A 288,358-nucleotide genomic window follows, 5' to 3' on the forward strand; every position below is an offset into this window, starting at 1 on the left:
GCGAATTTTTAGTGCATGGCTCTTCCAATTGTCGGCGCCAGCTACCACCATGGCTGTTGTAGAGCTTATCACGCGCTTTGACTTAGCTTCGTGTGGTACTTAGCGCCAATAAGGCGTAGTGGATTGCGTTGTAAGTCTAGTTACCTTCTTTCTCTCATGCAGGCACGAGAAACGCAAGCGTTGTTTTAACAAGAAGAAAGGAGGTGTGAGGCGGACGCCGCGCGCATGCGCAGAAACCGTTATTGATCGGTGGCGCAAAGGAGGAGAGGAGCAGTCGCTGCCGCTCGCTTCTTGTTCTTCCTGAGGAAACTTGCCGAGCGTGCGCGCGTTGGAAACAGTGGCGATAAGTCGTACGACGAGGGGATTTCGAGACGACGTTGCGAACCTGTGTGTGATCTCGAGCCGCGCGGACTACATTACTCTGCGAGGACAAGATGGCACTGAGAGGATGCTACGCCTGCCTCAAGTACACGGTGGTCATCCTCAATTTTCTTTTCTGGGTGAGTGGCCTCGCGCACCGGAGATGAGCGCAAACCGATTTTGCCGCCCAAGTTTTGTCGCGACAGCAAGCCGACCCGACATCGCGCCTTGTGCCGCCGAGCACTTTGACGGCTCGTGTTCGTCCCACGTTTCGGTTAAGTGTGTCGCGCGTTTTCGGAACGTGCCGCGACCACGTATTGTATTTGTATTGTATTTGCCAGGCCTTGTATATTGTTACTTCTTGGAACAGAAACGAAGGATCCGGCGGAGCTGTCAACTCAGTGCCGGCGCGTTCCTTATTTTAGGCTGTTGCCACCGTACTGAAAGCGTGGGGCGTGCACTCATGCCTTTGATTCAGATGCAGCTGTTCTTTTTAAAAAGCGAAATAAATACAGGACTTGATGATGCGATATGTGTCCACATATAGAGATATATTGTACGATGCAAACCTCGGATCCTATGCGAGTCTTTATGCCGCTAACTGAATATCTCTTGACGGGACACACGCACGCACACACACAAAAAAAAAAAAATAGTGAGAAAGAAACGAAAATCTTGCATGTTTTTTGTTTCCCGTGTTTCACTGCCTGGGTATAGGATGTTTGCCCCTGCATGCGTTGCAAACATACGCAGTGAGCGTCTAGACACTGCTCAATGTATACTTTCACAGCTTTCACTTCTGAACTTTGGAGACGTTGTCTGTTATATAATCTGAACACTGGACGCATGACTTGCCCTCCATGGGGCCCGCTGCATGCTTGGCTGCTTCGGGAGGCCCTCCTCCTTTCACGGCGATAACGATGTAGTGAATCTCGTTTTTTTTTTTTTTTTAATCGTTAACTGCAGGAGCATAGTGAATTGGCTGGTAGTACAGTTAAACTTTTTCTTCTCTAAGCTCCCTGCCGTGCAGTTCTGAAGTTTAGTAAGGTCTGCAACATTTTGTCCCCCCCCCCCCCCCCCGAATATGTCCCTCGAACTGAACCTCGGAACTCCTCTCCGCGTTTGAGCATTTCGATTGTCTTTTTGCGCGCATCGTTGCGCCAAGGACCTCTGGCAGCAACAAAAAAGAACGCGGAGACTCGCCCGCTCGGCCAGGAAACTTGTTCGAATGCACCTTGAACCTGACCGCCGACTGTTGCAGCTCTCTGGATCGTCGTAGCGCGCGCCATTTGCCGCCTCCGTAATAACAGTGAGGTGCATATCGTTGCGTCCTTCGCGGTGCCGTCGAACTTTCGCCGCTTCTCCCGCGCTCCACGATCGGTATTGTTGGCGGTTGCCGGAGGCCATCAAGATGCGGAGAGCGGTGCCCACATTCCTCGAGCCGCGGCTTCCTTGCGCTGGACGACGATGTTTGCACTTGTGGATGCGTGCCTTTCCGACGGGCGCTCGCCTGCTGCTGACGTTCTCCAGCCATCTTTCTCCCCACCCCCCCTCCTGCTTCTCGGTCGTGTTTAGTTTTTTTTTCTCGCAGCCTGCTGCGACTGTGTTGCGCACTTTTCTTGCTGGACATCGCGGTGCCTCGTCACGTGGTACCCTTGCTGCACGTTCTCCGTGCAAGAGCGTGTGACATACGACCGCGTGTGGTTGAGCGACTCGCTTGCTTGCCTTTCTTTCTTTCTCTTTCTTTTTTTTAATGCTTATATTCCTTTTTTGGTTGAAACACTGCAAAGTGTGAGGCGTCCTTGCGTGAAAACTCAGATGGGTTTCTTCAGCATGCACTTACCTCATTAAAAATAAATTATTATTATTATTATTATTATTATTATTATTATTATTATTATTATTATTATTATTAAACACTCATATCTGACTGTGTTGACAGCTTATTACTTACTAAAAGAAAAATACAAGAAAACAGCAGTTGGCAACCAAAGAACAGGGACCGCGCGGGGTGGTGTTACTCCGCCAGCTAATCACAGAAGCAAACAAAATCGTCGTCATGCGACCATTTCAAGATGACGTCGTACTTGATAGCTCCGGAGCGTCTGCTGTTTAAAAGTCTTTTCATCGGCGGAAGCGATGAGATGTGCAATAGACGTGGACAAAGTGCATGTAATCTGTGCATTTCACTCTTCAAAAGTCCGCGGCACAGTTAATTCCACTGCTGACATGCTTTTACTCATGAAAATTCACTGCCAACTAAAGTGAAACTTGACCATAAATAGTTGTAGCGAAGCAAGCTTTTTATTTCAGTTCAATAAAGAATTAGGCATGCACCGTTACACTAGAATAGACGAGTGAGAACGTATAAAATTACGCGCTTATAATATTATGTTTGTGGTTACCGCCTTATTTAGGTTACAAAGAAAGTTTGAAGTACGAACTATTTGCAGCCTCGCGAAGGAACAGTGGCTGGCGGTTATGAGGGCGTGGGCGGGGCTTCACTGCAGTTGTATCCTTAAGTTGTATCCGACTGCAATAGGTACCTGCGTTTTCATATTACAGCGCTGTGTCGCTTTAACGAATATATGTTTTTCACTATGTCTTGCGCTGAACTGATTGCGGTGAAGAAAAAAAGCGAGAAGGGTGGCAAGGATAGGTCATTGAGGCTTCTTCATCATTTATCATCATCATCATCATCATCATAGGTATAACAACGGTAAAACGCTAAGACCGCTCCTGAGAGCTTTTCTCTTGCTAAAACGTATTGTTCGCTCCTTGCTTTGGCGTTTTTATTGGAGCCCCGCGATATGCAAATCGCTTAAATGGGAGGGCACTCGCAGAGTCGGCGGCTTTAGCATTGGGAACCTTATGACTTTTTTTTTTTCTTCCAAACTCAAGAGCGAACGAGGCTTAAGGCGGAGTTAGGAACGGCGCAAGGTATGATATCGGCATCGTTGTGTGGTGCATTATTTTGCACTGCCACCCATTATAGGGCGGCTACACCATAACCACGCATGTTCAACCGCCGTCTGCAGCCGCGAGCAGGCCATCCGTTCAGCTCTCATCGTTTCTTTTATTTTTCCTCTTTTATTTATTTTCCCTTCTGCGTTTCGATAGTTCTTGTAACCCCCTACTTAGAGCGAACTCCCGCTTTGTGCGAACGGCATTTAATCGCTCAGCACGTGTTGGAGGAATTGCTATGTAATATGTGAAAGGCGGCGACATTATGTTGCCGCGCCGCCATTCCGGTTAGACGGAGCGTGTGTCAAAAGCGACGTGCCCGAGATGCGCAAGGGAAGTTTGCACGCACAGCTGAGAGCCGGCGGAAGGGCGTGTTCGACGCACAGGACGACGCTCACAACGTGCGATCCCTGCGAAGCACTCTTCAAAAATCTCGACTTTTTTCGCGTCCGTCTCCGCGCTCGCCCATGCAATCCTGCCGACGAACGCGGCGAAGTGGGGCCGAAGTTTTACGAAGAAGTTAGCGCAACACACACACACAATGTGATGCGTTGACACTTATTTGCATGGCGTTGTGCATGGCGGTGGCTGCACGCGGACAGGTAGCACGCGGGGAACATTACAAAACGTTGCATTGTCGGGTTTAAATCGCCCCCGGAACTGCACAGCGGGCTATGCCGAGGATCATCGGTGTAAGTTGGTGGATTGCGTGTTAATTTTGGCCGCGTGATGTACCCTGGCGTGCGCCCAAAGCTTTATTTTTTCTCGCATTCCGCTTCCTATTGGAATGTGGCCGCGCCGCCATCGGGTATCGAACCTGGGACCTCGAGCTGAGCGGCAGAACATCGTGCATCCAATGAGCCTCCGCGACGGGTAGGGCGAGCACACGGCCAGTGAGGTTTGAGTCGTACCGAACCAACCCTCCCGATTTTTCTTTCTTTTGCTTTGTAAACTTTAAAGCTAGTTTTGCGATTTTACGAATGTTTGCGGCAAGTGTTACGAAAGATCGATTCTGCGTGCGAAAATGTGATAAAGGTGGTGAAAGGTGGGCCTGACGCAAGATTGCAAAAGAAAGGAAGAATAAATGCATACAGTAAAGAAAGTTTGATGGTGTACTTTTGTCGCCATTTTGTGGCAGCAGAAACCACCATATACTATGAGCAAGTTTATTTGGTAAAAAGGAAAGGGCCAGGAGACCGACCAAAAGGATTTAAGAACGCTTTCACGTTTCGGCTTTCCCACGGGAGCCTTGTCCACAATTTGTGCGAATTGTGTGTCACACCGACGCAGACGTTTTTTTTTTTTTTTTCCTCATGCTCTAGATTTCAGCAAGTTTACTCAGACAAGTTTCTGAAGCAGGCGAAACTGGTGAGAGCAGAGTCTCTGGAGAAGTCACTGTGATCCAGAAACAGTGGATTGCTTTTCAGTTTGAACTCTTGCTCCTAGGTTTTTTTAAAAGTAAATCGTTAATGAAGTGAGTATGCATCCCACAAAATGTGTGTCCTCTGTGCAAACGTTAATCAAATTCATTTCACCAAGGCCCGCGCCTTTCGGTCGCATTGGAAAAGTCCAAGGCCCTTAAACGGCACCTAAAACACTTTCAAAAATCCAAGAGTCGGTGGGCGTAAAATGCTACCCAAAACACTTTGTAATGTTGGATGTGCACCCGACAAAACGCCATTTACGCTTCTTCTGTGGAACAAAGAAATTACTCTTTCGATAAGGAAAACGATAGGCCCACCTTCCCTCCTTGAATTTGCCACCAAAACTGGTTGAAGAACGTAGTTGTGGCGTGTTGTTTACGCACATTCGTTTCCTCCTACTGCAAGGAACGTACGGGAATGTTGTCCTGCAGGTTCATTCACTCTTCTCGTTATTTGTTTTTTTGAGGCAGAATCATCTTTTGAAATAGTGAGCAGCCCCAAGCAGACTATATCGAAATCCGTGGCGTCAGGCGAAGCTGGTGGGGGAATTTTAATATGGCGTCGCCCGCAGCCCTTTATTCTTTTTTCTTTCTCGTTTTTCTTCTAGTGTTCTTTCTGGCCTGCTTTCCATTCAGTATGTTTCCTCAGTACTCGACGTACAATATCGATACGTTGCTTAATCTCCACGAAGATTGCGAAAGTTTGAGAACTACCATCTGTGCGTCGCTCCGTCTAACTCTTCTCGATAAACAAAACCCATTCACGCATGGAACGCGTGTCTTTGGTCCCTGAGTTTTTCGTTTAGAGCGATCTCTCATTTCAATAGCGCACAAATGTGATAGACATGTAATATATATATATATATATATATATATATATACACACACTTCACTCGTCTGCAATCGGAAAAACGGATTTTGTTATTTTCGAAAACGGCTGTGGCGCGTTATTGCCTTATTTAAATGCGTTTTTGTGTGTGCGTGTTTTTTTTTTTTTTTTAACCCCAAAGCTTTGACCTGACATTCGCAGATAGCTGTCTGGACGAAGCCTTTGGGCCTGTACAGGCGGTTTCCCCATGCATATTGCTCGGCATTTTTTTGGTTCTTTCACATTGTAGTGCCGTTCACTGCGAGAAGAGACAGTATTGCAAGGCCGTTTCTTTCTTTCTTTTTTCTAGTCTTTACGTGAGCCGAACTGCACGCCTATACCAAGGAAACGCGCCCTGGGAATGGCCCTATATGTTCATTAGCGAAGTGCTTTCTCGTCGCGCTTTGCGGGAACACAGCAGCCGCACTTCATATACTCCAGGCACAAGTGCTCTTTTCCCCCTTTATATTTCATTTCGCGGCCAGCCAACTTTATATATATATATATATATATATATATATATATATATATATATATATATATATATATATATATATATATATATATATATATATTCTGTGTCCGAAACGTGTTTGCTTCTGGTGCTTCGCGCGACGTCGAATTATCATGCGCAGCGCATCACACGGGGCGAACAAAAACACGTAAAAGCGCTTAGGAGTTCGCATTTTCTACTTGGTGGGGTCGTTTTCTTCGTGTTTTTTTCTTCTTCTTTTTTGAGCCCGCACACACACACACCCACGCCGAGGTTATATCTCGGTCCCCGGCCCCTCACAAATGTGTAAAGTAACATTAATAAAATACAAACGCCTCCTTGTAAGTCGTTCGCCGCTCCCGAGTGGTGAAACCCCCCGCGGGATCGATTAAACAAACCACGGCCATCCGAAATGTCAAGAGGCGCGTCGTGAGTGGCCAGTGCAGCGGGATACAAACCACTTGTTTCTTTTACGCCAAAAATAGAGGCAGCGCCATCGCTCGCGCGCGTCGCTTCTGGTAAGTAAACAGAGGCGGTTTCTCGTGTAAACAGCCGCCTGATGAGATAATTATGTGTTCTCATTCTATGTGAGATCGATATGTCACCCTGTTTTCTTCTTTTTTTTTTCTCTCTCGCTGCACTTTAATTCGGGGAAAGAAGTGTAAGCGTCATGACAGCGCCTATTAAAAGTATATGATATGTGGATAGAGGGTATGCGGTAAGATAAACTATATAGGGAAGCAGCGTGTATACGTACACTTCTATAGAATATACCGAAAGCGGCATCTCTCATGCCGGCAGCGGCGCGTCAGTATTCCCGAAAAACGGCGTCGGAGGGTAATGAATACTGATGGCGACGCCAACTTGAAGTTCTCGCACTGAATGCTGTGACTCCCACAAACTGCGGCTACGTCTGCTAAAGCAGGAGTTCATACTGCCGTCGGAAACTAACGGGAACACCATACTTTCGGAAACTGAACAAATTTCCGCTTTTTTTTTTTTTACATTCTCTGTTTGAGTGATGTAGAGACGTCACATGTGCCTATCATCTTCCTCTTCAACACGCAGCTGCGCGCGTTCGAATGGAAAGAATTAAATTGCGTCGCGTGTAGAGCCCGCACTTGCACATTCAAATTTTTATTCGCGGTAGCAGTTATAGCATATATACGTATTATTCACTGTATATTTGTATTGGCCTGAAGGCCAATTTTTAAAAATATCTAGGGCTTAATTTCAAATTACATTTCTAAAAAAATTCTTTATATTACTGACTTTGCCGCCCGATTTCCTTCTTCATTGTGCGCGCGCGTTTGTGTGTGTGCGCGCGTGTGTATGTTGCGCCATTACACTAAGGGAAGAGCTAACCAAACCAATCTGTGCTGCGCCCGTGTCGTAACATAGGGCTACTTCTTTTGTTGGGCTAGTTGGGGACACGTAGCTATTGGAAGAGGGGCACAAATTGGGACATACTGCGCAGACGAAGTAGAAGTTCGCGCTCATCCCGTCTGCTTAGTCCGTGTCTTAATTTGCGCCCGCTCTTCTTAATAGCTGCGTGCCGTAACATCACGTGTTCGGTGCGGGACTGTTGATGGCTGCGGTGTCTGTAGCACGCAGTTCGCTGTCCCTCGAGAGTTCCTCGTGGCACCACTGTCGCTGCCACGCAGTATGTATGCACATGGTGATATTGCGCTCAGTTTTACAAACACGATATTAAGGAAGGACAGGACGTGGACGGACGGAGCGTCCGTCCACGTCCTGCCCTTCCTCAATATCGGGTTTGTAAAACTGAGCGCAGTATAACCATGAACGTTCACCAACTAGCCCCCTTCATTGCTTTACTAAAAGTATGTATGTAGTATGCACGTCACCGCATAAATAAAAGTACGTATACACCGCCAGCGCGGAGTGGCCACTACGCCCCTCACTTCCCGTCGCCTCCTCCCCCACGCCGGAGTGCGTTGCTCCGCGACCCTGAACGCCGACCTCCTCGAGTCCTCGCCGCATGATGCAGCCGGAACACACTCCGAGCCTGGCCCTCCCTCTCCCTTCGTCTCTCCGTGCGTGTGTGTCTGAACGCCCTTGTTCTCGGTGTCGCGCCTCTCTTCTGTCTGCCTTTCGCTGGGCCACAGGCCGCCGCGCCTGTCCGCCCCGGAGGGTCCCCCTCCTCTCGATGGATGCATCCTGCTGCTCTTCTCGCCGCCGGTGCCGTATTTTAGGACGATGCCTTGGCGCCGTTCCACGCAGCGTCGGCAGCTGCGGTACCTTGGCTTCTGTGTGCTTCGCGTGTCTCTTTCCGCGCCTGTTGGGCAACCGGGCGCGCCGCACCACCTCGTTGTCTGGCTCTCTGTCTTCGCCCGTTACGCGCGATCCCTTGTTACGGCTAGGTGGCATGCTGCGCGTCCTATGTGTGTGGGTTTTACCAACGCCACGTCCGAGACTTGAAATACGAGCGACGAGGGTTCGGGCTCTGGCCCGACGTCTCGGCGTTTTCGGTGTGCGTGCGCGATCCTACTCGTGCGCTGCTCTGTATAAGCGAGAATTAAAAGAACCGAGAGACTCGATATATATATATATATATATATATATATATATATATATATATATATATATATATATATATAATATAGCTATGGCTGATGAAGTCACGCTGGCCCCAGTAGTAAACTGAAGAAGAGTCCGACGTACTTCCAATAAGCACAGTACATTTGATTGACGTTTCGGTTGGTGGACCAGCCTTTGTCAAACTAACATGTACATGCATTTGGGCTTCCTTATAAACCCACGATACATCAGATAAAGTTAGGCGCAATAATAACAACAAAAAACAACATAAATATAGCGATACCACTGGCGATAGCGATACCATACACGTGGCGCCCAGTGCAGAAATGAATCGTTCGTTTACTCAACGTTACAATGCAAGCCACTCGAAGTCAACAATAAATTTTTAAAAAATAATACAATAAAAAGAAACATGGAGATATTAAGGCACCGCGCGATAGTACATGCAGTGTGCGGGTGAAGCGCAAAAAAAGAAGCCTCAGTGTTGCCCGAGGGGCTCGGGGCCCCTGGCGTCGTGCGCTCGAATGTGTGCGGCCCACTTCCTTCACGTTTTCTTCAGCAGGTGTTCCGAATGTGCGAGCGAAACCGTCGTGCGACAAACGTTAACCCACTGCTCAAGCATGCGCGCGCGTGAAATGCTGCAGCCAGCCAGCCAGCCGGGGGTGTCGTGCGTCAGCGCGGGTCCCTGCACGACCCGATGAGCGCGCGCGATGCCGCCAGATAGGGGATCATCCGCTGACGCTCGGGTCGCGGCCGCCGTTCGCGCCGCTTCTGGCGTCGAAGACGGGGAAGAGGGGTCGCCGGGGGCGCTTTCCTCGCGCCGCGCACATGATGGATCAGCGGCCAGGGGGAGGAGAGCAAGGAGGCGCGCCAGTCCGGGAAAACGGCCAACGATGGTAGTCACCACGCGAGGAATTCCAATTCGTCACGCATCTTTCTGCTGTCGAGGTTTGTGTAACACACGAGCGGATTTCCCCCCTTCCGTGTTTTCGGACAGCGCGATCAAGCGGGACCGTGCTCTCAACTTACAGCTCGCGCTGCCTCGGCGGCGGTGACTAAGTGCACAACGCAGGAAATGGGAGAAAAAAATAATAATAATAAAGGTGAACAACACGGGTGGACAGAACAAGGCGCTGTATCGACACGACTGTATGATTGTAGGCTTACATTTGCATTTTTTACGGTTTTGTAAATTTTACAAGTAACCGGAGGCTTTAACTCTCGTTAACGTCCCTGCCTTTCTGTCCTTTGCATCTCTCTCTCTCTCTCTCTCTCTCTCTCTCTCTCTCTCTCTCTCTCTCTCTCTCTCTCTCTCTCTCTCTCTGTGCGCCCACTGTTCGGATAGCTCGTGCTCGATACTTATTTTGTGTGCGCGTGTGTGTGTTTGTGCGTGCCTTTAACTCTGTGTTGTCCCTATCGTATTTCATTCGTCAATAATCAACTGCAAATTCATTTTTATTTGTCTTCTGCGTTCGCCGAAACAACTGCGACGGAGAAGAGCGCGCCCTAAAGTTGTGGCCCGGCCGTTCTGACGTGAGCCCGTAGTTTCGACGCGTGCGTGGTATTCTGCGAGCGATCGGGTCCTACATACCTGCCTGTATAGCAGCGGATAGCTCCACTCTCACAAAGGCAGGCGCGACATTGATGAATACCGCTAGAGCTTTTTGCCTTTCACGGTGTGCTGGGTGGAATTCACGCTCGCAGACATGCGCCGAGGTATTCTTCGATTCGATTCTTTTCCACCGCAGTTGTTCAGAATTTCTGCTTGCTGTTCCTACGCGTTCCCGGGAAAGGTATGTATTGCGCGACAGGTATGGATTGCGCGGGCATCGTGGGAATTCGGTCAGACAGCGGCGTGTCTTTGGGCTCGTGCTTTCGAAAGACGGCGAATGAATGAACGAACGGCTCTCGGTCGCTGTTGGGGATCCGGTGTCAAAAGGATGTGTGGTTTAGGGGATCGTTGGGTGAAGGGCGTGTTCATCTCGCTCTTAGTTCTTCCGGTCTACGAACCCTTGTACCATTCTCCTCATAAGTGCACGTTCAAAGCGGTCGGTCTCGCATGGGCCGGTCGACTTCTTCTTCACCGTTCGAAACGGGACGCTTTGACCAGCGATGTCGTGATGACTTTCTGTGCTTCAGGGTTAGATTCTGTTAGATTTGCTGCGGTTCTCATTCCAACGTGTAGTAAGTTTTGGTTCTTGCCAATGGGGGAATAAGCTGCGCAACTCCAAATGGGGACGGTGTTAACTTTCTGTGCGTGACAAATTACTCCCGACAGCTCGTGTGCACCATGGACCGACTCTTGGCAGTCGCTGCCGTTGTCTGGCTCGGAGCCATTTGTCGGGCATGTGCGGTGTGCATGCAGCGTTGGTCATGACTTTGTTTTGGGAAAAAGAAAATAAAATGTCCTTCCGGTCGAGTAAGCCCGCCCTTGTCGTCTAGCACTTGCACGCGTGTAGCTTAATTATAATAGTTATCTCTGTTTGCTGCAGAACCGCTCATCGATGAAGTCACATTTATTCTCTATATGCCTCTCTTTTATGACTTGACTTTTACTTGCTCCTCCGCTAACATGTGTGTAGTAGGGGGGAAAAAAGAGCAATTAAACACCGCCTTCGGGTGAAGGCAGCCGGGATTAAGCCTGAAGTGGCTACCTTCGTCTAAGCGTATATACGCGTTTGCTCGTTATCGCTGTTGCGTGCTGCGATTCGAAAATCGCGCTTATATAGTTTCGCTATCTCCGTTTAGGTGGTGGTGGTGATAAACTTTATTGAAAGGGGGAAGGGTAAAGAGGGACGTGGCTGAGGGTTTGGGCTCAAGTAAGGCCCTGGGCCTGCTTGGCCTTTTCCGCCCAGTCCACCAGTTCAAGTTGTCGGTCGACGTCCCCGGAACTGAGCCAGGCTGTCCAGTCAGTCTCGCTGCTGACGGGGGGATGAGAAAACGGGAGCGAGGTGCATTCCCACATTATGTGTGTGAGTGTTTCTGTTTCTGAACAGAGCCTACATTTGTCGCTTTCCTTGCCCCCTGTTATTTTGTTAATCTATTTTGGGTGTGGATATGTGTTTGTCTGAAGTCGCCGAAACGCGACCGCTTGCGTTTTGTCGAGTTGCTTGGCCGGTATGTCTTGAGTTGTTGAGTTCAGTGGTTTTAGGTGGGATTAGCCTCGCAGTTGCTGCCGGAAATTGCTCCACCGTAACGACACTTCAAATAAATAAATCACATAATCAGACACAGACCTCAGAATTACAAATGGTCACTCCTCAGTTCACCATGTGGAGGCCAAATCTGTGTCCTGTACGTAATTTATAAGAAGGCGAGAGACCTCCTTCCTACACAGCCGGTTCCCGCGCGGGAAAACAATGACCTGAAGAGAACTGTGAAGAACTCCTGTCTTCTTGAGGGACCCGAATACCACACTCCTTTCCGCGTCATACACAGTACAGCACATAAGGTAATGTTCTATGTCACCGCACACACCACACGTTGAACATAATGGAGACAACGCCAGGCCAGTCTTATACATCCACGCAGGGGTACGAGCAGAGCCTGTGCGAATGCGGAGCAGTAAAGTGGCTTGGTTTCTTTTGAGACCCTTGGTCACACATGGCTTGTGAAGTGAGCTCCACAAAGAACTGAAGTGGCACAACACCGCTTCTCTGAAGAGTCTCTTGTCCTCTTGAGGCACTTTTCTCAGTGGATTCCCAGACAGCGATCTATGGGCGAGGCTGTCCGCCATCTTGTTGCCTATGATACTTATGTGCGAGGGCACCCATTGGAAACGTATGGAAAAGCCTTTGATATGGAGATTGTGCACCGAGCGTAGGGAGCTAAGACATAAGGCATCAGTAGGGAACTCGTGCTCTCACCTTTGAAGGGCAGATTTTGAATCTGTAAGAATGACAACAGGTTGAGGCGTACAAAACCGTAGTTTCTTTAGAGCTGCCTCAATGGCAACGCTTTCGGCCGTTGTGGAGGACACGACTGCAGTGAAGCGAACAGACCAATCATACTTCAAAGAGGGAATGTGAAAAGCAGCTGCACTAGATCCTCTGACCTTGTCCACAGAGCCATCAGTAAAAATTTGAAGATGACGTGCATATTCAGTCTCAAGATGTTCCAGTACCAGCGAACGCGTTGCCGCCAAAGGAGAACTCCGCTTAGCGCGCACGTGAGGAATTGTCAACGAACAATCGAGGCTCGCGAATGACCAAGGTGGTTTCAACCTCTTAGTTCGACCTCTAGCGTCAAAGTTCGACCTCTAGCGTCAAAACCCAGGTAACCAAGGGTATTTAATGCCAAATACGCTCGGGACTCAGATCTCTTTCGAAGGCGCTGTAGGAGGGCTTGGCCGGCTGCCATCTGTTTGAGGCGGCCAATTTGCATCAATAACCTTTGTGAAGCGACTAGGCTAAGAGGTCTCGATAGAGATTCATAAAGTACTCTATTGTTAGGAGCAGTCTGCGGAACGCCAAGAGCCCTTCTTAGGCCCTTTCTGTGCAGAACCTCAAGTCGTTCCAGCTGTGATATCGAGGGGGAAATTAAAGGGAGCTGATACATTATTCGACTCGTCACTAGTGCATCGTGCAACCCGATCATTGAAGAAGGGTGATTTCCCCATTGCTCACTTGCAACTCTACGGATCACATTGAGACGCGAAGATATCGATGTCACAACCGAGTCCACAGCTCGTCGCCACTGTAGACGGTATAGTCAATAATGACGCCCAAAAAGCGCTTGTGTTCCAATTGTCGAAGGCAAGATTGATCAAGGTCTATCTTCAGCCGCGCATACCGTCTTCCTCTACCTGGAAACATGATGAAGCCAGATTTTTCCACCGAGAAAGTCAACCCAACACCTTGAAGGTGATTTTGAACTGAAAGTAATGCCTGTCGAGCTATCAGAGCTAAACGCTTGTGTTGATATCCGGTTAACCAAACACAAATGTCGTCCGCATATATCGACATATGGACATGCCTGCAATGTTTTTGCACTTCGTGGGGAAGACCATCCATTACAACATTAAAGAGCGTTGGCGAAAGAACACTTCCCTGAGGCACACCTCGCGATACCGCCCTTTCGGTGCTTGTGGTACTTCCTAACCGCACTTGAATTTTACGATCAGTGATAAATGAGTGAATGAATCGCAGAAGATAGCCCTGTACGCCCATGGCCTGCAAACTATTTAGTATTGAGCTCTGAAGGACGCTATCATAAGCCTTTGATACGTCTAGGAAAATAACTAGTGTTGAAAGGCCGAAAGCTCTATGATGTTCAATATGGCTTATCAAGTCCAAGACGCTATATTGCGCGCTTAAACCTGTTCGGAATCCAGTCATGCATGTTGGCAGAGCCCTTCTATCTTCGAGCCACGAAGATAAACGCTTACTTGCCAGCTTCTCCATGATCTTAGCCACACACGACGTCAGGGATACAGGACGATACGAGGCCAAATCTGTCATTTCTTTGCTGGGCTTCAGCACTGGGACAACACAAGCCACCTTCCATAAAGGAGGAACGTCGCCAGTCTCCCACACTCGATTGAGATAGCTTAGGAGCATCTTCCGGTGTTCCAGAGGTAGGTTCTGCATCATCTGGTTGGTGATGCCGTCAGGACCTGGTGCACACCGACGCCTCAGGCTGCTGAGTGCTGTTTGTAGCTCTCGGAAGTGTGAACGGGGTGTCCATCTCAGACGTAGATATTGCAGGCAGAGCGCAGGGATGAATTCCTGAACTTGCACTTACAAATGCATCTGCAAATTCCTCTGCGAAGCACACGAGAGGTTTCTGCTTGCGCAGTGCAAGCGCTTCGAAAGGTTTACCAGGACGAGAATCCCCAGCAAGACTGCCAATGACTCGCCAAAGTCTCTTCATCGGTGAGAAAACCGCAAAGCTAGCGCAGAAGGACGCCCACTGCGACCTATGCTATATGTGATGCAGTCGCTGACTAAGGAGACACTGGAAATGACGACGCTGATAGGCTTCGCGATCTGTCCTCCATCCTGCCACTCGCTTAGGTGATCGTTGTAAATAGTCTGCAAATATATATTATGCTTTTATTCTCCCCGCAACATCTTGGTGGAGCTAATAAATAATTATTTTACAAGGAATCCGCAGTGAATTGTCCCCTTCGCTTATGCATTTACCTGTAACAAAAAGCAAAAAAAATCACCGCTTAATTTTTGTTGTTCATTAAAATTATGCGGATCCCACGCACTACCCATAATTTTACCCAACAACTACCCACCAAAATTTCAACGGTGATATTTTTTTTTTGCTTTGTAATCGATGTAAGTGAAGCTTTCTGTGCTCTTTGCTTTGATTGACGATAATTAGCGATGATGTCGACGGCGTATGTTTCATTTCTTCAACGTTCAGTCCAACATGAGAGTGGCGAGTTGATGTCAAACGTTACCTTGCGTGTACCAATGCCGCTTATCTGCGTAGTACACAGAACACACACGGGGAGATGCTTGCTTGAGGCGCTGTTGTGCGCCATTAATTTGTTCGTAATCTCTGAGAGGGTTGAACATTATCATTGCCTCATGGCACATCGCATCGTGGTAGAAGTGTTGAAACTTTAATTGAATTATGGGGCTGTATGCGCCAAAACCACAATCGGGTTCTGAGGCACGCCATAGTGGTGGAGTCCGGATTAATTTTGACACCCTGGTCTTCTATAGCGTGCACCTTAGTCTAAGTGCACTAGCGTTTTTTTTTATTTCGCCCCCGTCGAAATGGGGCTGCCACGGCCGGAATCAAACCCGCGACCTCGAGCAATGCCATAGCCGTGAAGCTACCGCGGCGGGCACAGACGTGTTAATTTGACGTGCGACCGCTTCCGTAGTGTCGCCTAGACCCTACGGCATTTTAATGCGGCTTTGCGTCAGCACGCCTTGCGTAAGTTCTCCGCTCGACAAATTTGCGTGGTGTTTATTTTTTTCAGAATACCAGAAGCGTACCGTAACTTCAGTTTGCCCGCAACCGCTGTTTCCTTGGCTACTCACGTCATTTCTTCCCTCTCCCGCCTTCTCCCCCTGTTTGGGAACTGCGAGACTCGTTCAGCGACTGTGTCGGTTCTACTCCTACCCATTCTCTCCCTCCTCTCTGCAGTTATATCTACGTCCCCTATAGACTTGCACGGTTTCTCTCCTTTTTTTTTTTACAATTCAACGTGTTTAACCTCACAAGGATGTTGTGTCCGCCGGCAAAAAAATGAGAAGGCTTGACTTAGTACTGTAGGTAAGCGCCGCGATTTCTGCAATGCTTTTGCGGGGGGTCACGGATAGTTACATCTGTCAAGAGGCTAATGTGGCGACGCCCAGGGAGCTCCAGAGGGCACTGTTGGCACTGTGCATATTCGACGCGGTGCAAATGTCTAAACGAGTTTCTCGCGTCGCCTTTTCTCTTTGCCGCTCTCCTGTCATGTACACTCACGCTCTGAAACACCCCCGGACGCGGTGTGCGAGACAACAGAAGCAGTGGGAAAGTAGAAGGAAGAGGCAAAGAAAGCTTCGCTTTAACAACACGACCTCCTCGTTTTTCTTTAATTTTGTCTCGCCACCAGAAGCTCCCAATGGGACCTACTTTGCTGAACAGCGTAAATTTTAGCGGGATTGCTCGCGCGTAGCCCAGTAGCGTCGCGGCGTTTAGTACGCATATTTATATCACCGTCGAGCTCTCTTTGCATTTTCACGTGGCATAGGCACTCTAGGGCCCGTCTTCACAGGAAGAGCAAATTGCAGGTCGCAGTTATTGTTGGACGTGTAAATTAGTAAAGGCGCCCAGCTAAAGGCAAAGCGCACCTTCGAATTAAAGGCTTTCTGAATTTCGCCAAAGATCCGCTTTTTTACGCTAATCCGCACTGCTACCAGTTCCGCTGTAGCAGTGCGCTACCAGTTCCGCTGCTACCACGCTGTAGACTTCAACGTGGCCCTTACGCGTCAGCCAATTAACAGCGCCTGCGGCACAGACCACGTGTGTCTGTCAACGAGGACACGGCTGCCCTTTCTCCTCTCTCTCTCTCTTCTTTTTTAACCGCTCCTTCGGCAACCGTCGCCCCGGGGCGATCTTTCAGTGCTCGGGTCAGGTTCGCGTTTTTACGAGCGTGGAAGCGGTCCAGTCGAGGCACAGCTGCAAGCAGCGCGCTAGCCTCTTTCCCTTGCCACTGCACGTGCATCGGCCAGCGACGACAGCTCCGCTGCCGCCGCCAGAAGCAAGAAAGGAATGCACACCCACGGCGGTGTGGGCGTGACACGTCTGTGGAACGCGTCTCCTTACGGCAACGGCGCGTGTGTATAACCCCCCTCTCTCCGCGCCCCATTCTTTCCCCGGTACGTGAGTGTGTGCGTATCCTAGGCTGCGGCTGTCTTGCGTTCTCTTTGCTTCTCCCCCCCTCCCCCCCCCCCCCGCTCCCCTCCGGACTTCCTGGTCTCGGATGCTCGTTTCCTGCCGGCTTCTCATTCTCTCGCTTCGGTCTTTCTTCTTCTTCACTTGCTTCCGGGGCACGTAGTCGCTGAGTGGCGTAGCCTAAACATGTCATCAGTCGACGCCCGCTCGACGGGATTATTTATGCGCGTTTTCTTTTTTGTTCCTCGCGGCGGCACCGTTATTCGTACGACGAAGCGTCTGGACGTGCCGATTGCCTATCGGCTCGTTCGGCCTCTTCGAACACACACTTCCACGAGCGCTCATTAACTTCGGGAAACGGGCTCCCGGCAACAACTGAGAAGGACGTGCGCCTGGGCCGGAGCTTAAGAAGTATTCCGGAATCCTCCGTTGCACGGATCTGCTGCATGCTTCGCTGACGGGCATCGGTCGCCGCTGTGTGTGTGTGTGTAGTTGCGAACGCGTATCGATTGGCGAGTGGCCGGCGCGCTTTGTTGTGTCGGGCAAGATGCAGCGTGTGCAGCCTGTACATCGAGCGCCTCCGGAGTATATATATATACCTGTGTACCTCGCGGAGCGTATTGATTTGGTAGAACTTCTAAGCAATAGTTATTTGGCGCCCTTCCGCGAAAAAAAAAAAAAAGACCTCTGCAATGCCCACCTACAGAACCTTGTTACACGCCGCGTGTACCCAAGGTGTCTGTATATACGTGCATATGTAGTGTTTTGAATATGGGTGTTCGTTTTCCTGTGCGGCTCGCGCGCCGATGCGATTTGACATTTTCAGGCGGGTTCGTTTTGAAAAAAAAAAGAGGGGGGATCGACTTTCTTTCTTTTTCTTTCTTTTTTTTTTTTAAGCGTCACCGCTTCGTCACCGGGAGGCGCGCGCGGGTTTTCAGCCGCAGTTTCTCACGCGTCGCGGTGGCGGCGCGAAAGGAGATATCCTTCGCGCCTCGCGCGCCGCGCTGTTTGCGCGCGCATCGCATATCGTGCACCGGTTCATCGCCCCGAGTGCTCGCGAGTGTGTGCACAGTGTTGCGCTTTCTATGTCACGTTGTCTCGCGGAAAAAAAAAGAAAAGATAAGGCTGGCTCCCCCTTTTATTGCGTTTCTGTTTCTCCTGGCGCGCGCGCAAACGACGCAGCTCCACTGCTACTACCCTTTCCGCGCTCTTTTTTTTTTTCCCTTTTGCTTTCACATTTTGTGCAGATGTAAGCAGCCGCACCTTGACTTTTCTCTCCGCGCATTAGCCTGCGATGTTAGCTGCTGCAGTCGGCAGTTTCGTTGCGTATCCCGCGAAAAAGAATGTTGACGACCGTCATGCGATCTAGGCGTATTTATTTATTTATTTATTTACACTGTCGATTCCATTGGAGATCTACATTGGAAATATACAGAGGGTGCTAATCGTAATACGTGACAAATCTATCTGTACAAATGTGAATAAGTCCATGGACAGTAAGTTTGAGGTTCAGTACTAATGACATATAGGCAAACTATGGCAAACGGAAAGTTAAAAATTTAGTTGGTGGGTTTCACGTGTCATAACCTCGATCCGATTGTAAGGCACGCCTAAGTGGGGGGGACTCCGGATTAATTTCGACCACCCGGAGTTCTTTTCCGTAATCGGAAAGCAACGCAGATGTGACGCTGTTAATAAAGTGGAGGGTTCAGTTTACGCGTCAGTACTACAAGTAAGGATTATGCGCAGAACATGGTGCGCATGAAATAAAACCGGTAAAGCATCTGATTCTTCATCTAATGATAAGTATATGGGCAATTATTGGATGTTAGTAACGGAAGGATCCAGCTTGTTCAATCTGCGAATTTTGGATACGAATTGTCAGTACGCGCGTACAGGAAAATACACAAGTGAGACTTAAACACCATGGCCGCGTCTTATTGTTACTTCCAGTAACTGCACTATCGCTCCGCCAGGTGATGATAATGATGAGGAATTATTGGAATCCCCTTTGAACGGGGCGGTAACACACAGTCACCGCGCAAGCTGACGCGTGTAGTTCTCGGCAACTGGCGTGTGTGGATTTTCGTGTGTCCGTGGTAGTCTCTTCCCTGCCGTCCTGCAGGAAAGAGAGTGATACGACCTGATCCGTTGTGGGCATAGGTAGCGGTACAAAGTAGGTAGATAAGTTTGGAGGAATGGAAAACATTAAGGAGAGGCACACAGAAATGCTATATGATTGAGGAGCATGTATAGAATGCCTGATTAACTTAAGCAGGCTGTAAGTGAATGTTTGCCCGTTTCAAGCGGCATGCCAATAAATCGGCATTGTCACCTGAGAGTCGGAAATGCAATGAAGTGGAAATTCATCGAGTATTGAAGCAGGAATTGACCTCTCTCTGCTTTATTTTAAGGGTATAGAAAGACGATTGGAAAGCACTGAATAAGGTTTTGATTTGTCTTACACCAGTAGCGGGCGAATGGTGCTTGGCTGATGTATGCGTCTCATACGCTCTCTTTTCAACAGAAGCCTTGTCCTCTCTCTTTTCTGTACGCTTCATTTCGGCATTAAGCAGATTCCCTTACACGACGCTTCTGTTGGCTGATAGCTGACATGAATCTGTTGGCTGATAGCTGACATGAATCAAGAGGGGTGTTTGGATCAGTGCGCTTCTTCCTACTGTTACTGTGTACATTTATTGACGCAGTTTAATAAACAGACTGAAGTAAGCGAAAATCTGCTTTCGAACTTCCATAAGAATTACGTGCTTCCGGAAGAAGCCGACTATCGCCTGTTCAAGCTCGGCCGCGGCCGCCCGCGTAGGAATTAAACTTTGGCCACCCTGCTTATCGGTGTCGTATAGCCGTCGGGTCTCGCTGATTTCGAGTCGATTTTAACACTCAACTAGCGTCGGACTTCGCGAAACTCGAGGTCGTACCGCACGCACGCTTTCCAGCGCGCGCTCACTCCTGCATGGCCACTCCTGGTTGGACGCCTTTGACAGACTTGCCTTCGTGTTGAGCTATATGTTGACAGCGCTTCAAAATGCACAAGTTGAATGTGCCTACTATCGGCCGTTCAAGCTGGTGCAGGGCAAATACGGTCCGTACCACGTGGCACGGCCAGACTGGAGCATATGAGCGCGAGCGGGCACTCAAGCTCTGTCGTGCTCAAAGCGAACGCTGCGCATATACGCAATACTGCAGTTGCATGTAGCTGCAGCCTGCTAGGTACCGCTGCCGCCGCGGGGTGTCGGGACGAGTTATTTCTGCACTCCCATGTGATGTGATATAGTATTGGGATGGCCCCACACCATGTGCATGTGTCCCTGTATTGCTTGGGAAACATTTTATGTAGGATGTGTAGATTGGAGAATGTTCCTGTCTACAGCCTTCGCCAGCCGACTGCTTCGTGTTGTGTTAAAGATGGGTGAGGTGGTGGATATATTATCCTTTTGCCTCTGTGATGGTTTAGTATTTCCGCGTGGTTCCACCGTCATAGTGGTATCCCGGTCCATTGACTGTCCCACTCGGTATGTAAGCTCGCGAGCTATAGACTGTCGGCCCTCTGGTTACCCTCTATTCCGCGGTGTGACCCGGCACCCAGAAAATCGTATGCAGTATCTTTTCGTTCGGAAGCCCTGCCTCGAGGAGGATTCGCAGCGCCCCTTTGTTGATTCTACCTGCCGTGTAGTTTCTGCATGCTTCTTGGAGTCTGTGAGTATTATCAAGGATCTGTTTCTACGGTAACCCTCCGCCGCTGCTAGAGCCACAGCTGCTTCTTCCCCCTCTGTTACCGTGCAGCTCCTTAGGGTTGCGCTGCTTATCAGCTCTTCCATGTGATCCACGGTCACTTCTGCAACTCTATGTTCTTTGGTGTTGTGGTCCCACGGGTATCGGCCTCGAGCTCCACCACTGGAAAAGCTGGCGCCACCGTCGGCGTGACGTGCTAGGAGGGATCACGTGGGCATAGCGGCCGCGTCGGCTGCTTCGGGCGCGCCGAAGCGAGCTGAAAACGAGTTTAAATTCCCTCGTACGCTGCGGTCCTCATTCAGTGGCGAAATTTTCCCGCTTCGAGTGTCTCCTTTACAACGCTTCAAAGCACTACAATAGGTAGTGGCTGCCTTTGAAGGCGCGCAACATGGTAGGCTACTGCTCGGTGCCGCAGTGCCGGACGTGCGCAACGGAGCCCGGTGTCAGCCTTATTCACACGTAGCCGCAGGACAAGAAGCTGCGTGAAGCTTGGCTCGCGAAACATAAAACCGGCAAACAGTCATCGGCTACAACTCGGGTATGCAGGAAGCACAGACGCGAGGAAGATTTCTGCTACGGCGCCCGGTCTGCGATGTTCTGAAAACGCGCACTGAGACGCTCGCCCGAGTCGGCTGCCCGACTAATGTCATGACGGTTTGGTCTATGAACTTGTCGATGCTATAGATACTCGCAAGTTCAGTGGAGTGGAAAGGCAGCGGTAACAAGCACATTTAAAAAAAGCATGGCATATGGTCATGTTTGTGTTATGAATTAATGCACTGGATTACAAAAAAGGAGCAGCGGGAAATGGCACGCTGAGAACACCGATAAACATACAGTGTGACGCAACTCGAAAAATAGTATTGAAAGGTCAAAGAATTTAGAAGAAAAAAAAAAAAGATTGAATCGACGCGACGGGACATCACAGGCGTCGAAGTCTCTACAATGAAATTATTTTTGAACAGCTCTAATAGCACCCACGCAACAATGGTTGCTTGTATACTGTCAAATGCTCATATTTTGCGGCCTAAAGCTCATGGCACGGTGTGAAAACGCGCGCGCGGAGAAAGCGAAACACTGCGCGGACAAGCATGCAGACGCGCAGTCGGTCGCTGCGAATCTGCGCGATCGCTGCATTCAGGCTTCGTTCTATTACGCTCCATTTAGTTATACAAACACTATAAGAACATATTTCACATAGTTTGCCCTCAGCGTCTACCTACCTTTCACGCAAGAAGCCGGTTCGGGAGACTCCATCGCGGCGACCGCGCGCAGTCGCGTTCACTGTAAGTATTCGGTAAGGAGATAGCGTCTGTAAACGATTGTGTGCTTTCAGTTTGCCCAAGATTATTGTTTAGACAGTAAGAAGCTTCTCTCGTTTCGAAAGTACTTATAGAAATGTCCGGGAGAGCTCGCGCGTGGTGTTTTCAGTGAGCGCTGACAGCAAAACCTATGAGGAGCGCGCCGCATGATCCCTCATACTACGCCAGCGAGGCGCTTCCGATAGATGGCGACTCCGTAACTCCTCGCCGCCAATAGGGCTGCATCCGTGTATACCACTAGTGGCCAGGTGTTTTTCTACGTAATCTCCTCGCGCCTGTCTTCTGGCCGCATGCATATTCGGGTCCGTATTCATCGGTAGGGGGCTAGCTTTCAGTGTCTGGCGAAAAGAGTCTGGTATGTTAGCCATCCTACACTCTAAGAAAAAAAGGACTAAAAGGGGTAGGGAGGTTAGTCCTTTTGGGGACTAACTGATTTGCCACAACCATTAGTCCTTTTGGGGACGAACTGACATGGGATGAACTGTTACTCCCCATGCGCTTACTCCTTCGGGGACTAACAGTTGCCCCTGCCCGATGGTCCTCAAGGGAGTAACTGTAATTCGTTCCGATGCTCCGCAAAGGTGTAATTAATTAAAATAGGCATTTATACCCTAATAAAAAAATTATAATGAGCTGAAAAAAAAAACGTGCCCGACAGCAGGATTCGAACTCACGTCCTCACGCTCACAAGTCAGGTACTCTAACCACTTCACCACGCCGCTTGCTTGGGAAGACGGGCTATTTCGACAAGGTTAAGCATGGGAACGCAAGTGCGGCAATATAAAAGTGACTGTATTTTGTGCAAGCTATGCAGTCAGAGTCTAACGTTGAGTGTACTTGCAACCATAAGCGACTGCGAAAAGAAATCAGCCCGAGTATTTTTAGGGTGATTTAAACTGAGGCACTACGCCATGTATACGTGTAGCGAGCTCAGACGGGGCACCGAAGACGACAGAGAAGGGCAATTTCTCTGTCGCTTAGCGCGTGCCGTTTGAGCTACACATCGCTTCAGTTCGCAACCTCCTTGGAACGGAAGGAACTTAGGTACTATAGACCAAGAAAATCTAGCCGTCTATCAGTGACTTGCGCGTTTAATGTGTATCGCTCACTTATGGGGTGCGCACGAAGGACATGCCTCTTCACATTCCAGTTTTAAGTTTCACGTAATTTTCTCACGAAGAGGCAAGGTGCTGCTTTGCATGTAGTTCAATAGACAATGCACGAACTTCGAACCATTCACGATTTATAGACAATACCGTTTTCGCCGCATCGCTCCATGACACGGACGAAAACAGCGAAGTGCCTGGGGAGTAACTGTTGCCGTTCGTCCTCCCATTGCTCTCTTTCCGAGCAGGGACTAAACACTTACTCTCCGAAATTTGCACACGGCCCGCACATTCATGCAGTTAGTCCTTTGAGGGACGAAAGCGCCCTTTTTAGGACTAACGGCGCAGTTACTCCCGTTTTCCCCGGGATTTTTCTTAGAGTGTATCATTCGTTGCTTCTATGTTTTTATAGCCAAATCTTTTAAGGAGCGCCCTGCCGGTGGTTGACTGCTGGAGCCTGCACATCTGCGCACCCAGTTGTGCCTCCTTGAGCTCTTCAAATGTGTTGTGGATACTTAACTTGAGCAGCTTCTCGTTCGACGTGTTTCTGGGCAGATGCAACGCCATCTTGTATGCTTTCCTGATGAGAGTCTCGGCTTGTTCTCGCTCTTGTTGCGTCATGTTGTGGTATGGGAGTGAGTACGTGACCCTGCTGACCACCAGGTTCCTGACCAGCTCGATTGTGTGCCCCTCCTTCATGCCGCTCCGTCTTTGCGACACTCTCGTGATCATCATGCTGACTTGCTCCGCCGATTGCTTGAGCAGGCCTAGCGTGTGTCGGCACCGTTTGCTGCTCTGGATCCACATGCCGAGGATGCGTATTATGTCCTCTGGTATGACTTGACCTTCCAGATACACTTCTATCTTTTCCTTGGTTGTGTTCCTTCCAATCCTCAGAATTTCTGATTTCTCGGTTGAGCACGCGAGGCCTCTCTCCTTGACGAATTGTTCGACACATGTAGCCGCCTTCTGAAGCTTTTCGTCTTTTCGTCTTTTTGGCCCAATGATCCCTGATTTACCCAGACCGTGATGTCATCCGCATACATCTTGCAAATTTCGCAAGAATGGTGCGGAAAACATATAGGACGCAGCACACGGAATTTAACGTTTCAGTGCATGCTGCATGGCGCTCCCCAAAGCTGCATAAAATGACAGCATATATGATGACAGTAAGCGAAGGAAACGCGCTTATTTGACGTGCAGTTTTTTTTTTTTTTTTCACCGCGTTTAAACATTTGAAATGTTCCATACTCTGCGACATACAGGCACGTCGTCGTATACGTTCCGGTTTGGCAATCAAAGAGCGCTTGCGAAGGAAGTGAACTCTTCCGGTGGGTCGCTCTAGAAACTGTACGCGGCTCTGACGCGCTTCGCAAAGATGGCGCCCCGCTATCACTCCTCACGTCGCGTAGAAACTGGCAGCGAGCAAACTTTTATAAAATGTAGCTTTGAGCGCAGCTGTGAGCTCCGTTTCTCATTATTTTTTTTTTACCCCTTGGTCCTATCAGTCAAGACTTAGTTTTTCCTCGGCTTCTTAGCTCTTAAAGTTACACTTCTTTTCTCAAGCACTGTTTTGCCTGTTGCAGTTTCTTATAGCCAGACCGTGTTCGCGTTTCCTCTTGAGCCTCCGATCCTGTGTGTCCGCGACTTGTGCCTTCCTCGATTGGATGCGTCCAAACTCTGCTTAGCTTTCACTCCACGCGCAACAACCAGCGCGGCGTCATCATCTCATCCGACCAGAATCTTCTTATGCAAGCCCCGTTTCGCAAAATGCGGCTTTGCTTCAAAATTTGTACGTCCGGCAAATGCGCCGTCGGACCCCTTTTGTTCGTGCGATCTTTTCCACGTTCGGACGGGCTGAACTTTTCTGCGCATGCGATGGACATCGGGGAACCAGTGGCAACGTGCATCGTCAGACATGTCGCGGCGTTCAGCACGCTTATGTTCTGTTTTGATAAACAGCCGAGTTCAGACGCGTCTTCACGAAAACACTTTTTAGTTTGTGTTTAAAAAAAAATTATTTTCACCGAGGCGACTCCATCGAGGTGCATGCGAAACGGAACTGCAATGCTAATTTCTCATTTGCGGAGATCGCATCTATATACAATGAATCTACACGTGCTCTATAGATTTCCTGGTCCGGATCGTCTCGGTATACCGTACGGAGTATTGTTCTCCCTCTCTCTCATAAACTTGGCCTCGTATAGCACCAGTGCTGACTGACCAAAGGAGCGTCCCGACCGCTCGGCATGTGGCGTCATGAGAGTCGGGACTATTGTGTGTGGCTTTGCATCCGTCGCTCTATATTCGGAAGGCGTGACCGGCGCAGCTGCCGCCCATACGTATACGTGCGAGGGCGCCTTATGCCCTTCCCTCCTCCTTTCCTCGTCCTTCTCAATAAGAATCGCGTGCTCATCTATCTTTAGGCGCTCCGTTTTTATGCAGAGGAGAACCGTGCAGATCTATGCGTGCGTACGATGCATATCGCCTTACTGGATCCGTTACGTGTGCACAGTGCGCGCTCTCGTTCCCAGCTGCGCGTTCTCGACGTTCCGCGTTCCTCAATTGCGCGTATTATACACGAGACTGCAGTGACCGCTCGTGCATGTGCGTGCAGCATCGAGGTGCTCGTTTTTATTTATTATTATTATTATTATTATTATTATTATTATTATTATTATTATTATTATTATTATTACTGCAGGCACGCGCGGTGCTCGTCGAGTGCGCGTCCCAGTCGCCTAACCTAACGTTGTAATCCGTTAGCGTTCGGTTTGCGAACTTGGAATGGTACGTGCATAAAGGGGTGAAAGCAGGCTCGCGGTGACTGGCTCCAGGTGTTTCGCAAACGTATACGCTTACCCGGATACGGCAGAGCACGCATGGGTGCGCGCGTCTGGCCTTTGAAAGCTGTTTTCCTGCTGCGTGTGGTATTTCAATTAGAAGTATATACGGCCTCTCACGAAACTGTCCTATCCACACGCGTCCCAGCGCTGCGATCCGAGAGGAACGCCGGTGTAAATAATACGCAGTCGTTGCGCATGTGTGTGTGTGTGTGCGCGCGCCTGGTAGGCGACGGCAGTGAGGCAAGTTTAGGGTTGACCTGTGCGCATGGAAGGGACGCGGCGAGGGGGGGGGAGGTGATGTCCTGTGGTGGAGGGTGCGCGCGTTGACGATGATGAGCTTGCCGGACCGCTTCTCCGGACCCCGCCGTCCTCGTCCCGACTGCATGCAGGGTTGAACGATCTCGTGCCTGTTCCAAAGCGCGGCAACCTCGGCATTAAAGGGCAGCTGGGCCGAGTTGAGAATTGAAGGCGCCGTGCTGCCCGCGCGGCTTCTTGCGGCGGGGCTCGCGCGCTTCGCGGATGACGCCGCGCCGTCTTTTTCTGCGTGACGCACACGCCGCGTATGCGCGTGTCTTCGCCTTCCGGTGTCGCATGTCTCGGCGTGTTCCTTGGCTATGAAACGGCCGCAGCTTGTTCCGTGTCTATACGATCTTGCTGGCCTACGCTTGCTTATAAACGCGCCTCTCTGTAGTGTTTTTTTTTCTTTTTTTAAATAAAAGTTTTATACTACTACTACTGTAGTGTCGCATTCGGCGCAGCGGTTTTCAGCCGGCGCTGCTGCTCATTTCCTTTGGCCTCGGTTGCACGCGGCGTGGAGTTCCCGCTTTGAAGTTTGAATTGCAACGTATTTCCCTCCGTTAACGTTGCGCCTATTGTGTTCATTGTTGCGCGGTCCTTTGGTTCATCTCAAACCCTTCTTGTTCTCTCCAAGTTATGGCCTCATAGGGTCTCTCTACCGTTGTCGCCTGCGAAGGCATTAGTCGACTCTGCACGTACTACTTTTTGTGGACTTCTCCCTGGAATAAACCGGGATATATATCTAACGCGCTGCGCTGATCGTTTCAGTGCTTCCCGTTATTGATTGCCGACCTCTTTAACACGCGCAACCTCGTTCGTGGCCTACGCGTACGCGTAAACGCAGAAGCGTCGGAGTATATGCAAGTTGAAACCTCGACTGAGCGAAATCCGATTTAACGAGGTGCTTTCCATTCTGAGACACCTGTATATTCGTAGAGCATATTGCGTTGAAAACTGCTCTAAGGTATGTAAATTGAAACAACGAAGCGACCGCAACTTCTCGGCCGGTTTAACAAAGTTTGGGACGGCCCAGGGAGGGCGGGGGATATGGATTAAATATTGACTGTCCGGGTTTATAGTTCTCCCGCGAACGAACAGAGCACGCGCCCATCTGTTTCGCTGTCTACGATAAGTGCGTACGCAGGCAAAACTTGCGCGTTTTTAACTTTTGCCCTTGCATATATAGATAGGTTATTCTAGTCTTAGTTGCTCTTGGTTTAACGAAGTTTTCGATTTAACGAAACGCTCCCCGGGTCGTTAAATGTAGGTTCTACTTGCAAAGAGCGTATATGCAGCGGCCCACAAGCTCAGCTGACTCTTCACTTCCTACCGGCCCCGTCAGCGAGAAGCGATACATGTAGCCTGCTCTCGGTGCGACAGGCATAACCGCGCTGCTTCCGGCGTATTTCGATCGATTCAGCGTAACCTGACCCTCGCGTAACGGTACGCCATGCACCTGATTTACGAGGACGCATCCTCTCGCGGACTTGGGACTCGGACGTGCACGCCTCTCCGCCTTGCTTGGCGCGGCGAGGTTCAACGGAACTTTCCGCGTGCCGTTCTTACGCGGAAGGGTTGTGGAATCGTTGGTGCGGATTGGACTGCCGCAGTGCTTCTCCGATTTACGTTCGAGCCGCCCATCGCCGCAAGCCGCACCGCACCCTTGCGGTTGCGCAAAAAATTGCACGTATCCAGCACTTGTGCGCAAATTACCATTTACACTGTGTGCACAGTGTGTACCTTACACATTGTAAACGGAAATTTGTGCACAAGTGTTTGATACGCGCAATCTTTCGCGCGACCGCACGCGTGCGGTGCGGCTTGCGGCGATGGGCTGTTCGAGCGTAAATCGGCCCTAAGGAGGTGCGTATAAAGCGGGTAAACTTGAACCGAAACCGTCAGCCGCGCGAGCCGATAAAGCGTCGACATTGATGAAAAGGAGGCGAACGAAGGAGAAAAATATCGGCGCGAGGCGATCGGAGAGAAAATGTCAAAGCATTTCTACGTGCCGCGCACGCATTGCAACTTCTCTGTATCTTTTTTTTTTTTTCCATTCACGTTTCTCCTCTAATGTGCGTGTTGATATGGGCATGTGCACGCAGCTCATGTAGGCACTCGACGGGGTGGATGCGAGTCCCTACGAGCCCCGCGCCTATCGTACGTACTCCTGTCTCAGCAGCAGCAAAATTTGCATGCCTGCCAGCGGAGTTTAAAGGCGGCGCGCGTACTTTTCTTTTTTCTTACGCGCTTCCCGCGAAGAATTGCTGCTGCTCGTCTTCGTGCACGTGGTGCCGTGCCACTCAGCAGACAGCCACGGTCGGCGCGCTTGCGCGGGCCCGTGACGACACTCATTCCACGCACGCGTGAGGTTGCCGAGGGGGAAGGAAGTGGAGCGAAGGTCGAGTGGAGCAGGTACTACTACTACCACTGCTACACGTGCGGCCAAGGAAGAGGCAGGCGGTTTTTCGATGAGTCGCCGCCGGCGGTGGCGGTCTTCCTGGAACCGCCGCTATGCGCAACTCGTGGGGGCGAGTTACCCAATACTCGCGCGGCTCTGTCCTCCCCCCCCCCCCCCCCTCCCTCGTACGCTTGCGCCCCGCTATGCTGTGCCCAGGGGGTCTGCAACGTTAACGGGCTGCAGTGGGACCGGTTCCTCGGTAACGGCGCCGCCGTCAAGGGCGCGCACGCTATCGCGAGTTGCCTTTTTACACCGCGGGTGCCTTCGCATGCGCGATGATCGGCGACCCATTGGTCGAAGGATTCCCGCTGCCCTCGGCTACGCGGTGTTGGTACTGGATAATGTGTGCCCCCCCCCCCCCGTCTCTCTCTCTCTCTTTGTGCGCCTCGCCGTGCGGAAGCTCATCTCTCACGACGGTCGCTCCTTCGACCTTGGCCCTGAAGTGTTCTTGCCGCGCAGCGTGCGATTTCTGGGTCGTGCTTTTATAGCGCGCACAGTTGGTGGTGCGTGCGTGAGGCGGAGGCCTCTTTTGTCATTAACTCGACTATCGTTTGTCGCGATGCTTTGGCGTCTCTCTCTCTCTGTCTCTAGGCGTGTTATCTTAAACTATACGCTCGCTTTGCTGCGTGTAGGAATCCTGGATCATGTCTGCTCTTTGGTTCGTGCACCTCCATGTGGACCCTGAAGAAGCTTGTGGAATGGCGCTCTCTTTTTGTTTTTTTTTCCCCTAATTTTTCGGGAGACATAGCAGGCAGTCACGTCTTGCGGCTGCCGTCGTGAGCGTTGTGGAGCGCCATCTCTCGGCGCGATCGACTCCGGGACTTTTTGTTGCGCCGCGTCGTTTCCATCAATTTCTTCCCGCCCTGCCTGTCGCGGCGACGGTTGTTGTTATTACGCCGGCTGGCCCACATTTCGCGCCAGGTATAGATCTGCCCCCCTTCCTTCCCCTAAGAGGTCAGCGCCCGCTGCCCCAGAAGATTGGTGCCGTACTTTTTGAGATCTCCCTCTCTCTCTCCCTCTCTCTCTCTCCCTCCCTCTCTCTCTCTCTCTATATATATATATATATATATATATATATATATATATATATATATATATATATATATATATATATATATCTTTCAGTGCGTGTGTATGTGTGAAAGAGAGAGAGAGAGCTGTACGTACGTGAGCGGTATAGTTCGCCGAGTCGATCGCGTCTCATTCGCGAGCGTGTTGCCATGCGGGCCTGCCTTCGGTTCCCGCGGCGCCTACAGCGGCGGGCGGCCATGGCGACGGAGGCAAAGGGCGCTTGTGTGATGTCTCGTGCGGCGAGCGTTTCCTGTCCGCTGCGCGCAGTCTCGCTCGCAGCTTTTGTGCATGAGTGTTTTGCGGACGTCGCAACACGCCACGAGCGAGCGCAGAAAAAAAAAAAAAAAAGCGGTGACACGATGGCCGGCTCGCACGAGGTATTTTTGCCAGAAGGTGAATTTACCCGCGATGTATGAGTCACCGCGAGGCGTAAATTGCCGCTAAAGGGCCGTTCACGAAAGCACGTGATGCGAAAACGTGGCGCCTATACACTCCGACACTGGGCGGTACTTCCAACGCGTCCGTGAGCGCGCACGTGAGCAACGTCTATTACAAGGCAAGCTTGTATGCGCGCGAACCTCAAAAAGAAAATAATCTGGAAGCTGCCTGGTGGTCCAAGTGTAACACTGCATTTACCATAATCCCGCGCTCCTCTGTTAAGCTAAACTGGCGAACTCATTCGATCAGCGGGTCAGTCCAGAATTTGGGAAGTACTTTATTTATTTACAGTGCAGGCGTAAGCACACGTAGTTGGTTACATACCATATACTCCATAAATTTCGGGCAGCTGCGCTGTTGTCAAGTGCAACAGATCAGTAGGCGCTGCAAAACCGACGCGAAAGAGAGGAGCGGGCGCATGGGTGTGTTCAGATAAGAACATACTATAAAGGGGGCTCCCGACTATTTTTAGTTTTCAGCCGCATTTTTATATGAGGTGGGAAAAGGCCTCCGTTAGAAGGAATCAACCCCCATGTAGCGAAACTTACCGAGGATTTCATGAAAAAATAGAATGAATTCGCTAAAGGGGACAAAGAACGTTTTAACGACTTGCAGGTTTTACAAATTGGAAGGCCGGTTACTCTAAGTAAGATTAACGCATTCTACACAGCAAAGATTGTTTCGGTAAATCTGAACGACTAGTCATGCTCGCCCATAGGAAAGTAAACTTATGTCACCCACAGTGGGTTTTTTTTTTTTGAAAAAAATTGCCAAATTTTGGTTTTTGAACAACTACCTCTGACTGACCCCAAAATCGAGCGTTTTTTTTTTTTTTGTGGTCATTATAGCTAAGGCGATGAAGCTGAAAAATATTTGACAAATCATCAAAAGCTTTATTGCAGACTAGAAAAAAAAGGAAGTACCCAACCAGACCACGTGTTTATTTCAAAGTAAAATTCAAAAATCGCAAAATCAGAGAAAGTTGGAATATTTTAGGGACGTTTTAAAACATTAATCGCCGATTTTTATAGAACTTTTATAGAATACTCACCAGGAGAGGTAAACCTAGGTGTGCAAACAGGTGTTGCATTATTTTCTTTTAGGTGACAAAATTGAGCCTACTTTTAAGACCCATGTATATGGTGATCCCAAGGATGTGTCTCTTTCGAATAATGAAATAAATATCGCACTCATATAGAATTCTGAACTCATTATTTTTGTTGTAGTACAGAAGAGTGACTCAGAGTTTATCTTCGCTTGTTCTTTTTAGCCATTAAATGACTTGAGCTTGAGTTTTCAGGTCTCCTGCATCCGTATTTCTATACTACGCTACGTTGGTTGAGGTAGCAAGCACGCAAGCGCGCGTACAGGAACTTCTTCGTTTCGTTTTCCTTCTTTTTTTCTTTCTTTAGGACTAGCTTTCATGTGCTGGCGCCGGTGGCAAACACACACACATACACATGTGATTGTATTATCGCGAATCCTTATCCAATTATTCTCTGGCACTCGCGCTCACAACCTGTATGTGTTCTCAACTGGCAAGATAGTATCGGACATCTCTGGACGCCACGTTAAGCCCCCCAAAAATTGAGGCTCTCTGATTGTGCAGCACCGTTCCGATGAATTTACGTGGCATTAGTTTCTACCAAATTATAATATTAATAATGAAATAAAATAAGGCGGTGCGAGCTGTCGCAAAGGCTTGTTACATACAGGTCGATCCGAGCGGTGCCGCGCGCTGCGCGAGAGACGCTTTGGAGGCGCAGGCGAGCGCGCCAGGCGCGCGGCCTCTTCGCACTCGAAAAGCGCTTTCGACACCGCGTGAAGAAAACACCTCGGCACGCGTGCCTCCGAGGCTGCTTCTTCGTTGCGCCAAGCATAGAGGCCCGGAACATGCGTCGAGCCAGCGCGTTCTTAGCACCTCTACGCAACGCGTTAACCGCGCTGTTCACCGCATGCCTGACTGAGCGGCTGCGTGTGCTTGTGCCTGCATCCTCGAGCAGCAAGCAGCAGCTATAGGTGACGCCCGACCGCGGAAGCGCTGGCATGTCGTGTCTCGCATCACCCGTGCGTCCGCTGCGTGTGTCGCGTGTACGCGCGTCTCTGTCTGTCTCTCTCTGTGTGTGCGTGTGTGTGTGTGCGACATGTGCGGTCGTAGTGGTTGGTATACATGCGTCGAAGGGCGTGCCTCGTTTGCGTGGGGGTGCGCGCGGTAAACGTCGCCGACGCTGAATAATTTCTGCGGGCCTCCGTGGCTCCGATGCGGGGCTGCTCCTTCCGCGCGCTCCCCGTACGCGCATGGGCAAGGCGCGGGCACGATGTGCCCCCCTTCTCTCATACACACACGCACACGCACGCACAATCCTCGCCTGGTGCTTGGGACCGGGGCTTAAAAATAGAACGGCTCCCATTGTCTCATACGTTGATGATGACTTTTTTTTTTTCCGTCTCATGACGCTGCTCTGGCTGCCACATGGCGGCGCATTGATGGTTGGAGTTGCTTTGTCAAGTGCACGCGCTTCTTATGGAAGGAAAGCGTGTACGTCTTATGCGTAGCGGTCGCACGCGTAAGGTTGTGCTGGATGTGCGCTGCTATGCCGTAGTGGAATCGCGAACTAAGCTGAAGCGATTTTCTTGCGCGCGAGAACTGTAAGTGTAAATATTCTCCCGTGATGTATGTGTCGTCAATCCCGGTCTTTTACTCCCCCGCTTTGCTCGCCGTTGTTAAGGTGTCAACCCGTTGTGCGTAGACTGTTGCAGTGCGGTCAGGATCTTCTTCCTTGCTCCGTTCTAATATTATTTGTGCGATAAAGCAACCAATCATTGCTACTATGCTACAGGGGAGTATACCAACGCGACCAAATCTGTTTCTTTATATAGTTAACGGGGTTTCACAGCGACGACTACTACGAAGGATATGCTCCATATAGTAAAATATTCCGGCCTAATTTAATTCACTGACCGTTGTAGTCGGGGCACGACTGTTCTAGTATTTTGCATGCATGGGGGGCGCTGATGTCTGCCGTGAATCGAACAGTCGACCTCGGCGAGTGCCGTGGTCACTATGTCACCGCATACGGTATGCTTTCATTCTTTTTGGTGGTATTTTGTTGTTATTTTTTGCTTTGTCGGCTCGTCGCGGTCTCCTTTTTCATACCGCTGCACACTAATCGCGTTAGAAATCACGAGCTCTCCCCTGCGCACAAGCGCGAGGGTAGCGATATGGCTCGCGACATATCCTGCTCCTCCTTGATCGTTATCGAGGCTTTGGAGAGAGAAATGCGTGTTTCACACGTACCCCGTCGCAACATGAAAGGCGAGTCGCAGCCGTCGCCGGGGTGTGGGTGGGGGGCTTCTTTGGCGTGGAGATGTGTCGCAACGTGCCGTGCCGTGTTCGAACGGCCGAACGCCCTTTCTTTTTACTTCTCTTCAATTTTTCTCTCTCTATTTCGCTTCCTTCTCGACTCCCACGCTGTCCTGAAATCCGAGGCAAATAGCCGAGGCCGTTGCCGCGGCAACCCAACCAGCAGGCCTCGCGTCACCGCTGCTATATTTCATATAAATCTTTCTTTCTTCAAGGCATACGATTTTTTTCTGGCTGCGTAGGCGGGTTTTAGTTTACAGTTGAGCTCTTCCAATCAATTCCATTTGCGAAACACTCCATTGACCCAGAATGTCCCAGAATTTTTTTTTAACTTCCCGGTAGCTGTAAAATATAAAATAAGGGAAAATCTTGCTTGAGGGGGAATTATTAGCGGAGGCGGCCGACCAGTGGCGCAAGAACTCCACCTAAAAACGAAAACCTTTTTGAAATGCTTTCCCGTGACGGCCAAATTGGTAAAGCGCCGCCTTACGATTTTTCCTCTGTGTGTGTGTGTGTGTGTGTGTGTGTGTGTGTGTGTGTGTGTGTGTGTGTGTGTGTGTGTGTGTGTGTGTGTGTGTGTGTGTGTGTGTGTGTGTGTGTGTGTGTGTGTGTATTTGGGCCAACGGACGACTCCGAGTGCACGGTTTCTGGGATTTGCCCAGCGACGTTTGCTCCAAATCAGCGCCCGGAGCGCATGTCTAAACTCGGGCGTCTCTAAAAGGGCCACAGCGCGTCTGCAGCGTCGCGAAAGAGAACGGGGACCACGCAGTTCGGAACGAGAGCGTCCATAAGCCCCCTTCCTCGCGCAACCGCGGCGGAGCACGCATCGCCGGTTTGAGCAGATCGTGTTCTCGAATTTTTGTCGCCGCCGTGCGTACATGTGCAGCTCATCGAAGATCGTGTTGCCGAATTGTTCGCGGCGGTTGTTTACGTGCATGTAGCTATACTCGCTCCCTTGCAGGACGTGCTCGTGGGCCCGAATGCTTGCCGCGTTCGTTTGTTATTGAGCGAGGCAGGTGTCTCGAGTTCACCTCCAGGGCCAACCGCGTGCACTGCATACGTGAGACGCCGGCGTGACGCGTTGAGATCGGGCGCCGGTGTGTATGCGGCTTCGCCATTATGTTTACCTCTTAGAGCGACTGATGGTTAAGCGAGTTGGAAGCTCGGCTCTATGTAGGAGCTTATATTGGCTGCTCCGCATGTATCCCTGTTCTTTTTAACGCGACAGCGTTAAGGAGCTCGTGTCGCAGAAAAGCCGGTGTCGTCGGTGTCGGCGTCCGCGGCGTTGGCCGTGAGCGATAAATCCCGGCAGGCACTTCATGAATAAAAACAACTTGCAAGATGGGCTGGGTGGGAATCGAACCAGGGTCTCCGGAGTATGAGACGGAGACGCTACCACTCAGCCACGAGTACGATGCTTCAAAGCGGTACAAAAGCGTCTCTAGTGAATGCGGTGTTGCCTTAGAAACGAGCTGTAGAAAGTTATACTGCGGTGTATATCGGTAATTGTGAACATGTAACTTACAGAAGTCGCAGTTACACGAGTAGCGAAGTGCGTTTCCGCTACATTTCTTCTGCGCTTTCCGCACACGCAGAGCCATATTGCGGCAAACACAGAAGACCCCCTCCTCTCAATGTACGGCGCTGCCCCGACAGGTGGCGCGCCATGCGCGCATTGGGTCTGTGCGGGGACCGGTGCGAGGCGCGTCCTGGCCCGGACTCCCTCTCCCCTGACGACGCTTCGCCTTTCTCCCTCACGGGTTGCAGAATCAAGCGTCCTCCTTTCTTTAGATCGCTATCTGTCTATCTCTCTGCCCGTGCCGACGACGTTTGGCTGGCGTGCATAGTTTCCCCCTCCGAGACACCGAGTTCCTTTTTTTCTATTGCATGCTTAATTCTTACCACCCTTAGTTCTTACACTTCTGCTTAATTATTACCGGCGAGGAAACGAAGGTTTGGCGTCATTCGAGCCAATGCACGAATGGAATATGAAGAGTCCTTGCACAGTACGGCCCTTGCTATGGGTATCTGGTACATAAGCTGCTTTGTTTCATTCCTCAATTCTCGTTCAAAGTTACGTCACTTTGCAGTCGCCGGAAATCATGCGCCCCTAATTGCCGCTCTGTGAGGAAACGCTTATTGGAAACTACCCGGGCCAGCCACCAACGGTGTTTCTATGTATAGGGCTGCTCAGCAGTGAAAAAACTGCGGCTCATACGCCTATGTTGATCCACCCATCTCCCCATAAACGGCCAGAAACATACGAATCGTAAGATTGGCGGAAGAGCTTGAAGAAAGCTGTCGCTTTAAAATGCCTTCGGAATGCGGTCCCATAAAAACGTTGAGGCAGAGACATGATTCAGCTTACACAATGAACAATGTACATGTGTATTACACATGTATAACAATGTATATGTTTTCGCGACGCGAAAACACACACACACACACACACACACACACACACACACACACACACACACACACACACACACACATATATATATATATATATATATATATATATATATATATATATATATATATATATATATAAAACACGTGCAGTGAATCATGTTATCATGTTTAGCAACGTCGCGCGTGTCAGCAGTTTATTGTCCTGTTGTACTTTTTACGAGGCAGTTCAGATATGTTTACATAATGTGTGCGTGTTTGCAAGCGCCCTGTCAAATGAATCTCTTGTCAGGCGTCATTGCCCGATCTCGATCATCTTTCTGTTGAAGAACAAAATAAAGTTATAGGTCAACGTGGCGCGCGGCATAAAATCAAAGGAACGAAGAGGGAGCTGTGTGCAAGTGTGTAGTTAACGATTGACGTGCATTTAGAGGGGGGGGGGCAATGGTTGCACCGTCGACGCCACAAAAATTTGTGCGCCAAATTCAAATGAGCGCCGTCGGTGACGCGGTCGAGGTCCGCTACAGCAGACGCACGAAGGACACCTGCCGATAAATATCGACAAAATTTACGTCGTGAACGACTCGCACTGCAAGAACTACGAGGTTATTTGCGTAACTCGAGCAAGAATGTACTGGCGACAACAGCCTTTCGTGTATGCATAATTGATGCGTCCATGCTTTCAAAACTCATTAAAAGTCTTTGAGTATACATTATGCAAGACTCTAGGCTCTCTCTCTGTATGTGAAAGAGAGAGAATGATTAAACCCTGTTAAAACACATGTTAAAAATGTGACATGTGACAAACACGCGTGACACATGTTAAAACACATGTGACACATGTGTTCACATGTGACACATGTGACAAATGTTAAAACAGGCGAGTGTTGACTGTTTTGTGTTTTTATGCAGCGACTGCATGATTATTACAATACTAGCATAGTTAAGGCCTCTGTCAGTACGGCCGTATAGAAATTACGTACACGTTTCTCTCTAGTGTGTCCATCGCCCGCGTTGTTGACGTGCGCGCGTAGCTCGAACCGAAGAAGAAAGTAGAAAAAAAAAAGCATAAGCCTGTCGCTGCACGCCATGTACGTGCTACCGCACGTGCTACCGCTGTCAGCCCGCGCTGACATGCCTGCGCCTGAGAGGCGTAGCCGCGGTGTGACCCGATTCACGCGCGGCGGTCGGAAATCGGATCAGTTAATTTTCCCGTCGTATCCTCCCGTCTTGGTAACGCCATGCATCGACGGTACACGCAAAGCCTTTCGGTCTTCGATCCGCGCTTTTAGATCGCTTTTAGATCGGTCGTTCTTTCTTTCTTTTTTTTTTTTTCGAGTGGCGATTCGAAGCTATTCGGGGAGCCACGCCCCGCGATAAAGGCTGGAACCCTATTCCTCGACTTGGTGCGACTCGAGGCTAATTGGGAAGCATTGCATGTTATGTAGACAAAACAGGGCGGCTGCAATTAGGCATAGATAGATAGCTCGGGGATGTGCGCGGGTCACTGCTTAATGCGGTCGCTATACCGATGGACTTTTGACTAGAAAGTAAAATACCAAAAGATATTAAAATAATCGATAATGCCCCATTTACTTATGCGGCTCGTGCCTACTGAGTTTCAAGCAAGTGATAAATAAGAATAAATAAAATTAAAATTAAAGATGAAAATTGCACTTTTCGAGGTAGCACGGAGGTCCAGTCGTGTCCGCATTGAATGACATGCTTTAGAGCTATAGCGCGCAACTATTTTACACCGTTAACGTACAAGGTGCCCACGATATGGTAGATTGATTTGTTTCATGTTCGGTTCTTAATGAAAACAATTCTCGGTAACATTTTTACATGCGCGTGGCCAGGCCCCCGGTGGGCTCCTTCCGTGTGCATGGAAGCCGTGAAGGAAAGCACGCTTTACAGGAGCGCGCTGGAATGATTTCCGGTCCTCCCCCACCCCGTGGATTTTTTTTATTGCAACAGCAATTATATGGACACTCCAGCTGAATTTTTGCCGTTTCCAGGAGGAGGAACAAACTTTATTGTGTCCTGAGGAACCCCTCCCCACCCACTCTTGGTTTAGTGGTCGGCAGGGGTCGCGGGCCGCACCCACGTTGGGACGGGAAGCCCGTGAGCCTCCGCCCTTTCGTGAGTCCTCTGGACGGCCCGGAGCTGGGTCTGGTGGTCGTCGCTTCGCAGGGCGTCCACCCAGTCTTCTTCTTTACTGAACACGGTACATGCCGGGGTGCACCGGGACCCGCTGCTCAGCTGCAACGAAATAACAACGCACTATCAGCTGTCCAGGAGGACCTTCCCGCTCCCCCACGCTGAAATCAATAGACCACTGTCACCGACATTCAGAATGCTTGAGACAGGGTCGTTCCACTCGAGAGGCAGACTGAGCCTTTATTCACCAGAGGTAGAGCCGCAATGTCCGGATTGTGGCAAATCGTACTGCTCGCTAGCGCACATGCTCTGGCAATGCTCCGCGTGGAGCGGCACGGGATCACGGCTCAATCCGGCGCACGCGAGGGAGGAAGGCGCAGAAAAAACGCGCTCTCTTCCATCGCGCGAAAGACCGGGGGGTGGGGAGGGATGGGAGGTAAGGAAGGAGGGAGGGGGCTGCGGCGTTGGGCTCAGGCAGCAACTGCGTATTTCGCGACTGGGCTCAAGGGGAACAGACGATGGCGGCTCAATGTCACGCGCGAAGCGGAGGAAAATGGGGAGGTTGCGCGGGAGGGAGGGAGGGCTTCTACTTCTTCAGCAACTGCGTACTTTGCGCTGCGGCGCGCGGTCGCGCGCGCCGTGTTTTGAAAGCGATTTGCAGATGGCCCATACCTTTGTGCGTGTTGTTTTCTCGCCGCTGTTTGCGTTGTAACGATAGACAGCACGAAGGTAACGTCACTCGCAACGAAGGTAATCGAAGGTGTCGCTAAGCACGATGGTAACGTCGCTTCATTTAGCAAGCGAATGTTTCCAAGTTTATACGGCCGATATAACTGCTATCCTTAGTTCGTGTAGCTGTCTACTAATTTGCGCGCCGCAACTATTTCATCGCCTTTGGGCGATGCGGAAGGCGGAACGTCACGGCAACGCCGACGGCAGAGATGCGCTTGGAGTGTTCATATAACTGTTATCGCAGTAAATACAAAGGAAAAAGAAAGTGGGGGAAACGCATCTGTGTCACGCGTATGAAGTGCGGGAAGCCGGTCACGTGGTAGATATAGAGAGGGGATGGGACAGCTTGGAATAGCGTGTATGTTTGTATGTGTGGTACATATAATTGACGGCGGTCTGCTCCGGGGACCACCATGCGGTATTTGCAATCGCCGATATATATGTTTATAGTTTCAATAAAGATTTAGTTGAGAGTTAGCGCTCGTCCTGTCTGCTTCTGGTCTCTGTCTGTGTAACTTCGCGCTACAATTCAAGATCACGTTACCACCATCAGTTGCACTTTGCTCCTGGAAGAGGCAAGACGCATGTCGAGTGAGCTCCTGGACCACAATTTGCAACGTGGTGAACGCGGTTTATATCATGGATCCGCGACCTGAAGGATGTGCGACGTAATGCTAACGCCTTTCTCTCGCATTTACCGCTAAATCACCACTAATTCATCCATTCATTGGCCGAATCCCCGGTGGGCATTCGCCTAGAGTGCAAGCAGCGGTGGTACCTGTTGCCGGCGCCGTTCATCGGACGCGTGCATGAGGCTCGCACCTTGCCGTGGCGCAGCTTGCCCCCGGAGCTGCAGATCCCGCCGCCGGAATTCTCTGGCCGCGCCTCAGCTGTTGCTGATCCTTCTTTCTTACCCTTGTCTCCCGCTAGGCCTCCTAACTGCGTCTCCATTTGTTGCCATTACGTTGCCCGTGCCTGGCACGCACAAGCTCCGCGGGCGCGCCTGTGCCGCGCCTGCGCGTCTGATTTGTCGCGCGTGTGCGCACGTATTGAGGCAGCGGAGAGGGCACGCGCGTCATCGATCGGCGGGTGCGTGAGCGAGAAGTTGGGTGCATTGTCGCATATTCAGTGCAGCGGGTGATGTCGCAGTGGTTTAGGCGCAAGAGGGAATTCTTCACATGTGCATGTACACTAGCAGACGGCACAACGCAGCTGCGGCAGAGCGTCCACACCAACTGGCGACGAGCCGCTGCGGTAGTCACATGACAGCACGACAATCTCGCCTCCTCTCTTTTACTCTGCGTGTAGGTGCGAGATGTATAGCTTGCTTTTTTCATTCATTCATTCATTCATTCATTCATTCATTCATTCATTCATTCATTCATTCATTCATTCATTCATTCGTCTTTCATTCATCTGCATTCGTCTGTGCAGCAGTAGCTACTCGTGGCAGGTTTCTTTTCCATTACCGCCACTAATGAGATTATTTCAGCCCCTCTGACTTTCCGCTTGTCTTCTTTGCTGCCATGTTGCTTACCATACCGGTCGCATACTTGCTGGTAAGCTTCCTAGTTCTTTTCATACACTGTGAATATCAATGTTTTTCCTGTACAAATACTTGAAAGCTCTCCCTGCGCATTTACTTTCTTCCACGTTCCTCAGTCGCTCTCCATAAGCAATTTTACTCTGAGCTTCCCTCAATTCAAAAATTGTCCAGCCCATGCCACCCTGCACAGCTTCATTTGTAGTCTTTCCGTGCGTGCCCAATGGGAGGCGACCGGCTGACCTTTGGTTGCCATCGAGTCCTGATTGTACCCCGGATTTCAAGCAAACAACCGTATTTACAAATGTAACTAATTGTACCATTACACCTTTCCACATACCCCGGAGCACCTCGTACCTACTGTATCTCCATAGCGATCTGTGTTTCATGGTGACCTCATTTCTCTTCCCCTTTGCGTTTATTGTTTTTTTTTCTGTGTTTCCAAATATCTATTGCCTTCGTTTATCCATATTCCAAGGTAGTTACATTCTTTTACACGAGTTATTTCCTGGTCCTGAATTCACTATTCACTGTCTTCATTGAATACCATAACACCCGATTTTTAACTCTAAATTTCAGACTCAAATTATCGCCTTCCTGTCCACAGGTATCAGCCGAATTTCGCATATCACTTTGCTTGTTAGGTAGCAACACAATGTTGTGCGCATGAAACATATCTGGAAGCGGCTTGCCTACTACTGTAACGGGTACACTGTTTGTTACGAGAAATTAAACCCGATATTACTTACCTCTAGCGCCCCCTCCATCCTTACCATGTGCATCATAAACAGCAGTGGAGATAAAGGGCCACGCTGCCTCAGTACCTTGTTGATGTCGATTTTCTCCTCGCTCCTCATCCCTTCCCATTCAGCGAAGGGGGCTTATGGAGGCGAGCGACATACGGTGATGTTACAAGAAACGCAGCTGCGCGCGCAAGCAAGACCACAGCAGTAACAGCACCAGCAGCGTCCGGAAAGTCGGGAGAATACGCAAAGAAAGCTTCGCTTTAAAATGTTCCACTAAGTGTAACTTAAGTGGAACGAGATTAAGAGTTACGGGAGTGACGTGTTAGATTGGATTTGCGATATTGGGATCGGAGAAATACTTCTGTTCTTCGGTGGGGGGGGGGGGGGGGGGGGGGGGTTAGGGTCAGAGAAGGACGCTAAACAGTAACGTTAAATCAGGCTGAAGCGATATATAGTTTTCTTTCCCTCTCTAAACTATGCAGTTTCATTTAGATGGCTGGAATACTAATATAGTATAGTGCAGCAAGTGCAGTGAACACATCCCTTTTTCGAATTTAGCGTTGGAACCTCATCCTCGGTACGTCGACCAGTGTGACGTGACTGATGTCTTCATGCTAGTCAGGCGGTTTTCACAGTGTAAAAGCTCTCGGAACCTTCCACATATGGAGTTTTGCATGGAGTTTCTTTAGGATTCAATGTCGTTCTATTTTATTTATTTTTTATTATCTTTTTTTTCCCTTAGGCTTTTGGATTCCTGTGACTGAATAAGTTGCCGCTTTGTTCTCGCAGTAAGCGTCATTTGTTGATACGGCTCAACTTAAGTGCTCCTTTTTAGTATTCCTTCGGTATGGTTAGGTCGGTGGTGGCAACGACGATGCAATAGCGCGCTGACGTACATCTATCTGCACCGCACTGCATGGCTGCGCGGATTGCAGGCTCCGCTTCGGTGTGCTCTGCGGGGCATGCGTAGAGCGTTCGCCTGGAGAGAAATGGCGGCTTCGGTGCAGTACTTGCATGCATACACGCCGCAGATGACGGGACTCGCTGGTCAAAAGAATGCGAGAGGGTGTAGCAGACTTGCCGCGGTTGCCAACCCGCTGCTTTGCGCGATCGAGCGTGTGTGCAAGTCGGCAAGTTTTCTGTTCCTCAACGAGAAAAAAAAAAGGGGGGGGGGGTCGCTTTACTCGTGGTCGATCTTACTTTATGTCGTGCTGCCTTTGTGTGGTGTTGCCTTTGTGCCGTCGGTTCTGCCCTAAGGTGATTGAATCGCGGTTCGCCCGCGCCTTGTACTGTAGCTTCTTTGACTCGAGGGCACCCGGTTGATCGACAAATCAGTATTTCGGGCTGTCGTTCTCACTTCGCAAATAAATAAACATGACAATAGATCTATGAATGCATCGACCGCTAACGCGGTCTGGCAACTAATCAGTCGATTCATCTTTCAGTCTCGCGCAATCAATAGAGAAGGCGCGCAGAGAACAGCTGGCTTAATTAATCAGCCAGTCAGTATGTAGCTGCAGCTACACCGCCCGCTTCTCCCCCACGTGTATACATCCATTCTTGCGCGTAGTGAGCGTCAGGAATATTCTAAGTAGATTTACGACGTCACGATATTTAAGTTATGAAGATATCTATTATATCGGGAGTGTAACGGGCCAGTTGGTGTTCGTTCATCTGGTACTGTGTCGAGTAAAACTGAGCGTAGCTATTACAGTAACCAAGGTAGGATGCACCAGACATTGCGCTATGCCGTCCTTGTTTGGCGTGTGCTGTCGTGTTTATTAGTTGCGTACAGCGCATTGCATGATGAATGTCATCGGTTATGCTAATTAAGCTAATGTTAGCCTAATTAGGTTAGGGGCGCACGCGTGCTCTGCGCGCTGCCCCGAACTCCGTCGCAGCGTGCCGCCTGCCCCCGCTCTGTCGATTCGCGATGGAGGATGGCGGATGAGAGGGATGCCGGGAAGCTGCGCTGTGCCGTCGCCGCCGTCGTCCGCCGCATCCTTGGCCCGGGAAGGGATGCCACACCCTCTCGGGAGAACGGCGCCCGCTCTTCGGTGACCTACTCTGCGTGCGTGCGTGCACTGATGTGGCTGTTGTGCTTTTTCGTTAGGCTGTGCGGCAGCCGAGAGAAGAACCAAATTGACTATAGTGCCAGTTTGTATCCGACCCCCCCTCCCCCCTCCTCCTTCTCCACTCCTCAATCCAAGGCCGCGTGCTCCTTTATCACTGCCTCTTTCGCTACTTTCGTCGCAGTTGGCGCTCGCTCCATTCTGGCCTGTGCCGTCTTTGCCATTTAATGCGTTCTATATAGGCACTGTTTCTATGCTTCTTCGATCCCGTCTCTGTATTTTTTTTCAACACATTTTTTTTTTCTCTTCGCTGGTTCTGGAGAGGTTACATGAGATCACTTTTCCATCGTTCGGGTAAAACGTTCCCGTGGAGCTCTCTTGTTTTGGCATGATAGGACCTCCCCCCCTTCCCTGCCCCCCCCCCCCCCCCCCCCCCAGACACCGGGCATCAATTCATTCGCCGTGGACGCGCGGTGTCGTAATCTGATTGAGGGTAATGCGATTACTTTGTAACTAGATTAGGTTGCTGTTATCCCGACGCCCATGGACGTACGCCGACGTAGAAATAAAGGAACACGCGGGTCAGCGGCCCTCTATCGCTTTATTTTATTATTTTCTGTCTTTTTTTTTTTGTGGGTTTCGGTCTCCAATCTCGCCGGTCCTCCCCAGATGTGAGACTTTGTCCATTGCACTCTGTTGCGTATAGCCTTGTGGATGGTCTTTCCAGTATATAGCCTTTCGTCGTCCGTGTAAATTGGCGCTGTTTTTCCACAATGCATCGATATGTATGCTCGCCCAAATGACGGCTCTCATAAGCGCCTGTGGTGCTATAGATTAATGTATGTTTCTTTTGCACGCTTGGTTCGTGCTAGAAAAACGCCCAAATTTTCCCCGTATTTTGCCCCCTCTTCTTTTCAGAGTACCTTATATATATAGCTTAACTGCACGCATGGGTGATTGAAGGCGGGCTTTCCCTGTGACGAGAGAGCTAAGAAACCGAAACGCCACGCAGGACCGCATAAACAACACTGGCGGCAGTTATATGCAGTTTGTTTAGTTGCGCCTGTTTTGTGTTTCAGTGCCAGCGACTCCGTTATAAAGCGTGTTGGCGGGCTCTACGCGGAACCGATTGTGGCTTGTGTAAACGATTCAAAGGCTTTTATCTGCTTGCGCACATGGCGTGGTAGTCGTGTAGCTACGGGCACGGCAGAAGCCGCGTACCCGTATGTTAACAATGTAGATCACGTGTAGCGAGTAAGTGATGCAAGGAGATTTGTGGAGAGCGTATGTATACCTGGACATGGCCTCCGTATACACTCTTTGTTATACCGACGTCCCACGGGTGCGGTTTAGCTCGCGACCGAGCGATTTTCTCGGCATTTCTTGGAATTTCTCGATCGCGATCGCGCAGGCTGAAGAGCGAGACCATGTCGCGATCGAGAAATTTGATCCGGGTCGAGCTCGCGATCGCGATTGAAAGTGATATATGCATGCACGTACATCCCCTCGCTGCTGTTTTCTTATCGTGCTGCCCGCTCATATCCGGCTGTGTACGTATGTATAACACGCATATGCTGCCGCTGCGTGTGACGCACATTGCGCATGTCGTCGGCGGGCAGGCGCCACCGTGTCACCGGAATGCAAGCAGAGGTGTCCCCGGAACCTCGTATTTCCGTCCCCGATCTGCGTGTTCTTTCCGCTCGAGGAACGCTGCTTTCTTGGGTCACGTTCGGCTGCATATATGTACGCTCGCTCGTTTGCGGCAGAGGAGGAATGCGAACGCCAGGCAGTGCCAATCAACTTTCTTGTTATTATTATTTCTTTCATTACTACGTATTACCCCTTTTTTTTTCCTCGTCTTTTCGGATTGTGCCGTTATTCTCTTATCGAGTCTTGAAACGTATACTCGTCCTGGTGACTGAGCAGCTGTGTTCAGCTGTCGAGCCAACGCCTGAGAGCATATATATATATATATATATATATATTCCTATTTATTTTCATGGTGTATTTCGTGTCACCATTTCCCGCACTCCAGCTCTGGCTGGTGGACCGTGCTTGCCTAGAGATGTCGGCCAGGGGGCTCCCGGACGTCTAGGAGCCCAACCACATTCAAATAGATTCAATAAAGTAAATCCATCCGTCCATCCTGTATCATGTACTAGTTATTGGAGAGCTTTAGGTTAGGGGACGCAAGCGGCTTCTATAGGGGCGACGGTATTGCGCTTGCGCAGACCTAGACGTAAAGGTCTGGCCCCCAGTTCGTGGCTGTGGCCCCCAGTTCTTGCGTACGCTGGCCGCTTGCGTCCCCTAAACTAAACCTTCTCTACTCACAAGTTTATGCGCGCACGCTTAGAGCCCTTTAGAAATGCCCTGTCACTGTAATCAGTGATCGTACCATCCTTACGGTTTATGTCGCACCGCGACCACATTGCGAACTGTCTCGTACACATTAGACGCGCATGCTTTTTTTTTTTTCCTACTCGGCGCGTTTCGAACGCGCGCGCGCCCTCGTCATCTTTCCTTCTTCGTCTCGCGCCTTTCTTCTCTCTTTCCATCGCGTCGCGCCGGCGGGCGCCAGCGACGCTTGGCTCGGCCGAATCACGGCCACTTATTTTCGGCAAATTGGCAGAGCCGCAAAATTTGGATGGAAATAGAATAAAATTAAAAGGAAAGGAAAAATATACAAGGCGGGTGTGGTCGGGAGGCGGAGAGAATCGAAACGAAACACAGCGACGCGCGCCATTTGGGACCGCCGTAACGTGCACTTGCGCGACAAATACGGGCTGTGCAAGAGGTTGCGGGGCATTGCAACCAGCGGGATGCAATGTCGGGACGCCTTGCGTAACGTCGCTGAGCGCGACACAGTATATTTATGTCAGCGCTGTCGATGCGTACACCGGCCGTGGCGTGCAAGTGAAAGGACAGCGCGGGAAATGCGCGTCACTCGACGCGTGACGCCTGCTGCCTTGAAATCCGGGAGCGAGTCACTCGCGAGCGGTGGCGGCTGGCATCTGTGTATCGTTTACGCTCGCGTTTCCATCGTCTCTTTCGTGTTCTCTTTTTCTTTTCTCGCGTGAGGACCGCGGAGCAAATAGACTGCGTCCATCTTCAGAACAAGGGGGGTAGAGAGAGTGGGGTGGGGTGGGGGAGCAAGCGGTGGAAGAATCCGGGGGAGTGCGCAAGGGGTTCTGCGGTATGGATGGATGGAAGGGGAGACTGAAGGGGTTGGCCGGTCAGGGTGGGGTCCATGCGGCCATCGCCTTGTTCGCGCTGTCGGATTTTGGCGACGAGAAAGAAAAAATAAGAAAAAGAAAAATAACAGCGGGTACTGGCGCGTGCCGCGTTCTTTGTTCTTATTTTCTTTTTCCTCGTCTTGTCTCGATCGGTTTGTTTTACACTATTTCGGGGCGCAGCGCCGTTGCCGCCGTCGCGGTTTCCGCCGCCGCTGCAGGGAGGGCAAGTAGAGTTGCAAGTTTGGGGGAGGGAGGACCGAGATTTAACCGCGAGCGCTCTCTCATCACCACGTGCGCCACTCTTGCGTTTTGACATCTTTTTGCTATTTTGTCCGTAATGCCCGGCTCTTCTTTTACTCTCTCTCCCCCTCCCTGCCTCTCTAGCCGTTCATGTAGCGGTCGTGCATGGCCCTCCTGTCTGGGCTCGTGGCTTGGCAGCGTAGCACTCGCAGCGAGAGCAAGCCGGAAAGGACAGGCGTGCAGCTCTGCCCTTCCCTTCCCTTTCGGTTCCGTCTCGTGTTCGCCGACACCTCACCGCTCGCGCCGTCTCTTTTGTTTGTGCGCCTTTCTTTCCCGTCGTCTTCGCTGCAGCGGCTTTTCTTTGTGCGTTTATTTTCGCCGCTTCCTGGCAATGCATCGTGTCTCCGTTGGAGGAGTGATGGGAGTCCCTGGCTGTAGTGCAAGTTTGAGGAAGGTAGGGGAGCCGGATGGAGACGGCAGTCTCGCGCGCGACGCTCTTTATTTGTTGTTCTTCAACCCCCCCCCCCTCCAGCTGCATCCGTGGCTGCATTACGTATACTCTTGCGAGGTCGAGGAGGAGTCGCTTAACGCAACGAGGTTAAGGTTAGCTCCCGTCCCGGCGTGGTTAGGAAGTATACAGCCACTGAAAGGAAGCCCTGCGCGGAGCAGGGCCGCGAAACTTGGTCGCAGTAACGTAATTGACGCCAAGTTTGCAACGAGCTTTGCCCCGCGTGCGGTGGTGGCTCTTCAGTGTCTTGTCTCCATAGGGTGTCACTCAAGAGCTGCTACATTGGCGACAACCAGATACACGAAAGTGCGACGACGTACTCGGGTAACCGGAACACAGAGCTATAGACTCCCCCTTAACGAAAGAGGAGGTCTATGCGGCAGCTCAGGCTGCAAAACGAAATTCCGCGTCAGGCTCGGGCCGAATCACATATGCTATGATCAGGAATCTCAGTTACAATGTAATTGAGAAAATCGCCTACTGCTTTAATGAACATTACTGATCCAAAGGTTACGTTCCGACCGAATGGTAGGAAGCCGAAATCATCACGATACCCAAACCGGGGAAGAAACCGACCCTCTAGGCGCCTAGGCCCATACCACTCACGTCGTGTATGGGTAAGCTTTTGGAGCGAGTCATACAAACGTGACTACAGAGCTATATAGAAAAAGAAGATATCTTCTCGGCTACCATGTCGGATTCACATCACATCAAATGAAAGACTCTTAGGGCTCGGCGTGCACAGCTCATACGCCGAGCTAAAGGCGGCGGTGTACTTTGTATCATAGAGAAACCGGCTGAGCCACACTCGGTCGGGCAAAGAAATTCTCGCCAGAATAGCAGTACCGCCGCACCCGCAGCACTTCGATGAGGCCCTCGTAGCAGTACCGCAAGACATTCGCGGTATGGTCTCGGTCGCACCGCCCCAAGAACATGAATCGAGACCGTAATGCCGAAAGAAGGGCAGAAAGAGTCAAGTGGCTCAATAAATAAATAAAATACATGTATACAGACGTTGCCAGGTACAACTGGGGTGAAATGCGCAGCAGTAGTGATAGACTGGGATATGAAGACAGTCATTCAGCGGCGCCTCTTTGTACACGTCCCCAACCATCAAAGCAGAATCCGTTGCCATAGCTTTGGCCTTCGAGAGCAGGGACACAGGGGAAAGCAGTCAATTATCTTCACAGCTCCCAGGAAGCGTGCCCGCTTTATATATGAACGGCGGCCTACACGGCCTCCCACCCACAACGGTCATCAAACAACGGTGCGTTAATTAACCCAGAAACACCGACTGGTCTGGTGCCCGCCACACTCCGGGCTCGAAGGGAACGAAGGGACAGATGCTCTAGCTCGAGAACTTATCAACCGAGCGAAGCATCTCCATCCCGTTAACGAAACCGATTTAACAACTTCAAAAGGCATTCTCGCTCACCAGCGGTTGGGCCACGGACCTCCGTAAAATACAAACGGCTGTCTTTGAAAATTAAGCAAAGTTTATTCGACGCTGTACCGAAACGCTTGTCCGTGGTGCGGCGGCTCGCCAGCATTGTACCACATCTCATGAGGGTGCGATAAAAAGCCCGGAAATTTAGAGACTTTCCTGGGCGACAAAGTCGTAAATAGCATGGAGCAGTGGGAGTCACAGCTCTCCAGCTTTGACCAGGAGGTGCAACTGGCGCTTCTGGGTCACGTCAGGCGGAAGCCAGTGTGTGGGGTCCTCCTCCACCCATAACGTCCCGTTCCCGTTTCGCCTTTCTGCCCTTTGCAAGATTGTTACTTCTTCTTGAGTATCATCCTGCGCCCTTGAACTCGCGAGTTTTATTGAGCCGGTTTTGTCTCTTGTGCTGTGAACAACAGGCTGAGCCCGTTTTACTGAACCTTGCGTGGAAAGCTCAATTTCGCGAAAGCGTAGTCCTTCTTTTTCTTCTTTTTTTTTTGTGCGGTGCTGATTACATGAAAGCGTCCCCCTGTTGGCAATTCCAGAATGCGTTACTTGTACTGGCTAGGACTAAACCTGGGAGTGTTAGCCGGCGGTGGTGCCGCACGGCCTTGTCGGCGGATATGGAACATCCTTTCTTGTCGTATAGGCGTCACGTGTAAGTGTTCTTTTTGGGGAAAGGCAGCCGCTTAAGTTGCATTCACCCTCTATCTACTAGACGCTGTCTACTAGAACTAAACCTGGGTTAAACCCAGGCTTATTTCTAGTAAGTAAACAATAAATACCCCCGAAAGTGGATGGGAAAACGGCACCGCGGATAGCTAACTTGGTGCTTATCTGGCGCGTTACCTGGAGCTTCGCACACGTAATGCGAAGACTTTGGTTCTTACCCCACCTGCAGACGGTTGTTTTTGCATCCACTTTCATTTTCATTAATTTATGATTTCTTTAATTGAATGAATAAGTACATGCAATTTCCCCTGTGCTGTCCTTGATGTCCTTGTTTGTTGGATATCTTATGATATGACTGATAAAAATCGTGCCCTTGGTTTCCTTTCTTCTCATTCGCTATACCCGCTCAGTGTGTCTTGAGATACAAGCAAATGAGAGTTCCGTTAGTGAGTCGGGGCCGCACCTTTGTTTTTGTAGTTAGCTGATACGTGTGATAAGGTCGTCTGCGTCCGATGACTGGCGCTTGTTCATGGTTACAGTACGCAGTGCTTTAGGTACGGCTCGGGCTTGCGAACGCAGCGGGCACCCCCCGCCCATGGAAATTCTCAAACCTTAGTGAAACGCGATAAGCAAATGACAACCAATCGGACGAAATTGAGTTTATTCCAACAGGTTTCCAAAATTTAGCATAGGTTTTCTTTCTGTGCAAAGTCACTTGTGTTAGTGTAAATGCATGGCTTGGAAACGAAACGAACTGAACCGATTGTAACGGAATTTAGGTGTGTGCACAGTGTCGGAAAGCAAACCAGCAGAGCAGTGCGCAGGTCGAAGCTGGAACGAGCGCTGTTTGCCGTGGCTTCTAAATTTTTTGCGAGCAAATAAACTGACAATTCAATGCGGTGAATGAAAAAACAGCATCTTGTGCTTGCACCGCTAAAGTAAAGCATGCTATGAAAACGATACGTGGCCTCACGGCACAACATGCATGTCATGATCAACTTTAGACCTTCCGATGCAGTTCTCATTCCTGCTGCTTAAAGCATTCGTAACACTAATGCTGTGGCAGAAAGCTATAAACGAACAAAACCTAATGAAGCCTGAATGTACACCACTATAATTTAATAAAGCGCCTGCCTAAACAAAACAGACTCCGACAGCAAAATATTTGATAGCTTTAGATTATAGGGGGCCCCAACGCTTGCGTCCCCCTAATCGAAAACTCTCTTTTGAAAGCAGTGTTCTGCCCGCTGGGAAGAAAGAAGTCCCGAGTGAAGTGTTTTGAACAAACCGGTATAGTATCTTGAAGCAAACTTTGGCCAGCGCGAGGAAAACAGGATCATGAACCAACTAACTCACACAAAGTCCTGCTACGGTATAGTATCAGTCGTCACCTTTTCCCAATGCAGAAGTTTTTTATCCAAGTCGCTCTCCGACGCGCGTCGTCTGCTTCTTTCGCGAAAGGATTAACTCATACATTGCTCTCTTTCCATCGCGATGACACGCATAATGGTACGCAAGTCTTTCGACATCCGTTGTTTTTTTTTTTTTTTTCCGGGCTTGTGCGCGGCGGCATCACGACGGTTTCAGAACTACGAGGCATTCAGCCCATGTGCCATGATAGGAGGCCCTGTTTCGCTTCAAGCTTGAACCTGGATGAGTTGTTTCTCGGCGCGGTCGCTAGGGGCGAGCATTTTTTTTTTTAGGTGGATTCGCCAATAGTTCCTCATGGTAGAGGCTTGGGAATGCGCATCACTGGTACACGAGTATGCATTGCGAAGATCAGAGCAAATAGTTCGAGGGAGAAGGAAAGCAAAATTGAGGCTGAGCATCAACCGAAAGAGGCACCGCGTCTGAGCAGCGAAAGACGCATGCGCGGTTTTGCAGCGCGCGGAAGCAATGACGTTCCCGACTCCTTCGCGCACTCCGAGAATGGACGGACGCGCTCATTCCGCGGAGTTGCGAAAGCTCGCGTCGATGCGAAAAAATAGGAGGAAAGTCCTAACGGCAGAACGGCCATCATTGTCGTGGACCACCCGCGCGTATAGAGCGGAAGATTAAGCGACCGCTCAGTCGCGCGGGGTGCCTCCGTCCAGTACGCATATATGCAGTTCGAGCGCGTGCCCGTGGCGCTCGAGAAACGCAAAAACTGCCGAGGGCGCTAATCAGCATCGCGGGTGCACTCTCCGCCTGTCCCCGCGCGATCAGCCATGCGTTCAGCTGCTGCAGCGCTGCCATGGCCGCATAGCACGAAAAAGGGTGCCCCTGTTTTGAATGCGCGCGTCCTCGGATGAGGGGGGAAGGAAGCGACGCCGTTAGCGCAACAGGAAGGACGATGGCGAGAGGAGTGCTCCCCCCCCCCCCTTTTTTTTTCTCTCTTCGTCGTCCCGACAGCGCCCACACTTTCGCCTGGTGCTTCTTCCTTCGCTGTGTATACTTCTTCGCCTACCACGACCTAGTGTCTCTTAGTTGCGTGCATAGCTGTGGCGCCAGGCGTCGCCGGCTGCATGTTGTCTCTTGTAGGAGCAGATACGTCCTGCGAGTTTTTAGAAGTTCGACCATGCTCGTCGCGGTTGGTGTGGGAACGGCGATCGTTGTTACAGTTAAAAATCATGCAGGGATGACAGGCGCCCCCGGTTTTTCCCCTTCTTTTCTGCGTTGGCCTTTTCGTTTAAATTTCTATTTTCCCTTTCGCTTTCAAAGGGGGTGTAGATGAGTCGAACACCGTTCGACTGGTCGTTTCACAGCGTTCTTGCAATGATATACTGTAGGGCTGTGCGAGATAGCTGTATTACGAGCAGCAGCGGGTCTAATAGCGATTACCTGGCTTCCTCGTACCCGCTGGACCAAGTACCCGTGGACGTCGTACCCGCTTATACGCTCGTACTAAAGTTTTGTGTGCTGTTTTACACGACCTCCGAAGCGCCGCCGCTCAGCACTCGATAAAAAAAAAAAAAGTCTCTTATGAAAGTATAAAATGCCATTCCGTTCAGGCCATGACCACGTGTCGAAAAAAAACAATGTCTCTCCGGAAGGCGTCGTCCTGTCATTTGACCCGGGATGCAGGGACGCACGCGCTGCACGCTTCTACGATCTAGGGATTTAGAGGAGCGATGGGAAGGATGAAGGGGAGCGCCCATGGCGTCGCTCTTATATAGCGTCTTTAGGGGGATTGCTTTCGCGCGCGCCGGGCACCGTTCCCTATAGTGCTTACTCCTCCCGCCGATTCCCCCCCCCCCCGGATTCCCCCTCGTGCTCTCCCCGCCGGGGAATCGCTTCCCGCTTTTGTACGCCGCACGCGAGCTCTTCGGTGGCGCCTCGTCGGCGCCTGCCCCGCAGCTTGACTGCCACGGGGCTGTACGCGTGCTTCTTAGGGGAAAACGCGGAACGCTTTCTATACCCCCGCCCGCGGTCGCCTGTTGTTTCCTTTTTTTTCCCGCTTTCTTCTCTCCTCAGCCCTCATCATCATCGCTTTTCATCCTTGAACCGTTGCTTCCTCCGAGCGACCCGAATGCCTCGATCCTTTCTTCCTCCCTAATGTACCTTTCATTCCTTCCTTCTCGCTCGACTTTAACGTCCGTCCCTCGATCATGAGCTCGCCTGTAGCTGCGGATACTACACGTCTGCTATTTCCCGACAAACTAAAAAATGCCCCCCCCCCCCCTGGCGCAGTTGGCTTTGCCGCCGTCAGTGTATATCGCTGCCTTTCTGTGTGCTGCTCGGCGCCGAGTCCGCCGCGGGCCGTGCGTTATCTCCCCTTTCATTGTTAACTCGCAGCTCGTGTACTTATTTTATCCCCGCTCTGTCGCATCGCGTGGACGTCTCGTTTCTCCACGCGCGGACATCGATCACATTAGCGCTTGGACCGTGTCCCAGTCAGTCAACCGTCTTGGAAAAGATAGCGCTGTTTCGCTTCGGACAGCGATGACCTCCGTTGCGTGCGCGCCTCTGCGCAAAGAGCAGGCGTACTCGAATGGCTTGTCAGACATGTCCGTGATGAGAATTGAAGGCCGCACGCCTTCTTGTGGGATTGCGGGTACAATGGGAACCGCGCAGCTTGCTTGTACGTATACTACTGCGTATACAGTACATGGTTTAAAGGCGCATGTCAACGTGGTCGCGGCTGCAGCGTCCCGGATCCTTTCACCATTGCTTGATAATGTATCGGTGACACGTCTATGGGGCCGGAGGAGCGCGATGGAACACCCGGTGCCTGTGGGGAGTTCTTTCGGTAAGCGTGAATGGGAGTTGGCTAGAATCATCTCGGCGGCATGACTTCGCGAGGCTGTTGAGGACCGCAGGTGGGCGCACGCGTAGGAGAAACGGAGGTTTTAGGAGAGAAAAAAGAGGAGAGGTTGGTCGGGAGAGCGTTCATCCCAATAGGGAGTACTCACATGACGTCACTTAGGCACCAGGTTGCTGACGTGTGTAGTTTCCATTATGCCTTTGGAGGTAAGCTGATTGAGCCAAAGCGCGGCCTTTTCACTGAGCTAGCTGTTCGACGATGTGGCTGTCTCTGTGACGTCAGTGCACCGGGATAAGGTTTAAAGGGAAGGACAGGGAGGAGAGCTATAATGGCAGGTGATGTATTAGTACGGTCTGAACCACACACTTCTCTAAAAAGGTAAATCGGCCGACTTGGGCCCTGCATCTTCCGAAAAAAAGAAAATCAGACTGACGTCGCAATGAGGCCACGCGTGGTAAGCCGCGTGCTAGGTCAATGCGCTATAGGACAAACATAACTGAAACGTAGCAGGTATATATGTATACTTCGAGGTAGGAGCTGCGGACGTTGGTGCAGCCGGCCACATGACCACTTATTGATTCAGACCACACAATGAACTGTAAGATAAAATCGCGTAAAAGGGCGCCCGCCTGGCTGTATAACTGCTCTCAATCAAACGTCGTTTCCTTCACGTTCTCATTGTTTCACCTTTGAATACTGCCCGTTCGGCTGCCGTAAATATTTGGAACTTTCTGGCTTCGGTTAAGTCACCGCGGATTGTTGTTCCACGCGTCCTGCTCTCCCGAATGCGCGCCATTTCGACATGGCCGCGATGGCCTACATATAGTTGCACGAATCCTCGGCCGAGCGGTCGTCCAGCCGACTGTTAATAATTCATCAATCCGTGTTTCGGGTATCGCTGTCCGCTTAAGTGCGCCGACATGTTTCTCTCTCTTCTTTCTTCGTCTTCATTTTCCGCGTCGTTAAGCAGGCTTCGACTGTTTTCGCGAGCGCTGCAAAAGCGCGCGCGGTGTCTTCTTTCCAGGCGCGATCGTTAAAAGGGCGCGCGCACTCTCCGTGTCCGAACCCTGGGCAATTTCCTCACACAGCCCCCTTGGCTCTGTGTGACCCCTTGCCCGGCCTTAATGGCGTGTCGTCTTGCATTGGTCCTTCGAGACGACGACCCCATTTCTTGGGTTTGTCTTTGGGCTTTTGTCTTCTCGTCCCGTTTGTTTCGCTCGCTTCGCCAACGGTCTCGGCTTTGCGGGGAAAAAAAGAAAGGGGGGGGGGGTGTAGAGAGAGGCTCAAGCCTCCATCGAAAGCGGGCGTGGAGCAGCTCAGGCGTTCGCCCGAAAGTTCGCTTGCGAAAGAGCGCTCCCCTCGAGCCTCGCCAATATCGGTGGTGACGGGTGACACGCTTCTCTCATGACGCTACTCGCCGAACGAGCTTGCAAGCAAGGAGGGAAAAAAATGAGAGAGAGAGAGAGAGAGAGAGAGAGAGAGAGAGAGAGAGAGAGAGAGAGAGAGAGAGAGAGAGAGAGAGAGAGAGGAAATTGGTCGACCTTTGACGTTGCGCTGCATCTAGGTCGCAAGAATCAAGATAGAGAGAGAGATAAATGAAGGGAAAGTTAAGTGATCACTGTCGCTCTCCATGCGTCCAGCGATGTGAAATTGTCGGGCTCAAAAGGGTATCACTCTCCCATACCCACTCTCGCGCCGTTTTTTCGACGGTTACGTCCGAGCGTTCAGGGGTTCCGCAATTCCCGTGCGCGCCAGAATACGATGAATACGATACGAATACGAACGAGAAGAATACGACGCTTATTTATTTATTTATTTATTTATTTATTTATTTATTTATTAGAAGTGATTTCAGGGTCTGAGCACATGCACATAAAAGACTGGTTACATCCATGCAAAATTGTGCAGAAACTTTAGGACTTACAGAAAACACCTTGTATCGCACTATTGGAGGCGGTACACCGACCATAATGGCTGCGATGGAAGCGTGTGTGTGTGTGTGTGTGTGTGTGCACGCTGCGTGGATGGAGAACTCGAGTAACCAACACGGCGCTGCGTAACAAGTAAATGCATAATTTGGCAGTAGTACAAAATTGTCGTGGGTTTCGCCGTAAGAGGGGCAACCTGCAGCAATTCTTAAAAAACCTAGCAAGCACCGGGCGACATAATCGCCCTCCAGGAAACTGCTGAGACCGCAAAAGTATCAGGATACAAAACATATAACACTTTAGGTGAAAAAAACAACAGTACCCACACTGCACCCATAACGGAGGCAGAGATTCGACACAAACTCGGACGACTCGATCCGAAGTCCGCCCCGGGTCCCGGCGGCGTAACAAATAAAACACTTCGCAACTTAGACGACGAATCCGTTACCGCTCTCACAAAATTCATAAACGAATGTTGGGAGAAGGCGACCACACCCCACCAACGGAGAACCGCCAAAATCATACTAATGCCCAAACCTGGGAAGAAGCCACATATAGAAAATCTCAGGCCCATCTCATTGACGTCATGCATCCGAAAACTAATGGAAAAAGTCGTTGTAACGCGTCTCGCCAAATACATGAATTACAACGGGCTATGTCCACACACCGTTATCGGCTTTCGACCAAAGCTCTCGACGCAAGATGTTATGCTGCAACTAAAGAACCAACTCTTCGACGCTGGAACATACACTCTGGATACAAAAGCCACCCTCGGTCTCGACCTACAGAAGGCCTTTGACAACGTCACCCACGCGACCATGTTGCGCAACTTGCAAAACCTCCACGTAGGCCAAAGAGCGTACGACTACGTGAAATATTTCCTCGCTAACCGTAAAGCCATAATCACGGCAGGGGACGCGAAATCAGGCAACAAGGGAACACCGCAAAGTTCGGTGATTTTCCCCTTCCCGATTAACGGGGCGACGCTCGGCCTGCCCGCAGGGCTGGAACGCATCGAAGGACTTCGGCACAATGTGTCTGCGGACGACATCATTCCATAGGGTGGCGGGTGGAAGCGACGGCCACATCGAAGAGATTTTACAGCAAGCAGTCAATATGGTAGAGAGGTACGTGGGGAACTAGGGACTAAAATTAGGGGGGGGGGGGGAGGGGCTCTCCCCGAAAATCGGTACTGCTCTACAGACCTACAAGCAGAGGACGCAAGCTCAATCAAGAACGACCCAACATCACAATCTCGACAGGGGGTCACCCAATTTCCTAGGTACAACACCTAAGAGTATACTGGGACTGACATAACGGATACTGGGACTGAGAACGGACGTAACGGAGAAGCAATAAGAATACTGGATAATAGCACATGCAGCAAACCATCAGGTTGATTCGAAGAATCTGCAATAAGAACTGCGGCATGAAGGAACAAAACCTAGTGCGGCTCATCCAAGCTTTCGCCGTCAGCCGCATAGTGTATGTGACCCCATACCTCAAGTTACAAGTGGTGGAAAAACAAAACATAGACTGCATCATCAAAAAGCCACGTAAACAAGCCCACGGCCTATTATCGAACACCACCTCTAGAAGTTCGAAGCGTTAGGAACGCACAACACGCTTGACGAACTCATCGAGGCTCATACAATAACACAATACGCAAGACTCGCGCAAAGCAACGCGGGAAGACACATCCTGCACAAGCTCGGTATCACGTACGCTGGGAAAAGCGGGAATAAATACGACATATCCCAAGAGAAACCAGTGAGCGCATGATCGCATACCCCCGTTTCCCAGAAACATGCACCCTGAACGGTGGATGGTGGTGCATGGCCGTTCTTAGTTGGCGGAGCTATTTGTCTGGTTAATTCCGTTAACGAACGAGACTCTATATAGCCTATTAAATAGGTGCGGTGTTCCCAGCGCCTTACAACCTTCTTGGAGGGACAAGCGGCTCCTATAGCCGCACGAAATAGAGCAATAACAGGTCTCTGAGATGTCCGGGGCCGCACGCGCGCTGCACTGAAGGAAGCAGCGTGTCTTTATCTCTGTCTGAAAAGACTGGGTGACCCGTGAAACTTCTTTCGTGATTGGGATAGGGGCTTGCAATTCTTCCCCCTGAACGAGGAATTCCCAGTAAGCGCGAGTCATAAGCTCGCGTTGATTACGTCCCTGCCCTTTGTACACACCGCCCGTCGCTACTACCGACTGAATAATTTAGTGAGATCTTCGGACCGATGTTTGGCGCGGCCTTTCGGTTGCGCCGGCTTGTTGGAAAGATGACCAAACTTAATCATTTAGAGGAAGTAAAAGTCGTAACAACCGTAACAGAGCGGAGGAGTTAATGCAAGAGCGAAAGCACTACACAAGAAGTTTCAAAACGACGCGGACGTGGTGTATGTGTATTGACGCCGCGGAATATGCAGACGGCCTACATATATGGCAGGGGTCGCCTCAAATCAAGCGGGCCGCCAGCTTGCCAGCGGCACCATTAAAACGGTAAACGCGGAAATCGCGGAGGAAGCGACCATAACGCTGGCGCTTCGCCTCCACAACGACCAGCATAGTACTATGATCGGCGACTCTAAAACCGCGCTTCATAACTTCGCTAAGGGAAGGTTCTCGAAAGATGCGCTAAGGATCCTGGCTAACTTTCACGGGAAGCGTGACATTCGTGTCGTATTGACGCCCGCCTTCTCTTCCCTCCCAAGCAGCGAAACCACACACACCCTAGCTCGAGAGTTAGCGAGCTAGCCTAGCAGGGGCAGGAACAACGTGAGGCCCGAGTGCGGAGAAAGAACGCACGGTCAAATATAATGAAATCGCCAAATACTACAAATTAGGAAGGCGGTATTGCCCCCCCCCCCCCCACCACAGCCCTCATTTAACTATAAACAGCAAGCGGCAGCATGGAGCCTACTATACAAACAAACACGTTCCCGATCCTGATCGCTTATAATCATTGTTACCCAGAATTGTGTTCGGATAGACGCAAAGACTGTAATCAGCGGGCGGACCTCAGACACATAATCTGGACTTGCCCCAACATAGTGCAGGGGCCAAGCAACGCACATACGAACGCGGAGCAGCGGGAGACCGCGCTGCTCAGCTCATGACGACGAGGTCCAACTACAAGTCATCAGGCAAGTTGAAGGTGCCGCTAGGACCCAAGGACTCCTAGCCGCCATCTACGGGTGGGGAGATGAACTCCTCTGACACTTGCCGTTTTCATTAAAAGTTGTTTCGTCGTGTGCTCGCTAAAAAACCCGCGACGCGGTTTAATCAGGGGCCTGCCACATAACCTGTGCCACCTGTTTCTCCTTAGTCCCTACGTTGGTTTGAGACGCTAAATCTCTTCAATCAATCACTCATCCGCGATAAAGCCTTATCGGTCTGCGGAATCCTGTTCAGTGGTGTAGCAACTGGGCTACTATAATTGCCTGTGTTGGCAGAAGGCTGCTCGACCTTTGGCTTATGACGGCCGGTCACGCAGGGTTAGAAAAACAAACGCAGATAAGCTAGTATACGAGCTCAGATTAAGAGCCCCTAATTAGTGTACATAACATACCATGGGGTCAAAGTGAACAGAAGTGCCTTCAAGGGCGGCAGGGGATTTGGTGGAACGATAAGGCTATAGGAAACTTGCAAGCAATAGAAAACAAGAGTCGGCTGACACGGCGGGACAAGTTCAACTGCACGACTGTTGGGACTGATCTATCCATGATGGCCACATGGCGCGAGGAAAATACTTGCGCAGGGGAAAAGAAGGATGCCGGGACAAGACGCATTTTCTCCCCTGTGTAAGTGTTAACCTTGCGATGTCTGGCCATCATGAATTCATACCGACTCGTTCAACTCTCATGGCTTCTACAGTCATCTATCCGGCTCGCAATGGACTTAAATAGGACGACGATGGTAATAATAATAATAATAAAGTTTCACAGGACTATGCCACGTACCTACTGCCACCCGAGCAACGACCGATGCAGCGACCCTGCAGGTATAACAAGGTGGCTCGCCCATGAAACTCGCACACAGAGGAGGGGGGAGCGTGATGTCGAGCAGATTGACGCAACGGAGTCACGTGCTTCGTCTATCCACTTTCTCGCGTCCTTGTCTGTGCAGCTCGCACTTCGATTGCAGCAGCTATACTGTTCTAGCCCTTGGGCAAAATATGTCGGGCGGAGGCGATGGCGCGCCCTGCACGACCGCGTTGAGTGACGAGTGAACGGTGGCTATAGAGTGCGGCGCCGGCAGCGTGGATGGAGCTGTCGACGATAGCTCGTCAACCCTTGTCAGCTGTCAAACGGCGGCGTCTCGTGACCCACTGCGTAGACACGTGGGCAGAGGGGGGAAACGCGCCTTCGCGTGGCCGGAACACCTTCGTGCACACCTGAGAAGGCGCATTACATGGGTGACAGCTATATAGAGGAGCGAGTTCCCCGTCGCATTCCTGTGTGTAGTTTGGGACCCTGCGACCATTTCGTCGTTAACGAACGGAGAGGGCCTGGACGGCTTCCGGCTTTTCCCGTTCGTGTAGGGCGTGCTTAAACTTCTTTTCTTTTTTTTTTTTTACGGGGAAAGAAAGACAATCGCGAACAGAAGGGCTGAAAGAATGAAAACAAGAAGAAAGATAGAAGCCCGCAGGTTTTTAAACACATTTTCACTATATATACGGATAATCAAAATTTTTACAGCTCAGTTTTGCCGTATAATATGATCGAAAAATTATGCACGTGTAAGCATTTGTGCATGACGGGCCTATCACTTTGAAAAACGTAGAGACTTCCTGCACGCCGAACAAACTTAAAAAAAGAAAAAAGAAACGCGCTTTTTTTCCCAGCACATGACTCGCACAGCATGCGACGAGAGGTTTCTGGGGGTTGCATGGCTCACTGCCCCAGGGAGTGCAAAGCGAAACCGGGTTTTTTCTGTGGCAGAGGCGGACAAAAAAAAAAAAAAACCCTACCTTGTATGACGTTATTGGCTTCGAGGTCTCCCAATAAGAGCGGTAGAAACAAGTTTGAATATTTCACAAGGTGCAATAGATTTAGCCTACAGCGTAAAAACGCATTGAACATTTGATACGACATACAAATTTTATACGTATACGAAAACAGTAAATCAAGAAAATAACGATAAGTGCTTATTCGCTTAAGCTGACGGTTAAGAATGGTGCACTGACGGGAAACAAAAAGTTAACAGACAGAAAGTTGCCCCCGAGTGGCCCATATTATTCCTCTCCTGCGTTCGGGAGAAGCTTTGTGCGTCCGGGCGAAGCTTTGTACAAAGGTTAAAGGTGACACGCGGCCAATTTTTTTTTTCCCTTACCCCCCCCCCCGCCCTCCTAGTTTCTTCTTTTTTTATTGGTCCTTTATTTCTCACTTTTTTTTCTCTCCGAAGCCTCCGCACCGTCGCTGGCTCACGATCGAGGGGTCAACGCACTGCGCCGCCAATTCGACGATCGCCCGCGCGTGTATACCACATATTGACCGAGCCGCATTCTGTTCGAACCCGAAATGTGCGCGGTAATTCGCAAATGTGTGAATAGCGTGTATGTGAAAGTCTGGCGTTATTTTCTTCGAGCTTCTTTGATTGTAACATTTCTGCCTCTTTCCTTTTTTTTTTCGTCTCATACTATTAAAGCTGTGCTTGAAACAAGATGGCCAGATGGGCGCTAGTTGGTTAATGTCCGCTAGAGAAAAAAAAGTTATAAAAATGATAGAGAAGGCAAAATAAGCTTGACAAATAACTACAAAAAAGGCGCACCATAGCGATGCGCGCCTCTCTCGGGCACTGTGCTGTCGCACGCGCGCAAACTACAGTCAACAGGAGAAGTATACTATAGCCGAGGCATAGATGCATATGTACCTGTAACAGTGTGTCAGTGAACCATCCTTGCATCAGAATAGATATGATAGTCGAACTAGTTGGCATATGATTATCCGTAATAATAATAATAATAATAATAATAATAATAATTGGGCAGGAACGACGAGACATGAATGAGAGCTCAGCACGAAAAAAAAAGAAAAAGAGACAGAGGGAGTGGGAATCGGCGTTTGTTTGTGTCATCTTTTCATGTGCTTTCATGGTGAAGAAATTGATTATTTTAATCAGTCGTGAGAGTCATTGTCCGAACTGTGCCCTCTGTCCTACGCATACTGTATCGCGTAGTCTAGTCTAGTCTAGTCTTGTCGGTCTCTCTCTCTCTCTCTCTCTCTCTCTCTCTCTCTCTCTCTCTCTCTCTCTCTCTCTCTCTCTCTCTCTGTGTTTGGTTTCGCGTGCTTATTATTTTCCATTGATAATCAACGCTAGTGTGTATCTTTTGTACTTTGTCCTGCGTAATTGCTACAGCCCAAAGTACGAAGGCGAAGGGGAGACGCGGAGCGACAGTGTCGTGCGCCGTATTTGTTTTGCGCTGACTTTGTCCTCTGTTGCGTTTCGCCTGCGACACGTGGTTTTGCCGGCGCGACTGCGGCGGGGCGGCAGACATTTTGGCCCGATCGTCGTCGCCGCAACACTCATCGGCAGGTGTTTCCAGGCGCGACTGCGGCGATGCCAAAGCAGGGACCATCCTCTCATTCCAGTCATTGTGCCCGAAACAGGCGATGCCAAAGCAGGGACCATCCTCTCATTCCAGTCATTGTGCCCGAAACAGGCGATGCCAAAGCAGGGACCATCCTCTCATTACAGTCATTGTGCCCGACCGGCAGCGCTACAACAGGGTGCTACGAGATCGTGCTCGACAGGGTGCTACGAGATCGTGCTCGTCATGGTGCTACGGCATCGCTACGACAGTGTGCGTCACCATTAGCCCATTGTACATTCACGTGCTCGTCTTTTGAGGGGTTCCTTCTTGCCCTCAACTGCGAGAGTATAAAAACAGCTGCCCCCGGACGCAAAAAAGAGGGCTCCGATTTCTGCTGTTGAGTGAAGTGCTCTCCCGTCTCTCTACTTCGGTCAACCTGACCGCCAACTCTTTGCGATGTTAAAATAAACAAGTTGTTTTGTTGTTACCAGTCGACTCCTGCTTTGCCGGGACCTTCGGATGCTTCCAGTTGTACCCCAGGCCGCCAGGCCAACGCTACCCTTGGGGCTTGCGACCCAGGTACAACCACGGGCGTCAGCGCCGAGTTCCCAACAGATCGTACCAGCAGTCCGATCCAAACACCTCGTTTGCGCTGTTTCGAATCTTGTTTTAAAAAGTATTCAGTTTTCGCCGGAGGCCTGCACGGCGGTTCGGCTCGGGAATGCTGCATTGGCGCTGCAACATAAGTGCAGCCTGTAATGTATAATTCTGCTGCGGTATAAGTGTGCGGCGTGAAGTGGACATGCCCGTATATGTTTCCTGGTGTGTTTGTGTATATATCTAGGCACATTAATCCGTCGTACGAGAAACTTTGCTTCATGCTGTACGACGACGCGACGTTGCTTTGGGAATAACCGGAATGGGTGTGCGTGCCGGGGTCGCTGGCAGCGAAAGCGGGCAACGTTACCATCCCGTTGGAGCCATTAGGGTGGCCTCATTAAGATGGCGCCCATATGCGTTCGTTTTTTTTTCTTTTTTTTGGGGGGGGGGGAGGGGCGGAGGAGTTCGGTGTTTATGCTGTTGGAGGTGCGGCATTTAACGCCTACGACGAAGTCAACTGCGATGTCGCGCCGCCCGTTCCCTGTAAACGCGGGCCGGCGCCCCGGGTCATTTGCCTCATTCGTGGCAACGGACCGCGCTGCTCGACAGTGTATGCCGTGAACCGCTGCAACGCGCACACATACACGCACACAGATGTGCGCGCGTTCTTAGGATGTGCGCTTACGTGCGCTGTTGGGTAGGTGATGTTCTCGCCCCCACCTCTCTCTCTCTCTCTCTCTCTCTCTCTCTCTCTCTCTCTCTCTCTCACATTACATCGCTGCGCTCTTTACGCCCACTGTTGATGGGCGTGCCGCGTGTCATTTTGGTTGCTGCGCGTGTGTAGCTAGCGACACGTTGACAGTCTCCTGCCTTCTCTATCCACGCTCAAAAGCGAATCGCAAAGCTTCGAAACGCCCGTCGACGACAAGGAAGAGGAGGTACTGCCATCTGCAGGCGGACCTGTAGACCTTGCAAACGCGCGGCTCCTCCGAGCGAGCGCCGCATATCAAGTGCGTATACGTAGGCCCGTCAAAAGACTGACAGATCACTAATGGCGAGGACCGTGTACAAAACATGCTGCGCGCCATCCGCCACATTTGGCCCCGCTATATAGACCCCGCCGACGGCAACTCGTTTTTGGATATTCGCGTTTCAGTTTGGCGCAGGGCGTGCCTAGTAACCTAGTCGGGCCCGCCGCCGCCGTGCGTGCGTGTGACGATGATTGATGAAGTGTGGGGTGCATCGTTCCAATAATAAGCAACGCAAGGGGCTTTGAGAGACGCCGCAGTATAGAGGACTCCGGATGAAGTCAAATCAAATTTCGGGCCGTTTATAGGCAGACAGATTAGCCACGGCAAAAATAAATAAATAAAAAAAAACGTTCCAAGCAGCTCGACACAGCCTCGGCCCTTTGTTTGACAGCAGCACGCAGATGCAATCTCTCATGAGTTTCAACCAGAAAGGAATACATCAGGATACACAGAAAGCCTAAACACTAATATACGAGGGCACTACGGATACATAAGTTGTTGTGCAGCCTTGGTTATTTAAGAAAGAATTCCAGAGGTGTTCAGTTAGTTTATACACAGGCGTAGTATCCACATATGTCCACATTTTGTTTATTTCTGACGAATTTCACGGTAAGTGCAGGTGGACAGATCAAACTTATAATTTCGGCCAACTCGGCTTCTTCAACTCTTTCTTTACCGAGCCTATATATAAATGAACCAGTTTGATCGACAGCTTTTCCTACATATTTTTAAACATTTCAGTCGGAACGTTTCTACTAGCAACGCCACGCACCGTCTTAAATGGCGACTGAGCTTTACCTGTTTGTCAGATTTGACTCTTTTTTTTTCAGATTGAGGAGTCTGGAAAAATAAAACTTCGACTGAGATTATCGTCAGAAGCTCCTAGCACTATACTTCAATAAGTATACACAGAATATGCGCTGTGGTCGACTCGGCAACCTAAATAATAATGGCAGCAGTGTGAAGACACAGAAGCTTATTGACATAAAAGCAACCCCCTCCCCCCCCGTGGGTTGTTTTTATCCATCAGCGTTTCGACAATGTATGTAGGAATTATTACCAGCAATCAATTCCCGTAGTGTGGAGTTCTCGTGTGCGCAAGAGCACACCGTCTATTTCAGATCGACATTCGAGCGAAGCTTGACAAGAATCTAATCTCTGACATTTCGAACAACGCTTGCGCAAGTGTCCTTAACCATTACTGTACAATATTGTGCAACATTCCACAATTACTGCACAGCAATGTACAGACTTTGGAACAAAGTACGTGGAGGCTCCAAGCGCCAGTTGAACGCCCGCCAGAGCAGCTCGCTTGCTGAAAGAAACTGACCGAAAGCAATAATCAAGTATTAGGAGGCTCCTGCATGCACCGTGACCTGACAGCTATTGCTTCGTCAGCCTAAAAAAAATGCAGTAGAAAAAAAAAAACTAACCAGGCGGCTGGCGCAATGAGGAAAAACAAATGCTCCCTGCCACTATGGGAGCTTGCCCAATTTCACATTTTCGAAGCTACTGCTTTCCCGCATCGCATAGGCACTACTGTGGCTAGTATTGACGCCAATAAACATGCGTAATATCTCTTTCTTGCATGGTCGGACTTGCAAAATTTGGTGACTAGAAGCCAGGCTCATATTTCGTATATGTCAGATTTTTCTTTTTTTTTGCTCTCCGTACTTATACTAAAGATATAGCTGATTATTACTTTCTTTCATGTTTCTCGAGATGCTTCTTTCAAGTTGCACGTTCAAATTCTAAAAGAAAAATAAATCTATCTGAGCACTTATTGCTGCTTTACACCCATTAAAAAAGAAAAGCAGTGATCAGACCATAATTTTACGTATCGCGGTAAACGTTTCGACTCGTTAGAAAATAACAGCACCGAGTATATAGAAGCACACTCCTAGCGGTAATGAAAGGGTTAACGAGCTCCATAAGCTCGGTTCACGAGCGTTGCTTGTATACCACCCCGTAGGAATGCGGCCGTTGTAGGCGCCAAGTCGAACCCGCGACCTCGCGTGGTAAACAACAGTGGACGCCAAACCCACTGAGCCCTCCCCCCTCCCCCCCCCCCCCCCCCCCCCCCCCCCCGCAGCGGGTTTGTAATCGGATACGCATTAGTTGGGTAAGGTTATATGCGAGGTACTGTCGGGTGGTAGCTGCCACGTTGTGCGCATATGCAAACGAGCATGTGCGCGGAGAGCATTTTCTTTCTTTCTTTCTGTGCTGACGCTCCTTCGTCGGACGTCCCGACGGCGTGTGAAGCGACGACAGCCCCACGACGCGCTGCTTGCCTTTTTGCCGTAAGGCAGCGCCCGTTTGCCTCGGGGATCGAGTGCCATTTCTGGCTGAAGTGTACGCTACGTGCAAAACGACATGTCCGTGTGTCAAGTAGCGCTGGGAAGACGCGTCGGGGCGTCCCGTTTTCGCCAACTCGATGCGCTGCAGCGAAAACTCTAGTATAATATGCGGTGACACTGGTAATCTGCAGGCGTGTTCGCTCATTTCTTTCGTCGCTAATCCCTCTGCGATTCTTCTGTTCAGCGGACGTCACCTTCGGGTGGATTAGTATAGGCGGACTGGCGACGAACCGTTCGTTCGTTCTCTATTCCCGATCTGCTGACCCGCCCCCGTAGTGTTCGCTTCACTTCACGGTCTTATACATTTGAAGACTCCTCGGGGCTAATTTTGCCTTGCACGTTGGCGCGTGGTTTGTTTGTTTGTTTGTTTGTTTGTTTGTTTGTTTGTTCCATTTGTGGCGTGTCGTTCGCGCGTGTGAAAGTTCAGTTACATTGTCGTGGGCCTGGAGCGTCGAGAGCCGCCTTATCAGGTCCGATGTCGAAGACGCTGAGGTACATACAAGTGCCGCCTGTCGGCGCGCTCGTGAGTTTCTTTCACTCACATTGTTCCAACACCGTGAGCGTAAGCTTAGCGAATACGTGCGTGGGTGCATGCCTCTATAGAGCGTTGGTGAGGTGAGACAGCGTGAGCGTCCAAGCCTTTTGCCGAGGTACGAGAGAGACCGTAGTTCCTGGATTGATATTGATGCCATGTTCGGGCGTGTATATATATATATATATATATATATATATATATATATATATATATTATATCAACCGGGCTCGCGACAAGGGCGAATGCGAAAGAGGCCCTCGATTACAGAAACGAGAGTCATTTTTCGTCCGCTCGTTCAACCCCATGCTCCCGCGCCCGCCGATGCATCCAGGCAGGGCGGAAGTGGTTCTCTCTCTACCGGAGCGATTAAAAGGCCGCGGCCCCGGCGACGTCGATGTCGTCGGAACGACGTCGCTTCCTCTCCCATACCGTGGCTCGGCATATACGCGTACCCTTCCCCTCAATTTGGTCTCGGAAGAGGACTAGAAGACACGCCGCGTCGGCGGGGTCGAGCTGCTGCTGTTACAGCTCGGCCGCCGACTCTCGCGGCGTATTCGCCCTCTCGCAGCTCGCGTCGTCGAAGGCGGCGTAATGAAATTGACCGGGAGGGGGAAATGGCGGTGGGAAAGGAAGGAAGCGCAGCGCCCGCAAGGAAACGACCGCGATCTCATCCGTCCACCGCGCGCGATGACGGTGGTGGTGTCGACGGGTGTTCTCGGTTCTCTGCCGAGAGGGAGAAAAAGAAAGTATAGAGCGTGATGGGCAGGATTATGATTTGCTTATTTTTTAAAAGATGTTTCATATACATATATATATATCACGTGCTCATTTTTTTCTTCTTCTTTTTCTCTGTCGTTTGACCGGTGTGCGCCGTTAATTGTTCTAAGTGTACGGGCACGTCGAAGCACGTGACAACCTGCGCGACGTGTAACTTGCCGAGCTCGTTCCACTTATCATCGCGGGCCTCGGTGCAGGGAAAGGCGGCGCCGAAAATTGGGCCGGTTGGCGCCCTTTTGTTTTCAGCGTCGGCTGCTGACGTCCAGTGCGTCTCGGCGCGATTAGTGAACCGTTTCGACCTGACGTTGCCTCGAGGTTTACGCGACAGGCAGCCTCGTATTAACTTACGTTGGCGTGTATATATACCGGGTATAGTCAAGAATTCGACCAAGCCTCGTCTGGTCAGGTAGTATGTCTAACGAGACAAAAGTTACGGTCACGGGTCACGTCGGAAGTATTAGGCGTTAAGGAACTCATGCGGGTTCTTTGTTCGCAATCGTTTCGGCGAACCCTTTCAGAGTGTTTGAAAAATTGCCTGTGGCAGATAGAATTCTAGTTCACGGTCTGGTCTACTCGAAGAGGCGAACATTGCTTACAAAAAAAAAATGAAATGCACAATAGACTATGACAAAAACGCTAATTAAGTTTTTAACGAATTGCCTTATGGCACATACTACAATTCACGAAATCTAGCCGCCGAGTTCGCAAGGCGGATCCACTTGGAACGATATATTCTCAGGGTAACACCAGTTTAGAGAGAGTAATTCCCGAGCCATGCGGAGAAATGCATTGGCGTTCTAGTTACTTTTGTGTTTTATTGCATAAAACGACGTTCCGTTAAGAAAGTAAGTGGAACGACAGCGATTTTTATTCATTAGTTGAATATGGTGTTTCGATTCCTTGTCTGAGTAATGTACGCCTCTCTGAACAATGCAGCTCAAGGACTAGTTACGTTATCTGGAACAGGCTATATTCAAAAATTCCATAATACTGAAATGTGGTCGCTTTGTATGCGTGTGTGGAAACCCTCGACTAAGGCCCCCACCCATTAAGTCTACGATGCCCCCCAATAAAGAATTATATATATATATATATATATATATATATATATATATATATATATATATATATATATGTATGTATGTATGTATGTATGTATGTATGTATGTATATATATATATATATATATATGTATAAACGGGAGTATCAGGCCAACCTGCTTTAGTACATTTCTCCTTGGCGTTGTAGGAGTTGAGGGAGACTTCGGGATGAAAAACTTGGAGGTTTATTTACATTATTTACAGTGAGTGTCAATTAGCAGTCTTAAAGTCATTTCGGGCCGGCAGCAACTCGGACGCTGCGGCCCGCGGCAAGAAGCTCGAAAGAGAAGAATCAAGGAATACTCTAGGAATGCTCTAGGAATGCTCTCGGTCTGTGTCTTTTAAGCCCTTCGGTGTCTCGAAGACACGTCGCGTTCGGCCAATGGGCGAGCCCGCTCAGGTGACGCCATTTTCGGCCAATTGGCAAGCCCGCTCAGGTGTCGTCATTTTCGGCCAATGGTAGGCGCCCGTGCGATTGTGTCACACCCGGCGAAGAGAGTCGCTGCTTGGTCCCCAATTGTCCGAGGGCTTACTTCACCCTGCGGTCTTGCCTTGCTGACTTGCAATGCGCCGTCACAATAGGCGGATGGGGGCGACGCTGCCAGGTTTTCACGGTGCATTACAGCCGTCTTGCTTCGGGACCCGCTTTACCTGCAACAGTGCCAGGCTCTCGCTTCACTTTCGGGAAGAGTCAAGCAGTGAATAGCTCCACTTAAGCCACACGAAGTGCGGACCGCCAACTTGTTTGCACGTGCCGCGCCTCAGGAATGTGGTATCCGTGCTTCTGCGCTCCTTAATTAGCTGTGGTGCGATTAGGTGTGGTCTGGTGAACTCGAAGTAGGCTCAGGAAACGGTCCCGTATCTAACAGCGTCAGGCCATTCAGCGTCCCGATTCACTCTTCGCTCGCAATACGTGCCGCGAATGCTTTGTACGAAGGCACTGTCCCGAGGACTCCTTGTCGTTCTGCCCTCTTCTTTCAAATCGCCTCCGCTCAGCACGCTACGAGCAGCTTCGTTGAGAGAGATGTGGCCGGATGCTCCATCGTCGCTCTTGCGCGCGTGTGTATACATGTATATATACGCGCATTCATAATCGTTCGCGAGCATCTGCAACGCGTCGCTGCCGCCGCCCATCCTGTCTGCCCTACCGCCGAGTCCCTTTAAAGCGATCAAGGAAAGAAAATGTAAAGGGGTATAGCGCGCACAATAAAGACGTCGCTGGCGATGCTCGGCGTCTCCCCTTCCTCGACGCGATAGCTGCAGGGAAACGTGATCATTGTGCGGTGTTTGTTGTCTCTTTAATTTCGTTTCTTCGCGCGCCCACAACTACCCACGCGAATTGGAATTTCTGCGCACTCGGAAGCGCATGCGCGAGTGATGAATCTTAATGAGCGGACTGCGTGCACTGCCGCCACTTACGCTGATGACTCCCACCGAGCGGCGCTGCGTTTGCTTTCACTTCCGCGCGCTTTCGAGACGCCTTAACGGAGAATACGGCCGCTGTTTATATATCGCTATATAGCAACGCTGCAAAAGCCGCCCTTTGACGCGTTGCTGTCTAACGATCCTCGGGCCAACCGGCAGACCGCCTTTTTTCCAGAGGATGCATCTATGTAGCGCCCGCTCCGAAAGTAACTATGCGATAAACTGTGCGGGCGGAAAAGGACCCCTTTCCCCGTCGTCCGTGTGCGGTCTCTCGCTGGCGACGATGGTATGCAGCTGCTGACATTTGCGGTCCGAACGGCTTAAACTAAAGCCGGACGTTCCCTGCCCCCTGAACGAGGCTGGAAAGTTTTCGAGTGGGGACCGATGTCGCAATTATACGTGGCTGACTAATTGAACTTGCAAGGTACTCCCACTTGCAACGACTGCTAACGTACCCAGGAATTTTGGACGGTGCCCCTTCGACGATCTGTTAAAACTTTGCCGCAGCGCACCACCGTAAACACGATGGGTGCATGGCGCTTTCAAAACTTGCATTTCGAACGGTCAACCTAATTTCAGCGAGCATTCGTTATAGAAGCGGGCTGCGTTATAGCAGTGTTTTTGGCCCTGATCAAAACGCAACACCGAGTGCCGACTAAGTGCGGTAAGTGAGGCTGTTATTAGAAGGAAGTACCGTCTCAACATTTGTGTTTGAAACTTGTCGAAACTGGGCCACTCCTTTAATATATATATATGTATATATATATATATATATATATATATATATATATATATATATATATATATATATATATATATATGATCAGACTCTTGCAAACGAACTCATACCCAAATCCGGCGTCCCGTAACAGCATATATCCCGAGATTTATACGAATTGTTCTTGCGTGGCCTGTGGTGCGGTTGCTACTTTGCCTCATATGCTCTGGGAGTGCGGGTTGCTGGTCCCGAAGTTCACCAAGGAAGAGTGGGACGCGCTCCTGCGAAGTGCCGTCTTTGAGGACCAAATCCTGGCCGTCCAGCGCGCCCGCGATCGGGCCGGTAGACTAGATCTGTCAGTCCCGTCGTGGGATTAGCCGGGTGCGCGTTTCATCGCGTTTTGCTGGACCAAATAAAAGTTCACTCACTCACTCACTCACTCACTCACTCACTCACTCACTCACTCACTCACTCACTCACTCACTCACTCACTCACTCACTCACTCACTCACTCACTCGAACATTGGCCTTCCATGCCTGTGTATAGCGAGGGCGATAGTGCCTGTAGTGTTGCGGTCACCTGGTGATTTCGCGTTTGGTATTTGCTAGACAAGAGGGTATGCTGACAGCTCGTGACTTTGAAAGTTTTCGTACGGTTGAATAGAACAACCAGAGAGTTTGCGATGGAATGATCGATAAGGTCATCAGATATTGAATAGCGAACGCGTAAGCTCATTGGCTTCACCCAATTTTGGAACTCGTTCATTTGCGTTTCCATTCGCGAACATGCTCGTCGATTAATGCCCGTGGCCGAAACCCGCCAAGTCGCTCACTCGTTCGCGAACGCGGTTGTGCGTTTCCTTCGCGCATTTTTATAAGCGTTCGATCGCCCCAATCGCTGGCGCGCTCGTTCGACACAGTCGCTCGCTACCATTCATTCGCGCACGGCAGCGTACAAAGCTGTAGCGCCGTGGAGCTGTTATTTGCATAATGCAATTCACGTGACGAGCGTTGCCGCGATAGGACGCAGCGCGCGTTTGTGTATAGTCGCGGAACGGTCGGTTCTCGCGGGATATGGCCCGCGAATTTTGCGCGAAACTGTCGCGGGTCACGTGGCGATCGCCAGAATATAGCGCCTCAACAACGAGTTCCGGCAGCCGGACTCGGACACTAAATCGGTTTAGCTTGATATAATATGCTTTCAAAGCACTATTTTTGTTGCATTTTCCTGCAACACGTGGATTATACTAGAAGAGAAAACGAGGCTATATAACAGTTCCGCTTATTAAATTCCGTGCCGAAACACCATGGCGCCGGTATACGTCAGTGTGACGTCACATATTTTAAAGCATGTCGCCTCATACTTCATGGGCCGTTGTGGCGCGGAAAATGTAGTCCGAAGATTTCTAAAAAGTTTAGTCTTTGGCCCCTCTAGAATAGACTCTATATAGTCCATCTTTGCATAAGCATGCGTTTCAATGGCTTGCACTGAGTGCGCACAGACATTTTTTTTTTTTTCTGGGGGGGGGGGGTGGGTACAGACACTTTGTTGGCGATGGTTGGTACAAAACTGGCGACCCACCGTTTTAGAGCACGGTGACTTCTTCGGCGACGTTGCTGCTGCCAATTTTGAACTTGGCCCCAACATATTTGTTCGAAGCAAGTGCATACACTCCAATTGTATTCGGCGTTTTCTGCGGCCACACAGTGACGACGAAGGTACGATCAGAATTTCTTTATCGCATGCATCTTTTTTTTTTTGCTTCGTTTTGCAATCTTGCGCTGCAGCGCCACCTTTCCGCAACACCCTTAAAACTTTTTCAATGCCTTTCAACGCCTTTTCGTAAAGTTTGCGAAAAAAATTGGGCGGCGCTGCAAGCAAATTGCGAGACGCAGCCTGCCTCAGCCATGGCACGGCGTCGTGCGTGCGAACGTACTCCTCTACACACCGACGGCGCGCGTGCAACAGCCGTCCGCCGTTGGCGGACTCGTGGGAACTGAGAGCGCCGTCGGATCAAGTGGCGCGCCTGCTCGCGTATTGCACGATCGCGTGCATTCCCTGCACCCCCCGGAGAGGCAGCTGAAACACATTCCTGGGCATCTTACAGACAGTCTTGCCTCCTGTAAATTAAAACAAATCTTGAGAAGGCGAATTGGTCTGCGTGTAGTATTTAGAGGCAGGCTTTTCGAAGGTGTGCTTCGCTTTTTCCCGCTACTCCTCAGCGTCGGCTATCGTACTATTTATTTATTTATTTGCATACCTACAGTTGACTTGAGACAATTTTTGCAGGGAGGTGTCTAGGCTGGAAAACGTACTCAAAAACAGTCACGGCATTTAAAGAAAGAAAGAAAAAAGAACTAAGGAAAATAAAACGCATGAACAACGCATAAATATAGATACAATGCTTAATGTGATTACAGCGGTATACAAACAATCAGTGTACTCAGCTAACTGTGCGCAAGTGCTTACTTCAGGCTTACCCTCTTCCTCTTCTCCCAAGTAGCTGGGCTAGAGAACGGATATGTCCAAGTCGCGTTCGATATCAGCACGGCGCCCGTGGTCGAAGTGGCTCCAAGCACTGCACGCCCGCGCAGACGTACGAAAAAAAAAAAGCTTAATAAGTGCATTTAATTGGAACGGTACGTGCTGTTTCGTTCTCCAATATTTTGTATGTCGGCACCGCAGGAGAGCTCTCTCTCTCTCTCTCTCTCTCTCTCTCTCTCTCTCTCTCTCCGCGTTGTGACCTTTGAAAAGTGCAGTTCAAGCGGGAACCTTTTCGTATCTCTTTCCGTGTGCCTCGTTTGCTCGTACGCAACACCGTTCTCGATTACCCTGCTGCATTCGAATGCGAGTCCCGCCTGAGCGCCCCTGGTTTGCAGGCATACGGTTATGCGCCAACGCAAACGGGATTTTACGGCGCCGTTATCTGCGCCGCGTGAGCTGAATAGAGCTCCGGCGGCGCTGAAGCCGAACTCTGACTTCTTTGGGCGCCGTGACCAGCTGTGGCTATAGCCCAGCAGTGCGACAGGCGTCCACGGTATATCGCAGACGGGCCTCCGAATTACAATGCACACATACACGCGCGCACACCCGCGGACTGCACGTGCGTGTCCACTACACCGTACCCCGTATACGCACTCACGTTCGAGGTGCCACGCCCCCAGTACAGGTCGCTACGCAGTGGCCCTTTCTGAGAATCGCTGTTCTCCTCTCTCTCTCTCTCTCTCTCTCTCTCTCTTTGTGATATATATATATATATATATATATATATATATATATATATATATATATATATACACGCACACACACCGCTGGCTTTCTCACGTCCGTTGTGACCTTTCATCATGTACTCGCTCTGCTGTTTCGCCATTGTCCCGTGCCGTTATAGGGGTATAAGTATGGATTGTTCTGCAGCCATCGATCAAGATTGGTTGCTGGGGTTGCCGTCGACTGCGTATATGCCCGTCCCGCAGAAGGTACAAGAACAACGCTTTTCACGTGTCTGCCTTCGGTGTCCCGTCTTAAGGTGCGCGCTTTTTTATACCTGCGCGAGTTTTGGTGTTGCGTATTCCAGCGATGATCGGCTTTTAGACGGACTTGAAGCAGCTTTTCTTGTGTAGCTCCACTCCATGAATGGGAATTGCCACGTATGTCCCGTTTGGTGTGCGACGCGTATTGAAAGTGAAACTCTGCCAACATGCACGCATCGCCGGGTTTTCGTGACCGTGGGAGCTGCGTATATATGCGTATATAGCCGAAGTATATGCGAACCAATCACAGCGCAGGAGGCGCGGGTCACCGCCGCTGGGTTCCTTGCATCTCTTCCAGGTGGCTCTGGTATCTGCGCATCCGCGGCAGCGACTGCGCCGGGCGGTCGGGGGAAAGTAAAAAAAGAACCAGAAAGCTCGCCTTCGCGCATCCGCGGCTGCGCGGTAAGGAGGCAGTAAACGCTTCTCGCGGATAGGATGGATTAGTATTGGGCTACGTACGTATGCGCATGCTGCCTCTGAAACCACGATGCGTTCGAGGCGTCCGTCGTACTCGCTAGTAGTCGGCAACTCCGCTTAACAAAAGGCTCGGTATAATTTGTATGCACCCACGCTTGTGTGCGTGCGTGCGTGTACTGATGTTTTGACTCTTTATGTACCCAACAAAGCATCGTTCTACATAGATTCCAACTCGCTGGATCTGCCGCATTTTGTTAAGGCGTAATTCTGCATAGTGGCAGATGAAAAATGCCACATCTTACAAAGTGTAAGAGGGATGTTGTACCAAAACTATAAACAGAGACACCGAGCCGTTGTTCGCGGAACAGAAATTGCGCCAAATCGACCACTAGGAATTCACCTTTATAGCGATGCGCATCGCTCGTTCGACTCGAGTCGGTAACAACGTATACGTTTACATGGACGCGCCAGCAGCGCATTGTATCCTCTAGCCTGCATCATCTCGACGCGATGCGCCAGCGTTAATTCGCCAAGAGTGATTCTTATGGCGGCATATATTTGCGTATTCTTTTCTTTTTGTTTTACAACGAATTAAACAAAAAAAGGAATCCCTGAACTTCACGGATTGCTCAGTAAATCGAAATACACTAGTGGAAATGTATAATTGACTAGTTAACAAACTTTCTTCTATTAATTGCGGAATAGATATAGCAATTTACGAATTGTAGCGGATGAGTTCACGAGGCACCTCCACTTGGAATGAATTCTGCGGATGGCACGTGGCAGTTTCGAGATGTGCGTCGTCGCAGTCGCGCGGGAACGCCACTGCATGCGTGTCGTCGCACAACTTTCAGAATGGGTGTCTCGAAACTTGTGTCATCCTGAAAGTTCGCTCCATGTGGACACGCCTTGCTTAAGCCGCCGGCTACAATTCGCAAGTTGCAGTTAAGTAACCTGCTCAAAACTTAATCTTTTTAATTAGTCGGTTATGAATTTCGATTCATCCCACAACTAATGCCCGCCTCGTCGAGTAATCCAGCTAGTGAACTACGATTGGGTTATCTGTCACGGGCGATATTTAGAAATTTTGTTGAGTCTAAAAAGAAACACCCGATATACCTTTGGTTTCCCAGTCTCCACGTTTTATAAATTCGATCGATGCACGAGAAATATGTATGCCATGCGCCTCTATTGCATTCATGCAAACTTGACTACTGTTCTGTCGAAACGAAACCGAGCAGGTTTGTGCAAGCTAGACTGTACGACGTTCCTCCAATGAGAAAATGAATGAACAGCCTCTTCACTGCAGTGACCGGCGCCGTTATGATTGGCCAGAGCAAATGCCGCAGCCAAGCGTTATATATTCTTGCGTGTGAACATGCTTTGAAATTCAGCTCTTGGTTCGCCGACGCGAGACGTGAAGCTCCGACAGCACTCCAGGGTTTGGGGCCAGGCATACTGCTGCGGCCTTGCTGGAGTGCCTGCAAAAGCCGGGTTAGGCTTTTCGCAACGCACTGTATTCGTGCTGAGAAGATAGATCAACGCGCGACGCGTGGGTGGCGCAGGATTGCGCTATTGCTTCGTAGAACAAAATTAAAAGCACTTTTGTTTATTTATATATTTGCTTAGTTTTGTTTTAAAATTTGCTGCCAGAATCGCGTGTATTAGAAAACGTCGCTTGCTCCAGCAACTGTATTTCGTGGGATGCTTAGTTTCATTTTAAAGGATTAGGAAACTGTCGATCGATCTTTTCGTAAATGTTTTACCAAGGACTAAACTACTACTTCGCAACTGTATTTTTTTTGCTATATGCCGCTGTCAGCTATGAAATTTACTTTTGACAGCATACATAAGCTGTTGCACTATGGTACGCATTGTACCCTGTGGAAGCTACTTATGTTTCCTGATTTTCTTTCTGTCTCCTTTTCGTGCTCATAAATAAAAATCCGAGGAGACCTGAGCGCTTTGCGAGTTGTGAATGCAAAAGCATTAACGTCCGATCGAACGCCGCTGAGCGGTCCTAATTACTGTTGTGAACTCCTCGCGGGCATGCGAGCGCGCTGAGACGCTTTTAATGAGCGTGCGGTCGTAGGTTCAGAACTCACTATCGCCACCGTTTTCGCGCCAGCGTAACTGTCCAGCTCTTCAAATCGGCACGTGTCTGTTTGAAGCCGCGAATCAAGCGAACGAGGAAGGCGCCTGGAGGTGAAGAGGATCGCGCGAGGACTAGAGAGCTTTAGTTTAGGGGACGCAAGTGGCTTGCGCACGCAAGAACTAGGGGCGCCGGTACTGCGCATGCGCAGTACCGTCGCCCCTAGTTCTTGCGTGCGCTTGCGTCCCCTAAACTAAATCTCTCTAATATGAAGGAGCGCGCTCAGCGCGCTAAAGCAGCGTGCGGCAAAGTAACGCCACGTAGAAGAATGTGTAGGTAACGTTGAGTGAAGTGGGGATGGAGAGACGAGGCGAAGCGTCGCGGAGGAGGAAAGTAAAAGGCGTGCTGGGTTGGCGCTCTCAGGCAGTTGCTACAAGTTTTCTTTGCCGTGCATACATACTGGGGTTCGTCTCGTGGTAACATCGATCTCCGCGCACCGTACGCTGTGTTTGCGAGTGAAAGCATGGTGACGGCGAGCCGATGATGGCGGCTCAACCTCACGTGCGCAAGGGGAGAAAGCGCACCGTATTCCGTCGCGCGCATGGCACCGGGTGAGGGAATGGGGGGTCGTTGTACTTCGGCGGCGCGCGTTTGCGCGGGCATCATGAAAGCGATCTGCAGGTTTTGGGGGCACAGTCTAGGTGGGCCGATGGCTCGGTGCTTTGCGCGCGCTGTGCTTCAACCACTCGGCTTGCGTTGAAGCGATAGACAGCGCGAAGGTCACTTCGCTCACTGCTGCTAAAAAAAAAATTATGGGTTTTTACGTGCCAAAACCACGATCTGATTATGAGGCACGTCGTAGTGGGGGACTCCGGAAATTTGGACCACCTGGGGTTCTTCAACGTGCACCTAAATCCAAGAACACGGGTGTTTTCGCCCCCATCGAAATGCGGCCGCCGTGGCCAGGATTCGATCCTGCGACCTCGTGCTTAGCAGCCCAACACCATAGCCACTAAGCAGCCACGGCTGGTACTCACTGCTGCTGCCGCGATTCCTCGCGCCAGTGTTCTGACAGCGAGTGTCCGCGGTCGTGGAGTGTGAAGTGTTCATGTTTGCCTGTGCGCGCTGACACCATGCTAGGTAATCTAGATAGTAAGCGAATGTTTACAACGGGACGTTCTATTCCAGCGGGTGCTGCGTATGGCGCGGCTGCGCGAGCTCTGTCTTGAATACGATATGCGATGCGGACAGTGTAAGCGTGTACGCGCACAGAGGGCCGATAGCGTCGTGTGCGCTGCATCACCATACGCTTGCGCGTCACTGGCGTTCACGAAGTGAAACGTCACTGTAAACTTTTTCTCTTTGGCGCGCGTTCCTCGGCGCGCTTTGTGCGAAAGGTTCTGCGACGCTGCGGCTGCTGCCGTTGCCTTGCCCCGCGCTATTACAGGTGCACGAATGGGGAGGGTGCATTGAACGGTACGGATGATGTCCGCGCGGTGGGCACGTATTGCTATGCGGCGGTAGACAGGACGTGAGCACCTGACGCTGAGCGTTCTGCCGGACAGTGCCGGTTGTCAGGCAGTTCGCAGTGCGTCGTGAATACTGAGAATGACAAAGAGCAGCGAGTTGATAAGATTTTGCGGTTTGGAAAGGTAGCCGTATAAGACACTGGCACTGAAGGAACGAAAAGAGCATTTAAAAAATAAAAGCGGCACGCCGTTTCTGTACCGTTCAAGAGCGGCCGTTTGCAATATCCATTCCGTTCCCCCTATAGTGTCCAAGGCTTCAGGCCTACTTTTTTTTCGGGTTTATTCTGATATTTCTATACATTAATTTATTTATAGGGCGCAGTTAGAACGCAGGCGAGAGTTTGAGCGGACAAGGAATGCACGGGTGACACAGGCTTCTGAGAGCGAGAGTGACGTGGCGTCGCGGCGATGCCCTCTCCACGCTGTACCTGATGCGCTAGGGAGGCAGCAGGTGTTCCCTTTCGCCCGCTCTGCTCCGTCGAGGCGCGCACGTGACGTCGCGTTGCAGCCACTGGGAATTTAGGGGCCGTTTTCGCTTGTCGAGACGACAGACACCGGCTTTTTCGCACAATGGGCCATTCGATGCTTTCGCATCAATAATGGACACAGTATGTGGGGGTCAGCCATAGCACGCTAACCTCGCAGCTTCCTGGTCGTTGCGATAATAACCGTAATCATGCTGTCAGCTTGATCGCTATAACAAGCGCTGACCAGAAGAGCGGCCAAAGCAATAATCAGCGAAAAGGGCGAAGTCGTGGACGCAAGTGTTATCACGGCTGATATCGCGCGCGCACTGTTCGCGAACGAGGGATGGACGTTGACCGGTCGCATTAGTGCCGGTCAATAATGGCCGAGTAATTGCTCTTCGGCGGAGCGGGCAAGGCCCGCCCGCGCACTGATTCTGTCCATCTACCTTTCAGCGGGCAGCGGCAGGCTGGTCGCCTGACCACTTTCCTCCCGCGCGCAGCAAGCGGCAGCAGGAGCAGTTTGCCAGTCGCTTTTGTTGTCGTTTGGATCACGCCGCGGAGCGCGTTGACGGACGCGGATTTTCGTGCACTTTGTCGCAATGCCGTGTCTCAAGTCGCGCACACAATTCTGAATAGTCGCAGAAAAGGAGCGGACCAAGCTACTGAAGTTCATCTCACGCCACGTCAATGAAGTAAAAAAGAAAATGCCGCCACCGCCACTTCTTTTCGCCCACGAGAGATGGCGCCACCAGTCCGGGCGCGCAGCGTGTCACGTGATCGTTGCCATAGCACACGCAGATGGGCAATCGTGCAGGCGGTGACGATGCGCTGGCGGGCGCTGTTGATACGGATACCTCGTGTGCAGTCAATCAGCGTGGGTTTTTGCAATGTTATGTTTGTGTGAGCGAGTGGGTCCGCCGAGGCGCGGCCACCCCTGATGCCTGACATCGATTGAGCCGTCCAGCGCTCCTCATCTTCGTGCGCGAGTTGGCGCGTGCGCTTCGAAATACCGTCTGGGGACGCGCGCGCGGAGTTGTGTCCCCGAGCCCTGGCACGACGGGCACCTTTCGTCTCCGGCGCCCCTATGCCGAAGAGGCGGGTCTGAACCATGGGCTTTCGTCTGATCGACGCCGCCAGGGCCAGATGGAAAAGGGTGGTCCAGAGCGGCACCCTGGCGCACTGCATTTTCTTCACGACAGCTTTCATTGTGAGTTGGGGTTTCCGCGTGATCATCATCGAACCGCGTACGCACGCATGGCCTATCTCGCGGCAGCTGCGCTAACTATAGTTTCCTCGACTCCCCCCGCCCCCCGGTTGCGTTTGTTATAGAGGCCGCTGCCGTGAACTGCACCGTGTGCGCGCAGCATTGAGGAACAGCGTGCATGCATGACTTGCGTGCAGAATGCGGCAGGCGCGTTTTGCGTAGCGGATAACCGAAAGCGTATAGCGTGGTGTTGATTCTTCGGTATGGTTAATTGTTCGGTGTTGTCGAAAGCTAGCCGTCGGCTGCATCGTGGGTTGCGCAAGACTGCGACGGGCTCAAAATAGCAACTTCCGTATGTTTCCGTAATTGGCGCCGTTCTTTTAAAGGGATGGTCTCGCAACAACACGTCGCGAATGTCAGAATGGCAGCACCATTTTAATTCGCCTACTCGAAATGTATCTATGGTCGCGTCTTTCGATTTCGTTCTTCAGCTGTAGTGATATATAGTGCTGCGGAACAATTCGTTCATTGACCAAAGCAGGCCTATCATGATTCGAAATACGATGACGCCGGCTGCTCGTTCAAGGCAGTTCAACACGCGTATGCGCTTGCAAATATACCTGTGTATAGTCGTTCCCGTGCCTCTTTCTGCGTAACATATTTGGTGGAGATGCTGTGTCCTCAATTTAGGTAACAATATTGTAGCCCGTTTATTCACCATTTCTGAATACGGCTCATGCTTTTTTTTCGCGAAATTGCACTATGCCGTTAGTCTACTAGAGCTGAGCAGGGGGTTCTCATCTTAAGATTCCAAGGTTTCTTGTTGTTAAGTACAGTTTATCTGTAACTTAGGCGCGGATGTTAAATAATGTGCCAGTTATGGTACCTCTATTGTAAAAGCCAGATAACGCCTCGCATTTCTCCTTAGTGAACGGGTAATTGGAGGTGCGGGCTCGCGCCTATCTCTAGATGAGCCGAGCTTGCAAGCAGCACCATAAAGATGTTTCATGGCAGCTCCGGTCATCTTGTGGATTGCAGCCAACTTCGCATTTGCGCAGATGTGGCCGTTTCGCGCTCCTCTACGTGTGGAACGGAGCCAGAAATGGAAGAGCGATGCTGCTTTCTTTCCTGTTTTGCTCAGCATGATTTCTTGTTTGGGCAGCTTCTGTGGGGAGAACTCTCCGTATGTGTGATGGCCTTACGCTTACATGTGATTAGCGTATTCGGTTATTCATGAATCATGCAAGTTTAAATTTGCGTACGTAGTCCAGAGATGCTGATGATTTTTTTTTTTCTTTTCCGAATTATAGGTTGTAGGTCACGTTTAGCCCTTACCTCTTCCGTATTTATTAAAGTGTTCATAGAGATTTAGTCATTCTAAGCGCTGCAGCTAAAGAAAAAAATTACAAATGTGTGTGCGTGATTTTTTATTTTTTTTTCATATTTGACATGAGCTTCAAATTTTTCATGAATGGGCCGCTTAGCATAGTGTCAACAGTACCATTTGGTGCACCACCAGGATCACATGCTTAATATTTTTGGAAAGAAAGAATATTTTATTTTGCAATAAACCTCCAGCTTCAGAAATTAGCTGCCGTGATCGCCGAATACACTGTAACTGATGTCACAAAACACTCCTTCAATTCATATGCAACTCTGGTCACTCATCATGCATATAACATGTTACATCATATGGCAGACCTTCGTCAAGATAACTCCTCATCCGCCCGAGTTCATAGATGCAGAACACCTAGCTTCTGTTATGCAACAGCATTAAAGCTTCATAAAGGGCTTGCACATGTCGTTACATATGCCGTATTGGAGCATCGTTTACAACTTTTTCAGTGCAGGTGGAAATGAGGTAGATGTGGATGGGCCAGATTAAGGTGCAGTATTTACTGCTAGTAGTACAATGCAGTGGCCATGACATCACCTACGCAGGCAACCTAGCTGTTGACACATGAAACCTTTGAATACAACAACTCTCTTATTGTGAAACCGTTGCATGCTCTTCACACAGTTGCCGGGATATTGTACTTTCCACTCCAGCACAGTGCATTTTCACCCTTGAAGCTGAAAGCAACACAAAAAGCATCAGGAATTGTGGCACATTCAAAATATCTTTCTTCATTTTCATGCTCTTTTGTGGCCATGACATCTGCATCAGAGTAAGCTATGAGCCTCTTTCAGCCAATAAAGAATATGGACGTTTACATTTATATACGTATGCGTGTATATAGACACAGATGCAGCACTGATAATTCTAATAATTTTACAGTGCCCACCTGATAATGTTTTTAATTGGTGAAATGTATATACTTTGATCACCAATATATATATATATATATTGCATAGTGCTAAGCTTATTGCAGACTGCTGCATTTATGATTCATTTGGGTGATGTTTCAGTTTGGCAAATCCTTTATTTTTACGAAAAACTAAACAGTGCAAAACACAAGGCACTGTGAAAGAGCAAGTAACAAATCCTGCTTGCAATTGAGATTTACTTTGTAATAACAGTGCATGTACAATGAAATCAGGCACATGTGCAAGGAGCAGAATAAAAATAAAGACATAAAAGGCATGGGTAACGTTCCCAGCCATCAAGGCATGCAACACCTTTGTTGCACGGCACAATCAGTGGTTCTTTGCATCACGCATTCTCATTAGTGCCATATGCTTCCGAGACAAGCCACGCATTTGTACTTTTGATATGATGTAAAGTCTTTTGTTTTATCAAACAATGCAAGTGTGACCACACTGTCAGTATCATAAAGACAAAACAAAGATCATCACATAGTTTCTTGGTCGGTGACCTTTTGGGCTCGCATGTTTTGACAGGAGATTAAGTGAGGACATCCCAGAAAAAAGAAAAAAAAAATTGCAAGATTTGGTTGTTCAGTTCAGCATGCAGAACTGTTTGTGTCATGTTCAGAGACAGTAGCAGATAAGTTTCTAACCAGATGCGGAATATGTTTCACTGGCCAAACAGTGAAGTATTCAATGAGCCCAAAATTTAATCGACTTGAAAAGCAACGTAATTGTTCTCTTGGCTTTTACAAGGTAAACAACTTGGTTGCAGTCCCATGTTTGTTGAGACAGACTTTATGCAAGCGCAAGAACAGGCGTGTGCAGCCTGTCGCAAACCATTAATTTTCCTGCATGGCGAAAAGGTTATGCAGCATGGCAGACTACCCAAATAAAGGGAACACCAAATTAGTATTTCGGTACTGATTATGGCCTAATTTTGACACAGAGGGCTTGGTAACAATTTATCACCTGTACAAGTGTACCAATGCATCACATCAAGCAATTTTTCCCTAGTTGATAAGTTTAAGTTATGCTGCCTTGAATACTACTTAAGAGTTCCTTTTAAGAACCGACATTATTGTATCTTGGCAACTGATGTTACCGATGCCTTTCGTGTTTTTGTTACCCTGTCATATAGTCAAACATCTGGTTATAATCAAGTCAGGTCCAGCACAAATTAGTTTCTCTTTATATCTGATATTCGTTATAAGCATATATTCATTACACACTGACCTTGGCCAGAAACATTTTAAGATATATTTCATTATATCCAAACATTTGTGGTATTCTTGTTTATTATATCGAATTTCAACTATTTTCATCCTGCTCCATGTACACACCATAACTTTTCGGGTTTACATTTTCACACTTCTTCCAAAATAATGTTTAGGTGTATGCAGCATTTGTTTTGTTTTCTTACATTGTCTTTTGTGGTTTGCACTGTTCAGGGCCAGTATAATGTAATGATTGTTTTAAAATTTCATTATAAATTTTTTTTCACACTTAATCAGTGGTTCCGCGTGCCGTTCCACCCATGTTATTTATTGTGATCAGCTGGCTGTGAATGCTGCATGATAAAAAGAAGGAATAGAATGGATCGCAAGGAATTCTTACATTATACTGGTCCAATTTTCTATGAATGTTAACCAACTCAAGCAGTTGGCAATTCTACTGAAACACTTTCTCTTGAGGCCCCTTGAGCCTCGTTAAAGAGAGGTTCCACACTGCTGACCTGTATTGCTACTTGTGTTATGACTCTGGCATTGACTGAACATTGCAGTAAATGATGACATCCCTTGCAATAGTTAAAAGGAAGTACATGAGGTTAAGCTGTATCAGTTAATTAGTTTCTGCAACAGCAAAGCAGCTGCTTTCTGCAAGAGGAGGACTGGTTCACTAAAAGGCTCAAAAATGAAAGATGCAAGGTTCCACACCAGCCTGCTTTGACAGCATCTCTTTGGGTCTAGTTGCTTGTCAATTAGTAGAGGAGGACTACATCGCTTTCAAAAACCTAAATAAAAGAAAGTACTATTTGCTCCACTAGTAATAAAACCTTTTCAACCAAATGAATGAAAATAGTTTTGAAAGAAAAATTTTACCACTTTAAATCATTTTGGGGTTACTCTCAAGTGTCTCTTTAAAGGGACACTAAAGTGAAAAATGATTTCTTCTGCATCAGTAAGTTACCATTCTACAACACCAAAAACACCACTTTTACTACGATAAGACGTTTGGTAAACCAGAAAAAGCGCAAGAATGAAATACGGGTGGCGACGCCTACTTAAGTTTCCGCACCTGGGGGCTGTGATGTCTTGGATTTTGAAGGCATCTTCTAAGGCCAACTAATTATATATAGCGGTACAGATTGACTACATTGTGTTCTAAAGGAGCCAAATATTAAACATGGCAACTTTCGGGAACTTTTATTCTGCCAACGCGGCCCAAATATGAAAACATACACTAGAATCCCTGACGTCACATTGACGTACCGGTGCTGGGGTTTCGGCGCGAAGTTCAAATACTAATACTTGGACTTCCATTTTCTCATCTAATAACCAGACAATTTTTTTGAAATGACTGCCTGAAGGGTTCTCAAACAATGCTTCATTAGTCTAAAATGATTTATTGTTTCCCTTTAGTGTCCTTTTAAGCAACATGTGACAAGCCGTAGCCAAAAAATTGGTACTTGGAAAGACACCAACAGAAAGTATGAAGCATATTAGAAGTTTGAGTGGGCTGTTTTCTCGTCTTGTGTGGAGATATCCGAATCTCGTGGTTGCCTTCAGCAGCTCTTTGTGACTAATCATTGAACCCCAGGTGATGCATCCTTGCACGTGATTTTGACAAGAGATAACAAGATACCAAAGTGTGCCTAGTGATAACTTCAGAGACAACTATACCCGGACTACAGTCAAGCACTGACAGCAGTCATCAGTGTCGGATGTTGTTTGCTCAAATTGTTCAGAAATGTTTGAAAACATGTTTGGTACATTTAATTACACAGGCCCAGTCTGCTCCAGCCAAGTATGATTAGTGATGTCACTGGTAAATCACTGGTTATATTTCACCTAACACCCTCGGTATATTATATTAATGCACAGGAAATAGGAAACTGCACACTTATAATTGTTAATGCTGAGGTGTTCCCATATACTTAGATACCATGGGCCAGCTTTTTGTTGCCAGTTTTCTGATTGAAGTTATGACAGAGATATCTAGTAGATAAGTGAGAACTATGACGCCAGGTGTTATCCAATTTTGCAGTTTGCCGGAGCATGATTTTTTGACAAAATTTGAAAGCCATGTGATTTGGGTTTGTTGCCTTGCATTAAAATTATTGCCTTCAGGCTCATTCACACAAGTTGAACGATGACCAGCCCTTCTGGCTGTACAATGTTCAAGCACAGTGATGATGAGCCACAAGTTCTTGGCAGCCTGTCAGCAGCCTGCAATGTTCTGCTTTTGAGATGTGCCAAATTCTTGGTGTTTGTGTGGTGTTAACGAAGTCGCACCGTTTGTTGTTTCAATGCAGCTTGCGGGCATTGCGGTGGTGGTGGTGTCAGTGATGCTTCTGCTGGACAGTAGCAAGTACCTGGCCAGTAGTGGGGAGAACAACCAGGACAGCCAGCTGTACTTCTCCGTCATCTACATCCTACTCGGCGCAGGCTGCTTCATGGCCATTGTTGGCTTCTTTGGGTGCTGCGGAGCCCTGAGGGAGAGCCCTTGCATGCTGTGCACTGTGAGTACTTTGCCAGCGTCGAGGAAGGTGTTCCTCCTCCTGCTTGGCTTTAAAAGATACTGAATTAAGGTCTGAAAACCACAGCAGTGGAGTGGTGGGGCCAGCGTTTACAATTACTATATCAGTTGTGGTTTAAATAACAAAGGCAGGTATGACCGACTCCTTCTGGTTTGTTGCTCTGTTGGTGCAGCTTAAGTGTTGCACAGAGGCAGCATTTTGTGATGCACTTTAATACAGTGCATTGCCTCCTTTTTTCCCCTCTGGGATGGCACGGCAATCCGTCGTCTGTTGCTGTTATCCCAAGAGCAGCAGTGCGTGCCGTGCTTTGCCCAAACGTTGACAGATGGCATTGTTGTTCCTTTCAGTAGGACAAGTACATTCTTGGTCCCACCTCACTGCAGAAGATGTGCAAGTCTGATTTATCCTGAATGAAATAGGCATCTGCAGCACCCAACCCTCGTTTAAGAAAAAAAAAAAAAAGTGCCGCCAATGCCGTTTCTATGTGAAATTGGAGCGTGGACCAGCCAGTTGTATTGACGGAGGAGCCAAATATAGACCACTCCATAGAGAGTGGTCTACATCGAGAGTGTTCGTCCTGTCCGGACTATTGCGTGCCAGTGCAATGCTGATGTGCTACCGCTCTTGCAGTGCTTTTCTGTTGAGTGCTCGCTCATGTTCACAATAACAGTCCAGAGTGCGTTATGCCGATGCACAGGTAGCTTGCATTGGAAAGGTCTGCAGTTTATACAGGTGATGGGCCACTGATAGCAAGCAGATAGATACCAGAGAGTTTTATTCTTAGGCATGCTTCCAAGCATTCTTCAGCAGTTAGCCCAGTTTGCATGCATCCAGGCACAGCCACGTCATTTTGTCAATGTGTGACAGTATCTCGCTGTTGTTTCTCACACTCATTGTCCCCCTGTTCTCTTTGCAGTTCTTCATATTCTTGGTGGTCATCATTGCTGCCGAAGTAACTGGTGGCTTCTGGGCCTGGATGAACCTGGAGGGTGTAAGTCTTGCACGAAGCGCAGCATAAGCTTGTGACTTGGTGATCGTGACACTAATGACATTAATAAAATCGAACATTGCCATTATAATTATGTTGCATCCAGCATGAAAATAGTTACATTTATTATATCTGATGTTCGTTATAAGTGCACACACTGATATTTGTTTTAAAAAAGAAGGAACAATATATTCGTCATTGCGTCTATGCAAAAAGAATTCAAGCATATGTAATGCCTCAAATAGGCTATCAGATGGTCTCCTGCCAGTTTTGATGGCCTGTTAGAATAATTGTCATCACAAAAAAAAAAGAACTAAGAAACAACCATGCTAATAAATCCGCACCGTCTAAGCTCACCAAGATGTTCTTTTGAATTGCGTTTGATGATCTGTTGGTGACTTGCTGTGCCAATATGCAGCATGTGAACAACGCTAAATTACAAACAGGTGTTGCGATGCCGTTAAAATGTAACGGCACGATTTGTTCTATCACACAAGATTGGCATATTGTTTTGCCAGCTACAGGTCAGCCAAGCCGTCCAGAATGTTGTTTCAAGTTGCTAATTAGACATTTTGCTATCAGAATACAGTAGAACCTCATTCGCACATTCTGAAAGAAATGCAACAAAAAACTCACTAACTGGGAAATGTATGACCCAAAGTCACTAGAAAAATTGGACAGACTCAACTGTAGTTACCACCTACACAATACGAAGCATTGTGCGAAACATTTCAGCGCGAGGCACCAATGGACACATGGCGAGCTGGCGGGGCCTGAGTGGCAGGTCCACAATGCACGTAGCCAGTTTTGCGGCTTCAGCAAGCTTACGTTTGCACACCTCAAATTAGGCTTGGGCCATTAGGTTCTTCAGGCTTGACATTTCAGCGGGAAGTTTTGCCGTGCCAACTCGGTGAGAATAATTGCAGCCCGAGATGCACTTTGTCGGTTTCCTATTGCTTCGTGCTTTAAGAGGGGCGACAGGAAGCTGAAACAAGATAGAGCTGGTGGGCAATGCTGCTGTTGGTATGTGCACCTCTCGCATTAGCATCGCAGGGTGCCTAACGACTGTTTTGATTGCTGTTTTGGAACTATGTCCTTACGACGTTATACTTGGCTTAGACTTTTTATCGTCCGATTAAGCACTCTTTGATTGCGCGTCTAGTGTCATTCAGCTCGAACTGCCCCACAGCTGCTATAGTGCACTAGTCACACAACCATGGTTATGCTCTCCCGCCTGTCTCCTCAAGCCACTACGTACGTCACTCTACTGTCGTTCCTATCTGTTCCTGAGGGTTTCTATGTACTATGTCCCACCGCTGACATACTGCTTGAAAGAAATTTGGCCGTTCCCCATACGGTGCTCACTGTTACAGGCAATCAGACTTCGCTCCCTCTCCTTAATTTTAACTGCTCGACTCAAATTCTCTCCAGAGGCATGTCTTTGGGTGACATCTCACCTGTGAACGATTGCGAGATATCGGCTGTTGACGCCGAAATTCCATCGCCCTCTGCAGGAACCTCTGATTCGTTGTCTCTCAAAGACAAAATTGGAAAGATGATTGCACCTGATGTTCTTCCGGCACAAGCCGCTGACCTTCACCGTCGTTTGGAAATTTACCGCGACATTTTTTACCTAGGGGGCCATCCTTTAGCCCAGAAGTCAGTGGTCACTCATTGTATCTACAACGGAGATGCCAATTCGATATGCCACTGGCCGTACAGTGTTTCATATGCTGAACGGCAAGTGATACAACGAGAAGTCAATAAGATGTTGACTAAAGGGGTTATCGGCCCATCTTGCAGTCTGTGGGCATCCCCTGTTGTCCTTGTCAAGAAGGATGGCAGTTGGCGCTTTTATGTGTATTACAGACACCTCAACAAAATCACACGCAACGATGTCTACCCCTTCCCGCATAATGATGGCGCCTTGGACTGCTTGCACGGAGCCAAGTACTTCTCCATGATAGACCTCTGATCGGCTATTGGCAAATCTCGGTAGATGACCTGGACTGTGAGAAAACAGCCTTCGTAACACCTGATGGCCTCTGCCAATTCAAGGTTATGCCGTTCGGCCTTTGCAGTGCCCCGGCTACTTTCGAAACAATGATGGGCTCCTTACTTTGCTGCTATAAATGGTCCCCGTATCTTTGTTATCTAGACAATGTCATAGTCTCTTCACCAACTTTCACAAGTCATCTAACACGTTTGCTGTTTCATCTATAGTCATCTATTGCTGTTTCCCGACGTGCCACTTGCTATTGAACTCATCCAAGTGCCACTTTGGATGTCATCAAATTACCATTCTTGGCCATCTCGTCAGTGCTGCTGGCGTTCAACCGGACCCTGACAACATTCGCGTTATCCAGAACTTTCCTCTTCTGTCTTTCGCTGCAGACGTAAAAGGCTTTGTTGGGCTATGCTCATATTTCCGTCATTTTATCGAGAATCATCATTAACATTATCACCAGCTTACTTAAAAAGGACGTTGCTTTCACATGGGGCCTTGCTCAAACCAAAGCCTTCTCTGCCTTCGTACGCTTGCTCACGGCTCCCCCATTGCTGGCTCATTATGATCCATCTGCCACCACTGAACTTCACACGGATGCCAGAGGCCATGGAATTGGAGCTGTACTTGTTCAGTGGCAGCGTAATGCAGAGCACATAATTGCATATGCGAGTTGCCTGCTGTCACCCGCCGAGAAGAATTTTTCAATTACCGAATGGGAGTGCCTGAGGTTAGTTTGGGCAGTTGTTAAATTCCTCTGCTACTTGTACGGCTACACATTTTCCGTGGTTACCAATTGCCACGCCTTGTGCTGGCTCTCCTCGCTTAAAGACCCTACTGGATGATTGGGTAGATGGGTGCTATGGCTCTAAAAATATTCATTTGCTGTTTTATATAAGTCAGGCCGTTTGCACAAGGACGCCGACGGCCTCTCCCTTCATCCTGTTGTCTGTCCTGAATATGATGCGCATGATACCAACTCTTACATCCTGGCCATTTCTGATCTGCACAACACCTGCACTGAACAACAGCGTGATGACTGTATTTGGCGCGAGCAAGGCACGTCCCTGGTGCCTTTTCTTGTTCAAATGGTATTTAGCCGCCTGAAAAATGATCATACAATTGCAGTTTGGTGATGTACTGAATGTTATAGGGCCAAAAGATCTTATTTTCTGGGAGCTTACTAACCATTAAGAAATCATAACTGTATTGGGTAACTTATTGTGTTCTCGATTGCAAATTTTGGCATTGACAAATCGTATGAAATGGGATCGTATCAACGAGGTTCTACTGTACGTAACTTGGAACTGCTGAGCAAACAAATATTCGCTTTGATGTAACCTATAGTGTCTCAGATCCTGCATTTTCAGTCTCATTGTAGTAGTAGAATACTCATTGATCTAAAGTATCGCCAGTGAAATGTTATGCTTAGTTTATCACAGAGGGTGCTACAACAGGATTAGCCAGAACCATGCCGGTGTTGTGCACTCGCAAATCTGACTCAGATCTGGAATGGGAAAGCACAGTTTGTGCAGGAAAGTAGCTCCGACACACCAACCATGTCCATTGACCATGCTGCTGAGGCAGTCGCTTCCCGGCGATCAAACTTGGCAAAAGGCTACCACCACGCACGAGCTAGGGGTGAGGTGTGGGAAGGCATCTCAATCCTCGCAGTGCGCAAAAGCCAAGGCAGATGTTGCATGGTTACATCAGAAAGAAAAGTAACCAAAAATTGGCAGCATGCTAATTGTATCATGGAAACGAAAATGGATACAAGGTCAACATTGAAAAAACTTATAGCCCCATTGAGCACAGTAATGGAACAATGTGAATGAGTAGGATGTGCATGTAGCAGTGAAGCCAGAACAAAACACACTTGAGCAAAAGAAATGATGCTACATAGCTCTTTTGATACAATGCAATGAAGAAACGTTGTGTGGGCAACCTGCTCAGCACCCAAGTAGTTTTTCCCAGAGTATGGTAAAAACAGTTTTGGTAGCCGTAGCTTTAGCCATCCTTCATCTATTTTCCAGTGATTGTGGCTGCCCTTTGCGACTTGTCCTTGCAGTTTGAGAAAGCAGTGAAAGGCCAGGTGCAGCACATGATGCACAAGGACTACTCTGTGTCCGACGTCATCACCAAGACCATCGACACCATGCAGCATGATGTAAGCACGCAATAAACCTTTTCTTGTTGGTCTTGCGCATTGGGCGCACGGTAGTGGCTGCCACCAGCACGGGTGCTCCATAATTCGATGAGCTCTATGGCCTTGGCCAGTCAACACTATAATGGTGTAAATTCAACGGTCGTGTGCGCTTTAGAAAATGTTGTGGTCTGTTTGTTTTTTTATTATTATTACTTTGCTAACAAAATCTGTGCGGAAGATAGCACGCCACAAGTATCTGAAATTTGTACTGTTCTAGAATGCAAGCAATGATTTCCCAGTTGAAATAAGGGTTCTCAACCAAGTATGACAGGAACAAGTGAAATGTATGGAACAATTGGGGCCTGAAGGCTAGCGACAATTGCAGGAAAACTGTGAAATACATCAGTGATTTCATCCTTTGGCACTGTACTGAATGTGACACGTTGCAGCCTCCTGGACCCTGCTGTTTTTCTAAGGTTTCCTGCTCTGAATTTAACCATGACTTGTGGGTGTGATTGACTCACTGATCTTCAGTGCTATCTTTTCTTAGTTGGCAGTCTTAATTTTAGCCTTTGTCAAGCTCTACTACAGCCTTTCACTTTCGTAGTGGTTGGTGGTTAGATTACCATTGGTACCAGCAAAATCAGTAGCTGCGTGTTATTCAACATTGTCATCATCTGTGTCGCATTCTTAGTTTGTTGGTATAATTTACCAATAAGACATTCAGTGCATTAACATTACAGCCTATGTGATATGAAAATAGCCTTAGTATTATAGCACATTTATTTATGTTGTGGTAGGGCATTTCTTTGCATGCAGGGTTGGCGAGTTTCGATTTCCTTTGAGCAAAAAGTATGTGCTCTTACTTAGACCCAATATAATCCCAGTGATATGAATAACCTCAAACTTGCTTTACACAGGCTTGTGGCCATGTCATGCATAGTGATAGGGGTCATGTCGTGCATAGTTGAGGCACTATAACATATAGACTGGAACAAATAAAAATGAAGCATCATTTCCTATATGCACTTTTTATAGGTACGTTTCAAGAAGGAAATAGGACCTGTGTGAAAGAGTACCAGAGCAAAAACTAAAATACTCTTATCCTTTCTTTCAAATGGGTAATGGAGCATATACATTGTCGATGGAAAACTACACCAGTACTCTCTCTCACACGAACACACACACACACACCTACGCTGGAACTGCTCGTAAGAGCAGATGTTGGACATATTTCCAGCAAAGACAGCCAGTCAATGGCAAACAGCACTTACGAACAAAAGAAAAGTTTTGTGATAAATTTGTCCCCTGTGTATTTTCATAACGAAAGTGATGACGCATCAGAACAGCACAGCAAGCATTGCGAGAAATGACTGTAAAGGGAATGTGCTGCACGGGTGTTGGGCCCGCACGGCAGTGAAGATCGCACCATTTCGTCGAAAATGGCCACATGGCTCCCACAAAAAAATATGCCTACTGCTATCAAAAAGGCACAGTATCAAAATAGATCTCCTTTCGGTTCTCGTGTAACAGCTGTGTGAGGAAAATCTAATTAGTTGAAATAGAATGTGGCGTGTCTCAGCAACACTTCCCACAAAATACATTCCTGGCATCATCAGCTAAATTTCAGAATGTTTCAACCATCTAGTCTTGTTCCAGCGTGACACTTGCCCCGAAGTGGCCGTACCTTATGAGACTTTGCTTTGTTGTATTGACTGTGTTGTACTGACTGTGCTGAGAATGTTGTAAAAAAACAACTCATTACGGTTGCATGCAACCCAAGCACACTGCAAAGTGTGCTGCTCTTATTGCCGATCAATGCCCTACAAAGCTGTGCTTGTGGAATGTTTCTGCATTCATACTACGCATTTTAAACTGTGCTTTAGCATAATCAGACCAAGAACTAGATGTATTGGCTGTGCCTTCGTTGGCACAAATTCCAAGCAGTTCTTTATTTCTTCATTTATATTATTTATTCGTACTGTAAATGTTTGGGTAGAACAGCATACAATCAGTATTTGCAAACAATAGGAAAAAAAAAAAAAGAACAACCGAATAATTACTGCACTCACTGGCAGAACATATATATAAACTTCTGCAGAAGCCAGGTGAGCAAGAACACATACACAACAGATGTAATGCATCCAGTGTAAAAACTAGAGAAAAACGAGAACTGTGCAAGAGGATTAGCCCTTTGAGGGCTTATTTTTTTAGCCATATGCGACCGCCCAGGGTCGATTTTCTTTATTGCAGATTCCAATTCCTCTTGGCGACTTATATTGAAAAAAATTTACCGCAATTTTTGTAGGGTGACCGTAAAGTGAGAAAAAAATATTTTGCATTGGTATATATGTACTCTTCATTCATGAATAACAATAAGGAAGGAAATAAAATTATAAGAATTAAAAAATTTTAATTAAAAATTGTTATAGTTCAAGGCTTTGAAAATGCGCACACGAGAATATTTCGCAAGACTCAAATGTTCCTGCTCTTACACTAATATGTACATCTATAGCATAATCGAACTGCGTAGGTGCGCGCACTCAAGAGAACTCTGTGGTTGTGTGCCCGTCAAAAAAGCAAAACATGGGACAAACTTCCACTAATCTTCATCTTATCGCCAACCAGAGGCAATTAGTATTCGCGAGCTTCCAAAAAAAAAAGAAGCAACGGAAATGCATGCTTGGCGGCACCCTTACTATGCGCACCCCTGTGAGTGCTAAACGAGCGAGAAACAAGCAGTCGCCCTTTGACCGATTAGTACCGAGATAGCCATCAGTTTTGCAAGTGAAAGAAGCCAAAACCGCCCGCGGAACTAAACCCAAACCGCTGCCTGCCTGCGCACGCGCCAATGCGTGAGTGGTATTATATAGACATACGGGAGCAAACTAGCTCTAGAACAAACCATGCAAGGAAAACCGAGAGAGGAAGGTGCGCAAAAAAAATTCGCAGTATTCCCACATAGTGGCAGCACATGATAGAAAAGAAAAAGTGAGGAAATTGGCGTGCTTTTTAAATGTACAGACGACGCTGTAAGTATACGGCATCGACCATTTTGGACTTGTTTGCGGTGCCATACATTTAAGTCATGGACTCTCAAAGGGTTAACAACATGTCCTACATTTCAGCAAAATCACATTTTCAGTCAAGTAAGCACACATACAATGAAGATATGCAACAGATATATGGGCATTACAATAAAACAAAAATGAAGTACTGAAATGGTAACAAAGAGTAGATGAAATACAGCCTAACCCGTTTATAAGGAACGTGGTAGTTCTGCAAGAAGTGGTTGTTATATCAGTAGTTTGTGATACATGGACTCTCCCTAAAAAAATAACCGCACTGAAGTTGGCGTCAGCAGCTGCAATTCAGCAGCGCTTTGGTCCGAAAACCAGATTTTGGTATCATTTTTGTTCCTGCACCTAGCTGCATATTTCAGTTAGAAATGTGCGTCTGATGAACGAAAAGCGGCGTTGTATAGCTGTTTCGAAACGGCGCATGGTTCTGATCACCTGTAATTCCAGAAATACAAGCATAGCCACATTTTTTTTATTCAAGAGGTTGTAGTATATTTTACTACCAGCAGTACTTGACCATATTCTGTAAAAAGATCAAGCCATTATAGCTGGCCGGAACGTAAACTTCGGAAACTGCTTCGGCATGGTGCTGCCATTTGGCAAAGGTCTTGGACATCGGGGTCGCCAAACTACAACTACACGTTAGCCACATAAGAGGCATGAAATGTTGCTATGTTGCTTTGGGCAAAAAAAAAGAAAGGAAAAGAAGAGATCTTTGAAAGGTAGACCGTTATCAGCAATCGGAACAGTGTAAATGAAGCATCGCCGAACCGTGATCTCCTGATAATGCCATAGTAACCGCCGACCCTTTGCAACATTGCTTGGCAGTAGCATGCCAACTCAGGCCACACGGATATCGACAGTAAAGACAGGAACACATGAGCGGATGTTGATCCCATGGTGGAAGTGTTCATTATAACAGCACAGCGATTTTTTAAAAAAGTTTGTTATATCTGGAAGCAGTTTCAATAGGCAGGGTTGAAAAATCGCAAAGGCACTGAAATGTGCTTGCTATAACTGATAGGTCATTATGTCTGGGATCATTACATGTGGGTTCGACTTAGCCTAGAGCAGTCGGCTCACGCTGCTGCGCTTGTGTCTTACATATCTGCTTTACCATCACAGAAATAATCTGTCATCTTTTTCACGAATGAATCTACAGGCTGCACTGATGTGCCCTCGGTCGAGCAGCTTGTTCCTTGTTTCTGGTACAGATGGGAAAAAAGAGTGCCTGAACATTTCGCAGCTATAGAGTTTGGCAACGCATGACATTTCCCTTTCTTGATGTTGAAATAGACTTCCTGGACATAAGCTTAGAGCAAAACGAACAAATCTTGATTGACGTTGAAAGCGTCAGACTTAATGTTACCATCTCTCGGAATAAGTGGTGATTTGATTTGGCTCACTTAAGTGTGCTGCAACCATCTGCTATACTGCGACAGTGCTGACAGGCCAATAGTGGCGAGGTGCTTAGAGTAATAAATTGAGCATAGAACAGGAGAGCACGGCACATATGTCGCAACTCTTTTTTCTTTCTTTCAATTGAAGAGATTTACAGCAGGCAGGTTTGTGGCGTCGTCCAGGTTGTGGATGATGATTCAGGGGAGAAGGTGCTTAAAGAAGCCTACGTCAAGTTTTATGCGAAGCCACTTCTTCGTTGGTTCAAAAGGACCGGACAGTCACTGGCAAAAAGTCGAAACAGTAAAAACAATGTACGGGTGACAATGCATGCAGCCGCATAGCGGAAATGCTAGTCTGCGTGCACACAGTGGGCATGGCAGCAGTTGAAAGTGAAACGAAGCCATCATTCTGCTGCCGAATCGTCTGAGGGGAATACGACAATGTGTCTATCTATCGTTTGTGATGGTTTGCAGCCAAGTTGACTGCACACCAGTTTTGTCTCCAAGACAAACATTTATGAAGGAAATGCTGAACTGGTACAGTCCATGAGAGTATGAAATATGAATGAAGGAGATCATAAGGCAGAGCCCATCAGAAACATTCTAATATTAACTTGACACATGCACCAGCTCGTATGAGTGCTGATAAAGTTGTCACTGTCTTCTCGCCTGCATTGTAGAAATGGACTTTTAGAAAACCACAATCTGGGCAAGTTGGTGTGTCATTACCTTTGAATGTATGCCAACCAATACACAAGCCAGTAGACAAGGAATGGAACAAAGGCAGCCGTACACTAGCACTACTTGCAACTGCCAAAAATTTAATCAAGGAAATCTGAAGAAAGAAAAATGTGTATATTGAGGGACGGAACCTGCGGTGAGTGAGCAAATGGCTGTAAATGCAACATTTACTTCATTGAGTTTGGTCGTTGGCAGTTAGTTTGGTAGTTGTGGGCAGCACTGGTGTACATCTAACTGTTCCACATCCGTTTTCTTTTTTGTCTGTTGGCTCCTATGGATTAGAGCTCTGGAACGTGGTTGAATAGACCATTAGCATCATGTATGGAATCTTTAATACAAGTTTGGAATTGAAAATCTCTGTAGTGCCTCCATTTAATGGGTTCCTTCATGCTTCTGTCATTCATGGCACTCACCTGCGTTGGCACCTTCCTTCAGCTGCGCTGCTGTGGAGTGGAGGGCCCGCAGGACTGGGCCTCAGCCCGTATCAACCAGAAGCCATCGGAACAGGGAGGCATTGTGGAAGCTGGTGTTGAGGCTGGCATCCGGGCTCTGGGGATATACCAGGTGCCAAAGTCATGCTGTGTCGAGGAGGATTCGGCCTCCTGCGAAGTCAATCGGCAGTTTGGCGGAGTGGGGGTGCAGCTGCATGGCCTGCACCCACAGGTTGGCATCACCCCATTTCATTTTGCAGGCATAAAACCTGCAAGTGTGTTTTCCCATGCACCTTGTTTAACCTGTAAAGTTGTGCCCACTTACAACAAACACCACTACGGTCGACTCTCATTACAACGGACCCTGATAATTCGGCAAAAACCGTCTGTTTTATCCAAAGTCCATAATATCCGAAATGCCTCGCTTCCGAAACTTTGGTCACAGTGTCTAACAACTTTATTGCAAAGAGTGAGTGACGAACGCTCAAAGTAGAAAACGAGCAAAGAAAGTTGCAGTTTCGCCAGAAAGGCGAGGCATCGATTGCGATAGCAAATTAAGCAAAATAAGTGCAGCAGCAGCCACAAACGAATTGACCTTCGTGCTGTCTCTCGCTTCAACACGAACTAAACGTCGAAAGCACAGTGCATACAAAGCTACCGGCACTGGGCGCCCTTTGTCCACATGGCAGATTGATTTCAAGATACGACACCCACGCCGTATGCAGCAGCCACCAGAGTAGAACCCCTTCTCTCTCAACCCCCTCCTCCCTCCCAGACAAAAGAAGACTGAGCATTTCCTCCCGCCGTCCTCTCTCTCGCGCACAATATTTAGCCGTGATCGTTGGCTGACCCTCGCAAGTGACCCCCTACACAGCAAAAGTATGTTTTATAAGCACGATCTCGGGGAAAAAAAATTGCTGCTGATTTTGTCCAATGTAGCCAATAGCTTGTTGTAGCACGGTCCGTTAAATGCAAACTTCGTTGCATTAATAAAATAGGTAGAACGAACTAAGGCTGAAATATAGTCCATTATATCTGAAAGTCTGTTGTACGTGGGTCCGTTGTAATGAGCGTAGACTGTATCATGCAGGATGCATTTGTTATAGCTGAGTGTTCGTAAAACGTTGACACGTAAGAATAAGCCAAGGAAATGGTAAAAGCAGAGTTCCTCAATACTTTTGCTGGTCATGAAACTCCCCCGAAAGTTCGAATATAGGGACAAGAGTGGCCGCTAGAGGCGCCCTCGCCATTCAGGGGGCATCGTAGTGAATCTGGCGCTGGCACTCTGCAGCCTACGACGGAACTGAAAAATGCGAATAAATATATCTCCGGAGTGATACTACTGTGAGAAGGATGTGTGTCCGGGCAGATGAAGGCACAGACAAAAATGAAACTGTTCATCCGCGCACTAGCGGCTGGCGAGTCCGGTAACACTCGGCAAACACGCACGCAACCGACTGCGCAGCAAACCAGCGGTCCTCGCTCGCGAAATATGAGTCCCTATTACAAAAACAAATAAGACAGGCACCAGCATGGTATGTGCTGGCTAGTATTTAAGAGACAGAGACCACCTGCCGGTCCGACGGAGCGGGGCTGGCGTGTCCGTTTTCCGTTCAAGGTACGAGGCGCAGTGCGCATACACGCACCGGCAATGGGCGCAGGCGCCCCTGGCTATGCCTGCTCGCATGGAGACGGGTCTTGTGGCAGTGCTCGCACTACTTGAAGGAAATCTGGGTAAACGACGATTAATGGGACTTGGTATTAAATCTAGCTTTGGAACGAGAATTTCGGTGGCAATAATAGCATGTTATTTATACTATGCAATATACAATGTTGATAAAATGTTTTTTTTACTAAAGCATTTAGTGCAAATTTCAGTAGCCGATCCACGGCCCTTTTAAGACTCGGACTGGCCTTAATGCATCCCGAAAGTGCAATGGTTACAACTCGCGACCACACCTGTCCTCAATTTTCTACATAGACGCTTAGTTGTAAACATTTGTTTTCCATTTTATTCAATGTATTTCTTCATAACTACAATTGGTATGAATGAAGCAGTGATGCAAATTCCGCAATAAGCAATTAAGACCAAGTGCTGTTTCATGTGAATTTCTTGCTTTCTTGTTTGTTTTTTTTTACTGTCAGTGCCTTCATTCCACATCTGCCCTTAAGGTTGTTTATAAAGTATTCTGTAGTTTTCATTCTTTTATTCTGGTTTTTATTGCAACTGGTATTGATAATTTATCAATACAATCAAGTAATTCTTAATTCTTCTTCATGGCCGAGACCATCGTTAATAAGGTCAGAACCGTTTTCAACGTCAAAGATGAAGAAAGTGGGAACAATAGTTTTATTCATGAGAACAGGACAACAATTTCTAAAGCAAAAAATCCCACAAATCTTCACAAGCAATCCCACAAGCTTCAGTTGACAGTGCTGAAGTCGTTGCTCCAAGCAATGGCTATGAGAAGCTGCATACAGCTGCATACAGCTGCCTCCGTTTGACAGGCAGTGTCTACACGTACGCTTTCGTTCACCCTGATGCCTACGAAAAAGAATAAAGCAAAAATTTCACTCATAGATATCCCGTGTGCCATACATGCAATCAGCAAGCAATCAACAAGGCACACGCATGTCAACTTTCATTACCTGCGCCAGTCTCCGTTACATCTGCGCCCGTCGAACTCGAGCACATCGTCGCTGCGGCGCCGGAGCTCTTCAGGTCAGCTGACGGTTCCCGGCGACGCTTGGTAGCCTTAGGCTGTCGAGGCGAGTGAGTTCTGCACTTTTTTTGGAATTGACACATTTACAGGGAGGCCTTCGAAAATCCTCGGCACAGCATCCGGCGAAAGTTTTGGCACATCGCACCATGACGTCACAACCCACGCCCTCAACTACATATCGATCCGCACACACAGTGTCACTCGCATCAAAGTGCTTTTCACAGACACGTGCATGCGAGGAGCCTAAACTGAAGCTGGAAGTTTCTCGGCGAGTTATGGCGAGCTTCCATTTTTCACGCCGGTCGCTGTCACTGGGCAGGCAGAACATCGACACTTTGTCTGCATTTCCCCTGTACCCTGAGCGGCATCCAGGTACGCAACAAGTACGCAGCTTCCTGACCCGACTTTCAGGCACACCCAGGGCAAATTTTCATGAGACACAGCACACGGTGAAGCCGAAAACTGTCAGCTCACATGCCACGGTACTTCGCACTGACAGCAGCTGCCGCCTTCGTTCTCGCCTCCGCGATGCCCCTCCGCTACACGCAGCGCCGCACTGCGGCCGCCGCTGGCAGCGCACAAAGCTCTTCCATAGCGTGACGGCGAAGCTTAATGACCAGTAAAAGTATTGAAAGACTCTGGTAAAAGCTCATTTTTGTAGTTATCAGTAAGCTTGCTTTAATTCTTCAATGGCAGCCCAATAATCATAGATTTTAGGTTGTTAAAAGCATGCATACGTCTATAATGAAGGGCTGTCATTGGGTAACTTCCATTAATGTCCGTTCTCAAGAGGTTTGGTCATTCTGACCTTGCTCTTCTTGCAGTTGTCAACAATAAGTAACACATTCCTCTTTGCCCTTAAATTCTCTGTCAAGCTTGCAGAGCCAATCCTTGAACAAAGCTTGCATCATCCAAGCACGTGTGCTAGTGGTGTAGATGACTGGAAGCATTCGGATGCCCCTGAAGTACCTCGGGCGCTTGGATTTCCTCGCTACAGATAAATTGGGCTTGTGGCTTCCGTTCATGCTGGCACAAACCATGACAGTTATTCTTTCCTTACTCAGTTTGCCGCTGGTGCAACACTCACCTTTGCGTCACCGGGTCTGGTGAGGCAGGCACTTGAAGAAGAGACCGATTTCGTAGGCATTGTAAACGTTTGATGATGCATATTTTTGCAGTAGGCATTGGAGTCATGTCTGCTTCCAGTCGGTGGAAACAGTGGTATTCGGGGCTTGTGTTGTGGCGGGGCTCTGTCGCTGGTGGCTCTGCAGGGCTAGTTTTTAAGCGCGAAATGCTTTTAGCTCCCATTGTCGGCAGCCTTCAAGAGACCTTGAGCCAAAATTCAGAGCTGTTATCCGGGTGCTCAAGATGAGGATGGCACAAGAACAAAACAGGAACATCCAAGCGTTGTTGCAAGAGGAAAGCAAGATCATCCCGGCAACCAGGCAAAACTTAAGAAAATGTGGTCTCTGGCTCCCAACCCTTTGTACAGGACCACATTACATACGCTAGTTACTGCCCAAACAAGTTACAAAAGAATATATATTTTAGAGCGATAGCTGTACTACTCCATGTACGAACCCATAAAGTGCCTGGTTCCATATATCTGACCTGCTGGTTCAGCCGAAGTAAAACTGGGGCTTAGCCTGTCACTACTGGCGGCTGCTGCGTATGTCATATGGGCACTCATATCTTTAAAATGATCTGCGATGTAGACAAAGTGCGCCAAGTGCTAGTAGCTTCTTATGCGCTGTGCTTTCAACGCTTAGTTCACGTTGAAGCGAGACGCAGCATGAAGGTCAATTCCCTCGCTGCTGCTGCTGAAGGCACCAAGCAGCATGTGTGTGCTTTCTCAGAGCAAGCAAAACCGTGCTATCGCTCGACAAACTTGGTTTAACAGCGTTCAGCCAAGGCAATTTTTTGCTTCTGATTTCTTCCTAATGTTTGTTCACATTATCACTCAAGCTGTAATTTCTATTACACTGAAGTTCAATTTGTAATTTACAATAGCGACATTCAAAAGGTAGATACAGTGCACCATACACTTGATTGTCATCTTTTGGCGCTGAGACAGGGTTGCCTGTGCTCTTTTCAACACCAGTGGTCCGTGAGTTCCACACCATGGGTTTTACACCTCCTCGTTCGAGAGAAGGCACCATACTGCTTGACCAGGTCGGCAGCGTCCGGCGCACCACAGATGGTTGTGAGATAATTGTGAGATGGTTGTGAGTAATCGTCGTAATTACTGCAACCAGTCTGGTTTACCGGTAGCCATTCCATGCTTCTTCTAGTCACGATTACAGGGGAGCCAGCATTTCTTTTATATTTCTTTATTTATTTATTTTATTTATTTATTTATTTATTTAATGTACTGGTTACTGTGGTCTTAAGACTAAGCAGGTGGGATTCAAATTCAGTGGAAGCAATCACAAAAGCACAAGTTTTTCGCTGTTCAAACATGTCAAAAACATATGAAAAACCCCTGTGGAATACGAATGCATGAACGCAATAGAATAACAAGACAGAACTTTATAATACCAAGGTATAACAAATGCGACACCATACTTGAAGGGCGGGCTGTGCAGTGACTGTATCTGATAAACAGACACTGGCAGGCAAGACATTACACTCCCGGATCATGCGTGAATATTATTCCCAATGCCACCTGCCTCGGAGGACAAAGATTTCTTTGGAGAGGGCCGCCGAGGCCCCATGCGTGGGATTGAGCAACAACTTGCAGCGAGCAGCTGTAGACAGCCGCAGTAATTGTGTGCCGCCAACCAGTCTACCGAGAAGAGGCCCACTCATGGGATCACAGATAGCAGTTTCAAGCTATGGCCTTGCTTGAGGCCTTATCACAGATGGAACTAGAGTACTACTACAATTCTGGTGCACCCTAGATGGAAACAGCCCGAGTTGGGCCAACCGGTTTTTGGAAAGAAGGAATCGCGGCTATGATCGGATGCTAATATGAACAATAGCATAAGGGAAAAGATATTACCTATATACTCGGGCTGAATCAGGGAGACTGGGAAGTAAAGATTTGCCAGCAGGTGAGATGAAGTAGACACATATGTCTCATGGAATGGTGTTTGCTATTCAGATGTATTCGATTCCATAATTCACTATTGAAAACTTACGAATAGGTTGTGTTCGAATGAAAGGCATAACAGCACGTTAACAGCATAAGTCTCGAGGGCGAGTAACCAATGCAAGTGCAAACTGTTCCGAATGATTCTGCTGCTGGAGAGTCGTGGCTGTTGTGCTGAGGCGCACCAGTTCCCGAGTGAAATAATACACGGGATTGATAACTTCTGCTTAACAAGTTCCCTAGCTGTCATTCAATACAAATGTCCCGTTTCGGGGTAGCCTGGTAATGTGCTAACTCATTTCAGGCAAGGAAATTTTTTTCAAAGCAAATTTCACTTTCTTTTTACCTCTTCCTTCGACTTTTGTGCCGCCGCCGCCATAGCTCTCTTGTAGTTCCCATGAAGGGGGCGAAGGTGGGGGAGAGAAAAGATGATGTGAGAGGGTGAGGAAGCAGCGGTTGTGGGCAAACTGAAGGTACGGTATGGTACACGTTTGCTATATTTGAAAAATAGGCACCAGTAGTAGGGTGTAGCGTATGCTATGGAAGCAGTCGCACGTCAAATCAACACTTCTCTGCCCTGCAAAGTAGCTTGGCGGCTATGGCATTGCTCGAGGTCGCGGGTTCTGTCCCGACCATGGCAGCCGCATTTCGACAGGAGTGAAATGCAAAAATGCATGTGCTCTTAGATTTAGGTGGTGCACGTTAAAGAACACCAGGGTGTCAAAATGAATCCGTAGTCTGCCACTATGGCGTGCTTCATAATCCGAATGTTGTTTTGGCATGTACAGCCCCGTAATACAATTAAGGTTTCACACTTCGGCCACGCGAGAGTTTTGAACTGCCACTGCGAACGAGTACCGAATCCCATGAAAAGTGATTGACTCATTGCGTAACGGTCCACTATATTTTGGTTTTGGAGGCGAATCTAGTTTGCTATACCTCTTGGCAGGATAGTCACTTTGTTAAAGCGAGGTTTTAAATACAGTAGAATCTCGATAAACGGGAATCGGTTAAACGGAATCAACGCTTAAACGAAACAACCGCCTCGCAGTTGGTTGGTTTTGTATTAAGGCAATGTAAAAAAAATCCCGTTAATCGCAACTCGAATTTTCAGACCACCGTATAAACGGAACCGAAAATAGACTCGAAAGCGCAACTTAACGTTCACGCAGAGGCCCACGCATCACTGTCTCCCCACTACTTCTTTCTCGCACACTGTAACCGCATCGCTTGCTTTCTGTCACGGTGCGCTTGCTGTTGTTAGGCTTAAGCCTTACATCCGCTGTTTAGCGTCGTCTGCGACATTTCGTCGCGAAGTCAGCACCTGATGGCAGCGCAGAAGCGACCTCACAATGCCCTTACGTTGGAAAGGAAGATGGAGATAATCAACGACTTCGAGAGTGGTCACTTCACAAAAACAGCGCTTGCGACGAAGCACGCCGCCCCCAAGAGCAGCCTCACGAGGATACTTCAGGACAAGGACCGCTTTTGTGCAATAAAGTTTGTGCGCATAGCGTACCGTCCTCTTTAATACCTAGATTTTTAATCTGTGATCCGCTTCAGCGGAGACTGCCAATTGCGCGCACACCTGCCTCGTCGGGACCAGGCAGTCTGAAACGGATTGCGAAATCCTGAACCTTCTCTCTCTAAACGAAACTCCTGATAAACGGAACATATGTTCCCAGTCCCTTAGGTTCCGTTTAACGAGAGTCCACTGTACATGGATCTCCATGGGGATTTCAAGGGGAATTTCATTTATATCCATTATTTCATTATATCCGATTTCGTTATAATGAGTTTTGAGTGTAGTGACAAAACATTGCATGTCATGTTGCTTCTACTGACAGCCCACTTCTTTTTTCCCATCTACAGGGCTGTGGAACGGCTCTTTGGAATGGCCTGTACAACAATCTTGTCCTTGTTTGTTGCATTGGCCTGGGCATTGCAGTGTTGCAGGTGAGTGTAAAGGCTTAGGGCTCATTCACACCTCTGACTTACAAAGGTTCTGCAACAAAGTTGTTTGCACAGTGACTGTTTTGGATTGGTCACTCGGCTGCTAGTTTTTTCAGTTGCATGACTGCTGTCGCAGAGCCACTGAACAAATCAGCAGCACAGCAGCAGGATGTTGGAATGCACTTGCATTTATATGATGTGGCAATGGCGCATAGAGCAGACATGAATGGCAACAATCGCGAGACATTTCTGTGTGGCAGGGGATAGGCCATGCTTGCCAGTGGGAACATCGATAACCATGAGTTGCTCCTTGGTTGCCAAGCCTGGTTGGTCACATAACCGCTGTCAATCACCGGTGTGAGTGCACCATTTGCTGAAAGTGTAGCCCACTGTACAGGCTATTGCTTTACTGGCCAAGGAGGGACAATGCCACCATCAGTGCTGGCATTACTTTGCATAGGGATATCTTGAAACGCCAAATGCGCAAGACATTCCAGGCTAGCCAGCGAATGTCTGCTCTCGTTAAGGTGTGAAAATGCAAGATACAGTCGCAAAATTTGGCGGTTTCGTTGTCCGCCACTTATCCCTAAATTTGGTAACTCGACGCCTTCTGTGACCACCCAGTGGTGACCACCCAATGCACTACAGGGTTTAATGTTGTTACAAGGTTTAATGCTGAGAGTGTTGATGTTTTTTGCAGTGAAGGTACTACTTTGTTCATAGAATGTGATCTCGTACAGGGAAGGCATGCAGCCCCTAGTTCTACGCTGGCCAACACTACAAGACTTGGCTGAAGCTATGTCAGGAAACAGCATTTGTGGGAAACTTGCACTGGCTCTCAACAACACTTTCATGCATATTTAAAGAAACCTTTTCTCCGGGACGAAATGAAGTCAAATGAGGCCTAGCCTAGCTATGATTTTCCTGCCCATAGGGCTTCCCGCAAGTCTCTCATACTGCGAGATTCTCACTGCTTCAATAATCTCCTCAAGAGTGTTGTGGAGCCCTAGAGCTAAAAACTTTTCATTTGCAGTGCGGTTGGGAAGCCCCAGCACCTGTTTTATACTTTTACGTATGATGCCCTCAATCTTTTTCTTCTCGAATGACCTAAAACTGAGGAAGGGAGCAACATAAGCTATTCTACCTATAACAAAGGCCTGGATTAGCCTAACTAGATTCGCTTCTCTCATCCCGGACCGCCTGTTGGCAATCCTGTGGATCAGCCTCATGGTCTGCAGTGCGCAGCCGTCTAGTTTCCTTATTGTTTCGCCATTAAAGCTGTTGGCCTGAATCAAAAGTCCCAGAACTCTAATTTCATCCACTTTTGGAATGGGGATCCCCCCAGCTGTGAGGGAGATTTGCGGTTCTTCCTTACTGGCCCTGCCTTTTGGCTGGTATAGAAGCAGTTCTGATTTTTGCGGTGAACATTTAAGTCCCCTAGGTCCGACGTAACCTTCAACTGCCTGGATAGCCCTATGGAGGGTCTCCTCTATTTGGGCATCGCTGCCCCTAGCTATCCACAACGTGATGTCATCAGCGTACATGCTGTGGTTTAGTCCTTCAATAGCCTCCAGTCTTTCAGGGAGTTTGATCATGGCCACGTTGAAAAGGGCGAGAGCACAGAGCCCTGTGGGGTCCCTTTGCTGCCTAATTTAATGTCATCCGATTGGCATTCTCCAATCTGGATTTTTGCTTCTCGGTCTGACAAGAAGTCCCTAATGTAATTGTAGGTTCGTTAGCCTACTCCCAAGTCCTGAAGGTTCTCAAGAATGGCTTTATGTGTGACGTTATCAAAGGCCTTCGCTAGGTCAAGCCCTAGGATTGCCTTTGCGTCCCCCGTTTCCGCATCGATGATTTGGGGTTTTAGTTGCAGCATGACGTCCTGGGTGGAGAGCCTGGGCCTAAAGCCCACCATCGAATGCGGATAGAGGTCATTATCCTCCATGTAGGTATTGAGCCGCGTTTGAATAACGTGCTCCAAAAGCTTGCCCGCACAAGAGGTTAAAGAGATAGGTCTTAAGTTCTCTACTTGGAGTTTCTTGCCTGGTTTTGGGATCATCACCACCTTAGCGGTTTTCCACTGATTTAGTAGTTACCCTCTTCCCAGCACTTCTGCATAAAGTTAGTTAATGCAGTTATAGAGTTATCGTCTAGATTGCGAAGCATTTTATTGCTAACACCATCCGGGCCTAAAGCTGATCTGGTTTTGAGCTTGGCAATCTCCGCCCGGACCTCCGCCTCGCTGATGGGTTCGTCTAGGCTGGAGTTGCCTACGCCTTCATAGTTAGGTAGGGGTTCCTTGCTAGTGTCCCCTATGTATCTCTCTTGTATGTCCTTCATTAGATCTACCTCCGTACCTTCGTACAAGTGAAGAATTTTTTGAAGGTTCTGTCGCTGCGCTGTTTTGCAGCCCTGTGGATCCAGCAGGTAGCGGAGTAAATTCCATTTCCTAGCTAGACCCATATTTCCATCCATCCTATCGCAGGTGGACTCCCAGTTCTGCCTGGTTAGTTTGAGCGCGTAATCTTCTATATTTTTATTGAGCCTAGCGATCAGTCTCCTGAGATTGCGGTTCCACCTTTGCCTCCTGAGCCGTTTTTCCATGCTGAGCTTAGCTTCCCACATATGGAGGAGTTGGCTGTCCGCTATCTCCAGTGCAGAGTCCTCCGTTATCTCCTTGGTTGCGTTCTTAACGTCCTGGCCCAGTTTCTTAGCCCATTCATCAATATCCCTTATCTCACTCACTGCCGTCTCGCTTCTTATTTCGCGAAAGGCATCCCATTCAACAATTAGCTGGTTTCTGCCTTTTCTCCTGGCAGGGCCTGCGCTCACCACTGTTCCAAGAATAAAGTGATCGCTACCTAGGTTTTCCTGGGTATTAACCCAGGTTGCATCTCCCACTTTTTTGACGAATGTGAGGTCGGGTGAGGTGTCTACGCTGACACTATTCCCCGTTCTAGTGGGGGTTTGGGGGTCGGTCATTAAGGTGAGCCCCTCTTGCTGTTCATCCAGCCAGAGTTCCCTTCCCTTAACTCCTTCTTTTCTGTACCCCCAGACAGCGTGTTGGGCGTTAGTCTCCCACCACTACCAAAGCTTGCCTGTTGGCAATACGCAGAGTTTTTTGGAGAAGAGGTCCAAATCGGGCCTTCCTTTGTTTCGGGCTGCTATAGATATTGAGACCAAAGAGGCTGCTTTCTTTCTTTTTTGCTGGAATGAGTTCAACAAGGACGTGGTCTACATTGATAACCTCCGTGTCGTGCTTAACGACTGCCAAGTTTCTCCTGACCAGGGTGGTTACCCCGGATCTTCCATGATCTGTACTAAATGATATGTAGCCCGATAATTTTGCCATCGCCGCAGTTTCTTGTGAAGCGATTACGTCTGGATTGTCTTTGCCAAGAAGGAGCTGCTATAGGACCGCCCTTTTACAATGGTACCCGCAGCAATTCCACTGCCAAATCGTGTGTTTATTGTGACTGGCCATGATTGAATTGTGGATTATCACCCAGTGGTATTAGGGTCTCAGCCATCTGAGAACCACCATGTACCTTCTGCTCTGTTTCGTCCTGCCACTTATTAATACTCACCAACTCGGCCCTGTGTTTCTGGCTTTCTTCCGATAGCGCCTGAATGGCTTGGATGACCGCTGCGAACTTTGCCTCCCAGCTCGCCTGGAAGTCGTCCATTTTCTTGCATAGATCTACCATTGTGGGCTTTTGTGGCGTGTTCGCGCCTGGTTTCCTTTACAGAGGTGGGGAGCGGGTGTCATCTACCTGCATCGCCACAGGTGCAAGCCTCGAACTAACCAATTTGCCAATTCATCTTCTAACATGCACAAGTTCCTGGAACATCAAAAACGTGCAGCATGGCTATGCTGGCGCTAGCTTAGCATATCAAATAATTTGTCATCCGAATGCACTTGTGTAATGAAAGTTGCCCACTGTTGTTGCTGGCTTTCTACTACGGCCCTTGCACCTCTCCATCGTGTTTCGGAGGGTGAAGAGAAACTGGAGATAAGCATGCAATGCAACGATGCGCACATGTGCAGGGGCTCACTTTTTTCTTTTTCCTCTCTCTTGGGATTTTGCGTTCCTTTTTCTTTCAGCACAGACTGCAGTTATGTAAGTGGTTTAGTTTACCATAGAACATGCACAAAAGCTTCCAGTGCTGTGGCTTCTCACTGTTGCATTCGTGTACTGTTAAAACCAGTACTGTTATAAACATTTTTCATGTGCCTCGTGGAAATGACTACCACTTTTTAACAGATAATCTTCACATTGAGTGCGCTGTGCATTTCCACTCATTTGTTCTGTGCATTTGAAGGTTGCCCTGTTTGTTTGTTCGGCAGATCCTCGGCCTGATATCGACCATGGTGCTGTGCTGCGCGGTGCGGAGGGACAGTGGAACCAGCTTCAAGGCTTGAATGCGGCACCCCCCGTGCTGTCCTCATGTTCGGCGCCTGACGCCTTTTCTGTTTCACGCCTTCCATGGCCCCCTTACTGCTATGTTGCCTAGCCTCGCCCAATCTCTCTCTCACTCCAAGTGGTCAGGACAGCGGACCACCGGGTATTCCAGCCTTGTTGCAGGGCTTTCGTGCACATCTCTGCTGGAGGATGCGACTGGTGACAATAGCACATTCAACTGCACATTTCTAGGTGGGGCTGCTCCCTATTGTTGCCTCATTTCTATCTGCAGGCATATGGTTGTTCTTGAATTGGTGAACAACTTGTATGCAGAACTTTGCGAAGCCCTTACAAAGATCTGTAGGCTATTGTCTGTTTTGCTTTGAAATCTAAGTACTTTATGTATTGAGCCATGAATGGTGTGGTGATACCAGCACCAACATAAATTAGGTGACGGGTTTGACTGCCTTGCTGACTGGCCGTAGTTGTCGAGAGACAGGTCACCAAACTTACCATTTATCTATTTCGTAGTTTCTTCTTTTCTTTTTCCTTGCGTAACTCCCACACTTGTTTGCTCAGTCAGCTAATGCCAAGAAACAACTTACATACCAGCGCCATGTGCTGAGCCATTTCAAGCAAGACAACCACTATGTGATACTAGTACGGACAGTTTCATGCGCCAATGCCTCATGCTAGTTTCTGTGTGTTTGTATTTGCAGTGTCCCATTAATTTTGTGTACCGTTAACATGGCTTGTCATAAATGCGAAGAAGTCGTGCTGTAAGGCAGATGCTCATTTGTCTGCAAGATTTACTTGCTGGAGCCAATGCTTACTCTGAGTAGGATTTAGTTTCTAAAGAAAGTCTACCATGTCAGCCTGCTGATTTAATTGTTAGCAGGCTTTGTCCCTCTATTAGCATACCTCATCAAATACAGAAGGTAATGTCGAGAGAGAGAGAGGTTGGGATTGTCATTGAAAAAAAAAAAAAGAGGCTATTCTAATGTTACATCGCTGAGACAGAGATGCTGAGGGGATTAACGTCATTGACTGCCGCAACTGTTTAATTGTATGTACAAGTATATGGTTGTAAAGACCCTTTCTCACATCTTTTCGATTGAACTGCCACCAGTCTCTACATGCGTTCTATTTTGTGTCAGTTTTCTTTTGTACATTCTGTGAGGCGCACCCACTTTTGCGCACTGATTATTTTTGCTCGCGAGAACGAGCGCACTCTCGCCTGTTGCTGGCTGTACTTAGAGTGCATGAGCGCGTGTAGTGTTGGAGAAAGAGCACCGCAATCACGCCACACTGACGACTGTTGCTTGTCTAGATGGACGTGCATTTATTTTTTATGAACACATCATAATGTGCATACATAATCCCTGCTAGCATGTTGTAGGATGCTGTTTTGCTGGTGGAGTGCACAATGCATTCTTATATACTCGTGGATGGATATTCTCAGGACAGTGCTGCAGCAGCGAAGAGCCCACCAATTTTTGTCATTCTCTCCTCCGACAGAAAAATTAAAAGGAGTTAAAGAAACATGACTGTACAGGATACTGGTTTGAGGCAAGAGAACGTCTGGGATTTGTCGCAATTACCTGGTCATAGAAGAGCTGGGCCCTTGAAGCCATCAGCCAGAAAGTAATGTGGCGGGCATGTTAGCTCCATTACTGTACAATGTGTCAAACAAAGCTGAAGTAATGCCCAATTTAGTAATGTCATTGCCAGTAATGCTTCTAACAGTGCTAGCAATGCTGTCATTGCTTTGTCTTATTTCCATCTTGTTTTCTATGGAGCTGCGAAAGTATGATAAGGGCTTTGTCTCGATGGCAGACAACCAGAAAGTGTGTTGTAGGAATCACTGCTGCGCAACTGTCGTTGACATTGTTGGGCTTTTGCGCTGCGCATGACAAGCCGCTGCATAATTGTTGCACATTTCATGTTGAAAAGCTGCCACACACGGACTGCCGTGCATGTTGTGGAGTGCTTGAACTCAACTTTGATGCACCACCATTTTTCAGGAGAATTGAAAGGCACTAGATTTTTGTATCATACTCTGTTGAACCTTCGGCCATTTACAGAAGCAGATGAACAAAGCTGTTACATAGCACATGGGGCCAATGTTTGAACATTGCGTCGCAGGAAAGCCACAGGGCCGCACGACGGGGTATGTTGTGCCCTTCTCATTTGCGCTGTACTTTTGCTGGAGCCGCTTCTCGCATTGGCACAAATTTAGGATTTCAAACAAAAAATTTTGGATGCGTTTTGCTCAAAGGTTCAGAGAGTCGCACAGTGTTTTCCTAAAGATGATGAGTTGCGCATCACTTGCTGGGCTAATGTCCCTGTTCTTTATTTCATGTGTTTCGTTCATTTCATATATATAGTACTGTTTGCATCATCTCGTTGTGAATAAGTCCGCTTAATTATTGCCATTATTATTATTATTATTATTATTATTATTATTATTTTTGCATTTTTAAGTGTTACCAGATCTGCTTAAATGTTGCTAATATATCACCCAACAATAGTATTTGTTTTGCAGTTGTAGAGTATTTGTACGCTATGTACATTTGTAGCATCCGAAAACACTGTTGCCGAAACATGATATGTATCATGTTTATTCATCGTCCTACAGTTCTTGCAAAGTATTTCCTGTGCTGTGTTTGCAATATGTAAAAGAGTGCAAGTGTATACACTGTTATGATCTCTGTTGTGCATCTTTTTTTTTTTAATTACTGTGAAAGTTTGACAGCCATGTAATATTGTGAAACCAATAAACATGTTTTCCTGTATTCCACATACAATGTCCAAAAGTTTGCCTTAATAAAAAAAAAAATCTAGGCTAGAAGACCGGTAAAAGAGATGGCTGGTGTGAAAAGTCCTCTCCTTGTTTTTGTCGTTTGCCTAGTCAATGAGAGAGAACCTCTACTGAGTAATTTTTTTACTCTTAGAATTGTTGGCCTTAACTCTCAACATATTACTTTTGCTGACACACAAGTTACGTGTGACAACACATCCTACAAGTTGCAATGCCTAACTGCAACAGCAGGCACTTCTTGATGCATCCTTGTGCACATGCTTTCACAATGCACTCAATAGGAAATCGGGTAGACTGGATACTAACTGCCCAAAATTTCTTTTGGCACGTTCAAATCTCACTCAAGGACAGCTGGCACCTATGATGCCTATAATATAGTGAAAGCAATGTTGTCATGCATACATTATTTTATTTTTTGTGTGTATATGGAGGGGGAAGACGTTGACAGATGGCAGCAGCACAAGTCATAGCTTTTGGCTGACGTGGTTTAGACTGCAGTTTTGGAACTCGCAGCAATTGCTGGAACTCTTCTTTGACATCAGCGATTGGGGGCCTCCTGAGGCTGTCGCACTGGAAATGCCTTCCACAGCTCCTCGAGCACAACAGCTATGATTGTCTCATTGCAGGTGTTTGGAGCCGAGTGCTTGAACTTTGGTGCTGCTTGGCATCAGCAATCGACTGTCATATTGCCTGGACGTCAACCTAGGACATGTACACAAAAAAATCTGCACAGCTCAACCGTACACAATAGCTTGCGTAATTATTCTAAACCAACATCACAAAGTTTGGTTTGTCAGATCGCACCACTGCGAAATTGCAGCGGTTAAGAAGTTCACCGACGATTACGATACTCCCTAATGCGAAATTTCAACGCAGCTCTATAGGTGTTTTCATTTCGCGGTATATGGGCTGCCGTGGACAATTTGCCTCCTGCAGCATCTTAGAAATGAGCGAAGTGTGGCATGACTGCCTCGTTAATCTGGAGATCACGACAGGCAGCGCGTGGGCGTGATTCACAGACGCACGCCACTCTGGCTATCGTTGCCAGACTACGCTTCTCACGCTATCGCCATAGCCTCCTCTGCTTTCCACCTCGTGGTTCTGCTGCACCTTCCTCTCCGCTTTCCTCCTTGCATAGAATTCATATCCCGCTGCACTCTGCAGTCACTCGATTACGCCGCGGGACAATGCCGATGCTCACCGGAAGAGCCGGCGCTTAATGGGCCGCTATTTTGTACGCGTCCGAAAAGTTGTCTGGTTTCGTGTGAGGCGAAATCGAAGGTCGGCTTTTCGAACGTGTACAAGATGGCGGCCCTGCTCTCTAATAAGGACATAGACTTGCAACACTTCACGAGCAGCACACTATATGTAAGCCATATGTGCCCTTCACGCGGTGTTACCAGATCAGAGCACACAGCTTACGTTGAGATTCCGTGCAGAAAATAGAAAGGTTGCAGCTAACGTGATCCACAGTAAATGTACCGCATGATAAATAAGCAATGGAAGTATACGGTGCAGTGTGCATGACAACGCTAGGATTGTCCGCCAATCAAAATTAAATGTCCGGGTTACCCAAAAGTCTGGTCATTTGTGACGGATTTGAGTCATCCAAAAATATGCCGTGCGCTATGGAAGGCACAACTTGGGGCACCTTGGTAGTCAGCCGACGTGAAGCTGATGCAATCTCCGAGCTCGGCTCAAGCTACATGGTGCCAAGCTTATCCCAATCAATCCTTGGTCCATATTTAAGGACAAGATTGGGTCAGAAGAGTTGGCACACAAAGCGAATAGTCTAGCATCACAATCACTGTTGATTGCAGCGCACTTGGCGTTGTGAAAATTCAGCAGTAGCCAAAGCATGGTGAAGCTGCGTCTACATCTCTTGCGCAGTCAAAGTATTCAATTCACAATGTTCCGTCCTTCATGACGTACAGTGCATGCGACAAAGTTCCATACTTGAAAAAAAATTATGGGGTGTTACGAACCAAAACCACGATTTGATTATGAGGCATGCCGTAGGAGGAGACTCCGGATTAATTTTGACCACCTGAGGTTCTCTAACGTGCACCTAAATTTAAGTACGCAGGTGTTTTTACATTTAGCCCCCATCGAAATGCGGCAGCGATGGCCGGGATTTGATCCCGCGACCTTCTGCTTCGCAGCGCAACGCTAAAGCCACTAAGCATCCACGGCGGGTGAAAGTTTCATACTCGAAATTCTCTGAAATCCGCGCCGCGGCGCAGTTTACACAGTCAGATATGCCGCGGATCCGCCATGACGACAATGGGGCGATGACTGTTGAATCCATATAGTAATCCATATAATATCCATATAGTAACTGGTTGAATCACAATGCCAAAATGAGGACGTTAATGACCACGACGGCATGACGGCAACCCTGCGATGACGACGATGGAATGATGACTGCTCGAAAATAGCCATATCGTGACCACATATGGTGAGCTGACCACTAACCAGCACATGAGCGATTTCCACTAGCGCGCTTCGAACAACGATCCCCGATCACGTCCCAGTGTAGCATACAGCGGTAGTCGTAGTAGTATAGAAGGGCTTTACTACGGGCCTATCGGCGTAATCTCACTCTAGACGTATTTCTTAATCCATATGTCTTACGAGGAGCGGGAGAGAGAGCTGACCAGCTCTCGCCCTGAGGACCAGCTGCGACGACGGCAGCAAGATTCATCCGAGTCCTGGGCTGAGGAGATTGCCCGCTACGTGAAATTCCTGGGTTTCAATAAACGTTTATTCATGTTTCTTTATACATCACTTACATTCGCTAGCAGACGCACGAATTTCACGCATTCTGAACTAAACGAAACCATAGACCCGAAACCGAAAAACGCGGCGTGGGCGCTTTCACAGCGCCGTCTGCGTGTGCTCATGGCCCCACGCATGGATGATCCCACGTCCTTTTGGTAGTTCTACATTCTATGGTGGTAGTATAGCCCGTATGTACCAACCAGGGATACACGCTGTAGGTTTTACGGGTGGGCAGCAAAAAGCTACTTGGCAGAACTAAATTAAAATGAATAGCGATTTGGACTACGGCTCCACTGGCCATGTAATGCGGTTACATTTGGGGTAAAAAAATAAAAAAAGATAGCTCAAATGCTCAAAATGTGCAACGCGCATGCAAGAAGGTTATGAGCGTAGAAAGTGATAAACGAAAGCTGCAAAAGTTTGTGCAACTTTATAAGCGGGCCTGAAGAAGGTCCTTGGAAGTTCTGCGTGTTGACACGTCATTAATGATTTCGGCTGATACACATACTTTTACGATTGACGAGAATCAACATTACACAATAATGAATTATCGCTAAATTTAGTCATTTTTATTAAAAAAAATCATGAACTTTGAGTTTTCATTTTGTTAGATTTTTTTTTTGTCATTGCGTTTTTATTTGTAGTGTCTCTATCTAGGCGCATGTGTATTGCAGTCTGCGGCACGGTCCTCTGCGGTCCTGCAACACTGCATGCTGGGATAGGTTTAGGCGTTTTTTCGGTTTCTCGTGGCGTCTTAACTTGCGGTGGTCGGCTCGCCGCACATTTGAGATAAGAAAGGTGGGTCTGTTTTGCGTACAGCACTTGCACAGTTTTGTTAAGCAGTAACTAAACGTTGGCTGCAAGGCTTATGAAGGAGCCACATTCCGCCAATGAGTCTCCTGCAAGCTATAAACTTAAACAAAGGAAGCGGCATCTCTAAGCCTATCCGGCCGGTTAGCGCTGCTAGTGAATGTAGCCATATTGTTCTCTCAGCTAATTTACCGTACGTTTGAGCAACATTATAAGCGCAAAAGCGCGGTAATTAGTTGTGTACACACTGTGCAGAAGGCTTGCTGCTGAAATGTTAGAATTATGGCGCGCCGGCTTAAACATGGCGGCAGTGCCTGCCGCATTTACGACAGGCTCTCTTTTCCCTCGTGGGGTTTTCTAGTTGAAAAGGGAGTAGATAGCCATTTAACTGTATACGCGTTTTTCCCTCGTTTTCATATTTGACTTTTAAGGGCTTTTGCTTAGCAGGTGTCCTCTTTCTGCTTTAGTTGTGTAGCGTGCCTCAAGTTCACCGGCCCGAATTACATCGATAAGATTGCACGCCCTGAAATTTTACGCCTCTTCTGAAAGCAACGTAGCCGTTCCAAGAACTACGGTACGTTTCATGGTCGTTGCGTTGAACAGTGTGCTACGCCATAACGTCTGCGGTAGTCTTTAGTCTTGCGCATTCGAATTTCGATTGGCGCCGTAGCGCGCTCCCCTTTGTCGGGCCGAAAATCTCCACGACTGTCGTTGGTGTGGCGGATTAGCTACACTGCCGATTGTACCAGCGGTACGGTGACCAGCGTAGTTCGTAATTTGGTGCACGTCACTCAGTTAAGGTAGTGGCTTTCACTTGTTAATGGTCTCGTCCGTAGGCCTGAAGAGGGAAAAATAAAAATATTGAACGCAGCGCAGCCGTTCCTTAAAAGCCCCGCGCGAGACGCGATGTTCTAGCAGTATGGACACAATAAAAAAAAAAAAAGGAACTAGTGTTTTCGTAACTCCTTGCACGTACAAGCTTCTATCTTTACCTTTGCCCCCCCCCCCCCTCTCCCCCCTATTGACGTTCGCCAGACGAGCTACCCGTCGAACCGTGGTGTTTGGCCGAGCGAGCCTGGCGAGCAAGTGTGTGCATGGGCGCCGCTAACGTGTGTTTGTGTGGTCGCGTGTGTGTGTGGTATTCGCCAGGACAGCTCCAGTGGATGTCCTGTCAGCTTTTGCCGCCCCTCCCCACGCACGGCGTCTGCAGTCCAACGCAAAAATGTCCTCCCGGGATTCTCCGCAGATGGCACGCTACAGAGACACCTGCCCCATAGACTGCAAAGTGTACGTCGGTGAGTTGGGCAACAGTGGCACCAAGCATGAGTTGGAGGAGGCTTTTGGCTACTATGGGCCCCTGCGCAACGTTTGGGTAGCCCGAAGTCCGCCAGGCTTCGCGTTCGTCGAGTTTGAGGACCCCCGAGATGCACGGGACGCTGTGCGAGCACTTGATGGCAAGTGAGTACCGCGGAGCAGCGCACCGCACGTTCCATTTTCTTGTTAGTTATAGTCTGCCAACGCGTCCATTTGCTCTTCTGGTGTTGAAGGGGCACTAAAGATGAATAGTAAGTTAGCCTGTATTAGTTCACTATGCTTCTGAAATAGCGAGAAGATAACTTACCGTGAGAAAACGACTTGGTAGGCCAGGAAAGACAAGAAGATGAAAGATGAGGTGGCGACACCTGCACCAGTCTTCTGAACCCACGTACACTTGTGGCTTGTTTTCTGCTGCTTGCATTAGAGAAGGCTATGTCAAGCCCAACAGACCATTGAAATTATTCTAGAAGAGTTGATTGTTGGGCTAGTTGGTTTTTGATAATTGAAGTAGTAACTTAGCGTGATAAAAACGAAGACACAAGAAAGGTGGACGAAGACAAGGGCTTGTCTTTGTCCACCTTTCTTGTGTCTGGTTTTTGTTGTGCTAAGTTGCTACTTCAATTATTGAAACTATTGCCCTAGCTTTTCCATAACTTCATTGTAAAGCCACGTGCACACCTCTGGCTGGGTTACTGCTGGATGGGAGCTATTCTGATATCAATCCGCTTGACGATTGTCGATAAGTGCTTTCTTGCAGACTTGGAAGAGCAGCGCCTGGCGAGGCTTCATTTGTGACTAGAAGCAGTGGCTATATGTTGACCTTCACACTTTCAGTGGCCTCCTGAGATCTAGCAACATGCTGAATTAAGTCTTGCATGTCTCACTTTTGCAATGTCTGCGTGAATGTCTGCATTGTAACATTAGGGGGACTGACAACCAACTTTCATGGTTTCTAATTCATTTAATGCAGTGGAGAGCTTTCCGGTCAATGTGTTGAACCATGCAGTGGTAACAGGGAAGGCACCATGGAACATCTTTAATTTTTATCTGCAGTGAGGATGTAGTTCATTGGAAGCATGCTGGAAACAGTGATGGGCGAGTGCGATGGCACTTATACACCACCTTTGGTGGGAGGCACACAGGTGTGGTCATAGTTATGAAAAAGTACTAGTAATACTTGTTGCTGGGGTAGTTACTTCATACTGTATAAAGACAAGAACTATGCCCACGTGGTGCAAATCGAAGTGTTAAATTATTTCTGCAATAGTTACGTGGTTTCCTGTCCAGTAGATTTGGTTGTTAACGAGTCAAGGGTGTTTTTAGCCAAGCGAAGTTGAGTTCACTAAAGTGGAGCGATGCTTTTACACGTGATATGAGGTTCAGCGAGTTGCCACAGCCGTGCATGTGCTTTTCATTTCCTAAACATGTTGTCTCTGGAAAACCTGAGCGAGCTGGAACATAGGATTTTAGCCCGCATGCATGCTCAGAATCTCGTGCATGTACAGGAGCCGACAAAAGTGGTATACTCCACGCAGTCCACGCCAACGTTTTTAAATCTTTGGTTTGCAAGCTCCCACCGAGCCGCGTACGAGAAAGCGGCCCCCTTCCGTTTCCACTCACCATGCAGCGCTGCTGTCGCTGTCGGCCCGGAGAGCTCGCACTCGGCAGCGGCTGCGGCAGCCTTCTCCACCGGATCTCACCCGCTATAACGTCGCGAACGAACGCGCAGAATTCAAATTTGTTGGTTTTTTTTTTAGTTGTCACGTAGAAGCTGAATTCAGTCTCACGGTTAAAGAACTGTTTGGCCTGAGCAGTAAGGGTGAGATAAAGAGCAGGCTGAAGCAAGATCGTGAAAAACTGCGATAGTTTACTTGCTTCGCGCTTTATCTATTGCATCGCATTTGCAATGTTTATCCCGGATAGTTTAGTGCCTGTTGGCGTATCAATAGTTCTTGTGAATAGTTCACGAACCATAAAGGACGATTTAAAATAGCCATGTTCCGTTCTGTTTCTGGAACAGTCACGAAATTCCGTGCTCTGTTACCGACGTAAGGAGCACAGCACAAAGAGCAGGGTTTTTCACGTTCACTTTGAGCATTTATTTAAGTGCACACAAACACTGAATGCAGGCATACCTGGTACGAAACGCGGAAGGAATGCCTACAGAAGACGAGCTTTTTTATTTGCAATGGTGACTTTTTCTCTGTTTTCCAGCCGGCGATTCACATCTCTCGTGTAGAAGTGCATGCGTGTAACTATGACAAAATTCAGCACCTGGCATGTAAAAGAGGCCATTGCACATCCAAGCTGCGCAAGGTTTCTCAATTCCAACTCTTCTAACACCTCTCAAAACATATCCGCGAAAAGTGGGCCTTCTTTCAATGAAATTGAAACTGCTCTGTTTACGGTATTTGTAAACTCTAACATCTTTTTGGTAGGATGCTTTAGGCAGCCTTGCTTGAAGCTCCTGTACACCGTGAGGTGTAAGTGACTGACAACTGGCACTGGAGAGCTGATATCCTCTATGCAGGAAGGGCATGTTGTACTCTTGCTGAATTTACGCACCACATAGCCCGAAAAGTAGCAGGAGATGCTTTCATCAACTTCTCCCTTGGAGTAAATCTGGTCATTTCCACTTTGCTGGGGCAAGTCATTAGGTTCAGAGGTCAACTCAAGAATTCTGGACTCAGTCAGGTCATGCAGGTGTGCTTGCTTACACCGGTGTGCTTCTCTCGATTTCTTCAGTGCGTCTTGAACACCTACAAGCACAGCACTCAGTGCATTCTCCACACTTCCACCAAGACCGGTCTTTATAGGTCTGTACAGACTAAGCAGTTGGAATATTTGTGTGAAATTCACGGCTGTCAGATGTGACTCGTCGCCTCCAAATGAGCGCACCAATCCGAAGTGGCGCTGAAAAATATAAAAGGGACTGATAAGTTCTAATGAGCGCCATATTGCCTTAAAATAAAGAAGCGAAACTGCACTGATGGCCTCACCTCCAAAGGATCCTGATTGAGCTTGGCTGTCAGGACATAGTGGGCACCTTGGCCTAACAGGTATTGAACAATGTCAAGTACTGACAAAAGTGTTACCCGCAGCGATTCAGTAGTCAGCTGTGATGCAAAAAGTTGCAATCCCTTTTCGGCAGCATTTCTTTCGGTGGTGTCAAGCAGCTCCAAAAACTGTTCGATGATCTAGAAGTGATCAGAAAAAACGAGGAGATTATCAAATGTTTGGCAGGGACAGCAACTGAACTGAGGTGAATAGCGAAAATTTCCTTCCAAACTAACTTTGGTGGTATATTACCTGTATATCTTTGGAGTCGTGCCAAATGCCTTGTGAAGGCAACTTGACATTCAACACATCAAAGAGATCGTTGAGGGCTTTAGTGAATGCCTCGGTGCCTTCAGAGTTTTCCATGCCAGGTACCTTCCCTTCCCTGTATGTTCGAATTGCAATTGATGTTGATCTGCTGAAGAACTGTTAAAAACACGTCTGTTGAAATTTTCAACAAAGCAAACACGATTCATTCACTGACAAATGAACCGTACCTGGGTAGGGCGTTTCACGCTCATTTTACGAAGGTTATAAGGAGCCACATGTGCCCTGCTCAGCTTGGGCACAACTCGAAGTTTGTCTTTCTCAGTCTCATAAAGTGTGACATAGTGATTAAAGTTGATATTGTGATCACCTGCCTGGAAGGAAAAAGGACATTTGGTTGAAATACCATGTATGAACTTCTATAGGTGGCTCTTACCATTCCCTAAGTATGCTTCTTTAGGTGGTTTCTTATGCACTTGATGATGTGGGGGACATCACAGATGAAATAAATCTGCTGCGAAGGCTCCATGGGGTGTTCAATTCAATGCAGCGGCGGTGGCGATAGGGATGGACCGGGCCGGTCGGGCAAACAGTGTAGCGAGCGCCACCACGCGGCAGGAAAGAGAAAGGCGACACTCCACGCGCCGGAGCTTTCAAACTGAAAGATCTATAAACGTTCGTCCACGCAGCAGGAGCCGGAGTAGCGGCACACTGCATCACGACGCATCTACAGGCGGCATCTGGTATCGAGACACCCAATGGGTGCCCTTTATTATCGGCACACATGATCCCAGATGCTGCCTGCAGATGGCGTTGTGATGCAGTTTGCCATTGCTCCGGCTCCCTCTGCGTGGACTGCGTGGAGTATACCACTTTTGTCGGCGCCTGTACAACAGAAATCATGTACACTGTGCCATGCATTGAGGGATGCAAGTGCTGCTTGTTGACTTTTTTTTACGTGGTGATATGCATAGAATAAAGCGGAAAAGCCTAATAATATACTCTACTTGCAAACAATAACGACGTGGTAATTAATAACAGCCAACTTGCGTAATCTCTTATACTACATCCAAAGTACCAAAGCTTCACCACTAGTTTGCGCCACTTACTGGTTTTTAAGACTTGCTTTGCCAAAATTGTAATTACTTACGTGAACAGTGTGCATGATTATATCGCTCTAAATCTTGCTCATTTCATTTCCATAAAATCTTGCAGCACATTCTGGCCAGTTGTCAGTCCCTTTAAAGGGCCCCTCACCAGGCCCTATAGCAAATTTTGGTTATACGCTGGAAGTTTCGTGTCCTCTGTGGAGAGTTCTATTGCAAAAATGTTTCAAATCGGCTCATTAATAGCCGAGATAGCATTTCAGTGTTGCGAACCCATGATTTCAGAAGGCGAGCTACACTAATACTGAGGCAAACGCAAGCGGATCACAGAGCACGATCCCACACTGAAACACGGTAGAAAATGAGTTTCGGTGTCTGCGCGTGCAACTGCACGACGTGGGAACAAGCAGTCATGGAAGTACATCTCTCTTGCCGCAGTTCGAAGTAAAACAAACATGCAGACATTCAGTTTGTGTGTTTTATTTCTCTAAGCTTTAATTTGTCTATTCTAGCAACATATTATACAAACAGGTGTTGGCTTGAATAATTCTTGAAGTTGCGTGTCACCACGAGCGATGTCGCAACGCGAACATGTGCATGTAGGCAGACCAGCATGTGTACGTCATCCATCGGCTTGGAGCGCGGTGGCCACGAGGACAAGGGAAAATGGTGTTCGGTTGGAAATTTCTATCTTGCCATGGTGCGCAGCGACTTAATGCTTTGCAGACAAGATCGTTACAGGGCAATATATATGCTGTACTTCGCAGCTCAATATGGCCAGACCTGGTGAGGTGCCCTTTAAAAAGGTGACTTGCTGTAGTAGCATAACAGCAGCGGCCATAAAAAAATATTCCCCAGAGTAATCACTCCTTCAAGCAGTAGACATTTAAATCAGTTCTGGTTATTTCATTCTCTTCTGCAAAGTAACCTTATGTTGAATTCCAATGGCAGATCCGAGTGCTTGGCCGGATCACGAACGGAGTGTTTCATTCTGACTGAGATCACTCTCGTCAAATTTGCTAATGGAATGTGTGCGCTCCCTCGGGCAACTAGTACAGGGAAACAAAGCGCAAGGGCGCTAGACTAGATACAGGTGGATCGGGTAGGCCTCATCACCATCACCACTGCCATCTGGATCATCCTGGCATTTCGTGTTTTTCTTCTGTGTCTGAAGAATCATCACTGGACTTCAGAACTTAGTGTCTGAATGGGAGCTGTCACTATCCAGGAGCAGGAACAAAAATGCATACACGATGCAGTGCCATAGTGCCTGCATGCATGCAGTTTTATGTCATCTATAGCTGCCCGCGACCGGAAGTAGGCGACCATGATAGGAAGCAGAGGCCGGTGAAGAAAATAAGTTGCGCAGACTTCCGGTCAAATACTTTTGTTCAAATATTTTGTAGAGCGATGCGGAATCGGCTGGTCCCAATCTGCCATTGGAATAGGATTTCTCCATACAGAGCAGAAAAATTAATCTGGATCTTCCATTGGAATTCAACATTAGAAACACTGTAGGTGTTCCCTGCTGCTTCTGCTGTTCTGGCCAATCAGACTGCTCTTCTTGGGGAGTGGGAGCTTTTGTCGTTTTATAATGTGCCCACATGCGGCAAAATTAGGTTGTACTTAATGGCTGCTGCAGTAACTGTGGTGGTTTTTCAGGATGCTTTGCGGTCGCCGTGTGCGTGTAGAGTTGTCCACAGGGAAGTCCCGCAACTCTTACCGTGGCTCCTCACGCCCATTCCAACCAACTGACCGTTGCTACGACTGCGGCGAAAGGGGACACTATGCCAGAGATTGCAGAGTCTACTCGCGCAGGAATTCCTCGCGGTAAGTGGTGGTGCTTTTCTCGGATCACAAGCGCTTGACGTTCAATTTTCTTCTCATTACACTGGTAGAAAATTTAGTCAGGGCAGAGTATAGCAGCTGTAGTGCACTTTCCTGCAGGGAACGAAAATGTGTACAGTTTTCAAAGAGGCGAGCATTGACTTCATAATTCGCTTGTCCTCGTAGGGATGTTATATTGCAGTAGTTATGGGACACAGGGGCTAGTGGGCAGATAGATGTAGACAGGCTATTGGGACTTTGATTTGCTGCGGGGTTTTTGGGGTTTCTTTGCATTGAACAGGTGGCGTGTGTGTGTGTGTGTGTGTGTGTGAGTGCGTGCACGTGAGTCTGTGTGGCGAGTAATGCTGATGCCCCATGTTTTGTAGGCCTGAGCCTCGCCCCCGTTGTCATAAATGTCTGCGCACGAGAGGCTTCGGTTGAGTCAGCGGTGGTTGGCAGCGGCGCACGATGCCAGCACTCCCACCACAACCACTACTACTACTACTACAGCGCCAAAAAAGGGGGCAGCTAGAGAGATCACATGATGAGCGAGGCGGCCACTGCTGCAAGCGAACGGGGGCGGCAGCCAGCACTGCTACTCGGCTTCTTCCGCTCTGCTAGTCTGCTAAGAAAGAGCTTCCACTGCCACTGAGACTTGATGGGGGCAAACCGCTCCGCGGAACACACTACTACTACTACTGCGCACTTCCACTACTACTACTGAGAGGGTGTCGGGAAGAGATTTGCCACTAGCGGCAAGAGATTGCACTGTGCACCTCGGCGAGTGGGCAGAATGCGCGGCGGCTGCGTCTGCTGCTGCTGCTGCTGCTGCCAAAGGTGAGTGGCGTCCGAGGTTGGGGGCCCCGCCTCACGGGGCTACCCTGCACTTCCTAAGTGGCCCGATCTGAGAGCTATGCGGTGAATGAGCCCTCTTTCGTGTTTTTTGATGGCATAAGCCCTGTGGCTCCTTATTGCCAAAAGGCCTCAGGAGAGCGGCGCTTGTGACCCGTTCTGAGGAAACGAGCAGGAATGGGGAAGCGACGGGTGTTTTGAGTGGTTGTGGAAGGTGAAGGAAGGAGCGTTCCCCGGATGCGTGTGAGGATGAGCGTTTTAAAGGGGTGCCCCGAGCCCGTGGCATAAGTGAGCAGCATCTTGATGCTTGTGGGAAAGGCTGGAGTAGCTGGAATCGCGTTTCCTAGTCGGTGGAAAGGGTTCTTTGTGTGCTGAATGGCCGAGCACGAGGGCTCAAGCCTCGTGCAGACTGGGTGCCCATTGGAGAGGTCTGGGAAAACGGTAGCACAGTGATGCATGCTGCATTGCTCGGAAGGAACTGTGTGATACACCTAGGAGAGCATCCCAGTTGGTGAAGGGTTTTATTTGTGGCCAGTCTTTGCACCTTGCTTCTTTCATGTGCCGTGAGCAGACTGGCTACAGCACGTGGTGGCCGTAAATTTAAAGCTGGGCAGAATAATTTTGGTTAGTCAAGTTAGTAATTCTACAGTTGTAAGATCTATGCATATGCGTTTTTTGTGTGTAGTGGAAAAGGGCCTGTTAAATTAGTGCTGTGCAGCTTTGATGAAATTAAGATAGACATACCATTTTTACCCGTTTCTAACATGCCCTCAGTTGTAATGCCAACCATTGTTGTGGCCAGAAGTGCAATTTTTTTTATTGTATCGAGCACCCCAGTTTTCCTGCTTCAAGATATAATGCAGGTTCGTGCTAACCTAGAAAAAGAAAACAGATTGTATCTATGCCTTAGTAGACCAAGCACTGCTCATTGTTGCTGTCAAAGGACTTGCGAACTGCACAGAAGCCTCTTTTGTGCTGCCTGCAGCTTTCTAGCTGCCACATGTTTAAATGCCTTGCAGACCATAACAGCCTAAATACAGTATCCAGAATATACTATATAGCCTGACAAATTTATGGAATGGGCACAAAGCTGCTGTTTCTACAGCTGCAGCAACGTGTGGATTGGATAAAAAAATACTTGATGCCAAGGAGGAAATCTTGTCACTATTGTAGTTTTTGTTACATACTCTAACCATTCTTAGTAAATTTTTCAGGAAAAAAGGTGCGTGGTAAAATAGAGTAAATGCGGTGCTTGTACAACTCTGCTTTTTTGCATAACATGTTTTGTAGCCTGGGTTCCTGTTGCAACAGTTGAACATCTGAGTTCACTTAGCTCCGTGGAGTGCCAGCTTTCTGTTTTAGAATTTTCTTTGTCTCTCCCTTTATGCACTTTGTTGGACTTTTGGATTTAAGGCTTTGCTGTGTTTCTTTGTCACAGCATCATTGCTACAATTGTAAGTTAATTGTTTCTCAGTTTTATAATTTGGCATGAGCTTTGTCACGTTACTGCCAGTTACGAAATGGAAGTAAACTTGGAATAGCCTTTAAAAATTTTTAATGGTGGTGGTGCCTGCTAAGGCTTATTTCAATCAGGTCAAATCTGTTATGCTAGTCTGATTCTGTATGGCACCCCAATTGCCATGTCTTAAGAATTCTGTTGTCAGTCTGTTACATGCCAAATTTTAGCCTGCTGTAGGTGATTCACTTCAGGTGAACGTCTTGCATGATTTGTGAGCCCTTCTGTCTATATTGATTTCTTTGTTTCCTTTTATTTTTGTCTCTCCGTTCATATCCTGCATGTTGTACACCTGTTGACCATTTCAAAATTGTCATGTGCACTTGAGTCATGGGAGTGGGGTGCAGAAGAAAGGGGAGGATTTTTGGTGCAGCACAAGGCACGTTGTTGTCATTGGGTTGGAGCTGTGGCAGGGGAAGGCCCAGTGGTGGCCGTTTGTTGGCTGCAGTGACAGGTTGTGGTCTCGGGGTCGTCATTCGCGCAGCCGTAGCCGATCAAGGTCCAGGAGCCGGTCATTCAGTCCCCGCCGCGGAGGTGGTGGTGGTGGTGGTGGTGGCCGGTCCCGCTCGCTGAGCCGGTCGCCGCGGAGGTCCCCGCCTGCTGGATCACGAAGCCGCTCACGCAGCCGGTGAGTGGCACAACCCCCTCCCACGGCCACTGCAGGTAACTGCACACCGAGACACGGTCTCTCTCTCTTGTCCCCCCCACTGCCCCTGCCTGCTTCTTGTCATCCACGACTGCTGCTGCTGCACGTGCATGGCACCTCTGCTTGGTCGGTGTCGGGAGCAAGCTAGTGAGCTTGTCGCCACTGTTCAGTAGGAACAGTGTGTAGGTCGGGTTCCTGTGGAAAGCTGTGGGCTGTGTACAGACGTGGGGTGCACACAACTCTAGGTCCTTGTGGTGTTAGATAAATTTTAATTCAACTTGGAAATGTCAACCAAAGGCCGACCTAAATATATAAAAGGAATTTGCAGAAAGCATCCAATCACACCCCCCCCCCCCTTTGTTATTCTTGCGATATTAAGAGAGGATGTCAGTTTCCTTTTCTAATGAGTCTCTTGAAAATTTCACTAAGCTTACTCCACTTATAAGGTAGCTGTTTATAGTGCAAAATTGGCTGTAATGCGGCCTTTCTCGACTCTCGTTTAACCTCCCATAGAACTCCATATGTACGCATACTGCTTATAGCACAGCCGTGCGAGATGTGGTAGTTTTTAATATGACTTTGCAGTAATTCCCACAAATGCGGTAGCGAGTGCACTTCTTAGTGAGGTGAAAGGTGGAAAGAGTAACAAGGGTGATGTTGAGAAGGGAGAGACACAGGAATAAATGAACAAGGAATGGAAAAAATACTGCAGGGGCGGTGCAGGCATGTGGTGGTTTTCTTGGGAACGGAGGAGCCTTTGCTCGGCCGCTCATCGGTGCACACTTTGCACTGAAGGCCGCTTGAGTTTCTGTGCAGCCGTTGTGAAATCCAGATACGCGTGTGCGACTTTCATTGCTGTCAGTTTAAGCGGTGTTCTGCAAATGTAGTTTGGAGCTTTTCTGCTTTATATCCACATGTGAGCTTTCACCATTCCTGCCTGTAAGATCACATACACGAACTTGGTAGGGGTTTGCAGTAGTTGCCACAGTTGATCGCTTGAGAAACCAAACTCTACTTCACGCTGCTGTCAGTTCAGCCCATGTGCATCTTCACTTGTGCAATCTCTTTAAGCAATTGTCTATGGGTACGAACCTATTCAGCGCGAGCTTCCTGCAGCGGTGTGCTGCCAGACCAGGTTAGAGCTAGCCCTAACCAGTTCGCCAGATCAGGAATCGACGATCAGTGTTGCGGTGTGATACTGAGCCAGCAAAGCATGTTGCAGTGATGCTGTGGCACTTCGAAAGTGGAGGAACCACTCTAATGACATAAGTTAAGGGCACAGGTGGCATGGGCAACACCCAAATGGTGGCAACTTGGTTTGTGTTTGCCATTGTTTCAGGCATCACGTGCACGCTGATCAGTCTGAGAAATCAAACGAGACACTGCACGGTCTCCTAAATTTTGGTCACCGTTATACATTGGTTCTGTGGAGTAGTGGCAGTGCTGCGGTGAATTTCCCCTTATTGAGTCATACTTTGTCACTTTTTTTTTACTTTGTTTCATGCAAAGACAGCAGGTCCCCAGACATTAACCTTTGGACATTTGTAAATTAAACGTGCAACCATCCTTGTCACATGGTTTGATTCTTGGATATGCACAGCTGCTTGGTCTGGCTGGTTTGCACACGCGCAGCCTTTAGAAAGTGCTGTTTTGGTTATAGTGCAGATACTTGCAACTCCAGCGACTTACGCTATAAGCAGTCTATGCTATAGCTTTTTTTGACCAACTATCACTTCCTCTGCTGTTGGTACTGTGCGCTTCTATATGCGAAAAAGAATTCCTCACTCAAAGCTTCCAATTAAAAATTAACAGCCTCGGAGCACCTGACAGGCCTCGGTGCTATTTTGTATCGTGCCATTAGTGGCTCTTGGCCAACTCTGCTGTGACTGTGGCCAGGGCAACTACTGCTGGAATTGATGCTTACGGCAGGCACATGTGACCACTGTAAGGCAAATCGGATGCCACTTCTCTAACAAGCTGGGATGGTTTGGCCATGCAATGGAAGGCGACCGTGTTGACGCGAAGCTACCACACTCGCCAAGACACACTCTTAGGAGTGCGATACACTATGCATCGCAGAAAAGGGGGACAAGGTCTCCATTCAAGATGTTCTCAAAATAGGAAACAGTGTTTAAGGGGGGACGTGGCAATGAAAACTTTTTATTTATTGGAATAAATTGGTGAAATATGGCATGCAGGTGTGATTTGTTATGCTGATATCATAACTGACATTAGTTTTGTGCTACCTACCTATTATACTTTTCGAGTTGCAACAATTGACAGCCTCTAATGGTCATCCCCAGATTAATAAATTAATTACACGTAAGTGTGCCAAGGTTTTCACATCCGCATGTTCACAAAGGCCCATTTTGTGCAATAAAGCTATTGGTTTATTCTTTAAATGCCGAAATGAGCATAAAAATATTTAAAATTTTTCTATGCATATTGTCTAACAACGTTTGCAAAATACTCATTATAAACTTTTTGTAAGGTGCAGTTACATAGACATCTTTATTGCACTCGCCAATGTTTGAGAATCTAAATGCAAAAGACAAGTCTTGTTTTCGTTCATTGTGAAATGGCACTGGGACAACTGAAAGTAACTGCACAAAAAATCAAAGCTGAGAAAACGTAGCTCAGTTTCATTTGTTGTAAACGGTTTAATCTTTACTTTGAGCACCTAATACCCGTCAGGATTAGCTGCCACGATCGTCAGTCGCGTTAATCAGAATGTGCAGGTCACGGCTGCACTAATGTGTGTGTGAGGTTCGTTAGCAATTCAAATCTACAACAGCCAATAGGAGTGTGCCCTGTGCCCCACGTGACTACGGTGCCCAGTCGTAATGCCGCCTTTGCCTTTTTTTCGCTTGCATTTGTTGGCTTATTTTTTAATAGAAAAACATGTCGCTCTTGCTATCTTTAGCTCAGATTTCTCCTCTTTACGGTGATACCAAGATGGCAGTGGTGCGGCGGGGCCTTCCGAAGCCCTATTTTTTCGCAATTTTTGATGACGGCACTCTAGGAAAGTGCTGTTTTCTCAATCTCTATTGCATATTCTGTTCCATTTCACCAAGGGGTTAATAAAAGTCAGTGGATTGCGAAAAATAAATCTGAAAATGGAAATTTTGACTATTTGACCACTTCAATTGCCGCGCCCCCCCTTAAGTTTTCTCATGAGTGAAGCTCATAAGCATTCCTATTCTTCTAGCTGTGAGTCTGTAATGTTGTTAAATAATCATAAAGGTTATTCTATATTTCACCAAATTTTAGTATCTTTGGTTTCAATTTGTATTCTTGAAATTCTGAGGTTGGCCAGTCTGGTGGTTTGTTTAGAACAAACCACGTGGGGTGTCTGTTACAAGAATGTACACTGTGTTACGTCGTCGTGGCCATTTGCACAATGAAGCTGGACCATCTGGAGGGGGGCTGCATCAATTTTTTTCAATGACGAGTCTTGCACAAATTTGGTGACGGGCTTATTGGCTTGTTCTTGGCAGTGCTGAAAGCAGATGAACATGGCACTGTGCGAAACCTTTGTCTGTGACCTCCGTTCAACCCTTGCATTCACTGGATGAACTGCTAGCTTGTGCTTTTCTCGTGCTAATTGTGCCTCATGCCTGCTGCTTAGCTTGCTTGTCACTCTGTGTATATCTTTTTGTTTGACGTGCAATGCTCTGGAGTTGTGCTTTAAGTCCGTTTATATCTCCTTCACACAGCCATTGGTCGGCGTTAAAATATCTAGTGGGTACAGTAGCGTTCTATGTGAGCTGCAACATGGTACCCTCGGTTGAAGAGGCTCCACGACTGCGCAGTGGTGTCGACGTATGAAAAACTCGGTTGAATAAATACCAGTAATTGGAACTGTGGTAATTGCTAAAATTTTTGCATGTCGCCGCCGCTGTGCAGTCTTCGGGTGTCTTTGACGATGGGCACAGGGTTGGAGCTCATATTGATTATGATTGTACAGTGGAATGTGTTTTTAAGCTGCATTTATTTATTTGATCTTTGCACTTAGCGTTCTGCCTACCCTATGTATAACGAAATCTCGATATGAACTTCAGGGGACTTCAGCAAACTGTTCGTTATTCTGAAAGGTCGTTACAGTGAAAGTCCTAAAATTAACCATTTTGCCCATCAACTGATTAGTTGTCACCCTGTAAGCTATCTCTGAAAACGTCTGTGTTGGCTCTTGGGCTGCACTGTTGCTGTTTTCGATAAATTAGCCACGCGCCACCCCACCGTAGCAAGGTACCGTAAAAACCGGACTATAGGTCGGACCGGAATATAGGTCGACCCCCCAACTAACCAATCGTAAAAATGAAAAAAATATTTTTCAATGGCAAAAGTACTGAAAGACACCCTTACCTTGAAACAAATGCGACTCAGCCGGTTGCACAATGGTGACAGTATTTATTTAAATGCTGCTCGCATGTGCACCTGGCTAAGTTTTTAACAGCATCGCGCGACCATCGACCCGCGTGCTTGTCAGCACCTTATTAATGGCTCTAAGCGGTGAAACAAACGAGATACGCGCATGTGTACACATGCGCTTACTTTCGCTATTTCGCCGCTCCGTGCCGTGATAAGGTGCTGACAAACACGCGGGTCGATGGTCGCGCGATGCTGTTAAAAATTGGCCGGGTGTGCAGTACACAGAAGGACAAAAGTGCGCAAGCGCTACTCCGCATCGGAGTCGTCCGAACTAGAGTCCGATGTCGAGTGCTTCTCGCTGCCCACGTCCCATAGAGCATCGTCCTCTGTGCCGTCCAGCGCGTTGCTTATACAGCATTTTCTGAAAGACTTGCGCACCATCTCTTAGGGGAGAGATTTCCACGCCGACGACATCCAGCCACAAACAGTCGCAAGCGGTGGACGTCGCAGGCGGCCGGTGGGGGTAGTCGGGTTATCGCCCAGCATCCATTCATTATAGAGTTCGCGCACTCTATCTTTAAACGGCTTATTGAGCACAACGTCTAGTGGCTGCAGCACAGATGTCAGTCCACCAGGGATGACCACGAGGTCCGTCTTGCCGTCGCACAGGGCCCGCTTTACGTTGGCTGTGAGGTGGCCTCGAAATGAGTCCAGAACGAGCATGTTCGCGCGCTCGAAGAGAGCACCAGGTCGCCGCTTCCAGACGAGCCGGACCCACTCCAGCATCAACGATTCGTTCATAAAACCGTTTTCATTTACCCGGACGATGACGTCGCGTGGGAATTCCTCTTTCGGCAATGTTTTTCTTTTAAAAATGATGAAAGGGGGCAGCTTCTTCCCATCAGCTGTACATGCGAGCATCACAGTGAACCGCGAGTGCTCGTTGCCCGTTGTTAGAAGCTTGATTTGATTGGCTCCTTTCTCGGAAACAGTCCGGCTTGAGGGCATATCGAACCACACTGGCGTTTCGTCGGCGTTTCCCATCTGTCCGATCATGTAGTCGCGTTGCTGCCGAAGCGCAATTACATATCGCTGAAACTCGATTAGCTTGTCCTCGAATTCTTCGGGCAGTTTCTGGCACACAGAAGTACGGCGACGTAGTGCAAAGCCCTTCCTCTTCATGAAACGCCGCACCCAGGATGGCGAGCCCTTGAATTGCGCCCTCGTCAGTCCAGAGGCGCGCGCGATCTCGATCGCTTTAAAACGGATGGATTCAGCAGTCACAGGCAGCGATCTTGCACGAAGCTCCCGGATGAAATCCGCAACCTTGTTTTCCAGTTCTGGATACGCTGCAGTCCGCCCACGAAATGAAGTTTTCTTTTGGTTGCTGCAAGCAACCAAAAGCTGCTTCTGCTTCCGCCAGTAGCGAATGCTTTTTTCCGACACTCCAAATTCGCGCTGTGCCGCCAGGTTGCCGTTAGCTTCCGCGTACTCGATCGCCTTTTTTTTTTGAAGGAGACGTTAAATTGCCGTCGGCTTCCGCTCATTTTTAAACAAAATGAAACAATGCAAACGCAAAATGACGGTGCTACAACGTCGCCACGCCACGCCGCTGCTGATGGCGATGGCGGCTGTTTACTTCATCCGCCCATTGTTGCAGGACTTCCGTAGTTTTTCCGCCAATGTCCGGTATATAGGTCGAGGGTCGACTTTTCGCGACGGTTTCTTGAAAAAAAGTTCGACCTATATTCCGGTTTTTACGGTATATGCTGTGGCACACGGAGGATAGATGCCCACACCGAGAGACACTGACAAGAAGCTCCACGTCACCTATAAAGTGTACCATTTCTTTTTCACTTCCCTTGCCGTGCACACCACAGCTGTCTCAACGGTCTTGCTTAACTCTTTCCTTACCGCAGAAAACTGCCGTTTTTGCTATGTGTCTACATATCTTTTTTTTCTTGGGAAAATTTTGTTGTACAATGGGTTGTTGTACATGAAAATGTAGCTGATTGTTTTGCCTTTCCAATGTAATAAAGTACAAAGTAATCACTGCGACATTTTTTTATATTTTATCTCTGAAAGCTGAAGAAAAGTAAGGAAAACATACATGCGAAGACGCAAAATTGACACTACACTTCACCACACATAGAAGAAAAAAAAAAAACTGGAATATACAAATGATTGTCCGTGAACTCAGGTACACTTTCTGAAAATCTGAGCACTCTAGGTAAAAAAGCATATTTTCAAGCGACCTTTGAACTCGGCGCCCATGACGCATGTGCCAATCGGTGAAACAGTTACGTGGAGTCTTAAAACAAAGGTGCGCTTCACAGGTGCTGTAAAAAACATTTGTCTTCACTTCTTTCTTGGTTTTCTCATAGCACTGCTTACAGTTCCTTCGGTTGTCAACCTTCTCAGGCTTGTGGCGAACCCAGCCGGGTGGCAGATAAGAGATGCTGGCCGGTTGATCATCATCAAGATTCAAAATTTGCTTGATGAGCATCTCTCGGAAAGAAAGCTGGTCAAAGCGGGCACTCAGACATAGCTCAGCAATATCGGGGTGCCCTTTCCGATGCTCTTGAAATAGAATAAAACTATTTACACAAGCAATATCTATGCAGTGGAAAAAAGTGTTTTCCACCAGCGCACACATTTACGAAGCACATTGTACGTTCCATCAGATTTGTCAACGCCCTGCATACCTGCATTGTACTCATGTACCAACAAGGGCTTTCTTATGGTCCTCCTGCTCCACTTGTTGCCCAATTTTGTGCGTCTTTTTGCAGGCACATGTTCATTGGCTGTATGAATGGTGCTCATAAGACTTTTACAGCCTTACGGTCCTTCCACTGAAGAAACAAGAAGTTTCCTTCCCTGATCCAACGAATGTCTCCACGTTCAGCTTTCTTTTCCCATTTTGAATCTTTCAGATCACCAGGGAAGCCTCGATGATCTTTTCTCGTTGTTCCACATGCCAGCCTTTTGCACTGAAGGAGTTATTCGAAAAGGTGCTTCAAAGTATAAAAATTGTCCATGTAAATTTTGTATCCCTGTCCTAAATATTTATCACAGTTTACCCACTACATCAAAAGCCAATCCATGTGGTCCCGGTGTCTCCCGCTTGCCCGTGTAAACGAAGAACTGTAAGGTGTATCCAGTTTCTGACTCGGCTAAAACCCACAATTTGTAGCCCCACTTCGTCACCTTGTCCCGAATATATTGCCTGATTCCCGAGCTTGCTTTAGATTTCACCATCCTTTCATCGACTGAAATGGCTTCCTGTGGCTAAAAAAATCATGCCAATGCCTCGTTGATCTCTCGTAGTAGTGGGAGTACCTTCCGCAGTTTGCCAGCTGAAGCAGCACTGTCATCCTCAGTGTCCGAGACATGCAAAAAAGCAAGCAGGGAGAAAAAACGCTTCCTGCTCATGATCTTCCCTGAGAGTAGACCACCGTAGATTGCTCTGGTGTTCCAATACAAGTGGAGTCTAGGAAGTTGCACGATGCCCATGTATATCAACAGCGCAATCAAGCGCAACATGTCAGGGGGTGTGACCTCTAGCCAGGAGCCATCCGGCTGAGCATAGCTGGGCTTCTCAAAAATCTTCATCCACGCAAACTTGTTCGTGTGTGTACAGAAAGTGGAAACCATGTCAGCGGTAAAAAGCATCACGAACATGTCCAGTGCACCGAAAAACCTCCGCGTCTCACTCCGGCGTGTCACGTCCATGTGTATTCCAGGTGTGCGATTCAGTGAGAACCTGACTAGGCACTGCGTGTTTGGCAAAATATCACCTCCATATGTAGGCAGGATATGTAAAGGACCAGGCAGGATTCCGTAAAGGCTACTCAACAATAGACCATATTCACACTATCAATCAAGTGATAGAGAAATGTGCAGAATATAACCAACCGTTATATATAGCTTTCATTGATTACGAGAAAGCGTTTGATTCAGTCGAAACCTCAGCAGTCATGGAGGCATTACGGAATCAGGGTGTAGATGAGCCATATGTAAAGATACTGGAAGATATCTATAGCGGCTCCACAGCCACCGTAGTCCTCCACAAAGAAAGCAACAAAATCCCTATAAAGAAAGGCGTCAGACAGGGAGATACGATCTCTCCAATGCTATTCACAGCGTGTTTAGAGGAGGTATTCAGAGACCTGGATTGGGAAGAATTGGGGATAAGAGTAAATGGAGAATACCTTAGTAACTTGCGCTTCGTTGATGATATTGCCTTGCTTAGTAACTCAGGGGACCAACTGCAAGGCATGCTCACTGACCTGGAGAGGCAAAGCAGAAGGGTGGGTCTAAAAATTAATCTGCAGAAAACTAAAGTAATGTTTAACAGTCTCTGAAGAGAACAGCAGTTTACGATAGGTAGCGAGGCACTGGAAGTGGTAAGGGAATACATCTACTTAGGACAGGTAGTGACTGCTGATCCGGATCATGAGAGTGAAATAATCAGAAGAATAAGAATGGGCTGGGGTGCGTTTGGCAGGCATTCTCAGATCATGAACAGCAGGTTGCCATTATCCCTCAAGGGAAAAGTGTATAACAGCTGTACTCATTTACGGGGCAGAAACCTGGAGACTTACGAAAAGGGTTGTACTTAAATTGAGGACGACGCAACTAGCTATGGAAAGAAGAATGATAGGTGTAACGTTGAAGAATAAGAAAAGAGCAGATTGGGTGAGGCAACAAACGCGGGTAAACGACATCTTAGTTGAAATCAAGAAAAAGAAATGGGCATGGGCCGGACATGTAATGAGGAGGGAAGATAACCGATGGTCACTAAGGGTTACGGACTGGATTCCAAGGGAAGGGATGCGTAGCAGGGGGCGGCAGAAAGTTAGGTGGGCGGATGACATTAAGACGTTTGCAGGGACAACATGGCCACAATTAGTACATGACCGGGGTAGTTGGAGAAGTATGGGAGAGGCCTTTGCCCTGCAGTGGGCGTAACCAGGCTGATGATGATGATGATGATGATGTAGTTGACACCCTAAAAAAAAACGTAAACAGGTGTCGTCATTTACAAAGCACGTACATCGTATAACAACACTGACATCTGAAACTATGCTTACCTTGCCACGCTAGTTGAAGGTCTGGGCTGCGTAGAAAAATCATCACTGTCGGAGTCAAAATCCGATGATCCAAAGTCCTCTACGGACTCCTCACTACTGCTCATATCAATATTAGCATCAGAAGCAGCGGAATCACTTTGAGAAGACTTCTTTTTCAGCGGCGCGCGACGCGTTTTCGGCAGCACGTTGCGAAAACTCCGCGCTACCTTTTCCGCTGCTTTTTTTTTCTCGCAGGAGCCTTCGCGCTAAAACGCAAAAAAAAAAGAAACATATAGAAAGTGCGCAGTAGTTCTTCTATTACTGGCCAGATGGCGCCACACGTCCGTAAGCGCGGAGTTTTATTTTTGGCAGGGCATTCAAAACCATCAATCCAGTGATCGATGCTCTATGGTGCGGTAAGGAAAGAGTTAAGGCGGACAGCTCGAACTATTCCAAAGTGCAAGCATGTGTAAACAACACTGTCCGGAAAGTGTGACCGTGTGGCAACCCTGCTAGGACGGAGGTTACATTTCTCGGCGCATATCTGTTACGACCGCAATTGCCGTGCCAAAATAGATGACTTAACGTCAGCCCCACGTGACTTGCTTCTCTACCACTCTTTTGTGAAACAGCCAGGGTTGATCTCGCATGAGGCACCATGCTGTAAATAGGAGGTGCCACTGATTTCTTCGATTTTCTTGGTTTTGAAAGCCGTTCTCACTGTACATGACCAACCCATTATAACTGAAGCCACATCTCTGTCTAGCTCGACTTAATGTTTGATTTTATAGCCCCTTTAACCTGACAAAGGCAGAACACCATTCCGCATTAAGGAACATTAAAACCACTCGTTCATGTTTATTTCTGGCTGTAGAGAGTATATTGGTACGAAAGAAATAGTGAAATAAGAGTAAAAGTAAATAGCATAGTAATTACTTTATTAACTAGTCTGCTGAACTATCCACAACTGAAAACTCCCTCCAGCATTAAAAAACAAAAAAATAGAAAAGAAAACGCTAGTATAAGCTTCACATTGGGTTTCCAGCATCTATCCTTGAATAATCGAAATTCGTGTATCTACTGTGTTTATGGCGAAGCTAGCTGTTAGCGTGAAGTAACCAAAGTTTGGAAGTAAACCTACATAATCCGCAAATTATGGTGTCCTTGCCTGTTTTGTGAGCCTGGCCAGGTAGTTAGAATATTGTAACCATGTTATTTGGTCAAATCTGATTGTGCATCCCTTCCGGTTTATAGCTTGCCAGTAAGTTTGGCCTGGTATGATAAATTTGCAAACAACTACAAATTTTTCTTTGCACCTGACCATACAGTGTTGGTGATTGCCAGGGATATTGTGTAGTCTAGGAAAATTTAGAATTGAAAATCATGACATAGTGTACACCTTGGCACAAATGTAAGGGTGCCCATAAGGTAGGAATGCCAAGACCACTGTCACTGTGCAGCAGTTTGTTACCAAACTGCAACCACATTTGCCAACTACTAACTGCATTTGCTCTTATCAGAGGGCTTGTACCATGTTTCAGTATGTATGCAAAATTGCATCTGCCATTGGAGCCAACAGAAATACTCGATGTGATCGACAATTGAGATGCATAGCAGACATGGGGCATCACAGAAAGTTACTTCTTGACTTCAATTTATAGACATTTCTAAAAAGAGGCTCTTCAAGAAGTCTAAAAATGGGGTGGTAGAAACATGCTGACATGTGTGTTATGGTGGTAGTTTACCCAAGTTACACTAAATTGAACTGCATAAATGTGATTACGATAAGATTAAAAGGAATGGAGCCAAGCATTAGTAATATCAGATTTAGGAAATGTGGCCAGGCCCTGTGTTGGAAACTTGGAACATTACTAAGATTTCTTAGCTTCTCAACTGTGATCTTCTAAAGTATGGTATTTTTTTTTCATTTGTCAGTCCTTTAATATATGCTGACTGATAAAATGCTAATTGATTGTTCGGGTTAATGAACTGGGCAAGCAGAAATTAAGTTTGCTAGAATTACAGCAATAGTAAAACAAGAATACATCCTGCGTTCATTGTTTTACATGCTTTGATAAATACTTGGAATTAATCATCCATTGTGTCACTTTGTACACTCGAACCCTAAATGCCACATTGTATGGTGAAAATGTGATGCTATCTTCGCCATGTACCAAACCGTTTCCTTTTGTTTACATGTTGACCAGGTCGCCTATTGCCAAGAGGGGCCGCAGTGGATCCAAGTCACCGAGCCGCAGGGACTCTCGCAATGGAAACCTTGACTGAACAGATGCACGCACGCATCCTTAAACGCAGGTGCTGGCAGCAGCAAACCTCATCAATCCTGCATTCATCACCCCTAAAAAAAGCTTGCATCAGCATTCTCCCAAATCCACATTGCAAACATTTCACGTGTGTCCTCCTTGGCTTGGCTCTAAGCGTAGCTCTTTTCATTCATTTGTTCCTGTGAAGACATGTTCATTCTCTTAGGCCAATTTATTTCCGCAAGACGTTCTGTGGGGAGGAAAAGGCACAGGGTAGGCACTTGTCTCTATTAAGGACATTCCAAGTGAAAACCCGCAATCAGTTGAGCTGCCCACAAACATCTTGCCGCAGAACATTTAACTACCACCATACGTTTCCTTCTCTGTGAAAAATAAAAATAAAATGTGCTGTCATCACCCCTAATGTGTCTGAAATCACTGATTTGTAAAGTTGCACGGAGCTGCTGGTTTCCAAGCGCCTGGTGGCGCCTGTCAAGTGCAAGTGTTGCGGAAACAAATTTGGTGAAATGCATTTGTGGTAAGTGCTCTAGAAGCCCTGCCGGGGGGGGGGGGGGGGGGTAGGCTGCAGTGAAGCCGAAATCTCGCAATACACTTACGGCAGTGCTTGCAGTAGCCAGTACGTGGGTTATAGTGGTCCAGCAGACTAGAATTTGGTCGCCTGCTTTATTGAAGCTGTCGGTGGAACACAGCGGACCTAGCTGGATCAAGTGCCGAGCTTTGCGTCCTACGCTGGCAACCTCCCTAGAGGGTACGGGAACTGGCTTGTCGCTGCGTAAAACATTGGCAACAAAGGCTCAAAAAGTCAAGCGGCCCACAAGTCCTGGCGGCCTCGTCAGCCCGCTGGACGACGCGATGGTCTGGGTCCGAGCAGAGCAGCCTCCCAATCCTTGGTATTTGAAATTGCGAGCCCTCGTGGTAAGGCGGGGGGGAGGGGAGATGCCGGGCAGCTCGCATGTGACGGGAAAAAGAATGGCAGGTGGTGGCCGTGCTCCTTGAAACATAAACAAGTAGCCTGTGGCCACTTTCGGCGCTTCGTTATCGAGCTGCGTTTCCTACGCAACGGAACTTTCGGACTGGTCCATTGCGTACTTTCCGCCCGATGAAAATATTCAAATCAATATACTGGCCTCTTCTGTGCAAGCAGGTGTTTCTTAATACTAGATCATAGCGTTACTGCTAGCAAAACGCAGTAACGTTAAAAAATATGCAAGCTTAATAATTTGGCTGAGTAGCAATCTACGGCAGCGGCACGTTCCAGAAATTTCGAACCGTTGATAGCGCCATCTCGCCACAGCGTTGGCAGCGTCTCACTGGCTGACCTGCCACCAGTAGGGGGCCTCCTGTTCATCCAGAAGCTTGAAAGGCATTGGCATTGCGTCGTTCGCTGTGGGTGCAGTAGAAGGCCGGAAGCCGCATTAGAAATCTCGGGGGACGTACTGGACGGCGCAATTTCACGAAATGTGAGTACCTTTCGTATGCCTTCCTGATGTGGGGCGATAGCGTGTGCTAATTTCTGATTAAACGGAATGGTGCGAGGTGTGCTCCGGTTTGCGTACACAAAAAAATGTTCTAAGCCTAGTTGTAGCTACGCCTCGTTGCGATCTACGGTGCGTTCGACCGTGCCCTGTGGGCACGCTCTGCGAAATACTGCGCAGCGCAAAAAAAAAAAGACAATGTCGTTTTCACTACAATACGCGCAGTTAGAAGGTCAAAGGAGTTGCGTTTAATAGCGGGAAGTTAACTCTCGGGTGTCGGTAGGCGGGCGACCATGACTTTCATGAGCAAGCTGTTACCGTTACCCGAGCCTTCCGCGGGTCATGCGCGGGCACGTGTGTAGGTACGTGTATGCGGGCGTCAACGACGCGATGCCACCTGTGTTCTACAAACAAGTCGAGTATTTCGCTAGCAGAGTTGTGCAACGCCACGAACGCTGCGTCGTAGCGCGCGCGCTTGTACTCGTCCTACCGGAAAACAGGCTCGTTCCCTTTTCCACTGTAAGCTACGTGAAATTTGTCATTGCCATTTCAGATCATTTTCGTGTGATTGCTGAGTCGCCTTAAATATCATTCTGGGTGTTGTGCTAGCGACGTGCATATTCGGTTCGTGTGGTGCGCTTTCCGCAATGTGATCTAGGTGCTGGCAAGATCAGCTTTCAATCGACCAGCCTCGCTATTAAGCGATAATGTTAACTGTTCGACTCCTGTTTACTTTGCTGGGCCGGTGCACCTGGAAATTGCGCACAGGCCAAGAGACCGCGTTGAATAGTTTCGGTTATTGCACATGTGTATGGCGTACCCGCCAACACTCCCGAACTTAACGTAAAGTTGACGAATTCTCGTTCTTTCCACGCTTTTAAAGATGTTGCGTTGAGTTTTACGAAAAATAACTTGTTCGCTAAAAGTAAAAAAAAATTCTGAAAGATTGGTTTAAAGAATTCTTACTAAAATAATGCACTCTTTAACGGGGCGCCACATCATATGCCAACTGAATGAGTTTATTTAGAAAGTATCTGGAGCAGGCCATGTCGGCCATAGCAAGATTACTGCTTGCTGCTGCTTCTATGCTACGTCTAAGGATAAACCATCATTAAATTGTGTATCCCACAAAAGGTGTGTGTGCCTAGAGAAATGCGTGCCTATCTTCTGCTCTTTTTTTTGTTATGACCTTGGGATTTTTTACAAATTTTTCATTCGCAGTTATGTATTCCATGCAGGCACAAGGCAATGTTGACTCTTGTCAGCGATGATTTTCACATGCTTGATATTGCTTTAGATTTGAAGTGTGTCCCCTTGTTGCTCGCAGGGAGTGGAGCCTTGACTGCAAGGTGTATGTGGGTAACCTGGGGAGTGGGGCAGCCAAGCACGAGATCGAGGCGGCCTTCACCAAGTTCGGCCCCTTGCGCAATGTCTGGGTGGCCCGCAACCCTCCGGGCTTTGCTTTTGTTGAGTTCGAGGACTCTCGTGACGCTGAAGATGCCTGTCGTGCTCTTGATGGCAGGTGAGTGGGGCTGGACTGCACTTCTTTACCGCACCGATGACCTGCAGTTTTTAAATCGCCAGTCTTCTCTTAATTATTTTTTTTCTTAGCGTCATGAGTAAGGCTGGAGGCAATTTTATTTCCAGCTGTGGCTCAGCGCACATTTTTAGACCACTGTTTGCACACCTCACAAGTGATAAACCTGTTTTGCATACTGTAACATAATTTGAGTCTAACTGGATCTCGGTGTTTTCTTCAAAACAGCCGTCTTTGTGGAACAAGGGTGAGGGTGGAAATGTCCCATGGCCGATCACGCCGTGGTGGAGCTAGCAGGCGCCCAGCTGCACCGCCACCTCGGTAAGTTCCTGTTGCTCTCTCAGCCTCTACGAAATCTGAATGCCTCGTGACCATAGAGAGCAAGTGGCAGTTTTTGAGGAGCTTGGAGGACAAATTACTTGTCCCTCAGGATACTTTAGTTTTTGTGCCAGTACGTTATCCCGAGTTGTCATAGCCCACCACATAGATTCTTTAGGCCACCAGCTAGAGACGGTGTTGATGTTGGCTAGCCTAAAATAGCTCATGACGGACTGTCCAGAAATTGTAGGGGCTCTCACAGTTGTGGCTGTGCTGGTTTTTGCTAGGTATGGATGTTGAAGTTAATTGCAGAGGGTGCATGTTATCGTTGTATTTTTGAAGTTTGCTAGCTTGTTTTTGCCGTCGAGTCAGCCTGCGATTTCATGGTTTTGTTCGCCTTTGTTGATTTAGTTTTCGAAACAGTTAACTTCAGTGAACTTTTTTTTTCTTTGCTTCATTTGGGTGCTTGTGTAGGGAAGGTGAACTAATGGATTAAGCCTGTACAGGAACTTGAATGATGTCACCATGTGTACAAGGAAGTCTTCGCATTTAGATCAATTAAAGTGCATGCAAAATCAGTGTTCCTTCCTTTCTTTTCTTTTTGCTTTTCTAGCTACGGAGGTTACGGAGCTAAACGGTCCAGGTAGGTTTCTTCCAGGCGGACTGTGTGCCTGTGCTGTCCATGTGCTATTTTGTCACTGCTTAGAACTGCAAAACTGGCATTACCACATTTCGGTTTCTTCACCTCTTTGCTTGTCTTTTGTGTCTGTAGGCTTACGCTTGAAATGGTGGTGGGAGGTATGTCCGTTGATTGCTAGTCTTAGAGGAAGGGCGATATGAAGAACATGGTTTTTGTTATCCTTTTTAGTGTATTGTAAATGTGAGAAAGGCCATACCCAAGCCCAGGCAGTCGCATACAAATTTTTTAACGATTAGGCTGAAAGTTGGGATTTATGCCGCTGGTGTATTTGACTTGTTTTTTCTATTTGTTGCCTAACAGTATGTTCTATGAATCAATTGTGACATCCTCTCTAGCACGCGTCATTTCGTTAAGACGCACTGTTGACAGAGGCCTATGTTTAAGGTTTGTGTGCTAATTTGTATTTGTCTGTCTTTCTGAATTCCTGAACGGCCCTGTGTGGTCTGTAGCCACACGTGATGCCTGGGTTTGGTGTCTGGGCCGTTCCTGTGCAGGTTCCTGTAATGATTTTCATGATGGGGCACCTTACAGGGCATGCGACATCATCTCTAACTCTGCCCCCCGAGGGACTAAAGTGACCCAACCTACCACCACCACCACCTTTCTCCTTCGTCAACAACAACCACCGCCACACTTCTATCTCGCTGCGCGGGAAGGGTTTGCCGCCGACGCGGCTGGCTGAGCCACCAACCCCCTCACCCCCTTGAGAGAGAGAGAAAACATCGGGACGCCGCCCCTGTGCGAGCAAATCGAGGCAGCAATGCCAGCGCCAACAGCTTCTTCCCAACCAACACACTTCCGCAGGGGGATGGCAACGCATTCGGTGGCAGACGCCTTCTTCCCTTCTCGTGCCCCCCTTCGCTCGCCACCGCTCGCCTAGCTGGCCGGTCGGCGCTCAACGCTCTTCTTTGCCACTGGCACAGGTTACCCGTTTGCTGTCATTCTCGCGTCACTGGGGGTTGCAGGACTTGCAAAGGGGCGCCTTCTGTGACCCTCTCTTGTAGCTTGGTGCGGGCCAGGCCTAGTGCAGAATTGGAGGATGCGCAGTGCTATTCGCAGAGAGCGGCTTGCAGGAAGGCTTAGCTGTTTGCCTAGCTCTATATTTGCCGCCTCGTGCTGGAACTTTTTATGCGTAGCTTGGCAAGTGTTCTTGATGTGTTTAACACTTCAGGGTTCTGAGAACAGCATTTTGCACTTGACGGCACTGAAGCAGTTGGTTGTTAGTGTTGAGGTTTGTGTATGCAGCACAGTGGTGGATGGTTTCAAAGTGGAGGGAGTTTGATAATGTGTAATGTAAGATCTTAATAAGCGAAGCATCACATTGTGTTGGATTGGGCTTGCTGAAAGGGAAGCGCATTCATTCAGAGGTTAGAATATTGCACATTGATTGCATGGGGTTTCTCAAGCAGGGAATTTAAGCATTGGTGTCCAAGGATAGGTTAACTGTCGCAAGGTGATAATTTGCCTGATAAGACCTTGGCTGGTGCTGTCAGAACTTGCATAATGTTAAATAGCGCCTGTTAGGAAGTACTGCTTGACAGATGCATGAGCTCTGAATGCCTAAAGGGAGGATCAGGTAATTGCTATCTGGCGAGGCAGAGGATTATGCCTGTTTTGCAAATGTGGGGGGGTGCCTCAATTTCTGAATTGTCCTTGCAGGTCTCGCTCTCCTCGAAGACGTTACTCCCGAAGCCGCAGCCGTAGCCGCTCCCGCAGCTTGCGCAGGTCTACCGGAAGCCGCTCACTCTCTCGGGAGAGGCGTTGACAGGTAGGGCGTTTTATTGCATTTCAGGCCACTGCAGATACCTTCGCATCGACTTGCCAGCAGAGAGCTGCGTCCTGCTCCGAGCGCTGTTCACACGCCTCTCAGCTTAAAAGCATTCTCAACTGGCCTTCGCATCGCATGTGTCTTCTTGGCTTGCTCGAGAGCCAACAGCGGTGTGCATAGTGCAAGCATGGCGTCCCAACTGTGCAGGGCCGAGGGCTGGCCACTCTGCTGTGCTGCTGGCATCCTGCGATGGACTGTGGGAAGACTGAGGAAGCAGGACATGCAGTTACCACCACCACATTGCATGTGTGATTCCATAACATTCTTTTTTTTTTTCATGTTAAGTTCGTTTTCAGCCAAGAAAAAAAAGACTACGAAAACAAAAGCCTTGGTCATGTGTGTCATGTAGCTATTTCATGAATTGGCAAAACTTCACAATAAAAGCTTTTTCAACCCTGTCGGCTGGTATTTATGTGCATACTGCTACATGGTTCACCCTTTTGAGCACGCGCGCATGTGTGTGTGTGTGTGTGGGGGGGGGTGGGGGGGGGGTTCGAGTGCTGTGTACCTGATAATGTATGCTGACGGAAAATGGCAAAAAAATAGTTAATCCAAGAGTAATAGGTTTTGCTAACCTATGCAGGGGAATAGGAACGCAGTGTAAAATTCGTAATATGTACCTCACTGGACTGGGAGGAAGTGTTGAATATCAAAGAAAACCCACCGGGAAAGTATTTGATCTTGAAGTTCAGATATTAATAGCAAATAAGCACATTGGTTGTGCTGATAATCAAAAGTGGGCACTAATATGTACCCAAGTCCATCTTGAGTCGCAAGTAGGGATTTCTGGGGAGGGTCCAGGTTTTGAAAAATGTCCCTATGTTAGTGTCAGCTGCATATGTGCATTTACAGAACTGCTTGCACTAGGTCTTAAGCATATTTGTTCTGAAATAACATTGGGTGTCCTGAAAATCTACAGGTCCCCACTGTCGAGGTTTTGCTATGTTTCCAGTGATTTAATAATCTTTTACTCATTTTGCCATTAAACTTCAGGTAATATTTTAGCTTTGCAGAGAGTACTAGTTTTCTGTGCCTTCCCCCTTTGTGTCCGAATCTCTAGCTGTAAACTTTCATTCCTTCAAAAATGCAACTGAAGGTTCCACATTTTTTTTTCATGCGCATCGGTTATGTGGCAACTGCCACAGTGCTTCAGGATGGCTATGTGTCTGCTTGTAGAATAGGTGTTCCTTAGTGCAATTACACAATTCCTTTTTCATTCCAGGCAGTCGCTTAAAATGGGTTTGATGTAAATTCATCCGTCTATCACATCTTGAGCCGAGATACTTTCTGTCATGTCCGTACTGCAGTGCATGGTGCACAGAGTTCTATAACAGCGTGTGAAGTTATTCAACAGTTAATGATGGGGCCGGCTATCAAGTACCACAATGTTGCACATGCTGAGCACTTGTGTAAAAAACAAAAGCAGCATTTTTGGGTCCCTCAGTTCAGACTTTCCTTCCAAGCATTGTGTGTATTTAACTTGTGCTGACAAATTTATGCCACTTTGGGAACCATTGATAAGTATGCATGTATACCAGAGCAGAGCCCTTGTTCTCCAGCCAACTTCAAGAATATCTGAACCCTTTGAGGGTCAATGACGTAAATATACAGTGCCACAAACAAGTCTGAAAATGGTCGATGCCATATATTTCAGGCGCCGTCTGTACGTTTAAAAAGCGCGCCCATTTCCTAACTTTTTTCTTTTCTGTCGTGCTGCCGCCACATGGGAATACAGGGAATTTTTTTCGCACGCCTCCCTCTCTGTTTTCATTGCATGGTTCGTTTTAGCGGTGGTTTGCTCCCGCACGTCCGTATATAGTACCGCCCGTGCATTGGTGTACGTGCGGGTGGGTGGCGGTTTCGGCTTCTTGCACTTGCAAAACTGATGGCTATCTCGTTACCAATCGCTTGAAGGGAGACCGCCTCTTTCTCGCTCGTTCAGTGCTCACAGGAGTGCGCATAGGAAGGATGCCACCGTGCATGCGTTTCCGCTGCTCTTTTTTTAACACTCGCTGGTTGGCGATATGATGAAGATTAGCGGAAGGTTGTCACACATTTCGCTTTTATAACGGGCACTTTAATTTCATCCACTTTAATTTACATTAATTTATTGTTTCTTCAGTTCATTTATTAAGCACAAGTAATTTCCCCTATGTTGTCCTTGGTGTCAGTGTTGGCTTCTTATGATATCACGGATAGAATGTGCCATAACCAGCTTTGAGACGTACTCTCCCTCGCCGTTCCTGATGACTGACACAACGTCCTTGTTCAGGCTCTGCTGAGAGCACCCAAGTTCAACCTTGGTGAAGTACTTGAGTACAGTTTGTACATCTGATGAGCTTAACGTTGTCCTCGTATACGGACCAAAATCTGTCTGCATTCCATGCTTCTTGTGCCAATTTTGGTCCTTCCTGAGCATGTATGCTGCGACAGCTGGGATTGCTTGAACGCGTTATCAACATTTGGTGGCATGATGGTTAGGAGACGGCAGCGCTGTCGATAGGACCTTGAAGTCTTGTCTGCTTGCTTCAAGTTATTAAACCAGCCAGCGCATGCATGACATTCTGTCAAAGAAGCTTCAGGTGTACTGACACTTCCGTGTGCAGGGCTTAAAGTTGCGCTTATCTTTGTCACCACGATGCTTTCAATCTCGGCCCGTTTTCTGTTTCCATAAGAAGGACTGCTGCGTTTGTGAATGGAAGATGGTGGCTTCAACGGTGAGACATCGGACCTGTTCAAGTCATCAATTCCTTCTTCCTGAAGGAATGCCTTGTCTGCTTCATCGTGGGTGTCGCTAGATGAAGACAGGATTTCCTTGAGGCGCGTAAGGCAATGCTGGCAGACATCGTCGTCGCAAATATCCTTATCCTCTTGCATTGGCCTCCAGAGGGAGGCAACATCCAAAATGTTTACGCAATAGGAAATTTTTTTCTTAGCAGTCTTCTTGTGAACGCGTAAACAATTGGGACATAATACTCGTACCGAGCTGAGAGCCGCATGCATTGTGTGTAGTGAACGGCTAGACTTGAAACGTTTATACTGAATGGCACCGCACTATTCTGTCGCTTTTTCTGCGTTGCTGTCGTGAGTGAGCCTCCAGAATGTGTCACGGTTTCATGTTTTATGAACAAGGCTGTTTAAAGCTTTTCACTGTGAAAACGTGAGCCACACTCGTTATCGAAGGACAGTGTACGTCTGGCGCCACCAGTGACCCCTGCTGTTCTTGGCGTGGGAAAGCGCGTCAGCAAGGGGCTGACAAAACAAAAAATTAGGCAACTTCAGGAGCCTTTGGCTCAGTCATGCCGCACTGCACTTCTACAGACAGCTGAAATGCAGAGGTGACGGTCGAGGTAAGATGGGAAGATGTTACCTGTGAGGGATGCGGAAAACATGCGATAACGGAAAATGAAATAAACGGCTCGGGAATTGACTCGGATAATTTTTTGGAATAGGCATAGCGTGAGTGATGCGTGGTGGTGCCGAAGAAGGTTCCGGTATCGATTGCACGTGCGGGATGGGGAGTAGGCATTTTAAGTAGCACCTCCATAATGGCGCACCTGATAATGGAAGCGCTCGGTCGCTTACGGATTGGCTTGCCCCGGTGCCGCTTACAAGTAATTTACTGTGTGAACCAGATGGGTTTTGGCAGAGTCTGCCACAGCATGCACTCGTGGTGTCTCGCATGCTGTTGGAAGCATAAGCGAATATTGGAGGCATAAGTGCGATGCCCACAGAGGTTGTACTGCAAACTCCGTACACATTAGCACTTTAGAGGGTGGGAGAAGTCCACCCCCTCACAACTTTACACAAATAAAATGTGACAATACATTTTTGGTTTAAAACAAGCTGCCAGATCGAAGTTCTTTAGCAGCAAAGAAAGTAGAACTAGATTTGCATACAATGCCCCTGATAAGACAACCAGCAAAGGTACTGAAGCCAGCACACTCAACAGGGGCCACTTTGGCCTGTTACATATTGTGAATAAAGCAAGTGAGGAAACATCACACCCACGTTTTGCCCGACATAAGCGGACTTCCATTGAATATTTTTTCACGAATGAGCCGAATATATTATTTTATTCTTGAAAATGAGTTTTCTTTTGGGAAAAACGTGCAACTTTTAGACTTTTTTCTTATATGTCATGTAGGAAGATAATATATTGCATAAATGTTGCAGAGAACATTCTATGCTTGAGACTTTTCAAATTTGTGTGTGAAATAGAAAATGAACCAAGACGCATCAAAGTTACAAAATTTTACTGATTTGGGCCATTTTTGGATTTTTTTGAATTTTCTTTCCTAAAGAAAACGCATGGAAATAATTTACCGTGAGGCACATTAAAAGGAGCAGGAAAATTTTTTTACCCAATTTTTTTTAGTTTGCATTTAATTCGGCTGTGGAATCTCAAAATATTCTGATAAACGTAGGGGGATGCTTGCGCCACAACCTTCAATTATTTTTTGGCTTGTTGGGAGCGCTTTTTGGGAATAAGATTTTTGGATTCCTGCAGCTTGGATATTCCTACATGACAAGAAAAAGCCAGACAAAACAAAAATATCATGTGGATATGCATGTTTCATTTCACGTGGAATCGTCCAGAACACGCAGCCTAGCGAGAGCTGGCAGCAATAAATGGGACTGACGCTATAAACATTTGCTGTGATGACACTGATGAATTATGTCGCGGCAAAGGTGTGAGAGATCTGAAAACTTCAGAAGTTTAGATGCTGCGCATATGTATAATTAGACATCTTTGCTAGAACTGTGAAAATTCTTGCGCTTGAGCATGTTAAAGCCCAGTGCTTAACATTCGGACGAGTAATGAAGCGTGGGTCGTTGTCGTTAGCAATAACATCTCATTTCCATCGCATCCCGAGCGGCCGCTGCGGCGACACTGGAATGGTAAATGTAAATGCCATAGCATTTTCCGGCCAGTACAAGGTGCATATACAGAAATTATGTACTGCTACCTCAATGTTAAGTTTCATATTGCAGCAAATTTCGCTTCCAACGAACTTGCTATTTTGCCACACACTAGCAAAGATAGCACGGTTGAACAGACTCACCTTGATTATATGTAGTTGATTCCGTGCCTGAATGTCCTTACTGTGAATGCATTCACGGAGTAGGAACAGCATTGTTGAGAACACCCAGTTTATTGGAACGGAATAATATAATGAGAAGCAGAAACACTCGTATATGAACATTGTATATATTACAGATGAGTTCAGGCGCACACTAGCGAAATGAGCTGTTTGAGATCTATTTACACGATGGGACGAAGGCAGCTGCATGCATTTCTAGATGGGCACTACCTTGACGTTCACTCCTCTCTTGATCCGCAACACCAGAGGGTTCATGTCGATCTCTGCAGGGTCCTGCGGGAAGATTTCATGAGATGACGTTCATTGAAGTATGTGCCCTTTGCAAATTTTGTAAGCTTATATGCATTGCGCGTACATCGCATGGCTGTTGCAAAGTTACGAAATCTGAAATGAGCCGTGGTTACAAAATACATGAATTGTAGCAACAACGCTTGCGGTGACATCTTGTGACACATTATCCAACCCCAATGTGTTAGACAGATGTTACATAGGTGTTCTTGTGGAAGGAACAAAGTCTGCACGTTAACTAATATGTCACTGCTGAAAATTTACATATTTGGTTACCGCAATAATATGTATATGGTGCCTCTTGTTAAAGTGCACTACCAGATGACGCCACCATCGTTGGCGCTTACCTTTCTGTAACCTGGTGTTCAGCAAGCGCAGCTACCCTTATGGACAAGAAAAAAAAAACTCCCTAATAGAAAGTTGCAGCATGTGCGTAACCGTATTGCTTGGTAAGTGTACCAGGTACCAGGTCAGGTGCATGGCACCAACTTGCAGAAACAACGCTCTTAGCGACATCGGGTGACGCACTGTCTAACGAGTGAGAATGCAGAACTAACACAGCAGTTGCCTAAATATCCGCCTTCACTGCCGTGACGTAAAGCGTTGTATAATCAGTTACGTTCCGTGCTGTTACGGCCATTTTTTTTTTTTTTTGAGAATAATCGTGACGCGACAAACAGCGTTTAGCATAAATGTACAAAATGCGACAAAAATGCCGCTACCAACTTTGCTACTTCCATCCAAGGCTCCTGTAATTTGCAAACCTTAAGAAGATTACGGACAAACTAAGATTCCCGAATGCCGCCAGAACCGATAAGAGGCAAACGGGTAGGAAGTCCTTATCACATCACCCATTCCCTGGTACGCTTAATGGAGGTCATGGCAAAGGATTTTGTCGCATGCCCCAGCGGGCGTTGACGGTCGCAGCATCTGATGAGCTTCTCGACAGACTGTGATCAAAACATGAATGATGGGATACGTTGCCCGCCGTGGTGTAAGTCGCCAACGCGTTGTGCTGCTGAGCACGTGGTCTCAGGTTCAATTCCCGACAGGGGCGAAACACAACAAAGGCGAAAAAAAAATTGCTTGTTATACTTTCATTTGTGTGCATGATAAAGAAGGCCAGGTTAGCCATCTGCTATACGATGTAGATAGTGTGTTGCTTTGGGACGCTAAACTGCACGGTTTGTTTTGAAGTTAGGAAGACCAGAAGGTAGCCCCAATTTTTATGGTCTAAATATAGTCTGACATGACGTGAGCGCGTGTACACATTACATTACATTGGCGAAAACAACAGTGTCTATAGTTTGACCGATGGTTTGACGCACTGGTGCAGCCAACGTAACCGGACGCGGCCAATGCACTCCGAGGCGCCCGGCGTCGGACGACGCTTGCCCGCGCGCCAGTAACGTCGGACTAAAGACGCGCCTTAACTCTCGTCACATGCAGGTCAAGCTCCCACCAGCGGCAATTCCCTTTCCCACATTAATTCATCCTTATCAGTCTATTTTTATGTCCTTTGCAGGACGAAGGCGTCTCCCAGCGATCTCCAATCACTTCTGTCTCGCACTAGCTGATTCCAACTTCCACCTGCAAATTCGCTTATTTCACCACCCCACCTAATTTTCTGCCAGGTTATTCATCCTTATTAGCCTATTTTTATGTCCTCTGCAGCACGAAGGCGTCTCCCAGCGATCTCCAATTACTTCTTTCTCGCGCTAGCTGATTCCAACTTCGACCTGCAAATTTGCCTATTTCACCACCCCACCTAATTTTCTGCCAGGTTATTCATCCTTATCAGCCTATATTTATGTCCTTTGCAGCACGAAGGCGTCTCCCAGCGATCTCCAATTACTTCTATTTCGCACTAGCTGATTCCAACTTCCACCTGCAAATTTGCTTATTTCACCACCCTACCTAATTTTCTGCCAGGTTATTCATCCTTATTAGCCTATTTTTATGTCCCTTGCAGGACGAAGACGTCTCCCAGCGATCTCCAATTTCTTCTCTCTTGCGCTAGCCGATTCCAACTTGCGCCTGCAAATTTGCTAATTTCACCACCCCAATTTTCTGCCGTCATCGACTGCGCTCCTATTTTCTTAGGACCCATTCTGCAACGCTAATGGTTCACCGGTGATCTGCCCTACGCATTACATGGGCTGCCAACTGCATTTTAAAAGCGAAGCTTTTATTTGCGAACCTAGATGGGGTTTCGTGACCGTGGGTGCTGCGACCTGGCTGTCGCTGCGACCCTTGCAGAATAGACCAACCTAAAGCCCCTCCATACACGTTTCCGCCGACCAGGTTTCCGCCAACCAGAAAGCGGCGGTGGCGCGTGGATGGAGGGGCTTTAGACCAACCAGTCACAGCGGAGTGCGCTCGCCACTGGGCTCCTTGCACCGCCACCAGATGGCTATGCCTCCACGGTGACGGTCGTGCGGGGGAAAGAAAACCAGAAAGCTCGCCTTCACGCATCCGTGGCGGCGGCACTGCATTAGCCTCTCTGCAATCCCTGAATAAAGCCTTCCATGTCACTTTGTGCGGACGTTCAATAACACAACGTCATGTTTCGACTCTTTAGAACTCACACAAAGCTTCGCCGCATATACATTCCAACTGCTGCATTTCCTCTTAAAGAGACCCTCGCTCAGTCTGGCCATTTTGAGCTGGCAAGCGCAGTGAATATACAATGCGCACTAATGATCGTGACTGCCAAGTATTACTTCCCTGTATATGCGCCGCGGAGAGAACCAACCGCCGTTTGCCATTCTCCTAGTGGGCGCCGCGCTCCCAGCCGGAGAGGACGTCATACGCACAAGTGCATCTACGTAGTACACATCAATGCTGTGACGTCACTCACTGCAGTGACACGTAACCCTGATAATTATTCAAGGCAACATCAGTTATTTGTTTAACCTGTTGCTTCAATAGTCAAATTAATATTTAGAAACAATAAAACATACAAACTGAATGTCTGCATGTTTTTTTGTTTTACTTTGTACCGTAGAACGAGAGCTATACTTCCGTTTCGTCTGCTTGTTCCCACGTCGTGCAGTTGTGTGCGCGGTGAACAAAACTGTCATTTTCTACCTTGTTCCAGCGCCGCGATCATGCTCTTTCATCCTCTCGCGTCTGCTTCAGTGCTCGTGACTGTAGCACTTACTTGTACTGCTGATCAGGTGTTCTCGTGCAGAGTGCGCAAGATCATCCGCTGCGCGAAATTAGACAAACGAATCACCTCGTGTGTGAGGGCGTCACCGGAAGTGCGCCACTTAGCTAAAACGTGAGAGAGAGGGAAAAAAAGAAAACAAAGGTGGGGCCCGTGACGTATTCGTTACGCGATCCTCAGGCTCCGGTGTGGTAGTACGCAGGGACGGAATTTCGCTTACTGAGGCTAGACAGGGGTAAGTAGAGAGAGGGTCTATGTTGGCGGTGACGCTCACCTCCCCGCTGACAGCGGTACCTCACGGTACCAAGCTCTACAATCGCCTCAACCTTCTCTCTCTCTCTCTCTCTCTCTCTTTTTATTTCTTCTTTACGTCCCCCCCTTCCCCAAGTTGCTGAGTCGCGCTCCCTAAAGAGCTGCAGAAAATGGCGCCTCTTCCTCTTCACAATCACACTCGCTCTCATGGGTTTGCGGCACTTCAAATATTTCTATCGCTGCTATTAATGAAGCAATTTGAAAAATTCTTGTGGTAGAACACTCCACATAGGCACATAACAACTTGCACATAACCAACATTTTAATGTGTGGCCTGGTGAGGGGACCTTTAATGTAATCTAGAATATGGGCTATCCTCGCTGCTCTCTTAATTATACACAGCTAATTTCTTATGCTTTCCCCTGCTTCATTAGGCGCTGTCTTCGTTTGTGAAAAAAAAAAATCGAGCCTCTCGGTTTCCCCTAGTCTTCTCGCTAGCTGCATAGCGAGAGTTTTGGTTATGGTAGTCTTGATGCCTTTAGGTACCATCCGAGAGTTCATTGACGAGGTGTCTCGTAACTTCTCATAATACGTGGCGCCTGCGGTTCAATGGATGTACAACAATCTCAGTAATGGACTCGAGGGGCGCTGTCTAATACTCCCAGTGCTATAGTTCTAGTAGACATAGGTACAACAAACGCACAAGAAAGTGGACGGGGCAGGAGCGGAGGCGGTCGTCGTAGCGCAATTGGTAAAGCATGGCACACGCAAGCGGAGTTAGTGCGTTCGTGTCCGATCAGTGGCACATTGCCTTTTCTTCCACTTTCAGTTCATTTGACTTTATTAATTGTACATTTCAAATTGTACATTTAAATATCAGCAATAAAAGAAAAAAACAGTTAAATTAAGCTATGCTTTCCTTGGCTTCGTCGTCTGTTTGTTTCAGGTGGTCTTTCTTTTTCGCTTTTTGATTAGACACGTGTTTTGATAGTTAAGTTCTTGTTTTTGTGCGTATGTCACATGACTCCGTCGCTTGCCGCATAAAGCATAGTCACAAGTTCGTGCTTGTCATTGTCTGTGTCGCTTTGGTGTCCCCAAAGCTTGCGAGATGTCAATGTTTACGCCATACCTTGTCGGTGTTGGGCGTGGCCTCGAGTCGGTACTTGCGCAGTACGTGTGCGAGCGCGAAGCGCATCTCCATCTGCGCGAACCGCATGCCGATGCAGTTGCGCGGCCCCGCGCCGAACGGCTGGAAAGCGAGCGGGTTCTGGCCCTTGCGCCGCTCGGGAAGGAACCTGCGCAGTCAGCAAAGTCAGCCCGTTATTAGTAGGACTTGGCCCGTCGTGGTTCGTCTTCGGAAGAAAGTTGTGACTTTGTAGTGCCAGACACAGGCGACCTCCATGCCGCGCAGGTTCAGTGGCAGGTACTGCGTGTCCTTGCTACGACACTCTGATTATCAAAACAGTAGATTAGAGACTGCGCTCATGCGAGGTTGCACAGCCACATTACGGGGTACAAACAGACCATCGGTACAGGCGCTGGCGGGAAATAGATTGCGGCGGGACTTTCCGCCTCGCGGCTAAAGTAAAGCGGCACCAAGCTAGAGGGCTTCCCTGGATTCGCCTGGGCGTCGCCGTTACTTTGACGCTGTGCACAACTTATCGGTCGTGCGAACAGCCTGAACTGTGAACGCTGCCAAGTGTCTGAGACTCTTTGACATTTGTTTTGCGACTGCCCTCTCTACGCATCACAGCGGAAGACGCTAGCTTCGGCGCTAGTACTCGTTGGCAGGCAAAGATTGTCCGAAAGTACTCATTTGCCCGCACTGTGTGACCGTACAGTAGCATCAAACGCTACGACGGCTGCTCTGAACTACTTGAAGGTCATCGGACTAGACGCAAGGCTTTAAGGAACCTACTGTGTAATTAGTGTATATATTCATCTCTCCTTCTTGTCCTCATCATCTTATATCAGTCTTTTCGGTCCCCTTTCTTTCCTTCCCCTTTGCAGAGTAGCAGACCAGAGCATGCTAGCTCAAGCCAACCTGTCTGAATTTCTAGTAAATTATCTCTCCCTCCCTTTCTCCCTCACTCTAGAGACAAAATGGCATTCTTTTTACTCATGTCAGAATTTGTGCGATGATCGCAAGCACGATTGTTAATTGACAAAGTTTGACCAATTAATTATTTTAATGAATTGAGATACAATTTATCGTAATTGCATCATTGATTACGGGCAGTACTCAAAGCTTAGCCTTTTGTTATAAACTGAGCCTTGCACCAGTTTTGGGAAACACGGAGCGGAGACTCTCGCGAAATGCATCAATGTTCTGGTTGACAGCTTACCGTGGTGAATTTTTCCACATGTGCGGTCGGGCGTCTGCAGACACTGCATTACGCTTTCTGTTGGCCTGGCCAACTCCGCGAAGCCACTCATGCGCAACTAACTGGCGATAGCAGGGAGTATCGAGTGGTGATCACCTGTCGGGGTCGAACGTGTTCGGCTTTTCCCAGCTGCAGGGGTCACGGTGGATGTACTCGGTAGCGGCCATCAACGCCGTGCCGGCAGGAATCTTCAGCTTCCCGTACTGCTTGTCGACCACTGCCTCTCTCGTGACGAACCTGCGTGTGCGAGCGCAGTGAGGTTCATTTCGAGGCGGGTAATGCAAAAGAACAACAACAACAAAATATAATAATAATATAAATCAATCCTGAGCTCTCCGCCACGGTGTCTCTCACAGTTCCAGTGTTACCCGTCGTGGTTGCTCAGTGGCTATGGTGTTGGGCTGCTAAGCACGAAGTCGCGGTATCGAATCCCACCCACGGCGGCCGCATTTAGATGGGGGCGAAATGCGAAAACACCTGTGCACCTAGATTTAGGTGCACATTAAAGAACCTCAGGTGGTCCAAGTTTCCGGAGTCCCCCTCTACGGCGTGCCCCATAATCAGATCGGGATTCTGGCACGTAAAACCCCATAATTTAAGTTGCAGTGTTGCTTTGGGATGATGGGCCAAATCAATCAATCAATCAATCAATCAATCAATCAATCAATCAATCAATCAATCAATCAATCAATCAATCAATCAATCGGATGAGTTCAAATGCGGCTGGCATACGAGGTGGCGAGATATACTTATTCTTTCTGATGTATAACTGGTAGAGCCAGTGTTACCTGTGAGCGTTTGAAGAGAGTCGTACAAAGAGACAACTACAAAATATTGGGAAAAAGAAAACTGACGCTTCTGCACATTCGCGCAAATTTTAATGTCTGCGTCTGCCTCCTCGCCTTCCGTCAGCGATCAGCTGCGCAATGCCGGTGTCTATGTTTTTGATAAATTAGCCCAGTAACACGATTTGAGTTGACTGCTTCAGCTCGGATGCCTGTCCCCGGCCTAGCGAAGAACTAGTTTCTGGAATAGTGTTTCAGTACGCCATCTACATTAGATGCACGCGTACGTATTGACATTCTAAGAATTCCAGAAAGTGCTTGGGGCTCCGCCCACGTGCGCCCATTCTTTTATGCGTGTCTTGAGAAAGATATCCTTTAGTGGACGTTAGAGGGGAGCGTGGCATCAGGTGTGTGAGGAGACTTGGCAAACATCTTTAGCCCCGGGGCTCGTATCTCAATACGAGGGGGAGGAGAAATCGTTTTTCTCGGCAACCACGGCACCAAATTGTGATGGGATTTGTTGTGCGTACAAGAAGTTAAAATCTAGTGACTGTGAGAAGTGGATTTTTCATTTCTGTCGTCAATTGCTTTAAAAAGAATATTGAAAAAAAATTCAAAATTTCTAAATACGAAACTATCATGTTTACAACTCCATAACTCGGCAAGGAAAAACGGATTTTGTAAACTGCACTGAAGACTGCATGCAAACTGGACAAAATTGATCTTTTACACACCGCTCTGAAGTATACCAGCATTATGTGAATAAGATTTTTGCGAAACCTTTGTAAGCATAAGCACAAATTCACGTAAATTGTAAATTCATATATATCAAATTTGTCCGCTTTAGATGCTCTTACGGGCGCAATTTACAGAACTGTGATATCTGTTATTAATTAAATTTTTGACACGTTTTGTACCTACCAGCTTTCTGCCCGCCGTGGTTGCTTAGTGGCTATGGTGTTGGGCTGGTAAGCACGACTTAGTTCGATCGAATCCCAGCCACGGCGACGGCATTTCGATGGGGGAGAAATGCGAAAGCACCCGTGTACTTAGAGTAAGGCGCACGTTAAAGAACTCCAGTTAGTCAAAATTAATCCGGAGTCCCCCACTACGGCGTGCTTCATAGACTGTGGTTCTGGGAATTAAAACCTCAGAATTTAACTTTCTCAAGTGCAGCAAACGTAATTCAAAGAGGTCCACTGGTTATCTCAGAAAAGCATTTTTGCGTTTTACATGCTTATGAATGGTCTGCATTAGAGGTGGCCCGAGCTAAAGCTTCCTTCTAAACAGAAAAAAAAAATCTGATTGACGGGTATTGCTTATCGGAAAGCAAGTCAACAAACGGTTCCTCGTTTGAATTGCGCGGACGTCGGCTCTGTTTATAGATTGCCCGACAAACGCTACGCGTATTACACCAGCACCCTCTAAGTATAGTCCCGCTAACCAGGCGTACGTTCATTTGGATGGCCCCGCCATTGTGACTAAGCTCGACATTATTGAATATTTTGATTATGTTTAAAACATTAAGAGAGTAACCAAGGCAGAAGGAATCACCCCCCCCCCCCCCCCCCCGATACACACACGCACACAGTGAGTATCTGCCACTAACATTAGGGCCTACTACTATACACCACCACCATCATCACCACCACTGCTACTACTACTACTACTACTACTACTACTACTACTACTACTACTACTACTACTACTACTACTACTATTACTAACTAGATGACATTTGCTGTTTCCGCGTTACAATCTGTATTAACAACTAATATAAGCTCAAACACTAATAAGCAGAACACTAGTAAAATGTCCATATGTATATAGCAGTGCGTCGTTGCCTCCCATATTTGATGAACAGGTGTGCACCAAGTTGTCGAAAGAGACGCATCACTGCCTCTGGCCTCGCCAACCGGGCTCTCGTCTCTTGCACCGACAGTGCAGCAGCGTTCCGATACCGTTGATGTTCTCGTCGTGTCGCGTTTCTCTTATTGAATTCCTCCGTCTGGCTGTCTCCCCCCTTCAGGGTGCCGCTACGCTTACTACCGCCTAGGCTGAGCATTGATCTAAACATTGTAGGTCTAACAAGCGGATGTTCTTTTCAAAACGAACACACATAAGTTGTGAGAATTGTTCGCAAATCGCTTGAAACGAGCGAAATAATTAATCACAGTAATTAATCTTAGACAAAATCCGCCTCGTTCTCGCTGTTCGCTTTTTGGAAGATGGCTGAATTTGTTGAAAACGGTCGAGGAAAAGCTGGGTAAAAGTCAGCCTTCAGCATTGCTTAGAGCGCTGTCCTGGTCTAATCATGCGTGCTAATAACGTTTGGATAACTTTCGCTTTTATGACGACTGATAAAGGGCGGATCAAGTAGCTCCCAGTAGTTGGGGAAGAGGGCGGGGGGGGGGGGGGTAGGTAAGGTTCCCTCTCTCGACCCGCCAGTGCTGCATCAGACGTGGACTCGAATCTATCTACAATTCGGCTATGTTAAAATGGCTGGTGATCGACTGTGATATTACGTATAGAATTACTGGTTTTGGAACAAAAAGAAAATAAATGCCCCCCGAAAAGTAAAAAGAGCTCAGGAACCAAGAAATACTTCCAAGATTGTCAAATACAGACAAAGAGACTTTACTAGACTAAACTACACCCATCTCGAAGTATATGGGTGCAATATACAGACCTTACTCCCTAAATAACATCATAGTTTCGCATTCCGATAACTCTTGTGAACATGATAATATTATGGGCTTCTGTTTCGCTGCTTCAACGCTTTTCGTGCGTAAGTGCTCTTCACCATTCGCTGGCCGCCTTCACTAATAAATATGTCCAGCGACAGGATTGGCTGCGACTTGATCTGATGAACAATTCTATATCGTAAGAGCAATTTTTTATTACGGGAACTGCTCTTCTTTCTATGGACACGTATCTGTTTATCTGATAAAGATGCTGGTTGATTTTAGGCACGACTTAATTTATGCGAAAATAACAAAAGCCTTAGCGCAGCAAAAAGAAGGAACAGTGACAAATAATACGGCATGTGTCCTCTTGACTGTCTCCCTATAGCCTCCTCTATTTCTTTATTATTTTTTTCTGTGGTAAAATTCTAACTCGCCTAAAGGTACAACTGCTTAAGTTACTTTGAATATTTTTTCTATACGGGTGGTCTTATTATTTAATGGTTAACGCGGGGGCACCCACAAAAGAAAGTACAGCACGCAGAATGCTTGACAACAAACGCATGAAATTTTTTACTATGCTTCGAGCAGCTATGCTGTCGTTATTTTTCACGATGCCTCGTAAAGGAGCTATAATTTTAGAGCTGTTTTAAAGCCTAAGCGGCGTTTCGCGCAACTTCACCTTTGAAATAGCCACGGCGTGTGCTTTTGCAATGCATGAAAGAAAGCATGTGCGCGTACTCACGCGAATATGGGCGGGTACAGCCGCATGGTTTCCTGGATGACGCAGTCGAGGTAGGTCAGTTTCTGTATCGTGTTGTAACTGATCTCCTCCTGTTCGGGGCAAAAAAAAGACAGCGCGGAAGCGAGAACATGTGAGGACAGCATGCGGGAACGCTGCGCAGTATCAACAAACAAATAAATAAATTCGCAGTTTTGACCGAAGGCGAATCATTGATTGCGATAATGAATTATTAAAACGGATAGGTTTGGCCAGGCATGTCCGATGACCAATTTTATAGTTTCGATCAAAATATATATTGCTGCCTATAAGTGCCAAGACCGATGCAAATTAATATTTGCTAGGACGATGCACGTGTCGTGTTTAAGCGTTTCCGAATTAGCATGTCAGCGACTTAACGAAACAATTTGATACTGATTTGCACCCGATGCTAATGATCGGCCACCTTTTCCTGAAGCTAAAGAAAAAAAGGAGAGAGAGAGAGAGAGAAAATAACGGAGATACATCGCACTTCAAAGGTGAACGACGGTGAAGCTGCTTCCTGCGATTGCGTCACACGACGGCGCATGCAAGGGCCGTTTTCCTTTAGTTCGTGAAGTCTACGTGCCGCCTTTGACGAACTCCGATAACGCACCTGGATTGTGCGTGCCTTCTGTAGGTTCCTTAATTGTCATCTCCTCTCTCTCTAAATATATCCTTACCCCTTTGCTCACTCCGCACAGGTTAGCCAACCAGAACTACTCCTGGTTAACCTCCCTGCTTTTCTGCGCATCTTTTCGCTTCATCTTGGCCGCCGTATACCAAGTGCGTCTCATAAAATTGTGGCTAGCCGATGTGACGCAATGACAGCCTTTTAATAGCGGTCGTGATAATAACTGGACACGGATGAACACGGTGATCATGTGATGGTTTGGTCACGAGGCAGGACTCAGTGGAAAAAACAAAAGGAAGAAACAAATGCCTCCTTCCATCTGCGAAAAGACTGTGCTCGTTTACCATGCACACGTTATTTGAACAGTGATTTGTTAAGCCCTTCAAAAGAATGGAGGGAATCTGAAAATGGCTACTACCTTGGCGCGCGAGCAGACACATAAAACAAAATTGGACCACTATCTCGGACAGAAAGAGAGCGGTTTGGATCAGAGAGCAAACAGGTATAGACGATATTCTAACTGGCATTAAGAGAAACATATGGCGCTGGACAGGTCATGTAATGCACAGATTAGTTAACCGTTGGACCATGAGGGAGACAGAATGGGTTCCAAGAGGAGGGATCCTGTAATGCAGTGATTTGGGCATGTTGGTAAGACATCGTGAGGCTTTGTGAGCGCCTGTGTGTATCACGTCTTTCTTTCGTCCTTGTCTTTTCAAGCGCTATAAGCCTCACGAAGAGAAAGGAAGCGCAGTAGAGGATGGCAGAAGACTAGGCGGTGCGAAGAAATGGGGAAATTTGCGGGTGCTAGTTGGAATCGGTTGGCGCAGGACATGGGTAATTGGATATCGTAAGGAGAGGCCTTCGTCCTGCTGTGTACATAAAATAGGCTGATGATGATTACTATTATCTTATAGCTATGGCTATACCCATAGAACGTGCAAGACGTTTGCGGTTGCTCCGCACCGCTTATCTGTGATGTAAGATCAGTCGTATCGGCAAAACCTGGCGAACAGATAGGAAAGGCCGCAGTATTTCACGCGGGGACTCACACAGTCGGCAACATGCCAATATCGCAAGTCGCAGTGTAAGCGTGCGTAAGTGACTCACGTCCGGCCCAAGTGCAGCGAGCAGTTCCTGTCGCACTTTCTCTTGCACCTCGGGGTAGTTCACAAGCATGTGGGATACGAGCGTGAGCGTGTTGCTCGTTGTCTCGTACCTGATGAGGAGCAGGGAAAGTCATACATGACAATCAATTGCGCTATACCGTACTTACGCAAAACCCGTTAGCTTGTCATAGCATTGGGCTGCATCGCAATCGCCGCAAAGTGGAGCCAGTCCTAACTACTGTACAGCAGAGATTCTGTGTCCACAACTCGGGCGAACGCACTGGCCCGACGACACCCACGGCGCTCTAGTAAATTACGTCACGCCAAGTGACTGTCTTCCAGAATCGTGTACGTTTCGGATTTCTTGTTAAAGAATTGTCCCGTTATACTGTATCGCCAATGACCTAACTTCCTTCGTCAAATGCCCATGCCAAGCCGACTCCCCCCTACATCTCCTTTCATTTTATCTTAAACAGATGGAAAGGTAAAGCTGGTCATTTGCGATTCAGCAGCGGATCTCGGGCGCCGTCTTGTCGCGGGCACAGGAAAATAGGATCCTGACGAACCTTTTGTGCCGGATGTTCGTATCGTACGTCTACACTAACCTAATTCTGGCCCCGCATACCACGAATGAACGGGTGTGGAATCTTTCTTTACTGCAGTGTGCCCGTAGACAATTTCGTGATGCAGTGGACTGGTTCCTTAGAACTTGTTAGGCAATAACCGCCACGAATCTGTGGTGACGAGAAAACGTCCTCACTTCAGTAGCACATATATTTTTGCCATTAAGAAAGGGAGAAAGAAGAGGGAGAAGCCGCGGTCATCGCACAAGTGTCTCAACTTTCCGTGAGCGAGAAAAAAGCGGGACAGATGGGCTGAATTTCTGTGTTAGACACAACCACACGACGCCAGCAGACAGTCAATTCAACGATATAGCGCACGGAAAATTGCCCGTCGTTCTAGTAGACGTGCACAAATGATAAGGTCAAGCAAAATAAAAGTGGACGAAAATACAACTATAGGAGCCGGTGGGAGCCGAACCCACGTCTTTCGCATTAAGCGAGCGATACTCTGCAGATTGAGCTACGGAGACGGCTGTTCTGCCGTCCGCTTTCTTGGGCAACTGTGTATCTGTATACAATGACTGACAGAAGAAGTGGTAGTGAGCGCCATTAAGTGCAGATTTTACTCGTATACTTGCTGCTTACAAACAGCCGGACATGTTCACATTTTGGTGAGAGAAGAGAGAGAGAAATTTATTTACAGAAAGGCAGAGAGGTCGGCCTGAGCTATAACTTGCTCTGGCCTGCTACTCTACTCTGGGGAAAAGGGACGGGGAGGGAAAGGGCTGATGAATGATGATTTTGGTGTCCCCCGCAGAAGCGAGCTGCGATTGCTCGGGGAATCGGCGCATTCACTGCTGCTTATTTAAAGCTTCAGTCACGCGTTCGTCTTTGTTGTGCAGTGCTTACTATACTCTCCGCTTTTATTTAAGGCTGGTATTGCGTTTTGATAAGACTGTCAGTACAGTCAAACGTCTCTACAACGAACACCTCTAGAACAAAATGACCTGCATAACGAAGTAATAATTCTGCACAAAATTCTACAGATTCCACGCACTGCATGAATCGATGTTATGCGAAGCGTTTTGCAGGTACCTCACTATCTATCCAGCATTGTTTGGGGTTCCGCAAGCGCAAGCCAGGTGAACCAACATGCTTGTGCAAATTTAGTAGTTGTGTTTGTGTTGACAGCAGCACAACGTCGACCGCGTCGAAAACGTTCGTGTGGCAGCAAGGGCAGTTCTACGCCGGCCATTCGACGGGAGATTGCGACGTGACGATTGTTGGATTCCACATGGGTAGTGAGAGAAAGACGGGTTTCGGTGTCATCAGCACAACTGCGTGTCATACATTCGTACGTACGTAGGTCTATGTCATGTGGTGCATGTTAAAACAAAAATGGCATTTGTACTCCAGCGAAGAATTGTTAAGAACGCGTATAAGTTGAGTGATCATAAAGTTAGTACAACGTTACACAGTTTGTCTTTAAACTACTACGAAAAAAGTACAGTGGGGGGTGAAGTAGGCCGATCCCGTAGATAGCGCGGTCTAACACGGTGGCTCAAAGCGCCAGCTGTCACACGAGTGAAGGAGACCAGAAAGTGGCACGTGGCGCATGCGCCGAGTAAGAGCTGGCTGCCTTCGAGGCGAGAGAAGTATGCGTGCGATCGTGGCCCATAGTTGTTAGAACACTGGGCTGTTGTGCTCGAGGGCAGAGGTTCGACTTGACTCCACTTTCGGTCACACATTATTTGCTCTTCTTTTATGAAAGCGTGGCGAGGCAGGAACCTCTGCCTCCTGCAATGTGCCGAAAATGGGGCAAAGAATGCTTCATATATTTAACAGTGCAGTAACTTAGAGTCGACTTTGGATAAAAATCCGCGACCTCTGCGAGACTCACCCTGCGACGAGGACAAGGAAAGCGTTCTGCGTGATGTCGTCGTCGTCCAGGACCGTCCTGCTCGAGTACGAGAGACCGTTCGGTGAGGGAGCTGGACATGAGAAAGAGAACTGTGTACCACCACTATGTCATCTTACAAGTGAATATTCTAAAATAGATGCAATGAAACAACTCCGACGCTATTGCCTGCGTAGGTCAATAAATTGAAACAGGAGCGACGGATACGAAGTTCGAAGGTGAACATTCGTCCGGAATCAGTATGGTATAGGCGAACATTTAAAGTTAGACAAACTAAGCAATCAAGAACTGAGAAGGTTTATTAGAAATTAATCAAACGTTTTGGAGTAATTCCGACTCCTCCAGGGGTAAGCCCGTTATACTTAGTGGTACGGGCTGGAGCACCTCTCTTTTATATTTTTCTTTTAGCTCCTAAATAATTTATGTCCTCCAGGGGTGGCTTCAGGAAGTTTCAGAAACATTTTACACTGATGGTACCGAACAGAACTCAGCGCTCAGGCAAATGACAAAGAAAGAGGTGCTCGTGTCCTGCTCTCCTTTCTTTGTCATTTTACTTAGCGCTGAACTTTGTTTGTTACCATGAATCCAATCCAACTGTAGCCCACTTTGCAGCTTTTTGTATAATCGGCTTGCGGCCCGGGCGTAGGCTCAGTATGTATGTTGGAGGCGAAGCTTCTACCAGTGGTTCATTGCCCAGGTGGTGGCTTGGATGTACCATGGGTAAAGGTATGCAGCCTCTTTCCTAGGTGCCTGTGAGTCTTAAGGACGACGGCGCCATTAATACCAATTCTGTGATCCAACGTCTGGGAGAGTTCGGCTACGGTACTACGGTGGGTGTCCAAGCGACGGAAGCCATTTCTGTGAAGCCGCATGTTGTTTTTGGGTAGGTTTTGAGTCTCCCCCACGTAAGACGCCGGGCGAACATTGGTGGAGCTTTGTAAACGAAGCGCCCTGCTACTCGGATCGGCAGTCTTTCGGCCTGGGGAGATGTCGAAGCGTATGTGCAATTTGAATGCTCTGCCCCGTCGTTGACAGTGGAGCCCTTCCTTTCTTTCTCTGCTATGGGACGGGACTACAACAGACTCTAACGGAGTCGACACCACCGAGGCATTTTTGAGTTTCTTGCGTCAAGCTTCTTTGTAGGGTGACCTGCCACTGATTGTTTAGTTATGTGGCTGTGATTCCTTTCAATTTTTTTTTGGCTCAGGTAAGGGCTCATTGTTTCTACACGCTGAAGCGACACGCGCTACTGTCTCTCAAGACCTCACGGAGAGGACGCACATGACACTTGGACAAGCGGCAACTCATCACAGTCACTATAGCGACTCACGTGCGCTCTGCTTGAGTTCGTGTTCGTTGTCGTCGGCGGCCGTGAGCTGGTCCGAGGTGACGCTTCCGACGTCGACGTTGGATGACTTGGCTTCGATCATCAGCTGCAGCAAGTCCTTTTGTGGGGCCTGCATCGAAGAGACAGGATGAACCACTGACTGAAGTGGAGTCACGATAGACTCGCGCCGAGAGGGGAAACAGGACAATAACGTTGGATCGATCCCTTATCCTACGTCAAGGGAACCGCGGACAGTCGAGCCTGGTTTTCATCAACACTTCGGCCTGCACGTACGCGGTGGTTGTATATTGTTGCTTGGCGCGGGATTGTACAAAATAAGATGCGCTACAAATATGCTGCCACCAGGCGTGTCGGCAAAGCAGCGTAGCCAAGGCATCGGACTATATGAGTCCTGTTCTGTTCCCTTTTTAGCGGTGAATAAATGGTTAAACGTGTTACAGTTTATCCTGGATCTGCATGGTAAGTACCTGCCCGTACTTGTAAGCAAATGCCACTTAAGAACTCTGAAGTAGTGAGCGGGAATATTCCCATTGGTCACACATTTACGGGAGATTGTTTACCGAGTTGTCGATCTGGCGCTGCCTGACGATGTTTCCGCATTTTTTCTGGACTTCCTCGAAGGGGTGAACGCCGTTGTTGATTCTGGCGAGCCTCCAATCATTGAGGTGCTTCAGTATGAACTCCATCTCGGGAAATGAGGCTGAATGGTGCACAAAAGAACGGAAGAACGATTAGCTGAATCCTATATAAGGTTACTGGTGCTTTGGTGGGTGTTGTTCCAGACAAAGAAAAGCCAGAGTATAAGCTGTCTGTTTATCTGACAAGGATCAGTTCGTGCCATCTGCTCAGCACGAGGCATGCCAAACCCGTTTGCGGCGACACCTGTTCTTTTGGTTTCTGCAGGTTTTATGATCGCACATTTCAAAGCTGGGTCAATAAGCAATCGGCGTAATGTTCGTGCATTTGTACACAAATGTCCGTGGAACCTTCAGGTGTGCATAGACTATTTTAGTCAAAAGACGATGATTTAGTGGCATCCCCTTTGCAACGAAGGGGGGACAAATAGTAACCTAACCTGCTAGAGCTAATCGGGTAACTTAAACATGTTTACAAAACTAGTCTTCTGCCTTCATCTTAATATTTTGTCTCCTAAAATCTCTTTGTTTAACTTGTACGGTTACCTAAACGTGCAACGGATCCGGTCTTATCAATTTCGTCCTTGCTTCTTTTTTTAACCAGTTCTCTAAGTGTCTCTCGCTTATTATCATAACTGTCCGACCGGTTGATGCTTCCATGCGCTTTGAATGTCAGCGCACACGTAATCTACAGCATCGGCGGATGTACCTAGTGGCGGGAAAAACAATGTTGAAGACACAAATACATTTTGTACCCACAGAGACATCTCTTCCGCCATGGTACCACAGGAGAACGTCCAAATACTTTCGGCGTGTTACGTTGTCTGCATGGGTGCCCTAAAGGCGCGGTCTTAAGTTCATTGGCCTTGTCGCTGCTTTCTTTCCTGCGTTTCCATATGCCTCGCGAATTCGTAACCACTTGGCCTAGTATTCTCTACCCTTACTAACAAGATGCCACCGCTAGCGAGATTCCACAGTGCCACGCACATAATGCACATCACAGCTTGTCTAGTTCAATCTACAGCTCTTTTGGCTTTTAAGCACGCCAAATCGCGCTCACCGAGCAGCACGGCGAGCCACGAGAAGGTGCTGTTGAAAAGCATGCGGCTGCTGATCAGCAGGCTGTGCTTGGGGTTCTTCTGGATGCTGTATTCGATGCCCATGGCACTGCGGCAGATCACGTCCAACGTCATTGCCTGGTACAGGTTGCCGATCTCGAACTCCTCGCCGGAGCATGCGTACTCCGCGATCTTTTCCTCGAACTCCTTTACGCTGCACACCACGCCAGGAGCCAGCTGCAAACCGCAAAAAAGCACATGCCACGGTGGTCCCAGGGTCACTTTTGTGGGGGCTGTTATCAATAAGTCTCGCGTGCTGAATACATGCATCAGCTACACGAACACCATGTTTCACCGCGAGAAACACGTGGTGATCGTCCGCTGAGAACATAAGCGAGCAAGTGTTTTGAGGGACTTCGGCAATGCTACTGTTCTGCTCGCATTTCTTCCTGTCGGTGCCCTGTATATGCGAGCCACATGTATTTATCGCAGAAGCGGCAGAACACTAGACACTGGTGGTCGTTATTGCTTTGTGTATTCGGGCGCACCAGGATAGCGCGCAGAATTGCGTATGATATAAATTCCAGCACTGTCTTCACTGATCAAGGCTGACCCGGGACAACTACACATGGAGGGTGTACGTGGAGTGGAATATAAGTCCAAGTTAGTATCATTCATACCCAAACTCTGCTTGAATTCATTCCGCAGTGTCATTATTAGTTCTAATTCTATACTAATTGTTGCCTATCAAACGAAGCGAATAAAGTGGGCTACTCTCCACGAGTTTCTTTATTGCAAAGTAGGTGTCTCTGACAAATGATTTTTATGGAGGCATGAAGTTGGCATGCACATTTTTATTGCGGCAATGTTGTTATATAACTCAGATTATCAAACGTGTTTAAACACTTGATGACCACTGCGTGAATTGGAAACTTAGTACAGTGGGCGTGGGAAGGAACCAATAAAGTGCTTTTTGATTAGCTTTTTTTCTGAGTAGTTTATTTTTTTCCTCATTAAGGGGACCTCGAGAGTAAATTAGACGTGGTATGCAGAAGCTTTCGAAGGCTTTTGCGTTGCCAGTCATAATACGTAAAGAACAGTGATATAAATGAAGTATGAACTACGTAAAAGTTATTCTGACAGTAAACACGTCACTTGAGCGCTTCTTACTGCATTGGACAACTGTTATGGTTTAAGCATCACTCGTTAGAAAAACGAGAGTAAATTAAGCAGCATTTGAACATTTAGTGATGCCTGCATTTCACTATGCGTGTTTGGTCGAATAAAGCTTCAGTCGCGAGTAAGCGCTTGTGATATCTTCCTTCTTGGGACTCGTCTGTCGCGCCATGGTTCAGCGACAAGTCAGGCTAATCTATAACAGATTAGTAACGAATTGTGCACGCTGGTAACGGACTGTGGACATGCCCAGGGCGTACATCCACTTTAACGTGGCAGCTTTAAGGGCCCCATGTCGCCGAAAATCTGGCGTCTGTGTTCAGCGTCGGACATCGTTTCGGCAAGCAAAAGGCTTTCAAACCACCCATACCCAGGCCGTCCATGCGGAGCGAGGAACTTACTGAATTGAATTTCTCAAGCTAAATATGTAGAAACATTGTGCTGATATTATTCTGCTGGGTGACATGAATGGCCACATCGAGGATGTGGATGGATTCACAGATTGTAACGGGAAGTTGATGCTAGACTTCTGTGAGTATCACAACCTAGTAATAGTAACTAAGTGTGAGGGACAAATCACGTGGGAATCCCGTAACAGGCAAACGACCATTGACTACTGCTTAATGTCGCAGGGGATGTATAGCAAGTTCGTAATAAGGGAAATAGATGAAGAGGGGAAGTACAGCTTAGGAACTGATCATAAGCGTATTAGTTTATAGCTAGGAGCCCTGCTCAAAAGAGAAATGCAGGCAAGTCAAATAGAGTACGCAAAATTAAATGATGAACAAATAGCGCAAATAGTGGCCGGCATGGAGGAAGCAAGATAGAAACATCCCCTGGAAAAGTGGGATTATAATCAGTTAGAACTACTCATTAGTACAAAAAAGGAGTAATAGGAGTAAACTGCTGGAGAGGAAAGAGGAAGCCGCGAAGTTGGTGGAATAAGGAAATTAGGGAGGCCATCAAACAACGACGGTTGGCATCATGAGAACACAGAGAAGCAAAGAGGGCGCAGTTACCTGAAGAGAAAATAGGCTAAAAATGGGAATCTTATCGACATAAGAAACAAGTGCAGGTCCTTGTCCAGGCTAAAATAAAGCAGTCCTCTGATCGCTGGTTGGTTGAAGTTCGCGATGTAGCTAAAGGGGTCCAGGAAAAATCTGGAACCATATAAGCTGGCTGGGTAAAGCGAATCACAGAAAGCAGGAACAGATTCACGATGCCGAGGGAAAATGTTTAGAGGGTGATGACGCTGTGAACTACATTGGTTAAGTTATAGCTAAGTCATTTAGGAAAGACGATAGGGTAATCGCCCCAAATGAGGGAGAAACACAGGATAGCACAATAGAAAACAGCTTTGAACTGACAAATCTTCACTGGAAGAAGGCGGAAGCAAGTATTCCAAAATGCACGTCCGCAGGGATAGACGAAATTCCAATCAAGTTAATTAATGAACTTGGCCCAAGAAGCAAGGAAACGCTGATAAAAGCATTGGAGGCAGTCATAATAAATAAGCAAATTCCGCACATCTGGAAACAGAGTAAAATGAATTTGATTAATAAAGAGAAAGGCGATAAGACGAACATAAAATCCTTCCAACCAATTACGATAACATCAGTTATATATAGGCTGGCGATGCAGGCGGTGAAATTAAAGATGCAGTCATGGGTAGAAAGTAATAGAATACTCGGAGAACTTCAGAAAGGGTTCAGGAGTGGTAGGCGCTTAGATGATAGCCTGTTCGCGCTTACCAAGTGCATAGAAATAGCTAAAGCGGAAAATAGACCTCTGTATTTAGCCTTCCTGGACATAAGCGGCACATACGACAACGTGAACAGGGAACTCCTGAGGAACATTTAAAGATTATGGTATCGGTCATGAGGTAATTGATTTCCTACAGGAAATATATCGGGAAAATAATGTTGAAATAACATGGGAAGGAATTAAGAGTACGACAACTGTCGAGGTACACAAAGGATTATGGCTCATTCACACCGGCGACTTGAGGAGGTCGTGCAACCATTCGCGACTGGCGATCAAAAAGCGACCGAAGGCGAAAGATGTTCACACCGGCAAGCCCGGCTGAGCGGGACCCGCAAGTCACAATCCCGGAGATTATCCCGGTTCAATCCCGGTTCAAGCCCACTGTGGCTTTGGCAGGCCCGATTTCTTCCACTGTAATTCTCAAGTCATCAATAAAGTATTATTATTATTATTATTATTATTATCGTTCTCAGCGAGAACTCTTTGAAATCTTTGAATGCTTTCGCGTTTCACTCTAAAAGGCGAAACTTGAAGCTTTAGCTCGGGCCCAACTCCGACGCGGCCTATTCAAGTACATGCAACACGCAAAAACGCTTTTCTGAAATAAACCCCGGACCAATTTAAATAAAATGTGTTGCATTTGAGAGAGAAAGTTAAATTCTAGTGACCGTTGGAAGCAGAATTTCGATTTAGGGCCTTAATTCTGTGAAAAGGACCATCAAAAATTTGAAAGTTCGAAGAAAGTAGAGGCACAAAGTTTATAAATTAATAGATCTGCATCAAAAACGGATATCGAGGTTCTGTAAACGACATCCATTGGATCATTCAAAGCGGGCAAATTCGATATGTCAATTTATATCTTACGTGCATTTGTTACTTTGTGTACAAGGGTTCTGCAAAAGCCGTATTTACATATTACTGAATTTTTTTAGGTTCATGTGTAACATATCAATTTTGTCCGCTTTAGATGTACTATCAGATGCAGTTAACAGAATTGCGGTATAATTTTTACTTGCTGAGTTAGAGAGTTGTAAACTTAACACTATCATTTTCTGAAAATTTTCGATTTTTGACAATCTTCAATGAAAAATTGACGATCTAATGGAACATTGCAAACCAACAGTCACTAAATCTTAAGTTTTTCTTTTCAATGCAATAACCTCGTCAAATTTGGCATAGCGGTTGTCGAGAAACACGAATTCTATTTTTACAAGTATTTAGATAGGAGCACCCAAGGTTCCTCTTAAGCGTTCTCCAAATCTTATGCTCACCATCTTGAGCTTGTTGGTGGTGAAGGAGGGAGTGAGCACGCTGCGTACTTCCTTCCAGCGCTTGCCCGTTAGTTGGATCAGAGACTTGTTGTGAGGACTCGGTGGCCGCTTGCATTGGAAGAGAAGCTGACGGGGGAAGGAAGAAAAAAAAATTGATAACGTCAAATTGCTAGGTATGGAAGAAATTGTATTATAATTCACATTGCTTTCAATCCCTTTACAAGGTAACTCTAAGGCTATGACAAAAACATATTCATCCCGGATATAAAGACGGATATAGCCGGTACTGCATGGAAGTGGTTTATTCATATACGTACCGTCAGCCTTCGTAAATATTGACGCGGGTGTACACTTTGCTTCTACCCGTTGGCCAATTGTCCTGCCTGTTTTCTTGTCCATGTACTGTCGCGTTTTCGCGATCTTAAGATGGCATGTGCCAGACACAGCTCAATTATACGTAATAACCAGAGTGCAGATAACTTCCACTTTTTTTTTGTGTGTACGTTCCACAAGATGTCTTGTTTCTCATTATAACCCGTTTTGGATTGACGGCAATGAAATTTGTAACATAATTAAACCACTTCAATGATTTGAAAGCTGGAAAAGATGCAATGGCATTTCAAAAACGTCAGACGTCGAAGATCAGCTAGAAGGTGCCTTTGTTCGATGGGTACTGAGAATTATTGTAGGCGAGCACATCTGGGCATCTAAAGAAAAAAAGAAGAACCTAATACGTACGCTTCTGTCAATGAAATCATGAAAGTCCTTCACTTGAACCATCTTGAGCAAATCCAGGTCAGCGATGAGCAGAACAGGACGGTAGCCGTTGAAGTACCTGCCCGAAGAAACAACGCTTTATCAAATATAGCGCCAGGGCGTAAATCATGTTTATGGTTAGACTAAGGAATTTATGATTCCTCCTAAAAAAATTTAGAAAAGCGTTAACATGCATTTTGAAGGTTAAACAGTAACAGTGTACTCACCCCACTACTTTACCGTACTTCTCTAACCATTCCCTATAGGCCACGGTAGGTGTCTGCAATAGTGGTGACAAAAAGCTTTAGTGTGAGTCGAGAGCAACGGCGAATGAGGGTAGTTAGCGTAATTTTTCATAGGCAACGTCCCAGTTTACAAGACAGGGTACTCATTTTTCACACAAGCCGCAAACATCGCGTAATGACATCGTTGAAAAAGAGACTACACGTTGAACAATTTCGGCGCAGTCCTGTAAAATCTTGCACGAAGCCTTGTTTTCTCGTCAACATCTCCCTTCCGCTACGCTCCTCCGCCCTTCTCTTTCCTCCTTTCTTCTCCTCTTGCCGCAGGACAACTGAGGTGCGCGTGGAAAGGCGAAACAGTTACGATGGTCTCGGCCACTTTCTTCAATTTTATTAAAAACGAACGAATGAATGAATGAATGAATTTTGTTTTGGGACGGACCGCTACGTGCCTATGATGAGACGCGTGGAGATCCAAAGGGATGTCCCTAAGCAATAAAATACTAATACAAAATTTTTTTTAGGAACTCGCTTTCCAGCTGTCCAGGGCACATCTCTGCTTTTTGGGAGAACTGATTTCGCCGGATTGACGCCTCCCGCTTACACGCAAGACGTCTTTATCCCTTTCTTTTTATTCATCCCCGCTACGCCGTTGAGACAGCTGCAGCGCCCTTTCCACCCCATTTACTATCATAACTAATCCCTCCTTTTCCACACTTCCAGCTGTATCACCCACTTACTATTTTGGAAATAATGATCACGATGATTCATTGAATCTCCTTTGAAACGGGACGGTGACAAACAGTCACCTAGCCTGTTTAAGTTACCTGATTATGTTACTGCGGCTTGTCACTACTGCGGCTTAGTAACCAGTGCTGTAGGTTGGTTACTGCGGTTTGAGTAGCCGGTCTTTCTCCTCGCCCCTTGGAGATTAAGAGCTGCGTTGACGCTGCCAGGAAAGATTGCTGCCGCCCCTATACAGACAAGTACTCTTGTCGAAGTGTTGACTCAAGCCCGAGGCTTTTTTTTGGCTGAATCACTGTAGTTAACACTACCTTCAATATCGTTGGAATCTCCGCTGCTCTAATTTATGTTTCCATGCTTGCGCTGGTGATTGTAATCCAAGATACGCTCATCCGCAAAGAGATACAGGCCACGTGTGGATGAGGCGCCCACTGCATGCCTACCTTCATTCGCAGTTCGCTCATGTTGCCGGTGATGATGCTTGGCTCTGGCCCTGGAATGCCGAGGTCTTTGAAGTAGTTGAAATGCTGTTTCCTCTTCCTGTTTCAGAGCGGAGACAAGACGTTTCGAGCGAATCAGTGGCAGCGATGTATGCCGCATGCGGTGAAGTACTACTTTGTTATCTTGATGATGATAATCATTTCCACGGTTATAATCACTGAAGGATGAAGAGCTCCCCTTACAAAACCGATTCACCCCGTATTGCGTTAGCCGACAACGCGCCGCGTCGGCGAATTTCCCGATTTTACCGCATCGCCTAATATCCCGTCACCCTCGATTGCGCTTCGTTTTCGCTTGGCATTGTTCTGTCACTCTATATAGACCACCATTTATCTGTACTGTTCGGCGTAGTACATGCCGCGGAACACCACTACTCCTACTTCTCTGCTGAATTATTAGCTAGCTTCGTGTTCGGCCTTTATTTACACTTCTCTTATCGTTGCCTCTAGCACTATGCTTCCAGACGGTTGGCGCACGATTCTCAGCTTCCTTTCAAACGTCTTCGTTAGCTTCCGGGTTTCGGCCCGGTATGTTAACTCTGGTGAAAAAAGAACGACCATTCTTTTTTTTCTTTGTTCTTTAGGATATCGGTAACTAGCAGTTACTGGCTTGGGAGTGTCCGCCATACACGCTCAAACCCATTTTCGTCCGTCGGGTTTCCTGTGCATACGACGGCGCGCTGTTAGTGAGCGTCGAAGCGCGTTACTCACATGTACCAGTGAACCAGGTAAAGCAGGATGGAAGCAGCAACCAGCTGCCACAGGGCATGCGCGGGGTCCATGCTGCCGCAGGAAATCTCTTCCTCTGCAAAGAGCCAGGGCGAGTGAATCAGTTTCGCGTACAACGGGCATTTAACCGGGCTTTGAATAGTCAGGCGTACTCTGATTTTTCCTATTTGCAGTTCACTTTGTAATTCACTTAATTTGACACATCTCCCAATCTGGGCATGAGACAAATTTGGATGAGCATCAACGTTTTAGCATCCAACGTTTCGACAAGTGGACAACAGCGTCAGAAATTCCAGATATATGAACAAAAAATATGGTAAAACCAGGACAGACGCTTAGAAATTTCTCGCCTCGATTTTAACTTCAATAAACAAAGCACCGGATGAAGGCGTACACACATAGTAATTTCATTCGAGCCAGTACCTGCTTTTAGGTCGACACGAAACGAATATTTCAAGGAGAGGCATACGTCATTACAGACATTCAAGAACCACTGTGTACTCCTTTCTGTACTCGAAAAAGAAATGACTTTGGGGTTCGAGTTTGGGGTTGGGTCATTACAGACATTCAAAAGCCACTGTGTACTCCTTTTTGTACTTGAAAAAAACATTGACTTTGGGGTTCAAGGTTCCATGTTACGCACCGATTTTGGATATTCGTATAGCGGAGGCAATAGCTAAACCATCAGTAATTGAGTCGCGTACCCTACACAGTTCCGATCCCATCCACCTTTGTTTTCGCCGACAAGCGTGCCAGCAACGCATCAATTAAAACAATTACGCAGGTCCGGTACCCGTGTTGTGATATATGACGGAAGCGATTATACAAACGCCACAAATTTGCTCATTTCGTTCCTGCATCTTTTCAGTCCTGGGCACGCATCTGCTCACGAGCGCCAGTGCTTCGCATTGCGACTCCCGCGGCGATCGTCTCAAAAAGGGTTGGTTGTGGCGTTGGCACAACAGACGCGATGCGTGCGATTGTGGCCTAATGGCCCAACAGCGAAAGAAAAAAAAAAGGAAATGCGGCCTGAGTGTGAGAACGTCGGGCTGCTTTGCTGGGGACTGAAGTTCGATCCCACCATTGAGCACTCAATTAGTTTTTTTTTTCGATGTATGGGCCTATTCGGCCAGACAGCAGGAGCACCTAACAGCCACGGTCACGTAAAGCCCGGGGGGGGGGCGGGGGGGGGGGGCCTGCACAGAAAGCTTCGCTGTTAACGTGGGACTACAGGTTACTGCCACACTTTTCGTTCGCATGATCGAGTCGCCTGATCTCGCCGGAGAGTAGCGCGTTGTGATCGATGAGCGATCGGCAGGGGACGGAAGCGGCGGTTTACCAGCAGAGGCGAGCTTTGGGGCGAATGTGTGCAGTCACTCTGGCCGGATGCTTCAGCCGCCACTAGCGATACGCTTGTGTGCAGTACAAGAAAACACCGGATGAAGAAGCACGCGATGTCCTTGTATTCATTGCAGATAGGCGGATATGTGCAATGAATCGGCTTGGTGCGTTCAAAGGTGTTAGCCAGTGCATCGCGATAAACTCTTTACTCGGGGCAATCGCTGCGGTGGAACAGAATGCAATCGGCAGGGCTTTTGTTGTTTTCGATGCGCATGTCAGATATGTCACGGGAGCGAGTGTGGTGCCTCGTGGCCTCAAACTCGCTATACGAAGCACACGGCTAACTGTGCTTGCTTTGCTAACTGTGCTGCTTTGCCGCGCTATGTATACTGTACAATGCAATTGCGTCAGCTAGGTGAAATGTTTCCGGTTCAGGGAATAATATGCCAGAATATTCTCGTTCACTCTACGCATGGTCACTAGATGTTGAAGGAAAAGCTCAATGTATGATGTGGTCCGCTCTTAAATGGAATATACACTTTGTATTCCACTATCATCTGTAGCTGAGATGTGGGGTGAAGGTCTCCGGACTATTTCTTTGTGCAAGGTTGTCTGTTTAATGTTTCATGTCACCCTATCTCTTTAGTCTGTTTAAGAGTCCATTAGGCTTAAGCATTGGCTCTTTTTTTTGTTATTAGTCAGGCGTTCGCGTTAAGAATAGATAGTAGTGTACTAACGCGCTCCTTTCGCGTGCACAACTGAGAAGCTGCATGCGCTATATTTGTCGTGCGGTGGCATCGTCGAGACAGCTAGATGCAGGATCATTTGGACGATGTTTGATAAGGCTTTGTTGCTCACGTTTCCCGAACAATCTACCGAGTGTCTTCGCTTTTCGCGCCACCGTCCACATTAGCAAACAACCGTTACCAGCTCGTCCAAATTTCCGTGCCTCCAAAAGTAATTTTTAAATCGTCGGTCGGGCGTTTTAAACAAAGTTCCCTCCCTTTTCCCCACAATGTTTCCGCCCTTAGCCCTGCGTCCGCGTCAGTAATCCATAGTTCTTATCTGATCATAGTTCTGATAATAAGATCCATAGTTTCTGAAACCGATAATGACGGGGCCACTGTAGTATGCGCTTCTCTACGGTGCTCGTAAGCACTTCAACCGCTTTGGTTTCTTTCGCAATGTCTAGCCGGTACCGCCTCCGGCGGTGCTGTTCAGGGAATTGCCAGCTTTCGCTTAATTGTGGAATTCGCCATCTTCCCAGGTCTGATTGGCCCACAGGGCTGCTACGGCGTCTCTGATTGCCTCAAAACACCGCCATTGCAGAAGTTAACAATATGGCGGAATTTGACAGTGCTCTGAGTAGAGTAGCACGCCGGTTCCACTCGCTCCAGCTTCTGGTTGCGTTTTCTCTTTTTGATTGCTACAGATGCAGACAGATTGCTTAGGTTTCGTGCAAGAATTCACCATCCAACGTGCAGAGCATGTGCTGGTTTCTCTTATCTTTTTTTTTTTTTTTGAGTTAGCTTGCCCTATGGCATAGAAAAAGAGTTACACATGATCGCTGAGCCCTATTTTCTCCAGCATGAAGTTCGAGAAAGAGTAGTGGTATTTCATGTTGAACTCTTTTTATAGAGTCTGTCCAAAAATACCTGTATACTACTGACGCTCTAAAAGCTGTTGCGGAAATAAAGAAGGAGGTGATCAGACGTGAAAAATAGGCCGAAATGTGACTGGGGGTCAAGCGCGCATTTCGGTCCATGTGTGACTGGTGGCGACACGCTCGTCAGAGTGTCGTGTACATGCAATATATGATGTTTACAGGGTTGGCTGCAACACCCTGCGCTTATCGGTGCAGTTACGAGAACGCTCGTGCGAGCGTTCCGTTGACGGTCGTAATGCGACGGTTTCTCGAAATCGTCTGCACCTTTGCTTCGCCTCTGTGCCGTTGTGCGCGCGGTGAAGAGAGCGTCGCAGACAGAGCAGTGGCTCTAGGTATTGTTTTCTCGACGACCGTAAAGTTATCGTGATCGCCACAGACTAAGGTAAAACAGCTGAGATTTTTTTTTTGGTTTCGATGAAGAAAATTGTTTACCGAAATCTACTGTGAACTTGCTGATCAAGACAGATGATGGCTCAAATACGGAAAACCCTTTGCATACTAGAAGCATTTCCCACCCCTCTTCTGCGCTGAAGGGAATAAGGGATTGGCTGAATGACGGGGTTGATGTCTGAGAATTGCGCCTGAACTACAGAGGCTACAGCTTAATATCGACCAATTGGAATTATTTCACATCCAGCAAAATACCAACACACGGCCTGCTTTGTGCACCACGCCTCCATCGCGGCGTGGTCCCCACGGTTGCTAATAGGATCTACTATCCAGTCCCCATTCAGGAGACCAACGTCATGTGCGTGGTGCAACCACCGAGTTCGAGTCCGACGAAACATATTGTTTTAGGGACTGGACGTAAATGTGACGTCGCGTCAGTGTGCTTTGCAAAGGACATCAAGCTTAGCGATGGGCTCCAAAGTGTACCAGCAGCACGGGCTGCATATTTTAGGGTTTCGGATAACTCGGAGGGAAACGAGTAACGAATGCATAATTTATTTCAGTGGTAAAGTGCTTACATAAAAATTAAGACGGACGGCAATGATGCCGGGATTACAACTGAGTGTTACTGAATACAATGAAACTGTGGACTAAGGAAGGAAGGCTGGAACTTATCTGGCCTAATATGCCGCCCTCTTCGAGACGCCATATGAGAGAATCCTGATGCGATTCTCCTTGTCTCTTTGTATGCTGAGAGTTTCATAAATTATTCTCTCAGGGTCTTTAGTCGCCGAGGGTACGTGTGGCGACGAAAAGCAGGTGGTGAAGCGAAACGTGCGTTTCTCAGCGCTAACAATTTACGCTATGATGCAATGACCCCAACTGCTTTCGTCTACAGCATAATCCTTGCACTGTGTTGTACTGGAATCTCGACTAGGCATTTTTTCTGCGAGAAAACTGTCTCAATCGAGAATGCCGCCAGCCATGACACTAGAAGAGAACGTTTAAGGTAAAATAAGGAGTCAGCGTCCCGCATCGGCTGCGCCGGCGTGCCAGTTCTGTGCAATTCCTCCTCCCGCTGGAGAGACCCGGAAGGAAATATTAGGAGGGGTACAGTCACCGAGACTTAGATGCGTGCTTGGCTTGTAAATATGGGCGCCTAGGTAACGAAGATAGCGGTCCGGGTTCTTTAAAAAAGAAGGTAGTCTGTATTGCGGTGACATGGAAGATTATTTGATGACGGCTGAGTCGCCATAAACTACGTGAGCCTAATAACTGACCTGAACTGAAACAAACCAGAGAATGCAAATTCGGTCGCTCACTTACCAGAGTTTAACGAGAGGTACTTTTCACTTCCAGCCACTGTACGTTGATCTGCACTACTCGCCCAGCAACTAGTGCTTTCGTGCAGCCTGCAGTGTTATTTCCGCTTGCCGTCGCTCCTCGCCTAACGCTCAAAGAAAGTAAGAACTTCTAAAATAAACAAAACATCCAGCGGTTTTATGCAACTTTAACTGATCAGGTTGATGCTGCAGCCGCTTTCGATGGAGGTCGCTGGGCGAACCATAAACGCGAGGAACTGGCGGGACCAGGATTAACACGTTGGCGGCGAGCTCTTCGCATCGAATGTTCTCGGATGTCGAATCTCGGCCGACCGTGGGAAACCGGTTAATATAGGTGCGCCGTTTATCGCCTGTCACTCCCAATATCTTTCATCGGCTCGCGACCCGCTATCGCTTTCCCATCTGTGAGCACACAAAGCGCCCGCATCATCAACGGACCCCTGTGCGACGCGCGCACTCGACGCACGGCCTCCCGGGTACTCAACGAAAACAATCGAGTCCGCCTGTACGCGGATGCACCGGACGGGCCACCCTGACCGGGGTCAGGTAACCCTCACCCCCCCCCCCCCCCCCCCCCTCCAGCGCCGCTTCTCACTATGACCCTCGCCCCTTTGTCCATCTCTTCACCTTTAGAATAGTAACATGCACTATTGAAAAACCCACACTTTGGTCAGCACGATAACCCGTACACAAATTGTTTTTTTCTTCTTCATTTATGTACCCTAAAGGCCCCTCTCGGGGCAATAAATAAGGAGGGTGGGATACATAACGATATTAACGCTAAGCTTTTTCGCGCAGCTTCCAAGGTGCGCGTCGGATATGCTTAATAATAATAATAATAATAATAATAATAATAATAATAATAATAATAATAATAATAATAATAATAATAATAATAATAATAATAATAATAATAATAATAATAAAATATATCTAATAAAATACACAATGCGAAAGAAGAAAGGGCGTAACCGCAAACGACAAACCTTTCAAGAGACAACATTATCTAGGCACAGGTACAGGTACGCACATTACCGCTTTATATGTGTGATTAGAAAATGGTGGCGAGATACGAGGTATCTAAAACAGCCGCTATAAAGATTCCATGTTGTGCAAGCACGATAAAATCTTTCTCAAAGGCCATGTACATAGTGCAAACAAAGTCCGTACAGTTGACGAATACTTAACGGTGTTATTATATTGTTGAAGGTTCTAGTCTAAAGGAAAGAAACGGGGCGGTTAACAAGTAGATAACACGGTGACGACAATGCTGGTTTTTACACTTTCTTTAAGAAAGCGTCGGTTACGGTATGAATCCAAGAAAAAAAAACACGTACGTAGGGTGCGCACTGTAGTCTACTGTCTGGAATCATTCGTTTTTCGAGCTGCCACTTACTGAAATAGCGTCCTCCCGGACATTGTCAATATTATGTGTACATATTATGTAGAACTCAAGCTTTTGTTATTAGTAGCTTTGCATCACTAAGCATTGTTACGTATTACTTATACTTAAGACAACCCTGTTCCACACCATGTGATACTCCCCGCTGGAAGCCTCTAAGGAAACAAACAAAACCCGACTGAACTGATATATCTCTGCGTAAATGTTGGTCATGCTTCGTGTTATTTATTGTACACACGTTATAGCCTGACGCCAAAGTTATACCTATACATTTCTTCTGTAAACTTTAGTGCAATAGATGTTACATCGACGGGAATAAAGGCGACCAAGAAGAACTACAGAACGTTTAGTTAAGCGCGTCTGTTACCACTGTTTAAGGAAACAGCAGCAGCTGTTGCCTGCAGAAGTGAAAAGTACGCACTCATAGCTTACCGTGCATATATGTGTATTTAAGGCGCACATCTTCATGTTTTTGGGCATCTTGGAGTTAGAAGTTAGGCGCAACACTTTGTTGTTGTTCTTTATTTCTAATAGAAAGGGCCCTACGACTAAGGAAAGGGAAATAAGGATTAAAATAGGGCGGGTACGTCGCTGGCATGGACGAAGTCCAGAAGCGGGACACTTGCAGTTTTGTCAATGTCGCAGCCGACTCACCAAACCAGAGAGTTGTGACTTTAGCTCGGAGGCCATCGCTCTGTAACGCGGAAATGAACCACGCCACCATGGCTAACATTTTTAACGTGCATTTGCGCGCCCAAATTCTAGTGTAACTGGACTGTTTCGCTACGGATACACCTCTTCGTAAATTCTTTTAATTTCCAGTTCACTGCAGTGTAAAATAATTTACACCCTTAAAAGCGAAAAGGGTGTAAATGTAAACTCACACCCTTGGGGTGGGATATTTATATAACATACACCCTAAGGGTGGAGTTATTAACACGTTTACACCCTTTTCAGTTTAAGGTTTAAATTATGTTGCAGTGCGGTGCGATCACGTATGACACTCCTTCAAAGCACCACGCATCATTGTACAAACTAGCCCAGACATTATTACTATAGAATAACACTGAAGAAGCTTTTCATTATAAATATTGTAACTTGCGTCTGAAAAAAAGAAAAGAAAACCAAGCCATTGAATATATCCCGGAGGGTAACAACACAAAGCGACATTGAACACACACACGTACACACACACGTGCGAGACATATGATACCATCTATTCTATGAAGCAGTGGGCTTCAATGTATGCAAGTGCATATTGCGGAGCGCACTCGAGAAAACACAGCTATTCATGGCGCTTGTCCGCCCTCTCCGCGGTCGGCGACCTTGCTGCTGTGGAACACAAGCCAAGAGCTACGGGCGCCGTGCACCTTGCACGCTGTCCGGTACGTGCGGATAAAACATGCAAACAAACTCTCGGCCTCGCGCTCGACGGTAGTGTTGGCATATCACTTGTGAATACGGGGAATTGCAACGCCTCGTAATCATTGGAACAAATAATATATATGGTTTGCCTATATACAGTGCTTCGGAAAGTCCATGACGAAATACTTTTCTCTTACGGAATAATGGGAGATTGAATTGAACGTGTGTTGTAGGTGCGTGTAAGCATAACCATTTGGTCATAACATAACCAGGCGACTTTAGTTAAAAATTCCTAACGCCACGATAGCTCAGTGGGTATACGTACTGCATTCTAATGCCGAGGTCGTGCGTTCGACTCCTGACCGAGGCGGCCTCATTTGGATTGGGTAGAAGGGAAAAGACGTTCGCGTGCCAAGCTTTTGGTGCAGGTTAAAAAAAAATCTCAATTGATGAAAATTAATGCGTAACCCTGCGATCAACCACGACAGCCATTATATAGTCCTCGTGTTAATCAATCGTAAAAGAAAATACTCGATTGTTGGCATATTTTGCCATTGATTTGTACCACAAGTTGGGTTTGTAACGCTGCGTCCACCGCTGAAGTTCCGTTTGCAGTGAGGCTTTTCAAGTATCTGCTGATTACCTTACAACAACGGCCTATTTACGCCTGGTTGTAGATCATACAGTGCCAGCATCCACGAGTCTGAACAGATGCTTGTGTTATACATTTCTCATGTTAGGAAATGAATTCATCGAGAATGCAGTAAATGAGTCCGAAAGTATGTTATATTTAAAAAGAATTGTTGCAACGGCGGTACCTTACTGTACGTCTGCTCATTGCCAAGTTGCGCATTACGTGAACGTTAACAATAAAGCGCCAACTACTACCGGCGGAACCAAAATACGCGTGGCAACATCGAAACTCGGCCCGCATTCACAAAAAGCTCTTGCGCCAGATACGTTCGCAAGAGAAAATTTAAACCAGTGCTGCTGTCGGACATATCATTAACGAAGGCGACCGACCAATGACAAAATCATGTACGAACGATCAGTTTTGTGACTGTTGCTTCAGAATTCGAGCCCTGCTCCCAGAAGGAACACAGTTGGTAGCTGGGTGACGCAACGTTTTGAGTTTCCCGCTTGCCCGGCTGCAATGAATCGCGTACACAGATCCTGTTGTGCAGCACGCAACTACAGAGAGACGGCTTCTTTCCCTTTCATTATTGTCGCGTTGTTGCGTCCGCATGGTTTATGCCATTTCTCTGGCTCTTTCCGTTCAGCCTTCCTGTCCACACAACTTCGTGTACCTCGTTTGCACCTTGATCTACATGTCTCTCTCTCTCTCTCTCTCTCTCTCTCTGTGTGTGTGTGTGTGTGTGTGTGTGCATGTGCGCGCATGCGCTTGTGTGTGTGTTTTTTTTTTCAATCTTCCCTGAGCTAATGACGAGACGACACCTGTTCTGTATAAACAATTCTATCGGTCGCGGGAGCGACGGCAGTCGCGTGCCGTGGTTGCATTTCCCTCCATCTCTCAACACCGGACATCCTCCTCTCCATCTGTACTCGCGACAAGATTATGGGCTCTCGTCGTGGCGCGTGCCGTGTGTCGTCCGCGTTATCCGCTATCTTTGATCGGCGCCCCTCGACATTGCATGTACGTACTTGCGCGGGACCAACGTAGATTTTTTCCGCCTTCTATCTCCAGTCTACAGGTACGTCCTCACGTGCGGAAATAAGCGCGCGCAAGGCGGCGCGCTTAAAGGGCCCCCGAAACGGTTCGGACAAAGTTTGTAGACGCTTAAGGTACAGCTAAAGTTAATCATTGACACCACAATTTGTGTGAAACGTCTCATATTAAGAGAGCTACGGACGATTACAAGTTACCCTCCTCTATATTCATGCATTTTCTCCTCAACTCGTTTCGCCAAGTGGTCGAGGCTAAGCTGCGCCTTCACTGGCTCGCGTCATGACGGCAGGTCGTGTCGTCGACTTCCGGTTCTCTAGGGGCGAACGCGCGATGCCTCTCCAAACTCTTCCGCCAGCTGCTTGGCAGTCGACCCCAAGCGAGAGCTATCGAAGCAGCGTGCGTTGCGAGCATTCTGTCGCAGCGCCGAACGTGTCTGGAATTCCGATAACCACAGGCTAGCTGGGCGTTTCGACGGAACGGTGGAGGCATAAACTCAAGCTGATGAAGGAACTTTAGCGCAGACGTACGTGAGCTGCCTGATCGGTCTCCACGGTCTAGCCACCCGTTGGCGCAGAGCTTAACCAGCCAAACAAAGAGCTAATATAGCTCTAACCTAGTGTAAAACATATTAAACATTTACAAAAACAACGTGTTAACGATTACACTCCTGCGAAAAATTTACACCAGCTGCAAAGAATACATTTTGTTACTGCTACTACTGTGTGTGTTTGAGCTCTGTGCCACCAGGTGGCTGCACCGTGCAGACCATTGACATATGCGCTTCTGCTCATCCCGTAAAACGACACGCAAGGGGCCACGGCCAGGCCCTGTCCTCTTGCGCTTGCGTTTACTCGCGAAACGCTATTGCGTTAGTAATCTTCCGGTGTACAGTGACGGCCGCAAACGTGCAAATCCTGGCGCCGATCGGATAGCGGCAGTCCGTTGCGCTGCAGCCAGTCCGCTCGCCTGCTGCCTTGCAGAGGGACACAGTGTCGCAGCTTGACATATTGCCACTCGCTACGTTTGCAGTCCACAACGCAACAAAGTCGAATCACAGTGCTCGCGAAAAGACCGACACCGACTCTGACCGCAGAGCTCTCGTCAAAATGGAGCACGTTGTAACACAAGGAGACGACGCTTGCTGTGTGCAGGAAGTGCTTAATTACAGTGAAAAATTGTTCTTGTGCATTTTCTTTCTGTTACTTTCTTTTTATAGAAACAAATTAACTAACATTCCAACTATTGTGATCATCATTTGTTCATCATAAAGGTGGAAAAATTATCGATGATTCGCCCTGGGCAGCCAATCGGATAGCTCGCCCACATGACGTCATATGGGTAGGGGCTGCTTAAAATTCCGCCGAGCAGTGTGCTGCGATCGGCAGCGATGTACATTTTTAAAACCTTGTAATAACACGCTTTACGCGGAGCACTTAGATGCGTCAATTAATGATCAGAAAGACTTACTCTAACAACCCAGTACGTTTGTAGAAAATCGTCAAAATCATTTTGAGGGTCCCTTTAAAAACGCGCGCCGCGAAAGGCGCTTTCGCGGCAAAAATGCTCTGCCGCGCGAGGATGGGTCCCGAACCCATTTTTTTGAGCTAGCCAAACCCGAGCCCGGGCGAGCCAATCACAGGCGCCGAAGTCGTCACGTAGGCGGTTAGGTCAATGCTCTCGCCGGCGAGCCCGACCGGCGAGGAACGACTGAAACGCGCGGGAATCCTCGCGGGCTCCCGAGGCATCTCGAGAGAGAGCGAGAACTCTCGCCTGCCCACCTTGCGGCCTCCGCTCTCCGCGAACGCACAGTGGGGTGGCCTTCGAAACGCGGCGCGCGTTCATAGTGAACGGCCACCCTTCCTGTGACTGTTTACCTGTGATGGTGATAGTCCCGGCGACAGCAGTTCAGGCGAACTGCTGTAGCTACGATGCGCTCTGAAAGCTGTGATGCGCTCCGAAAGCTGAGAAACGTTGGGCGCATACTGTAGTGCGGGTCCCTTCTTTGTCAACGCATTATTGCAGTTTTGTGAGTAGCGCTGCCCATAGTTTTGGAATCAGAATAAGAATCGGCTTAATTATGGCAAAAACATAGGTTTTACGGAATATTTATATAGAGTAGGTCTTGATGTCAAAGAATGCAATGGAACCTCCTAATGAATAAAGCAACTAGCCCACACAAAGGACTTAGAGCAATGGAGGGTGGCAGGGATGGTGGCGCCAGTACGCGTACTAACGCCTTATTTCCAATTCCAGTGCAAAATTCGCTCTCCTTGTTTTGACAGGCTAGATATGCGGTAAGGAGCCCTTGTGAAATGTCGCCTACAGCCTATATTTCACTCCTTGGAAATGAAAGCTCCCTATTTTGGCAACTTTTCGACCGTGCATTCATAAGAACGCCCAGCCGCATTATATGCGTCTTGCAGGAGCAAAATCGGTAGACGAGAAGGATCAATCGTTACGCAGACGACGAAGACCAACGCAGCAGGGATCGACGTGTTGCCTCCAATTTTGACCAGCGCCGTGTCTCATATGACTGCATCGTGTAAATGCGCCGTCTTTAGCGCATAAGCGAGCTGCTGCAGAAATGTTAACTGCTTTTGATGCATGTCTGCAACTGCAAGTCCGTATTAACAAAGCAAGGGAGGCAAGTTTTTTAATGAACAATGTGGATCGATAACATGCAATCCTCTAGTGAAATTTTAGAGAAAACAAAGCTGCAATAAGCACTAATTTTTTTCAATAACGTTGTTGGAGTAGTAACGCAGGCCAATGTAACTTTTCTCTGTTCATACAGGCAGCTGCGAGTGTAATAGATGACCTTACACTTATCCGTAAATAGAATCGATAAGTGTGTGAAACCCCGGCCAGGAGCACATAGCTAAACCAGTAAAGACGTCCTTTTTTGCACGTGATAAAAAATTCTATAGATTGATGCTAGTGATATCGTTACCAGTGATCCAGTCGGCAAAGTGAGCGGACCACAGACAAAACAAAGGTTGTAACAGCGATGACGGCACCGAGAAGTCGGCCTACGGTGGACGTGTTCACGAGAGGTGGATGGCACGTCGCATGGACTTTCGCCTGTCGTTGCTGCTGACGCGACCTTTCCGCTGTTTTTTTTTCGACGTTGTCTTCGCGTGCTCCAACGCGGTGACAACGTCCTCTTAGCGACGCTTATGCAATCACTGGCTCGAAGCAACCGGGCAGCATCCTAATCAACTGAGAGCAACTCCGGATGTGCTGATCGTTTGAAAGAGTTGTGATATTCCAGGGACACAGTGCGCCTTGCACAAGCAACTCGATCCGTAGAGAAGGCGGTGCCTATCTTGGCACCTACGCGTCGCGTCGAGGGGGCCCAGATTTGGCAGGCGACAAACTTCGGCGCGGTAAGACCAGCCAACCGGTCCGGTTTTTTTCCGATGTCGGCATCGACAGCTATGAACTGCCGTTGCTTTCTTATCGGTTGGCAAACGGGAAGACAACAACTCTATGGCGCGTGCCTAAAGTTTACATTGTCACGTTGTTGACAGCGACGCCTAGGCCCGACTCAAAAATGATAGATATGGCCGAATGTGCCACAGTGCCTGAGCTCAGGCAGATAACGAGCGCCATTGTTCACAGGGTGAAATTAAATGCTTTCGATGTGACTCGCCAAAAGGGTCATGGGAGAGGGTTGTATTGACGATAAATTCTGCGTATTCATAACCTGAGCACTGGTATGTATGTGACGTCGTTGATTTCGAAGTATGTTTCTCAAATTGGGACCATTTCTAAGCCGGTAAAGTTCAGCGGCCGGACTCGTAAACCTTTTCGTTCGTAAGGGCTCGTTGGTACTGGGCGGCTGTCTGCGATAATGACGTGTCCAGTACCAGTATTGACTGAAATATTATCTTACGAGCAGTTCTAGAGTAAAATGTTTTCGTGAATACGGGCCCTGTAAATTTGCTATACAGATTAAGCCTCTGGCTCATTTGGAATGGAATTAATGCAATGCTTATTTACGGGTAAATAATTAGCTAGGCGAGTGTAGACGCTGTAAAAATAGCTCGAGTCATGACGAGCTGGTTCGAGGACTTCGGGGCGGCATCGCCACAGGTTTGCTGCTGTCCTTTCGGGCATGAGAAGCCTATACTGTGACAGTGGCCGTGTTGCTGTTTCATAAGAGTAATTTACCTATCCGCGCAACTTATTATGCATGCTTAAAGTTCCGTTTGTGAATCTTCCACACCCCCGCAATGCCCATGATAGGCGATAGGCTAACATACTCAAGGTACGAGGTACAAACATAGATGCACGTAATAAGTATCCAGTAAGATGTATATTGTGTGGCAGTGTTGTACGCTTCAGCAGGAACGAAAGCGCTCCCTCTAATTGCGTGTGGCTCCGCTCTCAACATGCGCTGGTCATGTTAATCGAAGTACCATTCTCTGCCAGCCACAGCTGCGTCGGCTCTGCCGTTACGCAGTGTTTCATCATTTGTTTCGAATGCGACAAAAAAGATAGTGCCGATACTTGAGATACATGTTATACAATCAATGCTCGTTGTAGCTGCCCTGTAGTTTTCCCACTCTTGACACTGGCAAGTTTTCCTTCCAGAGAAAGAGATAGAGAAAGAAAGAAAGAAATGAAGAAAGAAAGGTGGATGTGGTCGACTAGCATGATCGCCTAGGTCAACACGGCAATGTTTTTCACTCGATAGCCTGAGTGCGCTTTCCTTCAGAGAGAGTTCTGCCAAAAGACAATGCAGCAGCGATGGTTGGTTTACATGGAGGGAAATTGCACGTCAACTGTGCCTCCTCATGGAAAACAACCGCGGTTGCAATGTGCACTCTATATTCAATATTTATTTACTTCCTTGCACAATCACGGTGAAAAGGGAGGGGAGGCGAAAGCAAGCAATGGCCTCACAGAGTCTCGGTCCTCTTTACAGAATTGAACGAAAATTTAACAATTCGCACTTCGAAAAGAAATTTTGAAGATACAGAATGAGAACGTGAGTATGCCGACTTGTAATAACTGGTAACAGTTCAGCGGGAACGAAATAAGTTGTAGTATAGAAGGAAGAGCTGTCTACTGTGGATCTTGGAGCAGTATACCTAAAACGACCAAGTACACATGACACAATTACAATAATTTGCTTCATCGCTCATTTGATTCACGCGCGCGATCGTTAAGCGCTCGTCTTTGTGTGCATATTTGTGCGCATGTTCCCGTTGGCTCATTTCTTGATGTCATTTCTTCAAGTTCATTAGACAATCAAGTGTTGTGGAAAAACCGGTGACCCACCGTGGTTGCTCAGTGGCTCTGGTGTTAGGCTGCTGAGCACGAGGTCGCGGGATCGAATCCCGGCCACGGCGGTCGCATTTCGATGGGGGCGAAATGCGCAAACACCCGTGTACTTAGATTTAGGTGCACGTTAAAAAATCCCAGGTGGTCGAAATTTCCGGAGTCCCCCACTACGGCGTGCTTCATAATCAGAAAGTGGTTTTGGCACGTAAAACCCCATAATTTAATTTTTTTTAAGAACCGGTGAAGAAAGCTGCCAACATTTCGCATCATCACACCACACAAATCAAACAAATGAATGTACTTCACATCAAAAAAAAGTGGCAGGAATGGGCGCAAAGTGACACACACTTGTCACACGATGATGCATACTTTGTACATGACTCATGAGCCCACATATCAAGACGGATGCGCAAACGATGAGAGCACTTCATTGTGCGGGATACACCGGAGAGATTAGAAGTGCTACACGTGAGCCTCTAATGTACGAGTGCCTTATGTGAGCGCCAAGGGCAATCATGTGTTGCACCAAGTGCCTCTTGCATTTACTTTTGAATGATTAAAATAATGATCAGCAGTAAATTTTCTCACCTTGAATATTTTCTCCGTATTTATAGAGACTTTGACAGCCATTATTTCGACAGGCATTTTACCCTCAAGATTTCGAATTTTATAGACGTAATCTAGTTAGCGTGTTTGAAGGGGGAGGAAGTAGGTTATATTATTAGAGAATTGTTGCAGTTACATTGATTGTGTCCAGTCATTTCTTTTGCAGTATTTTGTAAATATTGGTTGACTTAAATATATTCGACGCTTGAATATATGAATATGGGAATAAGACTTTTTTTGAAAGATGACAAATACATTGGAATTTGTCATCATTATCAGGCGACATTTTAATGTGCCTCATCTTAATTAAGGATATACAAATGCTTTGTCCAAAACATATTTTATCCATATGGTGATAAGCTATTGTATCCTTTATGCTCGTATCCTTCCAATCTTTACGCAGTTCAGCTTTTTGTTTATTAACACGAGTGGACCATGAAAATCCCCCAAATTTAAGCTTTGTTATCAGCTCAACTTGAGTGCCCTGAGAAATTACTTTGATGCGGTGTGAGGCGCGTGTATTTGGAGATTTCATATTTACTTGCTCTAAATTGTTCACATTTAGGCTCACCAATTTGTTTGCAACCATTTTCTGAAGAGCTTTATCAAGTAAACGCTAACACAATTCTGTCAAAGCTTACTATGTCTGCATCAGTAAATAAAACGTTCGTACCATGCGCATACATATTGAGGTAAGAAGAATTCAATATGCGCGTTATATCATTCATTTATATCAGAAACAACAATGGCCTCAATAAAGGTCCCTGGGCAACGCCATGCTGGAATTACTTTCCTTCATACAGACAAATAGTGCATGATGGTACATGCTTTTTTCACTCTCCTCGAAAGATCGCTGCCTTCTATGCATGAAACCAGTCCTCCAAAATTTTGAAGTTTTTAAATGAAGTTTTGAAGCTTTCAAGTGAAGTTTTCAGTGGAACTGCGGTTAAGTAAACTACTAGTTATTGTTCTTTCAGAAAAGAAAAACATACTTTTAGAATCCTTCTTCTGAAATAACGATTTTCGGTAATATATTGCTGGCTCTTGCTTTGCGTGTATGTTTGCTTAAGCTTTAAAAGAATGAAAACAAGGCATATCTGTGCCGTTAATGCAGCAAGTGATCGGTAACGAAAGGGATAATAAAGGGATATACATCGCAACAATTTTTGCAAGCGTTTTGAATTAGCGGCTATGGGAAAGGAGCGAAGTCTTTGTTGGATTAATTGTACCGGTCCAGCGCCGAGATTTGCCAAACGGGCACCACCGAGGAGTTCGCCGTCTTATTAAAATAGCTGTGCCTGCACGGAATAATGCATTGCAATAATGCAATGACTAGCAGGGCAGAGTATAGAGACTTGTTGGCGCGCGCGCAGTTATCGCATGCGTTTCGCTAAAACAGCCTTCGTGAAACTAAGCTCTGGTACATCGCGTCGTCTATGCGCTCTTAACCTCTTCGTATATAGTTACTTATAAAACCTTAGCAGTCATGGAGGCATTACGGAATCAGGGTGTAGATGAGCCATATGTAAAAATACTGGAAGATATCTATAGCGGCTCCAGAGCCACCGTAGTCCTCCACAAAGAAAGCAACAAAATCCCTATAAAGAAAGGCGTCAGACAGGGAGATACGATATCTCCAATGCTATTCACAGCATGTTTACAGGACGTATTCAGAGGCCTGGAGTGGGAAGAATTGGGGATAAAAGTTGATGGAGAATACCTTAGCAACTTGCGATTCGCTGATGATATTGCCTTGCTTAGTAACTCAGGAGACCAATTGCAATGCATGCTCACTGACCTGGAGAGGCAAAGCAGAGGGGTGGGTCTGAAAATTAATCTGCAGAAGACTAAAGTATTGTTTAACAGTCTCGGAAGAGAACAGCAGTTTACAATAGGTAGCGAAGCACTGGAAGTGGTAAGGGAATACATCTACTTAGGGCAGGTAGTGACCACGGATCCGGATCATGAGACTGAAATAACCAGAAGAATAAGAATGGGCTGGGGTGCGTTTGGCAGGCATTCTCAAATCATGAACAGCAGGTTGCCACTATCCCTCAAAAGAAAAGTGTATAACAGCTGTGTGTTACCAGTACTCACATATGGGGCAGAAACCTGGAGGCTTACGAAAAGGGTTCTGCTGAAATTGAGGACGACGCAACGAGCTATGGAAAGAAGAATGATGGGTGTAACGTTAAGGGATAAGAAAAGAGCAGATTGGGTGAGGCAACAAACGCGGGTAAACGACATCTTAGTTGAAATCAAGAAAAAGAAATGGGCATGGGCCGGACATGTAATGAGGAGGGAAGATAACCGATGGTCACTAAGGGTTACGGACTGGATTCCGAGGGAAGGGATGCGTAGCAGGGGGCGGCAGAAAGTTAGGTGGGCGGATGACATTAAGACGTTTGCAGGGAAAACATGGCCACAATTAGTACATGACCGGGGTAGTTGGAGAAGTATGGGAGAGGCCTTTGCTCTGCAGTGGGCGTAACTAGGCTGATGATGATGATGATGATATAAGTTACACAAAGCGGAACCCTCTGTAGAAAAAAAATTAAGGTGTTCAATTTAATGAAGCTTATGTGGAGCCACGTTGTTGCATTCTGTATTGATGGCGTCTGATTAATGTCGCAGTCTGTAAGAGTGACATACAGGATGAGAGCCGACGCTCGAGGGAGTTTGTTCCTCATATATGCTCCACTCACCAAGTGAAACATGTTTGCAAATGTATTCGACTTATTTAATGGGACTTGTGCTACTACGTCAAGTGTGTATAATCGATTGAAGAGCGGGAGAGCGCCGTTGTCCGTTCACAGGCTCGAGTCGCTCTGCCTTTAAGCACAGTACATGCGTACGGTGAGGCAGGAATTGAGAAGGAAGATAACGGCACCCCAACTCCGTGTGTACGCGGACTTTGCCGATAGCAATCCGCGTGACGTAGCAGCTTGGGCAAGGTTCTTTCGACCGATTGTCCGTGGCTGTTTGCGTTTGACGTTGCCAGTTGTGTGCGGTATCACCGTGTATACGACTGCCGAGCAGAAGCGGAACGTGCCCAGTGCATCGTTGGAAACCCTCTGCACCCTTTATGCACCGGAAACATAGCATATGCACTCTAAGGGAAATTGTCAACTTTTGGGGTTGATCTCTTTCCCCTACAACAATAATCTTGCGTGTACTTCCTATACTTGCGACGCTGCGCCCCCGGTATTTTCACGACACAAACAACAAGTACGTACGCATCAGTGCGACATACGCTCTAAAAACTGGGGGTGGGGAGATGGGTGGTGGAGGGGGGGGGGTGTATCTCAGGAATTAAGTAGCCGAGTTGCTTTCAAAAGCACTGTTTTACTATCCCGAAACATCGGATGGATTGAAATGCAATGTTCACTCTGTAAGGATCGAGAGAGCAAAATGTCTTGTACCCGAGAGAAAGAGAGTTGAATGGCCGTTCTGTAGTGTATCTGATAGGCAGGCAGCGAGTGCAGAGTGTTAAAGGCATAAGTGCGATGCCTTTAATGTTTTAGGCTGCAAACTTAGTACGCATTAGCACTTTAGAGGGATGCAGAAGTCCACCCCCGCACCCCCCCAAATGTACACAAATAAAATCTGACAGTACATTTTTGGTTGAAACAAGCTGCCAGAGCGAAGTTCTTTAGCAGCAAAGAAAGTAGAACTAGATTTGCGTACAATGCCCCCGATAAGACAACCAGCAAAGGTACTGAGGCCAGCACGCTCAACAGGGGCCACTTTGGCCTGGTACATTTTGTGAATAAAGCAAATGAGGGAACATTATCGCGCCCACATTTTGCTCGACGTAAGCGGACTTCCATTCAAAATTTTTTCAGAAATTGGAGCGGAGTTTCTATTATTTTATTCTTGAAATAATTTTTTGTTGGAAATCGTGCAACTTTTTTCTCATATTTCATGTAGAAAGATAATATTTTGCACGAACGCTGCAGAGAACGTTCTCTATTTGATACTTTCTTCAAGTTTCTGCGTGAAATAGACGCATCAAAGTTACAAAATTTTTCTGATTCGGGCCATTTTTGGAATTTATTTTTGCATTTTTTTTCTATGTGGACCGCATAAAAACGCATGAAAATAATTTACTGCGAGGCGCATTAAGATGAGCAGAAATGTTTTCTACAATCTTTTTAGTTTGAGTTTAATTCGGCTGAGATATGGGAAAATATTGTGGTAAGCAAAAGGAGGATGCTTGCGCTGCCACCTTCAAATATTTTTTGGGCTTGCTGGGAACGCTTCTTGGGAATAAAAGTTTTGGATCTGGGCAGTCTGGATACATGACATATAAGAAAGAAAAACCAGACAAAACAAAAATATCAAGCGGACATGCATGTTTCATTTCTTTTGGAATCGTCCAGAACACGCAGCCTAGCGAAAGGTGGCAGCAATAAATAGGACTGACGCTATAAACATTTGCTGTGACGACACTGACGGATTACCTCGAGGGAAATGTGTTTGATATGTAAAAATGTCAAACGTTTGGATGCTCTGCATATGCATCATTGGACATGTTTGCTAAAACCAAGAAAATTCATGCGCTTGAGCATGCTCAGTAAAGTGCTAATGCTCAGTGCCTAACATTCGGAGGAGTGATGAAGCGTAGGTCGTTGTTGTTAGCGATATTATTTCTTTTACATCGCTTCCCGTGCGGCCGCTGTGGCGACGCTGGATTGATAAATGTAAGTGCCATAGCATCCTCCAGCCAGTACAAGGTGCATATACAGAAATTATATACTGTTACCTCGATGTTAAGTTTCATTTTACAGCAAATTTCGCTTCCAACGAAATTGGTTTTTCGCCCCACGCTAGCAAAGATATCACGGGTGAACAAACTTACCTTGATTATTTGTAGTTAATTCCATGCCTGAATGTCCTTCCTGTGAATGCATTCACGGAGTAGGAACAGCATTGGTGAGAACACCCAGTTTATTGGCACGGAATAATATAACGAGAAGCAGAAGCACTCGCATATGAACATTGTATATATTACAGATGAGTTCAGGTGCACGCAAGCGAAATGAGCTGTTCGAGATGTATTTACATGACGGGACGAAGGCAGCTGCATGCATTTCTAGATGGGCACTACCTTGACGTGCACTCCTCTCTTGATCCGCAACACCAGAGGGTTCATTTCGATCTCTGCAGGGTCCTGCGGGAAGAGTTAACGAGACGGCGTTGATTGAAGTATGTGCCCTTTGCAAATTTTCAAAGCTTAATGCACTGCGCGTACGTTGCATGGCTGTGGCCAAGTTACGAAACTTGCCGCGGTTAGAAAATACATGAATTGTAGCAACAATGCTTGCGGTGACATCTTGTGACACCTTATCCGACTACAACGTGTTAGACAGATGTACCTGTTACACAGGTGTTCTTGAGGAAGGAACAAAGGCTGCACGTTAACTAATATGTCGCTGCCGAAAATTTACATAATATACTTGGTTAACGCAATAACAGGTATGTGGCGCCTCTGGTTAAACTGCACCACCAGATGGTAACCTCATGGTAACGTAACCTGGTGTTCAGCAAACGGCGCTACCCATGGAAGGATGGATGGATACAACTTTCTCGTACGTCCTGCAAGGTTTAACGCGACCCGGGCTCAGGTCTCCCACGAGGGAACGTCAAGGGCCTGCGTCAACGCCGCCTCACGGGCTTGCTGGACTGCCCACGTCTGGATTCCGAGGTCTGAGCTGCGCAGAGCGGCGGCCCACCTCGACGACAGGGTCTCCGGAGTAACTGACATCCCTCCTATAACTACATTGCACTCCCACAGCATGTGTTTGAGTGTTGCTGGTCCTTGCTGGCACAATTTGCACGTGTCGTCCTGATGCTTATCTGGGAAGATATGTTTCAGACAGAATGGATTAGGGAAGGTGTTCGTCTGGAGTTGTCGCCAGGCGACGGCCTGCCTCCTGTTCAATTTGGGACTCGGCGGTGGGTATATCCTTCTGGCGTTCAAATAAGCACTGGTTATGTCGTATCTGGTGAGCCTGTCCCGTTCTGTTCGAGAAGCGTTCGCTGTCGTGCGAGAGGCGTTGCCCTGTTCGGCGCGGCGGGTCATGTCTCGCGCCGTCCGGTGCGCCGTCTCGTTTAGATTCGAGAGCGTGTCGCTTTCCGTGGTGACGTGCGCGGGGAACCATATGATCCCGCTTATATGATCCATATGATCTGCCCGCTTTGGCCAGAATGGACAGGGCTTCCTTGGAAATTCGACCTTTGGCGTAATTCTTTACTGCCGTTTGCGAGTCACTTAGTACGACTTCGCATTCGTGTTCTGTGAGGGCCAGCGCGATCGCTACTTCCTCCGCTATTTCCGAGTGTTTGGTGTATACACTGCATGTGGTTCTGATTTTGGACTCTGCGTCTATGACTACGGCGGTGTATTTTTGGCCGTTCGCATATTCGGCTGTGTCGACAAAGCGCGCGTTTCTCTTCCTGCCGAATGAACGGAGCAGAGCCTCGGCTCTTGCCTTTCTTCTACCACGGTTGTAATCGGGATGCATGTTTCTTGGGATGGTTGCCACCGTAATGGTGTCTCTGATTTTGTTGGGGATTTATATTTTCTGGCCGTGCTGGTTGTGGTACGTTATGCCGAGCGTGTTCATAATGTATACCTTCCCGTCGTGGTGGTCGACAGGCGTTCGAGCTGCGAGATGCGTTGTGCTTCGGCTATTTCTTCTAAGGTGTTGTATATGCCCAGCTGAGCCAGGAGCTCGGTGCTTGTCGATTCCGGGAGGCCCAGGGCTATCTTGTACGTTTTCCTTATGAGCGTGTTGATCTTGTTCTTTTCCGCGACGTACCAGTTGTGGTAGGCGGCTACGTACGCGATGTTGCTGACAACGAAGGAGGTGATCAGTCGAATGACGTTTTCTTCCTTCATGCCCGCGTGTCTATTGGTTATTCTCTTTATGAGTCTCGTGGCGCTGGTGACTTTGCCTTCGATCTTTCTCACGGTTTCGCCGTTAGCTCCGTTGGCCTCAATGATCATTCCGAGGATTTTGATCTTGTTTGCTTTGGGGATTGCGTTTCCGTCTTGGGTGTACACGCCGATTTCCTCGTACTCCCGGGGTCCTGTGTAGCTCTTTGGTGGCATGCCTCTGCGCGTGGGCCGGTAAAGGAGTAGTTCGCACTTGCTCGGGGCGCATTTGAGGCCCGTTCCTTGGAGGTACTCTTTGACTTTGTGAATGGCCGTTTGTAGTGCTTGTTCAATTTGGCCGTCACTGCCGCGGTCCTCCCAAATCGTTATATCGTCTGCGTAAATAGCGTGGTGGATTCCTTCGATTTCCCGATGTTTGCTGGGGAGACCCAGCATGACTAAGTTGAAAAAGAGCGGAGATAGAACTGAGTCCTGGGGGGTACCTGCACTTCCCTGGATTCGTTCTTCGGACTCGAGGCCGCCACCGTCAGGGTGGCTTTGCGATCGTTCAGAAACTCCCTCACGTAGTTGTAGGCCCATTCCCCCAGGTTTCAGCATGTCCGTATACCGGGTTCCCAGAAAGGCGTATGGCACAAACATACAGAAAGAACGCTCTTAGCGTCATCTGGCGACGCAGTGTCCAGCGAGGGAGAATGCAGAACTAACACTGCAGTTGCCTAAATATTCTCCTTTACTGCTGTGGTAAAGCGTTGCATAACGACGTTATACAATCGGTAATGTGCCGTGCTTTTACGGCGTTTTTTTTTCGACAAAAACACTGACGCGACAAAATGAATTTAACATAATTGTACAAAATGCTACAAAAATGCCGCACTAGCTGTGCTACTGCCGTCCATGGCTCCTGTAATTTCCAAGCCTTAAGAAGATTACGGACAAAGTAAGACTCTCTAGTGCCGCGAGAACCGATAAGAGGTGAACGGGAAGCAGTCCTTGTCGCATCACCCACTCCCTGGTACGCTTAATCCAGGTCACGGTAAAGGATTCTGCCGCATGCCCCAGCGGGCGTTGACCGTCGCAGCATCTGATGAGCTCCTCTAACTTCAGACTGTCATCGAAACATGAATGATGGGATACGTTGCCCTCCACGGTGAAAGTGGCCATCCCGTTCTGCTGCCACGTCTGCTGCTGAGCACAAGGTGTCGAGTTCGATTCCCGACAGGGGCGACACACGACAGGGGCGAAAAAAGAATTGCTTGTTACACTTTTATTTGTGCGCACGATAAGGAACACCAGGCTAGCCGTCTGCTATACGGTGTAGCTAGTGTGATGCTTTGGGAAGCTAAACGGCACGATTTGTTGTGAAGTTTGGAAGACCGGAAGGTAGCCCCAATTATCACCCGCGTTACGTGGAGGTTGGGCTCCCACCAGCAGCAATTCCCTTTTTCACATTAATTCATCCTTATCAGCCTATATTTATGTCCTCTGCAGCGCGAAGGGGTCTCCCAGCGATCTCCAATCACTTCTGTCTTGCGCTAGCCGATTTCAACTTGCGCCTGCAAGTTTGCTAATTTCACCACCCCACCTAATTTTCTGCCGCCATCGACTGCGCTTCTCTTTTCTTGGGACCCATTCTGCAACTCTAATGGCCCACCGGTGGTCTGCCCTACGCATTACATGGGCTGCCAACTCCATTTTAAAAGCGAAGCTTTTATTTGCGAACCTCAATGGGTTTCGTGACCGTGGGTGCTGCGACCTGGCTGTTCCCTTGGAGAATAGACCAACCAGTCACCGCGGAGTACGCTCTCCACTGGGCTCCTTGCACCACCACCAGATGGCTATGCCTCCACGGTGACGGTCGTGCGGGGGAAAGAAAGCCAGACAGCTCGCCTTAGCGCATCCGCGGTGGCTACATTGCATTAGCCTCTCTACAATGCCTGAATAAAGCCTTCCGTGTCACTTCGTGCGGACATTCGGTAACACAAACTCGTGTTTCGACTCTTTATGCACTCGCACAAAGCTTCGCTGCATATACATTCCAACTGCTGCATTTTCTCTTAAAGAGACCCTCGCTTCGTCTGGCCACGTTGAGCTGACAAGCGCAGGGCATGTACAATGCGCACTAACGATTGTGTTTGCTAAGTATTACATCCTTATATACGCGGCGCGGAAAGAGCTTAAATTTCGAACCAAACGCCATTTTACATCCGGATAGTAAACGAAGATCGCACTAGTGCGTCTACGCAGTATGCATCAGTGCTGTGACGTCACTCACTGCAGTGACACGTAACTCTGAACCTCAGGTTCCGATGTGCCATAACGCAGGGATGGAATTTCGTTTGCGGAGGCTAGACGGGGGTAAGTAGAGAGATTGTCTTCCCGCTGACAAAGGTACCTCACGGTACCGAGCTCTGCAATCGCCTCAACCTTCTCTCTATCTTTTTTTCTTACGTCTTTATGTCTTTATGTCCCCCTCCCTTTCCCCAAGATCTGAGTCGTGCGCCCTAAAGGGCTAAAGAAAATAGCGCCTTTTTTTCTTCACAGTCACACTCTCTCTCATGGGTTTGCGGCACCTCAAATATTTCTATCTCTGCTATTAATGATCTAATTTGAAAAATTCTTGTGGTAGAACACTTCACATAAGGCACATAACTTCCAGCATATAACCAAAACTTTTATGTGTGGCCTGATGAGGGGACCTTTAATGTAATCTAGAATATGGGTTATCCCCACTGCTCTCAATTATACACAGATAATTTCTTACGCGCTTTCCCCTGCTTCATTATGCGCTGGCTTGATTTGTTCGTAAAAAAAAAAAAAATCGAGCCTCTCGGTTTTCTTTAGTCTTCTCGCGAGCTGCACAGCGATAGTTTCGGTTATGGTAGTCTTGATGCCTTTAGGTATCATCCGAGAGTTCAATGAGTAAGTGTCTCGTGACTTCGCATAATACGTGGCGCCAGCGGTTGAAAGGATCTACAACAATCTCAGTCATGGACTCAAGGGGCGCTGGCTAACACTCCCAGCGCTATAGTTCTAGTAGACATAGGTACAACAAACGCAATAGAAAGTGGACAGGGGATGATAGGAGCGGTCGTCATAGCTCCATCGGTAAAGCGTGGCAAACGCAGGCGGAGGTAGTTAGTTCGTGTCTGACTGGCATTCACATTGCTTTTTCTTTCACTTCCAGTTTTTTTACTTTATTAGTTGCACATTTCCATATAAAGTAATAAAAGAAAAAACAGTTAATTTCAGCTATGCCTTTCTTTTTACTTCATCGTCTGTTTGTTTTCCTGTGGTCTTTAACAAGTCGAGTGTTTCGGTTCCTCCATTATTATTTCTTTCACTTTTTGATTAGAGAAGTGTTTTGATGGTTACTTAAGTTTTCGCTTTTTGTGCGCGTGTCACGTGATTCCGTCGCTTGCCGCATAAGGCATAGTCACGAGTTCGTGCTGGTCATTGTGTCGCTTTGGTGTCTCCCAAAGCTTGCGAGATGTCAATGCTTACGCCATACCTTGTCGGTGTTGGGCGTGGCCTCGAGTCGGTACTTGCGCAGTACGTGTGCGAGCGCGAAGCGCATCTCCATCTGCGCGAACCGCATGCCGATGCAGTTGCGCGGCCCTGCGCCGAACGGCTGGAAAGCGAGCGGGTTCTGGCCCTTGCGCCGCTCGGGAAGGAACCTGCGCAGTGAGCAAAGTCAGCCCGCTATTAGTAGGACTTGGCCCGTCGTCGTTTGTCGTGGGAAGAAAGTTGTGTCATTGTAGTGCCAGACACACGACACTCCGATTATCAAAACAGTAGATTAGAGACTTCACTCATTCGAGGTTGCACAGCCACATTACGGGGTACAAACAGACCATCGGTACAGGCGCTTGCGGGATAGACTGCGACGGGACTTTCCGCCTCGCGGCTAAAGTAAAACGGCACCAATCAAGAGTGCTTCGATGGACTGGCCTGGGCGTCACCTTCACTCGACGTTGTGCACATCTTATCGGCCGTGCGAACAGCCTGAACTGTGAACGCTGCCAAGTGTCTGAGACTCTTCGACATTTGTTTTTTGACTGTCGTCTCTATGCACAACGGAAGACGCTGGCTTCGGCGCTAGCAGGCATTGGCAGGCAAACATTGTCCGAAAGTACTCATTCGTCCGCACTGTGTGACCGTACAGTAGCATCAAACGCTACGACGACTGCTCTGAACTACTTCAAGTTCACCGGACTAGACGGAAGGCTTTAATGAACCTACTGTTTTTAATTGCACGATTTTTAATTGAGAAAGTTTGACCACTTAACTATTTTAATGAATTGAGATACAATTTATGGTAATTGCATCATTCATTACGGCCAGTACTCAAAGCTTAGCTTTTTGTTATAAACTGAGCCTTGCACCAGTTTTGGGAAACACGCAGTCGAGACTCTCGCGAAATGCATCAATGTTCTGGTTGACAGCTTACCGCGGTGAATTTTTCCACATGCGCGGACGGGCGTATGCAGACACTGCATTACGCGTTCTGTTGGCCTGGCCAACTCCGCGAAGCCACTCATGTCCAACTAACTGGCGATCGCAGGGAGTATCGAGTGGTGATCACCTGTCAGGGTCGAACGTGTTCGGCTTTTCCCAGTGGCAGGGGTCACGGTGCATGTACTCGGTAGCGGCCATCACCGCCGTGCCGGCAGGAATCTTCAGCTTCCCGTACTGCTTGTCGACCACTGCCTCTCTCGTGACGAACCTGCGTGTGCGAGCGCAGTGAGGTTCATTTCGAGGTGGGTAATGCAAAAGGACGACAACAACACCACCACCACCACCACCACCACCACCACCACCACCACCACCACCACCACCACCACCACCACCACCACCACCACCACCACCACCACCAACAACAACAACAACAACAACAACAACAACGATAATAATAATACAAATCAATCCTCCTCCACCATGGTGTCCCTCAGAGTTCCAGTTTGCTTTGGGACGGTTAGCCCAATAAATAAATAAATAAATAAATAAATAAATAAATAAATGAATAAATAAATAAATCAGATTAGCTCGAATGCGGCTGGCGTACGAGCTAACGAGATATGCATATTATTTCTGATGTATTGCCGGCAGAGCCAGTGTTTCCCTGCGAGCGTCTCAATTGAAAAAAGAAAAAGTAAGACTGACGCTTCTGCACATTCGCGCAAATTTTAATTTCTGCCTCTTCCTCCTCGCCTTTCGTCGGCAATCCGCTGCGCAACGCCGGTATGTATATTTTTGATAAATTAGCCCAGTAACGCGGTTTGAGTTGGCTGCTTCAGCTGGGAGACCTGTCCGTGGCCTAGCCAAGAATAGTTTCTGGAGTAGTGTTTCAATGCGCCTTCTACATTAGATGCACGCATAGGTATTGACATTATAAGAGAAGAGAAGAGAAAATAATGCAGAGAAAGGCAGGGAGGTTAACCAGAGGTAGTTCCGGTTGGCTACCCTGCGCAGGGGGAAGGGTTAAGAGGGATAAAAAGAGAAACAGAGTGGAAGGGGGAGATAGAAAGAAAGGGAGACAAGCACGAACAAAGCGCGCACACTACAGAACGGTAGGGGGCGGCATTCTTAGAGTCTGTCGTGAAGCCCTGTAGACCGCAAGAACATTAATAGCGCGAATAAGGCCTTCAACGCGGATGTTCTTTCGGAGCATTGGCCTAAAGCTTTTAGTTCTGAAAGTGGACAATTGTCCAGCTGGTCCAGTACCCTGCACATCACTTGCAGAAAGTCTTTGGGCTCCGGTCACGCGCGCCCATTCCTTTATGCGTGTTTTTAGAGAGAGGTATATCCTTGAAGGGCCCCTCACCAGCCCCCATAGCAACTTTTGGTCATACGCTAGAAGTTGTACGAACTCTCTAGGGAGCGTTCTGCCGCAAAAAATTTTCAAATCGACTCCATTAATAGCCGAGATAGAAATATTTCACTACCGCGAACCCATGATTTCAGCAGGCGATCTGCAATGCCAAGCGAGATACTCTCCCCAATCGCTCCGTCTAGCCTCCACAAGTGAAATTCCTTCCCTGCGTTCTTCCACACCGGACCTCGAGGATCACGTGACGCATACGTCACGGGACCCGCCTTCATTTTTTTCTCCTAGTTTTTTTTTTTTTTTTTTTGTCGGCGCTGCGTACTTCCGCTGACCGAGTTGCGCGCTAGCTGTTGTGATTGCCTCGTTTTGCGCAGCGCACGATTTTGCGCGCTGTGCACAAGGACACATGACTAGCAGTATAACTCAGTGCTATACAAATACTGAGACCGAACAAGCGGATCGCAGAGTATGATCACGCGCTGGAACACGGTAGAAAATGGCATAGTTTCGGTACCTGCGCACGTGACCGCACGAACGTGGGAACATGCGGACGAAGCGGAAGTACATCTCTCTTGCTTCGGTGCGAAGTAAAAGAAAAAAAAAACACGCAGATATTCCGTTTGTGGGTTTTATTACTTCTGTAAACTTCAATTCGTCAATTCAAGCAGCAGATCACACAAATAGCAGATGGTTCCGTGAACAATTCTCGAAGTCACGTGTCACTACGAGCGACGTCATACTGCGTACGCAGGCGCAGGGACACCAGTACGTCACCGTCCGGCTTGGAGCGCGGTCGCCGCGAGGGGAAGGGAAAACGGTGTTCAGGTTGAAATTCCAGACCTTTCTTCGGCGTGTAGCGATGTAATTCTTTGCAAACACGATCGTTGGCGCGCATTGTATGCTCTGCGCTTGCCAGCTCAAAATGGCCAGGCCTTGTGAGGGGCCCTTTAAGTGGACGTCAGAGGTGAGCGTGACATGAGGCATGCAAAGAGGCTTGGCAAAAATCTTTATCTCGAGGTCTCCTATCTCAATAAGTGGGGAAGGAGAAATCGTTTCTCTGGGCAACCATTGCACCGAACTGTGATGGGATTTGCTGTACTTAAAAGAAGTTAAAATCTAGCTACCGTGGGAAGCGGGGTTTTCATTGAGGCCGTCGATTGTTAAAAGAATATTGTAGAAAATTTCAAAATCTCAAAATACGAAACTATGAAGTTTAGAACTCCATAACTCGGCATGGAAAAACGGCTTTTGTAACGTACAACTAAGACTGCAGCTAAAGTGTACAGAATTGATCTTCAATGCATCACTCCGAAATATACCGCTATTATTTGAATGAGATTTTTGCAAAACCTTTGGAAACATGAGCACAAACTCAGGTAAGTTGCAATTTCATATATCAAATTAGTCCGCTTTAGATACTCTTAGGGGCACAATTTGCAGAACTGTGATACCTGTTTTTGCTGCACAGTCACGAATTTATAAACTTCCGGCTTCTACGTTTGAAGCATTAATTTTTGACACCTTTTGTACCTACGGAGACTAGGATCTAACTTTCTAAATTGCGACAAACTTCATTCAAGTAGGTCCAGTGGTTACCTCAGAAAAGAATTTCTTCGCTTTACTAGTTTATGAATAGGCTGCATTAGATTTAGCCCGAGCTTAAGCTTCCTCCTAAATAGAAAAGAAAAAAAAAAGAATCTTGTTGACGCGTATTGCTTAGCGGGAAGCAAGTCAACAAACGGCTCAAAGTTTGAATTGCGCAGACGTAGGTATTGCTTTATAGATTGCTGGAACAACGCTACGCGTATTACGTCAGCACCCGCGTAGTACCACTAACCTGTATTGTACGCTGTACGCAATACGCCATAGCGACTAAGCTCAACATTATTGAATATATTCATTATGTTTCAGAAAAAAGAGAAAAGAACCAAGGCAGGATGTCAAATACAAAGAAAGAAACTTTTGCTAGACTAAACTAACTTAGTGTTACTACTCTGTAAAGTTCCTTTAAACGTCCGTCTCGAAGGATATAAGTGCAATATACAGACCTTGCTCCCCGAGTGACGTTGTATAGTTTTTGCATTCCGATAACTCTTGTGGACATGATAATATCATGGGCTTCTGTTTCGCTGCTTCAACGCTTTTCGTTCGTAAGTGCTGTTCACCATTGGCTGGCCGCTTTCGCTAATAAAAAATGTCCAGCGGCAGGATTGGCTGCAATTTGATGTTACGAACAATTCTATATCGTAAGAGCTTTTTTTGTGTGAGTGAATACGGGAACTGCTGTTCTTTCTATCGACACTCGTCTGTTTATCTGATCAAACCACTGGCCGATTTTAGGCACGACTTAATTTACGCTAAGATAACAAAAGCCTTAGCGCAGCAAAAAGAAGGAACAATGACAAATGATACGGCATGTGTCCTGTTGACATTTCCCCTCCTCCGCTTTTTTTTTTTTTCTGCGGTAGAGTTCTAACTCGCCTAAAGGTACAACTGATTAAGCTACTTTGGATATTTTCTCTATACGGGCGGTCTTATTATTTAATGGTTAACGCTGGGGCACCCACATAAGAAAGTATACAGCACGCAGAATGCTTGACAACAAACGCATGACATTTTTTACAATGCTTCGAGCAGCTATGCTTTCGTTATTTTTCACGATGCCTCGTAAACGAGCTATAATTTTAGTGCTGTTTTAAAGCCTAAGCGACGTTTTGTGCAACTTCACCTTTGAAATAGCCACGGTGCGTGCTTTTGCAATGCATGCATGAAAGCCCGCGCCTACTCACCCGAATATGGGCGGGTATAGCCGCATGGTTTCCTGGATGACGCAGTCGAGGTAGGTCAGTTTCTGTATCGTGTTGTAACTGATCTCCTCCTGTTCGGGGCAAACAAAAGACAGCAAGGAAGCGAGAACATGTGAGGACAGCATGCGGGAACATTGCGCAGTATCGACAAATAAATAAATAAATAAATAAATAAATAAATAAATAAATAAATAAATAAATTCGCAGTTTTGATCGAAGGCGCAGCATTGATTGCGATAGTTAATTATTAAAACGGCTAGGTTTGGCCGGGCATGTCCGGTGACCATATGTATAGTTTCGATCGAAATATATATTGCTGCCTATAAGTGCCAAGACCGACGAAAATTAATATTTGCTAGGACGATGCACGTTTTTAAGCGTTTCCGATTTAGCGTGTCAGCGACTTAACGAAATAATTTGATACTGATTTGCACCCAACGCTAATGATCGGCCACCTTTTCTTGAAGTTCGAAGGAAATGAGACAAAAAAAAAATAACGGAGAAACATCGCACTTCAAAGGTGAACGGTGGTAAAGGTGCTTCCTGTGATTGCGTCACACGACGGTGCATGCATGAGCCGTTTTCCTTCGGTTCGTGAAGTCTGCGAGCCGCCTTTGATGAACTTCGAGAGTGCACCTGGATTATGCGTACCTTCTGCTTTCCTGGTTGGCATCTCCTCTCCCTCTAAATATCCCGTTACCCCTTTGCTCACTCCGCACAGGTTAGCCAACCAGAACTACTACTGGTTAACGTCCCTGATTTTCTGCGCATCTTTTCGCTTCATCTTGGCCGCCGTATAGCACGTGCCTCTTATAAAATTGCTGCTAGCCGATGTGACGCTATGACAGCCTTTTAAGTGCGGTCGCAATAGTAACTGGAAACGGATGAACTCGGTGATCATGCGACGGTTTCGTGAGGAGGCAGGACTCAATGAAAAAAAAAAAAACAAAGAAAGAAAGAAAAAGAAGCAAATGCCTCTTTCCATCTGCGAAAAGACTGTACTCGCTTATCTTGTGCACGTTATTTGCACAGGGACCTGGCAAGCCCTTCAAAAGAGCGGGGAGAATCTGAATATAGCTTCTACATTCGTGCGCGAGCGGATACATAATACGAAACCGGATCACCACCTCATCGTTACAGCTATGGCTATAGCCATAGAACGTGCAAGACTTTTGCGGTTGCTACAGGCCGCTTATCTGTGATGTAAGGTCAGTCGAATCGACAAAAGCTGGCGAATAGACAGGAAAGGCCGTAGTATCTCACGCGGGGACACACACAGTCGGCAGCATACCAATATCGCAAGTCGCAGTGCAAGCGTGCGTAAGTGACTCACGTCCGGCCCAAGTGCAGCGAGCAGTTCCTGTCGCACTTTCTCTTGCACCTCGGGGTAGTTCACCAGCATGTGGGACACGAGCGTGAGCGTGTTGCTCGTTGTCTCGTACCTGATGAGGAGCAGGGAAAGTGATACATGACAATCACTTGCGCTATACCGTACTTACGCACAACCCGCCAGCTTGTCATAGCCACGGGTTGCATCGCAGTCGCTGCAAAGTGGAGCCAGTCCTAACTACTGTACAGCAGAGATTCTGTGTCCACAACTCGGGCGAACACACTGGCCCGACCAGAATCACAGTGCTCCAATAAATTACGTCACTCCAAGTTACTGTCTTCCAGAATCGTGTACGTTTCGGATTTCTTGTTAAAAATCTGTCCCGTTATACTGTATCGCCAATGACCTAACTTCCTTCGTCAAATGCCCTTGCCAAGCCAACTCCCCCTACCCCTCCATTCATTCTATCTTAAACAGATGGAAAGGTAAAACTGGTCAGTTGCGATTCAGCAGCGGATATCGGGCGCCGTCTTGTCGCGGGCACTGGACAATAGGATCCTGACGAACCTTTTGCCGGATGTTCGTATCGTACGTCTACACTAACCTAATTCTGGCCCCGCATTCCACGAATGAAAGGTCGTCGAACCTTTCTCTATTGCAGTCAGCCCATAGACACTTTCGTGAGGCAGCGGATTGTTAGGCAATAACCACCACGAAATTGTGCTGATGAGAAAACGTCCTCACTTGAGTAGCACATATATTTTTGCCATTAAGGAAGGGAGAAAGAAGAGGGAGAAGCCGCGATCATCGCACAAGTGTCTCACCTTTCCGTGAGCGAGAAAAAAGCGGGACAGATGGGCTGAATTTCTGTGTTAGACACAACCACACGACGCCAGCAGACAGTCAATCCAACGATATAGCGCACGGAAAATTGCCCGTCGTTCTAGTAGACGTGTACAAATGATAAGGCCAAGCGAAATAAAAGTGGGCGAAAATACAACTATAGGAGCCGGTGGGAGCCGAACCTACGTCTTTCGCATTAAGCGAGCGATACTCTGCAGATTGAGCTACGGAGACGACGGCTTTCTTGGGCACTTGTGTATCTGTATACAATGACTGACAGAAGAAGTGGTAGTGAGCGCCATTAAGTACAGGTTTTGCTCGTATACTTGCTGTTTACAAACAGCCGGACATGTTCACGTTTTGGTGTCCCCCGCAGAAACGAGCTGCGATTGCTCGGGGAATCGGCGCATTCACTGCTGCGGCGCATTCACTGCTGCATGGCACTTTCGTGCCATGCTTACTTTTCTTTCCACTTTTCTTTACGGCTGGTATTGCGACTTGATAAGTCTGTCAGTACAGTCGAACGTCTCTACAACGAACACCTCTACAACAAGATGACCTGCATAACGAAGTAATAATTCTGCACAATATTCTACAGATTCCACGCACTGTATGAATCGATGATATGCGAAGCGTTTTGCCGGTACCTCACTATCTATCCACCATTGTTTGGGGTTCCGCAAACCCCTACCGGGTGAACCAACGTGCTTGTGTAAATTTAATAGTTGTGTGTGCGTGGACAGCAGCACAACGTCGACTGCGTCGAAAACGTTCGTGTGGCAGCAAGGCCGCTTCTACGCCGGCCGTTCGACGGGAGACTGCGACGTGACGATTGTGGGATTCCACATGGGTATTGAGAGAAATACGGTTTTCGGTGTCATCAGCCCAACTGCGTGTTATACATTCGTACGTACGTATACAAACGTGCGCCACATGACATAGTTCTATAGGGCTATGCCATGTGGTGCATATTAAAATGACAATGGCATTTGTACTGCAGCGAATAATTGTTAAAAACGAGATTAACTGGGGTGATCATAATGTTGGTACAACGGCGCACAGTTTGTGCGTAAACTGCTACCAGGAAAATACAGGAGGGGAAGGCGGGGAGAAGAGGGCCGGTCCAGGAGATAGCGCAGTCTAACACGGTGGCTCAAAGCGCCAGCTGTCACACGAGTGAAGAAGACCAGAATGTGGCACGTGGCGCACGCGCCGAGTAAGAGCTGGCTACCTTCGGGACGATAGAAGTATGCGTGCGGTCGTGGCCCATAGTTGTTAGTACAATGGGCTGCTGTGCTCGAGGGCGTAGGTTCGATTCGACAGCACTTTAGGTCACACATTATTTGATTTTCTTTAAAATGAAAACAAGGCGAGGCAAGAACCACTGCCTTCTGCAAAGTGCCGAAAATGGAGCAAAGAGCGTTTCACAATAATAACAGTGCAGTAACCTAGAGTAGACGTTGCACAAAAATTCGCGACTCTGCTCGACTCACCCTCCGACGAGGACAAGGAAAGCGTTCTGCGTGATGTCGTCGTCGTCCAGGACCGTCCTGCTCGAGTACGAGAGACCGTTCGACGACGGCGCTGCACACGAGAAAGAGAACTGTGTACCACCACTATGTCATCTTACAAGTGAATATTGTAAAATAGATTCAATGGAACAACTCCGACGCTATTGCCTGCGTACGTCAATAAATACGAAGTACGAAGGTGAACGTTCGTCTGGAATTAGTATGGTATAGGGGAACACCTAAAGTTAGACAAACTAAGCAATCAACAACTGAGGAGGTTTATTGGAAATTATTCTAACGTTTCGGAGTAATTCCGGATCCTCCAGGTGTGGCTTCAGAAAGCTTCAGAAACATTTTACACTGATGGTAACAAACAGAACTCAGCGCCCAGGCAAATGACAAAGAAAGAGGTGCTCGTGTCGTGCTCTCCTTTCTGTGTCATTTGACTTAGCGCTGAAATCCAATTTTATCCCACTTTACAGCTTTTTATATAATCGGCTTGCGGCCCTGGCATAGGCTCTGCATGTAGGCTGAGGCAAAGCTTCTACGAGCGGTTCATTGCCCAGGTGGCGGCTTGGATGTACCATGACTAAAGGTATGCAGCCGCTTCCGTAGGTGCCTGTGAATCTTAAGGACGACGGCGCCATCATACCAATTCTGTGATCCAAGTTTTGGCTGTGTTCGGCGACGTCACTAGGCTGGGTGTCCAAGCGACGGAAGCCGTTTCTGTGAAGCCACATGTTGTTTTCGGGTAGGTTTTGAGTCTCCCCTACGTAAGACGCCGGGCGAACATTGGTGGAGCTTTGTAAACGAAGCGCACTGCTACTCGGATCGGCAGTCTTTCGGCCTGGGGAGATGCCGAAGCGTATGTGCAATTTGAATGCTCTTCCCCATCATTGACAGTGGAGCCCTTCCTTGCTTTGTCTGCTAAGGGACGGGACTACAACAGACTCTAATGGAGTCGACACCTCCGAGGCATTTTTTGTTTCTTGCATCAAGCTTCTTTGTAGGGTGGCCTGCCACTGATTGTTTAGTTATGTGGCTGTGATTCCTTTCAATTTTTTTTGGCTCAGGTAAGGGCTCATTGTTTGTACACGCTGAAGCGATACGCATTACTGACTCTCAAGAGCTCACGGAGAGGACGCACATGACACTTGGACAAGCGGCAACTCATCACAGTCACTATAGCGACTCACGTGCGTTGTGCTTGAGTTCGTGTTCGTTGTCATCGGCGGCCGTGAGCTGGTCCGAGGTGACGCTTCCGACGTCAACGTTGGATGACTTGGCTTCGATCATCAGCTGCAGCAAGTCCTTTTGTGGGGCCTGCATCGAAGAGACAGGATGAACCACTGACTGAAGAGGGGTCACGATAGACTCGCGCCGAGAGGGGAAACAGGACAATAACGTCGGATCGATCCCTTGTCCTACGTCAAGGGAACCGCGAACAGTCGAGCCTTGTTTTCATCAGCACTTCGGACTGCGTGTACGCGGTGGTTGCATATTGTTGCTTGGAGCGGGATGGTACAAAATAAGATGCGCTACAGATATGTTGCCACCAGGCGAGTCGGCGAAGCAGCGTGAAAACTAAGAGGGAGGCCAAGGCATTGAACTATATGAGTCCCGTTGTGTTCCATTTTTAGCGGTGAATAAACCTCCCTGATGATACCTACAATTAACCAATGGCCCTGAGTCCTTAGCAGCTGCGGAGCACCTGAGCAAGGCGTCGGACAGACCTGAAACGCAGCGGAGGGTGCTAAGAATCTCTTGGTCCGGACAGGCCGCCAATGGAAAGCGACACTTGCAGGGTTTAGCACGCGAAACCTCTCGAGTGAGGCTAGCTTAGCAGGACTTTGAGGAACTGTCAGACATGGTTTGGGATATCATTGTTCTTAACGAGATTAGAAGAACTGGTGAGGCTTATACAATGCTGACTAACGGCCACGTCCTCTGCTATAGAGCTCTACCAAATAAGAAGCAATACGGGGTAGGATTCCTAATTTATAAGGACATAGCGGGCAACATTGACGAACTAATCACAGGGAACCCTGACCATGAGAAGGAAATTCACAGAAGAATAAAAGAGGGTTGGATCGCATATGGCATACATCGTGAGCTCCTGACGAGAAGCTTACCGTTATCATTGAAAAGGAAGATGGACAATCAGTGCATTTTGCCTGTGCTGACATATGGGGCAGAGACTTGGAGACTGACAAAGAAGCTTGAGAACAAGTTAAGGACCACGCAAAGAGCGATGGAACGAAGAATGCTAGGCATAAATTTAAGGGACAGAAAGAGAATCGTTTCGATCAGAGAGATAACGGGTATATATGATATTCTAATAGACATTAAGACAAAAAAATGGGGCTGGGCAGGTCATGTAATACGCAGGTTAGATAACCGTTGGACCACTAGGGTGACAGAATGGGTACCAAGAGAAGGGAAGCGCAGTAGAGAACGGTAGAAGACTAGGTGGGGCGACGAAATTATCAAATTTGCGCGTGCTAATTGGAATCGGTTGGCGCAGGACAGGGGAGAGTAGAGATCGCAGGTAGAGGCCTTCGTCCTGCAGTGGACATAACGTAAACTGATGATGATGGTGATGATGATGACGATGAAATGGTGAAACGTGTCAAATTTTAACCTGGAGCTGCATGGGAAGTACCTGCCCGTAATTGTAAGTAAATGTCACTTAAGAACTATGAAGTAGTGAGCGGAAATATTCCCCAGTGGTCACAAATTTACGGGAAATTGTTTACCGAGTTGTCGATCTGGCGCTGCTTGACGATGTTTCCGCATTTTTTCTGGACTTCCTCGAAGGGATTAACGCCGTTGTTGATTCTGGTGAGCCACCACTCGAAGAGGTACTTCAGTATGAACGCCATCTCGGGAAATGAGGCTGAATGGTGCACAAAAGAACGGAAGAACGATTAGCTGGATATTATGTAATGTTGCTGGTACTATGTTGGGTGTTGTCCCAGACAAAGAAAAGCCAGAGCTATACGCTGTCCGTTTATCTGAGAAGGATCAGTTCGTGCCATCCGCTCAGCACGAGACATGCTAAGCCTGTTTGCGGCGACATCTGTTCATTTGGTTTCCGCAGGTTTTATGATCGCACATTTCAAAGCTAGGTCGGTAAGCAATGGGCGTAAACAACACTTGTGCATTTGTACACAAATGTCCGCGGAACCTTCAGGTTTGAATAGACTATTTTAGTCAAAAGACGATGATGATTTAGCGGCATCCCCTTTGCAACGAGGTGGTGACAAAGAGTCGCTTAGCCTGCTAAAGCTTATCAGGTAATTTAGGTATGTTTATAAAGCTAGTCTTCTGCCTTGATCTTAATATTTTGTCTCCTAAAATCTCTATGTTTAACTTGTACTGCTACCTAAACGTGCAACGGATCCGGTCTTATCAATTTCGTCCTTGCTTTCTTTTTTCACCAGTTCTCTAAACGTCTCTTCCTTATTATCTTAACTGCCCGACCGGTTAATGATTCCATGCACTTTGAATCCCAAGGCACACGTAACGTACAGCTTCGGCGGAGATATCTAGTGGCGGGAAAATCAATTTTGAATACACAAATACATTTTGTACCCACAGAGAGGTCTCTTCCGCCACGGTACCACAGGAGAGCGCCCAAATACTTTCGGCGCGTTACGTTGTCTGCATGGGTGCCTTAAAGACGCGGTCTAGAGTTCATCGCCCTTGTCACTGATTTATTTTTTTCCTGCGTTTCCACATGCTTCGCGAATTCGTAAGAGCTTGGTCTAGTATTCTCTGCCATTACTAACAAGATGCCACCGCTAGCGAGATTCCACAATGCGAAGCACATGAAGTACATCACAGCTTGTCTAGTTCCACCTACAGCTCTGCTGGCTTATACGCGCGCCAAATCGCACTCACCGAGCAGCACGGCGGGCCACGAGAAGCTGCCGCTGAAGAGGATGCGGCAGCTGATCAGCAGGCTGTGCTTGGGGTTCTGCTGGATGTTGTACTCGATGCCCATGGCGCTGCGGCAGATCACGTCCAACGTCATCGCCTGGTACAGGTTGCCGATCTCGAACTCCTCGCCGGAGCGTGCGTACTCCGCGATCTTGTCCTCGAACTCCTTTACGCTGCACACCACGCCAGGGGCCATCTGCAAACCGCGAAGAAGTACATGCCACGGTGGTCCCAGGGTCACTTTTGTGTGGGCTGCTATCAGTACGTCTCGTGTGCTGAATACATGCATCAGCTATACGAACACGAGTGTTTCGCTGCGAGAAACACCTGGTGATCGTCCGCTGAGAACATAAGCGGGCAAGTGTTTTGAGGGACTTTGACAATGCTGCTGTTTTGCTCGCATTTCTTCCCGTCGGTGCCCTGTATCTACGAGCCACATGTATTTATCGCAGAAGCGGCAGAACACTAGACACTGGTTGTCGTTATTGCTTTGTGCATTCGAGCGCACCAAGATAGCGCGCAGAATTGCATACGATATAAATTCCAGCACCTTCTTCACTTATCAAGGCTGAGCCGGGACAACTACACATGGAGGGTGTACGTGGAGTGGAATATAAGTCCAAGTTAGTATCATTCATATTCAAACCCTCCTTGAATCCATTCCGCAGTGTCATTATTAGTTATAATAGTATACTAACTGTTGCCTATCAGATAAAGCGAACTAATAAAGTGGGCTACTCTCCATGAGTTTCTTTATTGCAAAGTAGGTTGCTCTGACAAAATATCTTTATGAAGGCATGAAGTTGGCATGGACATTTTTATTGCGGCAATCTTGCTATGTAACCCGCCGTGGTTACTCAGTGGCTGTGGTGTTGGGCTGCTGAGCACGAGGTCGCGGGATGGAATCCCGACCACGGCGGCCGCATTTCGATGGGGGCGATATGCGAAAACACCCGTGTACTTAGATTTAGGTGCACGTTAAAGAAGCCCAGGTGGCCAAAGTTTCCGGAGTCCTCCACAACGGCGTGCCTCATAATCAGAAAGTGGTTTTGGCACGTAAAACCCCATAATTTATTTTTTTTAAATCTTGTTATGGTAACTCAGATTACCAAACGTGTTCAAACAATTTATGACCAAGGCGTAAATTGGAGACGTAGTACAGGGGGCGTGGGAAGGAACCAATGAAGTTCTTTTTGAAGCCCTTTTTTCTGAGTGGTTTATTTTCTTCTCATTAAGGGGACCTCGCGAGTAAGTTGGACATGGTGTGCCTAAGCTTTTTAAGGTTTTTACGTTCCCGGTCAGAATACATAAAGAACAGAGATATTAATGAAGAAAAAAACTCCGCAATAGTTATTCTGCCAGTAAACACATCACTGGAACGCTTCTTACCGCGTTGGACAACTGTTATGGTTGAAGCATCACTCGTTAGATAAACGAGAGCAAATTAAGCAGCATTTGAACAGTTAGTGATGCCTACATTTCCCTATGGCTGTTTGCTCGAATAAAGCTTCAGTCGCGAGTAAACGCTTTCGATATCTTCCTTCTTGGGCCTCGTCTGTCGCGCCATGCTTCAGTTACAAGAAGTCAGGCTAGTCTATAAGAGATTAGTAACGAATTGTGGACGCTGGTGACAGACCGTGTGCATGCCCAGGGCGCACATCCACTTTAACGTGGCAGCGTTAAGGGCCCCGTGTCGCCGAAAATCTGGCGTAGGCGTAGAGCGTCGGACGTCCTTTCGGCAAGCAAGAAGATTTTAAAACCACCCATACCCAGGCAGTCCATGCAGCGCTAGGAACTTACTGAACTAATTGAATTTCTCAAGCTAAATACGTAGAAAAACCGTAAAGTACGGCTTACACACAAGCTACAGACATGATAGCGTCGGATTGTAACTTGAATAGACGAGAAAACCTAGCGAAAACTCAAGCTCCTTTTCCAGTATTTCAACCATACATAGACAGGCCAGGGCGTCCGCCGCTCGCGCGCGGCGGGGCGCGAATATCTCGGAGGCCTAGGAGTGGCGCGCCCGTTTCCTTGAAACACTTCCAGATGGCGCTCGCCTCCGCGGCATCGCGGCCCACGCAGGTCGCCGCATTTCTACCAGAAAGCCCGCCTTCGTGCGTAGCATTCGCCGCGATTGTTTACCGGGAAAACATCACGGTCACATACGCTGCAGTTGCCGGGAAGCGCGAAAGGCAGTCAGGGATCTTTGAATGCTGTCGCGTTCCACTCTTAAAGGCGAAGCTTAAGCGTGCTCCAAATCTTATGCTCACCATCTTGAGCTTGTTGGTGGTGAAGGAGGGAGTGAGCACGCTGCGTACTTCCTTCCAGCGCTTGCCCGTTAGTTGGATCAGAGACTTGTTGTGAGGACTCGGTGGCCGCTTGGATTGGAAGAAAAGCTGACGGGGGAAGGAAGAAAAAAATATGGAAACGTGAAATTGCTAGGCATGGAATAAATTGTTTCTCGCGAGACCCATCGTGCATTATAATTCACATTGTTTTCAATACCCTTTACAAGATAACTCGGAGGCTTTTACAAAAACATGTTCGTCCCGGATATAAAGACGGATACATTCGCTACTGCATGGAAGTGCTTTATTTATATACGTACCGTCAGCCTTCGTAAAAATTGACGCTGGTATACACTTTGCTTAGACCCGTTGGCCAATTGTCCTGCCTGTCTTCTTGTCCATGTACTGCCGCGTTTTCGCGATCTTAAGATGCATGTGCCAGACACACCTCAATTATACGTAATCACCAGCAGTGCAGATAACTTCCACTTTTCTTTTTGCTTACGCATATATGCGTATACATTCCACAAGATGTCTTGTGGCTCAATATAACCCGTTTCGCATCGACGGCCATGAAATTTGTTGCATAATTAAACCACTTCACTGAGTTGAAAGCTGGGAAAGATGCTATGGCGTTCCAATAACATCAGACGTCGAAGAGCAGCTAGAAGGTGCCTTTGATCCATGGTGATTGAGAGTTATTGTAGGCTAGCACATCTAGGCATCTAAAGAAAAAGAAGAAAAACCTAATACGTACACTTCTGTCAATGAAATCTTGAAAGTCCTTCACTTGAACCATCTTGAGCAAATCCAAGTCAGCGACGAGCAGCACAGGGCGGTAGCCGTTGAAATACCTGCCCGAAGAAACAATTCTTTATGAAATATAGCGTCAGGGAGTAAATGATGTTTACGGTTAGACAGAGACTAAGCCATTGATGATTCCTTATAAAAAATTAAGAAAAGCGTTAACAAGCATTCTCAAGGTTAAACAGTAACCGTGTACTCACCCCAATACTTTACCGTACTTCTCTAACCATTCCCTATAGGCCACGGTAGGTGTCTGCAATAGTGGTGACAAAAAGTTTTGGTATGAGTCCAGAGCAACGGCGAATGAGGGTAGTTATTGTAATTTCTCATAGGCAATGTCGCAGTTTACAAGACAGGGTACTTACTCATTTTGCACACAAGCCGCAAACATCGCGTAGTCAGATCGTTGAAAAAGAGACTACACGTGGAATAATTTCGGCGCGGTCCTGTGGAATCTTGCACGAAGCCTTGTTTTCTCATCAACCTCTCCCTTACCCTACGCTCCTTCGCCCTTGTTTTCCCTACTTTATTCTCCTCTTGCCGCAGGATAACTGAGGTGTGCGGGGAACAGCGAAACAATTACGATGGTTTCGGCCACTTCCTTCAAATTTATGAAAAATGAATGAATGAATGAATGAATTTTGCTTTTGGAGGTACCGCTACGTGCCTATGATGAGGCGTGTGGAGATTCAAAGGGATTTCCCTAAGCAATAAAATACTAATACAAATATTTCCTTTAGCAATTCACTTTTCCGCTATCCAAGGCACATCTCTGTTTTTGGGTGAACTGAATTCGCCGGATTGACACCTCCCACTCACACGCTGGAGGTCTTTATCCCTTTCTTCTTATTCATCCCCGCTACGTCATTGAAAAAGCTGCAACGCCCTTTCCACCCCATTCGCTTTCATAACTAATCCCTCCTTTTCCACACTTCCACCTGTATCACCGACTTACTCTTTTGCAAATAATGATCACGATGATTCATTGCATCCCCTTTGAAACGGGACGGTGACAAATAGTCACCTAGCCTGCTTAAGTTACCTGATTATGTTACTGCGGCTTGTCACTACTGCGGCTTAGTAAACAGTGCTGTTGGTTAGTTACTGCGGTTTGAGTAGCCGGTTATTCTCCTCGCCTTTGGAGACTGCGTTAAGAGCTGCGTTAACGCTTCACGAAAAATTGCTGCCGCCTCTATAGCCCGAGGCTTCTTTCGGTCACTGTTAATTAACGCTTCGTTCAATCTCATTGGAATCTCCACTGCTCTAATTGATGTTTTCATGCTAGCGCTGTTGATTGTAATCCAAGACACGTTCATCCGCAACGATATACATGCCAGGTGTGGATGAGGCGCCAACGCCGTATGCCTACCTTCTTTCGCAGTTCGCTCATGTTGCCGGTGATGATGCTTGGCTCTGGCCCTGGAATGCCGAGGTCCTTGAAGTAGTTGAAATGCTGTTTCCTCTTCCTGTTTCAGAGCGGAGACAAGACGTTTCGAGCGAATCAGTGGCAGCGATGTATGCCGCATGCGGTGAAGTACTACTTTGTTATCTTGATGATGATAATAATTTCCACGGTTATAATCACTGAAGGATGAAGAGCTCCCCTTACAAAACCGGTTCACCCCGTATTGCGTTAGCCGAGAAAGCACCGCCTCGGCGAATTTACCGATTTTACCGCATCGCCTAATATCCCGTCACCCTCGAATGCGCTTAGCTTTCGCTTGGCACTGTTTACCTTTCGCTTGGCATTGTAGCGTTTAGCTGTACTGTTCGGCGTAGTACATGCCACCGAACACCACTACTCCTAATTCTCTACTAAACTATCAGCTAGCCTCGTGTTCGGCCTTCATTTACACTTCTCTTATCGTTGCCTCTAGCACTATGCTTCCAGTCGGTTGTCGCACGATTCTCAGCTTCCTTTCAGACGTCTTCTTTAGCTTCCGGGTTTCGGCTCGGTATGTTAACTCTGGTGAAAAGAATGACCATGCTTTTTTTCTTCTTTAGGATATCAGTAACTAGCAGTTACTGGCTTGGGAGTGTCCGCTAAACACGCTCAAAACCATTTTCATCCTCCTTCGGTTTTCCTGCGCATACGACAGCGCGCTGTTGTTAGTGAGCATTGATGCGCGTTACTCACATGTACCAGTGAACCAGATAAAGCAGGATGGAAGCAGCAACCAGCTGCCATAGGGCATTCGTGGGGTCCATCCTGCCGCAGGAACTCTCTTCCTCTGCAAAGAGCCAGGGCGAGTGAATCAGTTTCGCGTACAACGGGCCTTTAACCGGGCTTTGCATAGTCAGGCGTACTCTGATTTCTTCGCTTTGCAATTCACTTTGTAATTCACGTAATTTGACACATCTCCCATAGTTGGCATGAGACAAATTTGGTATGCACCAACGTTTCACCATCCAACGTTTCGACAAGAGGACAACAGCGTCAGAAACTCAAGATATATGAATAAGAAAATATGGTAAAACTAGGACAGACGTGTCGAAATTTCTCGCCTCGATTGTCACTACAATAAACAAAGCACCGGATGAAGGCGTACACGCGTAGTAATTTCATACCAGCCGGCACCTGTGTTTAGGTCGACACGAAACGAATATTTTCAGGAGAGGCATACGTCATTACAGACATTCAAGAACCACTATGTAGTCCTTTCTGTACAAAAAAATAATTAACAAAATTGAATTATGGGGTTTAACGTTCCAAAAGCACTTTCTGATTATGAGGCACGCCGTAGTGGAGGACTCCGGAAATTGCGATCACCTGGGGTTCTTTAACGTGCACCTAAATCTAAGTACACGGGTGTTTTCGCATCTGGCCCCCATCGGAATGCGGCCACCGCGGCTGGGATTCGATACCGCGACCTCGTGCTCAGCAGCCCAACACCATAGCCACTGGGCAACCGCGGCGGGTGTACAAAAAATGACTTCGGGGTTCGAGGTTCCATTTTAAGCACCAATTCTGGGTACTCGCATAATTGAGGCAATAGCCAAACCATTGGTAATTGAGTGGCGTACTCGATACAGTTCCGATCCCATCCACCTTTGTTTTCGCCGACAAGCGTGCCAATAACGCATCAATTGAAACAATTACGCAGGTCCGGTACCCGCGTTGTGATATATGCCGGAAGCGATTAATCAAACGCCACAAATTTGCTCATTTCGTTCCTGCGTCTTTTCAGTCCTGCGCGCGCATGTGCTCACGAGCACCAGTGCTACGCATTGCGACACTCGCGGCGATCGTCTTACGAAGGGCTGGTTGTGGCGTTGGAACGAAAGACATTATGCGTGCGACTGTGGCCTAATGGCCCAACAACGTAAGAAAAAAAAAAGGAAATGTCGCCTTAGGGTGAGAACATCGGGCTGCTATGCTCGGAGCTGAAGTACGCAATTATTTTTCTTTTTTTTTTCGATGTATGGCCTATTCGGCCAGAACGCAGGAGCCCCTAGCAGCCACGGTCAGGTAAATCCCGGGAGGGTCTGCACAGAAAGCTTCGCTGTAACGTGGGACTACACTTTACTGTCACACTTTCCCTGGTCCGCTCGCGTGATGGAGCCGCCTGATCTCGCCGGAGAGCAGCACATTGTGATCGATGAGCGATCAGTAGGTGACGGCCGCGGCTGTTTGTCTGCAGAGCCGAGGTTTGGAGCGAATATGTGCAGTCACGCTGGCCGGAAGCGACAGGCGCCACTGGTGATACGCTTGTGCGCAGTACAAAAAAATACGGGCTGAGAAAACGCGCGTAGGTTTCGTTTTTTTTTTTCAACATGCGATGCCCTTGTTTGCATTGGAGATAGGCGGATCTGCGCAATGAATCGGCTTGGTGCGTTCAATGGTGTTAGCCAGTGCATCGCGATGAACTCTTTACTCGGGGCAATCGCTGTGGTGGAACAGAGTGCAATCGGCAGAGCTTTTGTTGTTTTCAATGCGCACGTCAGATATGTCACGGGAGCGAGTGTAGTATACTCGCGGCCTCAAACTCGCTATACGGAGCACACGGCTAACTGTGCTTCCTTTGCTAACTGTGCTGCTTTGCCGCGCTATATATACTGTATAATGCAATTGCCTCAGCCAGGTGCAATTGTTTCCGGTTCAGGGAATAATATGCCACGATATTCTCGTTTACTCTACACATGGTCACTCGATGTTGAAGCAAAAGCTCAATGTTCGATGTGGTCCGCTCTTAAATGGAATATGCACTTTGTATTCCTCTATCATCTGTAGCTGACATGTGGGGTGAAGGTCTCCGGACTCTTTCTTTGTGCAAGGTTGTCTGTTTTATGTTTCATGTTACCCTATCTCTTTAGTCTGTTTCAGAGTCGATTAGGCTTAAGTATTGGCTCTTTCTTTGTTATTAATCAGGCGTTCCCGTTAAGAATAGACAGCACTGTACTAAGGCGCACCTTTCGCGTGTACAACCGAGTAGCTGCGCGCACTACATTTGTCGCGTGGTGTAATCGTCGAGACTGCTAGAAGTAGTATCATTTGGGCGATGTTTGATAAGGCTTTGTTGCTCACGTTTCCCGAATAATTCTCTGAGTGTCTTCGTCTTTCGCGTCGCCGTCCACATTAGCGAACAACCGTTACCAACTCGTCCGAATTTCTGTGCTTCGGAATGTAATATTTAAGTCTCCTGTCTGGTGTTTTAAACTAAGTTCTTCCCTTTGTTTCCCCACAATGCTACTGCCCTTTTGCGCTGCGTCTGCGTCGGTAATAAGATGACGGGGTCACTAGATAGATGTCGACCAATTCAGTAGTCTGCGCTTCGCCACGGTGGTTGTAGGCACTTCAACCGCTTTGCTTTCCTTCGCAATGTCTTGCCGGTACCGCCTCCAGAGGTGCTGTTCAGGGAATCGCCAACTTCTGCCTAATTGTTGAATTCGCCATCTTGCCAGGTCTGATTGGCCCATAGGGCTGCTACGGCGTCTCTGATTGGCTCAAAACGCTGCCATTGCATAAGTAAACAATATGGCAGAATTTGACAATGTTTAGAGTAGCACGCCGGTTCCACTTGCTCCAGCTTCTGGTTGCGTTTTCTCTTTTTGATTACTACAGATGCAGACAGATTGCTTAGGTTTCGCGCGAGAATTCACCATCCAACGTGCAGATTTTGTGCTGTCTTCTCTTTTTTTTTGTTTTTCTGAGTTAGCTTGGCCTATGGCATAGAAAAATGAGTTACACGTGATCGCTAAGCCCTATCTTCTCTAGCATGAAGTTGGAGAAAGAGTAGTGGTGTTTCACGGTGAACTCTCTTTGGAAACTCTGTCCGAGAAATTCTATGTACTGATGATGCTGTAAATGCTGTTGTGAAAATAAAGAAGGAGGGGATCATACGTGATCAGGCACTCGTCAGAGCGTCGTGTAGATGCAATATATCATGTTGAGAGGATTGACTGTAACACCCTGCACTGATCGCTGCAGTTAGAGAACGCTTGTGCGAGCGTTCAGTTGACGGCCGTAATGCGATGGTTTCTGGAAATCGCCTGCACCTTTGCTTCGCCTCTGTGCCGTTGTGCGTGCGGTGAAGAGAGCGTCGCAGACAGAGCAGCGGCTCTAGGTGTTGTTTTCTTGACGACCGTAAGGTTACCGTGATCGCCACAGACTAAGGTAAAACAGCTGAGATTTTTTTTGTTTCGATGAAGAAAATTGTTTACCGAAATCTACTGTGAACTTGCTGATCAAGACAGATGATGGCTCAAATACGAAAAACCCTTTGCATACTAGAAGCATTTCCCACCCTACTTCTGTGCTTAAGAGAATATGGGATTGACTGAATGACAGAGTTGATATCTTAAACTTGCTCCTGGACTACAGAGGCTACAGCTTAATATCGACCAATTGGAATTATTTCACATCCAGCAAAATACCAACACACGGCCTGCTTTGTGCACCACGCCTCCATCGCGGCGTGATCACCACGGTTGGTAATAGGATCTACTATCCCGTCCGCATTCAGGAGCGAAACGTCATGTGCGTGGTGCAACCACCGAGTTCAAGTCCGACGAAACATATTGTTTTAGGGGCTGGACGTAAATGTGACGTCGCGTCAGTGTGCTTTGCAAAGGACATCAAGCTTAGCGATGGGTTCCAAAGTGTACCAGCAGCACGGGCTGCATATTTTAGGATTTCAGATAACTCGGAGGGAAACGAGTAACGAATGCATAATTTATTTCAGTGGCAAAGTGCTTACATAAAAATTAAAAAGGACGGGAAAGACGTCGGGATTACAACTGAGTGTTACTGAATACAATGAAACTGTGGACTAAGGAAGGAAGGCTGGAACTTATCTGGCCTAATATGCCGCCCTCTTCGAGACGCCATATGAGAGAATCCTGATGCGATTCTCCTTGTCTCTTTGTATGCTGAGAGTTTCATAAATTATTCTCTCAGGGTCTTTAGTCGCCGAGGGTACGTGTGGCGACGAAAAGCAGGTGGTGAAGCGAAACGTGCGTTTCTCAGCGCTAACAATTTACGCTATGATGCAATAACCCCAACTGCTTTCGTCTACAGCATAATTCTTGCACTGAGTTGTACTGGAATCTCGACTAGGCATTTCGTCTGCGAGAAAACTGTCTCAATCGAGAATGCCGCCAGCCATGACACTAGAAGAGAACGTTTAAGGTAAAATAAGGAGTCAGCGTCCCGCATCGGCTGCGCCGGCGTGCCAGTTCTGTGCAATTCCTCCTCCCGCAGGAGAGACCCGGAAGGAAATAGCACGGGTATAGTCACCGAGACTTAGACGCGTCCATGACCTGTAAATATGGGTGCCTAGGAAATGGAGGTAGCGGTCCGGGTTCTTAAAAAAAAGGTAGTCTGTAATACGGTGACATGGAAAATTATTTGATGATGGCTGAGTCGCCGTAAACTATGTGAGCCTAACAAATGACCTGAACTGAGACAACTTAGAGATGCAAACTCGATCGCTCACTTATCAGAGTCTAACGAAAAGTACTTTTCACATCCAGCCACTGTACGTTGCGCTGCAGTTTACTTTCCGGGCTCAGTACTCGCCCAGCAACAAGTGTTTTCGCATGAGCCTGCGGGGCTACTTCCGCCTGACGTCACGCCTGGCTTCACGCTGAAAAGAAAGCAGGAGCTTGTAGAATCTAGAACATCAAGTGGTTTTATACAACTTTAACTGATCAGGTTGATGCTGCAGCCGCTTTTGATAGAGGTCGCTGGGCGAACCATAAAACCGAAGAACTGGTGGGACCAGGTTTAACAGGTTGGCGGCGAGCTCTTCGCATCGAATGTTCCTGGATGTCGAATCTCGGCGGAGCGTGGGAAAACAGTTAATATATAGGTGCGCCGCTATCGCCTGTCACTCGCAATATCTATCATCGGCTCGCGACCCGCTATCACTTTCCCATCTGTGAGCACACAAAGCACCCGCATCATCAACGGGGTGATTGCGGACCTCTGTGCGACGCGCCCACTCGACGCATGGCCTCCCGGGTACGCAACGAAAACAATCGAGTCCGCCTGTACGCGGAGGCACTGGAAGACAGGCAACCCCCTTCTCCCCCCACTGACTCTCGCTCTCTCCCCGTCGTCTACCTCTCCATCTTTAGAATAGTAACATGCAGTACTGAAGAACCCACACTCTGGTCACCACGATAACCCGTCTACAATTTCAGTCTGGTTGTTTCTTCATTTAGCTACTCTAAGTGCCCGTCACGGAGCTGTTGACTGCAGAAGTGAAAAATACGCACTAAAATATCACCGTGCATATCACTGTGCACCGTACTTGAGGCGCACATTTTCATATTTTTCCGTGCATCTTCGAATTTGAGGTTACGAGCAACACTTTGTTGCTGTTATTTATTTCTAATAGGAAGGGCCTCTAGGCTTAAGGAAAGAGAAATAAGAATTAAAATAGGGCGGGTAAGTCGGTGGCATGTACGAAGTGCAAGAGCTCGACACTTGCAATTGTGTCACTGTCGCAGTCGACTCACCGAACCAGAGAGTTGTGAGTTTAGTTCAGAGGCCATCGCTCTGTAACGTGGAAACGTACCATGCCACCATGGCTAGTGCGTTTGTTCTCGTGTAACTGGACTGCTTCGCTACGCATACACGTTTTCGCAAATCCACCTCGTTTCCAGTTGACTGGGGCGATCACGTATGGCTTCTTTTAAGCGCCACGCATCATTGTACAGACTGACCCAGACATAATTACAATAGAATAGCACTGAAGAAGCTTTTCATTATAAATATTGTAACTGGCATCAGAAAAAAAAAAGAAAAAAACCAAGCCATCGAATATATCCCAGAAAGTAACAACACAAAGCGACGTTGAACACACACACACATACGTACACACACACGCACACGACCGATGATGCATCTATGGTATGAACGCAGGCCACTGTAACTTTTCTATTTTCACACAAGCAGCTGCGAGAGTGATAGATGAAAGTAGAACCTATAAGTGTGTGACACCATGGCCAGGAACACATAGCTAAACCCGCTAAGACGTTCTTTTTTGCACGTGCTAAAAATAAATTCTGTAGATTACTGCTGATGATATTGTTGCGAGTAATGCATTTGGCAAAATGAACAGACCACAGATAAAACAAACGTTGTAACAGCGATGACAGCACCGAGAAGTCGGCCTACGGTGGACGTGTTCACGAGACGCGGATGGCATGTCGCATAGACTTTCGCGTGTCGTTTCTGCTGACGCGACCTGTCGGCTAGTTTTTTCGACATTGTCACCACGTTTGCGCACGTAGTGACTACGTCCTCTTTACGACGCTTATGCAATCACTGGCTTGAACCAACCGGGAAGCATCCTAATCAACCGAGAGCAACTCCGGATTTGCCAATCGTTTGAAAGAGTTGTGATATTCCAGGGACACAGTGTGCCTTGCACAAGCAACTCGATCCGTAGAGAAGACGGTGCCTATCTTGGCACCTGCGCGACGCGTCGAGGGGGCCCAGATTTGGCAGGCGACAAACTTCGGCGCAGCAAGACCAGCCAACCGGTCAGGTATTTTTCCGATGTCGGTGTCGACAGCTATGAACTGCCGTTTCTTTTTCATTGCTTATCGGTTGGCAAACGGGAAGACAACAACTCTATGGCGCGTGCCTAAAGTTTACATTGTCACGTTGTTGACCGCGACGCCCAGGCCCGACTCAACAATGATAGATATGGCCGAACGTGCCGCAGTGCCTGAGCGGAGGCAGATAGCAAGTGTCATTGTTCACAAGGTGAAATTAAATCCTTTCGATTTGACTCGCCGAAATGATCAAGGGTGAGGGTTGGACTCACGATAAAGTACTCGTATTCATAACCTGACCACCGGTACGTATGTGACGTCGCGGATTTCGAAGTATTTTTCTCAAATTCGGGCCATTTCTGAGCCGGTAAGGTTCAGCGGCCCGACTTACGAAACTTTTCGTTCGTAAGTGCTCGTTGGCACTGGGCGGCTGCCTTCGCTAATGACGTGTCCAGCGCCAGAAATGGCTGAAACATTCTCCTAGGAGCAATTCTAGCGTAAGATGTTTTCGTGAATACGGGCCCTGGAAATCTGCTACATAGGTTGAACATCTGGCCAATTTCGAATGGAATGCATCCTTCAATCCTTATTTAGTGGTAAATAATTAGCTAGGCGAGTGTAGACGCTGTTAAAATACCTCGAGTCATGACGAGCTGGTTCGAGGACTTCGCGGCGGCATCGCCACCGGTTTGCTGCTGTCCTTTCCGGCATGAGAAGCCTATACTGTGACAGTGGCCGTGTTGCTGTTTCATAAGAGTGATTTACCTATCCGCGTAACTTATTATGCATCCTTAAAGTTCCGTTTGTGAATCTTCCTCACCCCCGCAATGCCCATGATAGGTGATAGGCTAACATACTCAAGGTACGAGGTACAAACATAGATGCACGTAATAAGTATCCAGTAAGGTGTATATTGTGTGGAGGTGTACGCTTCAGCAAAAGCGAAAGCGCTCCCTTTAATTGCGTGTGGCTCCGCTCTCAATATGCGCTGGTCATGTTAATCGAAGTATAATTCTCTGCCAGACACAGCTGCGTCGGCTCTGCCGTTACGCAGTGTTTCATCATTTGTTTTGAATGCGACAAAAAGAGATAGTGCCGATACAATCGACGCTTCTTATAGCTGCCCTGGAGTTTTTCCACTCTTGACACAGGCAAGTTTTCCTCCCAGAGAAAGAGATAGAGAAAGAAATAATTAAATGAAGGAAGAAAGGTGGATGTGGTCGACTAGCATGATCGCCTAGGACAACATGGCGGTGTTTTCCAGTCGATAGATTCAGTGCACTTTCCTTCAGAGAGAGTTCTGCCAGAAGACAATGCGGCAGTGATGCTTGGTTTGCATGGAGGGAAATTGCTCGTCAGTTGGTCGTTCTGACGGAAAAAAACTGCGGTTGCAATGTGCGCTTTGTATATATTTATTTATTTCCTTGCACAATCACGGTGAAAAGGGAGTGGAGGCGAAAGCAAGCAATGGCCTCACAGAGTCTCGGTCCTCTTTACAGAATTGAACGAAAATTTAGCAATTCGCACTCCGAAACGGATCTTTAGATACAAAATAAAACGCGTGTATCCAGACTTGGAACAACTGGTAACAGTTCAGTGCGAACGAAATAAGTTCTAATATAGAAGGAAGAGCTGTCTACTGTAGATCTTGAAGCAGTATACCTAAAATGACTAAATACATATGACACAATTACAATAATTTGCTTAATTGCTTGCTTGATTCACGAACGCGAAAGCTAAGTGCTCCTCATTGTATGTATATGTGTGCGCATGTTTCCGTTGGCTCATTTTTTTCGTGTCGTTTCTCCAAGTTCATTATACAATCAAATGTTGTGGAAATACCGGGGAAGAAACCTGCCAGCATTTCGCATCATCACATCACACAAATCAAGCAAATCAACGTACTTCACAGCAAAGAAAAGTAACAGGAATGGGCGCAAAGTGACACACACTTGTCACACGATGATGCATAGTTTTTACATGACTCATGAGCCCACATATCAAGACGGATGCGGAAACGGCAAGAGCGCTTCATTGTACGGGGAACACCGGAGAGATTAGAAATGCTACACGTGAGTCTCTAATGTGTGAGTGCCTTATGTGAGCGCCAAGGGCAATCATATGTTGCACCAAGTGCCTCTTGCATTTACTTTTGAATGATTGAAATAATCATGAGCAGAATTTCTTTTTCACCGTGAATATTTTTTCCGTATTTATAGAGAGTTTGACAGCCATTATTTCGACAGGCATTTTACGCTCAAGATTTCGAATTTTATAGACGTAATCTGGTTAGCGTGTTTGAAGTTGGAGAAAGTAGGTTGTATTATTAGAGAGTTGTCGCAGTTACATTGATTGTGTCCAGTCGCTTTTTTTGCAGTATTTTATAAATATTAGTTGACTTAATATCCTCGACGCTTGTATGTGTGAATATGAGAATAAGACTTTTTTTGTGGAAGATAACGAATACATTGGAATTTGCCATCATTATCATGCTACATTTTAATATGCCCCATGTTAATTAAGGCTATACAAATGCATAGTACAAAACATATTTTATCCATATGGTGATAAGCTATTGTATCCTATATACTTGTATCCTTCCAATCTTTACGCAGTTCAGCCTTTTGTTTATTAACACGAGTGGGCCTTGAAAATCCTCCAAATTTAAACTTTGTTACCAGGTAAACTTGAGTGCCCTGAAAAACTACTCTAATTTTGTGTGAGTCACGTTTATTAGGAGATTTCACATTTACTTTGTCCAAATTGTTCACATTTAGGCTCACCGATTTGTTTGCAACCATTCCCTGAAGAGCTTTATCAAGTAAACGCTCACACAATTCTGTCAAAGCTTAATGTGTCTGCATCAGTAAATAAAACGTTCGTACCACGCGCACACATATTTAGGTCAGAATAATTCAGTATGCGCGTTATATCATTCATTTATATCAGGAACAACAATGGCCTCAATAAGGGTCCCTGGGCAACGCCATGCTGCAATTACTTTCCTTCACTCAGACATTGAGTGCATCATGATACATGCTTTTTTCCCTCTCTCCTCGAAGATCGCTTCCTTCTGTGCATGAAACCAGTCCTCAAAGCTTTTGAAGTTTTCAAGTGAAGTTGCGAAGGTTTCAAGTGAAGTTTTCAGTAGAGCAAACTACCAGTTATTGTTCTGTCAGAAAAGAAAAAAAAAAAACATATTTTTAGAATCGTTGTTCTGAAATAATGATTTTTGGTACTATATTTCGGGCTCTTGCTTTGCGTGCATATTTGTTGAAACATTAAACGAATGAAAACAATCGGGATATCTGTGCCGTTGATGCAGCAAGTGATCGGTAGCAAAAGGGATAATGGACTGTAGTTAACACCCCATACATCGCAACAGTTTGTGCAAGCGTTTTGAATTAGCGGCTATGGGAAAGGAGCGAAGTCTTTGTTGGATTAATTGTACCGGTCCAGCGCCGAGGGTTGCCAAACGGGCACCACCGAGGAGTTCGCCTTTTGATTAAAACAGCCGTGTCTACGCGGAATAATGCATTTTATCCGTGTTATGTCCTCCGGACTAGACGGGCAGAGTATAGCGACTTGTCGGCACACGCTCAGCTATTGCAATCGTTTGGCTAAATTACCCTCGTCAAACTAAGCTCTGGTACATCACGTCGTTTATACGCTCTTAATCTCGTCGCATATAAGTTACACTAAGCGGAAACCTCTTTGGAACAATATTAAGGTGTTAAATTTAATGAAGCTTACGTGGAACGACATTGTCCAGTCTGTATTAACGGAGTCTGATCAATGTCGCAGTCTGTAAGCGTGACATACAGGGTGAGAGCCGACGCTCGAGGGACTTTGTTCCTCATAGGCTCCACTCACTAAGTGAAACGTGTTTGCAAATGTATTCGACTTATTTAATGGGACTTGTGCTACTACGTCAAGTGTGTATAGTGGATTGAAGAGCGGGTGAGCGCCGTTGTCCGTTCACACGATCGAGCCGGTCTACCTTTACGCACAGTACATGTGTATATGGCGAGACAGGAATGGAGAAGGAAGATAACGGCACCCCAACTCCGTGTGTACGCCGACTTTGCCGATAGCAATCCGCATGACGTGGCAGCTTGGGCAAGGTTCTTTCGACCGATTGTCCATGGCTGTTTGCGTTTGACGTAGCCAGTTGTGTGCGGTATCACCGTGTATACGACTGCCGAGCAGAAGTGGAACGTGCCCAGTGCATCGTTGGAAACCCTCTGCACCCTTTATGCACCAGAGCATAGCATATGCACTCCAAGGGAAATTGTCAACTTTTGGGGTTGATCTCTTTACCCTACAACAATAATCTTGCGTGTACTTCCTATACTGGCGACGCTGCGCCCCCGGTACTTTCACGACACAAACAACAAGTACGTACGCATCAGTGCGACATACGCTCTAAAAACTGGGGGTGGGGAGACGGGTGGTGGGTTCTCAGGAATCAGGTAGCCGAGTTGCTTTTAAAAGCACTGTTTTACTATCACGAAACGTCGGATGGAGTGAAATGCATTGTTCACTCTGTAAGGAACGGGAGAGTGAAATGTCCTGTATACTCCGCAGGCACAATTCGCGGCCGCGCTACCCAGCATCAGTCTACACGATTATCTGATTTGCCACTAGAGGGACACTTGCAGTGCACGTCATCGCTTTCTGGTGGTAGTTGTGACCGCAACACCAGAGGTCTTGAAAGGTATTTAGAATTAAAGACATAAAGGCGGTGGCTACTCCTTTGCCCAATTAAAAAAAAAAAACGAAATAGAACGCTGTAACATAAGAAGAAACGTCACAGATTCGCAGACTCAGTGGTGGACTAGAGAACAAATGAAATCCGCATGTAGTCCTACATAGACGCGCCGCAAGTTGCGGACACAAAAGGCGAGAACTAGTTGCACCACACATTATACTGAGTTTCGAACGTGTACACGAAGCCGCGATGGGGTCCCAGTTGAACGGGAGCGCAGATTGGTGAGCAAGATGTGCACATAACGTGACACACGCAGACAAACAACAGTCAAAAGTGCGAATCGTCACGCAGCATACACAAAGATGAACATGACACGTATATTAAACAGGCGCACGTAAATACTAATAATGAAGAAAGTTGCGGTTACCCACCTCTATATCCCAGCCTGGCACGTATTACAGTATTTCTATCTGCGTAAATAAATAAATAAATAAATAAATAAATAAATAAATAAATAAATAAATAAATAAATAAATATTCAAGTGCGCTCAATGCTTTTCGCTGCACTGCTTTCGATGGCGTAGCGCTGAGCACCGTTACAAGTACGAAAAGTGGGCGATCCAGCTGCTATCTATGTACAGCGTGGCTTGGGGAATCGATACGTCGTTGACGAACATCCTCGTGATGACGAACATCCTCATCGTCGTTTGCGAAGCGGCAAACAGGACACGAAGTTAAGAACTTGTAAAGTTTATCTACAGCTGCGGCTAGAAAGCGAGTGAAAGAGACATCACAATCCAGAGGACCACTAAAGGTAATGTTTGTCTTGCCTTGGCGAGGATGGAACGAACATTTCATAGCGTGAACGAAAGGGGACAGAAAGAGTGAAATGAGTCGGCAGCTGGGGGTGGACAGCGCCGGCAATCAATGTTTGCATTGCTGAACCCTGCAGCTCATTCAGAGTTCGTTCATCTGAAACTTCTTTCGGTAGATTACAACGACGTGATTGCCCTAGGAAGTCGTCGTTCACATCAGTAAAGGTAAAAATGAATGAATGTGGATATAGCTAAACAATGTTCGAACAGTTATTGCACCTGAGAAGTCCAAAAGAAACTTTCTTCTATTCTATTTCTTTTTTCTTAAATCAGTGAGCGAAAGAAAAGAAACTTACAAGGAAGGGCGATTCTCCGACTCCGTAGTCGGTACAACGTATAAGAAGGCAGGAGGGGCCCCGCCCAGATGACGGAAGCGCAGCAGCCTACTGCCTCGGCGACTAACGAAATAGACCCGCTGACGCGACTCGGCCCAGTTCGAAGCACGGACTGCGTTGTTCTCCGTCGACGGGGTCACTGGCCGTCGGGCTCATGACGTCAGTCCAGAGTGCGCGCCTATTGGTGGAGTCTCGCGCGCACCCAAACGCCGCTGCCTTCTGAAGTTGTACGCGACTACAGAAATGTCCGAGATTTAACTGACTTGCCCGCACAAAGCAACTAACAGAGCGTGCACAGCGCATGGCGTCAGTACTCGTTGACGGGAAGCACGGGCCATCGTCCAAGATGGCACAACAGTCAGGGCCTAGAGTTTACGCAGTAGTTCTCTCTGCTCAGCAGATCGGTTAGGTTGCGTGCGCACGAATTCGACCGCCCCGCACCGTCGGAAGGAATCCAGAAGCGGGAGCTGTTGGGGCACCCGGCCTATTGGTGTCGATCTCCGTGCGTAAATCATGTTCCCGATAGACTGAGGGAGACGGAAATGGTTACTGAAGACCAGTTTCTGCAAATATCTTCTTATCTTCCGGCGAATGATAGTAAGGAATCATGCGATCAATGCAAAATGTGCGCAGACGTACCGGAATCCGGCGGTGGTCGTGCGGAGGGAAAGCACCGACAAGCATGTCGACGCCGCTGCTACTCAACAAAGCTTGTTGTCGTCCCAGACGTGAGCGCGGGCTCTCAGCCAGAAAGAGAGGAAACGCCGAGTGGTGCTGCTCGCAAAGCGAGAGCACTTTTCTCCGCCGCCGCACGTGCCCCAAAGCGACTTGCATGTAAATTAGCGGGCAATAAAATGCAAACGTGGCGTTAAGAACAGTCACAAATAACTCTGTTGGAAACCGTTCTTGCGCCACACCTTTATCTAAGCACCACGAACTAAAGCCCCGAGAAACGTGATGCTTGCGATGCTTGAGAGATGGCCTTCGTCGCACAATTATAGTGTTTTGGCGCAACTAGATGGCAATAGGCTATCGTTGTGGCCAGGTTGGATTGGAGGATGATGAAGCTTTAGCGATTCTTTAACTCTGGTTGCCAAGCCGTTTTCGTAATGTTTTTGTTTGAGCGCTTATAATTGGCAGTTTAAGTAACTGTGGGCGTAGCAGGTGTTTTGTTAACGCCATACTTTTGGCAACACAACGAAATGAGACACTATAGACCATACCTTAGAGTAACACTTGCATACACGGTTTGATCTGATCAACCTAACAATGGGAAAGTGCAATAAATCTAAGTAAAATGTTTACGCCAAAGTTGCATCAACCGCTGAATATGGCGTGAAACTCTTCTCGCTGTGGTAACTCAAGTTTAAGTTCACTCCAGTGCACGTTTAGTATCACAGGGCACTTTCCTTATTGAGCCTGATAGCAGAACGCCCAACGTAAGGCCGGAAAAAAGCTTCACGCACTGCTGTCTAAATCGTCTTGAGCGAAAACAATTTGGCATAGTTAGATGGAAAACGTCGGACTCCATGCAAGGTATAACTCCACGCAATATTTGAAAAGCCGATCGTTCTGAGCCGATCCAGCTCTTCCCTGAGAAATGAGATGGCGGTAGGCGCACCGGCCTTTATAAGCATTTCATTCCCGTAGGGTAGCCAGCAGGACTCTTGACTATTTAACATCCCTGCTTACCGTTCATCTCTCTCTCTCTCTCTCTCTCTCTCTCTCTCTCTCTCTCTCTCTCTCTCTTTCATTCTCGCTACAGCGAAAAGCGGACGGCAATCTTGCTCATGTCGCCCTGACTACTCTACACACACGACAACATAACAGTGGCTATCAAAAAAGTAAAAATACATTTTACATGGCAGGCAAAATACTTACATGGTTATACAACTGTATGGTTTATACAACCAAGAATTGCAATAAACAGCAACCAATAAAAAGGTAAGCGTGCAAAAGTGAGTATAGGCAACAATTAGCTGATGATGTATTTGCCAGTAATAGGCATTGCAGCTCTTTCAATGAAATTTGTGTGATACCAAAAAGCTGTTGCCTGCTATTTGCATTCCCTACTGATCACCATCTTTGCATCTTTATAAAACTGTAAACTATTCCTGCAAACTATGCGCCGTGCGACAGTATTCCACTTGGCTTCTTCGCCCAAAACGGCACTCTACGCGAACGCTATAGTGCGCGTTTAATCATTCTTACGGTCATGGTACACCAGACAAGTGAAAGCAGTCCATAATTTATAAGCTTCTCAGGTGACGGGATGTCCAGTTGTGAAAAGAATGTCATGCATTCGTTAGATAATGTCATTCATTAGATAATCTAAATTAAGCCTCAGTTTTAAGCAAGGGGATTTCCCACAACTTTTATGTCGCAGCTTGTTGAAAAATAAAAAAAAATAAATAAAATATTCGATGTTCGATACGGTAACCGAAGTTTGGTTCTCTACAATTTTTGTATTCGATTCGATTCGACCGACCGCGGTTACCCAGTGGCTATGGCGCTGCGCTGCCGAGCTCGAGGTAGCGGGTTCGATCCCGGCCACGGCGGGAGAATTTCGACGGGGGTGAAGCGCAAAAACACCCCTGTGTATAGATTTAGGTGCACGCTAAAGAAAAAGAGGTGGCCTACAATTCTTCACTAGAGAGAGAGAGAAAGAGAGAGAGAGATAAGGAATGCAGGGATGTTAACCAGTCAAGAGTCTAGTAGGCTACCCTACGCAGGGAGAAGGGCCAAGGGGAAGAGAGAGAAGGGAGAGAGAGAGAGAGAGAGAGAGTATAGAGACGTGTACGGACAGTACTTGAGTGAAAGCTGCTCATGCAAACCAGATGTTCTCAGAAAACACAAAAGTGCCCTTACTGCCTTCTGAGCCAATGATCGGTGGGGATGGTGCTCTAGTACTGTCTGTTCACTCAGAGGACGATCATCTAATTTCCTCAATGTGTTGGACAAAGATTGCCGTTGTGCTTCAAACTGAGGAGGACAATGACACAGTAAGTGGTCAATGTTCTCCTCGCACCCGCAAACATCACATGCAGGAATATATCAGCCATTCCAGTTAGTGCTGAGTAGGCATTCGTGAAGGCAACTCCAAGCCACAACCGACACAGAAGAGACGCTTCGCGTCGGTGCAGTCCGGCCGGAGGTCTGAGTTGCAGTGAAGGGTTTAGTCTGTGCAGTCTAGTGCACCTTTTATGGGCGGTATTCCACTCTGCTAAGGAGAGTGTGCGTGCTAGAATGCGAAGTTGTCTCGCAGCGTCGGTCCTTGAGAGAGGAATGGGGTTTCCTCATAATTAGATGGTGGTCCTCGCGTGCAAAATTTCGAAATAAGAAAAAAGAAATATATAAAAAAATTCATTAGAAAATTTTATTATTCGAATACCCACGCAAACACCTTTGGTGGACAAAAAAAATCTGATAACACGAGAAGTACGAACGCGTTGATCGCGGCGGCACCACCGTCTTGGAGTGGAAAAACAAACAAACATTACCAGTGGCAGCTTCTTTTTTGGAGTCATGGCACACTTAAAGGACGACATCAAAGGTTCTTCAGAAAACTCTCCCGAGAATTTAATTGCTGACGTCCGAGTGAAGTATCTGCATGCACGCCTGTCGACAGGAGCGAGCACGAAACGTTTATTAAACCGCTGGTTGCACATATATCGCAACCCGAAACCTCGAGAAGGAGCCGGAGGGTCTCCAAACGTTGGGGTTTTCGATAAATCTTGTTTTAAGTATTATCCGTTCTCATTCAGCTATATATTTTGACACTGCGTCTTGCTACACCGAGGGTGACGGTCACGACCATTTACCGAACGTGTTGTTTAGACACTGTGCGACATACGTGAGTATGGAGGGTGCTTTGCACACAAGAACTCAATACTAAGGCAGGACAAAAACACGAGCAATACACGGACGAAAAAAAAAAAATAACGCGGAGTTGTGTGCATGTGTGTTTTTGTGAAAGTGTTGCCCACGTTGTTGCTGTCTTTTTTTGAGTTCTGGAAAAGATTATTCTGAGTAAAAAGGACATTTCGGTTCTTGCATGTTCAATTGTATGGCATATTGTTCTGCATTTGAAATTGATACTTATTCTTCGGTTGTGCATTTGTGCGCGCAATGTACAATGCCTTCTGGCGTACACTACACTGGTCAGCAACTTTAGTGCCTTGACGATAAATACGCGTCACCTTGAGTAATTAACTAATCGCATAATCATGTACGATATTAGAGATATTAGCAACAAAAGTTTTTGCCGGCTTCTTCGCAGCGTTAAAATTTTGCGTGAGAATGAAATGTGCGATGTGTGTGTGTGTGAGAGAGTACATCCTTACAGCTATTTAAAGTTGACCATCAAAAGTAGAACAGCCACTAGCAAAAATAAATAACAAAAAAGAGAGAAGAAAAAAGAAGAGGCACAGAAAAGCGCAGTATTGCATGTTGAGCGTTGTCTGACACAGGGAGCGAAAGAAAGCCTTGCGTGTGTGTTTCCTTATTTCATTGTTTACCTTTTGTCTGTTAATTTGGCAACGTCAAAGGCGACGAAAGTTGACGTTCTTTCTCACTATCATAAACGAAATGAAATATAGCCACTTGAAACTTGATACTAAATCCTTTTTCTTTTTTTCTTTTTTTTATTCACTGTGAATGCACTCCAGTCTAAGGCCATCCACGAGCCGCTCGCGATGCTGAACAGGTTTCGCCTGCACTTAGCTTGTTTTATCCCGTCGCTAATAAAAAAAAAGTGTCTGGAAAGCGTTGCTCGGGCATTCAAAGTGCATCGTTGCGGCGTTATTAAGCGGTTGCGTTTCCCGTGGCCAATCTTCGCCAGCGCCGTCCGCATGAATCGTCTAAATAACGCGCACGCATTTTGGCTTTCTGCCAGCGCGTCATTAAAAGAGGAGCGGCTGGCTGAGAACACGTCGAACAATAACCTTCTCTCTCTCTCACACACACACACACACACACACACACACACACACACAAACACACACACACACACACACACACACACACACACACACACACACACACACACACACACACACACACACACACACACACACACACACACACACACACACACACACACACACACACACACACACACACACACACACACACACACACACACACGCGCGCGCGCGCGCGCGCATGCTTTCTGACGATTACAGTATACGTTAGAATCCGTTCTCACTTACGTACGCGGCGCAGTGCTTGCTTGCGACGATGACTAGAAATACGCATATATACGTCGCGTAGGTTTGCGTGACACCGGTGCTCGTGAAACAGTCGCACTCTGAACTTTGGAGAAAACGTTCGCAGATAATTCTGTTTTTAAAATTTATCCTCGTACAGGCCGCATTGCTAATCACTTACGTTGAAAAGAGCAACATTCCTGTAAATAAAAAATAAAGTAAGAAAACCCTCGGGGAAGGAAAGTCTATCTCGCGCCGGTATGTGATTACGTGCATAGTTTTACGATGGTAATGTTTTCGCTAGCTGGCATTTCTCATCTCAGCCTTTCTTAGTCCAATGGTCCCCAACTATAGTTTTCACAAATAAATAAATTTTCATTGCTTCTTTACGAAGAGCCTTTGCGCGATATCTAAGAAGAATAAAAAGTGCGGCTATTCGACGTCTCTGCACGGTATTTTAACATAGCAGGAATCTTTCAAATTTATTCAGCCTTTATTGCTATAGGACACGTAAATAAAATAAAACATCAACAACAACAACAAATATGCTGCGATTTTCGTCGTTCCCAAAGTGCGATTTCTATCACATGCGACGAAAATGGCAGTTGCACTCTTCGCACGCTCCCCTCGCCGCGCAACCACCAAATTGATCGCACGTCGCACCAATCGGTGAGATATCTAGTAGCCAAAAAAAAAAAAAAAAGCGAGCATTGAGAAAGAAAGGAGGGAACAATATCCACCGAAATTGCACCGGGGAGTACTTCGCGGTTTGTTTTGGTTATGGATGTTGTTGGAAAATGCCTGTCGTTCAATAAATCTGGAAAACTGCGTGGATTGCGTGATCCGGCCCGTACCACCAGCCCCGACACGGGAATACGGCACTTAACAACTCGCAGTTCATTCAGTTCTGCGATGTGCATACGTTTCATGACATGCCACAAATGAAGCGTCCTTTTCTTTTTCACTCACGACGACCCTCCCTCTGGTCACTTGAGGACGACGCGAACACTTCATTGCACCAAAGAACGATTTCAATGGCCTCAATTGCCTTGCAAGGGTTGCCTCTTGAAGAACGTGGGAACGGTCCTGTGAGGTCTGTGCTGACTTTTTCAAAAAGGGAACTGGGAGGCCTGACTGGCTGTAAGTGACCGACTGATGCTTACATGGGTCGACACTGGATCCGACTGGTCACATATATCTCAGTCGTTGTCCGCATTTGAGGCCTGTGAAATCGTTCTTTGGTGCGTTGAAGTGTTCATAATCATACGCGCCGAATACCCTGACCAGCTACTGCGAGACGGCAGCCCTGTCTTCCGCCACCACGGTCCGGGTTTCTCACCTTAGGCTGTATTGAATCACGTTCCGATGCAGGACGACTCGTGTGATTACAAGAGACCGTGGTCGCCAATTCACAGCCGATGTTGTGTAAGAACTACTTCGTGTGTGGGACTCTAACTTTCTGCACTCCAACAGCTTATCGCCCTCGAATTATTGGCCTGACCGAACGCACGAACCGAACGCTAATCAACACGCTATCAATGCTCGTACCCTCGGACCACAGCAACTGGGTCAAAGTATACGTATGACCGTTCGAACGTATTCAACACCGCGAAACGCTATAAACACCGCTGGCTACAGCCCTTTCTCGCTCCTTTACGCTCGCTCGTATCGTTATTCGCTGGACACTATCTTTTCTTTTACCATCCATGACGACTGCTTTATCGCGATAACTCTGTATCGGGCAGAGGATGCCCACCGGCTTGCCCATTTACGTACGCTGGCCTCACAAGACGACTCCAGGGCATGATGTTATAGTAGTCACGGACACGTTACTGTTCCCATCGACCTCGTGTTGTTGTGGGCTTCAGTACGCAAACGTGGCTTGTTATAAAAAGCCGCTCGCAAAATATACCGGTCCGTTCGCTGTCCTTGGTCGTCTGAGCCAGGAGAAGTACAAAGTATCCCAGCTCACTTCAAGTGGCCGCCGCTCATGGAAGGCCGAAGTGGGGCTTGTTGCCCGCCTGAAGCCCTTTACCCAAAGGCAACCGGAGTGAATCGCCCGTGAGTCTTCGCCTGGGTGAGGAGAAATGTCTCAGCGCGTCGAAGGCGATGAAAAGAGAGGAAGCGATAAGAAAGAAGGAAGGCGACCTATAGTTTTTGTGTTCGTTGCACTATTTGTGCTTCGGTTCTCGATGTCTCATTAAAAAATACCGTAAATCTCACTAAAGCACGTAACAGTGTGTTTCAGGAGCATAAGTCACAACTTCCACGATCGGCTTTTTGGCACTCTGACCTGAGCTGCTTTCTACATGTGCCCATCCTCCCTCCCCCCCCCCTCCGGAAAATTCCCTATGCGTGCCGAAGGTTAATCCCCCCCCTCCCATTAGCAGCAATACCACTTACATAACATCTACTGTTTGACAAGTATTGCGACTGTATTCATGTCTTCGCAGGCGGTTCCGTTAACAAAGACAGTGCGACATGAGCTTACATGATAATCATCCCGACAGGTGACACACGCTTGTCGGCTAGAACACATGTCGTCTCCGACAACAGCGGAATTAGTGGCAACTCTCCAAGCCACAAATTTTATGGAAATGTACGAGGCACGCATAAAAAGAATGCCTGATTTGTAGGGACTCCGTGTCGGCTTTAGCATGCCTCGAAAGTATGGATGACAGCCAACCACAGGCACGAATAACGTATGCAATACTAAACACTCAGGATTCTGAAAGAAAAAAGTAACAAGCAGCGGCTTAGTCGACTCGCTGTCAAAATCGGCCCATAAAGATGCGGAAATTCGGCTGATCCATTTATCATCAATTAGTACGCGATGCCTATTAAAAGTACTAAAGAAGGAATCGGGTATGTCCACCTGGTTTACAGAAAGTACTAAGGAGTCTGTTCTTTACAAACTGGACCATAATCTCAAATACCGAGTCGGACGCACACTTTTCAAGAAGTTGCAAGACACTAATGCATCGACTGCTCATTGGAACAGCAAACCCAAAACATTTCCCACATCGCATAAAATGGGTGCCGTCTACGGCTTGCTCCTGTGGAAATGACGGTGTTTGCCAGATGACCGCCCCCGACACATAGACCACAGCTAGCACAAGAGTTACGCTCAACCGATCCTCATCGACTTTTCGCGCTGGCAACATTGCCGAGCCCTTGGCCATAGAAATCAACACAGCGAAAAACATTGGACGCCCTCCAACATTTATTCGAAGACGCAGGCATATACTTAACCCTTTCAGGCACCACTTTATCCCGCTGATTGAAAACTTGATTTCGCCACCATCTATTGCATCTTCAGAATCATGTAAAGTGTACATCAGCAGAAAAGATTAAGGATTTCTCAATTGTTTAGTGAGTTCTGTCAAGTTAACAGAATTTCGACTCTCTGCGAAAACTCGCTACAATAACACCAAATATGAGAACATAAATTGTTTCGTGTTTCTAAAAGCTTTAAAAGCACTTATCCAGCCACTTGGATATTATGTCTGTTGCATCACATTGTGAAAAACAATGAAGGAAGTGAACCCGGTACATACAACATACTGACACACAGTATAAACACCCAACCGTCTAGCTTCCCACTAATTATGCTAAAACATTCTGCCTGTTATTGAAGATTGCAGCACAGTTCCAATAATAAGTGTTCCAAGATGTAGGCAGCACTCTTCAAATATCATTACTTTCATCATTGCTTTTGCTGCTGATACACTATCTTGTTGTACACAATTGTGTAGACAGCGTCTGAAAGGCTTAACGTGTGCTCACTGGATAATGTAGCCACAACGCGCTTGCATTATTTGAATTTATGTGTGCCGTGCGTGTTAGGCGTGTCGTACTTTCTAAAGCGATTCTTTTCTTTTATTTGCCTATCCTTCCATGTATTCGCCTGAATCGGTTGGTCGGTGGGATTCGAGCCTCGGGCATACAAACACACAATGGAGGATCGGCCAAGCAGCGTGTGCGCGTGCTGATTGTGATGACGATTTTCATACTGTGCCACATGCACCCAACGGGAGTTTGGCCAGAAAGAAAACGGCCGGCACACTTAAAATAAATAAGAAGAGCTAAAGTAATACAAGCCTATGTAAGATTTCATATCACGGCTATATAGTTGAGAGGGCATGCGCGCGCCAATTTCCGTTACGACCGATACGCGAGAATGAAGCGGGCTAATTCGTAGCATTTCGTTATATCGATTCTCGAAAACTTCGCTTCACGTGTATATAAAATAATTACGTTTTAAAATCTTGGAACGAATCTCGCGTTCGAATTACGTATCTCCGTGCATGCATCGTTCCGTATGTCTCATGTTCCTCACGTGCGCCCCTGCCCGTCTCATACTGCATCGCAGCTTCGCGTACGTGTTTGGGGCTCTGTATACGCGCGTGTGTAGGGGCCCCGGTGGGGTGAAACTTGTCCTCGCCTTTTTATCTCTGCGTATGCGCGCATAGAACTGTGTGGTGCAGATCTTACCAACCTGTCACGTTGTTTCTTCTTATCTGACTGTATTATATTGAATATTGTTACTGTTATGCGGGAAAAAGTAACTGTCCCCATTATAGGATGGCTGCATGCCATTCTTGTATTTTGATGTCAGCGTGGAAAAAAAGAAAGAAAAGCAAGCAAGCAAGCAAGCAAGCAAGCAAGCAAGCAAGCAGTGTTTTCTTTAAATTCTGTAGCAAAACTAAAAACATCGCTGCCTGTCCAAATAAAATATACATTCTTAAACTGAACGCACGATACACATTCTTAGCCCCACAAAGGCCAAGGTATAATTTTCGCCATACGCTGACGTCCTAATACCGCACAATTGTGATCCAATCGCTGGAAATAACCTCCACGGAATGCCCATAGTTATGAATAGTTCGGGAAGGCAACTACTGGAGAAATAGTTGGTACACTAAATAATATTACTCAAACACCATTTGGTTTGTTTTCATTCTTTTGCAGAAATAAAGGGGAACAAGCTGTCGTAATTTTCTTGAAAGTTGAATAGTATGGTTTGATTAAGTATACGATGGTACAAAAAAAAAAGACGTTTTTTGATGCACGATTCTACAGACACCAACGATACGCTGGCAGCTGGCCACTGCGACGCTTCCTCTCCTCACTGTGCACCCACCGACACCACCCACGCAGTCGTAATTGCATGCGCACACTCACCTCTTCTTTTTTTTTTTTGCGACGCCCGAGAAACGAATAAAAGATCACCGTATCCATGGCACGACACTCACCGAGACGGTATCAGCGAGTCTTCGACGCGATATGCACCAAGTCGAGCTTCACTTCGTCGGGCCTTTTGCTTGCGCTCGCCTGCTCGATATGGCTACTCGTGCTACGAGCGAGACGCGAGCGAGATTAAGAGAGTCGAGCCGTAAACTGCACTGCCGAGACCGCGGCGCTTTTTTACCTGCGCGGTCGCGACTTATGAACTTTTTTTTTCGAGATTACGCACAACCACCTCTCGCCGGATCACATCTCAATGACAAATCGCGAGGTTGCTGGCCAGGCGCGCGTGCTACGAAGGTACGCACTGCATGCGCTTAATAAGCAGACGGTCAAAAAAGAAAAAAAAAAGGACAAGAAAAAAACCGAAAGGAGAGGTCTTCTTTCCACAAATATCCCGCCGCTCTCCGGTTCTTCTCTCGGTTCGCTTACCTCACCTAAGCGGCCCGCAACCTTCGTTAAAACCGGCCTTGACACTGGAGTGTCGGCGTCATAGAGCTTCATAATGTTGTACGGAACTCGATGGTCTGCGTTAAAGCGAGTGACGATACACAGAGAGAGGGAGAGAGAGAAATGAAAGAATGCAAACAGCCGTGACGACAACCAGCACAGCGGTAGCAAGCGCGTTCGCGAGAGCCGCGCAGATAAATTCGACGGAGGGATCAAACATGCAAACCTGCGGCCTCAACGTAACGGCGCGTCCTTTGATTCGTTGATGGAGGTACTTACACTGACGCCGGCATGCGTGGAAAGAGGCACGTGACATCCAAACCCCCATTCCCCTCCCAAAGTGGCAAGGCCTCCCTCCACCCTCTGTCGAAGCCGATCGAAGTTGCCGGAGAATATTGAGCGAAGACCGGTGCGCCTGATTGAGGAAAATTTTGAGTGACCGCGGGTTCCACGGCCCTCTTTTGTTTAAATATGCATTTCTTTTTCTGTCTCTGTTTACGGCACATTTGGCAAAGCTCCTGACGACATTATTAGAGCTCAGCCGAATGTGCCGTTGCGACCCGCACTCTATAGCCTTCGCACGAACATGATATACGTAAACAAGGCGTGTTCGCTCACTTTGCGTCATGCATGTTATGTGTACATCGGCACTGTGCGGGGACAATCGTCGTTCCGCGTTGCCGAACCCGCAGGCCACACGCGTTGGTATGCATGTGGTGGAACGTATATATCTTTTTCATAAATGGCGAAGAGAGTTTATTATTAAACGGCCAATCGAGTGCAAAAAGCAAACAAAAGCAGAAAACTCTCGGAACTGCCACTCTTATTTGGAAGCGATGGCTTGCACGCGAAGACAGGAGACGCGCTGCAGATTTGAGTGACAAAGAGCGCGTCCCTCTGTGCACTTTGTTTGACAGGCTTGCGCCGAAAGCCGCGCTTTTATTCAGCACTGAAACCTGTCGAGCAGCGAGACACGACGCTCTTGCCTCTGCGGAAGCGCGCCACAGCGCTGATGTGCGCGTACACGCGACTGTAGAGACGCGCAGCGAATTTCGAGGATTTAAACGCCTTCCTGAAGTTTCTTTCTCTGTCATCTTCCTATTCACCGTCACTCTCTCTGGCGCGGCTTCGAGTGCGCCGAGCACCGGAGAAATTTTAAAGGATCGCTTTGTTTTGTCATTGAAGAGCGGCGCACGTGCAATGTCACGCACCCACCACTGACCCCAAGCGAGCGTCAAAGAGGTTAATTGAACAGTGGTGCGTGCGCAGTGGCACGCTCCAAGTCGTGCAAGTTGATTCGACGGTTGGTTTCGAACTCTGTTCCCTCAGGCACAGCAGAGAGACGCTGTGCCCATTAGACCATGGACTACCCGGTGACCTATGCAAAGTTGGCGGGAGAATGGTTCGCGGAACAAATTGATAGAGATACAACTAGCCCCAGACCTCTGAAGGTTGGTCAAATGCCCTAAGATTTCTAATCGCACACTACTATTTAGGACGCAGGCAATTCCCATTGGCACATTCAAAACTGAACAGGGCTCAGGCACTCTCACTGCGCTTATTGCAAACAGGTACATATCCCACACCGTACACCATTAATAAAATATATCCAGGGAGGGAGATTAAGATGGACTGCAACGATTGTAATGGCATCATTGGAATCAGACATATGCCGGCGGGGTGCCCCGCGACTCTCCCCAACCTCGTTGAAGAATGGACACAGTGGGAGAAAAGGATTCAAAGCCCATTGTTTCAGGACCAACTAAGGGCCGTCCAGAGGGCCCATGATGTCGCTGAAAGGCTTGGCCTGACAGTGCCAACGTGGGAGCGGCCCGCCTTGACTTAAGAAGTCGAGCGTCCGGACCTCATTCCAATAAATGTTTTCACACACACACACTAATCACAAAGGGCCGCAATTCGAAAAGAACAAAGGGCTCACAATATGAATCACGTACGTATCCGTTTCGCACACAGTGAGCGAAAAGAACAATAGAAAAGAGGGGCTCAAGCTTTTATTTGTCACAACCATAAAAAAAAAAATAAACGAGGTATGAATCCGTCAAAAGCACAGGGGAAATAATTTTGCTCTGTAATTGAAATGTTGAAGTAATAAGATGAAGGGAGACGGATTTGGAGGAAAGGATAACTGGCGCAAGGGGGAACCGAATGCCAGTTGTCTTTTCGTCCACTTTCATTTCCCCGCACCTTACTGCTTCAGCATTTCCAACAAAGAGTACAGCCGGTTTGCCCTATGCTTTTTCTAGCGTCCTTGTTCGCTTCTTGTTATGGTTGTGATTTACACATAATTTCTACCACGTGCGATATCAGGCTTGCCACGTGACGCCATGGCGCATTTCGTCAACCGCAAGGGGAAAGGCCCAATTGCTGCATATGCTTTGCTGGCCGCGACAAGGACGTAGTGTATTGAAACGTTACGCTACATGTGGTTAGCCTTCGCATCTCGCACGCTTGCCCAATTGGCAACTGGCCACGTCTTCGCTTAGTGGAGCGTTATTTTGCACTTGAAGCAAAATTTTATCGCCCCTCCCCCCCGCCCTGTCTTTTCTAGACCCAGGCATATAGAAATGGAGACATAAACAAAATTAAGTAAAAAAAAAAAAAAACTCAACTCTTTCCGTGCCATGGGGAAAATAGGTGTTCTTTGTAGGTTACGCCAGATCTTTTTTTTTTTTTCTGATGGAACTGCTGCACTCAGTTTTTTATGTAATGCGTAAACTAAAAGCAGAATGACTTCACTTTTCACCCATAAGAGTTTTATTAAAGAGATGTATTTGATAAAAACGATGTAAATTGGCCATACTCAAGATTGTGGGATAAAATTGAAGAAACATTGTAAAGACGTGCTTGTATATATCAAGAAAAGAAATGTAACAAAAATTATGAGATATACAAAATGTATTGCACCCGCCGTGGTTGCTCAGTGACTATGGTGTTGGGCTGTTGAGCACGAGGTCGCGGGATCGAATCCTGGCCACGGCGGCCGCATTTAGATGGGGGCGAAATGCGAAAACAGCCGTGTACTTAGATTTAGGTGAACGTTAAAGGACCCCATGTGGTCGAAATTTCCGGAGTCCTCCACTAGAGCGTGCCTCATAATCGGAAAGTGGTTTTGGCACGTAAAACCCCATAATTTAATTAATAAAATGTATTTATGTATTTCCGTCTAATAGGCACCATATCCGAAAAAATCAAGATTTTTCATTGAACGTGCATTCCACTACAAGAATTCAAGTTCAAGCATTAAAGTTTGGAGTGCGGAGCTGAGGGCGCCGATGTTCTAGGCTGAACTTGTCTCGTCGTAGCTCTCAGAGTCCGACGAAAAGACCGCATCCTCGGGCTCGCTGCTGCTCGATCCATCGATAAGACCAGCTGCAAACGCAGCGGTATCGCTAGATCTGCGACCTTTTGAAGCGCGTGTGCCACTGCCAGAGACGGTCATTCTTGCTTTCTAACTTGACGCTCGCGAAAATTCGGAGTGCGTTAAAAAATTGACGCCTTGTGGGGAAAAAGCGAACTGCTTAGAAAAAAAAAAAATAGTTGCTCTTCCTCACGTCCTACGCGCAGTGTGTCCGTCAGCGGCGCGGAAGGTCTCGAAAGCGGCGTTTACAATCGTCGATAGCGGGCGGCCATTTTTGCTTTCTACTTTGACAATCGCAAAAACTTTGGCGCGCGTTCAAAAATCACCGCTTGAGGTAAAAACGACATGATTACAAGATGAAAGAATAGTACTCCTCTTTGACGTCCGATAGCTCAGTGTCTCCGTGGGCGGCGCGGGAAGTCTCGAGACCGGCGTTTCAAACCACCGTTAGCGGGCTAACGATGCCCAATCGGGGCCGTACTGAGAGAGTTAAGCTGCCCACCCATTTCACTCCATCCGAAGGTGCTACCATTGCTTTCATTGTTACAGAAGTGAATTCGTCCCATTTCTTCCAGGCATGCTTCTGTTCTGTCCTTACCTTTTTCTTTCTTGTTTAGTGGACACACTACGCATGTTGCTTGAAAGAATAATTTGGTCGTTACTAAGCGCAATTGTTTGTAGCTTCGTTAAGAGGAAGCTTCAGCTCGGGAACTGCTGTCTACATACACGGGAACATAAATAATCGTTTTACTAGACAACCGCAGCGCCGAGATTGATGAAGATTGTTGCATTTAAATGAAAAAGTCAAATTTTAGTGACTTCTAGAAGTGGATATTTGTTCTGTGCAGTGAATATTTTTTACAAGAACTGCTGAAAATTGCAATATTGAAACACACACACACACACACACACTGGTGTTAGGCTGCTGAGCACGAGGTCGCGGGATCGAATCCCGGCCACGGCGGCCGCATTTCGATGGGGGCGAAATGCGAAAACACCCGTGTACTTAGATTTAGGTGCACGTTAAAGAACCCCAGGTGGTCTAAATTTCCGGAGTCCTCCACTACGGCGTGCCTCATAATCAGAAAGTGGTTTTGGCACGTAAAACCCCATATATTATTATTATTACACACACACACACACACACACACACACACACACACACACACACACACACACACACACACACACACACACACACACACACACACACACACACACACACACACACACACACACACACACACACACACACACACACGCACGCACGCACGCACGCACACACACACACACGCACACGCACACGCACAAACACACACACACACACACACACACACACACACACACACACACACAAGTTTTAGGTTTTAGTTGCAACTCTGCAACTCAGTAATGAAAGGAAAATCTATATTACAATTCTGTCAACTGCCCCTAATAATAAATATAAGGCGGACAAAATTGAAGTATGATACACTGCTTCAATATAGATGGCTAGTTTGTGAGTAGAACTTTTGCAAAACCGTTGTGAATATTGGGACTATTTCACCTAAGTGGTAAATTCACATATCTAATCTGTACAATCTAGATGTTCCAACAGATGCAGTTTGTATAATTGTGACATGTGTTTTTGGTGTATAGTTATGGATTTGTAAACTGCGTTCTTTCATTTTTTTAATATCTTACCGGCGTGCGGGAATTAGTCAAAAATTTCAGGTGCTAAATAAAAACTTTGGTTGCTACAGTAAGTAAAATTATTTAACTATCTCTCAAATGAAACATATTTAATTCAAATTGGCCCAGCGATTGTCTTATAAAAGTATTTGTGCGTTTTTCATGTATGTCTGAACAGGGAACTCGAAGTTAGACCCAAGCTAATGCTCCCATGCAATCGTTTATTTATCGGTGTATTACCATTCTTGAAACAATTGTGTGCCCGCCAACGGAATTACCTCTTTAATACCTCTACTGGGCGTCCCCTATAAAAATTAATTAAATTCTGGGGTGTTCAGTGCGATTGAGGCATGTGCGATTAAAGGCGATGGGGGAGGGGTGAGGGGACATCGGGTTAAATTGACTACCTGGGGATGTACAACGTGCGCTAAAGAATGGTACACGAACATTTTTTGTATTCCGCTCGCATCGGAATGCGGGCACCATGGCCGGGATCGAAGCCGCTATCTCGAGCATAGCAGTGCAACGTCAAAGCCGCAGTCGTGGTGGGTCGCCAAAAGAGCAAACGGTGCCTCCATTCTCAACAATGATTGTCTGGAAAAGTACTGCCTCCCCACATGCAAACAACAACAACAACAACAACAACAACAACAACAACAACAACAACAACAACAACAACAACAACAACAACAACAACAACAACAACAACAACAACAACAACAACAACAACAACAACAACAACAATTCGATTTGACCGTCTTCACCCTATGACAATATTGTGCATGACAAGTGCTAGAGGGAGAGAATGAACATTTTTATAGACTGTATACAACTTTGGAGAGGCGTCCTCATTCCAGAATGCCTTGAGCTCGGGCCGCGTCCTGGGCCCTCGCAATCAGCCGTTGCTGATCCTCGATGTCGGAGTTCGTTGGTGCTCGTTCGTGTGGTAATGGTTCGAAGGATTTAATGGTGCCGCTCTGCAACCCCCTACTATGTGCCTGAGGGACCCGGGCTCTGCGCAGAAGTGGCATTGCGGAGAGAATTGTGTAGGGGCTATGAGGTGATTCCTGGTGATTCCTGGAGAATTGTGTAGGGGCTATGAGGTGATTCCCGAGTCCCGAAGATACGCATCCTAGGCATGCATATAACAGCCAACGGGTCAAACATAGAAGCTATTCGCAAAATCGAAGGCAAGGTTACAGCGGCTACCCGCCTGATCAAACGCATTACAAACAAGCACACGGGCATGAAGGAGGACAGTGTCATGCGCCTCATACACTCTTTCGCAATCAGTCACATCACTTATGTGGCTGCCTTCCACAACTGGAATGTCACTGAAAGGGAGAAAATCAACACCCTTATACGCAAGACTTACAAGATCGCCCTTGGCCTACCGGAGTCCACAAGCACTGCTCGTCTGCTACAGCTGGGGGTATACAACACGCTTGAGGAAATCGTGGATGCGCAAAGAACCTCTCAACTCGAACGCATGTCTCTGACAGCCACGGGCCGGTACATCCTGCGGAAACTCGGCTTCAACTACCACGTCCAACATGGTCAGAAACAGGTCATTCCACCTGACCTCAGCGACACACTGATTGTCGCCCCTATACCTCGAAACATGCACCCCGAATTTAATCGGGGCCGACGCCAGGCCCGTGCCAAGGCACTGCTGCGCTCCTTGCATGGAAAGAGGACTACGCGCTTTGTAGACGCCGCAGAATACACGCGAGAACGCCGGTTCACGGCGGTAGTCGTAGACGTTAGCTCCAGGCTTACGCACGCGTGTAGTGTCGCAACGGAATACCCCGAAACAGCAGAAGAGGTAGCGATTGCGCTTGCGCTTACCGACCCCCTCTGCGAGGTAGTGTTTAGCGACTCACAATCCGCAGTTCGCAACTACGCGCGGGGGCGCATTTCCTCCGAAGCTCTCCAGATTCTAAGGAAAGCTGGTCGACAGCACTTCGATAACACCGCCATCATATGGTTTCCAGCGCACGTCGCCACCCCCACCGATGAGGGCCTCATTAACTTGAACGAGGTAGTACACCGCTCTGCGCGAGAACTGACCCGCCGCGCAGAATCGGGGACCGCCTCTTCGAGTTCGGAACTGCTGGCTCAAAGCACGCGAGAACGCCTGGTCAGGTATAATGACATCACCAAGCACTACCAGCTAGGCAGGCGGTTGCTGCCCCCACCTCACCCCATGCTGAAACGTCGCCAGGAAGTCATCTGGCGACAATTGCAAACACAAACATTCCCCAGTCCGGTGCGATTGCAGCACATTTTCCCCGCGCAATACCCGAATGCTCTTTGCAAATTATGTCAGGACACTAGAGCGACGCTGTCACACATGTTGTGGGAGTGTCGGGTTACATCAGCTACAATGGCAGTAGCTCCGGAGGCTCTTGCGTCGAAGTGGGCCGCCGCTCTGCGCAGCTCCAACCTCAAGACACAAGAGTGGGCTGTCCAGCAAGCCCGAGAGGCGGCGACGAGGCAAGGCCTCGAAGTCCCCTCATGGGATACCTGAGCCCGGGTCATCAAATTTGCCGGATTCAGAATAAAGTTGTTTCCATCCATCCATCCATGGGGGAACGTATTAACCTGTAGAGCTCGGAGGAATCGTTCCTGCTCTCTAGGTAGTGACTTGTGTGGGGGTGCATATGTTCTGCGGGTCAGCTTGTAGTGTTGTGTGATGTCTTGGTACGAGACAAGAGGGTGCAAGCGCTCGGGTTCAGATTCCTCGGCGTCGGCTCGGTGGGTCAGATCTCGAGCCACGTGGTTGGTGACCTCGTTGCCAGGAAAGCCGTGATGAGCTGGCACCCAGATGATCATGACTGATCTCGTTGGCGGCTTTTGATTGATGATCTGGACCGTAGTGGCATGAATTCTGCCGCTAACAAAGTTGCGACACGCCTGTTGGGAGTCAGTCACTATGACTACAAACTCTGTTTGGGGAGAGCACGAGGGCTATGGCCGCTTCCTCGGATTGGAGGGGATTGTTTCGTGTGAGCGAAATGCTGCTCCGATGTTCTTTGTCGACGACTACGGTGGCTGTTGTGGCTGCGCGTCTGGGGTAAGAACCCGCGTCCGTGTACGCTGTAGAGGGTAAAGTCCCGTATCGCTTCCGTAACCCAGCTTCCGTAACCACCAGCCTTGTTCGCTGACTGGATAAATGCGCCTCGATCAGCTCCTCAGCCGTGTTGCGCACACCTAGTCGCAGTAGGCGTTCTGTGGACGTACTGATCGGCAGGCCCATCGCCTGCTTATATGCCTTTCTGATCATTGTGTTGATTTTCTTGAGTTCAGTCGCGTTGAGTAGTGCGTATGGAATAGCGTAATTTATTCGAGATAAGACGAAGGCTTGGACAAGCCGAAGCGTGTCCGCCTCCCCCGTGCCTCTTGTCTTGGTTGTTATTCGCCGGATCATGTGGGTAACTTGGGCTGTTGTATTCTTAAGCTTGTTACTTAATATTGTATTGGTGCGATCCGACTGGAAAACCATTCCAAATATATTTACGTTCTTAGACGGAACGATGATGTGTCCCTCCAGTTATATGTTGATAGTGTGCGAGTCGGATGTGTGTTTCTTTCGCGGTGAGGCCAGGAGTAGCTTCGACTTTTGGGGGGCGCAGCTGAGGCCACATGACTTAGCATAGTCGCTCACCCCGTCAGCCGCTTCCTGCAAGCGGCTCTACATTCCCCGATGCACTCTATGGGCGACTAGATGGTAATGTTGTCGGCATATAGGCCATGCCGGATCCCCAGGATGTTATCGAGGAGCGGTGGTAGGCCTATTATGGCGATATTGAAAAGGAGAGGGGATAACACTGCGCCCTGTGGTGTGCCGCGCCCGCCCAGTAGGAAGGGGTTTGTGGTTTGGTCCCCGACCTTTAGGATGGCTTTTCTATCTGAGAGGAATTCTCTTATATACGAATACGTCCTGGCCCCACAGCCCAACGTGTTTAGCCTCTGTAAGATTGTTGTATGCTTGACGTTATCGACCACCCCTTTAAGATCTAAGGCGAGGATAGCCGTGGGGGAGTTGCGTGTCGCTGGTACAATCACCTCCTCTTTCAGCTGAAGTAGGACGTCTTGAGTTGAGAGGTGTGGACGGAATCCTATCATCGTTGTTGGAAGTTTCCCCGAGTCCTCAAGGAATGGTTGTAGCCGGTTGAGAACGATGTGCTTTACGAGCTTTCCTACACACGAAGTGAGGGAGATCGGTTGTAGGTTCTCAATGGCTGGGGCCTTGCCTGGATTCGGTATCAGACGAACCTCGGCCATTTTCCACTCCTCGGGAAGGTTTCCTTCCCTTCATACTTCGTTAAGATGAGCGGTAAGCTCTAGTAGCGAGGGGCTGTCAAGATTTACAAGTGCCTTATTGGTAATTTGGTCCATTCCCGGGGCTGTGTGGCGTCTCAAGCCCATTATCGCCGCTGTTACTTCATGTAGATGTATGTCCTCATCTAGGAGCTCGTTAGGAGTGGCGCTGTAGGGTGGCAGGGGCTCCGATGGCTGTGTGGGGAAGTACTGGGCATTGAGAGTCAAAAGGAGGTCCGCCTCGTTTCCTGGAAATTGGTGAATTACTCGGGCCATATTGTGGTGGGATTCCGTTTTGCTGCTGGCCGGGTTGATTAAATACCTCAATAACTTCCACGTCTAGGAAGCACTCAGTCTTCCTCTCAAGCTGTCACAGACGGATAGCTAATTTTCTCGGCATAGCATAGCGTATTCCGCAGACTCTTGTGTGAGTAGTGCGATTCGTCTCTTGAGCTTGCGATTTATTCTTTGCCGTTTCCAACGCTTCAGCAGGCTGGGCAGGGCTTCCCGCATGTGGAGCAAGTGAGCGTCGATGCTCGGAGTGGTGGTGGATGTTTCAAGCATTTTGGTGTGCGCCTTCACATCCTGGTGAAGCTGAGTGATCCAGTCTTTAATTGACTGAAGCTGTTGGCTCTGTTCGTTCGTAGCTCTTTCTTATCTCCCGCAGCTTCGTCCAATCCGTGAGGCGAGCAGTGCCTATCCTGGCTTTGTATTCGAGCCCATGGAGAGTGGTGGCTAGCAGCGCGTGGTCGCTGCCTAGGTACTCCTCCAGATTGGTCCAGCAAGTTTGGGGGTACTGCTGGTGAGGGTTAAGTCGGGGTTCGTGTCTCTTTGAACACTTGTGCCGAGCCTCGTGCTATTCAGTGGATCGTTCACGAGTGTGAGACCCATGTCCTCAATAACTTTGTGAATCAGGTTTCCCCTGGGGTTGGTGTACGTGTAATACCAGAGGGGGTGGGTTGCATTAAAGTCGTCCGCTGTTAGAAGCGGGTGGTTGCCTGCGGCGTGCGTGGCTTGCTCAGAAACCTGTTTGAGGACCGATGGCACGTTTTTCCCCCCACAGTAGACGTTTAGAACAAACGTGGGACCCTTCTTCTGTATTGCCTGTGGGATAATTTCGAGCACAATGGCAAGCGGTTGGGATTGTTGGAGATAGTGTTGAATGGTCGCTAGCTTCTTACTGACCAAGGTGTGAAGGCTGTGACTTGTATCGGTGCCATACGTGACGTATCCGGGTAGGCGGACGTGTGTGTTCGTTTCTTGCAGTGCGATGATTTCAGGTGGTCTTGTTGATGTAGCGATGTATTGTATCAGTGATCCATACTTGTTTTTGTAGCCCAGGCAATTCCACTGCCACACCGTGGTTTCGCCTGGGGAGCCCCCGCGCTTATTGCATATATGCTGAGGAGGACCTAGCTTCGTTATTAAGGGGTGGTGATGCGTGCACAAGTTGGGGTTTTGGGGAGCCCAGAGAATCTGGCAAATCTGGTAGTGTCTGATGAGCTGTTTTCTTGGGGCGCTGGCTTTGACGAGCTTCCATTGCTAGTATGCGTTCCTCTGGTATTTATTTACCCTCAAGGCCAATGGCATTACAGAGGGCAGTGGGAACAAAATACAATCATAAAGAGAGAAACAAGGTACAGTGAGTTACAATAACAATTTCAAACAGGCATGAACTTAAATAATGGTGGTTAGTGCCTCGCGAAAACGTTTCTGTTATGTTTGTGGTTGGCGCTACTATGCGCTACTATGACATTGGAAAGGGATATTCGATAATTAATCACAACCATGTCATGTATTTTTATTGCCCAAACCTGCCTTGCAAGCGGAGTAATTCGCATGGAAATTTAAAGACTTTGTTCCTGGATGAGATCTAGGGACGGCGAGTACAAAGGATCACGTGTCTATTGGCGAAAGTCAGGTGGACGGCCGGGGTGTTGGCCTAAGCTTCGTAGGTGGTGGGCACGGGCCGTCCGTAGGCCCAGACAGCTTCTGAGGAGGTCGTCTAGGGCTGCCTCCATGTCATCACAATCGGGTGATATATATGACTTCCCTAAAGGATACAAATGCATTCGATTCAGAAGAGATACGAGCGGTCATGCAGGTATCGCGTACCAGCCTGTTACTGGTGTTAGGTTTGCGTTACTTTAGTTCCTTCTGGTGTGTTCGTTAAGGCAATGCTTTATAAAACTGTCGTATGTATCCTTGTTCTTAATCTCTCTGTTGACTGAGGCCCATACATTATTACTTAGTTTGCTTCCATTGCAATATTTTGAACTATTTTTCGTATGATGGCACTGTAAGTCAGAGGAGGTCCCGCCGACTGTTGTAGCTACGGAGCTCCCTCTTGTGATGGTATACCGCCATGGAATCGGTGTATAGACAAGGTCTCGATCTTGTGCGAACGAAGTCGTGCACCAAGGGTTTCGTCGGCACGAATCACGCGTCTCGTTTCGTAAGCGAGAAGTGTGGGGCGGAGTGCGGGAGGAGGAGAAGGAAGAGCGATAACGAGAAGGAGAGACAAAAAGGTGTAAACACAAGGTGCAGGCAGCATCGTACCTTTTCTGGGTCGATCGACGCGTAATCTTTGCACCGGTATGGCAGGTGAGATAAGCGGGTGCATCGCCGACCGTCCTTCGCCGGTGCAGGCGCCCTCTTAATTGGCGACGCGTTCAAAACATTCGCCGTTTTGCGTCAAGCTCCGACGTGGCGCAAACAAACAAGCGGGGGGGGCGGGGAGCAGTTGTAGTTCGCGCTTCAGGAAGCGCGCTCTCCGATTCCGCATTATCCAAGGTAGTCGATCCACAAAGAACAAAAAAAAAAAGGAAAGGGAAAAATATGCGGATCCCATGCACTGTGGGAATCGATGTAAACGAAGTTTCCTATGCTATTTGCTTTGATTGACGATAATAGGTTGCCATGTTGACGGCGAATGTGTAATTTCTTCAGCGTTCAGGCCAATAAGAGAACTGTGAGTTGATGTTAAACGTTACTTCATGTGCACCACATGCTGTTTTGTCTGCGTAGTACACGTATCACACAGGGGGACGTGTTTGGTTGAGGCGTTGTTGTGCGCCATTGTTAATAATCTATTTGAGGGTTGAGCATTATCGTGGCCTCACATGGCACATCGCATAGGGGCAGAAGTGTTCAATTTTAATTAAACTATGAGCCTGTACGTGCCAAAACCAGGACCGAACTGTGAGGCCTGCCATAGTGGCGGACTCCGGATTAATTTTGACACCCTGTGGTTCTTTATAGCGTGCACCTAAATCTAAGTGCACTAATGGTTTTTATTTCGCTCCCGTCAAAATGCGGTTGCCATGGTCGGGATTGAACCGGCAACCTCGAACAATGCCATAGCCGTCAAGCTACCGCGGCGGGCGCAGAGGTGTTTATTCGACGTGCGACCAATTTTGTAGTGTCGCCTACACCCTACATTGGTTTAATGTGGCTTTGTGTCTGTACGCCCTGCGTCAGTTGTCCGGTTGATAAACTTACATGGCGTTTATTTTTCAGAAACAGCACAAGTTCGCCCGCAACCGCTGTTTCCTTGGCTTCATTTTTTCTTTTACGCGCAGAGATGGCCGTGGAGGTGGAATTGCTATATTTATGAAACATTGCTGAAGTTCGAGTCCTCTCAGTATAACCTTTACAACTGCTGACTCGCTAGCGCTTCGTATTCACACACATCTTGCCATCCTTTTTGCTCGCTATCTATATAAGCCTCCAAACCAAATCGTCAGAAAGTTTATGGATGAGTTGTGTCTGCTTACTTTTCCATCTGGTCAATTATGCACGATAGGTGACGTTAACATTGGGCGCGTGAAGTTAGCGCGCTCCGAACTCCAAAGGGGCACGCTCGAGTGCGACGCCTTCGGAGCTTAACGGCGATTTTCGCCGACTGTTTTCGGGTAAGTGCACGAACGCGCCGTCTGGCGAATGTTATGCTGCTTCCGCATCCGCTATCGCACTTCGCGCGCTTTTCGAAAATGGCTCCGCCGACCGTACTCCTGCAGTTTTTGTTAGACGATGAAGGGGTAGAAGAACTTGACGCGCGGCTACGGAGGCAGCAGCAGCGGCTTATGTATGCGATGCAAGCTCAATGTTCGCGCCAACACGCTAAGTTCCCGATCTCGCCTGAGCAGACGCCTGGCTGCGCGGCGGCGGGAGGAACGAGTGGGCAAGGACAACGGACTTGCATCAGCGGAGAGAGTGGGGAACACGTAATTTTTCCGGAAGCCGTCGCAGGCGCGCGCTCTCGCGCACCGTTTCCGGGGTGGGGCGCGCAGGGCGCGCTCCGTAATCACGCACCGGAAGTCGCTTTTTAACCGTTAAGTTCGAAAGAGCGCGCTCTGCTGGCTTGAGCGCGCTTGAGCGCCTTGATTTAACGCGCCCATTGACGTACTGAAGCTTGAACACGCTTGCTGACGTTGTGATAGAAACCGTTAGCAGCCTTCCGACACGTGTCGAAGTTTTTGGCGCACTAGTCGTGTCTTCATGTATAGATAACGTTAATGTCCGTACCGAGAACGACCAGGTCTTTCCGTTTATTCTTGAGCAAAAGCTCTCCTATTACTTCTTTGGGGGGTGTAACCGTCTAGAAACCGATATCAGAAATAGAGGTTGTTGATAACAGTAAGCTTGACTTCTCATTACAGCATTACGATTGACGATCTTGCGGAACTTCCCGCAAGTAAGCTGTATGAATCTTTTATTGCTGTATGCTCACAGATAATGCACACATGTAAAAGGGTCGTCGTCATAAAACAACGAAAACCGGGTTCCTCATGGATAAATGGAAATGTTTTATCCGTGATAATAGAAAAAGAATCAGCTTAGGTGCGTTATTGTCGTTCCCTTAAAAGTAAGTTTCTTCTTGCAGCTTATAATATGTCTCGCATTAAAGTTACTGCGCCGCTTAGAGCTGGAGGACGAAAACACTTCCAAAGCAAAATTTCTGAATCTAGGAATAATCCATGTAAAACTTGGTCTGTTGCTACTGGATGAAGGGGCCGTACCCATAAAGGGGTGTATGAAACAAATGCTAAATATTTTTCACCTCCGTCTATTCTGCTAGCGGACCAATTTGATCATTTTTCTCGTCCGCTGCAACGAAGTTGTCTCGTAATGCGCCCAGTCATCTTGTGCCGCAGTCGGTGGATGAGTCTGCTTTTTTTTGCCAGAGTGCACTGAAGACGACATTTGTTATATTCTATTAAACTTCAAACAGTGCTGGTCAGTTGGATTAGATGATGCATGTTTGCGGGCATTCTTCGCAGAAACTTTGAGACCCTGAAGAGCGTTCTGTTAGCAATTATAGACGACATTATAGTAACACAAATCATTCCACCTGGCCTCAAGAAAGCTCTTGTAGTTCCCCTTCTCAAAAGCGGACAGCTTAATACTGTCACAAACATAGACCTATTTCTATACTTTGATGCATTGCTCTGGTGCTTGAAAAGCATATTTTTATTCTAATGCAAAGCTTCATTGATGCACATAGCCTGCTATCGCCCAACCAATATGGACCTACCTCCGGGTGCGGCACTACGTTAGCTTCAGATGAACTAACTGGTTTCTTAAATAATGCTCTTGAAAACAGCGAATTTGCTTGAGCATTATGTTTAGATGTGTCAAAAGCTTTTGATTCCCTAAAACGTGATGTTTCACTTTGTAAACTTCATAGCTATGGCTCTTGAGGGCCTTTCATATCTTTCTTTGAGGATTATTTGCATGGTGATACTCAAGTTGTAGTACTCGGAAGTATTAAAAGTAGGCCCACACATTTGTCCAGTGGAGTTCCTTAGGGATCGGTTTTACACCCCTTTTATTTAATTATATGTTAGCGATCTCACTAAATTCATTCTTCATTGCTGAGCTTTCCAGTACGCTGACGACACGCTTCTAGTATCCCGTCATGCTAATTATGATCAATCCGTGGCCGAATTACAAATTGACGCTGTAAATGTGATGAGTTGTTACTGTAAGAACTTCATTTTTATCAATCAAAATAAAACTCTTATGTTTCCACAATCCCCTGAAACGTATTCCTGTCCATCATTCCTCTGTTTCTTCTTTCTATTGAGTGTAATAATTGCGCCTGCTCTCCTATTCCATACCTTTCAAGTGTCAATTATGTGGGTGTTCATTTTGATTCCAGCATGCCTTGGGATAGTCATTTGGCTAACTCTATAGCAACCAGCAGCAGCCAGCAGCAGCCAGCACAAGCCAGCAGAAGCCACCTGCAGCCACCAGCAGAAGCAGCAGCCGCCGCTGTACCCCACTTTTACCTCGTCCTTTAAGTTCACCTGGTAAAACGGCCTTTAAGCTCCCGCTTGTAATTTATGAGCTCTTGAAACATTCATTTGCAATATGCGAGGGGAGAGACTGCCTCCACCAGTTCAAAATAACCATCAGCACACTTCAGCGATTCCTCCATACACTCACTTGCTGTGACAGCAGCAGCAGGTTACCGTAATCTCAAGAGCAACTACTTCTTTGCGATACAACGTAATCCCCGTCGGATGTAGTATGTAGCCGGTGGCGGCCGCCGAAATACGTGCATTGACGTCACCCTTCCCACAACAGAGAAATTTAGATTAGGGGACGCAAACCCCTTGCGTCCCCTAATCTAAATTTAAATATTCGCACAGTACGACGTCGATAGCAGCAGAACTTGTGGCTCTTCAAGGTGAACTCAAGTACGTACTCCAACAGCCACCAAATAGTCGCGCCATTTTCTGCGATTCCAAAGCAGCCCTACAAACTCTGAAGTTTGCCCTACGTCATGGCTTACACGAGCAGCCAGTGTACGAAATGAGGCACGCTGATAATCACGCGCTTGAGAAAGGTGACGACACTGTATTTCATTTGTTTCCAAGTCATTGCGTAATTCCCGGCAACGACAGCGCAGATCAAGCTGCGCGTTCGCCTCACTAAAAACATCAGCGGGCTTCTATACCACTTTCAAGAAGTGATGCTGCGCGACAACTTCACTCACTTGCTCGCCACGTCACACTTTTACATTGAAATAACCGAGTTTCACCACCTCACGCTTGCACTCTCTCGAACCTAACTTGCGACTTCGCCTGCCCCCTGGAGACTCCCTTTGCGAAACAACTTTAAAATATCGCATGTGATTGGGCGTCGCAATAACGGAGACTGAAAGTTGCTCGTAGGACAGCATTCAATGGGGGCCCACTCACATTGAGCGCGAGTTTAGCTTAGCTGAAATGTTCCCCGGTACCAGGAAGCATGCACACGATTCCAACACAAGCGGCACTTTAGCAACTGGGGTCTCTCCAGCCGGGCTGGCTCTGCGTGACAGATATCAAGACCACTGCAAGATGGTGATCAAGACATTCTCCCATACGTAGAAGCAACCACGCCGAGCTTCACGCGAAGGTCATTGAAAAAATAAAACTAGATAGATAGATAGATAGATAGATAGATAGATAGATAGATAGATAGATAGATAGATAGATAGATAGATAGATAGATAGATAGATAGATAGATAGATAGATAGATAGATAGATAAGAAATGCCGTTGATAGGTGCCAGCCACATTGCCAAAGTGGTGTTTCGATTACAGTTGGTCGCTTAATTATCTTCTTTGTTGCGTTTAACCTTGTTGAAATTGAGATTAAAGTTTAAATGTCATTCGACACCCTTTGCCGCTCGTCCTTGCCTGTATTCGGCATCCCGCGACACTGACATAATGTGAACAGGACAGTTTTCGTTCACGTAGCCTTAGCCATGTCATGGTTAATTTGTCCCTGATGGTCATCGACATCCGTGGCGCTAATGACGTTCAAAAAATACCGTACATCCCCGAATGCAGCAATTCCATTATTTCATGTCCAAAGGGTGTTTAGGTTCGTAGTATAAGAAACAACATCCGAGACTCTGATGAATAAATATAAGTATCGTAAAGAGCAAATTTAACTGTCTGAAATAAATTCAAGCAAGTTAAAGATTGTTCGCCTTCGGTAAATCGCTCTTTCCTATCACAAACAAGCTGCTCATTTATGTTTTAACATCGAAAGTCTTTCAGTCCACAGCTCGACCGATTATTCCTGTTCAAGTTGATGTCGTTGTTGAGCCCTTCTCAACAAGTAAACATACTCACGAGGGGGATTGGCCCGCACACATTTGAGACATTAAATTAAGTTAATTAAATGAAACATTGAATTAGGCGAAAATAAATGAAAAAAAAACAAATGTATAAATAACAAGACAATAACCGCGTTTAATGAGAAAGCATAGTAAACTTTTAAAAACTCGCATTGAAAGAACATGTAACGACGCCTTAGCAGAGAGATAGAACCCCTAGCCACGTATCCAGCTCGACGCTTCTGTCAACTTCAGAATGCGTTGCAAGTTTCCCTGCGGCTGCGGCCAAACCGCGTAGTAGTTCCAAATGATAATAAATTTGGAGCAGTCATGGAGAACACAAGACGATTGAGAGGGGGTTTAAGAAAAAAAAAATGTGCAAGGCTGTGAAACGGCGTCAAGAAGAAGGAAGCGATCAACGGTTTCGTCTTCATTGCAACAGACGCGAAGTTTGGAATTGGTGAGTCCATGCCGATAACTATAAAAATTGAGGGACCGCGCTCTGCATCGAACGGATTGACGTGAGAGAGGATTGACGCGAGGAGCGTTACCCGTGGCATCAGCGTGCCATGGGCAATGTAAGAATACCGGAAGTCGACCGTCGATAGAAGAGTGGACGTTCCAGCGCACTTCAAACGTTAACTGCCTGAAGCGGCGTTCGCAAGTAGCCAAAAGAAAAACACCTGTCCGCACGAAAAAAAAAAAAGTTTCGCCTACCGTCTTCTTGTCCTCTAAACCTGAAGCTCATAACAACTATAACGAATTGCCCAACACTTGGAAGGATGATCTTCCGTGAATGTATAAATTAAAACTTTTGTAGCCGGGCTTCTTTAACGGCTTCGTCGCAACATCAGCCCGTACAGAGACATGCCGAGTTCGAGGAGGCCGATGTTTTTTGCTTTTTTTTTTGCGGTCTCTCCTTCCTCGAGAAATGTGCCTCTTAAGTGCGGAGAAACCCGCAGTGACGCTAGTCGTGTCGTAATTCGAACGCGCGCCGTACTGGTAATATTGGTACACCTGCGTCCGTATTCAACGCCGTAGCAAACTCTCGACTCGACGGAGACGACGACGACGACGAAAAAAATAAGCCCTCGTGCGAGCTATCAAGCTACAGATCGGTTGTAATCCGTAAGTGCACACCTAGTAAACGTACTCTTCAGGGTAATTTCTTCTTCATTTGCACCAGAATGTTTCGAAAGCGGTAGCGAGAATTCGCGCTGCGGTAAATGTGTGCAGTGGACAGTTGCGCTCGGACATTATTTTTTTTCATACGGAGATAAACTTACCGTGCTCGGTCGCGTAAACTTGAAGTGAGGGCCGTTCTATAGGTGCGTCGCAAGCGAACTCCGAGGTGCGCGTCTGTCGATGTGCACGCGGGGAAGGCGACGCATAAACGAAGAAAACCTTGCCGCCGCTTTATCGACACCACCGCCAACTGTACGTGTGAGTCACTCTACATATTGTCCGCCGAAAAGAAAATCCCCGCCACGGCTCCGGGAACACCTCCACGTGGCAGAATAGGACAATGTATTTTCCATAAACGACGAACTTCGGCTAACCGCGATGCTTTGTCAACCATCCATATGGCTATACGCCTCTGTCGTACGTGGCAGAAATTGCGTTGCCCGAACTGTTGGCATGGAACGCCTGTCCGCTGCATGCCTTACTGCCTACATGCCTACTCCCGCACAATCGGGCTGGACATTTCGTAAGAACCATGCAAATATAATCTAGCTTATGAAATATACTTTGTTGGTATATAGATGTAATGTGTTGAACAGTGAGGATAGAAAAGAAAGAACATTCTAGCCAACCTACGCGACTTTGCAGAATGATTATTCAAGGACCAGAATAACTGCCACAGTCTCCCGTCAAAGTCGCTGGCGTCGCTGCATCGCACTGCGCTCGGCTAGTCAACATTTCAAAATACAAATTAAATTCTCTGGCATTATATACGTGTAAAAACCACGATCTGATTATGAGGCGCGCGGTTGCGGGGAGACTCCGGAATAATTTTGACCACCAGGGGTTATTTGAGGTGCACCCAACGAGCGGTACACGGGCGCTTTTTTTTTTTTTGCATTTCGCCCCCTTCGAGACGCGACCCGCCGCTTCCGGGATTCGATCCCGCGACCTCGTGGTTAGCCGCGCGACTCCAAATCCACTAAGCAACGAAGGCGGTTGAGACAACGTTTCAGGTATTGCACAGCAATGTTTTCCCCCACGACCGACTCGTACGAGAATTCAGCTACACATGCGCAAAGTTTGAGCTCGTAGCACTTATTGGCCTTCCTTATCGCCGACAGCTTTTCAATATTGCTTGCAACACTTTTCAGGGCGTTTTGGAGGCCGTGTGTATTGCTTTCCTTATTATCTTTTGCCACTCGTAACTGGCTCCAACACCTGCAAGACTAACCTGCGTACGATTCAGAGTATTCAAGCCCAAGCCCTTAAGATATGTCTTGGCTTACCACGCAGTGCATCAACGGCTGAAACCATTGCCCTAGCGCAGGATTACCCGATCACGACGCACATTGCCGTTGAGACAATGCGTATGCATCTCAGGCATTATGCTAGGACCCCTTCCCACCACTTGGCGAGCCTCACTGCTGCAAGGCCCTGCTCGACATTTAGCGGTATTGTCAGTGCACATCGTGCGTCGTTTACCTCAGGGTACGCACCTGCGGCCAAGCCAGCGTTTCCTCCGTGGTGTTTGAGCCGTCCACAAGTTGAGATAACGATTCCAGGACTACAGAAGAAGACAGGTCTACCGGCCCCTGCTCTAAAACAGCTGAGCTTACTTCTTCTGCATGAAAAGTACAGCAACCACGTGCACATCTATACCGACGGATCGACTACGTCGTGCAGTTCTTCTGGTGCCGTGGTTATACCAACGCGAGGAATGACACTGCGGTGCAGGACATCGCATGTCACGACCTCAACGGCGGCAGAACTAACGGCCCTGCGTCGAGCACTGGAATTCATTGATTCGGAAAGACCCAGAAAGTGGGCTGTGTTCTGTGATTCAAAACCGGCATTACAGTGCACGCAGTCAGTTCTCCGACACGGATGTCATGACCAATTGACATACGAAGTCGTGAAACTTCACCACGATGTCCAACAAAAAGGCCACGAAGTCGTTTTTCAGTGGGTACCTGGCCACTGTGGAATCAGTGGCAATGAGTCCGCCGATAACGCTGCTCGCACAGCTCATCAAGAAGAGCACAGCATTCCGATTCCGCTTTCGAGGACTGACGCTGCAAGGCAGCTTCGACACCTGGCACGTAGCCTCACAGTGGCCGAGTGGAACTCGCAATACTTACGACTTACACGACTACATCGACTAAACCCCTCCCTGCAGCTCCGACCTCCACTCGGACTTCCTCGACGTGAAGCTACGCTTCTCTGTCGCCTTTGGTTAGGAGTGGCCTTCACAAAGGCATACTCTACATTAATTGGGGTGACTGACAGTGCAGCATGCGAGGTCTGTGGCACCGAAGAAAACATCGACCACCTGCTGTGCCACTGTCCAAGATATGCCCTAGAGCGACAAGAACTTGCCACAGCTTTCCAAAAACTGGACAATCGGCCGCTTTCTGTGCAGGTGCTGCTGGAACACCGCCCCCATCGCCCGTCGGCCCATAAAGCGGTGAAGGCACTTTTGTGTTTCTTAAGGACGACGGGTTTGTGCGACCACCTGTGACTATTACGGCAATTTCTGTAAAACCGCACGCGTCAGCGAACTTGCCACAATTTCATTCTTTCCTTCCCTCCTTTCTCTCCCTGTGATCTTTGCTTTCCCCTTTCCCATTCCCCCGGTGTAGGGTAGCCAACCGGACGTTATTCTGGTTAACCTCCCTGCCTTCTTCTTTTCTCTTTCCTCCTCCTCCCCTCCGTAACTGGCTTGTGCGCCTGAACATGTTTCGCTTTTTCTTCATTAGTGCTGTGCGAAGACTACCGCATTTCCGCAGAATTTTATTCATATGTGACATGCCATTTCTATATTGTTATTGTTTTGGTCCTCCGCAATTTGTGCGGCGCGACACTACAGTTGCAACTACTTTCTCGTGCAACCGAAAATCAACCGATCTGCACCCTTAAAAGAAACGTTCACCTTGCAGGGTGCAACCTCGCCACAGAAAAATAATCTTCGTATATCGCGTCTGCCTTATCTCTCTTTTTGTTGCTACGCGCCCCGCGCGTTCCTGTCTGGAACGTCGTGTGAGCCTCAGCGTCACATAGGGTTCAGTAGAGAAAAATGGTCACGCATAGAATTTAATCAAGCAGACGCAGACATGATTGCGGTTTCGTGCCAGAAAAACACCCTAAGTGGTGTGTAAATTTCGAGTATGCATATACCTCTGGACCCCACCGCGTTATGCTTAGTACACATTCAACATTTACATAGTGGTTTCCCCATTGAAAAAAAAAAAAAAACCGGAAGGAGAGAAGGAAGAGAAAGAGAAGAGCGAGGAGTGAAACGATAACAGCTAGGGTACTCTCACCCTGAGTACAGCAATGTTCAGAAAAACTAACCAGTCTTTGCCCAAGACACCTGGGAAAAACAAAAAGAAAGACGAAACTGCTAAGGTTCCAAGGGTAAAAAATAAATCGCACGAGATGAAATAAAATAAATATGACGAAAAGAGGAAAGTTCAATTTAATAATTAAATAGCAAACGGGAAGGGTTTTCCTTTCATGAACCTCCCTCGACCTTGCTACATTTCGCAGAACCGATTTGCCAAAACAACCTGTACGACAAACCCATTAAAAGCATTTCGCCGTTTCCCCCTCTTTTCCCCCCGACTCTGCCTCCAACGCTCAGCCATATACAGCCGCTAACGTCTCGAGGGCTTGGTCACGTTCGGCGAAACCGCCATTTGCATATTTCTTTCGTTCAGCTTGCCGCTTGTAGCGGGCACCCGTGCAGGATTTCGGAAAAAAAAAAAAGAGCACGACATCAGACTGGACGTGTCAGTTCTGCTGCGGTGATACCAACTTGAAGTGCACAGCGCACAATGACCATCGAGCTTTCACTTATTGTTTTCTTTGCGGGCTCTATAGCAGAGGGCAAAGGGTGAAGGCGGTGTAACGCAGCAATCCTTTCGCTCGTTTCGATTGCTCTGTTGTCAACCACGATCTTTTTATAGACAGACCGTGCGGTGCATAGCGGCGGGGCCTCGCTCCGATACATCGACGAAGCGTGCAAAGGCACGGACTTGGAATAACCCGTCGCGGTGCGTCAGTGGTGGTGACGTTCGTCTCCTGCTGCCCACAAGGCCACAGGAGAGAAGCAGCGTTCTGATAGAATGGAATGCAATAACACTCCCGTGCTTCGATTTGCACGTGCGTGTTAAACACTGTCCGTCTTGTAATTCTGACCGCTGTCGAGTTCGCCGTCTTGTCAGTTCCTGATTGGGCCTGTGGTTTGGTTCGAGCGCTCTGATTAACTATAACTTAAAACGCCAACAGGGCGGAAATCGATACTGTCCCGAACGGGCACCTGTTCTCGGAGGGCGCGGGTGCAGCTGGCGTGCTATAGCGATGGCGAGTTATCATAACCGTCCTAATAAGCATTATCTGAGGCTAAATAAACGCACACACGCACGCGTGCACACACAAAGACACACACACAAACACTCAGGCGCACCAGAAGCACACGCATGAGCTATGGCGACGTAGTGGAGATAGGCGTCAGACGATGCATACCAATAGATCAGTACCTTTCGGATGAAGTGTACTTTTCCTTGTGTTATAGATAAAGCGAATCGGTCCCTGAGTGGATACTTCAATGAACACATCTATCCGTTGAGCGCCCTTACAGAAAACAAACAAATAAATAAATAGACTGTATACCCTCGTGTTGCGAGGATAATCTGACGTGTCTAACAGGACTGCGCGATATTACTTTACTGATTCCGGAAGAGAGGCTAGTCTGACGGGCGTTGCGTATGGTAGACACGCACTCTATATTCGGGGGGGGGGGGGGATGCGAGGTACGTTAGCTAAATAAGACGGGGGCTCATTTAAACATTGCATCCTAGGTAGCCAAGATTGTAGTCGCTTTCGCTATGGCGCTGTTCGTCGTATTCTTTGCTTACGGACCCGCCGTGGTTGCTCGGTGGCTATGGTGTTGGGCGGCTGAGCACGAGATCGCGGGATCGAATCCCTGCCACGGCGGCCGCATATCGATGGGGGCGAAAACACCCGTGTACTTAGATTTAGGTATACGTTAAAGAGCCCCAGGAGATCGAAATTTCTGGAGTCCCCACTAAGCCTTGCCTCAGAAAGTGGTTTTGGCATGTAAAACCCCATAATTTAATTAATTAATTCTTTTGCTTCCGGCTGTGACCAGTTCCCCTTGCGTGTACGCGCCGTGCATCCAGGACACCGAGCACAACAGAGTCCATAATCCTGTCGGCCGTGTAAAAGCGTGCGATTTACAGTGAAAAGCACGTGCGCGGCGTGCACGATTACGCGAGTGGTCACGCGCTCGGTGTAACCTTTGTTTCCTTTCTTATTCCCCCCTCCTTTTATTTCGTTCTTTGTACTTTCGTTTTGTCTCTTTTTTTCTTTCTGTCTTTCTTTTCTTTTCCTTTCTGTTGTTGTTTCTCTCTTACTTTCTCCTTTATTTTTTTCCCCTTTCGTAATGCTGCCCACGAGCCGGCGGAGGACTTCAGTTAAACACTCGAAACGAACTCGGCCGCGGCAGCCTGAGGAACGTGATGGACCACGTAGCGACACAAGCAGAACGAAAGCCCATGAAAAAAATCGAGACGCGGCATAAAAGGGAGGTGTTGCAGTGCGCCTGTAAAAAATGCCGAGTGTTGCACCACTCTCGCGGGCACCCCAGCAAGTGCGCGCAATTACATTTCGCCCAGGAAAAGAAAAAGAAAGAAAACAGCTCCCGACGTCGCCGCGCACAGTGAACGCTGCGTGAACCGCGCCCGATGCGGTCGCCAGTTCCTTGAAACGAGGCCGCTAGTTCGAGCGACTTCAAGCCGGCGCGATGCGAGACGTGACTCAGTGACGTCACGTGTGGGGGCAGGCTGATGGACTTTCGAAGCCCTGTGGTGGGCGTGTGCGTCTCGGTAACAATACTGCCAGAATTGATGTGACGCTAACGGGAAGGAGGCCTCGTAGCCCGTTATCGGGGAGTGCGCGCTTAATCGAGGACACGGTAAACGACTTCGACACGCGTCCCAGAGGGCGTCAACCTCGCCGTACTTTACGAGTGGGAACCTTTGTATGCACGAGTGCTACGCGCCAGTAGGCGTACCCCATTTCGCTGCTCGCATGTTTAGATCGTGTAATCGAGGTAATCGATACATCGCAACAAATAAGAGGACGATAAAAGGGCAGGCACCCTCACACCAGCGATCACTTGTACGTGGGTTCGACCATATAAAGACAATGTAAAATCTGCCAAGAGCTCCGCTCCTGCGTTTGTAGCGGGTGACCGCCATCTACTTTGGACGTGCCCTGAAACAAAGACAGATGGGAGTGTGTACGCGGGGGTGTGAAGTTGAGAAGTGACCAACCTGAAGACTATGAATGACGGCTCATTGTCATTGTTTCAGTATCTGCATGAAACGAGCTTCCCCAAACCCACAGTTACATGAACTTTTAATTTTCAGTTCTCAGTATTTCAATGCTTATTTTGCGGCATACATACGCATGTTGAAGACCTCCTTGGCAAGAAAGCTATGTGAAACAGATTCAAATGGCCGAGGAGTCTCTGGCAGGCGATAAAACACAAGGAATAACAAGATCTTGTGGGTACAATGTATAATGATATCAAACTTGATTGAACTATCGCAATGAAATTCGTCCATGGAACAGCATTTCTGTACAACAATGTTACAATCAAATAGAATGCAGAAACATTTGGTCAGGTTAAAACATGTCCATATAGAAGTTAGACATAGAAAATACAGTGAATAGAAGAAAAATTGTTCACCAAGCGTATGCGTAGAAGTTAAGTAAACACTTCTGACTTTTCCTTCTGACATTATGCCGCGTGCCAACACAAGCGAATAGCAATAATTAAAAAAAAAACGAAAGACAGCACGAGCGGTGCTCTCTTGTGGTCCTTGTGCTTCCGAGTTAGCACGTATTCATCAGAGTGAATACGTACCAACTCGCCAAACTTTCCATCTTTGCTTAGGCTTTCCATCATAGGTTTGGCACCTTATTTAAACACACTTAACAATTAGAGACACAGCTTGTAAGTGTATAAAATGTAAATATATTTTGGCGAGTGTATCCTCCAACGTTCAAGCTAATGACACCTCAATGCGAGGGCTGTGCAAACTTGCACAGCCTATTCTTAATCTTAATCAGCTCCGCATGAAAGCACTGTGTAATATGTATGAGCGACAACTGAATCTATGATCACCAGAGAGAGAGAGAGTACGTGTTTGTCGCACGGTGTGTTCGCAGCACGCCGTTCTACTTGTAATGATACGCTGGCGAAAAGCCAAATGCAATGAGGCTGGCGAAGGTGCCCTCTCGAAACGCAACCGCTTCCCGCAGTGGCTGCGCCATAACGTGGGTCAATCGAATACACGCAATGGGACGAAACAAAGGCCAAGCAAAATCTTCCCGGGTGCGGCTCATGACCTTCGAGACCAGAACGCCATGTACCATGCATATATAGAAGGTTTACACTAAGAGGAAGCTCTGCCTCAGAATATCCTACCTGAATGCATGCGAACGAAGAAATCTGTTTGCTCAGCTTTCTTTCGGTCTGTCTGTCCGCCCGTCTTTCTTTAGCTCTTTCTTTCTTTTAATGTTGACATGATCGAAGGACATGTCGGAGCGCAAATAAGGCGCCGGTTACCTTCCGGCTGCTGAACAGATAGTACACGCAGCATGCAGTCACGTTGTTACATACAAATAAAAATAGGCCCGCGAGCATTACAAAAAAAAAAAAAAACTTTCAAAGCTATAATGCGAACAATGTCAGATAATACAGCGACATCAGAAAGAAACTCTCAAGCAACAAGACGAATCACAGAAATAGCACAAATATATTATACAGCGACAGTGTAAATATATGCCCGAAATATTTTTTTTTACATACCTTCACTGTACCGAATTTGATGACGTTTGTTGCGTTTAGATGGTAACAAAAAAAAACATACAAGTTATTACCGCCTGCCAGGAGTAGCTTTCTGATCCATGCAAATAATTTGTTTAAAAAAATCATATTGGGGAAAACGTCCACGTTTAGAAAAAAGAAAGTATGAAGTTTACAACTCTGCAATAACAAACGACATCACAATCATCTAAACTGAGCCCATTGAGGTAACTAAAACAGGCAAAATTGATGTATATTACCCCGCTCTGAAATACACCGCAACTTTGTCTGTGTGGGGACTCGCGCACAAGTGCCGTAAGTGTTGTAACCATTTCACGTAAGCTCTGTAGGATGTCTCAGCTAACTGTCGCAAATGAAACGTTTCCAACAGGTGCTCACGGTCGAGGTTTGCCTCGTCGCGGCAGGAGAGAGAGAGAAAGAAACGTTTATTATACGAAACAGTGTCCCGAGCGAGGCCGAGTAGAACCCTAAGGTGGGAAGGCTCCTTAGTCCAGAAACCCTCTGGCTTCGACTGCCCTTTTGGCCCTGGCGACGAGTTATCGTTGGTCTTCCAGGTCCCCGAGGGTTAGCTTGGCCTCCCACGTTTCGAATATGTGGTTTGCTTCTATTGCTCGTTTTGCGTGCGTTTTTGGTTGCATTTCGCCGCCTTCCTGGCACGAGCATTGCAGGAGCAAGTGTGCCAGAGTGTCGGGTTCATTGCAGAGTGGGCAGAGGTAGCCGTAGAGCGTCGGGTAGAGGCGATGCATTATCGTTCCGTGCGTGTACGTATTACTTCGCAGGCGTCTGAGGATCAGGCTTTCTTTTGTGTCGAGTTTAGGGTGCGGTGGAAGGTACAGTCGACGCTCGAGCCTGCAATGTTGCAATATGGCCGAATAGTTGGTGGGTACGGCCTCCGCCTCTTCTGTCGCGGGTCCGAGAGCGCGTGGGGAGAGGGGCGCCCAGCTGACGTGCTCGCGGGCAGCGGCGTGGGCCGCTTCGTTCCCCTCTAGCCCCTCGTGTTCGGGTACCCACGTTACGCAGGTGTACGGCAGAGCACAAATAATTAGGCTAAGGGCTGGCTGTGTGAGCTTGTGGGAAGGACAAGGACGCGAGCACAGTCTATCGCGTAGGTATTTCAATTGAAGCGAGACACTGCAGCACCCGATATTGGAGTGTGCCGCTTTCACTGGACAGCTCACGTCGACGGTGAGGGACTGTCACGTCCTTCCTTGGCCTTCGGTGTACGACACTCGACGAACGTCTGTACGGCAGTGGCTTTGCGCATCGACGCGACCAAGCTCATCACGCTATCCTTACTTTTGTAGAAGTCACTGACTGAGGTTGAAGTTTGTAGCTTATTATTTTTTGTTTCCGAATGACACGACCTGAGACATTATTTATTCTATTTTTAACATTTCTTTAGTAGCGTGACCTGCAGGGACTGGCCCTATAATGTTCGTGGCCTGTTATGTGTGTGTCTTCGACTTTATTCTTTCAGAGTTGTGATATTACCCTCTGTTTTTCCAATTTCTTTCCCGTCTTCCTATCTTCCATTTCTGTTTCTGTCTGCTCCTTCGTTCTGAAGAATAGGCAGGCGTTGTGCCTCTTCCGGTGGCAGATGCCAGCCTGCTTCTCGCTTTCTCTTTTCTGGCAAGTGTAAGTATGTTTTCAAAACAAGAAAGAAGAAATGCAACATATGTCATTCAGATTGGTCAGGTGGTTGCCTTTTTTTCTTGTTGCGCTTCGCATTGCAGTGATTCACCAGTTGCAATGGCGACTGTCGCGTTTGCGCGTCTACCGTGTAATATGTACTAGTATCTTCCTGTGCGTGCTTTTTCCCATCTTTACTTTTCATTTGAATTGAATTTCTGTATTGAATGTTCTGATGCGTGCTATTGCATTCACTTTTGCTACGCTGTCGGATTTTCTTTCTTGCTTTCCGAAAAAAAAAATATTCTGGAGTACTACGTGCCATAACCACGATTTGATTGTAAGGTATTGGCGTAGTGGGGGACTCCGAATTAATTTAGACCACCTGAGGTTTTTTTAATGTGCACCCAATGCACGGTACACATTATTGCATTTTTGAATAACACTTTATTTACATTCATGTTACCACAGTTCCCTTTTTAAGCAGTAGACCTGTCAGGTATAATTAAATAAATAAATAAATGAATTTCTATGTTTCACATGTATTTTAACAGAAAAGTCGAAGGGACACTAAAGACAAGTGTTTTCTAAGCCATTTGAGTAAATTACCTTTCCACAAGGCCAAATTTCCCTCTTTTTTCGCTATAATACCGGTGCTGTCATTTTTACAATATTCTCGCTATATTTAGCGACTTTCGTGTCTGCTTAGCGACAAAATTTTCAATTTAGTGTTGGACGAGTTTTTTTAGTCAAGTGACAGAACAACTGGCGACAATTTAGTGACTTAGAAGTTAGAAAATTCGCTTCGCAAATAACTGTCTAGAGGTGCACTTTATTGTTCAAGACATACATTTGTCCAGAAATTTTGGACATTGCCCCTTCGTCATCCTGCAGAACTCCACAGCAATGCAGCGGCTATTATGAACGGGAAAAATTTTAGCGAAAACGCATTTCAATATATGGGCCGAGTTTCAAAGAAGTTGAAGCTAACAGCGCGGGGAGGGTGCTCCCTTTTAACAACACATGCGTTTACGGCACTTAATTGCAACATTCCTCCTGGGTTAAAGTAGCGCTGTGGTGAGGGAGGAGCGGGGAAGTCACACGACAGGAGCAAATAGTTTTGCAACCGCCCGGAAGGGGGCCATTGACTGGGACGCGCCAAATTTAAACCCGAAAAGCTATGTATTATTGCTGGCGTTGAAACGGAAATGGCAGAGCGATTGTCGTTCGGTAGCGCTGTGGTGAGGGAGGAGCGGTGAAGTCACACGACAGGAGCAAATAGTTTTGCAACCGGCCGGAAGGGGACCATTGACTAGGACGCGCCAAATGTAAACCGTAAAGCTATGTATTATTGCTGGCGTTGGAACGGAAATGGCAGAGCGGGTGTCGTTCGGTCTGTTTGCACCCGCAGGCATTTTGGAGGCAGCAGGGAAGGAGAGAATTGTGATTGTGACTGCGCACGTCTTTTGCGGGCGTGCCTGTGCGCTTGTGCGAGCGCGTTCCAGTGCGCGTGCGTGTGTTCGCGCACTTGAACATGCGTGCGCGTGAATGCCTGTGTGCGTTTGTGAGCCGGCGCGAGCGTCTATGCCGGCATTTACGTGTGCATCCGTGTGTGTGCGCCTGCGTTTGTACGTGCTTGTTAGTATCTGTGAGCGTGTGAACGCTCACGTGTGTAAACGAGCGTGTTTGTGTTTGAGCACGCATGTGTATCTGCATGCGTATCTGTGAGTTCGTCCAGTGTGTGTGTGTGAGCATTTCCTTGTTTGTACATCAACTATTGGAGACAAACGGGATATGGACTTTAGTTAAAAAAAAACCACATATAAATCCACGAGGCAACGACGAACGACACTGAATTTATAGCATTGTCTCTTTGTGAAATCGAAATTGAAGAGAAGGAAAAAAAAGCGCCTGAGGCGTCGGTATCGCCGCCCTGCATTTCGTCACGATGGCACCGTCACCATCGGAACGGCCCCGCTAGGGGCTGCCTAGAGATTCGCCTTCGTTGTCTTCCTTCCTCCGGTGGTAGCGCAATGTGTGTTTGTACATACGTCACGAAAACAAACAAGCACACACAGTGTGCACGCACATGGCAACACCTGCGTAGGCTCAAATACGTGCTCACGCAGGCACATGCTCAGACATGCGTGCACACACACGCGCACGCAAACACACGCACATGCGCACAAAAGAACGCGCGCGCACACTTTAAAAGTGCGCACTGTCTCCCTCCGTGCTGCCTCCTAGGAATCTGCGCGTTATCATAAATTCTTTCTTTCCTGATTTCGTTTTTTACCCCTCTTAGGTAGTTACTCATAGCTTGTTTCTTTTCCATTGCGCCCACTGTCTCAGCCTCTTTGACTTTGCGATTGACATTCTTTGTTGCCGTGTTACTCGCTATACTTAACCCAAACTTGCTGGTGAGATTCCAAGTTCTATTCTTCCACTGTGAGTCAATGTTTTTCTCGTACCAATATCTGAGCACCCTCGCAACCCATTTACTTCCATGTTCCTCAGTCGTACTTCAATATCAATTTTACTCTGAGCTTCCCCCCTTTGATTGACACTCTGCACAACTTCATTTGTAGTTCTTCCCGAGAGCGCCCAATCTTCAAGTAGGTGGTCCTCCACTGGGAGGCTAAAAATTATTTGCTCCTGTCGTGTTACTTCGCCGCTCATCCTTGACCAAAGCACTGCTTTGACGCAGCACGAATGTTACCACTAAGTTCCTTAAATGCATATGTTCTTAGAAGGTCCTACCCTCTTAGGGCTGGTAATTGAAACTATGTGAAACTCGGCTGATATGTTGAAATATAATTTCCTAAAAATTTAGCCTATTCAGCTAAGCGGGTGCATTGTCGTGAAGTACGAGATAACGCTGAAAGTGCAATGTCCAAAATGCCTGGGTGTGATATGAGCGGCCGAAATGGGCTGTATGACACGTGGACTTTGTGACCATGATGAAGCCATGGTTGACTAACAGGATTCACAGTGCGCTCAGAAAATGCATATTTCTTTTTTATTATTACGAAAGCGACTTGGATGGGCCTTAAGGCTCCTGATTTTGCATTTTCACTAAATGCGTGAGAATGGTGGATATTCACAAATTTTATTGTGACATTTAGAACGTAACAGGTAAATAGTGAGATAGATCGACTGTAGGAAGTCGCACACATAGGAGCGGCTGCGCTCGTTCACTAGAGCATGAACACAATGCTTCGTTATCGTATGGTTTTTGGACAAATCCGTACTGCGAAGAGCCTTCGAGTACCCCAAGGGGCGGGAGTGTAGCATTTGACCTGGATAAAGGTCTCGTAATTGTCATCACCCTGTTAACATGCGACCTTGTGCGTCTTGCATGTTTTGGCTATCTTTTCAGGAGCGCCGACGACTGGAACTATTTCCCAAATATTGTGGACCAAGTGCCTTTCCAGGAAAATCAGATTGCTTGCGTTCTTTTGAATCGTGCTGCATTTGGAACCTCACAGTTTGAGGATGAGAGAGAGAATAAAATTTATTGTTTGACCAGGCTCCTTTGACTTGAGGCCAAAGGTGGGTGGCCTCCTCAGTCCAGGTAGCCACGCTTTGCTGCTGCCGCCCAGGCCTGTTCACCAACCGCCGGCCTTCAGGGTCTTGCGTTACCAGAAAAGCCTCCCACTGGTCTTCCGATTCTCCTTCTTGTTACGCTTCTTTCTGCCCGTTATCACCTGGCGGTGGTGATAAGGGTGGTACGTCTGGGTGATTCCTGCACTCCAGTACCCTGTGGCACAGGCTGTTGGGTGTATCAGGCGGGCGGAACTTGCGGGCCTGAAAATCCTGCCCGTGGTTTCCCGAATACATGGCGTGCACCAGTGTTCCATACAGGTAGGTTACAGGTTGGAGTCTTCTCCAGATCAGTGCTTGTTCCCTACTCAACTTCTTATCTGCGGGCGGGTAGAGACTCATACGGAGGGAGGGGGGGCTTCCTGTAGTGCGCCAAGATCTCTAAGTACTTGGATATTCGTTCACTCTCTTTGTGACAGCTGTCGGTCCGTGTTCTCTGTGAGTCTGAGATGGCTCGTCGTGCATGATCTCGAGCCGCGGCGTGCGCCGCCTGGTTCCTCGCGAGCGATTGGTGTCCAGGCTTCAAGAGGAAGTTTGCTTTTTCTACCTCGTTGTTTCTTAAGACCTGAAGCGCTGCCTTTCCGATCATTCCGTTCAAATACCTTCTGCACGCTTATTTCGAGTCCGTCATCATGATAATCAGGGTCTTCTTGCATGTTGCCATGGTCAGGGCTATGTCTGGCTCTACTGCTGTGCTCGCGTCCTTGGCTCGTATGGACGTGGCTATAAGTTCTTCGCCCTTCTCGTCGACCATGCTGATTGCCAATCGGTCTTTTGTTTTGTACGCCGCTGCTTCCATGTATCTCACAATTTCTTCTTTGTTGCTGGCGCGTTCGAGTGCTTGCTTGATCGCTTGTATTCTCGCCTGTGTCCTTTCCCTGTGATCTTCGGGATGCGGGTTTCTGGGCATGGTTCTTATGTGTAGTTCTCTCTTATCTCGTGTGGGATACGCCGAGGTAGGTGCCTTTCATCCTCGACTTAGCGGCCCAGATCTTGGGGCTGCACCCTTCCTGTCTTTGTCAGCTTTAGCCTCTTCAGCTGCTTGATGTTGCGCGCTTCCACGAGCTCTTCCCATGTTGTGCGCTCCAATTTTGAGTAGTTTCGCTGTGAACGTAGAATAGCGACTGGCACATGGCAATGTTGTACGCTTTTCTGATGAGGACGTTGACTTAGCCTCATTGACTGTTATCGCGATTGACCGATCACGAGCATCGTAAAGCATCGTCAACGTATGGGGTCCCATACGTGACGATGTTTTACGATGCTCGTGATCAGCGCTTGTATCATTCTCGTGCAGTCTTCTTCCTTGAGTCCATGACTCTTGCTCATCATCCTTTTGATCGGGTGGGTTAATTGTGGCAATGTTTTCTGAATTTTATAAACTCTGGCCCCCCGGCCCCGTCCTTTCAAGTCAGTAGTTAAGGGTACGAAGCGTCGTAACCTGCGAACTAATGACGCCTCCTTCCCTTCTGGGACTGGTAATTACTGCGGTTGGCGGCCTCTTGTACGCTTTCTTAGCATCAAGAGCTCCGACTTTTCTGGTGCGCACGTCAGTCCACATGTCTCCATGTACTTTCTCGTTTTGTCAACAGCTCATACTGTTTCTGTCGACCATCCCGTAGCCCAGATGTTGAGGTCGTCAGTATGTAGTGCGTGACCAATCCCTTCTATTTGCTTGAATTCTTTGGTTAGCGAGCTCATCGACAGATTGAATGGCGTCTGCGAAATGACGAAGCCTTGCAGCGTTCCCTTTCGTGGTATTTAGAATTTCTCGAAGCGTAAGTTGCCTACTCCCACCTTGTCTGTACTTTCTTTAAGGAAAGCTCTGGTGTAATCATATATAGTTTCTCCGGAGTTAAATACTTTGAGGTTTTGCAGTGTGGCTTCCTGTGACACGTTGTCGAAAGCCCCTTTCAAGTCCAGTGCGAGGATGGCTGTCTTGCTGTGCGTGTCCATTTGTCTATTACTTTTTATTTGATCTGCAATAACACGTCCTGCGTGGACAGGTGAGCTCTAAATCTGAGCGTAGTGTTTGGAACGTGTCCGTTGTTTTCTAGATGTTCGATCATGCAGTTCTACACCATGAGCTCATAGAGTTTTTCGGCACACGAGGTGAGGGATATAGGTCTCAGGTTCTGAACGCTCATGGACTTGTTGGGTTTAGGAATCATGGTTACCTCGGCATGGTTTCATTCCGGTGGCATTTTACCCTCTTCCCCGCATTCTTTGATGTATTTCTGAAGGTAAACACTGAATTTAAGCTGTAATTGTTCGTTGTTATGTAAGCATACTGGCAAAGTAAAGGACCACTACACACTGCTCGTAAACTCACAGTGTATTTCCGACTCACACGGACCGTAGAAAAACGTGAGACCTTTCGGTAAATGATTTACGCCATGCTATCGTACTTTACAGGGCTACAAATGAACCCTACATTACCTAAAGTTTAATCACAAGCTTTGGCGACAATATCAGCGACTTTATAGCAAAAACTTGGCAGAAATTTAACGACTCTTACGCCTCACTTTGGTGACACACTTCAGAATATTATGGCAACACTGGCACAATACCCTTGGCAAGCCAGAAAAGGCGCAGGAAGAAAAGAAGTTGTGGCTTCGCCACGTTAACGTTCTCTCGCAAATGCGCCGTGGAGTGAATTTTCGACGAGGTTTGATCGAGCCCAGTTAACTATTTATTGGTTAAAATTAACTCCAGTGCTTTCTGATAGAGCCAAAGCTCGTACTTAGCAAGATTTAATAAATTTTATTAGGCCACATAATCCCATATACGAAAAAAAAGAATGCTTCGAACTCCGTGACGTCACAGTGACAAGTATAGGCATTGAAATATTGGCGTGGAAAAAAAGAAGAAATAGAACTTTCATTATATTGCGCTTTAATTAACCTATCGCCGCTAAATTAAGGAAAACAGATTAGCATAAACGGTTTATCGGTCGAAGCTGACTTTTAATGATTCTATTTATTGTTCCTATAAAGGTCAGGGCTGCGGGTTCCCCAGAAGGTTTGTTGTTTGCTGTTGAAAACCACCGGCAAGGTTGATGAGATCAAGGGCGAAAAAAAGAAAGCAAGAAAACGATAAATCCGGTTGTTTGCTTTCTTCTAGCGTACATGTTTGGAAACCTGCCTCCGTATTTATTCAAAGCGGCCGTTTCAGCAGCTAACTTCCCCTTATCGCAAGTTTTTGCAGCCCCCGCACGCTAACGGGTATTCCCGAGGGCTCGCACTGGACGAGAAACAGGTCTCAGCACACTGGCTGCTGTTACACACAGATACGCAGAAAAACGTCGCTATTTTTTTTAGTCGTCCGCTTTGCGCATATGGACGAGTGTGACGTCTATGGTAATTGGCAGGGGGGTGGCCTTTCAGATGCTGGTCACGATTACGAAATAAAAATACAGACACACACCGCAACTTACCATCAGGCATAGGATCGAAATACGACCCCGGGTTTCTTATAGTGGCTAATATTAGCCCCCTACATCGCTGCGGTGACTTATTCATCGGGCTTCACAGACTTTCAAAACATACCGCACAACTCACCTAGCGATGACTGCAGTGTGATTAGTGTTCTAGCAATCTAGGCAACATCCTTGTCATCGCCGTGTTCATTTGCATGTGTGCGCGCAAGCACCCCCATCATGCGGTGCTGTGGTGTGCTGGAGGAATAAATTAGAGGAAATAGCTGAGCGTTATGGTACGTGGTATACGCATACCTGAGTAGAGGCTGTAACTATTTGCTAGTTCAGTGTAGAGTTCTTTATTAACTTGGTGAAAGCGAAGAGCCTTCCTTGGCAATTTCGGCCGCTTTCGTGGTCGGTGGTAAATGGTCGGTCGATGGTCGCTGTTGGGATTCTGCAAGTTCTTTTGATATCTCTCGTACGTTCGTTCATCCATTGGTTCGTTCATACGTTCGTTCGTTCTTTCGTCCGTTCGCTCACTCGCTCGTGCTATTCTCTTATATTGGCAATCATCGTCGATGGTTTCTGCACAATTTTTATAGTTTCAACAGATTGAAACGAAAATGCACGGAGCGTACATAACACCGTCCGCACCCTATTTGGGTGGTTTAGCTGAAGGAGAAGACACTATTTGCACGAAAAACGGGAGTGCCCAGCTGACCCATTTCCTAATTATTCGAGTTAGGACGCATGTTGCAATTGCGAGGTTATAGTGAAACTGTAATCAGGTGACGTCGGTTTAGAAGACATCATATGACTAGCAGTATTTTCGAAATATTCGCTGATAAACTGTGCGGTAAGAATGCGTTTCTTAAAAGCCTCTTTTAGCAGTTATAGACGTTCCGAACTTGAGAGCAAGTGTATTTTTGTAGAATATTTCGGGGACGGATATATATAGAAAGTGATGTCAGTCTTAGTATTTCTCTTAAGCCGGCATCACCTTGCTGCAGATAAGATTTCACGCTCGAAACATGCGCCCCCAGTGTGAACTATGAAAAATATAATTAGGGAATTTCAAAAATTTGATTCTTCGACATTGCGATCTCTCGTGCCAAACATTCCCGCTCCTTTTAGAAATCCACATCGAAAACCGGAGCTGCGCTGTAACAGGCAACTTTTAGCGAATTGGAATAATCTAAGAAAGAAAAAAAAAGAAAGAGAAACCAACTACTTAAAAAAAAGAAGAGAGGTAAATAAAAACAAAAGATATGGCCTTCGTGATATGATCAGACATGATGAAGATATGATCCGTCGTTTTGCCGCCTTGCGTTGCGACGCATGACCGCATCATGCGGTTTCGAGGGATTTCTTGCTCTCTATTTTTGTTGGGAGGATTAGACGACAGGCGCAACTCTTCTTCGCCCCTTTCGTTATTCCACGTTCGCTTGCTTTTGTCGCCTAATAAGAGAAACCTGGGGCCTATTAATTATGCCGTACGTATCGGGCGCGTCGCAGTGCTGTCCGCTAATAACAACATTTCCTCCACGCGAGAAAGCGTTATAGCGGGTGTAGCGCCCTCTTGAGGCGTGTAGCGCCCTCTTGAGGAGGCTTGCAGAACGAGCAAGCATGAGCGGAAGAAGAGAATAAAGATGCACTGTTCGTGGCGTGCGCACGAGCTCGACACGCCTGGCAGCTAGGTTTCGTGGACAGTTTATTTGTCATCTTGGGTTATATACTTATTTTCTCTCTTTGTGTTAGTTCTGTATTAACGATTTTCTTTTATTTATTGAATCATATTACCACCCGATTTGGGGCCTAACCCCCATAGTGGTTTTGTGCCATTAATTGAGGCATCATCATCATCATCATCATCATCATCATCATCATCATCATCATCATCATCATCATCACGTCCGTTAAGCTATGTTCATGTTATGCTTATGTTATGTTTATGTTATGTTAATATGTTTTGAATACAATTGAGTGAATTCTTTTTTAAATACTGAGGTGATGCTATAAAAAAAATAAGGATGTATCGCGCGGCTGACAGGAATCCGGAAACAACAACTCATATACTACCCGAAACGGCGGGAAACTTCCGGAAGGTAAGGACGAGACGTATATGTAATGAATTACCTGAAATAATTCACTTGTAATTAATCACGTTTTTGTCAGTTTTGTAATTTAATGAGTACTTTGTTCACTGGATAATGCTCACTGTTGTTAAGTTCCTTTTCGCAGTAACCAGTTGCATGTAAATTGTTACATTTTCGACGAAAAGGGCTGTGACAGGCGACGTAACTTCGAGTAGTTAAATTTGGCAGGAACCACGGTGTATAAAAGTTTAGTGCGTGGTTTGCCTCCTTCCTACGATCAGCGTCCAGCAGGTACGCGTCGTTCCCGTGAACATGGCAGGCTTGCATATTTGTGCATCTCTCGTGGAAAGCCGACCTCTAAGCTCTTCTGTTGTTATAAAGTTGTCTTTCTCTCTCCCGAAAGCACTTTTATGCGATCTTGATAGTCGATAAGAGCTGATGCTCTAGTCTTCTCCGCTTAGTGCGGTCTATGACTTCTGCGATACACACAGAAATTCTTGGCCGTCAAGCGTATGCTCGTCCTGTTAGATATACGGAGTGTTCATCTTTTAAATCGCAGAATTTAAAAAGATCTCCTGTGGCCGACAGAATAATTCTAGTCATTGAACTCTGTTACTCAAAAATGCGAACAATAATTACAAAAATATTAAGAAAGAAAATGAAAAAGCACAATGAAGTTATTGACGTAGTAGTTCTGCGGAAACCCGCAAGGTGGAGAGAAGCGTCGGCTTCCGTCACTTGGCCAGGTTTTGGTTGATATTAGGCTTTACTAATCTTATTTGTTGAGCTCTCACTGATTCTAACGCCAGCTTCATCCTTGACTGATGGCCATAAACTCCCCCGGCAGGGATTTTTCCCCATGGGGGGACTCTATTCCAACGGATGAATTACCTCTAGATTTGTTCATCCGCAGTGGTGTGAGCAGCATCCCGGTGGCTCTGGTTCCTTCAAATGGAGGCTTTATACGTCTGACCAACCCCCAGGCGATCCAGAAATCTCTGCATGCTGCTACCTTTTCATACCAGACCATCACGGAAGTGAGGCAGTTCGGCCGCGGAGGTATCGTGTGTCGATCGTCAGACCAGTCCTGTGTCGCGGATTTGCTGAAGTGCTCATCATTCGCATCATTACCGGTGAGAGCCTACATCCCTGCTCACCTCGCCTGCACTAAGGGAATAAATAGTCAGAGATGTCGATGCTGATCTTTCTCCCGCTGAAACACTAGAGAGATTGTCTGGGACTGGAGTAATTGCTGTTTACCGATGCAATCGAGTGGTAGACAATAAGCGGGTCCCAACAGAATCGGTGGTCGCAACTTTTGCTGGAACTTCCTGCCCATGAGAGCTAAAGGTGTAGCCCCTTGTGTTCAGAGTTGAACCTCTGGCGTCGCGTCCGATTCAATGCCGTAATTGCTGGCGATACGGCCATACTATGGGAGGGTGTAAATCAAGACAACGTTGTTGCGCATGTGGGGAAGAACACGCTCAAAGTGATTCTAGTGCCCAAGAAGAGCGATGCTGTCTCTGTGACGGAAATCATCTAGCCAATTATTTAAACTGTTCTGTTAGGGTTCAAGAATTACAGGTGATTGAAATAATTGATCGACGACGCTGCTCTAGGATGGAGGCTATAAACATTGTGAAAGCAAGGGCATCTGGCTATGCGGGGATACTAGGCAGACAAAATCTTACCACAGACCTATCACTTACTGCAACTATAGAGGCAGCTGTGGAAGAGGCGGTTACAATAGCTATGGAAAGGTTGGCAATGAGCCTTGGTGAATGTATCTCACAGGCCGTTTCTAGTCATTTATCTCATTTGATGCAAACTACCTGCCCAGCTCCTATAACAATGCAAACAGTTGATACTGAGCACCAAACTAACCATAAAAGATCAGATGCCAATGCTTGCAATAATGGTATTGAACTTTCAACTCCTTCTTCCACGGGCCCTACAACTTGTAATCTGATTAATACAGATTTGGAGATGACAGAGGTGGAACAAAATGTTCGAGCATATAAAAGAACCATGTCCTCTATTAATAAAGATGCCTCCCCCGGTCCTCACTCAAAAGCTAAGAAAAGTCAGTCCAGTGTTGTGCTAAACGAAAACATTCTACGGAAGGCAGTTTCGACTGCGGCACTTTCCAAAAAATAGGATCACTAAAAGTGCTTCAGTGGAACTGCCGCTCTTTATATTCTGCTTCAGTAGATTTGACTTGTCTAACTGCTCTACTTAATCCTGATTTAATTATGTTACAAGAAACGTGGCTAAATCCTGATAAATCTTTTCAAATGAAATTCTACAGATTATTTCGATTAGACCGTCCTACAAGAGGTGGCGGATTAATTAAATTTATCTCATCTAAAATTTGCCATAACACTGAAATTTCATTTCAACTTTCTACTCCAGAGTGTGAAATCCTAGCGATAGAGCTGGTTCTCCCGGGATGTTGTCCCTTTACAGTAGTTAATGCATATTTTCCATCTGGCGTACAGGACACTAGCCCACTGGAAAGCGTTATTAACTCTTTAGGACGTGACATTGTAATCACAGGTGATTCCAACTCTCACCATATCTCATGGGGTTTAAGAACAAATTTGTGCGGCACCCGATTGTGGAACTGGTCGTTGGACAATCGACTAACGTGTGTAAACTCCGGATCTATTACGTTTGTGAGAGGCCGATCTTCCTCTTCACTGGATCTTACATTCTGTGGCCCGAGTCTCTCCGTAACTTCTTGGTCGACGATTGATTGTTCGACAAGCAGTGATCACCTTCCAATAGTATTCGACGTTGGACGTCCTGTAACATTTGTGAGTGACCAGGTTCGAACTTTCATAAATTACAACATCTTTAAAAAATGCTTACGAAATGTTCTTTCATCTCTGTCTGATGCGCCTACAGAACAAAAAACCACGATTATCTGTTCCGCTTTGGAAAGTTCTCAAAAAAAGGCTCACCTTGAGACTAGATCGAATAAAAGAAATTCTTACAGTCCTTGGTGGAATGAAGAATGCACTCGAGACAACAGAAACAGAAAAGCTGCTTGGAAAAAATTATTGCATAACCAGAGTCCCAAAAATTGGAGTGACTATAATTTTTTTCGAGCTGTCTTTAAACATACAGTTTCTAAAGCCAAAAATGAATTCGACTGTAAGAATTTTGATTTCTTGTCTAACAATAAAAATAAGCGTGCATTGTTCCGTTTTCTCCGCCGTAGAAAAGTTCTTCCGCGTCAAATTAATATTGACTCTATAATCTTAAGTAGCGATGAAATGAAACAATCACTAGAAGAAATCGCGAGGGGATTAGAAATTAGATTTTCTTCTGTCTTGCCAAGTTGTTCTCGCTTACGAAGGGCATCAGATGATTTTACAGAAATCTCCATGTTAGAATTGGCTGAAATCGTGGAGCGACTTCCAGATTCGGCTCCCGGCGTGGATGGCGTAACATCTACTATGATCAGAATTTTATTTAAGGAAGCTTCTGATGACCTTTTAGCTATTGTAAATTACTCAATTCGGTTCTCATGGATTCCGCTTGCGTGGAAAATTGCTAAAGTCATCCCTATTCTTAAAAATCACGGGGAAGGATATACAATAGATAACATTAGGCCAATCGCGCTAACTTCAAGTTTGGTTAAATTAATTGAGAGAATTATATATGCCCGTATGATTAAATTTATACAGAACAAAAACTTGCTTAGCCCCTGCCAAATTGGATTCCGACCATCATGTTCAATTTGGCATGCTCACGTGGACTTAGAAAGTAGAATAAAATTAGCACGGCGACAGAGGCAAATAAGTGCTCTTGTGACATTAGACATTTCCAAGGCCTACGACAGTGTAGAACACTTAATTTTATTAGATATATTGCGACATCTAGAGATTCCAAATTATTTTTCAAGCAGGATTGGTGAATTTTTAAATGGAAGAACATTTTACTGCTGTCTAAGAGGCGTTTCCTCGAGTTGATATAATCAATCACGAGGTGTTCCTCAAGGAGCTGTCACTTCACCATTACTATTTAATATTCTGATGTGTTCCATTCCTCTTCATCAAGATGTACAAACATACGTATGCGCGGATGACATTGCTTTCTTCTCATCGGACAGTGATATTCACTCTCTATATTATTGACTACAGAACTACCTCAACACCATAGAAACCTGGTTAAACAAAATTCGTCTTTCACTTAACGTTAAAAAATGCTCGATATTGGTTTTCCCCCCTTAGCAATCCCGTTAACATATCGATATCCTATCGCCTCGAGACTATACCTCAAGTGGAATCGGTGAAATACTTAGATGTGGTATATGAAGGCTCCCTCAGCTGGCTCGGCCATATTGACCATATAGTTAAAAAAGGAGTGCGAGCAGTTGGTATGATACGTAAGCTGTGCAATAGTCGCTCCGGAATGCGGAGAGATCCACTTTTAATGATATACAAAATGTATGTGCGGACTATTTTAGAATTTGGATGTGTTTTATTTTCTGGTGCTCCAGCTTATAAGCTGCTTCCCCTTGTGCTACTTGAGCGGGAAGCCCTACGACTGTTGCAGATTACCGAAAGTGTGTTGCCAATAACATACTACACCAAGAAGTCAGGTTGCCCTCAATATTGTGTAGATTTCGTTTACTGACGGTGCAAACAGTCTTAAAATTGTATGAATCCCCTATTACAAGATTGCAATACATATTCATTTCCCAGCCTGCGCTATTCATTGGAGTACACTGGCATCGTTTTCATACACCAGAGGTGGTCTTCGTACAAACATTGATCAATCCCTTAAATGTACGTCTCTGGGAGGTACCGACTATTTGTGATGTGCGAGAGAACCTACAAATTATATATGATGACATCTACCCAAATAATGCAAAACTTCTCTCTTATAATATATTAAACGGCTTATTACAGGACCATTTATTTTTATCTATAAGTACGGTCATAGCGACAGACGCCTCACAATGTGAAGAAAAATCTGGAATTGGCATTTTCTCTGCCGTTCTAGACTGGTCATTTGCAATCACGATTCCGGACTTCTTTTCCGTACTTTTGGCTGAATTCCTAGCTGTAGTTCCAGCCTTACGCAAACTAAATTAGTCAATATCGGCGGTAGTAATAATAACAGATTCTTTATCCTTATGTTCCTCGGTCACAGCAAATGGTGTCACTAACCTTTTGCGTACATTCCATTCTCTAGTGCCTGTCCACATAAATTTAATTAGATGGCTTTGGGTACCTGGACATAAAGGGTTAGTCATGAACGAAATGGCTGACAGTCTCGCGAGAGCGGCCCTCAGTGGCCCTGTTTTACCATTACTTCCTCCAATAGCTTACCTAACGACTACTAGATTCAGGAGATATACAATTATTAAAGATTTTTTGAACCCAGCTGTAGCTAATTTTTCAGAATATCGACACCTCCTATTCCCTTTGCCCAAACATTCCTTTCACGCCAGAAAAACTGAAGTCATCTTTACCCGATTACGTTGTAGAATACCAAAATTAAACTTCTATCGTCACAGGGCTGGTCTGGTGCCCTCCCCTCTGTGCCCAGTCTGCGGAGAAGATGAAACAACAGATCATTTTTTCATATTCTGCCGCCGTTTTACTTCTTTAAGAAAAAATAGTCTAGAATCAAGATTTGCACAGCTTGGTTTAAGCTTTTCAATTATAAATATCCTTTCTCTAGGAGCCTCCTCTCTTGGAAAGTGCCACAGGGATATTTGCTCATCCGTGGAGGAATTTATCATTGCTACAAAGAGATTGTCTTGAATTCTTAAACATTTTGTTTTTGTTCATTTCCCCCAGTTAGCTTTACCAATTTTAGTATTTCATAATGATTGCCTAATTTCATCCAAATCTCGGCCAATCCCCCACAGTGGGTGTGTGCCATCGTAGAAGGAGCACCATACCATACCATACCACATCCACCCGTTCGTAGCAATTGCTACAGAGGAAACACATATGGGTTCCTCGAAAGTCCCCCACCCCCCGCTTTAATGAACCTATTGCGCCTTTCGTTAATTTAGTAATTGACTTTTTATTTAGTTATCTTAATGCATGTCTAGAAATTCACGTATTGTAGCAGGTGAGTTTGCAGGACATATCCACTTGGAACGACATCTAAGGATTGGACGGCTTTCGAGATATGCGCCGTCAAACTTGCGATAAAAATGCGCTATTGTTCTGACCTCGAGGATCAGCAACGGCTGATTGCATTCACCCAATACAAATGTTTATTCTCTCGCTCTCTTTCCACTTGCTTTTTAAACAAACTGCCGTTTTATACATTGAAGCCCAGAGGTAACTGAAACGCCCATGTATTTCGTTACGCTCTTTGGGAATGAATACCTCGAAACTTGCGCCGTCCGGAAAATTTGCTCCAAGTGTATACGCCTTGCGAATTCACCGCCTGACATTTGTAACTTGCAATATGTGCCGTAAAATAATTAATTAAACAATGAATAGGCGAATTTTGCTTGATTGGTCAATAATGCATCTTGATTTCTCGTGTAACACACACACACACACACACACACACACACACACACACACACACACACACACACACACACACACACACACACACACACACACACACACACACACACGCACACGCACACGCACGCACACACACACACACGCGCACGCACACGCACGCACACGCACACGCACGCGCACACACACACACACACACACACACACACACACACACACACACACACACACACACACACACACACACACACACACACACACACACACACGCACACGCACACGAGGTGTACACACACGGTTTTTAGGACTGAATAATATTCAGCTTTATATGAAATTACATTGCAGGTGTGGCCACCTCTTCGAACATGAACGTTTGCTGGCGTCAGTTACCATCAGTCGTTTATGTATAAACGGCTAACGAGTGAAGAGCGCGGGGAGGAGATCCACCAGATATTGACGGACTAATTGAAACAGTGCTTCTGGAGCCGACAGCGACGGCCGTTCCCGACGTTGATGCCAGGGAAGCAGCTACGGGTGATTTTTCATTTTTTCACTAGCCCCTTCCCCTAGCCACAGCGAAAGCGAGGCGCTGCGCTTCGTAGAGGACAAAGACGGGAGCATTCATCGTGGCACTGAGTAACCACATTCTTGCTCGCAAAGTCTTCGTACGCAAGAACGCTGCCCTTCGCTCCACCGCGCACATCGAGCGAGTTTCCGGTGTCGTTGCTGGTGCCTTCGCAAGAAAACGAAGGTTGAGGACCAACGAGAATTCTGACGAGGACTGCAGTGGACGCAAGGAAACGGCCAGACCAGGTCGTTCTGCTTAAGTTATTTGCGCAATATTAAAAAAGGCCGGAAGGAACGGTGTGCCAAAATAATTGATTGCATTTTAGTAATTGCAAATTTACTTTCCTGGATCAGTAACTGGTAACTCTCATCAATTAAAACTATAAATGAAGCAACCGTAATATTAATAGGTTGCTTTGTTTCCTGGTAAGAATAAAGCCTAGCTTAACAAGGAATACGAAAACAACCCGCGGAAGCTATAAGCAATTATAATAATGCAGTGAGACAAGAGAGTTTTATAAACAATGTAACTGCGGACGTTTTTCTGAACAGCCAAGCGGAATGGTTCTCACAGCTTGCTGGGCGAGAGAGAGAGAGAGAGAGAGAGAGAGAGAGAGAGAGAGAGAGAGAGAAAGAGAGTAGAAAAAAGGCAATCAGACACACGCCCGGTTTTCTACCCTGCACTAGGGAAAGGGGATATGGAGACGAAAAGAGAGAAAGGAGAAATAGCAAAGTGTCGCTCACATTGGAAGATGCGCACCGACGCTATGAACGGTTGCCAAGGTGTGTCGACCTGAGGCACTGCAATAACGCTTTCGTGGTTCTCTGTGCCTTCGACACGCATCGCCACGGTCCAAGGATCTTCATTTTCGGAAATGGTCTTCAGCCCAGCCGGTTCAATACTGTCCCGAGAGGTTCACGATCGAAGTCGTACCGGGGACGGAGACACAAAATGTGTTCAGGAGGTTCGCTTGTTCCCCAAGAGTCGCACGCGGGCGGATCCCCCATTCCGATGCCGAATGAGTAAGCCATTGTCGAGCGAGTCGGTCGAGCATTACAAGCGTGTAAATGCGCTTAAGAGACAAAGGCGAAATGAAGGACAGGACACATGTCGCGCATTCGCGTGTCTTGCACTTCCTCGTGTCCTAGTCTCTCAGGCGAATTTTGCGCGCTTGGAAGGCTTCGTGTGCAGCCAACCAAATCTTTAGCCAAGCCGCCCAAGCGCCGAATTTTCTGTCCTCCGGTGCCGTTCTGCGGAGAGCGACGAGTTCACCGTACGACGGTGGCTGGTAAAGGCCAACCGCAATGAAATGTGACTTTGGCAATATTTTTAAAAATAAATTTTATATACTACAAGTGAAGCAACGTTATCAAATGCGCAGAGCTGGTAATTGCATAGTTTTCTTTTTTGCAGCCTCCGAGCAGCACCTAAGCAGACGATGCGTGTAAATTATTCCGCTTATGTCCGCATGACCGACAAGGTAGACCTAGCGAGCCCACCTCTGTTCTGTGTGATAAAGGAATAAATAAAGCATCAAACCTATACATAAAATGCCCGCTAGTTGGTATATTAGAGCGCAGAGACCTCTAAATGCAATGGCGACTGATATTCAACGGCTTCTTATATTTTTCCTATAAGTAGAATATCGTTAAACGGAACTTCCAGGGACTGGAGAAATGTTTTGATGAACAGGAATTCCGTTTGTTGAGAAAGATATATGCATATGTGCAGCACTATATGTCCTACACCCTGTTAACTCAGACAAGTTAAGAATAAAGCAGCGAATGTAGCCGCAAGTTCGTCCCGTGGTTTGAGCATGGCAGGTAACTTCTGTATTGAGTACGCTCCGCTAGTTTTCTTATTTAAGAGCAGGCACTGCCGACGTAATAAAGAAAAAAAAACGTTGCTCTTACTGCTCGATTCGTTGGCTGAATTAGCGCGGAATAGTGCTGGTGGAGTCCGTATTATCGGACAGTGCGCTGTAAGGTGTCTGAAATTTTCCTAGTTCTTATTTAGGCCGCTATGGGGGGCCGAGTGGTGGTGTCCGCCAAGCTGTCCGGACAGCACACACTGCACAATAATTATATAAATATTAAATATTCAGCATGTGCAGTCCACACAGCTTGGCGGATTTGACTTGAGAGAGAGATTTGGGATTTTTGTGAAAAAAAAGAGTACATATGTATTTTTAGAGCTTCCTTCGGATGTTCCGTTTACTAAGAGCTGCAAAAATTTTGGTTCCGAATAACAAGCGCTTTCTTTTTTTTTACGCATAATCCAATTGCAAAACCAAGCGATGCAGAAAAACTGAAATGTTTAGTGCCTTGTTTAGCGTAACGGGCACTTACTTCCATTTGAGCAATTCCCGTTTACCGAGATTGTGACGTGTTTTTTCTGCTCTCGTCTTAAGCCAATGTTTTCATTCTTGGCCACTCCCCCAGAATGAACATGTGTCATTTCCACACAAGGGTTATAGAATCCTCAAATAACGTGTACCTATCTGCGCATGCACCTCTGCTCCTCGTTATTCCCTCGACAGGAGAAATGTCATCTTCATACTCGTGACATCCTAGCTTCGAAGTCTCACAGTGTGTATCTGCATCCTATTATTGCTTGCATTTCGGCATAGCACGCGTATTGCGCAGTGCCTAAATATAAACTCTGCACGCTATTAAGGTTGTAGCCACTGCGGTGCATAAACAGTGGAAGTTGCTTGGATGGAAGAAAGGAAAACTTTATTGAGGTCCATGGGAACGTGCACTAGCACGTAGCAGGCCGATCCCACGTCGGGACAGAAAGAGACCTAACCTCTCCACTACGTCACGGGCCCGCTGGACTCCTCATAGTTGGACTTCAAAATCGGGACTGCGTAGGACTGCCTCCCACTTGGAGGACATGACTTCTTCATCGACTCGCAACGCGGGGCACCGCCAGAGCATGTGATCTAAGTTGGCAAAGTCAGAGAAAAGCTTGCAAGTGTTCTACGTTTGAATTTCGGGATAGATCCGGTGTAAGAGGCCGGGCCTAGGTTATACCCCAACTTGCAAGCGTCCGAGTGTCAATGCCTGATGCCTGCTCAATCTAGTGTGCGGCGGCGGATACTTCCGCCTTCCCAGATAAAAGTACTTTGCGAATGCGTTGTACGAGGCAGGGGGATCCCTATAGTCCGGAACCTCAGCACCGCGCCACCCGATAGCTACGCGGTCGACGACTCCTCGCGTAGCTCTGTGGCCCGACTCGTTGAGGCTGAACGGGGCGCCCTCGATCTATTCCATGTGAGCGGGGAACCGGACGATCATGTGTTACTTGATTTCCTTGTCCCGTAGAATCCGCAAGACCGGTTTCGAGATGGTACCCTTG

General features: G+C 47.4%; 5 protein-coding genes across 16 annotated transcripts; 3 read left to right on the plus strand and 2 right to left on the minus strand.

The window, feature by feature from the left end:
• The first annotated feature begins 256 nt into the window (after positions 1–256).
• Positions 257–111,750, plus strand: LOC142579677 (CD9 antigen-like). Of its 2 annotated transcripts, none has more exons than XM_075690119.1 (7): positions 257–500; positions 85,765–85,971; positions 86,906–86,980; positions 91,051–91,149; positions 96,785–97,012; positions 104,467–104,550; positions 108,896–111,750. In XM_075690119.1, the coding sequence occupies exons 1-7, from the start codon at positions 435–437 to the stop codon at positions 108,968–108,970; spliced, it is 834 nt and encodes a 277-aa protein (XP_075546234.1). In that variant the 5' UTR covers positions 257–434; the 3' UTR covers positions 108,971–111,750. The 2 variants fall into 2 exon arrangements, with proteins under 2 accessions (XP_075546234.1, XP_075546231.1); XM_075690116.1 differs by lacking the exon at positions 257–500 and adding an exon at positions 79,509–79,925.
• A 2,343-nt stretch (positions 111,751–114,093) lies between these two features.
• Positions 114,094–138,081, plus strand: LOC142579678 (serine/arginine-rich splicing factor 7-like). 6 transcript variants are annotated; one of them, XM_075690124.1, is made up of 6 exons: positions 115,243–115,350; positions 115,830–115,936; positions 116,609–116,820; positions 122,772–122,939; positions 125,789–125,932; positions 137,601–138,081. In XM_075690124.1, the coding sequence occupies exons 3-6, from the start codon at positions 116,609–116,611 to the stop codon at positions 137,677–137,679; spliced, it is 603 nt and encodes a 200-aa protein (XP_075546239.1). In that variant the 5' UTR covers positions 115,243–115,350; positions 115,830–115,936; the 3' UTR covers positions 137,680–138,081. The 6 variants fall into 6 exon arrangements, with proteins under 6 accessions (XP_075546237.1, XP_075546240.1, XP_075546235.1 ...); XM_075690122.1 differs by lacking the exons at positions 115,243–115,350; positions 115,830–115,936 and adding an exon at positions 114,094–114,229; XM_075690125.1 differs by lacking the exon at positions 115,830–115,936 and having other exon boundaries at positions 115,195–115,350; positions 116,512–116,820; positions 125,789–125,967.
• An 899-nt stretch (positions 138,082–138,980) lies between these two features.
• Rbp1 (RNA-binding protein 1) lies at positions 138,981–143,936 on the plus strand. Of its 4 annotated transcripts, XM_075690129.1 has the most exons (6): positions 138,981–139,138; positions 140,481–140,675; positions 140,919–141,011; positions 141,622–141,651; positions 143,368–143,476; positions 143,684–143,936. In XM_075690129.1, coding segments are annotated over exons 1-5 (426 nt in total). In that variant the 5' UTR covers positions 138,981–139,136; the 3' UTR covers positions 143,474–143,476; positions 143,684–143,936. The 4 variants fall into 4 exon arrangements, with proteins under 4 accessions (XP_075546244.1, XP_075546245.1, XP_075546242.1 ...); XM_075690130.1 differs by lacking the exon at positions 141,622–141,651; XM_075690127.1 differs by lacking the exons at positions 143,368–143,476; positions 143,684–143,936 and adding an exon at positions 142,240–142,542.
• Positions 143,937–148,673: 4,737 nt separating this feature from the next.
• On the minus strand, positions 148,674–178,469 carry LOC142579681 (thromboxane-A synthase-like). Its single transcript, XM_075690134.1, has 15 exons — positions 178,134–178,469; positions 173,393–173,486; positions 172,625–172,721; positions 171,423–171,475; positions 171,178–171,274; positions 170,440–170,565; positions 166,231–166,465; positions 165,096–165,235; positions 164,518–164,644; positions 163,170–163,260; positions 160,708–160,816; positions 158,949–159,037; positions 154,831–154,971; positions 153,480–153,645; positions 148,674–148,914 (listed from the first exon to the last, which is right to left on the minus strand). The coding sequence occupies exons 2-15, from the start codon at positions 173,461–173,463 to the stop codon at positions 148,837–148,839; spliced, it is 1,620 nt and encodes a 539-aa protein (XP_075546249.1). The 5' UTR covers positions 173,464–173,486; positions 178,134–178,469; the 3' UTR covers positions 148,674–148,836.
• A 14,962-nt stretch (positions 178,470–193,431) lies between these two features.
• LOC142579680 (thromboxane-A synthase-like) lies at positions 193,432–259,458 on the minus strand. Of its 3 annotated transcripts, none has more exons than XM_075690132.1 (15): positions 259,362–259,458; positions 216,893–216,986; positions 216,125–216,221; positions 214,956–215,008; positions 214,706–214,802; positions 213,931–214,056; positions 211,619–211,853; positions 210,472–210,611; positions 208,912–209,038; positions 207,698–207,788; positions 205,365–205,473; positions 204,014–204,102; positions 199,983–200,123; positions 198,909–199,074; positions 193,432–193,672 (listed from the first exon to the last, which is right to left on the minus strand). In XM_075690132.1, exons 2-15 carry the CDS (start codon positions 216,961–216,963, stop codon positions 193,595–193,597), a joined length of 1,620 nt encoding a protein of 539 aa, XP_075546247.1. In that variant the 5' UTR covers positions 216,964–216,986; positions 259,362–259,458; the 3' UTR covers positions 193,432–193,594. The 3 variants fall into 3 exon arrangements, with proteins under 3 accessions (XP_075546247.1, XP_075546248.1, XP_075546246.1); XM_075690133.1 differs by lacking the exon at positions 259,362–259,458 and adding an exon at positions 240,145–240,248; XM_075690131.1 differs by lacking the exon at positions 259,362–259,458 and adding an exon at positions 230,322–230,461.
• Positions 259,459–288,358: the final 28,900 nt, after the last annotated feature.

Source organism: Dermacentor variabilis, chromosome 4 (genome assembly GCF_050947875.1).
Source record: "Dermacentor variabilis isolate Ectoservices chromosome 4, ASM5094787v1, whole genome shotgun sequence".
Taxonomy (NCBI): Eukaryota; Metazoa; Arthropoda; class Arachnida; order Ixodida; family Ixodidae; genus Dermacentor; species Dermacentor variabilis.

Bases quoted from the DNA above. Each gene is read 5' to 3' on its own strand.
- LOC142579680 (XM_075690132.1), bottom strand. From the start codon at position 216,963: ATGGACCCCACGAATGCCCTATGGCAGCTGGTTGCTGCTTCCATCCTG. The intron at 214,057-214,705 runs GTACGTATTAGG...TTCCCCCGTCAG, and splicing joins AAGATTTCATTGACAGAAGT to CTTTTCTTCCAATCCAAGCG. The intron at 193,673-198,908 runs GTATGGCGTAAG...CTCTTCCCGCAG, and splicing joins CCACGCCCAACACCGACAAG to GACCCTGCAGAGATCGAAAT.
- LOC142579678 (XM_075690120.1), top strand. From the start codon at position 116,585: ATGTCCTCCCGGGATTCTCCGCAGATGGCACGCTACAGAGACACCTGC. The intron at 116,821-122,771 runs GTGAGTACCGCG...GTGGTTTTTCAG, and splicing joins GTGCGAGCACTTGATGGCAA to GATGCTTTGCGGTCGCCGTG. The intron at 122,940-125,788 runs GTAAGTGGTGGT...TCATTCGCGCAG, and splicing joins TCGCGCAGGAATTCCTCGCG to CCGTAGCCGATCAAGGTCCA.
- Rbp1 (XM_075690127.1), top strand. The intron at 140,676-140,918 runs GTGAGTGGGGCT...TCTTCAAAACAG, and splicing joins TGTCGTGCTCTTGATGGCAG to CCGTCTTTGTGGAACAAGGG. The intron at 141,012-141,621 runs GTAAGTTCCTGT...TTGCTTTTCTAG, and splicing joins CCAGCTGCACCGCCACCTCG to CTACGGAGGTTACGGAGCTA.
- LOC142579681 (XM_075690134.1), bottom strand. From the start codon at position 173,463: ATGGACCCCGCGCATGCCCTGTGGCAGCTGGTTGCTGCTTCCATCCTG. The intron at 171,476-172,624 runs GTAGGCATGCAG...CCACTATTGCAG, and splicing joins TGAGCGAACTGCGAATGAAG to ACACCTACCGTGGCCTATAG. The intron at 153,646-154,830 runs GTGATCACCACT...CTGACTGCGCAG, and splicing joins AACACGTTCGACCCCGACAG to GTTCCTTCCCGAGCGGCGCA.
- LOC142579677 (XM_075690116.1), top strand. From the start codon at position 79,827: ATGGGCTTTCGTCTGATCGACGCCGCCAGGGCCAGATGGAAAAGGGTG. The intron at 79,926-85,764 runs GTGAGTTGGGGT...GTTTCAATGCAG, and splicing joins TCTTCACGACAGCTTTCATT to CTTGCGGGCATTGCGGTGGT. The intron at 91,150-96,784 runs GTAAGCACGCAA...ACCTTCCTTCAG, and splicing joins TCGACACCATGCAGCATGAT to CTGCGCTGCTGTGGAGTGGA.